The 275,312-nt window shown below is 44.5% G+C and overlaps 6 protein-coding genes and 1 long non-coding RNA gene across 10 annotated transcripts; 1 reads left to right on the top strand and 6 right to left on the bottom strand.

The window, feature by feature from the left end:
* The first annotated feature begins 5,545 nt into the window (after window positions 1-5,545).
* On the top strand, window positions 5,546-7,272 carry LOC127320030 (uncharacterized). Its single transcript, XM_051349796.2, has 2 exons — window positions 5,546-6,752; window positions 6,925-7,272. Exons 1-2 carry the CDS (start codon window positions 6,272-6,274, stop codon window positions 6,975-6,977), a joined length of 534 nt encoding a protein of 177 aa, XP_051205756.1. The 5' UTR covers window positions 5,546-6,271; the 3' UTR covers window positions 6,978-7,272.
* An 890-nt stretch (window positions 7,273-8,162) lies between these two features.
* Window positions 8,163-12,021, bottom strand: LOC127320046 (uncharacterized). The gene is made up of 3 exons (XM_051349797.2): window positions 10,678-12,021; window positions 9,039-9,114; window positions 8,163-8,476 (listed from the first exon to the last, which is right to left on the bottom strand). The coding sequence occupies exons 1-2, from the start codon at window positions 11,945-11,947 to the stop codon at window positions 9,050-9,052; spliced, it is 1,335 nt and encodes a 444-aa protein (XP_051205757.1). The 5' UTR covers window positions 11,948-12,021; the 3' UTR covers window positions 8,163-8,476; window positions 9,039-9,049.
* Window positions 12,022-12,753: 732 nt separating this feature from the next.
* On the bottom strand, window positions 12,754-241,414 carry LOC127336505 (uncharacterized). The gene is made up of 3 exons (XM_071822717.1): window positions 240,082-241,414; window positions 14,242-14,311; window positions 12,754-13,057 (listed from the first exon to the last, which is right to left on the bottom strand). Exons 1-2 carry the CDS (start codon window positions 241,343-241,345, stop codon window positions 14,253-14,255), a joined length of 1,323 nt encoding a protein of 440 aa, XP_071678818.1. The 5' UTR covers window positions 241,346-241,414; the 3' UTR covers window positions 12,754-13,057; window positions 14,242-14,252.
* On the bottom strand, window positions 77,133-80,382 carry LOC127320062 (uncharacterized). Of its 2 annotated transcripts, none has more exons than XM_051349799.1 (3): window positions 79,192-80,382; window positions 78,381-78,450; window positions 77,133-77,437 (listed from the first exon to the last, which is right to left on the bottom strand). In XM_051349799.1, exons 1-2 carry the CDS (start codon window positions 80,360-80,362, stop codon window positions 78,392-78,394), a joined length of 1,230 nt encoding a protein of 409 aa, XP_051205759.1. In that variant the 5' UTR covers window positions 80,363-80,382; the 3' UTR covers window positions 77,133-77,437; window positions 78,381-78,391. The 2 variants fall into 2 exon arrangements, with proteins under 2 accessions (XP_051205759.1, XP_051205758.1); XM_051349798.1 differs by having other exon boundaries at window positions 78,369-78,450.
* LOC127320108 (uncharacterized) lies at window positions 139,718-143,807 on the bottom strand. 2 transcript variants are annotated; one of them, XM_051349802.2, is made up of 3 exons: window positions 141,838-143,807; window positions 140,914-140,957; window positions 139,718-140,176 (listed from the first exon to the last, which is right to left on the bottom strand). In XM_051349802.2, exons 1-3 carry the CDS (start codon window positions 143,006-143,008, stop codon window positions 140,168-140,170), a joined length of 1,224 nt encoding a protein of 407 aa, XP_051205762.1. In that variant the 5' UTR covers window positions 143,009-143,807; the 3' UTR covers window positions 139,718-140,167. The 2 variants fall into 2 exon arrangements, with proteins under 2 accessions (XP_051205762.1, XP_051205763.1); XM_051349803.2 differs by lacking the exon at window positions 140,914-140,957 and having other exon boundaries at window positions 141,838-143,798.
* Window positions 144,173-149,463, bottom strand: LOC127320134 (uncharacterized). 2 transcript variants are annotated; one of them, XR_007863018.2, is made up of 3 exons: window positions 148,643-149,463; window positions 146,081-147,637; window positions 144,173-145,123 (listed from the first exon to the last, which is right to left on the bottom strand). It is a non-coding gene; the product is annotated as an uncharacterized lncRNA (long non-coding RNA). The 2 variants fall into 2 exon arrangements; XR_007863012.2 differs by lacking the exon at window positions 144,173-145,123 and having other exon boundaries at window positions 145,868-147,637.
* On the bottom strand, window positions 163,626-167,447 carry LOC127320181 (uncharacterized). Its single transcript, XM_051349804.1, has 3 exons — window positions 166,235-167,447; window positions 165,016-165,091; window positions 163,626-164,043 (listed from the first exon to the last, which is right to left on the bottom strand). The coding sequence occupies exons 1-2, from the start codon at window positions 167,394-167,396 to the stop codon at window positions 165,018-165,020; spliced, it is 1,236 nt and encodes a 411-aa protein (XP_051205764.1). The 5' UTR covers window positions 167,397-167,447; the 3' UTR covers window positions 163,626-164,043; window positions 165,016-165,017.
* Window positions 241,415-275,312: the final 33,898 nt, after the last annotated feature.

Raw genomic sequence — 275,312 nt, forward strand, 5'->3', positions numbered from 1 at the left:
TAAGAAATCATTATTATTTGTGGGTGTGAAGTCACACAACTTAGTATTTTCAGGAGTACCCATTTTAGCAATAGTAAATAAAGCAAACTAGATAAAGTAAATGCAAGTAACTAATTTTTTTGTGTTTTTGATATAGAGTGCAAGACAGTAAATAAAGTAAAACTAGCAACTAATTTTTTTGTGTTTTGATATAATGCAGCAAACAAAAAAGTAAATAAAATAAAGCAAGACAAAAACAAAGTAAAGAGATTGGATGTGGAGACTCCCCTTGCAGCGTGTCTTGATCTCCCCGGCAACGGCGCCAGAAAAAGAGCTTGATACGCGTATAGCACGCGCCCGTTGGGAACCCCAAGAGGAAGGTGTGATGCGTACAGCGGCAAGTTTTTCCTCAGTAAGAAACCAAGGTTTATCGAACCAGTAGGAGCCAAGAAGCACGTTGAAGGTTGATGGCGGCGAGATGTAGTGCGGCGCAACACCAGGGATTCCGGCGCCAACGTGGAACCTGCACAACACAACCAAAGTACTTTGCCCCAACGTAACAGTGAGGTTGTCAATCTCACCGGCTTGCTGTAACAAAGGATTAGATGTATAGTGTGGATGATGATTGTTTGCAGAAAACAGTAGAACAAGTATTGCAGTAGATTGTATTCGATTAAAAGAATGAACCGGGGTCCACAGTTCACTAGTGGTGTCTCTCCCATAAGAATAAGCATGTTGGGTGAACAAATTACAGTTGGGAAATTGACAAATAGAGAGGGCATGACCATGCACATACATGATATGATGAGTATAGTGAGATTTAATTGGGCATTACGACAAAGTACATAGACCGCTATCCAGCATGCATCTATGCCTAAAAAGTCCACCTTCAGGTTATCATCCGAACCCCTTCCAGTATTAAGTTGCAAACAACAGACAATTGCATTAAGTATGGTGCGTAATGTAATCAACAACTACATCCTCGGACATAGCATCGATTTTTTATCCCTAGTGGCAACAACACATCCACAACCTTAGAACTTTCTGTCACTGTCCCAGATTTAATGGAGGCATGAACCCACTATCGAGCATAAATACTCCCTCTTGGAGTTACTAGCAAAAACTTGGCCAGAGCCTCTACTAATAACGGAGAGCATGCAAGATCATAAACAACACATAGGTAATAGATTAATCAACATAACATAGTATTCTCTATCCATCGGATCCCAACAAACACAACATATAGCATTACAGATAGATGATCTTGATCATGTTAGGCAGCTCACAAAACCCGACAATGAAGCACAATTAGGAGAAGACGACCATCTAGCTACTGCTATGGACCCATAGTCCAGGGGTGAACTACTCACTCATCACTCCGGAGGCGACCATGGCGGTGAAGAGTCCTCCGGGAGATGATTCCCCTCTCCGGCAGGGTACCGGAGGCGATCTCCTGAATCCCCCGAGATGGGATTGGCGGCGGCGGCGTCTCTGGAAGGTTTTCCGTATCGTGGCTCTCGGTACTGGGGGTTTCGCGACGAAGGCTATAAGTAGGCGGAGGAGATAGGTCAGGGGGCCACACGAGGGCCCCACACGCTAGGTCGGCGCGGCCAGGGCTTGGGCCGCGCCGCCCTGCTGTGTGGCCACCTCGTGGCCCCACTTCGTGACTCCTTCGGTCTTCTGGAAGCTTCGTGTGAAAATAGGCCCCTGGGCGTTGATTTCGTCCAATTCCGAGAATATTTCCTTACTAGGATTTCTGAAACCAAAAACAGCAGAAAACAACAACTGGCTCTTCGGCATCTCGTTAATAGGTTAGTGCCGGAAAATGCATAAATATGACATAAAGTATGCATAAAACATGTAGATATCATCAATAATGTGGCATGGAACATAAGAAATTATTGATACGTCGGAGACGTATCAGACTCCACCTAAGGGGGCCGGCCACCCTACCAAGGAAAGGGGGAGTCCCACGTTGAGTAGGTTTCGTCCATATGGCAGTTTTTGAATTGGGGTCTTATTCGAAGACTTTGGGCAAACCCTTGGGGGTTCCACCTATATAATGAGGCGGAGAGGGAGGGGGCGGCTACACCAAGACCACCTTGGCCGCACCCCTCAAGGCACCCAGGCCGGCGCCCCCTCTCCCAAACCCTAGCCGCCTCCCTCCTCCCTCCTCCCACCTCTCTCGCATAGCTTTGGCGAAGCCCTGCCGGAGATCTCCACCACCACCGCCACCACACCGTCATGCTGTCGGGATTCCGAGGAGATTCTACTACTTCCGCTGCCTGCTGGAACGGGGAGAAGGACATCGTCATCAACACCGAACGTGTGACCGAGTACGGAGGTGCTGCCCGACTGTGGCACCGTCAAGATCTTCTACGCGCTTTTGAAAGCGGCAAGTGTTCATCTTCTGCAACAACGAGATCTAATCTCGTAGGCTTTGGAAATCTTCGAGGGTTAGTCTCATGATCTTCTCGTTGCTCCCATCTTCTTGATTGGATCTTGGCTTGGTTTTAGTTCTTGCGGTAGGAAATTTTTTGTTTTCTATGCTACGAACCCCAACATACACTCTGTAGATACTAACTCCTCTAAAGAGATCGGAATAGAGCCATGAAGGAGACCAGATTCTCCACTTTTTCCTAGTTGCGCCAAACCATGTGCCACCCTATTACATAAACGGTCCACTTTTGTCACAGTAATAGACTGATGAACCTTTAACAGTTCCTGGCCTTCCAAGTAGAGAGGCCAGCTCGCCGATTTATCAGGTTCTCCGTTCACCAAGACTTGTACCGTTCTTCGGCAGTCCGTTTCCATAGTAGCGGAGGTACATTGTAGTTGTATGAGGAGGTACACACCAGCAATATAGGCCTTAGCTTCAGCTTCCTCCGCACTCGAGTACCGGCCAGGAACTCCCATTTTGATAGAACATTAGAGCCCTTATGATCTCGAATAATGATACCGATTCCAGCCCTTCTGGTCAATGCATCCCAACCAGCATGCACATTGGCCTTCAAGGTCCCAACAACTGGAGCTATCCATCGGATATGCACTGACGGACCTACAGATATATTAGTCGATGCACAAACAACAAGTTGATTTACTTTAGAGTTTGAAACAATAGAATTTGCTGCATTGAAGTTGTCAAGTTAATTGGTAAGATAGGGAATCGATGCAAATAAAGATGCCTTCCCATCCCCATGAACTTTATTGTTCCTATGATGCCACACTCGCCAAAGGAGGAAAATAATGTTTGCCCTCGCATCTTGATGAGAATTAGTCAGAAGAGATAACAACCACTCAGTACCATTACGTAGAAAGGTATCTTCATCAGGTAGGTCCCAAAAATACCGCATGCAGTCTCGTAGATCCCGAGCCATTGTGCATGTGATCAGGGCATGGTGATCATCCTCAACTATTGCGCCACATATTTTACAGGTGGAATCGGTCTCTGGTATGCGCCTCTTCCGCCCTGCCCACACAGCCAGAGTCGACGTTGTCACTCTCCAAGCAAAGACTCAAAGCTTGTGTGGAACCTTTGTGCGCGAAACCAGGTTCCAAATCCCAGGGTCACATGTCGGGGAACTACTACTCTGCCCAGGGCATAAAGCATCAATCGTTGGCTGTAATCCAAGCATGTATGCCGACCAAATCGAAATATCCCACTTTTCTCTGGCAACCAGGAGATGAAGTCGTCACAAGGCCGAGCGGGTAGCCTAACCATCAGTATAGCGTTAACATCCATAGGAAGACAACACTCCCGAACCAAATCTTCATTCCAGGATCTTGTATGTGGATCAATGAGCTCTGAAACCCACCTCCTCCTCAAGTTTCCTCGTCGGCCATGGAGCTTTTGCGCGTCCAAGTGTGGGAGCTAGCTATCCCTGAATATCTTGACGCTTGTACCCAAGCCAATACGCGAAATGATACATTTTTTCAATAGTTCCAACCCATGTTCAATACCTTGCCAAGTAGGAGAAGATTTTTTGATGAACGCTGTGTCCAAGAGGTTCGCCGATGGGTAGTACTTGGCTTTTAAAAGCCGGGCACACAAGCTGTCTAGGAATTGAATAAGGCGACAAGCTTGCCTAGCAAGCAAAGCTTGATTGAACACTTTTAGGTCCCGAAACCCAATACCGCCATGAGAGTTTGGTCTAGTCATTTCTTCCCAAAACATCCAATGCATCTTCATTTTATTCTCCTCATCTCCCCACCAAAAATCCCGAATAATTTTGGAGAGATCCTAAATAAGGCCAACAGGGAACTTGAAAAACCCCATAGCATATGTAGTCAGGGATTGAAGGGACGATTTGATAAGCGTTCCCTTTGCACCACTAGATATATATTTTTCGCTCCAATCATTTGCCCTCCTCAAGAATTTCCCCTCACAGGCCTGAACTTGTCCCCCTTCATGCCACCTTGGCAAACCAAGATATTTTTCCTCAAAAGCTTCTATTTCATACCTCAAGATATCCTTGATCTCGTGTTGGACCCCAACATAGCATTTACTTCCATATAAAAATAAAATAGAGCACTTCCCCGTGCTCACCAATTGACTTGTGCCTTTCTCATAGTCATCAAGAACACGCTTAACAATCGTAGCTTGCTCCACTGATCCTTCAAAGCAAAGGAGACTGTCATCCGCAAATAGAAGATGTGAAATTCCTGGAGCACGCCGGTAGATAAACAAATTCCGGAGAACATTCATATGAATATGTCTGTTTATCAAGGTAGATAGACCATCAGCGACAAATAAAAACAAATACAGAGATAAATGATCACCTTGGCGAAGACCGTGGGACGGGGAAAAGGCGTCAACATGTGTCCGTTAAAGCGAATTGAGTAGCTAAGAGTGGTAACACAAGTCATCACCCACTGTATCCATTGACTATGAAAGCACATCTTCGCTAAAACCCCTTTCAGAAACCTCAAATCAACACGATCATAAGCTTTGGCGAAATCTAATTTATATGCACAAGCTGTCTCGGTCTGTATAGCATGAATAGAATACACTCAAAAGCTACCACGATATTGTCAGCAATCTGCCTTCCCGGAACAAAAGCACTATGCTCTCGTGAAATAATGTCTTGGAGAAGAGGTCGAAGCCTATTAGCAAGACATTTGGGGACCACTTTATAAATTAAATTACATAAACTGATAGGTCTAAAATCCTTTAGTTCTTCCGGATCTTTCTTTTTTGAAATCATAACTATGGCCGTGTCATCTACCTCATTAGGCATTACTCCTGTAGCAAAGAAAACCTGCACCGCACGAACAACATCATCATGGAATAGACCCCCAGTTACGTTGTAGGAAATGCGCCGGGAAGCCAGCCAGTCCTAGAGCTTTTAGAGGCCAATTTGAAACAAGGCGTCGCTTATTTCTTTCTCGGAGAAGTTCGCACATAGGCTCTCATTCATTGTATCATCCACATAGCACAGAGCCAAAACCTTTTTAGTCGAGGGACTAAAATGTAAAATGATTGTTTATAGCGCTGTAAAACGAAAACTGGAAGAATAGTGGGGCACTAACGAGATCGTGCGAAACGTCCCCAATTTTTGTCACTTGTTGTGTTCATGATTCATCTTCTCCAAGCCCTAAACACCCAAAATCCGAATCTCCCCAAGTCACGGCACAGCCAGTCCCCAATCGTCGGCCACAAGCACACGCGCACGATGCCGCCGCAGCATGTGCGGGAGCTTTGGGAGATGGACGAAATCGTGGAGGAGATCATGTTCCGCCTCCCGCCGGACGAGCCGGGGAACCTCCTCCGCGCCTCCCTCGTCTGCAAGCCATGGTGCCGCCTCCTCTCCGGCCAGGGTTTCCGTCGCCGCTACAGCGAGTTCCACCAGACACCTCCAATGCTCGGCTTCCTCTGTAGCGGGCCAACCTTCGCTGAGTTCGTCCCCACCACAGACTTTTGCCCTCGCGATCCCGATCCCCTGCACTGTTATTCTGTGTACGACTGCCGCCACGGCCGCGTCCTCCTCCAGTTCATGGATGATGGTAAGGAATTCTTAACCGTTTGGAATCCCATGACGGGCAGCCAAAGAGTGTTGCGCGTCCCGAAATATTCGGGGATGACCCATTGGTATGCCTCGGTGCTCCGTTCTGCGAACGGCTGCAACCACAGCGACTGTCATTTGGGTCCGTTCCTGGTGGTTTTTGTCAGCCTTCACGAGCAAGAAGGGGTCGCTAAGGCGTCCGTGTACTCGTCGGAGACGAGTAATTGGAGCTCTCCAGCCTCTAATCCTCTATTGACGTTTTCTTTGAGGACGAAGTCAACTTGCTTGAAATGCCTAGTGTGCTCGCAGGAGACGCTCTCTATTTCCTCATTTCGAGTGGAATACCTATTATTCTCGAGTATGACTTGGGAAAGTCCCGCCTCTCGGAAATCCATCTGGTGTCGGGGTCGGAGATCATTTGCCCCATCTCTCCTATCCTCATGGTGGCGCAGGACGGCCAGCTGGGGCTCACGGACCTGTACAATTTCAACCTCTACGTCTGGTGGAGGGAGGTGGGTCCTGATGAAGTTGCGGTGTGGTCAAAATCTAGAGTCATCGACCTCAAGGCTCTTCTTACCATTGGCGATCCCGAGGTAGCAACAGACTTGGTTGGCTCCGTCGAGGGCACTGGCATCATTTTTGCAATCATAGATCTTGTCATTTACATGATTGATCTCAAGGCACTAACATCGAAGGAGCTGTCGACCGAGCTCTATCAAGATGGTCTTTTATGGCCACTCTTTCCATACTTTAGCTTCTACAGTCCACAAGGTAAACTACATTGTATATGTTCTCTCATAGTTGTGATTTGGGAGTAGATGCTAGTCAATACATTTCAGTTAGTCGCACAACTACACATAGTAAATGTGTAATCAGACTGTAAGATGGTTTCTCATCCTACTGACTTGTTCTTCAAAATTGTTCCTTCGTTTTGTGGTGGCAGGTGTTGTGGCTGAAGCATCAATTGAAACTGGACATGGCAATGAGGAAGCATAAATCTCAAGCAAGCCGCTCATGCATGGAAGCTAAGGTTGCTGTTTTGGTGTTAGCTTTCATTCTGGGTTTCGAGTTTGATGGACGATGGGAGAGTAGTTTGAGTTTGATGGATGATGGGAGAGATGTGTTGTGTCTTGTTAATTAAGAAATTATCTCTATTCTTGGTAACCATGCTTTAGTTATTCAAGGCCTGATTTCATTTAAGCAGGGGAAGGTTACCTTTTGCCTATATATTGACTGCAAGTTTGTATGCACAACAACTATATATTTCTCTCTAAAAATAACTGTATATTTAGATAGTGTTAGCTGCAAACTTCTGTGCATGGACGACAAATAGCAAGTTTACAAACTGATTATCAACCTGTCTACTACTGTTGATATCTTCCAGAGCCAATGCTTTAGGTGTTCTGTTTTTGGCTGGGCAATTCAACCTAGAATGGAGTAGGCTAGTTCATGAACACGATGAGTACTATGTTCAAGGGTTTAAGTTTAAGTTGTTATCCGTTGACCACTTGATAAATGTTTGGATATCACTTGATGAATGCTTAAGACTTTTATTCTCCTTTTATTAGTTTTGCTACCAGGTTTCGGCGCATGCTCTTTCGTTTATAATAAATTGGATGTGTGAATCTTTGATGCATAGGTTGGATGTGAATTGTTTTGATGTTGTATTGCTTTGATACGTTGTAAAGAATCAACAGAAGTTATCTTAAAAAGATTCACAGCAGATGAAAAATGTGACATCATGCAATCTTATGAAAATCATGGATTCGCGGTTGTCGAATTCAGACCAGCTTCGACCATTCAGCAGGAAAAGGTTGCTGCTCCAGATATACTGTCAGCAACAGATGAACAGAAAGCTTTAAGGATGCCTCTACTGATTCAACATGTCTATATCTATAGATCTTGCTGCTGCGGAACCACCTTGTTGGAGTTGCTATGTGCACCAGTGTGCTGCGGCAATGCTGGTTACACTTGTAGTGTGTCTTCATCAACAGGTCAAAGTGATATATCCAATTGCTCAAAAAGAAAGGTGATATGTCCTATGGGATTCAGTCATGGTGTGAATATCAAATTGATTTGTCATCCTTCTTACTGAGCACAAACAACATACCATGAAATTGGCATGAAAACACATAACTTTTAACACTGAACTATTGGAACAACTCGTGAATCTGGCTCAGGTGAACATAAGATTAGATCCCTTAATAAGATTTCTCATAAGAGTTCAACATGCAGAAACATCAATCTTTTCCTACAGATGCAGTGTCTTGCTAGTAAACACAGCATATACGTACAATGTTTAGTGTTAGTCGTTACATGCTGAATCAATTTAGCAACTCTGCTGAATGTTCTAGCACGAACTGAAAGTCTGAAAGAACTCCCAGATTACCACCCAAAAGAGACAGAAGACAAATCGTGAATCCTGAAAGCACAGTTTGGTCCACCATCAGCTTCCTAATTTATTAGAGGAGCAGCTGCTGTTAGTTTTAAGAAACCTGAAAAAGAAAAGGAAAACATTAGGGACATTTGAATAAGCAAGCGAAGAGTACTGAGTGAAATGGAAAAGACAATCAAAGGGAATTCTTGAGTATAAACACTAAACAGAAAAGCTGCTATAGTCCTATTTATGTCTATTTCCAAAACTGAAATAAAATAGCGAGTTGTCATCTGGATAACATATTTATTTCCTATCCAAGTCTTGATTGTAGTAAAAATATTAAGCTATAATTCTGCCCCTAATGAGTTGGGGGTAACGTTTCATGAAAATGAATGACAATGGCCATCATGATGACAAGGCTAGTTATCCTTCAGGTTCTAATAAAGTGAGGAGCAGATGAACAAGGCTAAGAATACTTTGCGCTGGCTAGTTCAGAGACACTAATACACCTGGATGGCTGTCACAAGAATAGGAATGAAATAACATATGTTCAAGTAGCACTCTTCAATAATAAATATTCTACAAACTGAATATGTTAACCGTCCGATTTGGATGCTAAAAAATATTACTAGCCTCACTAAAGAAAGCAACGAGAGACTCATTCACTGGTAACTTGGTACCTTCATCACTTCTAAGGAGTGCCTGCACGAACGAGAACATCTGCCAAAGTCTTGTCTTTCTTGATGTCTTTCTTGCCTGAAAAATATTCATTTGATCAATGCGAAAAGAAGTTGAATAATAGCAACATGACAGAATATTTTTATTACATCACAGATTTATCTGCATCGAATACAGGAATTGTGGTAGCAATTTTATTTGATAGTTAGAGAAGGTTATTAGTTATTCAGCCACAGTGTATCCATAAGCCCATAAAACAAAGAGAAGTAGGTGGAAGATAATAAAACTGGAGTAGTGTACATGAGTGATTAAATGGACATATATTTAAATCATCAAGTCTTATTTTTCTCAACGCCCTTCTGGCCTGAAAAGGCTGATCAAGGCAGAAGAACTGGAATAACGGCAACAACACCAACCAACATAATTTATAAGTGTATACATTTATATGTATGACGTAGAAGAAATTGAGCTAGCAAGAAAAAACTGATGCTTATAGCAGGTTATCAACTATTGATCTGAGAGTACCCATAAGCCACAACACACTGATAAATTGTTGAATATATTTGCAGTTGTGTTGTCTTGATGCGTGACTAAGATGGATAAATATTTTCAAATCCTCCCAAAACAGAGATGGAAATTAATGTAGACATGCAGTGAAATTAAAAATTCACAAACATTGGCAAACTTTAATTAGGTTCCTTACGAGTACCGATCAGGATATGCTTATTTGAACTTGTAAGCTATAACGTAGCATGAATGATGAATTTAAGAGACCAAAAACACACAACAGTTTCTGTCGAAAATCTAAATCGCTGACACACTACCATAGATAATGTTACAAGAAAAACACTTTATAATCAGAACAACATGTTGGACCAGGGGTTGGAAATTTCATATAGAGGAGGTTTGGGATTGTGATCTGAGGTCCCACCACCAAGTGCTTGCACCATTTAAAACCAAAGATGTGTGTGTCTGTGTCTCTGTGTGTGTGTGTGTGTGTGTGTGTGTGTGTGTGTGTGTGTGTGTGTGTGTGTGTGTGTGTGTGTGTGTGTGTGTGTGTGTGTGTGTGTGTGTGTGTATTTGATTCGAAGATGATCTCTACATGGCATCTCATCCATTGCAGATCTAATTAAAACTGAAACTAAAAGTAAGAAGTATGCATAGTAGCAACTAAAACGAGCAAGTAACTACTTCTACAAGGGATCTGGCTCGATCCAAGCAATTGAGCTAGGAAGAAAAAACTTATGCTTATAGCAGGTTATCAACTATTGATCTGAGAGTGCCCATAAGGCACAACACACCGATAAATTGTTGAAAATACACTTCTAAGGAAATTGGTTGAAATTTTATACTATTTTATAATGGCTTTCTATGAAACCGCCAAACCCAAACGTATTTTGTCCAAATAAAATTACATTGGCCATCCCTATTGCTACCAAAAACATGATAGTAAACAATATTACTAATCACATGGTATAGTCATTTTTAGTGACCTGGTTATGTATAGAGAGAATGTTATATGTCTATTTGATTCGAAGATGATCTACTACATGGCAATGGCATCTCATCCACTGCAGATCTAAAACTGGAACTAAAAGTGAGAAGTATGCATACTAGCAACTAAAACGAGCGAGTAAGTACCTGTAGAAGGGATCTGGCTGGATCCAAGCCAGGATGGAAGAACACATGGTATACAGTCGGTGCTGCCTCTGTACTGGAAGCTCCCAATCGCCTCCCAACTATTCATGTCCACGACAACCATTTCCCGGATGCGCGTCCCAATGACAACCTCGAGGTGCACGACATTGGAATCAAGTGGGTCAATGAGGAGAATACGTGTTGCCCCTCTCATCTGCTGCAAGGGTCGTAGGGACACCTGGTGCTCCAGCGTCCAGCTGCTCTGGTTCTTGTCGAGCACAAAGGAGCTGAGGAGAAATGGCTCCTCTTGAGAGAGCTCGACATACCGTAGGCGCCCTTGGCTGACGCCGACGCGTCGGTACGTCCCGTGCGTCTCTGTGCGCCACACATTGCCGTCGGCGTCAGGCAGCGGACTCCCTCGGCTGAAGGCTTTGTCGCCCGCGCCTGCAGGCAGCACGCTGCCCCTCGGCAGCTCGACGAAGGAGAGCTCAGGCCGGTTGCTGAACGGGTCCAGGGAGACTGCGCCCCAGGCCACGTCGAACCACCACAGACGACCACCGAACGCCAGCGCCTCGTTGTCTATCTCGATTCGCCGGGGCCGGGCAAGTGGGAGCAGGCACGGCGAGACCGCCACGATTTCCCACTCCCCTGTTTCGGAGAGAAACCGGAGCATCTGGTCACCGTGCCCCTGCAGCCCGGCAACGGCGAACCTGTCAGGCGGCCCGTGCCCACGATCGGTTTGGGTGAGGATGCCCATGGAGGGGCCCCACGTGATGTCAGCTACAGGGTCGGAGACGAAGTTCGGGAGGTGGGTTAGCTGGCAGGTGAGAGGGTTGAAGACGAAGCGAGCGACGCCGGGGTTGTGGCCGGGGTCAATCCCGGTGGGTTGCTGGCGCAGCCGTCCGGCGCCCGGATTGCCAAGGATGGGAGCCGTGAAGCGCAGGTCCATTTGACTGACGAGGAGGAGGCCGTCGCCGCTCGAGGTGAAGGCTCCGCCGGCGAGCATTTGCACGACGTCGCTGTCGGGGTCGGGGCAAGGGCTGACCTTGAGGAGGTGCTCCGGTATGTGCACTTCGGAGAAGCGCGGTGGGTCGGCGAGGGACACGCACGCGCTCGGCGAGCTGACGGAGGTCACCGCGCGCTTGATGCTGGCCCACGGGGGGTGCGTGGCGGCCGTGGCGAGGGAGCGCAGCCAGAGGCGCCCGGGGGCAGCGGCGGCGGCGGCGGCGGCGGCGGCGGAGGAGGAGAGGCCAAGCAAGCGGCGGAGCGACATCGCGGCGTCTTGGAATCGATGCTGGTTGGTTGTGGGGAACGGCTGGGGAGTGGGGCGCTCACATGGTGTTGCCGTGTGCGCAGAACAAATACCAGCGGGTGTGACAGGACGAGAAGCGCCGTGCGACTGTTCCACAGGAAGACAGCATCTAAGGGTCCACTCGTCAGTCAGTTTGGTCCATGCGGTGTAGTCCATTAACCGGTTTCTGTATTAGGAATGGTTGTACACGGTGCAGCTTTTTGTAGAAGCCGAGGATGCCATTTTGGGTGTTTGAACAGCTGGTGCCCACTTGTAGAGCTCAACGGCAATAATTTCCCGCCGAAACGCTCGCTCCGGAGTCGGGCTACATAGCCCAGTCAGGTGAGTAGATCCACTCACCTCAAAGCAACACAAAACAATGTGTGCAGCCCACTTGATCAGGCATCCATTACACATTTCTATTATAGCTAATATAATAAAAAAATATTACTCTTTTCTTCTACTCCTTCTGATTTAAAATAAGTGTTGATGATTTAGTATAAAATTTATACTAAATCAGTACTAAATACCCAACACTTATTATGCACCAGCGTGCGGCCAGTGCCAGTTACACTTTCAGTTCATGTTCTTCGACATGTGAAGATATGCATTTGCATACAAAAATGAAATCAAGGTGATCTATCCTAGGGGATTCAGTCATAGTGTCATAAATTCCTATCCTTCCTAGTACTTAACAAGAAAAATATACCGCCAAAGGGCATGAAAGCATAAATAACTTACAGCAGCAAACACTGATCTATTGGAACAAATCGTGAATGCAGCGGGGATGACATAAGTATAGATCCCTGAATAAACAGTTCTCATAGTACGGATGCAATGTCTTTCTAGTAAACACAGCATATCCGATGTTCTGTGATAGTCCTTACATACTTAATAAATTTAGCACCGAACCAAAGTTCTGAAAAAACTCCCAGTTACCACCTAAACAAGATACGGTGAGTACGTCCGTCGGCAATTTCTAACAGGCCAGACTACTGCAGATTCCCAAAATGACAGTTCAGTACTTCAGTAAGCTACCACCACCAACCTTCTAATTTATTAGAGCAGCAGCAGCTGTTAGCTTTAAGAAACCTGGAAAAAAGAGATAAAAATTAGGTGTATTCGAATAAGTTCAAGAGGTGCTCTTCTGTACACCCTCCTTAACAAAGTTTACAGATTTCTTTGCAAATCAACGGTGTAGACTATACTCTTTAATTGAAAGGGTAGTATAGTTTATTTCTCATCTTATAAACAAGTGAAGAAACTGAGTGAAATGGAAAAACAGTCAAAGGAAATTCTTATGTAAACAGAAAAGCTATTACAGTCTATCTATGTTATTTCCAAAACTGTCCAAGTCTTGAATCTCTTGATTGCAGCAGAAAAATACACCACAACCAAATGTTTAGAAATACCAAGCTTCAGTTCCAGTCCTTAATCAGTTGACAATAACATTTAACGAAAAGGAAAGATAATGGTCATCATAATGACAAGGCTAGATTCTAACACAGTGGCCATGGTCACCAGATGAACAAGGCTAGGTTGTGCCGGCTAGTTCAGAAACATTAATACACCTGGATCCAGGGTTGGTAGGTCAACGCTAACGCAATAAACGGTAATTCTTGGCAGCATTGGCAAGTTGCTGGCACAAAAATATGAATGAAAGAACAAATTCAGGTAGCACGCTTTTAGTAATAACAATTCCAGAGTGAATATGTTAATATTCTTGTTTTGAGTCCCAAAAAATTCACTACCTTAACTAAATCCCCAACTAGAGCTCAACCAACAAGAAGCTGGTATTAAAATAACAGGGTTGGTAGCACTAACGCAATAAACGGTATTTCTTGGCAGCATTGGCAAGTTGCTGGCACAAGAATATGAATGAAAGAACAAATTCAGGTAGCACGCTTTCAGTAATAACCATTCTATGGAGTGAATATGTTAATATTCTTGATTTGAGTCCCCAAAAAATCACTACCTTCAATAAAACCCCAACTAGAGCTCAACCAACAAGAAGCTGGTATTAAGATAACAATATCTTGGACAACACATAGAAAAGCGGTTGAAAATAGTGTTAGTAATTGGCAAAAATATGCACCTGTTATTTTTTTCAATCCACAAATTGCGTCGATAGATTAAGAACTACTAGTAACAAGAATGCAGCATCCTAAACATTCGACAGACAGTGCATCACTTATACAAATCAATCGAGAGATTCATTGAGATAAATTGGCACCTTCTGTTTAAGAAATAAAACAAGTGTTCGGGTCAATTGGTACCTTCATCTCTTCTACGTACTGTCTGCACGAACCGGACCAAGGCCTTGTTTTTTCTTGACATCCTTCTTGCCTGAAAAAGGTGCATTTGGTCAACGTACAAGAATTTGAATAACTGCAACAACAATAACAAAACAAAATTTATTACAGTATAAATTATTTGCACCGCCTACAGGAATCAAGCTAGCAAAACAAAGTGACAGTTAGAGAAGGTTATCAATTAATCAGCACAGTATACCCATAAGCCATAAGCCCATAGCACAGGGATAATTTTGTTTTGTTTTGTTTTTAAGCACAGGGATAATTAGGTGGAACATAACAGCTGAGTAGTGTACGCTGTACAAAAGTGTTTAAATGGGTTCGTATGACATATTTAAATTCTTAAGTCACCTTCTAAAACCAAAATAACGAAATAAAATGTGGAACAAGCAGTGCAAATTAGAAATTCACAAACAGAACATTACTATAATCACGTTCTAGATAGGAACATTATAGCTTGTAACAAGTCACCAAAGAAGGAAAGTGTTGTTTGTGGGCAGAAGATAGTCACTGATCGAGTTACTTAGGTCTAAGCCTATCATATTTAGCCCATGATTGAAGAGTAAGATATTAATGCCATGAAATTGTTCTAAATTAATGTCATAACAACCATTTTACAACAGTTCTCAGAAAATATCTACATTTTCACTGAGAATCCGTGACAATAGGAAAAAGGATAAGAAGTATCAAAATTGACAGCTATTGTGAGTACCATGGAAGATGGAAGTACACTTACAAATATTGTGTTCAAAAGCTAATTCACTGGCACTACCTTTTCCGTAAAATCTTTCTACAATGCGATCCTTCTTTCTGACTTACCAGTTGACAACAATAAGAAGATTTGGAAGATGAAGATACCATTAAAAATTAAATTTTTTGGATGGTATCTTCGTCGTGGGGTTATTCTCACCAAAGACAATCTTGTTAAGCGGAATTGGCATGGAAGTACACGGTGTGTTTTTTGTCATCAGGACGAAACAATCAAACACTTATTCTTCCAGTGCCAGTTCGCGAGATCTATATGGTCTGTCATCCAAGTAGCGTCTACCTTGTATCCTCCGACTAGTGTCGCCAATGTCTTTGGCAATTGGCTTCATGGTATAGATTCAAGGTTTAAGTTGCTTCTTAGGGTGGGGGCGCTAGCAGTTATCTGGGCGCTTTGGCTATGTAGAAATGACAAGATCTTTAATGACAAAAATTGTTCTTTGTTGCAGGTCATCTACAGATGTACAGGTATTCTCCGTTCATGGTTACCTCTACAGCGAGTGGAGAACCGACAACTATTTACGGAGGTCTGTGCACGGTTGGAGGCTACGGCGAGGGATACTTTTTCCCTACATGGGTGGCAGCATAGTCTACGGATAGATGCCCCACCTACACTTTAGGCGTTATATGATTCATCGTTCCGATATGTATCTCGCCTAGTTTTTATTATTTATCCTTTTGGACTTGAGACAACAAAACGGCTGTGCGCATCCTGGTTATGCAGAGGCTGGATGTAATTGCTTATTAAAGTAATAAAGCATCCTTTATCGAAAAAAAAAGCTACCAAACACATGGCATAAATACTATATTTTTGGGTCATTGATTAAGTTATGCCGAAACAAAATATTATGCCAAGCGGATGCAGAAAATAGCAAATTCTGTTGAAGGTGATCTACAGAGAACTCTTGCATTGCACATCTAAAGCTGAAAGTACAACAATGAACTAGTAATCTAACAAGTTGAGTAGAGAGTCAGAACCTGCAGAAGGGATCTGGCTAGATCCAAGCCACGCTGGAAGAACACACGGTACGAAGGAGGGGACGCCTGATCTATACGCAGAACTCATGATCACCATCTCTTCCTTCATGTCCACGACGAAGGTAACTTGTGGCGTATTCTGAAGAGTTGCAATGGTAGCCGACATGTACATCCAACTGTCGTCCAACGGGTCTAGGAACCCAATCTGTGGCGTATTCCCCTCCTTTAAGGGTAGCCATGGGTGGGGGCAGTTGTGTTCGAAGCGGAAGCGGCTGAGGTCTAGCCGGTGCTGCAGCGTCCAGCCACTGGCCTCTTCATCGAGCACGAAGGTGCTGAGCACGAACGGCTCCTCTCGAGAGACCTCGACGTAGCACAGCCGCCCTTTGCTGACACACAGGCGCCGGTGCTTGGGCAATCTACCGCAGCCGCTGGCCCCCGCGCAGCCGCAGCCGTCCTGTGCGGCTGCAGGCAGCACACTGTCCTTGGGCAGCTCGACGAAGCAGAGGTCCGGCCGGTCACTGAAGGGGTCGGCCGAGATGGCGCCACAGGTGACGTCGAGCCACCACAGGCGGCCGCCGAAGGCCACCACGTCGTGGTCCAGCACCATTCGCCGCGCGTCCGGGAGCTGGCACGGCGAGACTGGCACGACTTCCCACTCCCCTGTTTCAGAGAGAAACCGGACCATCTGGTTCCCGTGCAGCTCGGCGATGGCGAACCTGTCGGGCGGCCCGTCGCGGCCGCCATCGGATAGGGTGAGGACTGAGGAGGCCCGCGTGGTAGCCGCACATGACCTTACTCACACGGTCGGAGCACGTGGGGTCCGGGAGGCGGGATAGCTCGGCGGTGACAGGGTTGCAGACAAAGTGCGTGAACTGTGCGCCGTGGCCAGGGGCGAGCCCGGCTGGAGTCTTGCGCAGCCGAGCGGCGCCCCGTTGGGCGAGGATGGGAGCCTTCAAGCGCAGGTCGATGTAGGAGAGGAGGAGGAGGCCGTCGCTGCTGGCGGAGCAGACGGAGCCGGAGATGGACTGGATGACGTCGGCGTCGTGGTCGGGGGCGGCGCTGGTCCTGACGAGGTGCTTCGGGACATGTATGGTGGAGAGGCTCGGTGGGTAGCCGAGGCACACGGAAAATCCCTCGGCCGCCTCCGTGCTGCGCTCGATGAAAGCCCACGGAGGGGGCGTGCCGGACGTGGTGAAGGAGAAGGAGCGGCGGAGGAGTCCGGGGAAGGCGGCGGCGGCGGAGGAGAGACCTAGGAGGCGGCGGAGAGACATCGCGGGGAGCTACTGACACTGGCTGTGTGAAGTGGGGAATAGTTGCCTGCCTGCTTCACATGGGCTGGGGTCTGGGTGTACGTAGCAGAAATTCCAGGGGAGGTGGCCGGTCGACAAGCACCGTGTGACTGTTCCACCGTGTGCCAGCAGCCTGGACCCAGTCGTCAGTGAGTGTGGTCCATGCGGTGTAGTCCACGGACCGACTTCCGTATTAGGAATGGTTTTATACTGTACCAATTTTTTGTAGAAGCCGAGGAAGCCATTTTGAGTGTTTGAACAGCTGTTGCCCATTTGGTAGAGGCCAACGACACAAATTTCCCGCCGAAACGTTAGAGCATGAATAATAGTGTAGCCGGTAGTCGGCTATAACAATTTGCCACATCATTTGTAGTTAATTTATAGCTAGCATATACAATACGGAAAATCTATCTCTAAGTTGATCTGGTTTTAACATACGTCCAGGTCGTTCGTCGTGACCGCGCGATCGGCATCTGACGGTGCGAAGCTAGCGGTGCGCCCCGACCACCTGAGGCCCACGCGCAGTGGTCTGAAGCTAGCGGGGTCGGGTGGGTGGTAGACTGGTAGAGTGAACAGCCGTTCCCCATTTTGCCGTCCGCCTCCCATCTCCTCGTCGCCTCCCACCGCCGCGGGCTGCAAATCCGACGATGTTTCGGTAGTTTAGGTCGCCGGATTAGCTAGGGATTCAGGCGTTGCTGACTCCTCGTCGGGGGAAGAAAATTTTCATCTCGATTCGTCTCGTCCCAACTCAAATCGGGTTCCACTGCCTCCCACATCCGCCGATTTTGACCTTGTTTTTCAGGTCGCATCCGTCGCCGAGGGCTTCGTCGTCGTCGAATCGCCGGAACGTTAGCTATAAAAGTGTAATACTTTTACAATACATGACCCACCTTTTAGTCTTACATAGTGCCTAGGAGCACGTGCTAGAGCTGGCTATTGGATAGTAGCCCACTTCTCTTCTCTCTTCTAATCTCTCTCCTCTAACTAAGCAAACTTATAATATTTTATCTCTTATAGTCAGCTGACTGTACCTTATTGTACTTGCTCTTATCAGGCTGTGGTATTATCGAAATGGTCAGTGCGGACAGATGAATCGGCTAAGATGCTCTAGCCGGCCGATCCAAACTGTTAAGAACGATTCAACGTGATTTATCGAATCATCAAATTTAGGGAACCACCCGTCCGCGGACAGCGCGTATGTTCTCCCGTGTTCGCTCGCGCGGAACGAGAGCCCGCATGGCAGTGGCCAGCGGCCTTCCTCCTCTAGCTATCAATGAAAGTAGGCTGGCTCTAAAATTGCTCGCGCCATCCGATACATGGGTTCCTGCTCTGGCCGCGCCACCCAACTACTGCGATAGCCGCTTGCCTTCATCAATGTCGGCATTTCAGCCTACATGAGTGCATCCAATGTCCTGGCCTTTTTAAGCAGGCCAACGACGGCCATGCATCTTCTTCCATTCCCATCCACCACCACAGGCTCGAGGGGAGAGCGTCTAGGACAGCAACTAGGCCCTGGGCGAGGCCAAGGCCAAGTTCGTCAAGAAAGGCGTGGTGGGGAGGCCAGATTAGCCGCCACCATCGTTGTCCCCATCGCCACCATCGTCGCCCGGGCCATTCCATTAACCTCTCTAGTTCCGAGTTCGGTGTCACCATCCACGTGGGCATGGACTGGGACAGGTTGCGTCTGGCCCGTCGATGGGCAAAAGACCCACGACGTCGTAATGTGTGTGGCCGGCGGCACGATCGGCCTGTGGTCTGTGGAGGTGTTGTTCGACGACCAAGGGCAGATGTTCCTCTATAACAGCTGAATGCGCTTCGCCCGTGCGCACGCCATTCAAGTACGACAACCACAAGATGCTAGCTCACCATCAAGGTCTTCGACGAGAACATGCGCCGCCGCCACTACCACATCAACGAGAATGACTAGGAGAGAGCAAGATGAAGACAGTGTTTTTCTACTATGTTTTTCTCAAATTCTTACCAATTTATTTCAAACAAACTTGTCTCCAAATATGTATGCAACTTAAGAATTTTCTATGAAATTGGCCAAACACCGAACCAAATGAATCAGCCGCTAGGCGAACTAAACCGGGCCAGCCGGACAGCAGCCTAAATTCTATCCGCAGCACGATCCAAACGAACAAAAAAGAACCATTTAGATCGTTATTTTAGGTCAGTCCCGCTGGAGATACCCTAACTTAGAGGTCATCTCCAATACTCTACAGCACTAAGTCTAGTACAACCATTCATGAAGACTCGAAACATCTAGATGGCGTCACCTATTTCTTCCTCGTCTCTCACCTCAAAAATTAAAATTATTTCTCCTCTCGTGCGTAAGGCTTAACCCCAGTACTTATCATCTAAAAAGTTCCAGTAGTTGTCATAATATTGAAAATAAAAGTGCAGCAGTTATCACTACAAAACAACTGAATACGGCAGTATAGCACAGACACCAACATATTCTAGCAAGAATGCTTATTTCACATACAGAAAATAGTCAGTGATATATATATCCTGCGGAGTTCAGAGTCACCGTGTCACGGATAGCAACGTGATTCCGTCATTCTCATCTCATTTAACAAGAGCAACGTGCGGTCAACTATCTTTTTTGAAACGGAGGTAAAAGTTTTGCCTCATTCATTAATTAGGAAGAAAGTGCCTAATTTTTATAGGAGAAAATCGGGCGACAACCAACAACACACACTGAGCACCCCGGCCAACCTAACTACCCACACAAAGCACACACGTCATCGAGAAGAAAGACCATCGTTGAGGAAGTCATCGAGTGTCACGACCCCGGAGGTCAAGGCTAGACAAACCCAGATATCAAATCTGGCATAAGCCTAGCATAGATCTCTAGGGCCTACAGGGTGAGAATCGGTAACACAATAGTGACTCTACAACTAAAAGCAAATATATTACAACTCTTAGCAGAGTTAAGATCCAAATTTATTACATGCAGAGGTCACTGACCACAATTCAACAAGCAACGGAAAGCAAATTATGTTATCTAGATAACAAGACTGCAAAGGGCCTAAGAGGCCATAACATAAGGCGATGTCCCAGCCCATAAGTCTCAGGCTGCCGCTTGAGGAACTCCGAACTACTCGTCGACGTCAAAGTAGAAACCACCATCTGGAAGGACTTCGTCTGAAACAAAGTATGCAAGGCTGAGTACAGGGACTCAGCAAGACTTAGTACAACCTGTTAGCAAAGCGGGTATGCGAGGCTTTATGTGGAGCTTATTTTGCGGAAAGCCAGTTTTTCTTTATAAACAGGAGAGAGCAGAAGCTCTTCTATTCATACCATTTTAAGAAGGGGTAAGAGAGCGATATCAACTCTAGCTCTAAGATCATCATGTTGAATCCACCGAATCTTCATCATCACCTGAACCTATCACCTAGGATCACCCCCTCAACACCCTGAGAAGGGATCCTTATCACACATTGACATCAAGTTTTACGATTAGGTTCAAGTTGTCTATGATCACAGAATCCATCACCAAGTCGTCCATAACCGTGGACACGGCTTTTAGAAAAGATTTACCCTGCAGGGGTGTACAACTTTACCTACACACACTTCCTTTGTGTGCTGGCAGAGGGTGGTCGACCAAAACCTTTCCCTTACTTCGCCTATTCCATGAGTCAAATTAACTGGGGAGCTCCGTCATCGTAGGTAGCCATTCTCTGAGGCGGTCCGGTCATTGTGCGCAGGGGATCCAGTTCAATGCCTCCAGCATCCTTCACCCCGGCCACGCCCTGTATGATGCACTTTGAAAACCTTTTCCACCTTTCCCCCATGCGTATGGCAAATGGAACTCGCAAACTAATTGACTCATGGGTAAGCTAGGTAAGTTCGGGCCAAGGGGTTCCCATGGGCCCCGTGTGGTTGTACGCTCAGTCTTGGTTCCGAAGGCGAGAACTCAGGTCCTAGTATCGGCGAGAACGAGTCAAATCACCACATCCCCATGTGGCGGCCCATCCAAGCCTTTAAACATGTTTATTAACATCATCACTGATCTTACCACGTCATCATGTCAAACTAGGTGCATTCGTAGCTCTGATTCATCAACCGGATGGATCAGACTTCAACAGCTAAGCATGGCTAAGCATAACACATATACGGCTCTAGCGATGCGAACAAGCTCGGACCTAGTTTTGCTGGGAGCGGTGGATCAGTAACTCTGGGCTACAAGGATGGAATATGCACACATAGGATATCTACAACTGCCGATAAAACATATTTGAAGCGGATGCAATATGTAAGAACCATAAGTAAAGCATTTCGAAGCCATATATGAACCAGGTTAGGGCTTGCCTTGTCCCTCGTTGTTCTGATGCTGCTCTTCGGTGGCGTGGATCTCAGGCTCACGTTCGGTCCCTATCGAGAAAAACCAAATACCGGAAAGGAAGAGCACAATCAAGACAAGGTACAATGCAATGCACATACAATATGATGACATGTCATATTAAGGGGTTTGGGTAACCCTAGGTGCATCGACGGAAATTAAGGGGGTTCGGCATCGACTCCAACACATGAGAGGGGTAAAAATAGGGTTTCTACTAAGGCTTGATATTTAATTGGTTCAAGCATGTATGCAACATGGATAACTAAATAGGAGATGTTTTTCTGATCATTTTGATATATAATTTTATATTTTTCTGATTTAAAATGAATTAGTTATGAATTTCCCAAGTTTAATTCATTTTAAATCAATTTCTGAAAATTATATATAAATAATAAAAGTTTAACAATTTGGACCCACATGTCATAATTTTATTATTTTCTAAACATTTCCTAAATTATTAAAATTATGTCCAGAGGACCCACATGTCATTATTTTCTATTTACATAAATTACATAAATTAATAACAGAAAATAGAAAAGCTAATTATGACGTCAGCATGGCCATGAGCTCTCAGAGAAGCTCGGTCGGGTTGCAATCGGCCGATTCGGCCGCGATTGAGCCGCGCGCGCAGGGGGGAAAAGCAGCGGGGCGACGCGAGGAACCTGAAGGAGGCGGCGCCGCCGGTTATTGGCCGCCGGAGCACGGCCGACGGCGAGGTCGAGCGGCGGCCGGGGGCGGGTCTGCGTGGCGGCGGCGATACAAAAGGGGAGAGGGGAAAGCGTGGGGATGGGGAGGAGCAGCAGCTCACCAGGAGCGCGATGGCGGGGTCGGCGGTGGCCGGGGGAGCTCGCCGGCGCCGGAATCGGGCGGAGGCCGGCTGGCAGAGAAGCTAGGGTTAGGGTTTTCTTCGCCGCAGGAGAGCGTGGAAGAGGGGAAAAGTCGGGCTAGGGTTCGGGCGGCGCGGCGGCGGGGCTAGTTATAGCCGCCAGGGGGCGGCGGCGGGGATCTTGGCGCGGCCAGCCATCGGGTGGCCGTGGCGCTGCCACCACCTGCTTGGAACGGCGGGGGAGACGACGGCATTTTGCAGAAAACCCCCTGCGGGGTGAGTTGGGCTGCTTGGGCTGGCCTGGGCCGTTCGGCCAGGGAGAGGGGAGAGGGAAGGAAAGGGCCAAGCCCAGGGAGAGAGAGAAAGGGGTTCTCTCCTTTTTCTTTTTCTAGTTTTTATTTCTCTTTTCAAAATCCAAATTCAACTCTGTTTTGAATTTTGTTTAAACTAAAACTTTAAGAGAACAAAATAAACACACATGGCTTGTTGATTAACAACCATGCCATGTTGCCTAACTTGAAAACTTGAGAGATTTTGAATGGAGAAGAAATGGAGAGGGATTTGCATAATTGAAAACAATTCAACTTTGTTGCAAATTTTACTCAAATGCAACCTACATGCATGAGATGCACATGAACACTCATTTATTTAAATTAACAAGGTTGGGATGTTACAACTCTACCCCCTTACAAGAATCTCGTCCTCGAGATTCCTAGGTTTTAGAAAAGAAAGAAGGGTACTCAGATCGTAAACGATCTTCTCGTTCCCAGGTTGCTTCTTGCTCAGAATGATTAGACCACTGAACTTTCAGGAACTTGATGCTCTGACGTCGAGTTTTACGCTCGGCTTCATCAAGGATACGAACAGGATATTCTCGATAAGTTAGATCCTCTTGGAGGTCAAGAGTCTCGTGATCAACACCACGGATAGGATCTTTGTAGCAACGCTTGAGTTGGGACACATGGAAGACATCATGAACTTCAGGAAAATTGGAAGATAACTCCAACTTGTAGGAAACATTACCACGCTTGGCAAGGACGCGGAAAGGACCAACATAGCGAGGAGCTAGTTTGCCTTTGATACCGAAACGATGGACACCCTTGAGAGGAGTGACCCGAAGATAAGCTTGATCACCAATTTCATACTTCACTTCTTGATGATGGCGATCATAGTAGCTCTTTTGACGTGACTGAGCAGTTTTCAGACGCTCGCGAATGATACGAACTTGATCTTCCACTTCATTGATTATATCTGGTCCAAAGAACTTTCTTTCTCCAGTTTCAGACCAGTTCAAAGGAGTTCTACACCTTCTACCATACAAAGATTCAAAAGGTGCCATGCCCAAGCTGGACTGGAAGCTGTTGTTATAGGTGAACTCGGCAAATGGAAGGCACTTTTACCAATCTTTACCGAAGGATATAACACATGCCCTGAGCATGTCTTCAAGAATTTGATTCACTCTTTCGGTTTGACCACCGGTTTGAGGATGATAGGCGGTGCTGAAGGAAAGACGAGTTCCCATAGCTTGTTGAAAACTAGCCCAGAACTTTGAGGTAAAAAGACTTCCACGATCAGAGACGATCTTCTTAGGAACACCATGAAGAGTGACTATCCGTGAGATATACATATCTGCTAGTTAACTAGCTTTTATGTCTTCTCGGATAGGAAGGAAATGAGCAACCTTGGATAGACGGTCAATGACTACCCATATAGAATCTCTTCCATTTTTGGTCTTGGGGAGACCAGTAATGAAATCCATGCCAATTTCATCCCATTTCCACTCTGGAATTGATAAAGGTTGGAGAGTGCCAGCAGGTCTTTGATGTTCAGCTTTTACGCGACGACAAACGTCGCATTCAGCAACAAACTTAGCGATCTCTTGCTTCATCCCAGACCACCAGAATCTTTGGCGGAGATCCCGATACATCTTGATACTACCAGGATGGATGGAGAGGGATGATTCATGAGCTTTTTTAAGGATTGGGTCTTTGAGATCCTGTTTATCCGGCACGACTAGACGCTTACCGAAATAAACAGTACCTTGATCATCGATGGAGAAACATTTAGCAACTCCGCTAGCAATGTTCTTCTTGATCTCGGTAATGCCAGAATTTTGCTTCTGAGATTTATTGATCTGGTCTTCAAGAGAGGGCTTCACCTCTAGATTAGCAAGGAATCCACTAGGAACAATCTCAAGGTTGAGTTTTGCAAGTTCCTCATAAAGAGAAGGTTGCGCTTGCTTAACCATCAGATTGTTGCAATAGGACTTCCGACTTAGCGCATCAGCAACGACATTGGCTTTGCCGGGTTTATAGTTGAGACCCAAGTCATAATCTTTTATGACTTCTAGCCATCTTCTCTGTCTGATATTCAGATCCGGTTGGGTGAAAAGATACTTCAGACTTTGATGATCCGAGTATAACTCGCAACGATTACCGTAAAGGTAAGGTTGCCATTGCTTAAGAGCATGCAGCACAGCTGCAAGCTTGAGATCATGAGTAGGATAGTTTAGCTCATGTGGTTTCAACTGTCGAGAGGCATAGGCCACTACATGGCCATCTTGCATCAACACACATCCGAGCCCTTGGAGAGAGGCATGGCAATAGACAACGAAGTCTTTGCTTGTATCCGGAAGGACGAGCACAGGAGCAGTAGTCAGCTTGGTTTTCAAAACCTGGAAACTTTCTTCAGCCTTTTCTGACCATTCGAACTTCTTGTCTTTCTTGAGAAGATCGGTCATTGGCTTGGCAATCTTGGAGAAATTTTCGATGAATCGGCGGTAATATCCCGCCAGACCGAGAAAACTCCGAATCTCCTTAGCTGACTTAGGTGTCTTCCAGTCAAGAACGGCTTGAACTTTATCTGGAATGACTGCAACACCTTTTTCAGAGATAACATGACCCAGGAATATGAGCTCTTTTAACCAGAACTCACATTTGGAGAATTGGGCGTAGAGACGGTGCTCACGAAGTTTGGTTAGCACCAGACGGAGATGTTCATCATGTTCATCTTCGGTTTTGGAGTAGATCAGAATATCGTCGATGTAGACCACGACAAACTTGTCAAGATACTCCATGAAAACAGAGTTCATGTGCCGCATAAAAGTGGCTGGAGCATTTGTAAGGCCAAAGGACATGATAGTGTACTCGTAAAGACCATAACGAGTTGTGAACGTTGTCTTTGGAATGTCCTCTTTTCGGATTTTGATTTGATGGTACCCTGATCTCAAATCCATCTTGGAGAAAACTGTGGCACCGGACAACTGATCAAAAAGATCATTGATTATAGGAAGAGGGTATTTGTTCTTAATTGTCACTGCGTTGAGTGGATGGTAATCAACAACCAGCCGCGGAATGTTGGTATCTCTCTTCTTGACAAAGAGGGCAGGGCAACCCCAGGAAGAAGTACTAGGTTGGATGAAGTTCTTCTCTTCTAACTCCTCTAACTGCTTCTTCAGTTCAACCAACTCTTCCGGAGGCATACGATATGGTCTCCGGGAAACAGGAGAAGTTCCGGGAACCAACTCAATGACAAAGTCCACACTTCGATCAGGTGGCATGCCAGGCAACTCTTCAGGGAAGACATCTGGAAAGTCACGGACCACCCAGACATCAGATATTTCTGGTTTAGGTAGGGCTTCAATGGCATACAACTCGGCTTGTGGGGTAAACCTTGCCGATGGAGGTATTGCGGATGGGGCCCAGTACAGAACACTTTTGCCGGAAAGATTGGTCAGTACAATAGACCTAGCTGCACAATTAATGACAACCTTATGCTTTACTAGCCAATCCATGCCCAAGATGACATCAATGTCAGTGGACTTGAGGGCAATGAGAGAGGTGGGGAACCATACTGGCCCTATACTGAGTATGACCTCACGGGTAATCCAAATGGTTTGCCAACGAGACCCGGGAGTTGTGATCTCTAGAGGGGAGTGAAGGAGATATGCCCAAGAGGCAATAATAAAAGTGGTTATTATATATCTTTATGTTTATGATAAATGTTTATATATCATGCTATAATTGTATTAACCGAAACATTAGTACATGTGTGATATGTAGACAACAAAGAGTCCCTAGTATGCCTCTTAACTAGCTTGTTGATTAATGGATGATTAGTTTCATAATCATGAACATTGGATGTTATTAATAACAAGGTTATATCATTATATGAATGATGTAATGGACACACCCAATTAAGCATAGCATAAGATCACGTCATTGAGTTATTTGCTATAAGCTTTCGATACATAGTTACCTAGTCCTTATGACCATGAGATCATGTAAATCACTTATACCGGAAAGGTACTTTGATTACACCAAACGCCACTGCGTAAATGGGTGGTTATAAAGGTGGGATTAAGTATCTGGAAAGTATGAGTTGAGGCATATGGATAACCAGTGGGATTTGTCCATCCCGATGACGGATAGATATACTCTGGGCCCTCTCGGTGGAATGTCGTCTAATGTCTTGCAAGCATATGAATAAGTTCATAAGAGACCACATACCACGGTACGAGTAAAGAGTACTTGTCAGGAGACGAGGTTGAACAAGGTATAGAGTGATACCGATGATCAAACCTCGGACAAGTAAAATATCGCGTGACAAAGGGAATTGGTATCATATGTAAATGGTTCATTCGATCACTGAAGTCATCATTGAATATGTGGGAGCCATTATGGATCTCCAGATCCCGCTATTGGTTATTGGTCGGAGTGAGTACTCAACCATGTCCGCATAGTTCGCGAACCGTAGGGTGACACACTTAAGGTTTGATGATGAAATGGTAGAACTTGAATATGGAATGGAGTTCGAATATTTGTTCGGAGTCCCGGATGAGATCCCGGACATCACGAGGAGTTCCGGAATGGTCCGGAGAATAAGATTCATATATAGGAAGTCATATTCCAAGTTTGGAAATGATCCGGTGCATTTATGGCAGGTTCTAGAAGGTTCTAGAAAAGTCCGGAAGAAATCACCATGGAAAGTAGAGTCCCGGAGGGACTCCACCTTGCATGGCCAGCCAACCCTAAAGGGGAGGAGTCCAAGGTGGACTCCCCTAGGGTGGCCGGCCAACCCACCTCAAGGAAAGGTGGGAGTCCCACCTTGGGTAGGACTCCCTCCTTGAGTAGGTTTCCCACATATGGGAGGTTTTAGTGTTGGGGTCTTATTCGAAGACTTGGACTAGAACTCTTGGGGCTTCCACCTATATAATGAGGAGGAGAGGGAGGGGGCAGCCACTCTTTGGCTCAGCCTTGGCCGCACCCCTTAGAGGGCCGGCGCCCAACCCCCCTCTCTCCCCAAACCCTAGCTTCTTCTCCTCCACTTCTCCCGCATATGCTTAGCGAAGCTCCGCCGGAGATCTCCACCGCCACCACCATCACGCTGTCGTGCTGCCAGATTCAAGGAGGAGCTACTACTTCCGCTGCCCGCTGGAACGGGGAGAAGGACGTCGTCTTCATCAACACCGAACGTGTGACCGAGTACGGAGGTGCTGCCCGATTGTGGCACCGTGATCAAGATCTTCTACGCGCTTTTGCAAGCGGCAAGTGATCGTCTACCGCAGCAATAAGAGCCTACTCTTATAGGCTTTGGAATCTCTTCAAGGGTTAGTCTTGATCATCCCCTCGTTGCTCCCATCTTCTAGATTGCATCTTGGCTTGGATTGCGTGTTCGCGGTAGGAAATTTTTTATTTTCTATGCAACGAATCCCTACAGTGGTATCAGAGCCGTGTCTATGCATAGATGGTTGCACGAGTAGAACACAATGGTTTTGTGGGCGTTGATGCTCTTGTTATCTTTAGTTTGAGTACTTTGCATCTTTGTGGCATAGTGGGATGAAGCGGCCCGGACTAACTTTACATGACCGCGTTCATGAGACTTGTTCCTCGTTCGACATGCAACTTGTATTGCATAAGAGGCTTTGCGGGTGTCTGTCTCTCCTACTATAGTGAAGATTCAACTTACTCTTCTATTGACAACACTAGTATCACCGTTGTGGTTCATGTTCGTAGGTAGATTAGATCTTACTCGAAAACCCTAAACCACGTAAAATATGCAAACCAAATTAGAGACGTCTAACTTGTTTTTGCAGGGTTTGGTGATGTGATATGGCCATGATATGATGATGAATATGTATGAGATGATCATTATTGTATTGTGGCAACCGGCAGGAGCCTTATGGTTGTCTTTAATTTTTCATGTTGAGTAGTATTTCAAAGTAGTTGTAATAGTTGCTACATGAGGTGAACAACCATGAAGACGGCGCCATGAACCTTGACGCTACACCGACGATGATGGAAATCATGCCCGAAGATGATGGAGATCATGTCCGTGCTTTGGAGATGAAGATCAAAGGCGCAAAGACAAAAGGGCCATATCATATCACATATGAACTGCATGTGATGTTAATCCTTTATGCATCTTATTTTGCTTAGATCGCGACGGTAGCATTATAAGATGATCCCTCACATTAATATCAAGATAATAAAGTGTTCTCCCCTCGTATGCACCGTTGTAACAGTTCGTCGTTTCGAAGCATCTCGTGATGATCGGATGTGATAGACTCAACGTTCACATACAACGGGTGTAAGCCATGTTGCACACGCGGAATACTTGGGTTTGCTTGACGAGCCTAGCATGTACAGACATGGCCTCGGGACAACGGAAACCGAAAGGTTGAACACGAGTCATATGGATGATATGATCAACATGTTGATGTTCACCATTGAAGCTACATCATCTCACGTGATGATCAGTTTTGGTGTAGTGGATTTGGATCGTGTACCACTTAACAACTATGAGGGATGTTGTATTAAGTGGGAGTTCATTAGTAATTAGATTAAAACATGAACTAATTATCATAAACATAGTCTGAGTAGTATTTTGAATTAATTTTGTAGTATTGGCATCCATTTTCTACCATGCGCTAGTCTTGTTATTGAGATAGAAATACTGTTAAAATCTGATAAGAAACTTTACGGATTGGTACCGTATTGTTAAAGAATCAAGAATTGATTAAGTCCTATTGCAAACTTTTAGTAAACCTCACATTGTTGATTCAAAGAGCTATGGTTTCAATTAGTACCTAAAGTTATCTTGTCTCCGTGAAACTTGAAGTTCAAATTTGTTTGAAAAGTAAGGAGCTGAAAATTTAGTTTTCAGAAATAATCAAGGTATGAGATATAAGTGATATCTAAGACCTTATTGCAAGATGATAGAATATATTTTGGTGAGACTACATGAACTCATAAGTTTTATGGGAATGTACGAAGGTTGAAGACGCAAGGCGTCACAATCCTCCAACTATTGGGGCACTAACGATATTCACATATCCATGAAGTGACCATCCTTAATATGCACCGTTGCTAAGACTCGTCGTTTCGAAGCATCACGTGATGATCGGGTGTGATAGATTCTACGTGTGCATACAACGGGTGCAAGCTAGATTTGCACATGCAAATACCAAGGTTAAAACTTTACGAGCCTAGCATGTACAGACATGGTCTCGTAAAGTCGTCATGATATGATGGATAAAATTATGAGTGAAATTGTTCATCATATTACAAAGTTACTAATAAGTGAAATCTGAAACACTTGTCATATGATGATCAATTTCAAAGTAAGAACCTCAAGGTTATTGGTATTTGACCAACAAACCTAGAAGTTAATGATGTTGAAGTGTTTTTCTGAATAATGAGGAAAGCTAAAAGAGAAACTGCAAAAGATATTTTGGCAAAAAGAAAAGAAAAGACTAGAAAGTCTAGCTCAGGTGTATATAAATGATATACATGTTATGGTTGTATTCCTAGTTAAGTCACACTATGAAATTCTTGGGTATTAGTACTATATTGGTTGGTATGAAGTGTCATACAAAACAACGCAATACAAGAATACAATGGCCTAAGTGACTGACAAGGAATATGATAGGAATGCACATCTGGAACAAAATAAAGTGTTATTATGTTCGTCGTTAGCATTCTATCTAGCCCTTAGAATTTATAATATAGAACTTAATAATTGTTATTTTGCTCTGGTCAAATGAAAACAATGAGTTGTTCAAATTATGACATTACTCCATGTACGATGGATAAGTTATTATAAATCTTAATGGTGAAACACACATACATAACACTGACGCTAAAATGCCATAAGGCAAATGATTTGAATTCCACTTATTTGTGGAACCGCCATTTAGGTCATGTTAGAAAGGAACGCATGAAGGAACTCCATGCAAATGGATTTTTGGAGTCATTTGATTTTTGAATCATTTGGCGCTTGCAAATCTTTTCTAAAGAGAATGATTAAAATACCGTTCATAGGCCAAGAGTTGAACGGGCAACAAACTTAGTGGAAAAATACATAATGATGTATGTGGTTCACTGAGCATAGTTGTGTGCGGGAGATTCTTCTACTTCATGAAAACTTTCAACAATGAATTGAGTATATATGTGGATATATTCAATAAGGAAGAAGTTTGAAACATTTGAATGGATTCAAATAAATTTCAGCATGAAGTGGAAATCATCGTAATAGAAAAATCAAATATCTATGATTGGATCATGGTGAAAATATTTGAATTACGAGTTTTAGCGAACATCTAAGAGAGTCATGAAATTGTTCTACAACTCACATTTCTTGGAGTATCATAATGATGATATAGTATCCGAGAGATGTATCCAAGCCTTGTTGGATTAATGATGAGATAAAATATTATGACGCCATTATATTTTTGTGGATTATGCTTTAGTGACTACCGCTTTTACACTAAATAGAGCATCATCATGATCCATTGAAATGACACCATACAAGTTATGGTATGGGTATAAACCCTAATAGTCTTTTCTTTAAATTTTGGTCTAAAGAGTTTACAACCAAAATCGGATGAATGTCTTTGTTGGTTATCCCAGAGATTTAAATTGGGAATTCTTCCCACGAGACAAAGACAAAAGTGTTTGTCAATGTTTCTTATTTTCCGAGAAATTGTTTTTAGCAAAGTATTTGAGTGGGAGGACAATAGAACTTGATAAGGTTTATGAACCTGAGCATAATGATCAGAGTAGCTCAGCATCGGAATTGGTTTCGGAAGCGGCCACAACGATCATGGCTCCCATAACTACAAAGTGTTTTAGCCATGGAGATCGAAGTACATATTGAACCTTGTAGGTATGGTTTACTTTGTGATCAAATAAATGATTTGTGAACAAAGAATTGATTTTTGAACAATGATAAACCAACTACAAACAAAGAAGTTATGATGGGCCCTGACTCCGTTAAAATGGCTATATGCCATGAAATCCAAGATAGATAAATACTTTTTGAAAGTAAATGGATCTATAAAATTGATGGACTTGGATGGAATATCCTTAAAGAAGCTCGACTTGTCGAAAAATTGTTTACGACAAAGTTCAAAGAGTTGACTACGATAAGATTAGATCTTCCGTAGCAATGCTTATAGTCTATGTGGATTATTCTAGTAATCACTACATATTTCTTTTATGAGATATGCTAGTAGGATGGCAAAATACATTACTTTTCAGAAATATGTATTAAAAGGTGTATACAAGATACAACCAAGAGTTTTGCTGGTCCGTGGAATACTAGATAGGTATACAAACTTCAATTTGATGAAGTAAGTATAGCGGAGTTTGAATCTTCACTAGATGAAAAAGTCAAAGAGTTTTTGATTTCATCAGAGACGATGAAGAGGCTTGCATTTGCAAGAAATTAAGTGGGAGCGCTGAGACATATTTATAATACTTATGTAGAAGACATATAGTTGGTTATAAATAATGTAATTACATACTTGATTAAAAGGTTTCATTGAAAAATTAACTTCAATGAAAGTGATATGGACTGAAACAAATTTTGTGTCAAGATCTATGAAGATAGATTGAAACACATAATATGTTCAAGTCAAAGTACATAGAATGGATATTGAAATAGTTCAATATAAAAAATATTAAGAAAATATTCTTGTCATGTTAAGTTTTAACAAGACTTGAGTGTATCTGACACTCAATGAGTAAAAACACATGAGTGATTATAGATCACGAATAATATGTACACAATCAGATGTCATGTGCTATAAAGTGTTATGAGCATATACCAGAATGATTCATATGATGATCATTGGACGACAGTAATAATATTCTTAAGTACTTTAGAAGAACTAAGGATATATATATATATAGTTTTGTATGGGAAATGACAAACAAATCGCTGTAAGATGTTGCACCGATATTTGTTTTGTCACATATGAAAATGAAATTTCAATCTCAAATTAGACTAAGTGTTGTTTAAAAGGTAGCACGATGAGCTAGAAGTTGTCTATGCTAGATTTAGAAGAGTTCTAAATATTATGACGGATTCTACAAAAGAAGGCAGAATATGTCATTGTTTTGACAATGACAAAGGATGTTAAAGTCAAGAGGATCTTTGAGAACTTGGTGTAGTTAAAATGAGTCGAACTTTGAAGCTATATTGTGTGTGACAATATTAGTAACATATTTCAGACTGCGGAATTAAGGTTCCACCAGAAGACCAAACTTATTTAATGCCGACTCATTAGGAAATGAGTGATGCGTTGAGACGCAAATGAATTACAAAATACATACGTTTCTGAACATGTCAGATCCGTTGACTAAAACCTCTCCCGTAAGCAAAACATGATAAAACACCAGAAGGCCAAGGTGTTATATCTTTACAAATGTAAACTAGATTATTGACTCTAGTGCAAGTGGGAGACTGAAGGAGATATGCCCAAGAGGCAATAATAAAAGTGGTTATTATATATCTTTATGTTTATGATAAATGTTTATATATCATGCTATAATTGTATTAACCGAAACATTAGTACATGTGTGATATGTAGACAACAAAGAGTCCCTAGTATGCCTCTTAACTAGCTTGTTGATTAATGGATGATTAGTTTCATAATCATGAACATTGGATGTTATTAATAACAAGGTTATATCATTATATGAATGATGTAATGGACACACCCAATTAAGCATAGCATAAGATCACGTCATTGAGTTATTTGCTATAAGCTTTCGATACATAGTTACCTAGTCCTTATGACCATGAGATCATGTAAATCACTTATACCGGAAAGGTACTTTGATTACACCAAACGCCACTGCGTAAATGGGTGGTTATAAAGGTGGGATTAAGTATCTGGAAAGTATGAGTTGAGGCATATGGATAACCAGTGGGATTTGTCCATCCCGATGACGGATAGATATACTCTGGGCCCTCTCGGTGGAATGTCGTCTAATGTCTTGCAAGCATATGAATAAGTTCATAAGAGACCACATACCACGGTACGAGTAAAGAGTACTTGTCAGGAGACGAGGTTGAACAAGGTATAGAGTGATACCGATGATCAAACCTCGGACAAGTAAAATATCGCGTGACAAAGGGAATTGGTATCATATGTAAATGGTTCATTCGGTCACTGAAGTCATCGTTGAATATGTGGGAGCCATTATGGATCTCCAGATCCCGCTATTGGTTATTGGTCGGAGTGAGTACTCAACCATGTCCGCATAGTTCGCGAACCGTAGGGTGACACACTTAAGGTTTGATGATGAAATGGTAGAACTTGAATATGGAATGGAGTTCGAATATTTGTTCGGAGTCCCGGATGAGATCCCGGACATCACGAGGAGTTCCGGAATGGTCCGGAGAATAAGATTCATATATAGGAAGTCATATTCCAAGTTTGGAAATGATCCGGTGCATTTATGGCAGGTTCTAGAAGGTTCTAGAAAAGTCCGGAAGAAATCACCATGGAAAGTAGAGTCCCGGAGGGACTCCACCTTGCATGGCCAGCCAACCCTAAAGGGGAGGAGTCCAAGGTGGACTCCCCTAGGGTGGCCGGCCAACCCACCTCAAGGAAAGGTGGGAGTCCCACCTTGGGTAGGACTCCCTCCTTGAGTAGGTTTCCCACATATGGGAGGTTTTAGTGTTGGGGTCTTATTCGAAGACTTGGACTAGAACTCTTGGGGCTTCCACCTATATAATGAGGAGGAGAGGGAGGGGGCAGCCACTCTTTGGCTCAGCCTTGGCCGCACCCCTTAGAGGGCCGGTGCCCAACCCCCCTCTCTCCCCAAACCCTAGCTTCTTCTCCTCCACTTCTCCCGCATATGCTTAGCGAAGCTCCGCCGGAGATCTCCACCGCCACCGCCATCACGCCGTCGTGCTGCCGGATTCAAGGAGGAGCTACTACTTCCGCTGCCCGCTGGAACGGGGAGAAGGACGTCGTCTTCATCAACACCGAACGTGTGACCGAGTACGGAGGTGCTGCCCGATTGTGGCACCGTGATCAAGATCTTCTACGCGCTTTTGCAAGCGACAAGTGATCGTCTACCGCAGCAATAAGAGCCTACTCTTATAGGCTTTGGAATCTCTTCAAGGGTTAGTCTTGATCATCCCCTCGTTGCTCCCATCTTCTAGATTGCATCTTGGCTTGGATTGCGTGTTCGCGGTAGGAAATTTTTTATTTTCTATGCAACGAATCCCTACAGGGAGGGCATTGTCTCGAAGGGTATATCATGCTTTTGTGCAAACTCTTGAGATATGAATGTATCCGATGCTCCGGAATCAAACAAAACTTTAGCTAGGATTGAGTTTATATAGAGCGTACCCATTAGGACACTTGGATCCTCTTCAGCCTCATCAGCAGAGACATGGGTCAGACGAGCACGACCAGAGGGATATTTGTCATCCTTCTTGGGCTGAGAATATCCACAACCAGCAGACTTCTGGGGGCACTCCTTTGAGTAGTGGCCAGGCTGACCACAAGAGTAGCAGGCACCACTAGGCACAGTACCCATGGCAGGACGATAGCTTGAACCACTAGATGGTGGCTTAGAGTTATTGCCGGAAGACCTTGGTGAAAGGGAGCACGAGGTACAACACTGTAAGGGATCCAGACTCGGTGCTTCTTGTTGTTAGAGGAAGACGCATGAGAATCACCTTCTTCATGCTTCTTGTATTTTTCCATATCCTTTCTTCCGTTCTCCATCAGAAAAGCACGGTTATGCAGGTCTTGGAATGACTGGAAGGTGAACGGCAGCATCTCATAGCGAAGCTCGGGGTTAAGTCCCTTGTGGAACAGATCTTGCTTGTCAGCATCATCAACCACATCACGGGGTGCATAGCGAGACAGCTGAGTGAACTCACGTCCATATGTCTCCACATCTAGCTTCCCCTGAGAAAAATCAAGGAACCCCCTCCTTTTGATGTCCATGACAGTCTTGGGGATATAGGCTGCACGGAAAGCTGTGATGAACTCCTCCCAGGTAACATCATGTCCTGGCGCTTGAAGAGCCAGAAAACCTTCCCACCAAACACTAGCAGCACCTTCTAACTGGTAGGTGGCGAAGTTCACGCGTTCACCTGGTGGAACATGAAGAGCGTTTTTTTTTTTTTTTTTTTTTTTGCGAGTAAGTCACATATATTAAAGATAACCATACAAAAGCAAAATACAACTCAGACGTACGCACTCCAGAAACATCCAGAGATAGCTAGCTTGGACAAATTGCACAAAGCACCCTGGAAAAACAAAAAAACTGAGAAAAGTCCTTCCAGGTCCTTGAGCATTCCGCCGTCGTTGACCTCTGCTCGCACTCCCGTACCGGAGATGGAGAAGACGGCCAGCCCACTTAAAGACCTTGGAGGAGACGCCATCGAAGACAAGCTTCTTTGCAGACCGCAAGATCCATCCGCCGCAACCGACGGAATATATTCCGCTATCGATCATCGGTCGGGGTAAATCCCCAGCGGCCTCCGAGCTCAGCTCCGGCCAACTCCATCGGAGATCGGCGAAGCTTCGCCTTCCCTTCTTCCGCATCACCCGCTCCAAACCAGCCAGCACCTGACATCTCCAGAACGTACCTTCGACGAACTTATTCAAAGGAGAGCAGGAGCTCCGACCGAACCTTCTCACCGCCGTCGTCCACCACGGACGCCAGTAGGAGAATAAGACCAATCGCTTGCCGGCGCTGCTCGTCGACGCAGCCGGCAAACTCCCACGCACCAGTAAGAGGAAAAGGAAAGACCGGGCATCCGCCACGCACCTACACAAACCAAAAGCAGCTATATACATCAGGACACCAAGCGCCTCCTCCATCCCATCTCCAACCGGCAACGCCGGCGGCGAAGGTCCGGGCTCGGGCCGGGCCTGAGAACTGGACACGCGAGGTCGCCCCCTTTTTCGCCTCCCTTATCGCCTTGCTACAGGAGAGAAGGGGAGAGCGGCTTAGTTCACATAGAACATGAAGAGCGTTGAACTTGCGCTCGATGGTGCAAAGCCAATCATCAGCATCGAGAGGCTCCTTGGTATGGGTGAAGACAGGAGGCAGTGCACGGATGAAGTCCCCAAGTGTGACGCAGTTGTCGGGACGACGTTCTGTGTTTTGAGCTACACGCTCCAGAAGTTGTTCATTCCTCAGGCGGTTGGTCTCAATGTTGTTAAGAACCTGTGCCATTGTGGGAGGTGGCAGAAGTTCCGGTTCAGCATTGTTTTGTCCATGTCGGTTACGACCACGACCACGACCAGCCATCCTGAAGAGAAAGACAAAGACCATGAGAAACAGATTCCTTGGAAAGGATTCAAAGGAACGATAACATTGGCTAAATGGAAGGAACAAAGATCCAGATCAACTGATGTAACTTTAGGAATACTGACTTAAGCAACCAAGTACGAAGTACTTATGGCGAAAATAACCCAAACCCATAGATCCTAGATGTTTGGAAATAACGGGGTAGAGGTAAAATATTTTTCAATCAAAACAAGGTAAGATAACTCAGCATTAGAATGACACCAGGTAAGGAGTAAAAAGAATCCTATTCAGATGTTTTTTTGCAAATACTTTTAGCTTTCAAATAGTTTTCACAACTACTAGACTCAACATCGACCAGTAGAAAGGGTTTCCTACAGGCAGTCCTGCTCTGATACCAAAACCTGTCGCGACCCCGGAGGTCAGGGCTAGACAAACCCAGATATCAAATCTGGCATAAGCCTAGCCTAGCTCTCTAGGGCCTACAGGGTGAGAATCGGTAATGTCGTTGCCTATTCGACGGTACTCCAGAGGAGGGATCCTCATGGAGGGGAGAAGATGTAGGGGCCATTGGGCGGAGAGTCCTCGGGACGGTGGTACGCGATTTACCCAGCTTCGGACCACCTGCACGATGGCAATGCGTACTGCTACTTGTCTGGAATTATCTGGGCGCTTTTGCGTTGTTACAATGAGTTGTGGTTGTGCCTCTAGGGCTCCCGGGATCCGGCTTATAAAGGCGCACGGATCTAGGGTTTACATGGAGAGTCCTAGCCGGATTACAGGTTGCCTAACTACGGTACAATATCTTGCTGTGTACGTCAAGGATCCGCCTTCCATCTACGTCGTACTGGATCCGGGTCCCTCATGGGCCTTCATGGATCCGGCTTCATCCGAAGGTCGGTTAGGATCCGGCTCCCTGATCCTGGACCGGACTTCATCCTTCATGATCAACAACAACTGGGCCGCCCAATGGGCCACATGCCACACCACCGTCTGTGGGCCACCCGGGCTTGCCGGATCTAGGCACTGTCGATGGTACACCCATGAAGTATACCCACAACAGTAGCCCCCAGAGTTCTCCGAGATTCACCTCTTGTTTCCGCCTTGCTAAAACTTTATAGCTTCCGACAATCTTGGTAACATGGGGAAACTTGAAGAACTCCAACTTCATACTTTCTTTTTCCCAACTCTTAGTCGGAAAATACCTTTATCCCGCGGGACTTCATCCATCGACATCATTATTACAACGCGTCTCCGGATTACTTCCCTGCAGAGATAACGGTCAACAACTTTTAAACTCTTACCCGGAACCTCGAAGGGTTCAAACGGTTCCGCCAATTTTGGCGCCATTTTCGGGCGATTTGAGCGGTAACTTATCCTTAGCCATTTTTACCGCTTAGGGTTTTTGACACGTGTCAACCATCCAACGGCACGACGCTTGCGTTCCGACCACAGGATGCGTAGCATGAATCTCTTCCCCTCGGCCTATAAATATCCGCTGTTCAACCCTAAATCACCCCATTCGCCCCTTTTCACCTCTCAGCACAGCGCCGCCTCCGAGCTCCTCCTTCGCCGCACCGGAGTCCGCCGGAAGTTCACCGGAACACCATCGCCGCCACGTGCTATTCTTCGTGTTCTTAAGTCCGGTGAGCCACCGGCAGCAAAACCTCACCGCCGGCGACTCCGACCACCGCGGAATCCATTCCGGTAAGCCCTTCGAGCTTTACCTTCCCACCGTAGTTGGTAGGGATGACTAGGGTATTTAACATTGGATCCGGCTAAGTTAAACCAACTCGCATTTTCTTTGTAGATGTCGTCTTCTACTCCGCCTCCCTCGTCCGAGCCGATCATGGCAACTCCAATCTCCTCCGCCCCTCCTCCCCTCGTCCCAGTTCGGCTGGAGCCTCAAAAAGACTCCGGCAAGAACATTGAGGGATCATCAGCTAACCCGGAGGAAACTACGGGTGCTGAACAAATGGAAAAGAAAGTGGAGGAAGCAATCACCAAAAAATCAAAGGCTCACACGCAAGATAGCGAGGCCAAAGGGAAATGGTGTCCCTGCTTCACCACGGAGACCGAACTCTGCAACCTCAAGGCGGAAGGTTTTCTGAAACCCGGATCTTGGCGTGTGATCCCAGGCGCCTGTTTCCGGCTCCCGAAGCCGGAGAGTGGGTGGTGACCAAGGCACTCGTTGAGCGTGGCTTCTCTCTCCCGCCCAGCGATTTGTTCTCGGAAATCCTGAAGGCGTACGAGCTTCAACCCCATCACATTTCTCCGAACAGCATCTTGGCCATCAGCAACCATGCAACGCTGTGTGAAGGCCACCTCCGGATAGCCCCGGAACTCTCCCTCTTCCAATACTACTTCTCCGTCAAAAAGGAGAAAGTTTCACAGACTTCCACGCTGGCCACCTGCGGTGACGTCACCTTCAAGCTCCGCCCCGGGCGCGTGTACCCGCACACAGATCGCCATGAGTCTGTGCGGTACTAGTCCGGCAACTTCTTCTACTTGAAGGACGTGACTGATCCGGCTTCCCCGAAGGTGCTGCCAGATTTCAAGGACGGCCCCCCCAACGAGACTCCGGCATGGACTCAATGTCCCCATCTATCCGAGTCACCTCAATTGACTCGGGCAGTTAGGCGGATCTGCAAGCTGACGGACGAGGGCTTGTCGGGGAAAGACCTCACTATGTCCTGGTTTACTAAGCGGATCCAACCCCTACAACATCGGGATCGCCTGCTGTTCCAGTACACGGGGCGCGATGATATCATGCGTGCCTCTAAGGACAACCTCTCTGCCAACGCCTTGGACAAGCGGCTCCGGGTGCTGATCAAAATTCCGCGTGACCTCAAGATCCACGTGTGCAATATGGATATTCACACTAACGGCTCTGGGACCGCGCTATGTTTTCTTGACTCAACTGTTGATTCCTTCTCAGTTTTTGCTAAATTCGTCTAAGTGTTGGCTGGGTAACTTAGCTCGAGGCCCTCGAGGAAAACGATCTCGGAACTCTCCTCTGAATCCCTCACGCAGGCAACACTGACCCAGAGGTCGCGTCCGACGCGGAAGTTCCCGAAGCTCCGCGTCCCTCCAAAAGGAAAAGGGGTGCTTCCTCCGGCCCAGCCGCCAAACGTGTCCGCGAAGTGCTTAGCACCGCGGCTACCCGAAAGGCGGAGGCGGAGAAGAAGTGCCTCAAACTCATCGACACCAGCAACCGAGCTCAACCCAACATCCACCAATTTTTCATGTCATCCGGGTAAGCGCTTGATTTCCGTCTGAAAATTCTTTTGTTACTGTAAATCAGCATATGCTAAATGTTATGCCTCCTTTTTGCAACAAAAGCTCCGGAAGCCAGCCCCCCAAGATCCCCAAGAAGAAAGCCAAGCCATCTCCGGCTTCGATGCCTGTTACCCCTCAAGTGGAGGCTCCGCCCAAGCCTTCTTCCTCTGCTGCAGCTAATCCGAAGGACGTCATCAACGTGGATGACCTCCCCGAAGATCCTGCTACGGAATCTAGCCATGGCGGATCCGGCAAGGGCGAATCTGGCCATGGCGGCTCTGGCAAGGGCGAATCTGGCAAAGACGTGTCCTTGACTCATCCTGCCCCCGAGAAACCAGATATTACTTCGGCTGAAGCTACGGCTAATGATGGCAAACAAAAACTACTGCTAAGTGGTGCAACTGGTACGCCCCAGATGCACCCACATCTGTTTCCGGTTCTCCAGAAGATTCCCCTCTCTCAGCGCCACGCGGAAATGTCTCGCCTGATGAACGAGGTGTGGGGAAGCCCGGATACAGAAGAGCAAATGTTGACAAAGCTCCAGGGCGAGATCAAGGCCTTCTTTGCCCGGCACAAGCACGTGCGCCAGGTAACACTAGCCCCCAAGCATTGGGTTGGACATTTTTCCGAGTAACATGTGTGAGCCGATGCTTTAAAATGCGCACCTTAGCGGAAATTTATAATTTTCTCAACCTAAGGATTTAAACTTCTTGCCAGCCCCCAGAATTTGAATTTCCGACTAACTACTGCCTGCTTCTCAGAACACGCAGAAACTGCACGAAGATCTGCGCGTCCATGTGCTGGAGCAAATGACAGAGATCGAAGGGCTGCGCCAGAACGCCGCGGATAGCCAGAAAGCTATATCAATCCTGGAGACCCGCGTAAAAAATTACGAAGGTAAGAACTCCGGGTTGCCCTTTAAGCTTATCAACGCGTGTCTAACCATGAGCAAACATAGTATATAATTGTGTGGTTTTCCGCCTTACAGAAGAAATTGCCAAGCGCCCCTCCATCGACACCCTTTCCGCCAAGATCGAAGTTTTGGAAGCTGAGAATGAGTCTCTCAAGAATTTCCTGAAGGAATCCTCCGAGGAGGAGGCCAAGAAGAAGAAGGAACTCTTGGAGAAACATGCCCAAGACATGGCGGATCTTGCTGATAAGCTTAAAAAGAGCCAGCAGAGGGTCCAAACCTTGGCGTCGAAGAATAAGAGTTATGAGGCGGAGGCGGCGACTATTGACAAGATGATTTTCCGTAAGGACATTTTTGCTGAACTCCGGCTTCCTCATACTTTGCTTTTGTCCGCGGAAGAAACTGATGATGCTTTTTGCAGCGAGTCTTGGCTTTGAATGGACCAAAGAGTCGACCCTCAAAAGGACTGAAGCATATGAGGAGGCGCAAAATTCAATTGATAACCTCTTCGAGGCATGTCGCGTGGTCGCCAAATCGCTGTCCTTGAAGAGAGCCGGAACAACGGTGATTGACACCATGACCAAGCTGACACGGTAGGTGCCGGAACTCATCAAGAATTGGCAAGAGTCTTCCGCCGGCGGAGTTGCTTCCCTCGTGTTGGCGACGTGTAAAGCGCACTTCCCAACCATGAAATTTGTGGATGTTGCGCGGGGAGCTCCCTAGGGCACCAACATGAGAGCCATTCTCGCAGAGACCCGATGATATGATCGACTGTTTGTCGGACGAGTTAACCACTCATTCTGGTATAACAAGCACGATCTTCCCGAGGGTTTCTCGGACACGGAGGATGAAGAAGAGGAAGGCGCTGAGGAGGGTGACTGATGGCGTGTAACTCACACGTTCGTTGGGAACCCCAAGAGGAAGGTATGATGCGCACAGCAGCAAGTTTTCCCTCAGAAAGAAACCAAGGTTTATCGAACCAGGAGGAGCCAAGAAGCACGTTGAAGGTTGATGGCGGCGGGATGTAGTGCGGCGCAATGATACGTCCCCGACGTATCCATAATTTCTGTCGTTCCATGCTTGTTTTATGACAATACTTACATGTTTTGCTTGCACTTTATGATGATTTCATGCATTTTCCGGAACTAACCTATTAACAAGATGCCACAGTGCCAGTTCCTGTTTTCTGCTGTTTTTGGTTCCAGAAAGGCTGTTCGGGCAATATTCTCGGAATTGGACGAAATCAACGCCAAACCTCCTATTTTCTCCGGAAGGCTCCAGAACACCGAAGAAGAGTCGGAGAGGGGCCAGGGGGCCACCACACCACATGGCGGCGCGGGCCAGGCCTAGGCCGCGCCGGCCTAGGGTGTGGCGCCCCCAGGTGCCCCCCTGCGCCGCCTCTTCGCCTATAAAATCCCTTTCGACCTAAAAACGCATCACCAATTGACGAAACTCCAGAAAGACTCCAGGGGCGCCGCCGCCATCGCGAAACTCCAATTCGGGGGACAGAACTCTGTTCCGGCACCCTGCCGGAACGGGGAAGTGCCCCCGGAAGCCATCTCCATCGACGCCACCGCCTCCATCATGCTCCGTGAGTAGTTCCCCCATGGACTACGGGTTCTAGCAGTAGCTATGTCGGTATACTCTCCCCCATGTACTTCAATACAATGGTCTCATGAGCTGCCTTACATGATTGAGATTCATCTGATGTAATCGGTGTTGTGTTTGTTGGGATCCGATGGATGATACATTATGATTAGTCTATCTATAAAGTTTGTGAAGTTATTGTTGCTGCAATCTTGTTATGCTTAATGCTTGTCACTAGGGCCCGAGTGCCATGATCTTAGATTTAAGCTCTATACTTATTGCTTAGATTGTATCTACAAGTTGTATGCACATGTCATCGTCCGAACCAATGGCCCCGAAGTGACAGAAATCGGGACAACCGGAGGGGATGGTAGTGATGTGAGGATCACATGTTTTCACGGTGTGTTAATGCTTTGCTCCGGTGCTCTATTAAAAGGAGTACCTTAATATCCAGTAGTTTCCCTTGAGGCCCGGCTGCCACCGGCTGGTAGGACAAAAGATGTTGTGCAAGTTTCTCATTGCGAGCACGTACGACTATATACGGAAAACATGCCTACATAATTAATAATCTTGATGTTCTTTCTTAATGCTTTGATTCCTATCAATTGCCCAACTGTAATTTGTTCACCCAACACTTGTCACTTATTGGAGAGTTACCACTAGTGTAGATCGCTGGGAACCCCGGTCCATCTCTCATCATAATATACCTGTTCTACATGTCATTGGAAGTAGTATCAACTATCTTCTCGTGCCACCGCTCTCATATTGCTATTATCGCTGTGTTCTGTTACTACTGCTCTCATATTACTGTTACTTTCACATCACCCCTGTTGCTAGTGCTTTTCCAGGTGCAGCTGAATTGACAACTCAGCTGTTAAGGCTTATAAGTATTCTTTACCTCCCCTTGTGTCGAATCAATAAATTTGGGTTATACTACCCTCGAAGACTATCGCGATCCCCTATACTTGTGGGTTATCAAGACTGTTTTCTGGCGCCGTTGCCGGGGAGGCATAGCTCTACTCATAAGTTCACCTGGGGAGTACACTCTACCTCTTTCCCTGTTTTATTTTATTTTGTTTTGCTTAGTTTACTTTTGTCTAGTTTATTTTTGCTTAGTTTATTTCTGTCTAGTATTAGTTTGCGTAGTTTACTTTTGCTTAGTTTATTTTTGTCTTGTTTTATTTGTCTCATATACCCAAAAATCCATAAAAATTTGAAAAACCGAAAAATTAAAAACTGCTGTTATGGGAGAACCAACAACCTACTTGGAGCTCATAGAATGTTATAATAATTATAGGAAATCAAGAGCTGGTGAAATAATGAGTGCTATGATAGAAAAAGTGGATACAATTGCTAAAATCTTGCTTAAACGCCATGATATAAACTGTTGCTCTCAACAGGATACTAAACATCTTAAATTTCAATGTGGCTTTAGTGAGGAATTTTTAATTAAGAACTATAATCGGAATTGCTATATTCATTATGGGTTCAAAGAGGTAGAACAATTTGTCGTGTTTATGGGAGCCTCTGAGATCGAATCCTTCATGGTTGAGAATTATGAAACTTGTGTTGTTTGTAAGGACCTTAAAGATTATGTCTCTTCTATCCTTAATTGTTGCATAGAATGCTTCGGTAATAATCCTTATATCATTGATTATAAAGAGAGACACATTAATGCACAAGAATGCACTCACAATTTGCAGGAACCGGTGGAAGAAGAAATTGATGAACCTGAAAGCTCATTGGATGAAAAAGAGGAGGAAATTGATGAACCTGAAAGCTCATTGGATGAAAAAGAAGAGGAGAGCGACGAACAAAAGGAGGAAGAATGGATTAGCTGCCCATGCCAACCTTCTAATGATAGTAACTCTTTATCCCTTACACTATTTGATTGTCCTCCATGCTTACCGAAAGAGGTTGAATGTTATGTTCCTGTGGATTCTCTTGAAATATTCCCTATGAGTAAAACTTCTGAGAATAATTATGCTACTGTTATATATGATAATCCATGCTACTTTGATAAATCTTATGATAATGCTTTGTTTGTGTCTGATGTCGAAATGCATGGTACTAAAGAATTTTGCTTAGCAAATGTTTATGATAAAGCTTTAGATGATGGTCCTATGTTACTTGATAATATTAATTGTACTACTAATGAAAATGGGATTGGAGAGTTCATGACTTTATCTAGGAGTCCCATATCTCTTGAGATTGATCAACTACCTTGTTATATTATTAATAAAAGTAAGTTTGAAAGTTTTAATTCCACTATTCTTGAACTTGATAAAAATTATGTGTTTGGAAATCATGGAAAGTATGATGCATGTGATAGTTATATTGTTGAGTTTGTTCATGAAGCTACTGAAAATTATTATGAGAGAGGAAAATATGGTTGTAGAAATTTGTATGGTACTAAAACACCTCTCTATGTGCTGAAATTTTTGAAGTTACACTTGTTCTATCTTCCTATGCTTGTTACTTTGCTTTTCATGAACTTGTTTATTTACAAGATTCCTATGCATAGGAAGCATGTTAGGCTTAAATGTGTTTTGAATTTGCTTCTTGATGCTCTCTTTTGCTTCCAATACTAATTCTTGCGAGTGCATCATCAAAACTGCTGAGCCCATCTTAATGGCTATAAAGAAAGTAACTTCTTGGGAGATAACCCATGTGTTATTTTGCTACAGTACTTTGTTTTATATTTGTGTCTTGGAAGTTGTTTACTACTGTAGCAACCTCTCCTTATCTTAGTTTTGTGTTTTGTTGTGCCAAGTGAAGCCTCTAATCGAAGGTTGATACTATATTTGGATTTCTGCGCAGAAACAGATTTCTATCTGTCACGAATCTTGGTCCAATTCTCTGTAGGAAACTCAGAAAATTATGCCAATTTACGTGTGTGTTCCTCAGATATGTACGCAACTTTAATTAGTTTTGAGTTTTCTGATTTGAGCAACGGAAGTATTTTATTAAAATTCGTCTTTACTGGCTGTTCTGTTTTGGCAGATTCTGTCTCTGTTTTTTGCATTGTCTCTTGTGGACTTTAAGCGAGCTTTTCTAGACATAGAGAGCTGTAGCTAATGTTTTATTGAGTTCTTGCAATGTGCCACTACAGGACCAAGGTGGATTCAAATTTTTTGAGTACTAACCCCTCTAATGAAGTTTATGAGAAGTTTGTTGTGAAGGAAGTTTTCAAGGGTCAAGAGAGGAGGATGATATATGATCAAGAAGAGTGAAAAGTCTAAGCTTGGGGATGCCCCCGTGGTTCATCCCTGCATATTTCAAGAAGACTCAAGCGTCTAAGCTTGGGGATGCCCAAGGCATTCCCTTCTTCATCAACTTATCAGGTTCCTCCCCTGAAACTATATTTTTATTCAGTCACATCTTATGTGTTTCACTTGGAGCGTCTGTATGTTTTATTTTTGTTTTGTTTGAATAAGATCGGATCCTAGCAATCCTTGTTTGGGAGAGAGACATGCTCCACTTTTTCATATGAACACTTGTTCTTCGTTTTACTTTTAATGTTCAATGATAAAAGTTGGAAGCTACAATACTTATCTTTATTTGGTTGGAAGAAGAAAATGCCTCATATGTATTGGATAATTTGACACTTGGCAATTGTTTTGAGCTCTCAAGTAGATCATAAGTTTTTGCATGTAGTTTAAACCTATTAGTGGAGAACTACCGTAAAGCTTGTTAAAATTGGTTTGCATAATTGATCTCTCTTAAGGTCTAGATATTTTCTGGTAAAAGTGTTTGAGCAACAAGGAAGACAGTGTAGAGTATTATAATGCTTGCGATATGTTCTTATGTAAGTTTTGCTGTACCAGTTCATACTTGTGTTTGCTTCAAACAACCTTGCTAGCCTAAGCCTTGTATCGAGAGGGAATACTTCTCATGCATCCAAAATCCTTGAGCCAACCACTATGCCAATTGTGTCCACCATACCTACCTACTATGTGGTATTTCCTGCCATTCCAAAGTAAATTGCTTGAGTGCTACCTTTAAACAATTCAAAATTTATCACCTCTGATTTGTGTCAATGTTTTATAGCTCATGAGGAAGTATGTGGTGTTTAGCTTTCAACCTTGTCATTTACTTTTGACGGACTCTCATATGGACTAGTGGCACATCCACTTATCCAATAATTTTGCAAAAAGAGCTGGCAATGGGATTCCCAGTCCCAAATTAATTAAACTAATTAGACACTCCTCCATGGTATGTGATTGTTGGAAGGCACCCGAAGGATTCGGTTAGCCATGGCTTGTGTAAGCAAAGGTTGGGGGGAGTGTCATCATCATAATAAAACTAAAATAAAAAGGCACTCCTTCATGGTATGAGATTGTTGGTGCACCCGAGGATTCGGTTAGCCATGGTTTGAGAAAGAAAGGTTGGAAGGAGTGCCACCCAAAAATAAAATAAAATGGGAGCCGCTCTTAAAAGTCCGGTTGGCGAGGTAGTTAGTGTACCCATTACCATTCGTTGACAACAACAAACACCTCTCAAAATTTTACTTTTTATGCTCTCTATATGTTTTCAAAACCAAAGCTCTAGCACAAATATAGCAATCGATGCTTTCCTCTTTGAAGGACCATTCTTTTACTTTATGTTGAGTCAGTATACCTACTTCCTTCCATCTTAGAAGCAAACACTTGTGTCAACTGTGCATTGATTCTTACATACTTGCATATTTGCATTCATCATATTACTTTGTGTTGACAATATCCATGAGATATACATGTTGAAAGTTGAAAGCAACCGCTGAAACTTATATCCTCCTTTGTGTTGCTTCGATGCCTTTACTATGAACTTATTGCTTTATGAGTTAACTCTTGTGCAATCTTTTGATGCTTGTCTTGAAAGTACTCTTTATGAAAAGTTTTGCTATATGTTATCTACTTGTTAGCAACTATAGATCATTGCCTTGAGTCACTTCATTCATTTCATATGCTTTGTAATAGTATGATCAAGGTTATGTAAGTAGCATGTCACTACAGAAATTATTCTTTTTATCGTTTACCTGCTCGGGACGAGCAGGAACTAAGCTTGGGGATGCTGATACGTCCCCGACGTATCCATAATTTCTGTCGTTCCATGCTTGTTTTATGACAATACTTACATGTTTTGCTTGCACTTTATGATGATTTCATGCATTTTCCGGAACTAACCTATTAACAAGATGCCACAGTGCCAGTTCCTGTTTTCTGCTGTTTTTGGTTCCAGAAAGGCTGTTCGGGCAATATTCTCGGAATTGGACGAAATCAACGCCAAACCTCCTATTTTCTCCGGAAGGCTCCAGAACACCGAAGAAGAGTCGGAGAGGGGCCAGGGGGCCACCACACCACATGGCGGCGCGGGCCAGGCCTAGGCCGCGCCGGCCTAGGGTGTGGCGCCCCCAGGTGCCCCCCCTGCGCCGCCTCTTCGCCTATAAAATCCCTTTCGACCTAAAAACGCATCACCAATTGACGAAACTCCAGAAAGACTCCAGGGGCGCCGCCGCCATCGCGAAACTCCAATTCGGGGGACAGAACTCTGTTCCGGCACCCTGCCGGAACGGGGAAGTGCCCCCGGAAGCCATCTCCATCGACGCCACCGCCTCCATCATGCTCCGTGAGTAGTTCCCCCATGGACTACGGGTTCTAGCAGTAGCTATGTCGGTATACTCTCCCCCATGTACTTCAATATAATGGTCTCATGAGCTGCCTTACATGATTGAGATTCATCTGATGTAATCGGTGTTGTGTTTGTTGGGATCCGATGGATGATACATTATGATTAGTCTATCTATAAAGTTTGTGAAGTTATTGTTGCTGCAATCTTGTTATGCTTAATGCTTGTCACTAGGGCCCGAGTGCCATGATCTTAGATTTAAGCTCTATACTTATTGCTTAGATTGTATCTACAAGTTGTATGCACATGTCACTGTCCGGAACCAATGGCCCCGAAGTGACAGAAATCGGGACCGGAGGGGATGGTAGTGATGTGAGGATCACATGTTTTCACGGTGTGTTAATGCTTTGCTCCGGTGCTCTATTAAAAGGAGTACCTTAATATCCAGTAGTTTCCCTTGAGGCTCGGCTGCCACCGGCTGGTAGGACAAAAGATGTTGTGCAAGTTTCTCATTGCGAGCATGTACGACTATATACGGAAAACATGCCTACATAATTAATAATCTTGATGTTCTTTCTTAATGCTTTGATTCCTATCAATTGCCCAACTGTAATTTGTTCACCCAACACTTGTCACTTATTGGAGAGTTACCACTAGTGTAGATCGCTGGGAACCCCGGTCCATCTCTCATCATAATATACCTGTTCTACATGTCATTGGAAGTAGTATCAACTATCTTCTCGTGCCACCGCTCTCATATTGCTATTACTGCTGCTGTGTTACTGTTACTACTGCTCTCATATTACTGTTACTTTCACATCACCCCTGTTGCTAGTGCTTTTCCAGGTGCAGCTGAATTGACAACTCAGCTGTTAAGGCTTATAAGTATTCTTTACCTCCCCTTGTGTCGAATCAATAAATTTGGGTTATACTACCCTCGAAGACTATCGCGATCCCCTATACTTGTGGGTTATCACGCAACACCAGGGATTCCGGCGCCAACGTGGAACCTGCACAACACAACCAAAGTACTTTGCCCCAACGAAACAGTGAGGTTGTCAATCTCACCGGCTTGCTGTAACAAAGGATTAACCGTATTGTGTGGAAGATGATTGTTTGCAGAAAAACAAGAAAACAGTATTGGCAAAGAGATTGTATTTCAGTAAAGAGAATTGGACCGGGGTCCACAGTTCACTAGAGGTGTCTCTCCCATAAGACAAACAACATGTTGGGTGAACAAATTACAGTTGGGCAATTGACAAATAAAGAGAGCATGACCATGCACATACATATCATGATGAGTATAGTGAGATTTAATTGGGCATTATGACAAAGTACATAGACCGCCATCCAGCATGCATCTATGCCTAAAAAGTCCACCTTCAGGTTATCATCTGAACCCCCTCCAGTATTAAGTTGCTAACAACAGACAATTGCATTAAGTATTGCACGTAATGTAACTAGTGACTACATCCTTGAACATAGCACCAATGTTTTATCCCTAGTGGCAACAGCACATCCATAACCTTAGAGGTTCTTGTCACCCCTCCAGATTCACGGAGACATGAACCCACTATCGAGCATAAATACTCCCTCTTGGAGTTACTAGCATCAACTTGGCCAGAGCATCTACTAATAACGGAGAGCATGCAAGATCATAAACAACACATAAACATAGCTTTGATAATCAACATAACAAGTATTCTCTATTCATCGGATCCCAACAAACGCAACATATAGAATTACAGATAGATGATCTTGATCATGTTAGGCAGCTCACAAGATCCGACAATGATAGCACAATGGGGAGAAGACAACCATCTAGCTACTGCTATGGACCCATAGTCCAGGGGTAGACTACTCACACATCACACCGGAGGCGACCATGGCGGCGTAGAGTCCTCCGGGAGATGATTCCCCTCTTCGGCAGGGTGCCGGAGGCGATCTCCTGGATCCCCCGAGATGGGATCGGCGTTGGCGGCGTCTCTGGAAGGTTTTCCGTATCGTGGCTCTCGGTACTGGGGGTTTTGTCACGGAGGCTTTAAGTAGGCGGAAGGGTAGGTCAAGAGGCGGCGCGAGGGGCCCAGACCATAGGCCGGCGCGGCCAGGGGTGGGGCCGCGCCACCCTAGGGTTTGGCCACCCCGTGGCCCCTCTTCGTTTCGTCTTTGGACTTCTGCAAGCTTCGTGGAAAAATAGGCCCCTGGGCGTTGATTTCGTCCAATTCCGAGAATATTTCCTTACTAGGATTTCTGAAACCAAAAACAGCAGAAAAACAAGAATCGGCACTTCGGCATCTTGTTAATAGGTTAGTTCCAGAAAATGCACGAATATGACATAAAGTGTGCATAAAACATGTAGATAACATCAATAATGTGGCATGGAACATAAGAAATTATCGATACGTTGGAGACGTATCAGCATCCCCAAGCTTAGTTCTGCTCGTCCCGAGTAGGTAAAACGATAACACAGATAATTTCTGGAGTGACATGCCATCATAACCTTGATCATACTATTTGTAAAGCATATGTAGTGAATGCAGCGATCAAAACAATGTATATGACATGAGTAAACAAGTGAATCATAAAGCAAAGACTTTTCATGAATAGCACTTCAAGACAAGCATCAATTAAGTCTTGCATAAGAGTTAACTCATAAAGCAATAATTCATAGTAAAAGCATTGAAGCAACACAAAAGAAGATTAAGTTTCAGCGGTTGCTTTCAACTTATAACATGTATATCTCATGGATATTGTCAACATAGAGTAATATAATAAGTGCAATAAGCAAGTATGTAGGAATCAATGCACAGTTCACACAAGTGTTTGCTTCTTGAGGTGGAGAGAAATAGGTGAACTGACTCAACATTGAAAGTAAAAGAATGGTCCTCCATAGAGGAAAAGCATCGATTGCTATATTTGTGCTAGAGCTTTGATTTTGAAAACATGAAACAATTTTGTCAACGGTAGTAATAAAGCATATGCATCATGTAAATTATATATTATAAGTTGCAAGCCTCATGCATAGTGTACTAATAGTGCCCGCACCTTGTCCTAATTAGCTTGGACTACCGGATCATCACAATGCACATGTTTTTACCAAGTGTCACAAAGGGGTACCTCTATGCCGCCTGTACAAAGGTCTAAGGAGAAAGCTCGCATTGGATTTCTCGCTATTGATTATTCTTCAACTTAGACATCCATACCGGGACAACATAGACAACAGATAATGGACTCCTCTTTTATGCATAAGCATGTAACAACAATTAATAATTTTCTCATTTGAGATTGAGGATATATGTCCAAAACTGAAACTTCCACCATGGATCATGGCTTTAGTTAGCGGCCCAATGTTCTTCTCTAACATTATGCATGCTTAACCATAAGGTGGTAGATCTCTCTTACTTCAGACAAGACGGACATGCATAGCAACTCACATGAAATTCAACAATGAATAGTTGATGGCGTCCCCAGTGAACATGGTTATCGCACAACAAGCAACTTAATAAGAGATAAAGTGCATAATTACATATTCAATACCACAATAGTTTTTAAGCTATTTGTCCCATGAGCTATATATTGCAAAGGTGAATGATGGAATTTTAAAGGTAGCACTCAAGCAATTTACTTTGGAATGGCGGAAAATACCATGTAGTAGGTAGGTATGGTGGACACAAATGGCATAGTAGTTGGCTCAAGTATTTTGGATGCATGAGAAGTAATCCCTCTCGATACAAGGTTTAGGCTAGCAAGGCTTATTTGAAACAAACACAAGGATGAACCGGTGCAGCAAAACTCACATAAAAGACATATTGAAAACATTATAAGACTCTACACCGTCTTCCTTGTTGTTCAAACTCAATACTAGAAATTATCTAGACCTTAGAGAGACCAAATATGCAAACCAAATTTTAGCATGCTCTATGTATTTCTTCATTAATGGGTGCAAAGCATATGATGCAAGAGCTTAATCATGAGCACAACAATTGCCAAGTATCACATTACCCAAGACATTTATAGCAATTACTACATGTATCATTTTCCAATTCCAACCATATAACAATTTAACGAAGGAGAAACTTCGCCATGAATACTATGAGTAGAAACCAAGGACATACTTGTCCATATGCTACAGCGGAGCGTGTCTCTCTCCCATAAAGTGAATGCTAGGATCCATTTTATTCAAACAAAACAAAAAACAAAAAACAAACCGACGCTCCAAGCAAAGCACATAAGATGTGATGGAATAAAAATATAGTTTCAGGGGAGGAACCTGATAATGTTGTCGATGAAGAAGGGGATGCCTTGGGCATCCCCAAGCTTAGACGCTTGAGTCTTCTTGATATATGCAGGGGTGAACCACCGGGGCATCCCCAAGCTTAGAGCTTTCACTCTCCTTGATCATGTTGCATCATACTCCTCTCTTGATCCTTGAAAACTTCCTCCACACCAAACTCGAAACAACTCAGTAGAGGGTTAGTGCACAATAAAAATTAACATATTCAGAGGTGACACAATCATTCTTAACACTTCTGGACATTGCATAATGCTACTGGACATTAGTGGATCAAAGAAATTCATCCATCATAGCAAAAGAGGCAATGCGAAATAAAAGGCAGAATCTGTCAAAACAGAACAGTTCGTATTGACGAATTTTAAAATGGCACCAGACTTGCTCAAATGAAAATGCCCAAATTGAATGAACGTTGCGTACATATCTGAGGATCATGCACGTAAATTGGCTTAATTTTCTGAGCTACCTACAGGGAGGTAGACCCAGATTCGTGACAGCAAAGAAATCTGGAACTGTGCAGTAATCCAAATCTAGTACTTACTTTTCTATCAACGGCTTAACTTGGCACAACAAAACACAAAACTAAGATAAGGAGAGGTTGCTACAGTAGTAAACAACTTCCAAGACACAAAATAAAAACAAAGTACTGTAGGTAAAAACATGGGTTGTCTCCCATAAGCGCTTTTCTTTAACGCCTTTCAGCTAGGCGCAGAAAGTGTGCATCAAGTATTATCAAGAGACGAAGTGTCAACATCATAATTTGTTCTCATAATAGAATCAAAAGGTAACTTCATCCTCTTTCTAGGGAAGTGTTCCATACCTTTCTTGAGAGGAAATTGATATTTTATATTACCTTCCTTCATATCAACGATAGCACCAACAGTTCGAAGAAAAGGTCTTCCCAATATAATGGGGCAAGATGCATTGCATTCAATATCCAAGACAACAAAATCAACGGGAACAAGGTTATTGTTAACGATAATGCGAACATTATTAACTTTCCCCAAAGGTTTCTTTGTAGAATGATCAGCAAGATTAACATCCAAATAACAATTTTTCAGCGGTGGCAAGTCAAGCATATCATAAATTTTCTTAGGCATAACAGAAATACTTGCACCAAGATCACATAAAGCATTACAATCAAAATCTTTAACCTTCATCTTAATGATGGGCTCCCAACCATCCTATAGCTTTTTAGGAATAGAGGCTTCACGCTCTAGTTTCTCTTCTCTAGCTTTTATGAGAGCATTTGTAATATGATGCGTGAAAGCCAAATTTATAGCACTAGCATTAGGACTTTTAGCAAGTTTTTGCAAGAACTTTATGACTTCAGAGATGTGGCAATCATCAAAATTCAGACCATTATAATCTAAATCAATGGGATCATCATCCCCAATGTTGGAAAAAATTTCAGCAGCCTTTATCACAAGCAGTTTCAGCAGTTTTAGCAGTTTCAGGCAGTTTCTCGCGCTTTGCATTAGAAGTGGAAACATTGCTAATACCAATTCTTTTATTATTATTAGTAGGAGGTGCAGCAACATGTGTAGCATTAGCATTACAAGTGGTGGTAATAGTCCAAACTTTAGCTACATTCTTCTCTTTAGCTAGTTTTTCATTTTCTTCTCTATCCCACCTAGCACGCAGTTCAGCCATTAGTCTTATATTCTCATTAATTCTAACTTGGATGGCATTTGCTGTAGTAACAATTTTATTATGATGATTCTCATTAGGCATAACTTTCGATTTCAAAAGATCAACATCAGCAGCAAGACTATCGACTTTAGAAGCAAGTATATCAATTTTCCCAAGCTTTTCTTCAACAGATTTGTTAAAAGCAGTTTGCGTACTAATAAATTCTTTAAGCATGACTTCAAGTCCAGGGGGTGAATTCCTATTATTGTTGTAAGAATTCCCATAAGAATTACCATAGCCGTTGCCATTATTATAAGGATATGGCCTATAGTTGTTACTAGAATTGTTCCGGTAAGCATTGTTGTTGAAATTATTATTTTTAATGAAGTTCACATCAACATGTTCTTCTTGTGCAACCAATGAAGCTAATGGAACATTATTAGGATCAATATTAGTCCTATCATTCACAAGCATAGACATAATAGCATCAATCTTATCACTCAAGGAAGAGGTTTCTTCGACAGAATTTACCTTCTTACCTTGTGGAGCTCTTTCCGTGTGCCATTCAGAGTAGTTGATCATCATATTATCAAGAAGCTTTGTTGCTTCACCAAGAGTGATGGACATAAAGGTACCTCCAGCAGCTGAATCCAATAAATTCCGTGAAGAAAAATTTAGTCCTGCATAGAAGGTTTGGATGATCATCCAAGTAGTCAGTCCATGGGTTGGGCAATTTTTAACCAGAGATTTCATTCTTTCCCAAGCTTGAGCAACATGTTCAGTATCTAATTGTTTAAAATTCATTATGCTACTCCTCAAAGATATAATTTTAGCAGGGGGATAATATCTACCAATAAAAGCATCCTTGCATTTAGTCCATGAATCAATACTATTCTTAGGCAGAGATAGCAACCAATCTTTAGCTCTTCCTCTTAATGAGAAAGGGAACAATTTTAATTTAATAATATCAGCATCTACATCTTTATATTTTTTCATTTCACATAGTTCAACAAAATTATTAAGATGGGCAGCAGCATCATCAGAACTAACACCAGAAAATTGCTCTCGCATAACAAGATTCAGTAAAGCAGGTTTAATTTCAAAGAATTCTGCTGTAGTAGCAGGTGGAGCAATAGGTGTGCATAAGAAATCATTATTATTTGTGGTTGTGAAGTCACACAACTTAGTATTTTCAGGATTGGCCATTTTAGCAACAGTAAATAAAACAAACTAGATAAAGTAAATGCAAGTAACTAATTTTTTTGTGTTTTTGATATAGCAAACAAGATAGCAAGTAAAGTAAAACTAGCAACTAATTTTTTTTGTATTTTGATTTAGTGCAGCAAACAAAGTAGTAAATAAAACTAAGCAAGACAAAAACAAAGTAGAGAGATTGAGAAGTGGAGACTCCCCTTGCAGCGTGTCTTGATCTCCCCGGCAACGGCGCCAGAAATCTAGCTTGATGGCGTGTAACTCACACGTTCGTTGGGAACCCCAAGAGGAAGGTATGATGCGCACAGCAGCAAGTTTTCCCACAGAAAGAAACCAAGGTTTATCGAACCAGGAGGAGCCAAGAAGCACGTTGAAGGTTGATGGCGGCGGGATGTAGTGCGGCGCAACACCAGGGATTCCGGCGCCAACGTGGAACCTGCACAACACAACCAAAGTACTTTGCCCCAATGAAACAGTGAGGTTGTCAATCTCACCGGCTTGCTGTAACAAAGGATTAACCATATTGTGTGGAAGATGATTGTTTGCAGAAAATAGTAAAACAGTATTGCAGTAGATTGTATTTTAGTAAAGAGAATTGGACCGGGGTCCACAGTTCACTAGAGGTGTCTCTCCCATAAGACAAACAGCATGTTGGGTGAACAAATTACAGTTGGGCAATTGACAAATAAAGAGAGCATGACCATGCACATACATATCATGATGAGTATAGTGAGATTTAATTGGGCATTACGACAAAGTACATAGACCGCCATCCAGCATGCATCTATGCCTAAAAAGTCCACCTTCAGGTTATCATCCGAACCCCCTCCAGTATTAAGTTGCTAACAACAGACAATTGCATTAAGTATTGCGCGTAATGTAACTAGTGACTACATCCTTGAACATAGCACCAATGTTTTATCCCTAGTGGCAACAGCACATCCATAACCTTAGAGGTTCTTGTCACCCCTCCAGATTCACGGAGACATGAACCCACTATCAAGCATAAATACTCCCTCTTGGAGTTACTAGCATCAACTTGGCCAGAGCATCTACTAATAACGGAGAGCATGCAAGATCATAAACAACACATAAACATAGCTTTGATAATCAACATAACAAGTATTCTCTATTCATTGGATCCCAACAAACGCAACATATAGAATTACAGATAGATGATCTTGATCATGTTAGGCAGCTCACAAGATCCGACAATGATAGCACAATGGGGAGAAGACAACCATCTAGCTACTGCTATGGACCCATAGTCCAGGGGTAGACTACTCACACATCACACCGGAGGCGACCATGGCGGCGTAGAGTCCTCCGGGAGATGATTCCCCTCTCCGGCAGGGTGCCGGAGGCGATCTCCTGGATCCCCCGAGATGGGATCGGCGTTGGCGGCGTCTCTGGAAGGTTTTCCGTATCGTGGCTCTCGGTACTGGGGGTTTCGTCACGGAGGCTTTAAGTAGGCGGAAGGGTAGGTCAAGAGGCGGCACGAGGGGCCCAGACCATAGGCCGGCGCGGCCAGGGGTGGGGCCGCGCCACCCTAGGGTTTGGCCACCCCGTGGCCCCTCTTCGTTTCGTCTTCGGACTTCTGGAAGCTTCGTGGAAAAATAGGCCCCTGGGCGTTGATTTCGTCCAATTCCGAGAATATTTCCTTACTAGGATTTCTGAAACCAAAAACAGCAGAACAAAGAATCGGCACTTCGGCATCTTGTTAATAGGTTAGTTCCAGAAAATGCACGAATATGACATAAAGTGTGCATAAAACATGTAGATAATATCAATAATGTGGCATGGAACATAAGAAATTATCGATACGTTGGAGACGTATCAGCGACGAGGAAGGCTCCGGGTCAAGCGCTGACCATTCCAAGGAGGGCTCCGGCGACGACTCTGGCGATGGCTCTGCCTACGTTGCTTCTGATGAGGATCAGTCCTCCGAGTGAACCCTGTAGAAAAATTGAACAGATGTATCATTTTGGCCCCGGAGTGGGTTTGTAACATAACTTAAATTCTTAAGTAGCTAGGGACGAAACACTTATGCTTGGGCGGAAAAAACTTATCCTGCTATCCGTTTAAATTTTATTTGCATGTTTCGTTTGTTGAAAGCAAGTGCTGGTTTTATGTTTTCCGGCTTGCTCATTTGACCTTCCACGAGCCGGAGGACCTTTAGCCGGAGACGCTCGCCAGCGGCGACGAAGCCCAATGGCGATCCGTCAATAACCGCGGAAACAAGCCCCCAGCGTAGGTGCCGGAAGTCGCTACCAGGAATCCATGAGTTCGCAACAAAAAACATTTCCGCCAGAAAACTTAAGCCTACGTCCTAAAGGACGATTTTGAAAAATCACAACTTGCATACACGCCTAGGCGGAAAGATCCAGCTCTGCGGTTTTAGTCGGAAAACATACACGATCCAAAAATGAACAAGTAAAGGAGGTAAAAGACTCAAAGAGTGAACCAGATGCTTTATTTCATTGATCATGTATCATAGATATTACAAGGTATGTAATGCGAATTTTGCTAAGTGTGGAAAGGACGTAGCTGTGCTATATTCCAGGGACGGTCTGTTTCATCGTATATGCCATCCGGATCCTCTCGCTTGCGTTTCCGGTACCAGTTAGCTGGTCTATCTTTTAACTCCCGGAAATCGACGAGGTAGTACGATCCGTTGTGAAGCACTTTGCTGATGACAAAGGGTCCTTCCCATGGAGATTGCAACTTGTGGTCTTTCACCTGACGAAGGCGGAGGACTAGGTCTCCGGCCATGAACGAGCGATTCCGAACTCTACGGCTATGATAGCGTCGGAGTTTCTGCTGGTAGATGGTGGAGCGTTGGTCAGCTAAATTCCGAGCTTCTTCGATCAGGTCCACAGAAAGCTGTCGAGCCTCGTCAGCAGTTTCTTCATCGTAGGCGGAGACTCGCGGCGAATCGTGGATGATGTCGGAGGGGAGCACGGCTTCGGATCCATATACCAGAAAACACAGAGTAAATCCGGTTGACCTATTTGGGGTAGTTCTCAGACTCCACAGAACAGAGTCTAACTCATCAGCCCAAGCTCCGGCTGCGCGTCGCAGTGGTTCTTCAAGGCGTGGTTTAATTCCGGATAGTATGAGGCCGTTGGATCTTTCGACCTGACCATTGGATTGTGGGTGAACCACAGATGCGTGGTCAAGCCGGATCCCTACGTCATGGCAATAATCCTTTAACTCTCCTTGTGCGAAGTTTGTGCCATTGTCCGTGATTATGCTGTGTGGGATGCCGAATCTCGTCACGAGGCTGCAAACAAATTTTAGTGCCGTAGCACCATCGACTTTTCTCACTGGCTTTGCCTCGATCCATTTGCTGAACTTGTCAACCGCGACCAGGAGGTACTCAAAACCGCAAGGAGATGATTTCTTTAGTTTTCCAACCATATCGAGCCCCCAGACCGCAAACGGCCAGGTGATAGGGATGATCTTCAGCTCTTGGGTTGGAGCATTTGGTTGAGTAGTGTAGTACTGACAACCTCGGCAAGTTTTTACCAGTTTATCAACGTCTTCTTTAGCTGTGAGCCAGTAAAATCCAAGCCGAAAAACTTTTGCAATGAGGGACCTGAGGGCGGCATGGTGCCCGCAATCCCCTCCGTGGATCTCCCTGAGGATTTCAATGCCATCTTGATTGGAGACACATTTGGGAAATACCTCGGTTGCGCTTCGTTTGTAGAGCTGTCCATCAACTATTGTGTAGGATCTTGCTCATCTTATGATCTGTCGTGCGAGGACCTCATCCTCTGGCAACTTTCGATCGATGAGGTAGTCCAGGAACGGCTGTGTCCAGGCCGGAATGATAGCCATCACTTCTCTAGCCGGAGATACTGCCATGTCCGGGTTTTCCGGGTTAGCGCCCTTTACCGAGGGTATCCATAAATGCTCCAGGAAAATGCGAGGCGTAATTGGTTTCCTGCCGGATCCGAGCTTGGATAGCATGTCTGCCGCTGTGTTATCGTCTTGCCTGACGTACTTGACTTCGTATCCGAGGAAGCATTTGGCGATCTCGTCAACTTCGTCTCTGTAGGCCGCCATAACGGAGTTTCTGGCGTTCCAGGTTCCGGCTACTTGTTGTGCCACCAGGTCGGAATCTCCGCAGCATATGATGTGCTTGATCCCAATTTCCTTAGCGATGCACAGACCGTGTAGTAGAGCCTCGTATTCCGCCATGTTATTTGTAGCTTCGAAGTGAATCTGTAGAACGTACTGCATTTCTTCTCCGGTGGGGGACTTCAGGGTGACTCCGGCTCCTAAGCCATGATGCTGCTTGGATCCATCGAAGTGCATGACCCATGTTTCTGGTTCCGGCTCCTGATTTGCATCCGGAGCCTCTGTCCAATCTGCAACGAAATCTGCCAAGACCTAGGATTTGACCGCAGTCCTGGCTTTGTAATTGATGTCGAAGGAGGATAATTCAATGCCCCATTTTGTTGTGCGTCCTATTGCGTCAGCGTTGTTGAGAATCATCGACAGCGGAGCCTTGCTCACGACTGTTACCGGGTGCTCTTGGAAGTAGTGTCTCAACTTCCTGCTGCCTAGGAACACGCCGTAGGCTAGCTTCTGAAAGTGAGGATATCTTTGCTTGGATTCCGTCAGTACCTCGCTGATGTAATAGACTGGCCTTTGGACTCCATACTCGTGACCTTATTCCTTTCGTTCCACCACGATGACGAGACTGATGACTCTGTTGGTAGCTGCCAGGTAAAGGAGCATGGGCTCTGACTCTTCTGGAGCTGCCAGTATAGGTGGGGAGGTGAGTATTTCTTTCAACCCCTGAAGTGCTGCATCTCCTGCGTCATCCCAGACAAATTTGTCCGTTTTCTTCAGCAACTTGTACAAAGGTAGCGCCTTCTCGCCAAGACGGCTAACAAACCTACTGATTGCTGCAACACAGCCAGTTAGTCGTTGCACATCTTTGAGACAAGTTGGCCTTTTGATACACATGATTGCCTTGATTTTTTCCGGGTTAACTTCAATGCCTCTATGAGAGACGATGAAGCCAAGGAGTTTTCCAGCTGGAACGCCAAAGACGCACTTCAGCGGATTCAACATCATCTTGTACCGACGGAGGTTCTCGAAGGTTTCTATGAGGTCGCTGATCAAGTCGGATCCTTTCCGGGTCATGACCGCGATATCGTCGACGTAAGCGTGTACGTTCCGGCCAATTTGGTCCTTCAGGCACCGCTGCATCCTACGTTGGTATGTGGCACCTGCATTTTTCAAACCAAAGGGCATGGTGACATAGCAGTAAGTGCCGAACGGGGTGATGAACGAGGTCGCCTTTTGGTCGGACTTCTTCATCCGGATCTGATGGTGCCCGGAATATGCGTCAAGAAAACACAGAAGTTCCGCCCCTGCCGTCGAATCAATGACTTGGTCAATGCGCGGCAAGGGGAACGGGTCCTTCGGACAATGCTTATTCAAGCCGGAGTAATCGATGCACATTCTTAGTATTTCACTGTTCTTTTTGGGTACAAGGACGGGGTTTGCAACCCAATCAGTATGGATAACTTCTACTACAAAACCTGCCTCTAGTAACTTTGCTAGTTCCATTCCTATGGCGCGGCGCTTCTTATCTCCAAAGCGTCGTATAGCTTGCTTCACTGGTTTAGCCCCCGGATTTATGTTGAGGTAGTGCTCGACGAGTTCCCTAGGTACTCCGGACATGTCAGAAGGTTGCCATGCGAAGATATCCATGTTAGCGCGGAGGAACTCGACGAGCGCGTCTTCCTATTTGGGGTCCATGTTGGCTCCGATCAAGACCTGCTTAGTGGAATCTCCTTCCTTGAAGTCGATTTTCTTGGTCTCTATCGCGGCCTTGAATGAGGTTTTCTGTTCAGAGATCTGCTTCTTGGTGGTGTACATCTCTTGCGGATCCACCGCGGCTCTGTAGCCTTGCAGCTCCTCTCCAGATAGCACAGACTCTGCGAAGGCTGCTTCGCCTAACTCGCACTCGTGAGCCTTCTTGTAGTCTCCGAATACGGTAATCATACCCTTGGGACCCGGAATCTTGAGCTTGTTGTAGATGTAGCACGCTCTTGCGTGAAACTTGTGGTAGATGGGCCTGCCGAAGATGACGTGGTAGGAGCTCTTGAAGGGCACGACCTCAAACGTGATCATCTCTTCGCGGAAGTTATTGGCATCGCCGAAGGCCACGGGAAGTCTGATGCTGCCCAAGGAATTTGCCTTTTTACCCGGAACTACACCATGAAATTCAGTGGTGCTGTGTTTGAGCTGTTCCTTGGTAAGGTTCATCCGCTCCAGAGTCTCCAGGTACATGATGTTCAAGCTGGCTCCACCGTCCATGAGGCACTTGGAGAAGTCATACCCGTCATTGCGGGGACTCACAACCAAGGCATAACACTCTTTCGGAATGACAGTGGGGTGATCCTTCCTATCAAACGTACACGGAGTTTCCGACCACCTGACATACTGCGGCACAGCTGGAACTGTGGCGTTCAGGATCCGGAGAGCTGATTTGCTTGCACGGACTGTTGGGGTTCCGAGGAAGGTGTGGTACGCGCCCACGCTCTTTTTGTCGAAGGGGTTGGGTTTAGCTGCGGATCCACCTTTGGGATCCGGCGAAGCATCATCCTCATCCATCGCCTCAGAACTTTCTTCCTCCTTGTCCTTGTTCTTGCCCTTGCCTCCTTTGCCGCGTGGGCGGTGCTTCCGGGCTCGCTTGTATCCTGCTTCCGGGTCAGATTTGAGATCATTGACCCACTTGCAGTTGCGGTTGGTGTGAGTGGACTTCCCTGTAGCCGGATCCAGATGGGCCAGAAAGGGCATGTCTCTGTACTCCTCATAAGTTTGGGGAGCGCGGGTTCCGGCAGCGGTGACCTCATCACCACGCTGCTGGCCCCTTCCAGCTCCGCCTCCGCGGCCTCTTCCACCTCCATGGCCTCCGCGCTGGAAAGCCATGGCGATCAAATCGGATCCGCCACTTCTTTGGTCATCAGGGGGATTTTTCCGCTTGGTGCCGCTGCTGCTACCGTTATCACGGTTCTTCTCTTTGCTAATGCAGGGGGATTGTTGTAGCTGCTAGATCTCCGCCTGCGTCGTCATCGGCGGCAGTATGATCGCTGGCGATGGTGATCATGTCATCCAAAGTCAGTTTGTTTGCATTGACCAAGCAAGTAAGCTTGTGCCGCAACAGTCCTCCTCTCTGCAACCCACCAATAAAGGCGTGCATTGCTGTGCGGTTATCAATGTTCTCGCACTCATTCCTGGTTTGCAACCATCGGGTGAGGAAGCTCCTTGATGTTTCACCCTTCTTCTGGATACATGCCTGTAGGTCGCTTGTCGTGGCAGGTCTCTTGTAGGTGCCCCTAAAGTGCTTCTCGAAGGCGTTCTTCAGGTCAAACCAGCAAAAGATGGAGTTCTTCTCGAGGTCACTGAGCCAGATCCGGGCTGGACCTACAAGGTACAGCTGGAGCATGCGGCATGCGATGTTAGGGTTTCTACCGGCGAAGGTTACTGCATTGTAGTAATCCTCTACCCAGGTATCTGGCCTTTCGGTGCCATCATAATGCTTCAGGTTTCCGGGTAGCTTGAGGTTCATCCTTGGCTTTGGTTCCTCTCGAATCATCCTGCCAAAGCACTTTGGGCCAATGTAATCAGTTTTGTACTCGTTGAGGCGTTCCCGGGCATCGCGTGGGCCGCCGTCTGGGGTTTTTGAGCGGGAGAGAGATCTCCGGCCACCGCCTCCGCCTCCACCTCCTCCACTTGGCGGTGGTGAGGGAGACCTGCGAGGGGGTCTGTAAGATTTTTTGCTTCCGCCCTCGGATTCCTGGCGATCTTCCCGCGGCTCGCTCCGGCTCCGGTGGCTACCTTCACCTTGGTGATAGTCTCCTCCGTCGTTCCGGCTTCGGCGGGGCTCCGGCTCGCGTTCCGCGTTCCGACTCCTCATGGGCTCAGGTTCGCGATCATTGTTCCGGCTCCTTTTGGGCTCAGGCTCACGATCGTTGTTCTGGTTCCGGCGGGGCTCCGGTGTACGCTCCCTGTTTCCGGTCCTCGGTGGCAGCACGTTGTCGCGGATATTGATTCCACCGGCCCCATGGGGCCTGGTGTTTCTGGCTGGACTACGGTGGCGAGGAGGTGGGGGACGCGGGTACCCGTTTGGCGGAGGTGACGGGTTCCGGTACTTGTTCCTACCGGCGTACATTGCATCTTTTCCCTTTTTCGGATCTGACGGAGGCGTCTTTGACGGTACGGGGATCGGATTTGGGTGTTCTCTGGTTTTTCTTCTGCGCTCCGTGGATCCGGTGCGCGATTCATCATCCAGATGGCGATTGGCGTGGGCGTCCTTCTGCGCAGTAGACACACAGTGATCTGGGTTGGATTATTACCTGCGCAAAGTGTCTGCCTTGCTCTGCTGCTTCATTGCTGAGGCAACGAGTGTACGGACGTAGTCGATGTCAATCTCCTCGTCCTTCTTTTTCAAGATCTCCACAGCCTTTTTCATGTTATCCTTTGGAGTCGTGAATGGCTGTTGCTCGGTGGGAGTCGCGAAGGTGATCTTGCGGGGAGCTACAGCTTCTCGCCTGAGTCTATCGTTCTCCTGTTGAGACTCGTTGATCTTGTCCTCCCAGTGCTTCCGGAGTTGCTTAACTTTTGCCAGTGACTTGTCGACCTGGCGTTCTCGCTGGAGGAAATTTTCCACGAAGTGCGCGGCCTCTTTCCTTTCATCCAGCATTGTTGCTGCGGTGGTGGCGAATTTCTTGGCTGTTGCCAGCATCTCCCGCCTCTTGGCTTCTAGAGCCTCCGGATCTGCAGCGTCATCGGGAGTTATAGGTTCGTTGAGGATCTCCGAGTGTGCGATTGCGTCCATGCCTGCCTGCTCAACCAGTTGTTCTGGGGACAGGACTTCCTTATGCAGTCGTTCCCGCGATAGCGGGGATCCTGCATTGGATGGCTGTGGATCAGAAGGGGTGTGTTCATCTGCTGATTCCTGCTGATCCAGCGCCGCTAAGGTTGCGAGAACCTGCTTAGGCTGGGCGGAATCTACTTCGATTTGTTCACCGCCTTCGAGTTCTTTCAACTTGCGATCGTACTCCTCAGTGTCCATGGATGAGGTATCGTCGGAAGTTGGGCTTAGGTTGCCCAGGATCGATTCTTCACCCAGAGCGTCGCTTTCTCCGACAACCTCCTGCTGATCCGGAGCGTCGCTGTTTTCCGGGGCCGCAACCTGCATGGGGCCTGCTCCGGCTTCTTGAGGGGCGGCTCCTGCGGTATGGGCTATGAAGTGCACGAAGTGACACCTTTGCTTCTCTAACACCTGGAAGACCCAGGCGGATCTGCATTGGTCTTCCACCTTTATTTCCTGCTCAGGGGCGGATTGGGTGGGTTTTGATTTTTCGAGATCTAAGGCGGAATCTTCCTCAGGAAGCTCCTGCGTCTCAAATCGGATCTTCGCGACTGCGTCCTGCTCAGCGGCGGTCGCGTCAGCGTTACTTACCAGTGCGTTCCCGTCGGAATCGACGGTCTCGCCGATGAAGAGGTGTATCCCGCCGATCGGGATGATGGAGAGCTTGACGGGGTTTGTCTTAGCCGGAATCCAGCACTCGTCCTCAGGGACGATCGGGAAGTTTCCGGTGTACTTGACGCGCCCCATGGCGATGGTGTCGCCGATGCCTCCGAAGGTAGAACCCTCCCGGTTCCGGCCTCCAGACGCCGCAGGCCCCACGGTGGGCGCCAACTGTCGTTGCCTATTCGACGGTACTCCAGAGGAGAGATCCTCATGGAGGGGAGAAGAAGTAGGGGCCATTGGGCGGAGAGTCCTCGGGACGGTGGTACCCAGCTTCGGACCACCTGCATGATGGCAAAGCCTACTGCTGCTTGTCTGGAATTATCTGGGTGCTTTCGCGTTGTTACAATGAGTTGTGGTTGTGCCTCTAGGGCTCCCGGGATCCGGCTTATAAAGGCACACAGATCTAGGGTTTACATGGAGAGTCCTAGCCGTATTACAGGTTGCCTAACTATGGTACAATATCTTGCCGTGTACGTCAAGGATCCGCCTTCCATCTACGTCGTACTGGATCCGGGTCCCTCATGGGCCTTCACGGATCTGGCTTCATCCGAAGGTCGGTTAGGATCCGGCTCCCTGATCCTGGACCGGACTTCATCCTTCATGATCAACAACAACTGGGCCGCCCGATGGGCCACATGCCACACCACCGTCTGTGGGCCACCCGAGCTTGCCGGATCTAGGCACTATCGATGGTACACCCATGAAGTATACCCACAACAGGTAACACAACCGTGACTCTACGACTGAAAGCAAATATATTACAACTCTTAGCAGAGTTAAGATCCAAATTTATTACATGCAGAGGTCACTGACCACAATTCAACAAGAAACGGAAAGCAAATTATGTTATCTAGATAACAAGACTGCAAAGGGCCCAAGAGGCCATAACATAAGGCGACGTCCCAACCCATAAGTCTCAGGCTGCCGCCTGAGGAACTCCGAACTACTCGTCGACGTCAAGGTAGAAACCACCATCTGGAAGGACTTCGTCTGAAACAAAGCATGCAAGGCTGAGTACATGGACTCAGCAAGACTTAGTACAACCTGTTAGCAAAGCGGGTATGCGAGGCTTTATGTGGAGCTTATTTTGCGGAAAGCCAGTTTTCCTTTGTAAACAGGAGGGAGCAGAAGCTCGTCTATTCAGACCATTTTAAAAAGGGGTAAGAGAGCGATATCAACTCTAGCTCTAAGATCATCATGTTGAATCCACCGAATCTTCATCATCACCTGAACCTATCACCTAGGATCACCCCCTCGACACCCTGAGAAGGGATCCTTATCACACATTGACATCAAGTTTTACGATTAGGTTCAAGTTGTCTATGATCACAGAATCCATCATCAAGTCGTCCATAACCGTGGACACGGCTTTTCGAAAAGATTTACCCTGCAGGGGTGTACAACTTTACCCACACGCGCCGACCGACTCTTAATGCCACTATAGATTAACACACTTCCTTGGTGTGCTGGCAGAGGGTGGTCGACCAAAACCTTTCCCTTACTTCGCCTATTCCATGAGTCAAACTAACTGGGGAGCTCCGTCATCGTAGGTAGCCATTCTCTGAGGCGGTCCCGGTCATTGTGTGTAGGGGATCCAGTTCAATGCCTCCAGCATCCTTCACCCCGGCCATGCTCTGTATGATGCACTTTGAAAACCTTTTCCACCTTTCCCCCATGCGTATGGCAAATGGAACTCGCAAACTAATTGACTCATGGGTAAGCTAGGTAAGTTCGGGCCTAGGGGTTCCCATGGGCCCCGTGTGGCTGTACGCTCAGTCTTGGTTCCGAAGGCGAGAACTCAGGTCCTAGTATCGGCGAGAACGAGTCAAATCACCACATCCCCATGTGGCGGCCCATCCAAGCCTTTAAACATGTTTATTAACATCATCACTGATCTTACCACGTCATCCTGTCAAACTAGGTGCATTCGTAGCTCTGATTCATCAACCAGATGGATCAGACTTCAACAGCTAAGCATAACACATATACAGCTCTAGCGATGCGAACAAGCTCAGACGTAGTTTTGCTGGGAGCGGTGGATCAGTAACTCTGGGCTACAAGGATGGAATATGCACACATAGGATATCTACAACTGCCGATAAAACATATTTGAAGCGGATGCAATATGTAAGAACCAGAAGTAAAGCATTTCGAAACCATATATGAACCAGGTTAGGGCTTGCCTTGTCCCTCGTTGTTCTGATGCTGCTCTTCGGTGGCGTGGATCTCAGGCTCGCGTTCGGTCCCTATCGAGAAGAACCAAATACCGGAAAGGAAGAGCACAATCAAGACAAGGTACAATGCAATGCACATACAATATGATGACATGTCATATTAAGGGGTTTGGGTAACCGTAGGTGCATCAACGGAAATTAAGGGGGTTCGGCATCGACTCCGACACATGAGAGGGGTCAAAATAGGGTTTCTACTAAGGCTTGATATTTAATTGGTTCAAGCATGTATGCAACATGGATAACTAAATAGGAGATGTTTTTCTGATCATTTTGATATATAATTTTATATTTTTCTGATTTAAAATGAATTAGTTATGAATTTCCCAAGTTTAATTCATTTTAAATCAATTTCTAAAAATTATATATAAATAATAAAAGTTTAACAATTTGGACCCACATGTCATAATTTTATTATTTTCTAAACATTTCCTAAATTATTAAAATTCGGACCAAAGGACCCACATGTCATTATTTTTCTATTTACAGAAATTACAGAAATTAATAACAGAAAATAGAAAAGCTAATTATGGCGTCATGCTGATGTCATGCTGATGTCAGCATGGCCAAGAGCTCTCAGAGAAGCTCGGCCGGGTTGCAATCGGCCGATTCGGCCGCGATTGAGCCGCGCGCGCAGGTGGAAAAGCAGCGGGGCCACGTGGGGAACCTGAAGGAGGCGGCGCCGCCGGTTATTGGCCGCCGGAGCACGGCCGACGGCGAGGTCGAGCGGCGGCCGGGGGCGGGTCTGCGTGGCGGCGGCGATAGATAGGGGGAGAGGGGAAAGCAAGGGGATGGGGAGGAGCAGCAGCTCACCAGGAGCGCGATGGCGGGGTCGGCGGTGGCCGGGGGAGCTTGCCGGCGCCGGAATCGGGCGGAGGCCGGCCGACACAGAAGCTAGGGTTAGGGTTTTCTTCGCCGCAGGAGAGCGCGGAAGAGGGAAAAAGTGGGGCTAGGGTTCGGGCGGCGCGGCGGGGCTAGTTATAGCCGCCAGGGGCGGCGGCGGGGATCTTGGCGCGGCCGGCCATCGGGTGGCCGTGGCGCTGCCACCACCTGCTTGGAACGGCCGGGGAGACGACGGCATTTTGCAGAAAACCCCCTGCGGGGTGAGTTGGGCTGCTTGGGCTGGCCTGGGCCGTTCGGCCAGGGAGAGGGGAGAGGGAAGGAAAGGGCCAAGCCCATGGAGAGAGAGAGAGGGGTTCTCTCCTTTTTCTTTTTCTAGTTTTTATTTCTCTTTTCAAAATCCAAATTCAACTATGTTTTGAATTTTGTTTAAACTAAAACTTTAAGAGAACAAAATAAACACACATGGCTTGTTGATTAACAACCATGCCATGTTGCCTAACTTGAAAACTTGAGAGATTTTGAATGGAGAAGAAACGGAGAGGGATTGTTGCATAATTGAAAACAATTCAACTTTGTTGCAAATTTTACTCAAATGCAACCTACATGCATGAGATGCACATGAACACTCATTTATTTAAATTAACAAGGTTGGGATGTTACATCGAGCCTCATCGTCGTCACTCCTCCACGAGCCAGCAATTCCGACTTCACCTTAGACGACCGCCACCGAGACCCTCGCCGCAAACGACATCAGAGCCCAAGTGAGCCTATGCCAAACAATCGACCCCCAAGCACGTCGAGGAGGAGGCAGCTCCGACTTAAACCGTGACCTTCATAGGAGAAAGTTGCACGCCTTGCACCGAGGCAAGCACCAATCAAGTGGCATCGTTGCCACAAGTCGCCTCGCAGCTCTGACTTCACCATCATGGTAGGGGTGACGAAGGACATATCGCAATTCCGATCCGCTCACCATTGTCATCGTCGCCACGCAGTCCATGACGCCAACACCACCCATCTTCCACGAGTCCCTCTGACCTAAGAAGCTCCAAATCGATGCCCTCAAGAGGGAAGACGACGCAAGAGCGCCGCCATCGACCGATCACGTCGGATCTAGGGATTTCCCTGGAGCATTCCAGACAGGATGATAAAACATCACCTCGGCGATGCCTTCAAGAAGGGAGCGGCGCCCGAAGCCGTCGCCATCGCCGGCCAGCCAGCCCCCGAGGACAAGGCATTAGCCTGGAACTTGTCGTGCCATCCTGCATCGTGCTCATGGCCAGACCACCTTCATCCCTCATCCCTCAACCCCCATCTCCACCACGGCCGCCACCCCCACCCCGGGGCTAGGCAGCAAAGCTGGCCGTCCTCCGCGCGCGCCTAGAGCACCACCGCCGGCCGTCCCCCGCGCGCGGCTAGAGCACCACTTCGTCCCTCGCGGCCCGGAGAGGCCCAGAGTGAGCCGGCGCGATATGTATCACCTCGCCATCGCGAGGCCGTCCACCGCGCCCCGGACACGGCACCCTGCCACCGCGCCCGCCCTCCGCTGCACAGCCCGCCGTGCCGCCCCTCGCGGCCCAGATCGGGCCTAGATGGCCCGCTCCGCCCGCCGCCCCTTCAGCTGCGCCACGACCACGCTGCTGCTGCCCACCGCGTCGAGCCACCGAGACCGCCTCCTGCGCCGCGTTGCGCCGTCCAAACGGCCGTCATACTTTGCTTACGACGGTGAATACTGATCAGTTGGAAAAAATCATCAGTTCACCAAGCAGAGGTCCTAAATAAGAAGTCATGTGGAAGTGTCAACTATGGCTATGAACGAATTTTCTGCTGAGAACCGAAAGGCTGACAAAATTACTAGATTTCTGCTGAATGGACAATCCAAAAGAAAACCCGGTGAAAGGACACGGATGTCGCCTAGAGGGGGGTTGAATATTCGGTTTAAAACTTTTACGAGATGGGCTTAACAATGCGGAATAAAACTAGCGTTTACTTTATCAAGCCCAAAGCCTATATACTATGGTTGACCTATGAGCACCAACAACTTATGCTAAGCAATATAAGCAACTATGTGATAGCAAGATCCCGAACGCCACAAGAGGCTCACCTTGAGGTGTGGTTGCTCGATGCACACCAACACCACAAAGGCCTCACCCCAAGATGCGGTACTCACACCACACACCGAACGCCACGAAGGCGCCTCACCTAAATCTCCGGTGACCCTCGCCACAAAGGCTTAGGTCACGGTTCCACTAAGGGATTTCCTTCGAGGCGGAAACCGGGCCTTACACAAAGGTTGGGGCACACTTCCACAACTTAATTGGAGGCTCCCAACAAATTGCCACAAAGGCCTAGAATCCGTCTAGGGTTCCAAGAACCCAAGAGTAACAACCTTCTCGCTTTCACCACCGGCCACTAATCACCGTGGAGAACTCAAACCGATGCACCAAATGCAATGGCAAGTCCCTCACTCTCAAATTCCACCAAAGTTACAAAAGCTATTGGGGGAATAAGAGAGGAAGAACAAAGGAATTCACAAAGAACACCAAGATCAAGATCTAGAGGATTCCACTCACAAAGAGATGGATTTGATTGGTAGAAATGTAGATCTAGATCTCCTCTCTCTTTTCCCTCAAATGGGGGCAAGAATCATGGAGGGATTGAGAGATAGAGCAAGCTTCTCTAATTCAACAATGGAGGAGAGAGAGAGTGAGAGAAGCACCAGCCCAGGGAGGAAGAAGGGGGGTATTTATACCCCCCAAGAAAATCGAGCCGTTGGGATAACTCGAGGGCCAGATTATCCGGTGTAAGTTAGGGCCGGATAATCCGCCCCCCCTGAAATATCCGGCCCTGGAAAATCCGGGCAAAAGTCCGGCCAAAAATCCGACCCCTATCCAGGGTATCACTGAGCCACTTCGCCAAAAGTTCTTAGCCGATTTTATGATGACTATCTTGACCTCAACAAGATGGAACGCCTTTCTTGATTGTGCTTGCTTGACGAAGTCTTGTGGATTGCTCCCCCATAATCCACCATGGGAGAGCTTCTTCTTCGGCGCATCTTCACATATCAATGATCACCATATGGATGGCAAGAGTCAAGCAAAGGATATCTTCGAGATGGCTCATCTTGAACTTGCACTTCATTTCTTCATGGCAAGCTTCAAGCTTATGATCTCTTCGAGTTGGCTCATCTTGAACTTGCACTTCATTTCTTCATGGCAAGCTTCAAGCATATGATCTCTTCAAGTTGGCTCATTTTGAACTTGCACTTCATTTCGTTGATGTCTTGAAGTTAATCTTGAGAGCTCACTTCATCTTCATCTTCAAGACATACTTGACACTTGATCTTCTTCATTTGCTTTTTATTGCAATCTTGAAGCCAATATATGGTTCAAGCATTGCCTATGAACAACTCCTACAAATATAACTCAATGCAAACATTAGTCCATAGGGATTGTCATTAATTACCAAAACCACACAGGGGGCTCCATGCACTTTCACCCGGGCTTCTCAAGTTACCACCATCAGCTTCCAAGTTGATTAGAGCATCCGCATCTGTCAGTTTTAAGAAACCTGAAAATAAAAACAAGGAACATTAGAGGCACAAACATCACATATTTTTTCTTGTTTTACAAGGTGGGGACTTGAAGGGAGACCTTGATTAGGACGGTGATTGATTTGAATAAACATGGGAAAAGAATGGTTGATGTAAAACATTGAGTGAACTGATATCCGAACAACATCTTTTAGATATCTTCTGGTGCCTGCTTGTTGCGCACAATGTGGTTCGGATTTCTTGAATGGGGGATGTGTCCAGCTTCTGCTCGTATCCCGTATGACAGCTTTACCTATAGATTAAACAAAAATGCTACTATAGCTCATCTATGTGCATTTCCAAAACTGAAATGAAATAGCATGTCTGTCAACATGTTTATTTTCTATCCGAGTCTTGGTTGCAGCAGAAAACTACACAAGTGACAATTGGTAATAATTACCAAGCTTCAGTTTGAAGATTTAATCGGTTGGTTATTATATTTTCAAGGAAACTGAAGACAACAGACAACCTCAGTAGCAAATTCGGCGAGTGCTCAAGCAATTCATATACTCTATTTCCTTCTCTAGTTGATCTATATTCATAACAAGCTCTCAAAGTTTGAACTAACATAATTTAAATAATAACCTAATTTTTATGGATTTGTATAAAGAAAAAATGAAAACAATGCTGGAAATTAAAATGCAATACTGAAAGTAAAAGGGGGGGGGGCAGAGGCAAATCCAAATAAAGCAAAAAAGGCAGAAAGTAAAAATAAGAAGGAAAGGAAAAGATTCACTAGATTGCAGCTTCCCCTAGCTTAGGTGTTTGCACCTTGTTGATGATGATGGAGGCGTGATGTAGAAGAGATGCTCCCCGAAGATGGAGGCGTGCTGAAGGAGATGTGTTGCAAATAAAACTAGATACAAAACTAAACAAAAATCCAATAAAAACTCTCAACTAAACAAGTTGAAGAGGTAAACCTCCCCAAGCTTAGATGATTGCCAGATGTAAAACAAACTGAAAATAAAACTAAATGCAAAACTGAAAATAAATCTAATGTCTAGTGCACCCGAGAATAAAAACTTTAGCGCTACGCTCCCTGGCAATGGCGTTAGAAAAGTACTTGATGACCCCCAAGAGCAGGAGATCACTGTAGCATCTCTCAATGTGGAAGTGGGGCATTGATACGCAGGAGGAAGAAGGAAAAGCTAATATTCCCTACATCTAAATTGTCATAAGTTTTAGTTGATTATGCACTAGACAATTTAATTGAGTGGTGAGGGTTGATTTAATACAAGAAAATAAAGTGCAACAAAATAATAATGTAAAGTGTCCCAATCCTCTTCAACACAAGAGGACAAGACATAGGTTTTATCTTATAGGAACAATGGACATGGGTTCACGAGCTCATTCAATCTTCCCTCTCAATCTATGATGGTGATCATATTATAGATAATAAAAAAGTACACAACATAGTCATGTTTCAATGGTAATACTTATGATGGCTACATGTCCAAAGAAATAATCCTTTGTGTTGATGTTGTCACCCCAACATTGGTTATTATCACACCACACATCATACTTTTCCCTTTTTACCTCCAGATAAAGGATGTGGTGTTGCATTGACATGTCACTCAATTCATATGACATATGTCACTTGGCCATCCAGTAACTACATACATCATACTACTATATGGTAAACACTTTTAGACATGGATGCAATGATTTATGTGTTGTGTGAAACAAATCACATCTCTCTCATCTACCTACATCAAGCACCTCATGACAAGACAAACAAGGCATTAAGAAAAGAAATCAAAACATTTATCATAGAAGCATCTCCGAAGTATGACAAATCATAAGAATTCCAACTCAACGTTATATGCATAACAAGTATCATCATACACCATAATATCAACCACATGAATTACATAGATAGATTCATAGACATACAAGGCATATCACATGGAATTCAACCATGATTATACATAGAGAGATTGGGTCAAGTTACCACCACAAACCCATTGTCCAGGGGTGGACTACTCCCCTCTCATCATGGATATTGATGAGGAGGCGTTGGTGAAGGGGGAGAGGCAGCCGGAGGCGATTCCAGCAGCGGTTCCCCCTACAATCTTCCTCTGACAGCGGCCAATAGACTCTCACTTTTGGTGTTTTCGATCTCCGCCTCCGTCTCTGTCCAGGAAGCCTCGGTAGGTCATATATATATAGGAGTTTTTAGGTTAAACGAAGTCAATGTGTGAAAATTGAGACGAATCAGACGGTCGAAGGGGAAAAGACCCCAGGTGGCGTGCCCTAGGGGGTGGGCGCGCCACAAGGACTCTTTCCCAGCCCATTGACCTACTGGTGTCCCACTTTAGCTTATTTTGTTTGCTTCGAAATTTCTGAAATGTGGCCCCCTGATTTTGCCCTTTTTCGAGTCCCGTAGCTCCTGGAAAGTCAAAAATACTAACAGAAGGCGTTTTCTGCCAGACAGAGTTAAAACTAGAGAGGAGTGGGGATTGTTTACAAAATCTCCGAAAATATAAAACATGAAAATAAATGATATAAGATGCAATTATGTGGAAATACCTGGGAATAAAGTACAAAGTTTGTGTATGCATTTTACATGCATCAGTATCACAGCCAATTCCGGGGAACCGGTTGATAGGGGGAGATATCAAAGACTTGTGGAGCATTTAATCTATCTATCCCACACTAGACCTGACATTGCATATGCTGTTAGCCTAGTCTCGATCAAATCATATGGATGTTGTAAATAGAATTATGCAGTATCTCAAGGGTTTCCCTGGAAAAGGAATTCTCTTTTCAAATCATGGACATTTAAACATAGAAGGATATACATAGTAGATAAACAATGCATTAAGAAAAGAAATCGAAACATTTATCATAGAAGCATCTCCGAAGTATGACAAATCACAAGAATTCCAACTTTATATGCATAACAAGTATCATCATACACCATAATATCAACCACATGAATTACATAGATAGATTCATAGACATACAAGGCGTATCACATGGAATTCAACCATGATCATACATAGAGAGATTGGATCAAGTTACCATCACAAACCCATTGTCCAGGGGTGGACTACTCCCCTCTCATCATGGAGAATGATGATGAGGCGTTGGTGAAGGGGGAGAGGCAGCCGGAGGCGATTCCGGCGGCGGTTCCCCCCTACAATCTTCCTCCGACAGCAGCCAACAGACTCTCACTTTTGGTGTTTTCGATCTCCGCCTCCATGCCTCGGTAAGTCACATATATATAGGAGTTTTTAGGCCAAACGAAGTCAATGTGTGAAAAATTGATGCGAATCAGACGGTCGAAGGGGAAAAGACCCTAGGTGGCGTGCCCTAGGGGGTGGGCATGCCACAGGGACTCTTTCCCAACCCATTGACCTACTGGTGTCCCACTTTAGCTTAGTTTGTTTGTCTCGAAATTTCCGAAATGTGCCCCCTGACTTTGCCCTTTTTCGAGTCCCGTAGCTCCTGGAAAGTCAAAAATACTAACAGAAGGCGTTTTCTGCCAGACAAAGTTAAAACTAGAGAGGAGAGGGGATTGTTTAGAAAATCCCTGAAAACAATATAAAACATGAAAATAACATTATACTGGATGCAATTATATGGAAATACCTGGGAATAAAGTACAAAGTTTGTGTATGCATTTTACATGCATCAGTATCACAGCCAATTCCGGGAACCGGTTGATAGGGGGAGATATCAAAGACTTCTGGGGCATTTAATGTATCTATCCCACACTAGACCTGACATTTCATATGGATCAAATCATATGGATGTTGTAAATAGAATTATGCAGCATATGGATCAAATCATATGGATGTTGTAAATAGAATTATGCAGTATCTCAAGGGTTGCCCTGGAAAAGGAATTCTCTTTTCAAATCATGGAAATTTAAACATAGAAGGATATACATATGTTGATTGGGCTGGATGCTTGGATGATAGAAGAACAACGGCAAGTTATTGCACCTTTCTGGGTGAAAATCTAGTTAGTTGGAGGAGTAAGAAGCAAAGTGTTGTTGCCAGATCCATGGCTTCAGGTCTATGTGAGGTACTATGGCTTCAATTATTATTAACTGGGATTCGGTTGTTTCAAGGAGGACCTATCAGGCTCTACCGTGATAATCAGGCTGCAATCAATATTATAAACAATCCAATTCAACATGGTAGAGAAAAACTTATTGAAATTGACTGACATTTCATTAAGAAGAAGCTTGATGAGGGAGAACTTCAAGTAGGTTTTGTCAAAACTGGGGATCAACTCGCTGATGTATTAACAAAGCGTGTGAGTGTTATGTGACAAGATGGGGGTCTTAGACATTTTCGCCCATCTTAAGGGGGAGTATTGTAAGGGCTTAGCTGCAGGATAGAAAAGAAAGGATGGATAAAATGTAAAATGAAAAGTGTATATATATGTTAGATGGGGAAGGAATGAATCAGGAGCGAGGTTTCCACAAAGTTCTTCTCTCCTCCCTATCCAGATTGCTCCTTCATTGTGAGACTCTAACAACACCTTCTTAGAGCATCTCCAACCGTTTCCCTGGCGAGGCCTCGGCATCCGTTTTTTTACATCCGGACGACGTTATTCGGTCCAACCGCGTCCCCGACTCCTCATTTTTCCCCCGGATTTAGCCTTTAATCCATCCGGAGAGCCCAGGCCATCCCCGCCCCCCGGGGTGCGCTCGGGAACTCCAGACGAGAGAAAAGTGGGGACGGGCCCGCTCTGTCGGTGAGAGAACACATGAACCCCACCACTTTGTCGACGCAAATCCCCCCTCCCTTCTCGTTGCTCTGTCGCCGCCGGCACCACCCCTCGCCAATCCGCCGGCCGGTTGCCTGAACTCCGCCGTGCCTCCACCCATCAGCCTATATTCCGCCGCCCGCCGTGCCCTCTGCCTATATTCCACCGTCGGGCAACTCCCTCGCGTTGCGCCTCGTCGACACGCCCGACAGGTGTTCGTCCAATTGCCTGGCCGGACATGGACTCCGACGAGGAGGAGGAGCAGATGTTCGCCGAGCTTTTTGAAAAAGAAATGGCAGCCGCCGCCCAAGATGAGGAGCACATGCTGATCCTAGCTTGCCTGTCCGGCTTGTACGCCGAGTCTGTCATCGGTCGTTGTGGTGGGTCGGCACCAGATCGCCAAATGTTGGAAAAATTGGTCAAATTCGCCGAACTGTGCTGAATATTTGGCAGCAATGGACGTTTATTTCTGAAAAACGCCGAACACCGGACATCTACCGTGGAGACGGTTGGAACTTCGACGCTCCCGGTCGAAAATTTCATCCAATCCGACGCTAAATAGCGCCAGATTTGGCCATGGGGAGCGCCAACGGCTGAAGATGCTCTTACTCAACAAGAACAATATACCACGAAATGGCATGAAACATAAATAACTTACAGCAGCAAACACTGATCCGTTGGAACAAATCGTGAATGTAGTGCAGATGACAAGATGTTCTGTGATAGTCCTTACACGCTGAATTATCTTAGCACCCAACCAAAAGTCTGAAAAACTCCCCGTTACCACCGAAACGAGAGATGGTGTGTCGATCGGCAAACTCCAACAGGCCTGACTACTGCAGATTCCCAAAATGATAGTTCAGTAAGCTACCACCAACAACCTCCTAGCTTATTAGAGCAGCAGCAGTTAGTTTTAAGAAACCTGGAAAAAAGAGAGATAAAATTAGGGACACTTGAATAAGCTGAAGAGGTATTCTTTGGTACACCCTCCTTAACAAAATTTACAGATTTCTTTGCTAATCAACGGTGTAGATTATAACTTACCCTTTACTTGAAAGGGTAGTACAGTTTATTTGTCATCTTATAAACAAGTGAATAGACTGGGTGAAATGGAAAAGCAGTCCATCTATGTCTATTTCCAAAACTAAATAAAATATCAAGTTATCATCTGGATAACATCTTTATTTTCCTATCCAAGTCTTGAATCTCTTGATTGCAGCAGAAAATTACACCATGAACAAATGTTCAGAAATACCAAGCTTCAATTCCAGTCCTTAATCAGTTGACAATAACATTTAACAAAAAGAAAAGACAATGGTCATCATAGTGGCAAGGTTAGATTCTAACACAGTGGTCATCATTCTCACCAGATGAAGAATGCTAGGTTGTGTTGGCTAGTTCAGAAACACTAAAACACCTGGGTCAAGGGTTGGTAGGTCAACGCTAACAGAATAAACAGTATTGCTTGGCAGCATTGGCAAGTTGCGGGCATGAGAATATGAATGAAAGAACAAGTTCAGGTAGCACCAAGGTTTCAGTAATAACCATTCTACGGAGTGAATATGTTAATATTCTTGATTTGAGAAGCAGAATAATTACTACACCATACCTTCACTGTAACCCCAACTAGAGTTGAAAAAACTAACAAGAAGCTGGTATTAAAGATAAAAATATGTTGGACAACACATAGAAAAGTAGATGAAAATTGTGTTAGTAATTGCCAAAAGTATGCACCCGTTATTTTTTTCACTCCATAAATACAAGTAGCAAGAAGTAACAATAATGCAGCATATCAACGCTAGATGCATTGACTGGTAAATTGGTAAATTCATTTGCAGAAAAAAAGTGTTTACCTAAATTGGTACCTTCATCTCTTCTACGGAACGTCTGCACGAACCAGACCATGACCTTGTTTTTTCTTGGCGTCCTTCTTGCCTGAAAAAGGTGCATTTGATCAACGTATAAGAATTTGAATAACTGCAACAATAATAACACAACATAATTTATAACGGTATAAATTATTAGCACCGCGTACAAGAATCAGGCTAGCAAAACAAACTGGCAATTAGAGAAGGCTATCAATTAATCAGCACAGTGTACCCATAAGCCATAAGCCCATAGCAGAGACAGATAATATTTTGTTTTGTTTTTAAGCACAAGGATAATTAGGTGGAAGATGCCACCTGATCAGTGTACAGGAGTGATTTAATGGGTACGACATATTTAAGTCCTTAAGTCATCTTCTAAAACAAATATACCGAAATAAAATGTGGAGCAAGCAGTGTAAATTAGAAATTCAAAAACAGCACTTTACTATAATCACATTCTAGATAGGAGGACTCTAGCTTGTAGCAAGTCACCAAAAGAAGGAAAGTGTTGTTTGATGGCAGCACATTACTATAACCACGTGCTCGAAGTTTCAACTTAAGGAATGGTTTTGGACTGAAAACTTGATATCCCAAGTACTTTTGGATAAGGTTGACACATTCTGTGACTGCAACTTGTTTAGGATACCTTATAGGCTAACTAAAGATGAACGCATTGCCCTTCCGCATACACCTCAAGAATCAAAAGCAAACTCAACCTCATCAACATTGCCCTTGCTGCATTGCACATCTAAAACTGAAATTAAAACAAAGAACTGGTAATCTAACAACTTGAGGGGAGAGTGATAACCTGCAGCAGGGATCTGGCTGGATCCAAGCCAGGGTGGAAGAACACAGGGCAGGAAGTAGGGGTTGTCTGATTCATACGCGTAGCTCTGAATCACCTCCCCTCTCTCCATGTGCACGAGGAAGACAACTCGTGGCGTACCCTCAAGAGTAGTAATGGTAGCCGACATGTACACCAAATTGTGGTTAAGTGGGTCTAGGAACCCAATATGTGGCGTATTCCCCTCCTTTAGGGGTAGCCACGGGTGGCCGAAGTGGTCGGCTTCGAAGCCGCTGAGGTCTAGCCGGTGCTGCAGCGTCCAGCCACTGGCCTCTTCATCGAGCGCGAAGGTGGTGAGCACGAAGGGCTCGTCTGGAGAGACCTCGATGTACCGCAGCCGGCCTTCACTGACGCACAGGCGCCGGTGCTTGGATGGTGTAACGCGGTCGCTGCCGTCCTGTGCGGCTGCAGGCAGCACGCTGTCCTTGGGCAGCTCGACGAAGCAGAGCTCCGGGCGGTCGCTGAAGGGGTCGGCCGAGATCGCGCCGCAGGTGACGTCGAGCCACCACAGGCGGCCGCCGAAGGCCACCACCTCGTGGTCCAGCACCATTCGCCGCGCGTCCGGGAGCTGGCACGGCGAGACGGGGACGGTTTCCCACTCCTCCGTTTCCGAGAGAAACCGGACCATCTGGTCCCCGTGCAGCTCGGCGACGGCGAACCTGTCGGGCGGCCCGTCGTGACCGTCCCCGGGCCCGGCTCGTGTGAGGAGGCCCATGCGCAGGCCGCACATGACCTCATGCACAGGGTCGGATGGCCTGGGGTCCGGGAGGCGGGATAGCTCGCCGGTAACAGTGTTGCAGACGAAGTGCTTAAAGTGGGCGCCTTGGCCAGGGACGATGTAGGAGAGGAGGAGGAGGCCGTCGCTGCTCGCGGAGCGGAGGGAGCCGGAGATTGGCTGGACGGCGTCGCTGCCGTGGTCGGGGTCGGTGCTGGTCCTGACGAGGTGCTTCGGGAAGTCGAGGCGAGAGAGGTTCGGTGGGCAGCGAAGCCACAAGGACGCGCCCGGCCCCGTCCCTTTGGCCACCGCCGTCTTGCGCTCGATGATGGCCCACGGAGGGGGCGGGACGGCCGTGGCCGGTGAGGGGCAGCGGCGTGGGACTGTGGGGGAGAGACCTAGGAGGTGGAGGAGAGACATCGCCGGCGTGGGACGGGACGGCGGCGCGGACGCTGCGCTGGGTGTGTGAAGTGGGGAATGCCTGGTTGCCTGCCTGGTTCACCGTGTGCCGGTCGGCAAAAATTCCAGGGGGAGGCGAGGTGGCCGGTCGTCAGTGAGATTGGTCCGGCAAAACGTTTTTAGGCCTGCGACACCTTAGAGCATCTCCACTCGTCTCCCCAACGAGGCCCCGAGCAACGTTTTTTCCATCCAGACGGTGTAATTCGGTCCAGTCGCGCCCTCGGTTCCTCGTTTTAGTCCGGATTTGGCCCTTCATCCATCTGGCGAGCCCACGCCATCCCCGGTCCCCCGGGGCGCGCTCGGGGACTCCGGACGAAAGAATTTGGCGCGAAACATCGTGTGGACCCTCGTAGTCAGCGACAGGAAAGCCAAATCCTGTCGATTTCCCTCCAATTTGCTTGCATATTCCCAAACTCTCCCGCCGAATTTGACCATTCTCCTCCTCGTCTTCCAGTTCCAGTGCCCGTCTTCTCGTCCACCATCGTTCTCCTCCTCGTCTTCTCGTCCACCGCCATGACGCCGAAGGTGAGGAAGCCGCGGGCGAAGAAGGTGCGGCCGTCGGGTATGTCGAACGCAGCGTGGGAGGCGGACGAGATCCGGCGCGAGGTCGAAACAAGCGGCAGGGTGGAGAGGGTGAAAAAAGCCGCCGCCAAGAGGGCGGCGGCGGCGGCCCAGGACGAACAAGCGAGGAAGATGAGCATGGCCATGAGCATGGGCCATGCTCACGGCGGCGGCGCCATGTTCCCCGGCCAATGGCCGACGCAAGGTACAAGCAGTTCCCCGTCGACTTTCTCTCCTTCGATCTACTCGCCGTCGCCGCCTACCATGTTCCAAGAGGGCACCTACGTCCAATGATACGTCCCAAACGTATCTATAATTTCTTATGTTCCATGCTACTTTTATGATGATACTCACATATTTTATACACATTATATGTCATTATTATGCATTTTCCGGCACTAACCTATTGACGAGATGCCGAAGAGCCAGTTGCTGTTTTCTGCTGTTTTTGGTTTCAGAAATCCTAGTAAGGAAATATTCTCGGAATTGGACGAAACCAACGCCCAGGGGCCTATTTTTCCACGAAGCTTCCAGAAGTCTGAAGAGGAAACGAAGTGGGGCCACGAGGTGGCCACACAGTAGGGCGGCGCGGCCCAAGCCCTGGCCACGCCGGCCTGTTGTGTGGGCCCCTCGTGACGCCCCTTGACCTGCCCTTCCGCCTACTTAAAGTCTTCGTCGCGAAACCCCCAGTACCGAGAGCCACGATACGGAAAACCTTACTGAGACGCCGCCGCCGCCAATCCCATCTCGGGGGATTCAGGAGATCGCCTCCGGCACCCTGCCGGAGAGGGGAATCATCTCCCGGAGGTCTCTTCATCGCCATGATCGCCTCCGGATCGATGTGTGAGTAGTCCACCCCTGGACTATGGGTCCATAGCAGTAGCTAGATGGTTGTCTTCTCCTCATTGTGCTATCATGTTAGATCTTGTGAGCTGCCTATCATGATCAAGATCATCTATCTGTAATCCTACATGTTGTGTTTGTGTGGATCCGATGAATATTGAATACTATGTCAAGTTGATTATCAATCTATCATATATGTTATTTATGTTCTTGCATGCTCTCTGTTGCTAGTAGAGGCTCTGGCCAAGTTAATACTTGTGACTCCAAGAGGGAGTATTTATGCTCGATAGTGGGTTCATGCCTCCATTAAATCTGGGACAGTGACAGAAAGTTCTAAGGTTGTGGATGTGTTGTTGCCACTAGGGATAAAACATCGATGTTTTGTCTAAAGATATTTGTGTTGATTACATTACGCACCATACTTAATGCAATTGTCTGTTGCTTGCAACTTAATACTGGAAGGGGTTCGGATGATAACCTGAAGGTAGACTTTTTAGGCATAGATGCATGCTGGATAGCGGTCTATGTACTTTGTCGTAATGCCCTGATTAAATCTCATAGTACTCATCATGATATATGTATGTGCATTGTTATGCCTTCTTTATTTGTCAATTGCCCAACTGTAATTTGTTCACCCAACATCTGTTTATCTTATGGGAGAGACACCACTAGTGAACTATGGACCCCGGTCCTATTCTTTACATCTGAAATACAATCTACTGCAATTGTTCTTTACTGTTCTTCGCAAACAAACATCATCTTCCACACTATACATCTAATCCTTTGTTTACAGCAAGCCGGTGAGATTGACAACCTCACTGTTACGTTGGGGCAAAGTACTGTGATTGTGTTGTGCAGGTTCCACGTTGGCGCCGGAATCCCTGGTGTTGCGCCGCACTACACTCCGCCGCCATCAACCTTCAACGTGCTTCTTGGCTCCTACTGGTTCGATAAACCTTGGTTTCTTTCTGAGGGAAACTTGCTGATGTACGCATCACACTGATACGTCCCAAACGTATCTATAATTTCTTATGTTCCATGCTACTTTTATGATGATACTCACATGTTTTATACACATTATATGTCATTATTATGCATTTTCCGGCACTAACCTATTGACGAGATGCCGAAGAGCCAGTTGTTGTTTTCCGCTGTTTTTGGTTTCAGAAATTCTAGTAAGGAAATATTCTCGGAATTGGACGAAATCAACGCCCAGGGTCCTATTTTTCCACGAAGCTTCCAGAAGACCGAAGAGGATACGAAGTGGGGCCACGAGGTGGCCACACACTAGGGCGGCGCGGCCTGGGCCTTGGCCGCGCCGGCCTGTTGTGTGGGTCCCTCGTGACCCTCCCGACTCTGCCCTTCCGCCTACTTAAAGCCTTCGTCGCGAAACCCCCAGTACCGAGAGCCACGATACGGATAACCTTCCAGAGACGCCGCCGCCGCCAATCCCATCTCGGGGGATTCAGGAGATCGCCTCCGGCACCCTGCCGGAGAGGGGAATCATCTCCCGGAGGTCTCTTCATCGCCATGATCATCTCCAGATCGATGTGTGAGTAGTCCACCCCTGGACTATGGGTCCATAGCAGTAGCTAGATGGTTGTCTTCTCCTCATTGTGCTATCATGTTAGATCTTGTGAGCTGCCTATCATGATCAAGATCATCTATTTGTAATGCTACATGTTGTGTTTGTTGGGATCGATGAATATTGAATACTATGTCAAGTTGATTATCAATCTATCATATATGTTATTTATGTTCTTGCATGCTCTCCGTTGCTAGTAGAGGCTCTGGCCAAGTTGATACTTGTGACTCCAAGAGGGAGTATTTATGCTCGATAGTGGGTTCATGCCTCCATTAAATCTGAGACAGTGACAGAAAGTTCTAAGGTTGTGGATGTGTTGTTGCTACTAGGGATAAAACATCGATGCTTTGTCTAAAGATATTTGTGTTGATTACATTACGCACCATACGTAATGCAATTGTCTGTTGTTTACAACTTAATACTGGAAGGGGTTCGGATGATAACCTGAAAGTGGACTTTTTAGGCATATATGCATGCTGGATAGCGGTCTATGTACTTTATCGTAATGCCCTGATTGAATCTCATAGTACTCATCATGATATATGTATGTGCATTGTTATGCCTTCTTTATTGGTCAATTGCCCAACTGTAATTTGTTCACCCAACATCTGTTTATCTTATGGGAGAGACACCACTAGTGATCTGTGGACCCCGGTCCTATTCTTTACATCTGAAATACAATCTACTGCAATTATTCTTTACTGTTCTTCGCAAACAATCATCATCATCCACACTATACATCTAATCCTTTGTTTACAGCAAGCCGGTGAGATTGACAACCTCGCTGTTACGTTAGGGCAAAGTTCTGTGATTGTGTTGTGCAGGTTCCACGTTGGCGCCGGAATCCCTGCTGTTGCGCCGCACTACACTCCGCCACCAACAACCTTCAACGTGCTTCTTGGCTCCTACTGGTTCGATAAACCTTGGTTTCTTTCTGAGGGAAAACTTGCTACTGTACGCATCACACCTTCCTCTTGGGGTTCCCAACGGACGTGTGTTAACTGCACGCATCAAGCACTTTTTCTGGCGCCGTTGCCGGGGAGATCAAGACACGCTGCAAGGGGAGTATCCCACTTCCAATCTCTTTACTTTGTTTTTGTCTTGCTTTGTTTTACTTTATTTACTACTTTGTTTGCTGCACTTAAACAAAACGCAAAAAAATTAGTTGCTAGTTTTACTTTATTTACTGTCTTGTTCTCTATATCAAAAACATAAAAAAATTAGTTACTTGCATTTACTCTACTTAGTTTACTTTATTTACTAACACTAAAAATGAGTAATCCGGAAGTTGAAGTTCGTTCCTTTAAGCAACAAGGGGGAGAAAGTTTTAAAGATGCTTGGTATAGAATTAGTGATGCTCATCATAGGTGCATTAAGAAACACTCCACTATTATACTACTTAGGAACTTTTATGTTGGTATCTCTAGCTGGAATAGGTATGTTCTTGATACTCTTGCGGGAGGTAATTTCCTAGGCACTCCTGCCTTAGAAGCTAGTTGCATTATTGAGAGTCTTGTTGGAATACCACCTGTTAATGAAGCTAAAATTGAAACCTCTCTTGAAGATGTCATGAAAAAGTTGGAAGCCATAGAGAAAGATCTTCCAAGTATTGAGACTAAATTGGGAATATTACTTAATGGCACTGATAAACTTGATAAATCTCTAGGTGGAATTAATGAGAGAAATGCTGTTTTAGAAACTTGTGCTACTCATGATAATCGAACCCATAGGATTAGTGAACTTGAAGAAGCTATGGGAACCTTGGGTTCAACTTTTTCTTCTCTTAAGTTTAAAGAGAAAGCTTATGTGGGTAAGGAGCAAAAATTCATGTATGTCTCTAAAGTGCCTAAGCCAAAAAACTATTATAGGCCTAAAATTGACAAAGCCCCTAGCACCACTATGGATGATGTAATATCTAAGATACCTATTGATGTTGATGCTTCATCTCTTGACAATACTTGATACACACTTTCTGCGCCTAGCTGAAAGGCGTTAAAGAAAAGCGCTTATGGGAGACAACCCATTATTTTACTTCTGCACTTTATTTTATATTTGAGTCTTGGAAATTGTTACTACTGTAGCAACCTCTCCTTATCTTTATTTTATTGAATTGTTGTGCTAAGTAAAGTCTTTGATAGTAAAGCCAATACTAGATTTGGATTACTGCGCAGAAACAGATTTCTTGCTGTCACGAATTTCGATATGCCTCTCTGTAGGTAACTCAGAAAAATCTGCCAATTTACGTGCGTGATCCTTAGATATGTACGCAACTTTCATTCAATTTGGGCATTTTCATCTGAGCAAGTCTGGTGCCTCTTTAAAATTCGTCTTTACGAACTGTTCTGTTTTGACAGATTCTGCCTTTTATTTCGCATTGCCTGTTTTGCTATGTTTGATGGATTTCTTTGTTCCATTAACTTTCAGTAGCTTTGTGCGATGTCCAGAAGTGTTAAGAATGATTATGTCACCTCTGAATATATGAATTATGCACTGACCCTCTAATGAGTTTGTTTCGAGTTTGGTGTGGAGGAAGTTTTCAAGGGTCAAGAGAGGAGGATGATACAATATGATCAAGAAGAGTGAAAAGTCAAAGCTTGGGGATGCCCCCGTGGTTCATCCCTGCATATTTTAAGAAGACTCAAGCGTCTAAGCTTGGGGATGCCCAAGGCATCCCTTCTTCATCGACAACTTATCAGGTTCCTCTAGTGAAACTATATTTTTATTCCGTCACATCTTATGTGCTTTACTTGGAGCGTCTGTTTGTTTTTGTTTTTGTTTTTGTTTGAATAAGATCGGATCCTAGCATTCTTTGTTTGGGAGAGAGACACGCTCCGCTGTTTCGTATGAACAAATATGTTCTTAGCTTTATCTTTAATGTTCATTGCGAAAGTTGGACTATTTCATTCATTGTTATATGGTTGGAAACGGAAAATGCCGCATGTGGTAAATGGTTTAATGTCTTGAATAATGTGATACTTGGCAATTATTGTGCTCATATAGATCATGTTTAAGCTCTTGCATCATGTACCTTGTACCCATTAATGAATAACTACGTAGAGCTTGTTAAAATTTGGTTTGCATGATTGATCTCTAGAGTCTAGATATTTTCTGGTTGAGGTGTTTGAACAACAAGGAGACAATGTAAAGTCTTATAATAGTTACAATATGTTCATATGTGAGCTTTGCTGCACCTTTTATACTTGAGTTTGCTTCAAACAACCTTGCTAGCCTAGCCTTGTATTGAGAGGAATTCTTCTCGTGCATCCAAATCCTTGAGCCAAATACTATGCCATTTGTGTCCACCATACCTACCTACTACATGGTATTTCTCCGCCATTCCAAAGTACATTACTTAAGTGCTCCCTTTAAAATTTCTATTCTTTGCCTTTACAATATATAGCTCATGGGACAAATAGCCTTAAAAACTATCGTGGTGAAGAATATGTACTTATGTGTCTTATTTCTTAATAAGTTGCTTGTTGAGCGGTAACCATGTTTCTCGGGACGCCATCAACTCTTTTACCTTTGTTGAATATCATGTGAGTTGCTATGCATGTTCGTCTTGTCTGAAGTAAGGGTGATTTTCATGGTCAAATGGTTTGAGTATGCATACTATTAGAGAAGAACATTGGGCCGCTAACTAAAGCCATGATCCATGGTGGAAGTTTCAGTTTGGACAACTAATCCTCAATCTCTTATGAGAAAATTAATTGTTGTTGAATGCTTATGCATTAAAGAGGAGTCCATTATCTGTTGTCTATGTTGTCCCGGCATGGATGTCTAAGTTGAGAATAATCAAAAGCGAGAAATCCAATGCGAGCTTTCTCCTTAGACCTTTGTACAGGCGGCATAGAGGTACCCCTTTGTGACACTTGGTTGAAACATATGCTATGCAATGATAATCTGTGTTAATCCAAGCTAATTAGGACAAGGTGCGAGCACTATTGGTATACTATGCATGAGGCTTGCAACTTATAAGATATCTTACACATAACACATATGCTTTATTACTACCGTTGACAAAATTGTTTCTTGTTTTCAAAATGAAAAGCTCTAGCACAAATATAGTAGGGATTTCTATTTTCGTGCCCTCAGGTCCTTAGTTGTACTCAGTTTTCCCCAGCTCCTTAGTTTTTCCTCAGTTTTCCCCAAGCCCTTGTCTGAACCACAGAAGGAGCTCGGACGGAAGGAATCCGTTAAGTTGACCGTTCCGTGCTGACGAGTGGGGTCGTGTCGTTTGTGGGGTCGCGTCGTGTGGGACCGCGTCGTGTGGGGCTGGTAGGAAGGGACCGCGTGGGACAGGACGAGGCCGTGTTTGTGTGGCCGTAGCGTGTGGGGCCGTAGCGTGTGGGTCCGGGACGGGGGCACGAGTGGTTTCTGTCTCTTTCGCCCAGATTAGCAGTTTTCAATGTACCTTTTTCCTCTCTATCGCTCGATCTCATTCATATTTGATAGCCCAAATTGGTAGCAAATCTAGAGCAGCTTCTCCTTCTGTTTTTTAACGCCATTCATTTCTTTATGCCTTCGTTTTTACCCAATCAGGTAGGAAATCTAGGGCACAAATCCAGAGAAAAAATATAGGATAAGCTGCATACAGCAACCAACATAGCATAGATATATTCAGGACAGATCCAAAAGTAGTACCGATAGATCCAACATAAGCTACATTTTACATGAAATTAAGCTGCTCTACAGATAGAGCAGTCACATACAGAGAGTGAATAAGGCAAATTCAACGCCTCCAGGTAGCGCGTGTGACTCGCTTGGAGGTTGCGCAGGTGAATCCCAAGTGCTTTGTGTTTGGCCATGTACGCATGCACGTTCACGGTCCTTCCAACTCTAGCGCCACATCTGCCAATGGATTCAGCATGGTTCACCAGGGAGTTGAAGTCGGTGGCGCGGAGCTTCCTGTTGCAGAAGGGGCACTTGTAAATGCCTCGAGCAAAAGGGCCATCGTAATGGCCGGACTGCAGCCTCCTGAGGACTTGACGAGTATTGGTGTGGAAGGACTCTGCCGCCGTCGACGTCGCCGCTGCTCTGCACCTGTCACGTAGCACCAAAGATCGTGCAAAAACACGGAGTCAATTGCAACGATGATGGAACAGAGAGTGAACAAAAAATCATGCATGATAATATGGGCTCGAAAAAAGAGGTAGCCTCGGTTACATTGGACACACTTATATCCAGGATTTGAGTCAGCAAACCAAAGATCATGCACAACAAATTTGTACACACCAATTGTTTACTGACCAAACCCTGAATCAATTTATGCCCAAATATTCATCATCATCGGCACAAATCTTAAACAAAAGCAAATCACAAACACTAATAACGCAAGATCTAACACAAAAGGATCGAACTAGGAGCAGACGAACAGTAATAACGCAAGATCTAACAAAAAAGGATTGAACTAGGAACAGACGAACCGTAATAACGGTAGATCTAACACAAAATGATTGAAATGAGATAAGAACAAGGGAACAAAGGGTTACCTCCGGCTCGTTGTCGACGATGGTGGTGTCGTAGGGGTTCTCCGGCGCGTCGTACTGCACTGGTTCGTACGGGTCCCAATCGACGGGGGCCTGGACGGGGGCGGCGGCCGATGCGCCGGCTGCTACGATGGAAGCAGCGACAGGGGCCTGGACGGGGGCGGCGGCTGATGTGCCGACAATGGGCATCTCATTCTTCTCCATCGCCGGCGGTTTTCTTAGGGGTTTTGTCTTCGGTTGTGGAGAAGATGATGGGACAGGAGAGGCGGTTGCAGTGAGCCAGTGAGAACGTGCGTCGAGGGAGAGAAAGAGGGGCTCTATAAAGACGAAGGTGGCGTGTACCGCAACACGCGTCCGCTATGCACGGCAACACGCGTCCGCTATGCACGGCTGCAGCGTGCACCGCTACCCGAGTCTAACCATGGGACGTTTGGTGTACTCAGTTATAACCTCAGGCCTTATACAGAAATTTTATCTGTACTCAGTTTTCCCCTCGAGGACTTAGACCGGCAAGTGCAATATACTCAGTTTTACCCTCAGGTAGCTGGTCAACAGAGAGTCAACAAATGAGATTAACATAGCTAATTGAGTCATTTCATGCGCAAAAAAATCCAAAAAAATAAAAACATAGTGGCAACTACTCATGGAGTCTTCGTACGCAACCTGCCACCTAGAAAACCTTAACAAACATATATAAATCAAGTTTTACCACAAATTGCCACTTCTCAGAATCACTAGTGTAGCTATGAAGATGCATGGTTTTCCACCCAAACCCCTTTGCAAAACATCTTTCCCAAAACATAGTTTGTCTAAATGATGCCATAATTGTCACACTCATGTATATTTGAATTGCAAATAATTTGATGTAGCCCAATATGAATTATATTGTACAAAACACACATTTTTCATTTTGTAATTCTTTTGTTTGAATCCCTTAGTCTATTTACTATTTATGTGCCCTTGGATTCTTAGTACTACTCAGTTTTGCCCTCAAGTACTGTCACAAATGCTCTGAGAAGCCCAAACTTATCCTGATTGGTTGAGCCGTTGTCACACGGATCGACTCCACGAACCGTTGATCCACTGATCTAACGGGCAGTATACCCCTATCCGTCTCTTCGTGGCAACCTCTCTCTCTCTCTCTCTCTTCGTGGCCACCCATCTCTCTCTCTCTCTGTCGGTGGAGAATGCAATGACGAGTTTGCCACTTAATATAGTTTGGGATATAGTATTGGTATAAACATGAGGCATACATATTTGCGGATTTCGGTGATTGCATTATTTGTCAGCCCTCTAACAATTATCAACTATCTTGAGCTGTCCTTTTCTTTTAGGGAATATAGTTTGGGATATAGTATTGGTATTTTGAAAAGGCCTAAAAGTGGTATAATTTTGTTATAAACATGAGGCATACATTTTTGCGGATTTCGGCGATTGCATTATTTGTCACCCCTCTAACAATTATCAACTATCTTTAGCTGTCCTTTTATTTTAGGGAATATAGTTTGGGATATGGTATTGGTATTTTGGAAAGGCCTAAAAGTGGTATAATTTTGGTATAAACATGAGGCATACATATTTGCGGATTTCGGGATTGCATTATTTGTCACCCCTCTAACAATTATCAACTATCTTGAGCTGTCCTTTTCTTTTAGGGAATATAGTTTGGGTTATAGTATTGGTATTTTGAAACGGCCTAAAAGTGGTATAATTTTGTTATAAACATGAGGCATACATTTTTGCGAATTTCGGCGATTGCATTATTTGTCACCCCTCTAACAATTATCAACTATCTTTAGCTGTCCTTTTCTTTTAGGGAATATAGTTTGGGATATGGTATTGGTATTTTGGAAAGGCCTAAAAGTGGTATAATTTTGGTATAAACATGAGGCATACATATTTGCGGATTTCGGTGATTGCATTATTTGTCACCCCTCTAACAATTATCAACGATCTTTAGCTTTCCTTTTCTTTTAGGGAATATAGTTGGTAATTTCGGTGAATGCACACACTAACTTTGAAAACAACTACAAGTACATGTAACTGAATAATGGATTTGTAACAAGGTATCCCTTGTAACAACTTCTAGCGCCTGGTGAGCAATGATAAGAATCCGATCGTAATTATACAACAAAAAAAACAACCAGCCATCAGATTAGCTTGCTTCTTCAACTCGATCAGCTGCCTTAACTGCTTGTTCATTTTCTTCAGTTCTCCCTTCACTTCCACCAGTTCTGCATTGGGAGCATTAGGCATAATCGGAAGGTCCCTAATCGGAACGGCTCCTCTCTCCGCCGCATTCTCTACAGCAAGTCCCCCCCCCGCCCCACTTGCGCCCCCAAGAGCGCCCATTGATTCCTGCAACCGAAGCCTACGAACGTACACATCGATCCACTCGAAATGCCTGCATTTCTTCAAGATCTGAAAACAACAACGTGAACCCTAAATCCCAAATTCGAGGGAATAACAAGAAAATCGAGAGAAAACAGAGAAATTGGAGCGAGATCTAACCTTATCCCCCTCTCTATATGGCAAGCTCTCGCATGCAACGAACTCACGTCCACGGTTGCCGTTCTCGTCCGTCTTACAGATCGACCGCTTCAGAGGCTCCTGGCGTGGGCAGTCAGGGCATCTTGTCAAAGGCACGGGTCCATACTGCGGCCATGAAGAACGGGAGGTCGAAGAGAAACTAGACATCACCCGCCTACCGGAGAAGGGCTGCCGCTGGCGGAGAAGAAGAACAATGGGGCGCGGAGAAAGAAAGGCGAAGCAATGGCACGGGCACGGGGCTGGCTCGGGCTCCCATTTTGCAACGGTCACCTGGGTAAGCTGTGGGTCCGGCGCACTTAACGTGGACAAGTTGTGGGTCCCACGATGATCTGGATAAGTGAAGACGTGTCCACTGCGGGGCACCAACAGCGGCCCCACTTGCCAGCACCAACCAACGTCAACTAACGGGATTCCTTCCGTCCGACCTCCTTCTGCGGGTTTCAGACAAGGTTTTGGGGAAAACTGAGGAAAAACTAAGGGGCTGGGGAAAACTGAGCACAACTAAGGAACCGAGGGCACGAAAATAGAAATCCCAATATAGTAATCCATGCTTCCCTCTGCGAAGGGCCAATCTTCTACTTTATTGTTGAGTCAGTTTGCCTATTCTTTCTATCCCAGAAGCAAACACTTGTGTCAACTGTGTGCATTGATTCTTACATGTTTACCTATTGCACTTGTTATATTACTTTGTGTTGACAATTATCCATGAGATATACATGTTGAAGTTGAAAGCAACTGCTGAAACTTATATCTTCCTTTGTGTTGCTTCAATACCTTTACTTTGAATCTATTGCTTTATGAGTAACTCTTATGCAAGTCTTATTGATGCTTGTCTTGAAAGTATTGTTGGAGATATGCCCAAGAGGCAATAATAAAGTGGTTATTATAATATCTTTGTGTTTATTATAAATGTTTGCATACCATGCTATAATTGTATTAACCGAAACATTGATACATGTGTGTTATGTAAACAACAAGGAGTCCCTAGTAAGCCTCTTGTATAACTATCTTGTTGATTAATGGATGATCATGGTTTCGTGATCATGAACATTGGATGTTATTAATAACAAGGTTATGTCATTAGTTGAATGATATAATGGACACACACCCAAATGAGCGTAGCATAAGATCAAGTCATTAAGTTCAAATTGCTATAAGCTTTCGATACATAGTTGCCTTAGTCCTTTGACCATGAGATCATGTAAATCACTCACACCGGAAGGGTACTTTGATTACATCAAACGCCATTGCGTAAATGGGTGGTTATAAAGATGGGATTAAGTATTTGGAAAGTGTGAGTTGATGCATATGGATTAATAGTGGGATTTGTCCATCCAGATGACGGATAGATATACTCTGGGCCCTCTCGGTGGAATGTCATCTGATTAGCTTGCAAGCATATGATTTGATCATAAGAGATGACATACCGCGGTACGAGTAAAGAGTACTTGTCGGTAACGAGGTTGAACAAGGTATGGAGATACCGATGATCAAACCTCGGACAAGTAGAATATCGTGTGACAAAGGGAATTGGCATCGTATGTAAATGGTTCAATCGATCACTATGTCATCGTTTAATATGTGGGAGCCAATATGGATCTCCAGATCCCGCTGTTGGTTATTGCTCGGAGAGGAGTCTCGACCATGTCTGCATAGTTCGCGAACCGTAGGGTGACGCGCTTAAGGTTCGATGTCGCATAAGTAGATTTGAATATGGTATGGAGATGAAGTTTGTTCGGAGTCTCGGATGTGATCCAGGATGTCACGAGGAGGTCCGGAATAGTCCGGAGAATAAGATTCATATAAGGGAAGTTGATTTCTGGGTTTCGGAAATGTTCGGGATTTTTTCGGTGGTTGACTGGAAGGTTCTAGAAGGTTCCGGAGGGGTCCACCATGGGGCCCACGACCTAGGAGGCCTAGCATGGGCCGAGGGGATGCTCCCTGACCTAATGGGCCAGGGGCACATGGCCCTCAAGGCCCAGGCCGGCCAACCCCCTAGGGTTTCCCTGGGGGGGATCAACTTGGGGGAGGGGAAAGCCCTCTCCCCCCTCTTGGCCGCCGCCCCCCCCAACCCTAGATGGGAAGGGGGGCCACCTTGGCCGGCTGGCCCCCTATATAAAGAGGGGAGGGGGTGGCCGGTGATTGCGCGTAGTTAACACGTCCGTTGGGAACCCCAAGAGGAAGGTGTGATGCGTACAGCGGCAAGTTTTCCCTCAGTAAGAAACCAAGGTTTATCGAACCAGTAGGAGCCAAGAACCACATTGAAGGTTGATGGCGGCGGGATGTAGTGCGGCGCAACACCAGGGATTCCGGCGCCAACGTGGAACCTGCACAACACAACCAAAGTACTTTGCCCCAACGAAACAGAGAGGTTGTCAATCTCACCGGCTTGCTGTAACAAAGGATTAGATGTATAGTGTGGATGATGATTGTTTGCAGAAAACAGTAGAACAAGTATTGCAGTAGATTGTATTCAATGTAAAAGGATGGATCGGGGTCCACAGTTCAATAGAGGTGTCTCTCCCATAAGATAAATAAAATGTTGGGTGAACAAATTACAGTTGGGCAATTGACAAATAGAGAGGGCATGACCATGCACATACATGATATGATGAGTATAGTGAGATTTAATTGGGGATTACGACAAAGTACATAGACCGCTATCCAGCATGCATCTATGCCTAAAAAGTCCACCTTCAGGTTATCATCCGAACCCCTTCCAGTATTAAGTTGCAAACAATAGACAATTGCATTAAGTATGGTGCGTAATGTAATCAATAACTACATCCTCGGACATAGCATCAATGTTTTATCCCTAGTGGCAACAGCACATCCACAACCTTAGAACTTTCTGTCACTGTCCCAGATTTAATGGAGGCATGAACCCACTATCGAGCATAAATACTCCCTCTTGGAGTTAAGAGTAAAAACTTGGCCAGAGCCTCTACTAATAACGGAGAGCATGCAAGATCATAAACAACACATAGGTAATAGATTGATAATCAACATAACATAGTATTCTCTATCCATCGGATCCCGACAAACACAACATATAGCATTACAGATAGATGATCTTGATCATGTTAGGCAGCTCACAAGATCCGACAATGAAGCACATAAGGAGAAGACGACCATCTAGCTACTGCTATGGACCCATAGTCCAGGGGTGAACTACTCACTCATCACTCCGGAGGCGACCATGGCGGTGAAGAGTCCTCCGGGAGATGATTCCCCTCTCCAGCAGGGTGCCGGAGGCGATCTCCTGAATCCCCCGAGATGGGATTGGCGGCGGCGGCGTCTCTGGAAGGTTTTCCGTATCGTGGCTCTCGGTACTGGGGGTTTCGCAACGAAGACTATATGTAGGCGGAAGGGCAGGTCAGGGGGCCACACGAGGGCCCCACACGCCAGGGCCGCGCGGCCAAGGCCCAGGCCGCGCCGCCCTGTTGTGGCGGCGCTGATACGTCTCAAACGTATCTATAATTTCTTATGTTCCATGCTACTTTTATGATGATACTCACATGTTTTATACACATTATATGTCATTATTATGCATTTTCCGGCACTAACCTATTAACGAGATGCCGAAGAGCCAGTTGTTGTTTTCTGCTATTTTTGGTTTCAGAAATCCTAGTAAGGAAATATTCTCGGAATTGGACGAAATCAAAGCCCAGGGTCCTATTTTCACACGAAGCTTCCAGAAGACCGAAGGGAAGACGAAGTGGGGCCACGAGGTGGCGACACACCAGGGCGGCGCGGCCCAAGCCCTGGCCGCGCCGGCCTATGGTGTGGGCCCCTCGTGACGGCCCTTTACCTGCCCTTCCGCCTACAAATAGCCTCCGTCGCGAAACCCCCAGTACCAAGAGCCACGATACGGAAAACCTTACTGAGACGCCGCCGCCGCCAATCCCATCTTGGGGGATTCAGGAGATCGCCTCCGGCACCCTGCCGGAGAGGGGATTCATCTCCCGGAGGACTCTACACCGCCATGGTCGCCTCCGGATTGATGAGTGAGTAGTTCACCCCTGGACTATGGGTCCATAGCAGTAGCTAGATGGTTGTCTTCTCCTCATGTGCTTCATTGTCGGATCTTGTGAGCTGCCTAACATGATCAAGATCATCTATCTGTAATGCTATATGTTGTGTTTGTTGGGATCCGATGAATAGAGAATACTATGTTATGTTGATTATCAATCTATTACATATGTGTTGTTTATGATCTTGCATGCTCTCCGTTGTTAGTAGAGGCTCTGGCGAAGTTTTTGCTAGTAACTCCAAGAGGGAGTATTTATGCTCGATAGTGGGTTCATGCCTCCATTAAATCTGGGACAAAGGATGTGTAAAGTTCTAAGGTTGTGGATGTGCTGTTGCCACTAGGGATAAAACATTGATGCTATGTTCGAGGATATAGTTATTGATTACATTATGCACCATACTTAATGCAATTGTCTGTTGCTTGCAACTTAATACCGGAAGGGGTTCGGATGATAACCTGAAAGTGGACTTTTTAGGCATAGATGCATGCTGGATAGCGGTCTATGTACTTTGTCGTAATGCCCAATTGAATCTCACAATATTCATCATGTCATGTATGTGCATTGTCATGCCCTCTCTATTTGTCAATTGCCCAACTGTAATTCGTTCACCCAACATGCTATTTATCTTATCGGAGAGACACCTCTAGTGAACTGTGGACCCCGGTCCATTCTTTTACATCGAATACAATCTACTGCAATACTTGTTTTACTGTTCTCTGCAAACAATCATCATCCACACTATACATCTAATCCTTTGTTACAGCAAGCCGGTGAGATTGACAACCTCACTGTTTCGTTGGGAGAAAGTACTTTGGTTGTGTTGTGCAGGTTCCACGTTGGCGCCGGAATCCCTGGTGTTGCGCCGCACTACACTCCGTCACCATCAACCTTCAACGTGCTTCTTGACTCCTACTGGTTCGATAAACCTTGGTTTCTTACTGAGGGAAAACTTGCTGCTGTATACATCATACCTTCCTCTTGGGGTTCCCAACGGACGAGTGCTTTACCGTCACCAAGGAAGCTACTTTCTGGCGACGTTGATCCCACATCAACTCCCACGTCAGCAGCTCTTTTTCTGGCGCCGTTGCCGGGGAGATCAAGACACGCTGCAAGGGGAGTCTCCACATCCCAATCTCTTTACTTTGTTTTTGTCTTGCTTTATTTTATTTACTACTTTGTTTGCTGCACTAAATTAAAACACAAAAAAATTAGTTGCTAGTTTTATTTTATTTACTATCTTGTTTGCTATATCAAAAACACAAAAAAATTAGTTACTTGCATTTACTTTATCTAGTTTACTTTATTTACTGCTGCTAAAATGAGTAATCCTGAAGTTGAAGTTCGTTCTTTTAAACAACAAGGTGGAGAAAGTTTTAAAGATGCTTGGTATAGAATTAGTGATGCTCATCATAGGTGCACTAAGAAACACTCCACTATTATCCTACTTAGGAACTTTTATGTTGGTATATCTAGTTGGAATAGGTATGTTTTTGATACTCTTTCGGGGGGTAATTTCCTAGGTACTCCTGCTTTAGAAGCTAGTTGCATCATTGAGAGTCTAGTTGGAATACCACATGTTAATGAAACTAAAAGCGAAATCTCTCTTGAGGACGTTATGAAAAAATTGGAAACCATAGAGAAAAAATTTCCAAGCATTGAAACTAAATTGGAAATGCTGCTTGATAAAACTGATAAACTTGATAAATCCTTAGGAGAAATTGATGAAAGAATTAGTGTTCTAGGAACTTGTGTTGTCCATGATAATAAAATCAATAGGATTGGTGAACTTGAAGAAGCTATGGAAACCTTGGGTTCAACTTTTTCTTCTCTTAAGTATAAAGAAAAAGCTTATGTGGGTAAGGAGCAAAAGTTTATGTATGTCTCTAAGGTGCCTAAACCAAAAAAATATTATTATAGGCCTAAAATTGACAAAGCCCTTAGTACCACTACAGATGGGGGAGCTAATGATATCAATGATCCATCTTTTGATAATACTTGATACACACTTTCTGCGCCTAGCTGAAAGGCGTTAAAGAAAAGCGCTTATGGGAGACAACCCATGTTTTTACTATAGTAATTTTGTTTTATATTTGAGTCTTGGAAGTTGTTTACTACTGTAGCAACCTCTCCTTATCTTAGTTTTATTGCATTGTTGTGCCAAGTAAAGTCTCTAATAGAAGTAAGATACTAGATTTGGATTACTGCGCAGAAACAGTTTTCTTTGCTGTCACGAATTTGGATAAAATTCTCTGTAGGAAACTCAGAAAATTATGCCAATTTACGTGAGTGATCCTCAGATATGTACGCAACTTTCATTAGTTTTAAGTTTTCTCATCTGAGCAAGTCTGGTGCCTGTTAAAAATTCGTCTTTACGAACTGTTCTGTTTTGACAGATTCTGCCTTTTATTTTGCATTGCCTGTTTTGCTATGCTTGATGGATTTCTTTGTTCCATTAACTTTCATTAGCTTTGTGCAATGTCCAGAAGTATAAAGAATGATTGTGTCACCTCTGAATATGTGAATTTTGATTATGCACTAATCCTCTAATGAGTTTGTTTCGAGTTTGGTGTGGAGGAAGTTTTCAAGGATCAAGAGAGGAGGATGATATACACTATGATCAAGGAGAGTGAAAGCTCTAAGCTTGGGGATGCCCCGGTGGTTTACCCCTGCATATATCAAGAAGAATCAAGCATCTAAGCTTGGGGATGCCCAAGGCATCCCCTTCTTCATCGACAACATTATCAGGTTCCTCTAGTGAAACTATATTTTTATTCCGTCACATCTTATGTACTTTGCTTGGAGCGTCGGTTTGTTTTTGTTTTTGCTTTGTTTGAATAAAGTTGGATCCTAGCATTCATTGTGTGGGAGAGAGACACGCTCCGCTGTTGCATATGGACAAATATGTCCTTAGGCTTTACTCATAGTATTCATGGCGAAAGTTTCTTCTTCGTTAAATTGTTATATGGTTGGAATCGGAAAATGATATATGTGGTAATTGGTATAATATCTTGAATAATGTGATACTTGGCAATTGTTGTGCTCATGTTTAAGCTCTTGCATCATAAACTTTGCGCTTATTAATGAAGAAATACATAGAGCATGCTAAAATCTGATTTGCATGTTTGGTTTCTCTAAGGTCTAGATAATTTCTAGTATTGAGTTTGAACAACAAGGAAGACGGTATAGAGTCTTATAATGTTTACAATATGTCTTTTATGTGAGTTTTGCTGTACCGGTTCATCCTTGTGTTTGTTTCAAATAAACCTTGCTAGCTTAAACCTTGTATCGAGAGGGAATACTTCTCATGCATCCAAAATCCTTGAGCCAACCACTATGCCATTTGTGTCCACCATACCTACCTACCACATGGTATTTCTCCGCCATTCCAAAGTAAATTGCTTGAGTGCTACCTTTAAAATTTCCATTCTTTATCTTTGCAATATATAGCTCATGGGACAAATAGCTTAAAAATTATTGTGGTATTGAATATGTACCTATGCACTTTATCTCTTATTAAGTTGCTTGTTGAGCGATAACCATGTTTCTGGGGACGCCATCAACTACTCTTTTGTTGAATATCATGTGAGTTGCTATGCATGTCCGTCTTGTCTGAAGTAAGGGCGATTTACCACTCATTTAATGGTTAGAGCATGCATATTGTTAGAGAAGAACATTGGGCCGCTAACTAAAGCCATGATCCATGGTGGAAGTTTCAGTTTTGGACATATATCCTCAATCTCATATGAGAACATTAATTGTTGCTACATGCTTATGCATTAAAGAGGAGTCCATTATCTGTTGTCTATGTTGTCCCGGTATGGATGTCTAAGTTGAGAATAATCAAAAGCGAGAAATCCAATGCGAACTTTCTCCTTAGACCTTTGTACAGGCGGCATAGAGGTACCCCTTTGTGACACTTGGTTGAAACATGTGTATTGCGATGATAATCTCGGTAATCCAAGCTAATTAGGACAAAGGTGCGGGCACTATTAGTATACTATGCATGAGGCTTGCAACTTGTAGGATATAATTTACATAACTCATATGCTTTATTACTACCGTTGACAAAATTGTTTCTTGTTTTCAAAACCAAAGCTCTAGCACAAATATAGCAATCAATGCTTCCCTCTGCGAAGGGCCATTCTTTTACTTTTATTGTTGAGTCAGTTCACCTATTTCTCTCCACCTCAAGAAGCAAACACTTGTGTGAACTGTACATTGATTCCTACATACTTGCATATTGCACTTGTTATATTACTCTATGTTGACAATATCCATGAGATATACATGTTATAAGTTGAAAGCAACCGCTGAAACTTCATCTTCCTTTGTGTTGCTTCAATATCTTTACTTTGAATTATTGCTTTATGAGTTAACTCTTATGCAAGACTTATTGATGCTTGTCTTTAAGTACTATTCATGAAAAGTCTTTGCTTTATGATTCAATTGTTTACTCATGTCATTTACCATTGTTTCAAATCACTGCATTCATTACATGTGCTTACAATAGTATTGATCAAGATTATGTTGGTAGTATTGTCACTAAGAAATTATCTTTGTTATCGTTTACCTACTCGGGACGAGTAGGAACTAAGCTTGGGGATGCTTGATACGTCTCAAACGTATCTATAATTTCTTATGTTCCATGCTACTTTTATGATGATACTCACATGTTTTATACACATTATATGTCATTATTATGCATTTTCCGGCACTAACCTATTAACGAGATGCCGAAGAGCCAGTTGCTGTTTTCTGCTGTTTTTGGTTTCAGAAATCCTAGTAAGGAAATATTCTCGGAATTGGACGAAATCAAAGCCCAGGGTCCTATTTTCACACGAAGCTTCCAGAAGACCGAAGGGAAGACGAAGTGGGGCCACGAGGTGGCGACACACCAGGGCGGCGCGGCCCAAGCCCTGGCCGCGCTGGCCTATGGTGTGGGCCCCTCGTGACGCCCCTTTACCTGCCCTTCCGCCTACAAATAGCCTCCATCGCGAAACCCCCAGTACCGAGAGCCACGATACGGAAAACCTTACTGAGACGCCGCCGCCGCCAATCCCATCTCGGGGGATTCAGGAGATCGCCTCCGGCACCCTGCCGGAGAGGGGATTCATCTCCCGGAGGACTCTACACCGCCATGGTCGCCTCCGGATTGATGAGTGAGTAGTTCACCCCTGGACTATGGGTCCATAGCAGTAGCTAGATGGTTGTCTTCTCCTCATGTGCTTCATTGTCGGATCTTGTGAGCTACCTAACATGATCAAGATCATCTATCTGTAATGCTATATGTTGTGTTTGTTGGGATCCGATGAATAGAGAATACTATGTTATGTTGATTATCAATCTATTACCTATGTGTTGTTTATGATCTTGCATGCTCTCCATTGTTAGTAGAGGCTCTGGCCAAGTTTTTGCTAGTAACTCCAAGAGGGAGTATTTATGCTCGATAGTGGGTTCATGCCTCCATTAAATCTGGGACAAGGATGAAAGTTCTAAGGTTGTGGATGTGTTGTTGCCACTAGGGATAAAACATTGATGCTATGTTCGAGGATATAGTTATTGATTACATTACGCACCATACTTAATGCAATTGTCTGTTGCTTGCAACTTAATACCGGAAGGGGTTCGGATGATAACCTGAAAGTGGACTTTTTAGGTATAGATGCATGCTGGATAGCGGTCTATGTACTTTGTCGTAATGCCCAATTGAATCTCACAATATTCATCATGTCATGTATGTGCATTGTCATGCCCTCTCTATTTGTCAATTGCCCAACTGTAATTCGTTCACCCAACATGCTATTTATCTTATGGGAGAGACACCTCTAGTGAACTGTGGACCCCGGTCCATTCTTTTACATCGAATACAATCTACTGCAATACTTGTTTTACTGTTCTCTGCAAACAATCATCATCCACACTATACATCTAATCCTTTGTTATAGCAAGCCGGTGAGATTGACAACCTCACTGTTTTGTTGGGACAAAGTACTTTGGTTGTGTTGTGCAGGTTCCACGTTGGCGCCGGAATCCCTGGTGTTGCACCGCACTATACTCCGTCACCATCAACCTTCAACGTGCTTCTTGACTCCTACTGGTTCGATAAACCTTGGTTTCTTACTGAGGGAAAACTTGCTGCTGTACACATCATACCTTCCTCTTGGGGTTCCCAACGGACGAGTGCTTTACCGTCACAAGGAAGCTACTTTCTAGCGACGTTGATCCCACATCAACTCCCACGTCAGCAGGCGCCTCGTGGCCCCACTTCGTAATTCCTCCGGCCTTCTGGAAGCTTCGTGTAAAAATAGGCCCCTGGGCGTTGATTTCGTCCAATTCCGAGAATATTTCCTTACTAGGATTTCTGAAACCAAAAACAGCAGAAAAACAAAGAATCGGCTCTTCGGCATCTCGTTAATAGGTTAGTGCCGGAAAATGCATAAATATGACATAAAGTATGCATAAAACATGTAGATATCATCAATAATGTGGCATGGAACATAAGAAATTATCGATACGTCGGAGACGTATCAGCATCCCCAAGCTTAGTTCCGGCTCGTCCCGAGCAGGTAAACGATAACAAAGATAATTTCTGGAGTGACATGCCATCATAACCTTGATCATACTATTGTAAGCATATGTAATGAATGCAGCGATCAAAACAATAGTAATGACATGAGTAAACAAATGAATCATAAAGCAAAGACTTTTCATGAATAGTACTTTCAAGACAAGCATCAATAAGTCTTGCATAAGAGTTAACTCATAAAGCAATAAATCAAAGTAAAGGTATTGAAGCAACACAAAGGAAGATTGAGTTTCAGCGGTTGCTTTCAACTTATAACATGTATATCTCATGGATATTGTCAATGTAAGTAATATAACAAGTGCAATATGCAAGTATGTAGGAATCAATGCACAGTTCACACAAGTGTTTGCTTCTTGAGGTGGAGAGAGATAGGTGAACTGACTCAACGTAAAAGTAAAAGAAAGGCCCTTCGTAGAGGGAAGCATTGATTGCTATATTTGTGCTAGAGCTTTGGTTTTGAAAACAAGAAACAATTTTGTCAACGGTAGTAATAAAGCATATGTATCATGTAAATTATATCTTACAAGTTGCAAGCCTCATGCATAGTATACTAATAGTGCCCGCACCTTGTCCTAATTAGCTTGGATTACTGGGATTATCATCGCAATACACATGTTTTAACCAAGTGTCACAAAGGGGTACCTCTATGCCGCCTGTACAAAGGTCTAAGGAGAAAGCTTGCATTTGGATTTCTCGCTTTTGATTATTCTCAACTTAGACATGCATACCGGGACAACATAGACAACAGATAATGGACTCCTCTTTAATGCATAAGCATTTAGCAACAATTAATGTTCTCATATGAGATTGAGGATATATGTCCAAAACTGAAACTTCCACCCATGATTCATGGCTTTAGTTAGCGGCCCAATGTTCTTCTCTAACATTATGCATGCTCTAACCATTAAATGAGTGGTAAATCTCCCTTACTTCAGACAAGACGGACATGCATAGCAACTCACATGATATTCAACAAAGTGTTGATGGCGTCCCCAGAAACATGGTTATCGCACAACAAACAACTTAATAAGAGATAAAGTGCATAAGTACATATTCAATACCACAATAGTTTTTAAGCTATTTGTCCCATGAGCTATATATTGCAAAGGTAAAGAATGGAAATTTTAAAGGTAGCACTCAAGCAATTTACTTTGGAATGGCGGAGAAATACCATGTAGTAGGTAGGTATGGTGGACACAAATGGCATAGTGGTTGGCTCAAGGATTTTGGATGCATGAGAAGTATTCCTTCTCGATACAAGGTTTAGGCTAGCAAGGTTATTTGAAACAAACACAAGGATGAACCGGTGCAGCAAAACTCACATAAAAGACATATTGTAAACATTATAAGACTCTACACCGTCTTCCTTGTTGTTCAAACTCAATACTAGAAATTATCTAGACTTTAGAGAGACCAATTATGCAAACCAAATTTTAGCAAGCTCTATGTATTTCTTCGTTAATAGGTGCAAAGTATATGATGCAAGAGCTTAAACATGAGCACAACAATTTCCAAGTATCAAATTATTCAACACATTTTAGAATTACTACATGTAGCATTTCCCGATTCCAACCATATAACAATTTAACGAAGAAGATTCAACCTTCGCCATGAATACTATGAGTAAAGCCTAAGGACATATTTGTCCATATGCAACAGCGGAGCGTGTCTCTCTCCCACACAATGAATGCTAGGATCCATTTTATTCAAACAAAAACAAAAACAAAAACAAACCGACGCTCCAAGCAAAGCACATAAGATGTGATGGAATAAAAATATAGTTTCAGGGGAGGAACCTGATAATGTTGTCGATGAAGAAGGGGATGCCTTGGGCATCCCCAAGCTTAGACGCTTGAGTCTTCTTAAAATATGCAGGGGTGAACCACCGGGGCATCCCCAAGCTTAGAGCTTTCACTCTCCTTGATCATATTGTATCATCTCCCTCTCTTGATCCTTGAAAACTTCCTCCACACCAAACTCGAAACAACTCATTAGAGGGTTAGTGCACAATTAAAATTTACATGTTCAGAGGTGACATAATCATTCTTAACACTTCTGTACATTGCACAAAGCTACTGAAAGTCAATGGAATAGAAAAATCCATCAAGCATAGCAAAACAGGCAATGCGAAATAAAAGGCAGAATCTGTCAAAACAGAATAGTTCGTAAAGACGAATTTTATTGAGGCACCATACTTGCTCAAATGAAAATGCCCAAATTTAATGAAAGTTGCGTACATATCTGAGGATCACTCACATAAATTGGCATAATTTTCTGAGTTACCTACAGCGAATTAGGCCCAGATTCGTGACAGCAAAGAAATCTGTTTCTGCGCAGTAATCCAAATCTAGTATGAACCTTACTATCAAAGACTTTACTTGGCACAACAATGTACAAAACTAAGATAAGGAGAGGTTGCTACAGTAGTAACAACTTCCAAGACTCAAATATAAAATAAAAGTACTGTAGTAAAAACATGGGTTGTCTCCCATAAGCGCTTTTCTTTAACGCCTTTCAGCTAGGCGCAGAAAGTGTATATCAAGTGTTATCAAGAGATGAAGCATCAACATCATAATTTTTTCTAATAATAGAATCAAAAGGTAACTTCATTCTCTTTCTAGGGAAGTGTTCCATACCTTTCTTGAGAGGAAATTGATATTTAATATTACCTTCCTTCATATCAATGATAGCTCCAACAGTTCGAAGAAAAGGTCTTCCCAATATAATGGGACAAGATGCATTGCATTCAATATCCAAGACAACAAAATCAACGGGGACAAGGTTATTGTTAACGGTAATGCGAACATTATCAACTCTCCCCAAAGGTTTCTTTGTAGAATGATCGGCAAGATTAACATCCAAATAACAATTTTTCAATGGTGGCAAGTCAAGTATATTATAGATTTTCTTAGGCATAACGGAAATACTTGCACCAAGATCACATAAAGCATTACAATCAAAGTCATTGACCTTCATCTTAATGATGGGCTCCCAACCATCCTCTAGCTTCCTAGGAATAGAAGCTTCACGTTCTAGTTTCTCTTCTCTAGCTTTTATGAGAGCATTTGTAATATGTTTTGTGAAAGCCAAATTTATAGCACTAGCATTGGGACTCTTAGCAAGCTTTTGTAAGAACTTTATGACTTCAGAGATGTGGCAATCATCAAAGTCTAAACCATTATGTTCTACAGCAATGGGATCATTGTCCCCAATATTTTGAAAAATTTCAGCAGTTTTATCAATTTCAGCAGTTTTAGTAGTTTCAGGCAATTTTGCACGCTTTGCACTAGGAGTAGTAACATTGCCAACACCAATTATTTTACCATTAATAGTAGGAGGTGTAGCAACATGTGAATCATTAACATTACTAGTTGTGGTAATAGTCCAAACTTTAGCTACATTATTCTCTTTAGCAAGTTTTTCATTTTCTTCTCTTTCCCACCTAGCATGCAATTCAGCCATCAATCTAATATTCTCATTAATTCTAGGGATTTCTATTTTCGTGCCCTCGGTTCCTTAGTTGTACTCAGTTTTCCCCAGCTCCTTAGTTTTTCCTCAGTTTTCCCCAAGCCCTTGTCTGAACCCGCAGAAGGAGCTCGGACGGAAGGAATCCGTTAAGTTGACCGTTCCGTGCTGATGAGTGGGGTCGTGTCGTTTGTGGGGTCGCGTCGTGTGGGGCTGGTAGGAAGGGACCGCGTGGGACAGGACGAGACCATGTTTGTGGGGCCGTAGCGTGTGGAGCCGTGTGGGTCCGGGACGGGAGCACGAGTGGTTTCTGTCTCTTTCGCCCAGATTAGCAGTTTTCAATGTACCTTTTTCCTCTCTCTCGCTCGATCTCATTCATATTTGATAGCCCAAATTGGTAGCAAATCTAGAGCAGCTTGTCCTTCTGTTTTTTAACGCCATTCATTTCTTTATGCCTTCGTTTTTACCCAATCAGGTAGGAAATCTAGGGCACAAATCCAGAGAGAAAATATAGGATAAGCTGCATACAGCAACCAACATAGCATAGATATATTCAGGACAGATCCAAAAGTAGTACCGATAGATCCAACATAAGCTACATTTTACATGAATTTAAGCTGCTCTACAGATAGAGCAGTCACATACAGAGAGTGCAGTAGGCACGTTCAACGCCTCCAGGTAGCGCGTGTGACTCGCTTGGAGGTTGCGCAGGTGAATCCCAAGTGCTTTGTGTTTGGCCATGTACGCATGCACGTTCACGGTCCTTCCAACTCTAGCGCCACATCTGCCAATGGATTCAGCATGGTTCACCAGGGAGTTGAAGTCGGTGGCGCGGAGCTTCCTGTTGCAGAAGGGGCACTTGTAAATGCCTCGAGCAAAGGGGCCATCGTAATGGCCGGATCGCAGCCTCCCGAGGACGTGACGAGTCTTGGTGTGGAAGGACTCGTCGTTCTTTGTCGACGCCGCTGCTCGCACCTGTCACGTAGCACCAAAGATCGTGCAAAAAAAACGGAGTCAATTGCAACGATGATGGAACAGAGAGTGAACAAAAAATCATGCATGATAATATGGGCTCGAAAAAAAGAGGTAGCCTCAGTTACATTGGACACACTTATATCCAGGATTTTAGTCAGCAAACCAAAGATCATGCACAACAAATTTGTACACACCAATTGTTTACTGACCAAACCCTGAATCAATTTATGCCCAAATATTCATCATCATCGGCACAAATCTTAAACAAAAGCAAATCACAAACACTAATAATGCAAGATCTAACACAAAAGGATCGAACTAGGAACAGACGAACAGTAATAACGCAAGATCTAACACAAAAGGATTGAACTAGGAACAGACGAACCGTAATAACGCTAGATCTAACACACAATGATTGAAATGAGATAAGAACAAGGGAACAAAGGGTTACCTCCGGCTCGTTGTCGACGATGCTGGTGTCGTAGGGGTTCTCCGGCGCGTCGTATTGCACTGGTTCGTACGGGTCCCAAGCGACGGGGGACTGGACGGTGGCGGCGGCCGATGCGCCGGCTGCTACGTTGGAAGCAGCGACAGGGGCCTGGACGGGGGCGGCGGCCGATCCGCCGGCTGCTACGTTGGAAGCAGGGACAGGGGCCTGGACGGGGGCGGCGGCCGATCCGCCGGCTGCTACGTTGGAAGCAGCGACAGGGGCCTGGACGGGGGCGGCGGCTGATGTGCCGACAATGGGCATCTCATTCTTCTCCATCGCCGGCGGTTTTCTTCGGGGTTTTTTCTTCGGTTGTGGAGAAGATGATGGGACAGGAGAGGCAGTTGCAGTGAGCCAGTGAGAACGTGCATCGAGGGAGATAAAGAGGGGCTCTATAAAGACGAAGGTGGCGTGTACCGCAACACGCGTCCGCTATCCATGGCTGCAGCGTGCACCGCTACACGAGTCTAACCCTGGGACGTTTGGTGTACTCAGTTATAACCTCAGGCCTTATACAGAAATTTTATCTGTACTCAGTTTTCCCCTCGAGGACTTAGACCGGCAAGTGCAATATACTCAGTTTTACCCTCAAGTAGCTGGTCAACAGAGAGTCAACAAATGAGATTAACATAGCTAATTGAGTCATTTCATGCGCAAAAAAATCCAAAAAATAAAAACATAGTGGCAACTACTCATGGAGTCTTCCTACGCAACCTGCCACCTAGAAAACCTTAACAAACATATATAAATCAAGTTTTACCACAAATTGCCACTTCTCAGAATCACTAGTGTAGCTATGAAGATGATTGGTTTTCCACCCAAACCCCTTTGCAAAACATCTTTCCCAAAACATAGTTTGTCTAAATGATGCCATAATTGTCACACTCATGTATATTTGAATTGCAAATAATTTGATGTAGCCCAATATGAATTATATTGTACAAAACACACATTTTTCATTTTGTAATTCTTTTGTTTGAATCCCTTAGTCTATTTACTATTTATGTGCCTATGGATTCTTAGTACTACTCAGTTTTGCCCTCAAGTACTGTCACAAATGCTCTGAGAAGCCCAAACTTATCCTGATTGGTTGAGCCGTTGTCACACGGATCGACTCCACGAACCGTTGATCCACTGATCTAACGGGCAGTATACCCCTATCCGTCTCTTCGTGGCAACCTCTCTCTCTCTTCGTGGCCACCCCTCTCTCTCTCTGTCGGTGGAGAATGCCCACCCCTCTATTTATGTGCAATAACGAGTTTGCCACTTAATATAGTTTGGGATATAGTATTGGTATAAACATGAGGCATACATATTTGCGGATTTCGGTGATTGCATTATTTGTCACCCCTCTAACAATTATCAACTATCTTTAGCTGTCCTTTTCTTTTAGGGAATATAGTTTGGGATATAGTATTGGTATTTTGAAACGGCCTAAAAGTGGTATAATTTTGTTATAAACATGAGGCATACATATTTGCGGATTTCGGTGATTGCTATCAACTATCTTTAGCTGTCCTTTTCTTTTAGGGAATATAGTTTGGGATATAGTATTGGTATTTTGAAACGGCCTAAAAGTGGTATAATTTTGTTATAAACATGAGGCATACATATTTGCGGATTTCGGTGATTGCATTATTTGTCACCCCTCTAACAATTATCAACTATCTTTAGCTGTCCTTTTCTTTTAGGGAATATAGTTTGGGATATTGTATTGGTATTTTGAAGGGACCCTATTTTGAAAGGGATCCCATTTTGAAACGGCCTAAAAGTGGTATAATTTTGTTATAAACATGAGGCATACATATTTGCGGATTTCGGTGATTGCATTATTTGTCACCCCTCTAACAATTATCAACTATCTTTAGCTGTCCTTTTATTTTAGGGAATATAGTTTGGGATATGGTATTGGTATTTTGAAACGGCCTAAAAGTGGTATAATTTTGGTATAAACACGAGGCATACATATTTGCGGATTTCGGTGATTGCATTATTTGTCACCCCTCTAACAATTATCAACTATCTTTAGCTTTCCTTTTCTTTTAGGGAATATAGTTGGTAATTTTGGTGAATGCACACACTAACTTTGAAAACAACTACAAGTACATGTAACTGAATAATGGATTTGTAAGGTATCCCTTGTAACAACTTCTAGCGCCTGGTGAGCAATGATAAGAATCCGATCGTAATTATACAAAAAAAAAACCAGCCATCAGGTTAGCTTGCTTCTTCAACTCGATCAGCTGCCTTAACTGCTTGTTCATTTTCTTCAGTTCTCCCTTCACTTCCACCAGTTCTGCATTGGGAGCATTAGGCATAATCGGAACGGCTCCTCTCTCCGCCGCATTCTCTACAGCAAGTCCCCCCTCCCAAATTGCGCCCCCCAATAGCGCCAATTGATTCCTGCAACTGAAGCCTCTGAACGTACACATCGATCCACTCGAAATGCCTGCATTTCTTCAAGATCTGAAAACAACAACGTGAACCCTAAATCCCAAATTCGAGGGAATAACAAGAAAATCGAGAGAAAACAGAGAAATTGGAGCGAGATCTAACCTTATCCCCCTCTCTATATGGCAAGCTCTCGCATGCAACGAACTCACGTCCACGGTTGCCGTTCTCGTCCGTCTTACAGATCGACCGCTTCAGAGGCTCCTGGCGTGGGCAGTCAGGGCATCTTGTCAAAGGCACGGGTCCATACTGCGGCCATGAAGAACGGGAGGTCGAAGAGAAACTAGACATCACCCGCCTACCGGAGAAGGGCTGCCGCTGGCGGAGAAGAAGAACAATGGGGCGCGGAGAAAGAAAGGGGAAGCAATGGCACGAGCACGGGCGCGGGGCTGGCTCGGGCTCCCATTTTGCAATGGTCACCTGGGTAAGCTGTGGGTCCGGCGCACTTAACGTGGACAAGTTGTGGGTCCCACGATGATCTGGATAAGTGAAGACGTGTCCACTGTGGGGCACCAACAGCGGCCCCACTTGCCAGCACCAACCAACGTCAACTAACGGGATTCCTTCCGTCCGAGCTCCTTCTGCGGGTTTCAGACAAGGTTTTGGGGAAAACTGAGGAAAAACTAAGGGGCTGGGGAAAACTGAGCACAACTAAGGAGCCAGGGGCACGAAAATAGAAATCCCTTAATTCTAACTTGGATGGCATTTGTTGTAGTAACAATTTTATTTTCAATATCCTTATTAGGCATAACTTTCAATTTTAAAAGATCAACATCAGAGGCAAGACTATCAACCTTAGAAGCGAGAATATCAATTTTATCTAGCTTTTCCTCAACAGATTTGTTAAAAGCAGTTTGTGTACTAATAAATTCTTTAAGCATGGCTTCAAGACCAGGGGGTACATTCTTATTATTGTTGTAAGAATTCCCATAAGAATTACCATAACCGTTACCATTATTATAAGGATATGGCCTATAGTTGTTACTAGAATTGTTCCGATAAGCATTGTTGTTGAAATTATTATTTTTAATGAAGTTTACATCAACATGTTCTTCTTGGGCAACCAATGAAGCTAACGGAACATTATTAGGATCAACATTAGTCCTACCATTCACAAGCATAGACATAATAGCATCAATCTTATCACTCAAGGAAGAGGTTTCTTCGACAGAATTTACCTTCTTACCTTGTGGAGCTCTTTCCGTGTGCCATTCAGAGTAATTAATCATCATATTATCAAGAAGCTTTGTTGCTTCACCAAGAGTGATGGACATAAAGGTACCTCCAGCAGCTGAATCCAATAGGTTCCGCGAAGAAAAATTCAGTCCTGCAAAAAAGGTGTGGATGATCATCCAAGTAGTCAGTCCATGGGTTGGGCAATTTTTAACCAAAGATTTCATTCTTTCCCAAGCTTGTGCAACATGCTCATTATCCAATTGTTTAAAATTCATTATGCTACTTCTCAAAGATATAATTTTAGCAGGGGGATAATATCTAGCAATAAAAGCATCCTTGCATTTAGTCCATGAATCAATACTATTTCTAGGCAGAGATAGCAACCAATCTTTAGCTCTTCCTCTTAAGGAGAAAGGAAACAATTTTAATTTTATAATGTCACCATCTACATCCTTATACTTTTGCATTTCACACAATTCAACAAAATTATTGAGATGGGCAGCAGCATCATCAGAACTAACACCAGAAAATTGCTCTCTCATAACAAGATTCAGTAAAGCAGGTTTAATTTCAAAGAATTCTGCTGTAGTAGCAGGTGGAGCAATAGGTGTGCATAAGAAATCATTATTATTTGTGGTTGTGAAGTCACACAACTTAGTATTTTCAGGAGTACCCATTTTAGCAGTAGTAAATAAAGCAAACTAGATAAAATAAATGCAAGTAACTAAATTTTTTGTGTTTTTGATATAGAGTGCAAGACAGTAAATAAAGTAAAGCTAGCAACTATTTTTTTTGTGTTTTGATATAATGCAGCAAACAAGAAAGTAAATAAAATAAAGCAAGACAAAAACAAAGTAAAGAGATTGTATTGTGGAGACTCCCCTTGCAGCGTGTCTTGATCTCCCTGGCAACGGCGCCAGAAAAAATGCTGGCAGTTGCCGTGGGAGTTGGAAATCTTTGTGGTGTAACTTTTGTTTGATCCCCGGCAACGGCGCCAGAAAAAATGCTTGATTGCGCGTAGTTAACACGTCCATTGGGAACCCCAAGAGGAAGGTGTGAAGCGTACAGCGGCAAGTTTTCCCTCAGTACGAAACCAAGGTTTATCGAACCAGTAGGAGCCAAGAAGCACGTTGAAGGTTGATGGCGGCGGGATGTAGTGCGGCGCAACACCAGGGATTCCGGCGCCAACGTGGAACCTGCACAACACAACCAAAGTACTTTGCCCCAACGAAACAGTGAGGTTGTCAATCTCACCGGCTTGCTGTAACAAAGGATTAGATGTATAGTATGGATGATGATTGTTTGCAGAAAACAGTAGAACAAGTATTGCAGTAGATTGTATTCAATGTAAAAGGATGGACCGGGGTCCACAGTTCACTAGAGGTGTCTCTCCCATAAGATAAATAGCATGTTGGGTGAACAAATTACAGTTGGGCAATTGACAAATAGAGAGGGCATGACCATGCACATACATGATATGATGAGTATAGTGAGATTTAATTGGGCATTATGACAAAGTACATAGACCGCTATCCAGCATGCATCTATGCCTAAAAAGTCCACCTTCAGGTTATCATCCGAACCCCTTCCAGTATTAAGTTGCAAACAACAGACAATTGCATTAAGTATGGTGCGTAATGTAATCAATAACTACATCCTCGGACATAGCATCAATGTTTTATCCCTAGTGGCAACAGCATATCCACAACCTTAGAACTTTCTGTCACTGTCCCAGATTTAATGGAGGCATGAACCCACTATCGAGCATAAATACTCCCTCTTGGAGTTAAGAGTAAAAACTTGGCCAGAGCCTCTACTAATAACGGAGAGCATGCAAGATCATAAACAACACATAGGTAATAGATTGATAATCAACATAACATAGTATTCTCTATCCATCGGATCCCGACAAACACAACATATAGCATTACAGATAGATGATCTTGATCATGTTAGGCAGCTCACAAGATCCGACAATGAAGCACATAAGGAGAAGACGACCATCTAGCTACTGCTATGGACCCATAGTCCAGGGGTGAACTATTCACTCATCACTCCGGAGGCGACCATGGCGGTGAAGAGTCCTCCGGGAGATGATTCCCCTCTCCGGCAGGGTGCCGGAGGCGATCTCCTGAATCCCCCGAGATGGGATTGGCGGCGGCGGCGTCTCTGGAAGGTTTTCCGTATCGTGGCTCTCGGTACTGGGGGTTTCGCGACGAAGACTATATGTAGGCGGAAGGGCAGGTCAGGGGGCCACACGAGGGCCCCACACGCCAGGGCCGCGCGGCCAAGGCCCAGGCCACGCCGCCCTGTTGTGGCGGCGCCTCGTGGCCCCACTTCGTAAGTCCTCCGGTCTTCTGGAAGCTTCGTGTAAAAATAGGCCCCTGGCGTTGATTTCGTCCAATTCCGAGAATATTTCCTTACTAGGATTTCTGAAACCAAAAACAGCAGAAAACAACAACTGGCTCTTCGGCATCTCGTTAATAGGTTAGTGCCGGAAAATGCATAAATATGACATAAAGTATGCATAAAACATGTAGATATCATCAATAATGTGGCATGGAACATAAGAAATTATCGATACGTCGGAGACGTATCAGCCGGCCACACCCCCCATCCATTGCCTCCTCCTCTGGCCGCCTCTCCCTCCACCATACGCTGCTCCGGCTTAGGCGAAGCCCTGCAGTTTTCTTCCTCCACCTCCACCACCACGCCGTCGTGCTGCTGGACTTTGGAGGAGATCTACCACACCTCCGCTGCCCGCTGGAACGGGAGAGGAAGGAGCTTCATCGACACCGTACGCGCGACCGAGTACGGAAGTGCTGCCGGATTGCAGCACCGGGGACGATCGTCTACACCAACAACGAGATTAATCTCGTAGGTTTTGGAATCTTCGAGGGTTAGTCTCATCTCCATCTCATTGCTTCGATCTTGTAGATTAGATTTTGGGTGTTCCATAGATTAGATCTATTGGTTTTATTCGTCTTGCGGTAGGAAAGTTTTTGTTTTCTATGCTACGAACCCCATCAGTGGTATCAGAGCCATGTCTATGCATAGATCAGTTGCACGAGTAGAACACAATGGTTTTGTGGGCGGTGATGTTTTTGTTGCTTTAGTTTGTGTACTTTGCTTCTTGCGGGATGGTGGGATGAAGCGGCCCGGGCTAACTTTACATGACCGCGTCTCATGAGACTTGCTCCACGCTTGACATGCAACTTGTATTGCATAAGTGGCTTTGCGGGTGTCTGTCTCTCCCACCATAGTGAAGATTGTAATTTACACTTCTATTGTCAACACTAGTATCACCGTTGTGGTTCATGTTCGTAGGTAGATTGGATCTTGCTCGAAAACCCTAAACCACGTAAAATATGCAAACCAAATTAGAGGCGTCTAACTTGTTTTTGCAGGGTTTGGTGATGTGATATGGCCATGATGTGATGATGATTATATTTGATTTATGAGATGTTCATTATTGTATTATGGCAACCGGCAGGAGCCTAATGGTTGTCTTTAATTTTTGTTAAAGACCTGCGTGTCTAATCATCATGTAATAGCTTTATTTCAAGTAGTTGTTATAGTAGCTATAAGTGATGGACAACCATGAAGCGGCGCCACTGACCTTGACGCCATGCTGGTGATGATGGAGATCAAAAGCACAAGAAAGGCCATATCATATCACACATTATGAATTGCATGTGATGTTAATCCTTTTTATGCATCTTATTTTGCTTAGATCGCGACGGTAGCATTATAAGATGATCCCTCTCACTAAATATCAAGATAATAAAGTGTTCATCCTTAGTATGCACCGTTGCTAAGACTTGTCGTTTCGAAGCATCTCGTGATGATCGGGTGTGATAGACTCTACATGTGCATACAACGGGTGCAAGCCAGATTTGCACACGCGGATACCAAGGTTGCCTTGACGAGCCTAGCATGTACAGACATGGTCTCGGAACACGGGATACCGAAAGGTAGAGCATGAGTCATATGAATGATATGATGAACACTTTGAGTGTTCGCCTTTGAAACTACATCTTTTCTCGTGAAGATCGGACTTGGTGTAGTGGATTTGGTTCGTGTAATCACTAAGACAATGCGAGGGATGTTGTTTTAAGTGGGAGTTCACTTAGTTAATTTAAGAATTAAAATTGAACTCAATTTATCATAAACTTAGTCTAAACTCTTTGCAAATATGTTGTAGATCATGGCACCCCCCTCCATCAATTTTAACCAGTTCCTAGAGAAAGAAAAGCTTAAGGGCAATGGTAGCAACTTCACTGACTGGTTCCGTCATGTGAGGATCTTCCTCACTGGTGGAAGCCTGCAATATGTGCTCGAAGCACCGCTAGGTCCCCCACCACCTCCTGCAGTGTCCGAGGACATAAGGAATGTCTATGAGACTCGGGCAACTCGGTACTCCGAAGTTCAGTGTGCCATCTTGTGCAGCTTAGAGGCAGAGCTCCAAAAGCGTTTTGAGCACCACGACCCATGTGAGATGATGCGTGAGCTCAAACTTATCTTTGAAACTCATGCGGCCGTGGAGAGCTATGAGGCCTCGAAACAGTTCTTTAGCTGCATGATGGAAGAGGGCTGCTCCGTTAGTGAGCACATGTTCGCCATGTCCGGACATGCCAAGAAGCCCAATGATATGGGGATGATGATCCCTAACCAGCTGGGTATTCACCGTGTCCTTCAATCACTGCCACCAAGTTACAAGAACTTCGTGATGAACTACAACATGCAGAACATGAATAAAGATTTACCTGAACTCTTTTCCATGCTGAAATCTGCTGAAGTTGAGATTAAAAAGGAGAACCAAGTGTTGATGGTCAACAAGACCACCGGTTTCAAAAAGCAGGGCAAGCCTAACAAGGGTAACTTCAAGAAGGGCGGCAAGAAAGTTGCAGCGCATCCTGAGAAGCCTAAGGCTGGTCCTAAACCTGAGACTGTGTGCTATCACTGCCAGGGGAAGGGGCACTGGAAGCGTAATTGCCCCAAATACTTGGCCGATCTGAAGAGCGGCCACGTCAAAAAGAAAGGTATATTTGATATACATGTTATTGATGTCTATCTTACTGGTTCTCGTAGTAGTGCCTGGGTATTTGATACTGGTTCGGTTGCTCACATTTGTAACTCGAAACAGGAGCTGCGGAATAGACGAAGCCTCGCAAGAGACGAGGTGACGATGCGCGTTGGAAATGGATCCAAAGTCGATGTGATCGCCGTCGGCACGCTCCCTCTACATCTACCTTCGGGATTAGTTTAATTTAAACATCAATAATTGTTATTTGGTACCTGCGTTGAGCATGAACATTATATCTGGATCTTGTTTAATGCAAGACGGTTATTCGTTTAAGTCTGAGAATAATGGTTGTTCGATTTATATGAGTAATGTCTTTTATGGCCATGCACCTGAGATGAATGGTTTATTCTTGTTAAATCTCGATAGTAGTGATACACATGTTCATAACATTGATGCTAAGCGAATTAAATTGAATGATAATTCTACTTATATGTGGCATTGTCGTCTTGGTCATATTGGAGTGAAGCGCATGAAGAAACTCCATTCCGATGGACTTCTTGAGTCACTTGACTTTGAGTCACTTGACAGATGCGAGGCATGTCTAATGGGAAAAATGACTAAGACTCCATTTTCTGGTACAATGGAGCGAGCTACAGACTTATTGGAAATCATACATACTGATGTGTGCGGACCAATGAGTGTAGCATCGCGCGGTGGTTATCGTTATGTTCTAACCTTCATGGATGATCTGAGTAGATATGGATATATTTACTTTATGAAACATAAGTCCGAGACTTTTGAGAAGTTCAAGGAATTCCAAAGTGAAGTAGAAAATCAGCGTAACAAGAAGATTAAGTTTCTGCGTTCTGATCGCGGAGGCGAATATCTGAGTTATGAGTTTGGCATGCATTTAAAGAAATGCGGAATACTTTCACAATTGACACCGCCGGGAACACCACAGCGTAATGGTGTGTCCGAACGTCGTAATCGAACTCTCTTAGATATGGTTCGGTCTATGATGTCTCTTACCGATTTGCCGTTGTCGTTTTGGGGTTATGCATTAGAGACAGCCACATTCACTTTAAATAGGGCACCATCTAAATCCGTTGAAACGACACCGTATGAATGATGGTTTGGGAAGAAACCTAAGCTATCGTTCCTTAAAGTTTGGGGTTGCGAAGCTTATGTAAAGAAGTTACAGCCTGACAAGCTAGAACCCAAAGCGGAGAAATGTGTCTTCATAGGATACCCTAAAGAAACAATTGGGTACACTTTCTATCACAGATCCGAAGGCAAAATCTTTGTTGCCAAGAACGGATCCTTTCTTGAGAAGGAGTTTCTCACTAAAGAAGTGACTGGAAGGAAAGTAGAACTCGACGAGGTTAATGAACCTTCTCTCATAGATCAGAGTAGCGCAGTGCCGGAAGAAGTTTCTGCGCAGCCTACACCAATAGGAGAGGAAGCAAATGATGATGATCATGAAGCTTCGAACGAGGAAGCTACTGAACCTCGCAGATCGACAAGGGAACGTACCACTCCTGATTGGTATGATCCCTGTCTAAATGTCATGATTGTGGACAACAATGATGAGGACCCTGCGACGTATGAAGAAGCGATGATGAGCCCTGATTCCAACAAATGGCAAGAAGCCATGAAATCCGAAATGGGATCCATGTATGATAACAAAGTATGGACTTTGGTAGACTTACCTGATAGCCGCAAGGCTGTCGAGAATAAATGGATCTTCAAGAGAAAAACAGATGTTGATGGTAATATTACTGTCTATAAAGCTCGACTTGTCGCAAAGGGTTTTCGACAAATTCAAGGAGTTGACTACGATGAGACTTTCTCACCTGTAGCGAAGCTAAAGTCTGTGAGGATTTTGTTAGCAATAGCTGCATTTTTCGATTATGAGATTTGGCAGATGGATGTCAAAACGGCGTTCCTCAATGGTGATATTGAGGAAGAGTTGTATATGGTACAACCCAAAGGTTTTGTCGATCCTGAAAATGCTGACAAGGTATGCAAACTTCAGCGTTCCATTTATGGACTGAAGCAAGCATCCCGGAGTTGGAATCTACGCTTTGATAGAGTGATCAAAGACTTCGGTTTTATACGGACTCATGGTGAGGCCTGTATTTACAAGAAAGTGAGTGGGAGTTCTGTAGCGTTCCTGATATTATATGTAGATGACATATTATTGATTGGGAATGATATAGAACTATTAAGCAGCGTTAAAGGTTATTTGAATAAGTGTTTTTCAATGAAAGACCTTGGTGAAGCAGCGTACATTTTAGGCATCAAGATTTACAGAGATAGATCAAGACGCCTAATAGGCCTTTCACGGAGTACATACCTGGACAAGATTCTAAAGAAGTTTAGAATGGATGAAAGCAAGAAAGGGTTCTTGCCAATGTTGCCAGGTAAGGTCTTGAGTAAGACTCAAGGTCCGGCTACGGCAGATGAAAGAGAGAGGATGAGCAAGATCCCCTATGCTTCGGCAGTAGGCTCTCTCATGTATGCCATGCTGTGTACTAGACCGGATATCGCACATGCTGTTAGTTTGACCAGCAGATATCAAAGTGATCCAGGAATGGAACACTGGACAGCGGTCAAGAATATCCTGAAGTACTTGAAAAGGACTAAGGATATGTTTCTTTGTTATGGCGGTGACCAAGAGCTCGTTGTAACCAGTTACACCGATGCAAGTTGGAACACCGATCCTGATGACTCTAAGTCTCAGTCTGGGTACGTGTTTATATTGAATGGTGCGGCAGTAAGCTGGAGCAGTTCCAAGCAGTGCACGGTGGCGAAATCTTCAACATAATCTGAATATATAGCGGCTTCAGAGGCTTCATCGGAAGCGGTATGGATGAAGAGGTTCATTGTTGAGCTTGGTGTGGTTCCTAGTGCATTGGACCCGTTAGTCATTTATTGTGACAACACGGGTGCCATCGCCAATGCAAAGGAACCAAGGTCACACAAGAAGCTGAAGCATATCAAGCTGCGTTTTCATTCGATTCGTGAGTACATCGAAGATGGTGAAGTAGAGATTTGCAAAGTACACACAGATCTAAATGTTGCAGATCCGTTGACTAAAGCTCTCCCTAGGGCAAAGCATGACCAACACCAGAATGCCATGGGTGTTAGGTACCTTACAATGTAATCTAGATTATTGACTCTAGTGCAAGTGGGAGACTGTTGGAGATATGCCCAAGAGGCAATAATAAAGTGGTTATTATAATATCTTTGTGTTTATGATATATGTTTGCATACCATGCTATAATTGTATTAACCGAAACATTGATACATGTGTGTTATGTAAACAACAAGGAGTCCCTAGTAAGCCTCTTGTATAACTAGCTTGTTGATTAATGGATGATCATGGTTTCGTGATCATGAACATTGGATGTTATTAATAACAAGGTTATGTCATTAGTTGAATGATATAATGGACACGCACCCAAATGAGCGTAGCATAAGATCAAGTCATTAAGTTCAAATTGCTATAAGCTTTCGATACATAGTTGCCTTAGTCCTTTGACCATGAGATCATGTAAATCACTCACACCGGAAGGGTACTTTGATTACATCAAACGCCATTGCGTAAATGGGTGGTTATAAAGATGGGATTAAGTATTTGGAAAGTGTGAGTTGAGGCATATGGATTAATAGTGGGATTTGTCCATCCAGATGACGGATAGATATACTCTGGGCCCTCTCGGTGGAATGTCATCTGATTAGCTTGCAAGCATATGATTTGATCATAAGAGATGACATACCGCGGTACGAGTAAAGAGTACTTGTCGGTAATGAGGTTGAACAAGGTATGGAGATACCGATGATCAAACCTCGGACAAGTAGAATATCGTGTGACAAAGGGAATTGGCATCGTATGTAAATGGTTCAATCGATCACTAAGTCATCGTTGAATATGTGGGAGCCAATATGGATCTCCAGATCCCGCTGTTGGTTATTGCTCGGAGAGGAGTCTCGACCATGTCTGCATAGTTCGCGAACCGTAGGGTGACGCGCTTAAGGTTCGATGTCGCTGATACGTCCAATTTGCATCACTATTTTATATCATAATTTGCTGTTATTCATTGATATATTTCATATTGGGACACAATACTTATGTTATTTCATCTATTTTGCATGTTTCATCATTATTGGAGGATCAAGCACCGGAGCCAGGATTCTGCTGGAAAAAGCACCGTCAGAACGCAATATTTCGGAAGATCAACTGGGGGAGGAAATTATACCAAAAATCCTATTTTTCAAGATGACGAAGGAAGCCAGAAGGAGGGGCCAGGAGGACCCAGGGTGGGCCCACACCCTAGGGCGGCGCGGCCCATGCCCTGGCCGCGCCGCCATGTGGTTTGGGGGGCCCACGACCCCTTTCGCCTCCTTTTCTTCGCGAACTCCTTCGTCCCGAAAACCTAAGCCACAGAGGGTACCTCACGAAGAGTTACAGCCGCCTCTGCGGGGCGGAGAACACCAGAGAGAAAAGAGCTCTCCGGCGGGTAGGAATCCGCCGGGGAAATTCCCTCCGGGAGGGGGAAAACGACGCCATCGTCACCGTCATCGAGCTGGACATCATCGCCATCACCATCATCATCATCTTCACCATCATCACCGCCGTCATCACCGCTGGACACCGTCACCGCCGTAGCAATTTGGGTTTGATCTTGATTGTTTGATAGGGGAAACTCTCCCGGTATCGATTTCTACTTGTTGTTGATGCTATTGAGTGAAACCATTGAACCAAGTTTATGTTCAGATTGTTATTCATCATCATATCACCTCTGATCATGTTCCGTATGATGTCTCGTGAGTAGTTCGTTTAGTTCTTGAGGACATGGGTGAAGTCTAAATGTTAGTAGTGAACTATGGTTGAGTAATATTCAATGGTGTGATATTTAAGTTGTGGTGTTATTCTTCTAGTGGTGTCATGTGAACGTCGACTACATGACACTTCACCATTTATGGGCCTAGGGGAATGCATCTTGTATTCGTTTGCTAATTGCGGGGTTGCCGGAGTGACAGAAACCTAAACCCCGTTGGTATATCGATGCGGAGGGATCGCAGGATCTCGAGTTTATGGCTGTGGTTAGATTTATTCTTAATTACTTTCTTGTAGTTGCGGATGCTTGCAAGGGGTATAATCACAAGTATGTATTAGTCCTAGGAAGGGCGGTACATTAGCATAGGTTCACCCACACAACACTTATCATAACAATGAAGATTATTTAGCCGTATGTAGCGAAAGCACTAGACTAAAATCCCGTGTGTCCTCGAGAACGTTTGGTCATTATAAGTAAACAAACCGGCTTGTCCTTTGTGCTAAAAAGGATTGGGCCACTCGCTGCAATTATTACTCTCGCACTTTACTTACTCGTACTTTATTCAACTGTTACATCAAAACCCCCTGAATACTTGTCTGTGAGCATTTACAGTGAATCCTTCATCGAAACTGCTTGTCAACACCTTCTGCTCCTCGTTGGGATCGACATTCTTACTTATCGAAAATACTACGATACACCCCCTATACTTGTGGGTCATCAAGACTATTTTCTGGCGCCGTTGCCGGGGAGTGAAGCGCTATTGGTAAGTGGAATTGGTAAGGAAAACCTTTACTGTTGTGCTGATTTTATTTCGCCTTTCTGCTATAAGTCATTATGGAGAGATCTTCTCTTCAATTTCTATTTGGGAAATCTACTACTACTGCAACGGTAGTGGATGAGGCGCCAGGTGAGGAAGTAATACCATATAAAATACCTATGAAAATTATTGAACGTGTTATGGATAACCGCTATGAAGGGGATGGAACTGTCCATCCTGGTGATCATTTACTGTTTTTGCATGAATTATGCGGTCTATTCAAGTGTGCAGGTATTGCTATGGATGAAGTGAGGAAGAAACTATTCTCTTTATCGCTGTCTGGTAAAGCGGCGCATTGGTATAAATTACTGGATAATGGGGATTCTCTTGAATGGAATGATATTGTGCCCCGGTTTTATTCTAAGTTCTATCCTCCAAGTGAAATTCATAAGGATCGGAATCGCATATATAATTTTTGGCCTCATGATGGAGAGAGTATTGCCCAAGCTTGGGGGAGATAGAAGTCTTTAATGCTCAAATGCCCCATTCATGAGCTTCCTGGTAATGTTATTATTGATAATTTCTATGCAAGACTTTCTTTTCAAGACAAGACCTTGCTGGATACTTCTTGTTCTGGATCATTTACACGCAACAAAGAAGAGTTTAAAAGGGACCTTCTTGATCGGATCCAAGAAAATACTGAAGGATGGGAGAACGACAATGATAGAGAATCAGGTATAATTTATGATTATAAATGCATTGAAGCTTTTATGGATACTGATAAATTTCGTAATATGAGTGCTACATATGGTCTTGATTCTCAAGTTGCTGTAAATCTTTATAAAGCTTTTGCCTCTCATTATGAATTGCCAAAGAAGAATTTTGATAAGTATCATGAACCTTATAAAGATAAAATTGATTCATCTATTAATAAATGTGTTGTAGTTGAAACTGCTGATCATATTATTCCTGAAGCTTATATTGAAAAAACTCCTTTCCCTGCTAAAATGAAGGAGTACTCTGTTATAAATAGTGCAGTTCATAAAAGTGAAAAGAAACCTGTAGAACCTGAAGAACAAATAAAAGTTGAACCTGCTGTTGCAATAATTAAAGATCTTGTGACTGAAAATGTGGAGGATGGTCATATTATTTTCTGTGAAGATGCTTCTAATATTGTTTCACATCCTAATAAACCCAAACAAGCTAGTGTTCCTATGCTATCTGTTAGAATTGGTGATCATTGCTATTATGGATTATGTGATATTGGTGCAAGTGTTAGTGCTATTCCGTATGAGCTTTACACGGAGATTATGCACGAAATTAATTCTTGTGAACTTGAAGATATTGATGTGGTTATTCAGCTGGCTAATAGAGAAACTATTTCTCTGATTGGTATTGTTCGAGATGTGGAAGTTTTATGCGGTAAGATTAAATATCCTGCTGACTTTTTGGTACTTGGTTCTGCTGCTAGTGATTATTGTCCTATTATTTTTGGTAGACCTTTTCTAAATACCTGTGGAGCTATTATAGATTGCAAGAAAGAGAAAATTTTGACTAAATTTGCTGGTGAATCTTATGAGTTTAACTTCTCTAAATTTACTAAAACTCCTTATAAAGCTGATTTGCCTAGTAATGATTTTAAAATGGAGCAGTGTGCATCTATTGTTCTTGTTCCTAACAATCCTTTGCAGCAACATTTGGAGGATAGCGAGAGTGAAATTTTTAGGAAAGAAAGAGATGAGCTTGAGGAAATTTTTCTTCGCCAACCTATTCTCAAGCATGATTTACCGGTGGAAGATTTGGGTACAACACCGCCACCAAAGGAAGATCCTGTTTTTGATTTAAAGCCTTTACCTGATAATCTTAAATATGCTCATATTGATGATAAGAAAATATATCCTATTATTATTAGTTCTAAGCTTTCAGAGATTGAGGAAGAAAGGTTATTGGAAATATTGAAGAAGCACCGAGGAGCTATTGGCTACACTCTTGATGATTTGAAGGGGATTTCTCCTTCTATTTGCCAACATGCTATTAATATGGAAGATGATGCAAAGCCTGTTGTTGAACATCAGCGTCGTCTAATTCCGAAGATGAAGGAAGTGGTAAGGAATGAGGTATTACGACTTCTTGAAGCTGGTATTATATATCCTATTGCTGATAGTAGATGGGTTAGTCCTGTGCATTGCGTTCCCAAGAAAGGAGGAATGACTGTTGTGCCTAATGATAATGATGAGCTCATCCCTCAAAGAGTAGTTGTAGGGTATAGAATGTGCATTGATTTTCGAAAAGTTAATAAAGTTACTAAGAAAGATCATTACCCTTTACCATTTATTGATCAAATGCTAGAAAGATTGTCTAAAAATACTCATTTTTGCTTTCTTGATGGTTATTCTGGATTTTCACAAATTGCTGTTAAAGCTAAAGATCAAGAGAAAACCACCTTTACCTGTCCCTATGGAACTTATGCTTATAGACGCATGCCTTTTGGTTTATGTAATGCTCCTGCTACTTTTCAAAGATGCATGTCTGCTATTTTTCATGGTTTTTGTGAAAGTATTGTAGAGGTATTCATGGATGATTTTTCCGTCTATGGGAATTCTTTTGATAGTTGTTTGCGAAACCTTGATAAAGTTTTGCAGAGATGTGAAGAAACTAACCTTGTTCTTAATTGGGAGAAATGCCACTTTATGGTAAATGAAGGAATTATATTGGGACATAAAATTTCTGAGAGAGGTATTGAAGTTGATAGAGCTAAAGTTGAAGCAATTGAGAAGATGCCCTATCCGAGGGACGTTAAAGGTATTCGTAGTGTTCTTGGTCATGCTGGGTTTTATAGGAGATTTATTAAAGATTTCTCCAAGATTTCAAAGCCTCTTACTAATCTTCTTCAAAAAGATGTACCATTTGTTTTTGATGATGATTGTAAGGAAGCTTTTGAAACTCTTAAGAAAGCCTTAACAACTGCTCCTATAGTTGAACCTCCTGATTGGAACTTACCCTTTGACATTATGTGTGATGCTAGTGATTTTGCTGTAGGCGCTGTTCTTGGACAGCGAGTAGATAAAAAACTGAATGTTATTCATTATGCTAGTAAAACTCTTGATGCTGCTCAACGAAATTATGCTACGACTGAAAAAGAATTATTAGCTGTAGTCTTTGCTTGTGATAAATTTAGATCTTATATTGTTGATTCAAAAGTTACTATTCATACTGATCATGCTGCAATTAGATACCTAATGACAAAGAAAGATGCTAAGCCGAGGCTTATTAGATGGGTACTTCTTTTGCAAGAATTTGATTTACATATTGTAGATAGGAAAGGTGCTGATAATCCTGTTGCTGATAATTTGTCTAGATTGGAAAATATTGCTTATGATCCTGTTCCTGTTAATGATAGTTTTCCAAATGAACAATTGGCTGTAATAAAGGTGAGCTTGCGAGACAGTCCTTGGTATGCTGATTATGCTAACTTTATTGTTTCCAAGTACTTGCCTCCAACCTTTTCAGCTCAGCAAAGGAGGAAATTCTTTTATGATTTGAGGCATTATTTCTGGGATGACCCACACTTATATAAAGAAGGAGTGGATGGTATTATGCGAAGATGTGTTCCCGAATATGAACAACAAGAGATATTGAGTAAATGTCATGGTAGTGCTTATGGAGGACATCACGCCGGAGAAAGAACCGCACAAAAGGTTCTACAATCAGGTTTTTATTGGCCAACTCTCTTCAAAGATGCGAGAAAGTTTATTTTATCTTGTGATGAATGCCAAAGGGTTGGTAATATCTCCAGACGCAATGAAATGCCTATGAATTATACTCTTGTTATTGAACCGTTTGATTGTTGGGGATTTGACTTCATGGGACCTTTTCCGTCTTCAGAAGGTAACACTCACATACTTGTTGCTGTTGATTATGTTACTAAATGGGTGGAAGCCATACCTACAAAAAGTGCTGATGGTGAGACCTCTTTAAGAATGCTTTTAGATATTATTTTTCCTAGATTTGGAGTGCCTAGATATATTATGACTGATGGAGGTTCTCATTTTATTCATGGAGGTTTTAGAAAAACTCTTGCTAGGTATGGTATTAATCATAGAATTGCTTCCGCTTATCATCCTCAAACTAGTGGTCAAGTAGAATTATCAAATAGAGAGATTAAATCTATTTTGGGAAAGACTGTTAATAAAACTAGAAAGAATTGGGCTAGTAAATTGAAGGATGCACTATGGGCTTATAGAACTGCTTATAAAAATCCCATGGGAATGTCACCTTATAAAATGGTTTATGGGAAAGCTTGTCATTTACCTTTAGAACTAGAGCACAAAGCTTATTGGGCTGTTAGAGAATTAAATAAAGATCCTAAACTTGCCGGTGATAAGAGGTTGTTGCAATTGAGTTCTCTAGATGAATGGAGAAGTGAAGCTTATGAAAATGCTAAACTCTTTAAGGAGAAAGTTAAAAAATGGCATGATAGAAGGATTATCAAAAGAGAATTTAATATTGGGGATAAAGTCCTATTGTATCGGTCTCGTCTCAGATTCTTTGCAGGGAAATTACTCTCGAAATGGGAAGGACCATATGTTGTCGAGGAGGTGTATCGTTCAGGAGCAATCAAAATTAGCTCTCTCCAAGGCAACGCTACGCAAGTGGTGAATGGACAAAGACTCAAGCATTATATCTCGGGTGATTCTTATAATGTTGATGTTGATATTATTCAAGTGGAAACACCGGAGGCTTTCATCAAAGGGCAAATTGACAGTCCGCCAGAACCCGACTTTGAATAGGTAACAGTACTGGTAATGAAAAGTTCGCAATTTACTTTCCGAACAATATTTTCGCTGTTTCTGGAAAATATGAAAAATTACGAGTTCGAAACGGAGTGGAAAGGACGCACGAGGGGGCGCCACTATAGGCCGGCGCGGCCTAACCTGGGCCCGCGCCGCCCTATGGTTTGGCCGCCCCGTCGCTCCTTTCCGACTCTGGTTCGATCTGGTACTTTCCTTGTGTCGCGAAAATTTTTGCTATATAATCCCCCGGACCCCTGGAGGTCCGTATATCGTTTTCTCGATGTGTTTTGTTTCGAGCTGTTTCTGCCAGGATCTGTTTTCGGTCTAGAAGCACCATGGCCTCCAACAACAAGGGCAAGGGGCTTTCGGAGGAAAAAGTGAAGGAGGTGCCATCAAGACAAGAGCAGCAAGCCGGAAGGAGCAAGCACATCTTGGTGGGATCTATTGACACTCGACGTTCTTTTTCTCATAACCTGCAGGGACCTTTACCACCCGCTCTTAGCCTCGACTCCTTCCCCATGTTGGAAGAAGTTCTACGGACTACCGATGAGTTTTGTGATCAATATCGGGCTCTAAGAAGAGAAGTGGAGATACTCCAAGAGGAGAATTGCCGTCTCCGAAGAAAGCTGGAATACCACTCAATTCGCATCACAAGGTCGTCATCGCCAACTTCAGATAACAATGAATCTCTCCGAATCTTAGTGCAGAATTGTCAAGCTGAGAAACTGAAGATGAAGGAGCTTATTAAGAAGCGCGGGAGGAGTTCATCACCACCATCGCCGCAGGAGTAATTCTTCATCGGTATTGGCATCCCCTTGGTTTGTTCCAAGCTTGGGGGAGTGCCGCGGTATCACATTATCACTACCTTTTACTTTTATTTGTCAAGTAGTGTCATATCATGAGTAGGGAAGTTATCATATAAGATGGGTTGCAGTTGGAAGTATCTCTCTTTAGTTGGTTATCTATGTATCCCTTGGTGTGAGTTATCGTTATGGAATATTAATGAGAAGTCTTATCATTTACATATTGCACATCCTATTCTAGTTTGCAATCTCTATTATATGATTTACCTTGTCATTAGTATTGGTATCACTTTGGGAGCATTGAATAAATCTATTTGGTTTTGGCAAACTTAGCATTGGTCAATAGCAACAACACTTTGAGGTTTAAATAGAAAAAGAGAAATACATGTAGTTGTTTCATTGTCTTTCTTTCTTGTTAGCTCATAGCTTATTATTCTGAAGTTAAAATTGTTTGTGCTTACAAGGAAGATGCATAATTATTTCTATCACATGTATATTTGTTTGTTTCCCTCGACTCTTATGCTTGCTAATTAACCTTGCTAGCCAAAGACCTGTACTGAGAGGGAATACTTCTCGTGCATCCAAACCTTAACCCAAACCTATGTCATTTGTGTCCACCATACCTACCTACTACATGGTATTTTCTGCCATTCCAAGTAAATACTTCATGTGCTACCTTTAAACAATTCAAAACTTAGTATCTCTTATTTGTGTCAATGTTTCATAGCTCATGAGGAAGTATGTGGTGTTTTATCTTTCAATCTTGTTGGGCAACTTCCACCAATGGACTAGTGGCTTCATCCGCTTATCCAATAATTTTGCAAAAAGAGCTGGCAATGGGATTCCCAGTCCCAAATTAATTAACAAAAATAGACACTCCTCCATGGTATGTGATTGATGGACGGCACCCGAAGGATTCGGTTAGCCATGGCTTGTGTAAGCAAAGGTTGGGGGGAGTGTCATCATCATCATAAAGTTAAAATAAAAAGGCACTCCTTCATGGTATGAGATTGTTGGCAGGCACCCGAGGATTCGGTTAGCCATGGTTTGTGAAAGAAAGGTTGGAAGGAGTGCCACACAAAATGAAAATAATATGGGAGCCGCTCTTAGGAGGTTGTCTGGCAAGGGGTTAGAGTACCCGCTACCAGTCGTTGACAACAACAAACACCTCTCAAAATGTTACTTTTATTCTCTTTATATGATTGCAAAATTGAAAAAGCTCTAGCACATGATTTAATCCCTGCTTCCCTCTGCGAAGGGCCTGTCTTTTACTTTATGTTGAGTCAGTAAACCTATTTCCCTCCATCTCAATCAAGCATTTGAGTAGTTGTGATCAAACCATTATATTGTGATTTGCTACATCATGTCTTTTATTCTTCCTTGTTTAGTACAAGTTTTATCCGAATGAATATAGCTTTGCAAGTTATCAATGATTATGAAGAGACCATTATGATTGAGTATGCAAGTTGTGCCTTATAAACTTTAACATGAGATCGCTGCTCAATGAGATAAGTATAATCCGTTAATTGTTCTCCGACCAAGAACGAAGTTTGCCATCACCAATTATGATTTATTATGCACCTTTACTTGTGATTCCCTTATACTTGTTTCAAGTTGAGTTATAAGAGGTTGTTTACTATAATGTCTTGTGAGAATGAATATGATGCTTCTTGTCCGTATTTTATTTATCGACTCTTCACTCCATAAACATGTGGTCCTGTCTATCGAGCTCAGTTTCGCTTGGGGACAAGCGAAGTCTAAGCTTGGGGGGAGTTGATACGTCCAATTTGCATCACTATTTTATATCATAATTTGCTATTATTCATTGATATATTTCATATTGGGACACAATACTTATGTTATTTCATCTATTTTGCATGTTTCATCATTATTGGAGGATCAAGCACCGGAGCCAGGATTCTGCTGGAAAAAGCACCGTCAGAACGCAATATTTCGGAAGATCAACTGGGGGAGGAAATTATACCAAAAATCCTATTTTTCAAGATGACGAAGGAAGCCAGAAGGAGGGGCCAGGAGGACCCAGGGTGGGCCCACACCCTAGGGCGGCGCGGCCCATGCCCTGGCCGCGCCGCCATGTGGTTTGGGGGGCCCACGACCCCTTTCGCCTCCTTTTCTTCGCGAACTCCTTCGTCCCGAAAACCTAAGCCACAGAGGGTACCTCGCGAAGAGTTACAGCCGCCTCTGCGGGGCGGAGAACACCAGAGAGAAAAGAGCTCTCCGGCGGGTAGGAATCCGCCGGGGAAATTCCCTCCGGGAGGGGGAAAACGACGCCATCGTCACCGTCATCGAGCTGGACATCATCGCCATCACCATCATCATCATCTTCACCATCATCACCGCCGTCATCACCGCTGGACACCGTCACCGCCGTAGCAATTTGGGTTTGATCTTGATTGTTTGATAGGGGAAACTCTCCCGGTATCGATTTCTACTTGTTGTTGATGCTATTGAGTGAAACCATTGAACCAAGTTTATGTTCAGATTGTTATTCATCATCATATCACCTCTGATCATGTTCCGTATGATGTCTCGTGAGTAGTTCGTTTAGTTCTTGAGGACATGGGTGAAGTCTAAATGTTAGTAGTGAACTATGGTTGAGTAATATTCAATGGTGTGATATTTAAGTTGTGGTGTTATTCTTCTAGTGGTGTCATGTGAACGTCGACTACATGACACTTCACCATTTATGGGCCTAGGGGAATGCATCTTGTATTCGTTTGCTAATTGCGGGGTTGCCGGAGTGACAGAAACCTAAACCCCCGTTGGTATATCGATGCAGGAGGGATCGCAGGATCTCAGAGTTTAAGGCTGTGGTTAGATTTATTCTTAATTACTTTCTTGTAGTTGCGGATGCTTGCAAGGGGTATAATCACAAGTATGTATTAGTCCTAGGAAGGGCGGTACATTAGCATAGGTTCACCCACACAACACTTATCATAACAATGAAGATTATTTAGCCGTATGTAGCGAAAGCACTAGACTAAAATCCCGTGTGTCCTCGAGAACGTTTGGTCATTATAAGTAAACAAACCGGCTTGTCCTTTGTGCTAAAAAGGATTGGGCCACTCGCTGCAATTATTACTCTCGCACTTTACTTACTCGTACTTTATTCAACTGTTACATCAAAACCCCCTGAATACTTGTCTGTGAGCATTTACAGTGAATCCTTCATCGAAACTGCTTGTCAACACCTTCTGCTCCTCGTTGGGATCGACATTCTTACTTATCGAAAATACTACGATACACCCCCTATACTTGTGGGTCATCAGTCGCATAAGTAGATTTGAATATGGTATGGAGACGAAGTTTGTTCGGAGTCTCGGATGTGATCCAGGATGTCACGAGGAGGTCCGGAATAGTCCGGAGAATAAGATTCATATAAGGGAAGTTGATTTCTGGGTTTCGGAAATATTCGGGATTTTTTCGGTGGTTGACTGGAAGGTTCTAGAAGGTTCCGGAGGGGTCCACCATGGGGCCCACGACCTAGGAGGCCTAGCATGGGCCGAGGGGATGCTCCCTGACCTAATGGGCCAGGGGCACATGGCCCTCAAGGCCCAGGCCGGCCAACCCCCTAGGGTTTCCCTGGGGGGGATCAACTTGGGGGAGGGGAAAGCCCTCTCCCCCCTCTTGGCCGCCGCCCCCCCCCCCCAACCCTAGATGGGAAGGGGGGCCACCTTGGCCGGCTGGCCCCCTATATAAAGAGGGGAGGGGGTGGCCGGCCACACCCCCCATCCATTGCCTCCTCCTCTGGCCGCCTCTCCCTCCACCATACGCTGCTCCGGCTTAGGCGAAGCCCTGCAGTTTTCTTCCTCCACCTCCACCACCACGCCGTCGTGCTGCTGGACTTTGGAGGAGATCTACCACACCTCTGCTGCCCGCTGGAACGGGAGAGGAAGGAGCTTCATCGACACCGTACGCGCGACCGAGTACGGAAGTGCTGCCGGATTGCAGCACCGGGGACGATCGTCTACACCAACAACGAGATTAATCTCGTAGGTTTTGGAATCTTCGAGGGTTAGTCTCATCTCCATCTCGTTGCTTCGATCTTGTAGATTAGATTTTGGGTGTTCCATAGATTAGATCTATTGGTTTTATTCGTCTTGCGGTAGGAAATTTTTTGTTTTCTATGCTACGAACCCCATCAAGTATTATTCATGAAAAGTCTTTGCTATATAATTCATTTGTTTACTCATTATCTCCATCATTGCTTCGAATCGCTGCATTCATCTCATATGCTTTACAATAGTATGATCAAGATTATGATAGCATGTCACTTCAGAAATTATCTTTGTTATCGTTTACCTACTCGAGGGCGAGTAGGAACTAAGCTTGGGGATGCTTGATACGTCCCAAACGTATCTATAATTTCTTATGTTCCATGCTACTTTTATGATGATACTCACATGTTTTATACACATTATATGTCATTATTATGCATTTTTCGGCACTAACCTATTGACGAGATGCCGAAGAGCCAGTTGTTGTTTTCTGCTGTTTTTGGTTTCAGAAATCCTAGTAAGGAAATATTCTCGGAATTGGACGAAATCAACGCCCAGGGTCCTATTTTTCCACGAAGCTTCCAGAAGACCGAAGAGGATACGAAGTGGGGCCACGAGGTGGCCACACACTAGGGCGGCGCGGCCTGGGCCTTGGCCGCGCCGGCCTGTTGTGTGGGTCCCTCGTGACCCTCCCGACTCTGCCCTTCCGCCTACTTAAAGCCTTCGTCGCGAAACCCCCAGTACCGAGAGCCACGATACGGAAAACCTTCCAGAGACGCCGCCGCCGCCAATCCCATCTCGGGGGATTCAGGAGATCGCCTCCGGCACCCTGCCGGAGAGGGGAATCATCTCCCGGAGGTCTCTTCATCGCCATGATCGCCTCCGGATCGATGTGTGAGTAGTCCACCCCTGGACTATGGGTCCATAGCAGTAGCTAGATGGTTGTCTTCTCCTCATTGTGCTATCATGTTAGATCTTGTGAGCTGCCTATCATGATCAAGATCATCTATTTGTAATGCTACATGTTGTGTTTGTTGGGATCCGATGAATATTGAATACTATGTCAAGTTGATTATCAATCTATCATATATGTTATTTATGTTCTTGCATGCTCTCCGTTGCTAGTAGAGGCTCTGACCAAGTTGATACTTGTGACTCCAAGAGGGAGTATTTATGCTCGATAGTGGGTTCATGCCTCCATTAAATGCAGGACTGATGTGAGAAAGTTCTAAGGTTGTGGATGTGCTGTTGCTACTAGGGATAAAACATCGATGCTTTGTCTAAGGATATTTGTGTTGATTACATTACGCACCATACTTAATGCAATTGTCTGTTGTTTACAACTTAATACTGGAAGGGGTTCAGATGATAACCTGAAAGTGGACTTTTTAGGCATAGATGCATGTTGGATAGCGGTCTATGTACTTTGTCGTAATGCCCTGATTGAATCTCATAGTACTCATCATGATATATGTATGTGCATTGTTATGCCTTTTTTATTGGTCAATTGCTCAACTGTAATTTGTTCACCCAACATCTGTTTATCTTATGGGAGAGACACCACTAGTGATCTGTGGACCCCGGTCCTATTCTTTACATCTGAAATACAATCTACTGCAATTGTTCTTTACTGTTCTTCGCAAACAATCATCATCATCCACACTATACATCTAATCCTTTGTTTACAGCAAGCCGGTGAGATTGACAACCTCACTGTTACGTTGGGGCAAAGTTCTGTGATTGTGTTGTGCAGGTTCCACGTTGGCGCCGGAATCCCTGGTGTTGCGCCGCACTACACTCCGCCACCAACAACCTTCAATGTGCTTCTTGGCTCCTACTGGTTCGATAAACCTTGGTTTCTTTCTGAGGGAAAACTTGCTACTGTACGCATCACACGTTCCTCTTGGGGTTCCCAACGGACGTGTGTTAACTGCACGCATCACACACCTTCCTCTTGGGGTTCCCAACGGACGTGTGTCTCACGCGCATCAAGCAAATTTCTGGCGCCGTTGCCGGGGAGATCAAGACACGCTGCAAGGGGAGTCTCCCACTTCCAATCTCTTTACTTTGTTTTTGTCTTGCTTTACTTTATTTTATTTACTACTTTGTTTGCTGCATTAAAACAAAACACAAAAAAATTAGTTGCTAGTTTTACTTTATTTACTGTCTTGTTCTCCATATTAAAAACACAAAAAAAATAGTACTTGCATTTACTTTATTTATCTTTTGTTTATTTCATCATGTTTCCTCCTAAGTACACTCTAAAAGACATACCGGTAGGACGTGGGTCTATCATTGAGAGAGATAATATAGAAGATTTTTTCACTCATGTTAGTACAACTGAAGATTTTGAAGATAGACACTTGGTAGACCTTGCTCCTACTTATGAAATTGCTGTTGCTTCTTTAGTACACATGTTGGAAACTAAATTTGTTAATCTTAATCCTATAATTCAACATATGTTTCTTACACTCGGTGATATGGAAGAAGGAGAAAAGAAAGATTTTGTCTTAGAAACCCTTCTTAAAGAATTTGGTGGTGTAGCAAGAGAAGCTAGAAAGGTCTTTGTTGAATATAAGATGCTTGGCTCTTATACCAACTTTGCTAGTATCCTTGAAAAGATGGACATGGATAGAATAAGGTACACTAATAATGTTAATGATGGTGGGGAGATTAAGACAACAATACCTTGTAAGCTCCTAGGAATGCATGAAGCTCTAGAAAATAACTATGGTTGGCTTGTTCCTGAAAATTTGTTTGATGAGAATAGCAAGCCTAAGTATAATGAAAAAGGAGCCTCTGAAACTTACATAGATAAGATACAATGCATAGTTGAGAAAACTCCAAACCCCTGTGTTGATGCTTCGTCTCTTGACAATACTTGATACACACTTTCTGCGCTTAGCTGAAAGGCGTTAAAGAAAAGCGCTTATGGGAGACAACCCATTATTTTACTTCTGCACTTTGTTTTATATTTGAGTCTTGGAAGTTGTTATTACTGTAGCAACCTCTCCTTATCTTTATTTTATTGCATTGTTGTGCCAAGTAAAGTCTTTGATAGTAAAGTCAATACTAGATTTGGATTACTGCGCAGAAACAGATTTCTTGTTGTCACGAATTTCGATATGCCTCTCTGTAGGTAACTCAGAAAAATCTGCCAATTTACGTATGTGATCCTCAGATATGTACGCAACTTTCATTCAATTTGGGCATTTTCATCTGAGCAATTCTGGTGCCTCAAAAAAATTCGTCTTTACGGACTGTTCTGTTTTGACAGATTCTGCCTTTTTATTTCGCATTGCCTGTTTTGCTATGTTTGATGGATTTCTTTGTTCCATTAACTTTCAGTAGCTTTGTGCAATGTCCAGAAGTGTTAAGAATGATTATGTCACCTCTGAATATACGAATTATGCACTGACCCTCTAATGAGTTTGTTTTGAGTTTGGTGTGGAGGAAGTTTTCAAGGGTCAAGAGAGGAGGATGATACAATATGATCAAGAAGAGCGAAAAGTTTAAGCTTGGGGATGCCCCCGTGGTTCATCCCTGCATATTTTAAGAAGACCCAAGCGTCTAAGCTTGGGGATGCCCAAGGCATCCCTTCTTCATCGACAACTTATCAGGTCACCTCTAGTGAAACTATATTTTTATTCCGTCACATCTTATGTGCTTTACTTGGAGCGTCTGTTTGTTTTTGTTTTTGTTTGAATAAAATCGGATCCTAGCATTCTTTGTTTGGGAGAGAGACACGCTCCGTTGTTTCGTATGAACACATATGTTCTTAGCTTTATCTTTAATGTTCATTGCGAAAGTTGGTCTATTTCATTCATTGTTATATGGTTGGAAACGGAAAATGCCGCATGTGGTAAATGGTATAATGTCTTGAATAATGTGATACTTGGCAATTGTTGTGCTCATATAGATCATGTTTAAGCTCTTGCATCATGTACCTTGTACCCATTAATGAAGAATTACATAGAGCTTGTTAAAATTTCGTTTGCATGATTGATCTCTAGAGTCTAGATATTTTCTGGTTAAGGTGTTTGAACAACAAGGAGACAATGTAAAGTCTTATAATAGTTACAATGTGTTCATATGTGAGCTTTTCTGCACCTTTTATACTTGAGTTTGCTTCAAACAACCTTGCTAGCCTAGCCTTGTATTGAGAGGAATTCTTCTCGTGCATCCAAATCCTTGAGCCAACTACTATGCCATTTGTGTCCACCATACCTACCTACCACATGGTATTTCTCCGCCATTCCAAAGTACATTACTTGAGTGCTACCTTTAAAAATTCTATTCTTTGCCTTTGCAATATATAGCTCATGGGAAAAGTAGCCTTAAAAACTATTGTGGTGAAGAATATGTACTTATGTGTCTTATTTCTTAATAAGTTGCTTGTTGAGCGGTAACCATGTTTCTGGGGACGCCATCAACTCTTTTATCTTTGTTGAATATCATGTGAGTTGCTATGCATGTTCGTCTTGTCTGAAGTAAGGGCGATTTTCATGATCAAATGGTTTGAGTATGCATACTGTTAGAGAAGAACATTGGGCCGCTAACTAAAGCCATGATTCATGGTGGAAGTTTCAGTTTGGACAACTAATCCTCACTCTCTTATGAGAAAATTAACTGTTGTTGAATGCTTATGCATTAAAGAGGAGTCCATTATCTGTTGTCTATGTTGTCCCGGTATGGATGTCTAACTTGAGAATAATCAAAAGCGAGTAATCCAATGCGAGCTTTCTCCTTAGACCTTTGTACAGGCGGCATAGAGGTACCCCTTTGTGACACTTGGTTGAAACATATGCTATGCAATGATAATCCATGTTAATCCAAGCTAATTAGGACAAGGTGCGAGCACTATTGGTATACTATGCATGAGGCTTGCAACTTATAAGATGTCTTATACATAACACATATGCTTTATTACTACCGCTGACAAAATTGTTTCTTGTTTTCAAAATGAAAAGCTCTAGCACAAAAATAGTAATCCATGCTTCCCTCTGCGAAGGGCCTATCTTTTACTTTATTGTTGAATCAGTTTACCTATTCTTTCTATCTCAGAAGCAAACACTTGTATCAACTGTGTGCATTGATTCTTACATGTTTACCTATTGCACCTGTTATATTACTTTGCGTTGACAATTATCCATGAGATATACATGTTGAAGTTGAAAGCAACCACTGAAATTTATATCTTCCTTTGTGTTGCTTCAATGCCTTTACTTTGAATTTATTGCTTTATGAGTAACTCTTATGCAAGTCTTATTGATGCTTGTCTTGAAAGTATTATTCATGAAAAGTCTTTGCTATATGATTCATTTGTTTACTCATTATCTTCATCATTGCTTCGAATCGCTGCATTCATCTCATATGCTTTACAATAGTATGATCAAGATTATGATAGCATGTCACTTCAGAAATTATCTTTGTTATCGTTTACCTATTCGAGGGCGAGTAGGAACTAAGCTTGGGGATGCTTGATACGTCCCAAACGTATCTTCCAACCGTCCAGGTTCACGCCGTCGCCGCCCGAGCTCGACGGCGGCGGCAGCGGGGACCAGTACGAGGGCACCTCGCCGGCCCTGCGACGAGGGCCGCTCCCGTTCGGTGCGATGGCGGCGCCGAACGACGAGATCCACGAGATGATCACCTCCGGCTCCATGGCCGCCGCTGCGAGCCCGGGGTTCTTCATGGCCGCCGCCGCTGCGAGCCCGGGGTTCTTCACGCAAGAGGAGGCGAGGGCGACGACAGCTGTCGCGGCACGCAACGAGTATGTGGAGGATGTGGCCGACGGAAGCCAAGCCGTCGAAGAAGAAGATGAAGAAGAAGAACAACCAACTAAAGCCGCCGCCAACTGTCGAAGGGAAAGAAGAAGAGGAAGAAGGACTCGCCGCCTGCCGAACCGTGTATCAAATGGACACCGAAGGAAGAGGAGTGCCTCGCTGAAGCTTGGATGACCGTGTCCATGAACGGCATAACCGGGGCTAATTAGTCGTTCGACACATATTGGCTTCGAGTGAAGCAGGCGTTCGACGAACGCAAACTCGTCGATCCCTACTTCAGGAAGACGATCATGAACCGGGGAGACAAGGCAATGGCCACCCATTGGGGGATCATACAGACGGCGTGCAACAAATGGCACGGCATACAGGAGGAGGTCGAAGAACGGCCGATAAGCGGCCACGACTTGGAGCAAAAGGTATGCCCTGTCGTCCCTGCATCACCGAGGTTAGCTGTGCACCGTGAAGATCGTCGTGAGCTAACCTGTATCGCCGTGCTCTTTTTCCCTAGCTGCGCCGTGCTTTGGACATGTACGTGGAGGACACCGGCATGCAGTTCAAGTTTCTGAACGTCTACGCCCGCATCGAGAAGTGCGAGAAGTGGGCGGAAACCCGGAAGACCCTCTCGAAGAGCAAGACCGAGCCGTACAACCCCGACGCTCCGGCGGCTGGCGCGGCGGATGGGCGTCCGGAACTCGGCCAGAAGAAGCTGAAAGAGCTCAAAAAGATGGGCAATCCCGCCGACAGGCTGCAGGAGTCGTTCGATAAGTGCTGGGCCGACGCGAGGACGCACGCCGCCGGGAGGGACGACAAGTTCGAAGGCAGGTGGCGGGAGATGCTCGCCAACCAAGGCGCCCGGATCGCCCTGCTGAAGACGACGACGGCGGCGAAGAAGAGGAACACTGACTTGGCGTTTCTGATGGGCGGGAACACGGATCTGATGGACGAGGAGACGAGGATTTGGTACCAGGGCCACCGCAGCGACATCCTCCGACCCACTCCAGCCAGTTCTTCATCGTCTCCGCCGGCTCCTACCTCGTCTTCCTCACCGTCTACGCCGTCGACTGCCGCTGCTTCGACGCCGGCTGCCGCTGCATCGACGCCGGCTGCCGCTGCTTCGACGTCGGCTGCCGCTGCTTCGTCGTCGTCTGCCGCCGCTTCGACCACGGCGTGTGAGGAAACTGGTCCGTCTGACACCGCCGTGCCAGCCGGAACTGCCGATGAGCCTGTTTCCGTGTAATTTTCCTCCCATCGCCGATCTGTGGCTGATCCTTTGCTGGTCCTTTTGCCGATCAACTGGCCGTATTTGTAGCGCGGGACGACGGTTTGTTTGAATTTAAACTATGTCCACCGAACTCCGGGTGGACGACTGGAAATACGGTAGTCCCCACGACTTTATTTCGTCCAATCCGGCGGTTGTTTCGTCCGGATTTCGTCGTGGGCAGGCCCAACGAGTGGAGATGCTCTTAGTAGCAACTCTAGCGGATACGGTAAAATGGGCGAAAATCAAACTTTTCGGCAGTTTTACAGTTTTACAGTTTCGCTTAGTTTGCGTCGCAGATCAGATTCTGTATTTGAAGCCCACTCCGTAAACATTTGACGTGGGGTCGTCGGCGTGGCCGGTGTATATGGAGGCTGATACGGTGGGTACGGGTTAGAAACCCTACTTCCCCATCGTCGCATCCGCCGCTAAACTCGTATCCACCCCCACACTTTGGTGAGAGATTCCGCCACACCACCGCACCCACCCCGCCCCCTAGATGCCTCACGGCGGTAGTTTTGGCAGGGGCGACCAGATTGGGGGCGGAAGCGTCCCGCGGAGTCACGAGGAGCCGGTCTTCAACAGCGTGATGGAGCGCGCGAAATGGGTCCGCTCCGAGGACGCACGAAAGCGCGCAAGGCGCTAAACCAACTGGGGTCTCGTGCCGTCGGGGAAGCTCACCCCGTATGCCAGTTCAGCAAGTCAGCATGTTTGAACACAAATGGGCCTAAGTGAGGAGCGTATTGTGGGCGACGACGCGGGCCTGACGACCAAGGTGTCGTTCCTCCAACAACAGGAGGACCGCAACTTGATGAAGGTGGGGAGGCGGCCACGCGTCATGTGCGGGACGACGTGCTTGAGTTGCTCATTGAGGCCGCGAAGAACGTTGTCGAAGAGGTCACGGTCCTTAACGCGAGAGCCGAGATCGCCGAGAGTGTCCCCCATGTGGTTCATCTTGGAGGTGTACTCGATGACGGAGAGGTTGCCCTAGTTGAACCTATGGGACTCATCGCGGAGGAACGTTGCAAGGGTGTCACGGTTATCGCGTAAGATGTTGCAGAAGGAGCGCCAGAGGGAGAGGGCGGTGGCGTGTTAGGCGTCCACGCTCGCCAAGGCACCAGGGGTGACCGTGGCGTCGTACTAGAACACAATGACGAAGTCGTTGAGTACCTAGTCGGAGGTGCCCTGGGCAAGGGAGCCATCGACGTGATCAAGGAGCCCGAACTTGGAGAGGGTAGTGAGGAATCGGCGGAGCCATAGACCGTAGTAGTTCTCCTTCTCTTAATCCAACGGACGAGGACTGAGGGGTGGGGAGGGTTTGAGTTGCAACGGGGATGCCAAAGTGCTCGTCGGAGCCAGAGTCAGAGTCCGAGGAGGAAGAGGCATAGGAGCTCATGGCGTTGAGGTAGGAGATGGGGCCGCGGAAGCTGGCGATTGGATCTAGAAAGCTGACACCATGATACAGCCTAAGCTAACTACGTAAGGAGAAGATAGGCAATGTCAGTATGTCACAACTGATTTCATTTATTGTAATCTGATGCTATATGTAGCATACAAGCAGCTCTCTATCTTGCGGTAAACAAACTAGAGTAACATTAGGCTGAATAGTTATCTACAGCTAGAGATATTAACAAACTAACTGCTGCTAACTAACTGAATATCTGATTCAGTTAACAGAGAGTGATGAGAGCCAGTCTTGGCAAGTCCAGTAGTTATCATCTAAGAATGTTCCAGTAGTTGTCATAATATCAAAAATAGAAGTGCAATAGCAAGTTTTTTTTTAAGAACTGAATACAGCTAAACTGCAGTATAGCACAGACACCACATATTCTAGCAAGGATGCTTATTTCGCATACAGAAAATAGTCAGTGATATATATCCTGCGGAGTTCAGTCCTTGTGTCACAGATAGCAACATGATTTTGTCCTTCTCATCTCATTTAACAAGAGCAATGTGCCATCAACTAGCAAGACTGCAATACTTAGCTTAGGGCAGTGAATACTGATCAGTTGGAATAAATCATCAACTCACTAACTACATAAGCAGAGGTTCGTAAATAAGATTCCTCGTCAGAATAGTCATGTGGAAGCGTCAACTTTGCTAGGAAGGAATTATCATGCTAGTGTTTACAACATATGCTGGAGGTGTTCTGCTGCGAACCGAAAGTCTGACAAAATTACTAGATTTCAGCTGAATCGACAATCCCAAAAAAGAAACAAGCTTCTCAAGTTACCACCATCAGCTTCCTAGTTGATTAGAGCACCAGCATCCGTCAGTTTTAAGAAACCTGAAAAGTAAAACAAGGAACATTAGAGGCACAAACATCACATGTTCTTCTTGTTTTAGAAATTGTGAATTTGAAGGGAGACCTTAACTACGACGGTGATTGATTAAATGAATATACGAAGGGAATAGTTGATATAAAATATTGAGTGAACTAATGTTCAGATAACATCTTTCAGATATCTTTTTGTTGACTGCGCGTTGCGCTCAATGTGGTTTGGCTTTCGTGAATGGGGTATGTGTATCCCGTATGAAAGCTTTATTGTCCCTATAGATTAAACAAAAATGCTACTATAGCTCATATATGTGCATTTCCAAAACTGAAATGAAATAGTATGTCTGTCAACATGTTTATTTTCTATCCGAGTCTTGGTTGCAGCAGAAAACTACACAAGTGCCAATTGGTAATAATTACCTAGCTTCAGTTATTTTCAGGGAAACGAAAGACAACAGACAACCTCATGACAACGTGAAATAGATGCTTCAGGATCTTATGCAGTAATCATGATGAACAAGACTACATCCTTCATGCCTGCTAGTTCAGTAACACTAATACTCCTGGATGAAAGGTCCACGAGCTGACATACCAACTGATAATTTCTGGCAGCATGGCAAGTTGCTTCCACAATAACATGAATGGAAGAACAAGTTCAGGTAGCACACTTCAAGAGAATGACCATTCTGCGGGATAAAAAATGTTACTAGTCTAGGTTCCCAGCAAATATTACTAGTTCGACTAACCAGAACACCTGCCAGGGTCTTGTTTTTGTCAACGTCCTTGCTGCCTGAAAAACGTAATATCGACGCACAAGAATTTCAACAGCAGAACCAACACTAGCCAGCAGAATTTATAGCTGTATATATTTATGTGCATTCATAGAAGAAATTGAGCTAGCAAAAAGAAACCTGCTTATAGCAGGTTATCAAATACTGTAGAATTTAAAACATGCGGTGCAAATTAAAAATTCTTAAACAGCAGATAACTCTAATAAGGTTTTAGACTGGAAAGTTCTACTCGCTTCAACAAGGCACCAAAGGAAGGGGATGCTAATTTGGGGCAAAAAGATGGTCACTTATTCAGTTGTTCAGGCCCAACCGTCAAATCCATTTGCCAAGGTCTCCGTCTATCAGGCATCAGCTTTGTCCTTTGAAAATCGTCACACATTTAAGAGAAGAGAGATTGAAGTGATGGCACCATTTTACAGAACAGTTCTTAGAAAATGCCCAACTTCATAATTGAGAATACATACCAACACTGAGCAGGACAAGCTCATTCGAACACTTAAGCTATTGTGTACTACGACGTACTCGGCCAAGAAAGCAACAACATGTAGATGCACCAGAGTTTGGAACTTCCGGATCAAGAAAAGGTTTTGCTTTTGGCTTTCTATGAACTGCGGGATCCAAAGGTCGTTTGTTCAAAACCCTTCTATTTGCCATGCCAATTGTTACGGCACACCGCACACAGCATAAAGAAAAGTGTTACTGATCACACGATCAGTCATTTTGAGTGATTTGGTTGTGTTTGTGCACATACAAAATATTATGGGTGTTGGACAACCTGTGTCATGCACTGGCAGCATTGCAGATCTAAAACTGAAACCAAAAGTAGGCATTGTGTAATCTACTACTGCTGTATATTAGTAGCAATTAAAACGTATGTACCTCTTGATGCAGAAGGGATCCGGGTGGATCGGAGCCACGGTGGAAGAAGGCATGGTGTAGAGAAGGGTTTGCCGCTACACAGGCAGGTCTCGATCACCTCTTCCCTGTCCATGTCCACGGCGACAGTTTGCGACGTGGCCACGAGCCTGAGGTACACGACATTGGAGTCGAGCGGATGAATGAGTACGATTTCTGTGTCGCCTGCGGTGGTCTGTAAGGGCATCGACATGCTGCGGCCCCAGATCTTGTTGAGCTCCACCCGGTGCTCCAGCGTCCAGCTGGTGGCCTCATCGTCAAGCACGAAGGAGCTGAGAAGGAACGGTTTCTCTTGAGAGAGCTCGACGTACCGCAGCCACCCGTCGCTGACGCCCACTCGCCGGTAGCTGATGACCGGTTGGGCTGCCGGCAGCACGCTGCGCCTGGGCAGCTGGACGTAGGTGCCCTCCGGGCGGTGGCTGAACGGGTCGGCGGTGACTACGCCCCAGGACAGGTCGACCCACCACATGCGGCCGCCGAATGCCAGCGGCTCCTGGTCTATCCGCATTGACCGCGGAGGCAGGAGCTGGGACGGCGAGAGCGAGACCTCCACCAACTCCCATTCCCCTGTTTCCGAGAGGAAACGGATCATGAGGTTCCGCCCCACCCCTACCTTGGCGGCGGCGAACCTGTCGGGCGGCCCGTGCCCGCGGTCGGCCTGGGTGATGAAGCCCATGCGGGCGCCGTGCAGAGCGTCCTGCACAGGGTTGAAGATGGAGGCCGGGAGGCGGGATAGCTCCCGGGTGACAGGGTTGCAGACGAAGTGTGTGACGCCGGAGTCGTGGGAGGGGTGGATGGCGTGGGTTCCATCCTTGCCAACGGTTGGAGCCGGGGAGCGCAGGTCTAGGTAGGTGAGGAAGAGGAGGCCACCGCTCGAGGTGCCGCTGAGCCATTTCACAACTTTGCTGGCGGGGTCGGCGCAGCCGCCGCTGGTCTTGATGAGGTGCCCCGGGACGCGTATTTGGGAGATGTGCGGTGGCTCGGCGAGGCGCACGTCCACGGTCGGCGCTCCGACGACCTCCGAGGAGAAGGAGATCATGGCCCACGGGGGATGGGAGGCGGCGGTGGTGAGGGAGCGCCGGACGCCGGCGGCGGCGGCGGCGGAGAGGCGGAGGAGACGGCTGCCGAGAAGCATCTCGTGGGGACTGGGGGATTTCTGTAGAGTGGAGTGGGAACTGGTGGTGGGGGAAAGAAGAGATGTCTTCTAAAGTAGCGGTTCACATGGACTAGGTGCAGGCAGCACAGATATCAGGGGGTGGAAGGACGAAAAGCAAGGTCTGTTCCTCAGGCGGCTCTACCGAGATACAGCACCATGCGGTCGTTCCACAGAAAGAGAGCTACCCAGGACCCACATGTCAGTAAGATTGGTCCACTGCGGTTGAGTAGTCCAGGAAGGCACGAGGCAGTTTCCCTATTAGGAATGGTTGTACACTGCACGACTTTTTGTGCAAGCCGAGGAGCCCGCTTTGGGTGTTTGAACAGCTGTTGCCCTCAACGGCACCATTTTCCCGCCCAAATACGCTGGGCTCGGGCCTCAATAAAAGCATCTCTAGCACCCCAAATTTCAAACCCCAAGCAGATTTACGAATTAGAAGCTGCAAACCGAACCACATAATTTAAAACAAAATATCAGCGCCAGATTAATAATTTAAAACAAAATATCAGCGCCAGATTATTTTGCTACATTTCGACAGAGAAAGAAGACGAAACAGCGGAGCCTAGTGCTCCGCTTTCTCCGTTAATGATGCCACCTCGGCCGCTGACAGGTGTCAGAGAGCTTCGTGCCGCGGCAGCGGAGCAGGCTAGAGCTCACTCGCTGTCGGAGAGCTCGATGTAGCAGGCGTCCTGTGCGACTTGCTTGCGGAGCCATTCCACCTTCTTGTCGGCGTCGCGGCGGCTCTGCTCCTCCACCAGCTTCGTGACGGTGCCCAGGAAAGAATCGGGGACGAAGTCGCCAGCCATCAGCGTGGGAGCAGCGAGTGTCGGAATGTCGTCGTCCTCCAAGTAATTGCCCGGCTGAACCGCGGCACCGGAGCCGAGGCACTCGAGCTAGACGCCTCGTTGTAGGTGAGGCGGCGCAGCGGTGAACCACCGGAGCTTGATGCCTCGCTGTCGGTGGAGCGGCGCGGCGATGGATCACGGGAGCTCGACGACTGCAGATCGCGGTAGAAACGCGATTTGTGATGCTCGAATGCGCGCGGCGGCTTGAGGCCATGGTGGAGGTCCGACGGTCCCGCCGCTTGCGGTCGTCGGAGGAAAGGGATCCAGCGCCGCCCACCCTCCCTCCACCGCGGCCTCCGCAACCTCCACCGGCCACCATGGCTCGAACGTGCGCAGGAGGAAGGGGATTGCTCGCCGGAGAGTGGCGGATTTTTCGTCAGCAGAAATGGAAGAGGCGGCGAGGCGGATGTGGTTTGACCTGCATCCGCGTCGCCAAACAAGATATATAGCGACCGAGATCGGCCAAACAGTATATATAGCGACCGAGAGCGGTTTTGGGTTGCGGCTTGGAAAACATATCCGCATCGGTGGTCTGGCCTGTCCAAAAAAACAGCCTAAACCCACATATCAACCCAAACTGCTATATGGGGGCCGATATGGAGATATGGGATTGCTAGAGATGCTCTAACCCGAGGCCATCTGCAATGCTATGTAGCCCTGTCTAGCAGACCCATTCAAGCTTCAAAAACACTTTCTTTCTCCTTCCGTGCTTAAGACTTTAACTACAGCAGTTATCATCTACGTATAAAAAAGTTCCAGCAATTATATCGTTAAAATGGTATTGAATACGTCTAAACTGCAGCACAGCGCTAAACAACAACAGCCAAGGTTGGTAAAGTTGCACATTTCGAAAATAGCCAGAGTACTGAATTCAGAGTCACCGAGTCAGAAATAGCAACCTGACCTCTTCCTTCTCACTTAGCAAGAGCAATGTCTGTAGATTAAAGCAATTAATACCGATCAGTTGGAATAGTCAGTTCACCACCTGTGACAAAAGGAGAGATCCCTAAATACGATATCTAATTAGAGTAATCATGGTGGAAGCGTCGATTTTGCTAGGAACGAATTGTCTTACATGTGTTTACAGCACATACTGCGAACAGAAAGTCTGATAAAATTCACACGTTTCGTCCGAAATGTGATACAGCGACTTGGTCAGCGGCTACAAAATCGCAGGCTTCTACAGATTCCCACAGCACCAGTTAGCTACCACCATCACTTACAGACTTACAGATGCTGCCGCTCTGGTCTGTTAGGAAACATGTAGAGTGATTGATTTGAATAAACATGTGAAGAGAATTGGTGATACGGAAAACAGCAAAAGGAAATCATTGCCTAAAGTTATATTGGGATAACTTTAAATATTTTTAATGCATGCTGGCGGCAGCTTCTGCTGGTATGGTATCCCAGCTTTACTTCCTCCAAGAAACAATCTTGAGCAAACAAAAAGACACTACTATATTCCATCTGTGCGCATTTCCTGTAAACATGTTTATTTTATATACAAGTCCCTGGTTGCAGAAGAAAATTACACAGCGATCAATTGTTCATAATTATCAAGTTATAGTTTCAGGCTTTAATAAGTTGGTGATAATATTTCAGGGAAAGGAAAGACAATGGTCATCCTCATGACAAGGCAAGATATGCTTTATGTCAGCCAGCTTAGAGATACTCCTGGATGATAGGTCCATGCTGACGCACCAACTGATAACTTGTGGTAGCATGGCAAGTTGCTGGCTTGCTGCCACAAGAATATGAATGGAAGAACAAGTTCAGGTTCTTTTTGTATCAGCAACTTATGAAGAGACAGAAAGTCTGACAAACTAGTTCCACTAAAACGCCAGCAAATACATTGTTCCCAGCAAAAACATTGTTCGCACCAAGTGATAAGTTGGTGTTAATATTGTACTAGTCTCGGTTCCCAGCAAATACATTACCAGTTCCACTAAAACGCTAACTACTGGGGTATAACTCAACCAGCGGCAAACCGATATTAAGGATAACAATATGTTGGGTGATACATTGAAAATCTGTTCAAAATGATAATAGCAATCGGCAAAATATGCACATCATTGTTTGTCCAATCTGCAAACTGTACTTGTAAGAAGAATACAGTATCCTAAACTTGTGGTTGGAGAGATATAGCTGAAAATCAGTAATCAAGCATCAGCTAGAGGAAGGTAAGAGAGATTCATTAAATATTTACCTCCATCTCTTCTAATGGCTGTCTGAACAAACCAGAGCATCTGCCAAAGTCTTGTTTTCCTCAATGTACTTCTTCCCTGAAAAAGGTCCATTTGATCAACGCACAGGAATTTGAACAACAGCAACAACACTAACACGATACAGTATAATATATAGATGTATTTTTTTTATAAAGGATGCTTCATTGGATACAAGAAATTGAGCTAGAAAAATATGGTACTAAGAGCAGGTTATCAAGAATTAATCTGAGTGTGCCCATAAGCCCTAACAAAGTGATAATTTGATGAATAAATTTATTTTGAAGATGACACTAGAGGTGTCATTAAAATGGATACAACATCTTTAAATTATTCTAAAACAAATTATCGACAAACGGAAATTAAATGTAGAACATGCAGTGTAAATTGTAGATTCATAAACAGCAGAAAACTCTAATCAGTAGCTCAGTGGTAGGGTGGTCAGAATTTCTTGCTTGCAACAAGGTACCAAAGGAGGAGGATGCTAATTTGCGGGCAGAAAATAAGTCACAGGTCATGTTGTTTAGGCCAAAGCCATTGGCCAAGGCCTATCAGATATCTCTTCTGAATATATATCCCCACACAACTTGCAAAACTTATGTTCAAAAGCCAAAATAATTGATACTAATGTAGATTTGTTTTAAGAACTCTTTATGACCAGGATAACATGTAGAAATATGACAAGGGGCTGAAATTTAGTCAAGGAAGATTTGGGAATGAAACTTGAGGTCCCACCCTCAAGTACTTGTACCATTTGTAACACACAAAAACAAGGGAATGTAAGTGCCACTAGATCGATGCACCAACATTTTCTCAAACAATTCACCAACTATTTTCCTTTGCCTTCCTATATAAAGACAGAACCAAGGCTCTTTTGTCCATAGAACTCTATTTGCCACCCAAATTATCACCAATCAGAGTACAGATTTTTACTAACTAAGGCTATTAGTAATTTTTTGAGTCATCTGGTGGTATACAGATGCGTGTTGGACTACAAAGTTGATATGCTAGTTAATTGACACTACTGTAGATATGTTTTTGAGTCAGCATGGACCTATCATCCTCATGTGTTTCTGAACTAGCAGGCATTGAGCATATCTTGCCTTGTAATGAGGATGGTAGGATGATAGGTCCATGCTGACACACCAACTGACAATTCTGGTACCATGGCAAGATGCTGCAAGAATATTAACGGAAGAACAAGTTCAGGTTTTTCAGAGTGAATATCATACTAGACTCAAACCAGCAGCAAACGATATTAAGTATAACAATATGTTTGGTGAATGGTGATACATTGAAACTCTATTCAAAATGGTAGTAGTAATCGGCGAAATACGCACATCAGTGTTTTTCCAATCTATAAACTGGAGGGATTGACTAAAACATACTTGTACGAAGAATGTCGTATCACTGGATGAGATACATATGAAAATCAATAATCAAGCATCAGCTAAAGGAAAGTAAGATTGGACATTCTAGTGTCTGTCTGAACAAACTAGAGCATCTGCTGAAGTCATGTTTTTTCTCAATGTACTTCTTCCCTGAAAAAAGGTCCATTTGATCAGCGCCCAAGAATTTGAACGACAGCAACAGCACAAACTTGACATTATTTATAGCTGTATAAATTTGTGTGCACTGGATAGAAGAAATGAGCTTCAAAAATATGATACTAACAGCAGATTATCAAGAATTTGTCAGAGTGTACCCACAAGACACAGCACGACAATAATTTGATGGATATATACATTTTGAAGAATGAAAATAACACTTGAGTATTTCAGAGGTGTGATTAAAATGGATACAATATAGCCAAATTATAGGCAGACAGGGATTAAATGTAGAACACAGTGTAAATAGTAAACTCATAAACAGCAGACAGCTCTAATCAGGTCTCCCCCTTGTTCCTCACTAGCTCAGTGGTAGACCGGTCGGAATATTTTGCTTGCAACAAGGTACCAAAGGAGGAGGTTAAATCCATCGGCCAAGGCCTATCAGATTTATCTTCTGAAAATCCCCACATAAGTTTCAAAATTTATGTTCAAAAGCCAAATCGCTGATACTAGTGCAGATATGTTTTAAGAAATGTTCTTTATGACCAGGATAGTATGTAGAAATATGATCAGAGATTGGAAGTTTCAACTGCGTAAAGATTTGGAACTGAAAGTTGAGATTCCACCAGTACTTGCACCCCAAAAAAAAAAGGAATAGCAGTGCTACTAGAATGCTAGATCAATGCACCACCAATTATCAAACAACTTACTAATTATTTTCTTTTGCCTTTCTATAAAAAGACGGACACGAGGGCCTTTTGTCCATAAAACCTTTTATTTACCACCCAAATTATCACCAAACACAATGCAGAACAATTCTTACTAATCCAATGTATTAGTAAGTTTTTGAATCATCTGGTTCTGTCCAGACAAATGTTTATTGGTCTAGAGTATTTTTCAAAGATGATCTATTAACCAACTCATGCATTGCGCATGTAAAACTAAGACTAGAACTGAGAAGTATGTAATGTGCGAATTAAACAAGCGAGTCACTACCTGGAGAAGGGATCCGGCTCAATCCAAGCCACGACGGAAGAACACATTGTGTACTACACAAGGTGTCACTTCTACAGAGATAACTCTCATTCACCTCCTCCCTCTCCACGAGGTACAACAACGACTTGCCCGTCACCATGAGGTACACGACATTGGCGTTAGATAGATCTGTGTGTTCTTCCCCTCTTGAGAATGCCAATGCCTCCCCTGGCCTATCTCCACGCGCCGCGCAAGTGAGGGATGGCACGGAGAGACCGGCACAATTTCGCATTCCTCTTCTAGAGCATCTGGTTCCCTAGCAGCCCGGCGACGGCGAACCTGCCAGGCGGGCACTGCCCGCGATAGGATGCACATGTGGTCGAGGCCGCAAGAGCCGTCGCTCACAGAGTTGCAGATATCGACGTCCGGGACGCGGGAGAGCTGGCGGGTGAGAGGGTTGAAGACGAAGCGCGTGACATCTGGGTCTTGGTCGGGGTCGTCGCCGGTGGGTCGCTGCCGCAGCAGAGCGTCGCCTGCTTGGTGATGACGGGAGCCGTGAAGTGCAGGTCTCTGTGGGCGAGGAGGGGGAGGCAGTCGCCGATCCAGGTGCAGACGGCTCCAGCGAGCAATTGCACCACATCACTCGGAGATATAGTTGGGAGACGCGCGGTGGCTTGGCGAGGAGCACGTGCGCGCACGGAGATCTGACGACCTTCGCTTTGCGGTTGATCATGGCCAACGGGGGGTGCGGGGTGGTCGTTGTGAGGGAGCGGCGGAGTCCGCCCCGCCGGAGACGGCGGCGGAGGGGCATCGCGAGTTCGAGACTAGTGGGGAATTTTCCTTCCGATTGGGCCAAGAACATCTCTAGCAGACCCCATAGGGAGGTGCTATCCACCGAGATGGTCGGTGCCAAAGCGGTCACCGCACACCCCGCACCCCGGGTTACTAACTGGGCCGCAGCCCCGGGTTACTAACTGGGCCGCAGCCCAAAGAAGAAGCCAGTTTTTTCTTTTTCGTTTTTTTTTCTGTTGTTTGTTTTCTTTTTTAAAAGAATCTTTTTAAAAAATCTGAACATTTCTAATATTTTAAAAAATTCAAATTAAAAATAAATCACTTTTTAAAAAATCTGAACATTTTCAGATTTGAACATTTTTTAATTTGAATAAAAATGTATTTTTTCTATGAACAATTTCCAAATTTGAATTTTTTGAATTTGAACAAAATTTATGTTTGAACAATTTTCGAATCTGAACGATTTTCATATTAGAACAATTTTCAAATTTGAACAAATTTCATATTTGAACTAATTTCGAATATGAACGATTTTCATATTTGAACAATTTTTGAATTTAAACAAATTTCATATTTGAAAAAATTTAGAGTTTTAGTAATTCTCAAATTTGAACATTTTTCGAATTTATACATTTTTCAAATATAGACTTTTCAATTTGAACAAAAGAAAAAATAAACAGAAAGAAAAGAAAATGAAACAGAAAACAGAAAAACAAAAAAAAGAAAAAAAAGAGAAAACGAAAGCGAAACGCTAAATGGGCCAGGCCCAATACCCGACCAGGGTGTGCGGCAACCGCATCGGCACCGACCTGGTCGGTGTATAGGACCGGCCGACCCCATACCCCGTCTGTATTCCATTTTTTTGGGTTTTGGGCTAAAACTGGGCCTAAATAGATACCACATCCTGGCCCGCAGCGAGTTTTGGGATGGGTACCCGGTAGCGGCCCGTGAAAACCCTATATAACCAGCTGCGAGGGTTTGGATGCGGTACCACCGCATCCATTTCTCCTCCCAGCCGACGCTGATTCCCGCCGACTTCGGCCGTCGAAATCAAATTGCCGCCACCGGTCGCCGCCTACGCATCCCTCCACCACCTCCCTCGATGGCCTACGGCCACCGCTCCCCCACGCAAACGCCTAAACTACTCGCCTCTCGATGCTCTCTCGTCCTACCCTACTATCGCTGCCTCTCACATTCAGAATCGAGCTCGCGCAACCCTGCCCTATCTAGGGTTTGGGTCTATCTAGGGTTTGGGTCTACCATGGTTGTGTCATTGAGCTAGGAGAGCTCGGTGGCCTTCCAGGTGTTCCCTACCTCTTCTACATCATCGTGGTGGGTTCTTGCTAGGTGCAAGTCGAGTTGCCCACGAGGTGCTCTCTGTGCGCCACTACGCTACACCGACGTTCATGACTTTGTTGTGGTTCAGATCTAGCTCCCCGATGGTGATCTAATGGAAAATGAAAGATTTTCTACGGTCTCCCTCTTCCTACTTCTCTCTCTTGATTCCATCCTAGTTATATTTCTAGGGTTCCTACTTTTAATCATGTTCGTCTCGATTTCTAGGGTTATTAGGGTGTTCTGATGATTGTTGCGTTGTTCTAGCATGTTCTTAGTGATTAGGGAATCATCTAAACTATTCCTATTCATCAGTTTCTTCGAAATTCCTACCGTTAACAGAATTTTCTTCATTTCTATCAGTTAACACTTAGCAATAGTTCATTTTTATGACTTCTAGGGTTCTTCTTGGATGCTTCGGTAGTCTTTTTTTGAACAACTTTTTTTTTGAACAATGCTTCGGTAGTCTAGGTAGTTGGTAATTAGTTCTAGGATAATAATTGGACTTATTTAGTTAGTACTTCACCCAATTTGGTAATTGACACTCAATATCTTTAGTTTCGACAATGTAACTATTTGTTTATGGTTTTATGTTAATATAGTTTCAGTAGATAATTTATTAAGCTTTATTATATTATTCTACATAGTCAGGAATTAATCTGCCACTCAAATAATTAATCTAGCACTCACTTGATTTTTTTTTTGGTAAAGGTATGATCATGTTCTAGTTATAGTAGTTCTTATGATTCTTGGTTAAGTGTTCAAGCAATTCCTGAATTACTTGTACTTTAGGTTATAGTTGCATGCTTGGCTATGAACTTATAGCTTCAGTTTAAGCATAACTATTAAGCCAATTGTTGTGCCTTGCGCCCTACACAACTAGGTTTTCCTAGATGCTTCCGGTGTGGAAATGCCAGGATTATCTAGTGAGTGTCAGTGTTGCTTGTGGTTGCAGCCATGAGCAAACCAAGGCTTAATCCACTGGTTCAAAATCTATCCTAGGGCTTCTGCTCTCTCTAATGCTCCGTTCCTAAGGGATTAGACTATAAACCTTTGAAGACTATTCCCTTCTTATTCTTGTTGTCGGTTACCAACTATTCTTGGACTCCTTGCTCTTCTCCTCCAGCTCCTCTTGCTTGCTCTTTCTCTCAAATATCTCCCTAACACTAGTGTGTGTGTTTCTAGTCTTAGCTCAAGGCCTTACTAACCGGTTAACCCCAAACCTTACTTACGCGTATATTGTTGTAATGTTGTTTTCAAAGTAGCTCCATGGATACCTTGATATCTGGCAGGTATGGATATGAGCAAGAAAATTAGCCATCGATACATTCCCCAGACAAACTAGCAGGCTCATGGATATGGAATTATGTATCTGCTCTAAACGGCCAGAATCGTCTCAGTGTCATCCTTAATGCAATGAGGCAGGATGAGACCTGCGTGATCGGAGGTTCACATAATGATGTTTCCGTCTAGGTTTGGTTTTTTAGATGGCTTATCCATGTGGAGACTTTGAGTGATCCATAATTTGTAATAATGTTACTCGTTTGAGACCGTCCATAATAAAACACCGTATGCATCGTTTGATGCAAGGGCAGGGGAAGTCCCTATTTCGAAAAAAAAATGAGACCTGCATGAGGGGTTAGGATAGTGAGGAGCTGTTGGTGATGGCGGTAGAGGTGATGAAGGAGACCTCGCTGAGGTATAAGTTAGGGTCTTGGAACAACGCGGATATAATGCCACTAACGGAAGTGGGAGCGGATCAAGTAGGTTGCATGGTGATTGTAGAAGAATATGCAACACTATAGAAGATGATGTGTTTGCTATAGGTAACTGCCTAGGTTTCGACCGATATTTTCAATATGTCCAAGTCGATGGGGCTAGCTGTCTGAACTAATTTGATTTCCTCGCACATTAGACAGCTTAGGACGTTGACTTAGACATAGGAAAATCTGGGGCGCATAAAAAAATTCTTCTTTTATCACAAGACATCCAACTTGCTCCCTCCAATCCATAACAAGTGTCATGGTTTTATTTCAAATTTATCATGAATCAGAGGGAATACAATGCAACAATCATCTATTCATCTCGTTCGTTTTTCTTTGGCTTGTTTTTGTCAAGACTTTGAGTGATCCATGATTTATAGCACTTTGTGCAACTCAGATTATTAATAATTTCTCCTATAAATGTTCTAATACTACCCGGCCAGAGAGGGCATCCAAAAGGGGCAAACGTTCGTCCACCGTTGGATTGGCTTGCTGCAGTGATTCTTCAATCCCACTTTTCACCACAGCCGTTCGATTGGTAAATTTTTTTCTCACTCGCTCAGCTTCCCGTGGATTCTATGACGCATGGGCCCAGGTAATTGCGAGGCCCGACGGTCAGAGACAGCCACGAGTGCTCGTTCGTGTCGCCTTCGGTCTCCAGTCACGGGGGTTGGTGAAAACCTAGGTCGCGAGTCGCGGATTCACTCCCCAATCCCCGTCCGTCCTCTCCTCCCCAATCCTCATCTCTCCTCGTCTCCATGCTCGCCGATCTCTCTCCCCCGCTCGAGACCCACCTGAGGCCGGAGACAGCTTCCCTAGAAGCGTAGAAGGCGCTGAAGTAGTGCATCCTGGGGGATGGTGGAGGCAAGCCGGATGGATGGCCACGGTAACCCTAGATCCTGTCGCCGCCGCTGAGCTCTTTCCGGCCGCCGCTGAGCTCTTTCCGGCCGCCTCTCCTCGTGCTGCTCGTCAAGCGTCCGGCCATAGGAGGCGCCACGACGAGGCACAATAGGGCGGATCTGACCAAGAGCTTCACATGGCGCCCCTCCAAATCAAAGCGGCCAAGCCGTGCGTATGGTGGGAGGAGGCGCCACAGCGCGACGGTGAGGCTTGGCACGCCGGAGCTACGCCCAGGTGGACTACGCATGAGCGAAGTCCCTGGCCTCCGCAGCGCGGGCGAGGAGCAGCGCTAGCTGATGAGGTGTGCGGTGAGTTTCTCCCCAATCTTCTCCTCCCTTGTGTGTGTTGCTAGATGCTCTCTGTTAGCACCGGTTGACCCCTACCAGGTCACCGTCTCCTGCCTCAGCTCCGCCGGCTATCTAGGGTTGCCACGGCCAGGAATAGGTGCCCCCGTTCCTCGCGCCCGTGCGTCCTTCTCCCGGACACCATGGCGTTGGGGACGAATCATGTGTGAACGTAGAGCAGCAGTACACGCTGGATGCGAGCTCGTGCACTCGCTTGAGGGCGAGTTCGGCCAGTGCATATGACCCCAAGGTGAGCGTCTTCCAATCCTTTTTTTCGTCCGCTAATCATGTCTGCTGGTTCCTACGTCCCTGTTCTTGCTCGTCTAAGTTCAGTTTGTTCATACTGTCAGGTCCTCAGTGTGAACTGTTCCAGGAAACTACTGTGTGCCGATTCTTTATTGATGCTCATGAAGCAGCTGCCGGCCAAGCAGGGATATTTGTGTTGTGACAGACTGCTCCTGGAAGAAAAAGAGGACGAAGGTATCGCTGCCAGCAGGAGCTCCTTCTATTGACGCTGTTATGGTGGGTTTTGTTAGGTCTGTGCTTAGTGCTTGTTAATTTTCTCGAAAAAATATGACGTTTGTCTTCTTCAACTTGTGTAGATATTCTATGGAGAAGTTGCGTTCGACGAGGGTTCTGATCAGATGCACGAGGGCTTGGTTGCAGCGGATATTTAATTTTGTTTACTGGAAAATTGCCATGAGGAATTATTCACAAGCTTATCTTGTGGTCTGTAGGTGTTGAACATACTCCATCATGAATAAGGTCAAGTAATGCTCTCTTAATTTCCCCTTTGCTTTATTCGTCTGCTCTACTATATATTGTATTTTGTTCTACTTTATATTTTATAGTAACATGATCAGTGGAAAACATAGATGCGAGCTGCAAATGTAGTCAATTTAATAGTAAACTATTTAGTTTTTTTGTTCCATTGCAGGGGCTGGAAAAGAACAGGCAAGTCAAGTGGCTGATTTTTGCAGCAGAGACGTTCACGAGGCTAAAAGGTAAACTATGTATGCCCATTTATTTACGTTTTTGTGTTCTGCGATTGGTTACTGAGGTGTTCGGTGAGCACATTATTAATTTGGTTCCGATGGTATTTGCAGGTTAGGCCAGGAACAACCTTAGTTGAGGCATTACTACATAAATATGAAGGTAAATGATTAGCTCCGGATGCCTTATATGTAGGTTTTAGATTTGGATCATCCTGAAAGCAGATTCCCCTTCGCCCCTTAGACTTCAGTAGCATGGTTCTCAGATACTCATATTTAACACATGTGGTTGCACATGCAGGACCATCTTACCAGCTGTTGTAAATACATGAAGATTAGTTTTAGGGCTTTGGATCATAATACGGACTACATAGATGAATTCCAAGAAACGAGTCCAAGTTCTTTCAGCTTGCAGTTTTCCAAATAAACTCCTCCACCTAGGTTTGCCAACTCTGTCAGCAGTTGATTATAATATACTATCTGTTGTGCAAAACTTGATTATAATACTTGCAGCATCACAGTTTGAGAACATCCTCGAAAAAACAGTTTGAGAAATTGGAATATACTGAGGAAGGTTACGAAGAAGAGCTTAAGTTTATTGAGAAGGCTGGAAATTTTATTCACTTGCTTGTTGCTTTATTGTGAAGCAATCAAGCGTTGCAGCTGACAAGAAAAAATCCCAGAGGTGGCCGGGTGCATTGTTCCAACTTCATAGGTATGAGCATTGAACTTAATTCGACTACATAGAGGGCAGAGAGTTCTGTGTTGTATCAGTCTTTAAGAGTTCATCTCATATTGTCTCAAATATTTATACATGGTCTCATCTTCAATTTTTTTTTGTGTCGGTATAAAAATCTGAGAGTGTGTTTGTGCTATTCTTAGGAGTAGATTAGCTGCGCTCTCAATATAAAAAGGAATAGCATTACTGGGACAGACGTGAGCATGGGTGAAAGCAAGGCATTACTGTAATAATTCAGTTTGCTATGCCTTTGGGCATGGACATGAGTATCTCCAGCCTACTTTCACTCCCCTGCTAATTTTTGTAATGTATATCTCTGTGCTCATTTTTATTGTATAACCAAAGTGAAAAGCTAAAGGAATCTTTGAACAAGTTTTCTGGTTTATATTCTATAAATAGTGTATAATGTTGAAAAATAAAATAGAGAATTTTCTTCTGTTTTCCACCAGGCTGTTGGACGACAGCAGCTGCTTGGCGGCGGCAGTGGGTGGATGACCGTGGTCTCAGCTGATGGAATATGGTGGCCACGAATCAACCAGCAGGAGGTTCCATTGCATGGCAGGTCAATTGATGCCATAGCATTATTTGCACATTTGTGTGTTACACTGTTGGTTACTTTAAATGTTAACCTCCATTGTATTTGACTGCATGCCGGTATATTGGCTCCGTTCCATGGTGGGTTATGGCAAAATGGTATTTTGTTCCTGTCATGTCAATTGGTGAATGTATAGGAATATACCGATGTAGAATGTTTATTACTTTGTTATTTTCAGCAACTGATGTGCATGTTCACATGTTAGAACATGGATAGGCACTTCTGGATTATGCCGAAAGTATTTAATTTGAAGCATATGTTGCTTACAATTTGAGATGATTCCGTGTGCAACTATTAGAGCAGAGAAGGACCAATGTTTTGTGCATACGACCATGGCTGCCAAAGTTACTTATATGCTTGCTTGACTTGGTGGAGTTTTATGTGCCATTTGGTGTTAGCTTCCCTAATTCTCTTATGGACTTTTCGGCAGGCTGCTACAAAGGAGCATGCTTCTTAGTTTTTTTTTTCTTTGGCACAGCTGAACCTTTTTATTCTAAGCATGTTTCACTTCCTGCTTACCATTTTTATTTGTAAAAGCTGAAACTAATTTTTTCAGGTTGTGGGAGCTGTTCATAACTTAACAGATGTTTGCGATGGTATGAGACGGGGAGTAGGACCATGAATTATTTGAATTGTGGCAATTCGCCTGCTTGCTATGAATAAACACTGATCCCAGCCTATGTTGTTGCCCCTCATCTTCTCGTGATTTTTCTCTGCATGCTTAATTAGTCAAGCTATAATTTTACTAATAAGTAACATATTTCACTCGTACCCCATTCAGATGAATCTTTTCTTCTTCGTTTGTTTTTCTATTAGATTTGTATCTTGTCCTATAACTGTGCCCACCAACATATAGAGATTCTACTATTTAAAAGGCTACTTATTCTGTTGTTCCATCTATGTTAATGGTCTGGGCATACATATCACTGTTTAGGCTATAGAATTGTTGGATCTCCATGCCAGTATGATTTCTAGCTTACGCGCAAATTTTTTTTACATGGTCAATAAAATGCTTAGCAATAGAATGTATTTTTTGTTGTATAATAATAATTCCTATAAAACTCTAGATTTATGGGATTCTATTTTAGCATACAGTTTTCCTTTCTCAATTGTTGTTTGAGATGCTTCTGATTTTCTGAAAGAGTGCGTAGGAAATGTTGAGGTACTGTCGTTTTATTTTTCAGATGTGCACTTTGCTTGTTGTCCATCTTTTAGTGTTCCTTTCCTTTTGTTAGTGAAGACCTTTCTAATAGCAGTAAGATGTGGTATATTTGATTCGTGGGTTTTATATGGTAAATGAGATCTGTAAGATGGCGTACCATTGCTGGTTGTCAGTACAAATGTAGGTACTAAAAAGGAGTATGGAGCTTCTGTAGAAAGAGTTGCTTGCCTATTGAGATTAATTCGATTCAGGCAAACTTAAATTAAGGAGCTCACTGGTGGGTCAACAGGAATATGGAAGAAACTAATCTAAATGAATAGGTCCTAGCCATGAACATTATGTTCCCCGAGTAAGAGTTGGAATTGGTTTATTACTTGTTCGTAGAATAGACAGATCCTACTAATTATTTCATAGATTGTCCTTCCCTGTTCCCCGAGTTTCCGAAGATGCATTGTGTTTTTGCGCTGGTATGTTGCGTTTCTTCCCATACTCTAATGTCTGGTGTGTTCTTGATTATTTACGTTCTCCTTGTAGCTAGCAGCAGATCTGGTTGGGAAACCGTAAGGAGATAAACAGCCAGAGATTGTCTCTGTTATTCCAGTAATTTCTCCCTCTCTCTGTCCGGTTTGCCACTAGGAATACCCTTGGATAATCAAGGTGCTGTCGCTTTGACTCTTACATTGTCAACACTCGGCAGAATATATTTATTGCCACATTTGCTTTGCTTGCATGAATAAGTTTACACAGGTTGTGAAGAGGGTCTCTGGCGGCCAGCATTGAGACGTTGCTATGCTTCTGGCTGCACCTCCTTGTGTGAGCTCCTCCTTCCTATCCTTTACCCCTAACGTAATTTCTATCATGCAGGGCTTAGCGTTGCTTCTTGTTTTGTGATTAAAAGTGAGCCTGGTAGTAGTGCAATATTATGCAACTTCTGAATTATTGGTGACTGAGCTGTATTTGGCCTTGCAGAGACTGCCTTTTTCTTTCTCGCATCAGTTATGACATTCTACTCTTTAATCACCAGGAGTAGGTTCATCTTCGCTCATGACTCCCCCGGTGGTGGTCCGCTTGGACTTCTTTTGAAGGATGCATCATGAAGAAGCTAATTCGTGGGTAAGATTCCTTATTTGTGGTGCTCATGTGGTTTTCTGATATATCATCTATATGTATGAGTTTCCTTGCTTTGGTTGAAGATATGAGCTCACCGCCGATGTTGCCATGAACATTCAGAGGACGGAGGTGCTCAGCTGGTTATTTTTGTGTGATGGCGGAGAACTTTGATATATTCTGCCGCATTTAGATATTTTTTCATTGAATAAAATCATTCAAGATCTATATATCTTGTCTGGTTTTTCTTTTTTGTGGTTATTATTAGTTCTTATCATGGCTTTTACTTACTGCAAGTTGGTATATAGTTATTAACATGCTTCATATTGTCCTGTAGTTGCAGTTATTTAGATTTCTTTCTTAATGTATTAATTGTTGATTATTATATGCTAGATCAGCACGGTCTCACCGAGTGGTGGACCATAATTCTTCTAGCTTTCTCGATCATGTATTTCTAAGTATATACAAATCATGACATCGATCACGTGAGTTCATCTTTCGACTGCATGAGTGAGAACAAACTAATTACTTCATGAGAGATATTTATTTGCCTTCTTTACAATATCGAATTTACTTTATGAAGCTCTTTCAGTATAGAAATATAATACCTAACATACCAGTAAATTCACTAGGTAATGTAAATTCACTAGGTAATGGCAGCCAGGCCTGTCAGTATTTTCCTTTCATAAATCTACTAAAACAATAGCACATTAATTAGTTAGTGATATGATAATAGTTTGCAGACCGGCCCATGGGCATAATAATCTTCTGCTTTGGTTTTCAAGGCACTTGTTGATAGTTGTGCTCGTGGAAGTTGGAGCACCGGATCTGCGAAATCTCGAGATAAGTTTACTGACTCGCGAATCATTTGAGCGCATGCATCTATTCCAGTGTTTCTCTTCATAAGTGCTGCCTGCCAAGTCTCCACCTGAGTCATCCATGGCAGTCTGGAATGGAGCTATGGCAGACGAGCAGGGATTACAAGGAATGGTATTTGGTTACTGCGCATTTGGCATGCTGAACTTGATTCCCAGAAAATGGTGTTTGGTTTCTTGTTTTCCGGGGTGTTCATTTTTAGAAGTTTCATGTTGATTTATTTTTTAGGTCAAAACTAAAATTTTGTTGCATTGGTTCAGGATAGTTTGCGGGGTTCAATACAGATTACAAGGAATTTCGAAATGATATAATGAGGCTTAAGCTAGGGCATGCGAGACCATCTTTACCACTGAATCTTTGCCTGGGAGATATCAAATGAACTTACCCAATTTCCTTTTTATTAAAAATTTACCTAATTACATTTATACTAATTGGCACACGTCTAATATATATCCTGAAGATCTGTAAGCCTACCACTACGATAATGTCCCGCATTCTAGACCAACGTGGACCAACTGCTCGCTCATAACGGTTAGGCGTCTGCCTTTTCTTCTTCTTATTCTTCACTCGAGAATCATTGCTTGTATGGCCTTGGCTTCTTGAACTGGGAAAGGTTTGCATTCAGAGAACCCTTAAATTTGTAGTCCTCTCTTTGACCTGGCTTTTCACAAAGTTCAGACATTGTACTATCTCCTTTTTAGTGGCAGGCATATGCAATGTCCAACTGTGGCAAGCAGGTTGTGTACAAAGTGTGCCTTGTACTTTTTACTCTTTTGGTCCTGGTCAGAACTGATGGTGGTTCCTCTCTCCTTGTTTCCGTTCATGGTAAAAACGATACTTAGTTTTGTTTAAAGGTTTGATCTCCTTTTTCGTTGTTTATGTTGGTGCAATTTATTGTTTAAAACTTGAAATATCTTAGTTAGAAATTGAGGCCTGCTTTTCCTTGCTTATGTTGATGTCGAGTCCCTTTTCACACTGCCTTCTCTTTTCACCGATGGAAATGTATTTAAATATATTACTCTTAGTATATCTACTTGTTTATTCGAAGTATGATTTCAGTACAACAAAGAATGGTACCATGGAGATTACTCGTCTAATATATTTTGGGAAGAAGTATTTGCATTGGATGGTCCTGACAACATCTGGATACATGACTTATACATTCCCTTGCTCCTGTTGCGGTGTACTCGATTTGCTCATCAAACTATCCTACAGGAACCTGCTGCGTTACTGGTGAAACACATTGATGAAATACATCGCCCCAATTCTGAAGGTAAACTCCATTATCTCGCTTTGGTTTGGATACTCCTTACCGGCCTTCTACCGATGTAAATTCCATCAACTTGGAGTTCCCCTTTTCTGCTTCTCGCATTCTGTCTTGCACCTCACATTCGCCGATATGGCCTTACCAAGAGAAATGATTGACCGACATGTTCCTTCGTTGCTTGCACCTATATTAGAATGCATCTTACGTGTTGCATTCCAGTTACCTCTCAACTCTAAATTTACTAATCGAAGAAGTCAAAGCTACACTCCAGCCACTGAACTGGGTTTTACATCATTTCCGATGCATGAGCGTGTCATTGGACTGCCATGGTATAGCTTTCTTCCTTCTATCGACATACGGCATTTTCCGGTGCTTCAGTGTGTTATGTAGTCCTATACTCATTGATCTTTTTCCAATGCTTCTGTGTATGCAACTTAGTGTTTTGATTATGAGATTGATGTCAACACCCCATTACAGAGCTGCTGCATTTCCTAGCATTTAAAAATTAGTGTGCATGTTTAGAAATAAAATCAATACCTTAGTTATTGAAAACTTTTTGGAAAACCTATTGAAAAGAAGGTCTATGATCTGTTTCTCCACTCTTATATATAAAATTCTTTTAGTCCTTTCTTGTTTCAATGCTTTAGTGGTCATCTCCAGTTTTGTAGAAAGCTAATGGACCAAGTAAGTAGTTTCAGAGACACGCCCAGAGTCAACAAATGTCTCATTTGGTGATTTATTCACCATTGATAAGCGAGGAGATTGTGTGGCTAAAGCTTCAACATCCGTTACTGCCAAAGAGCTACAGTTCAATGGTCAAAATGTTAGGATGTCGCATAGTCAAAACAAAAATAACAATGAGCCTATGAAATGAGTAAAACATAACCTGTAACTTCACATATTATGGAAATGCCACAGATCCCTGATATTCCTTAAAACGCTATTTCATTTGTTTTGTTCCTTTTCAGTTTTGTTGGTATTATTTGCAAGAGGCGTGTTTTATCCATTAGGTATAATATATTTTACTTGTATTCTTCTGAAGATTATTGTAGCGAAGCCGTTTGTCAAAAGTATTCAGTATTTACAACCCGTGGCATGTCCCATCTTAAGCCCCTCGAACTGGCTTGTAATCACACTCCAGACTGGTGTATCGGCACTTGCCTAAACTTTTACTCAATCTATATAATTCATTAGTTTCATTTCAGCTTTCAAAACATTTGTTGGCTATTTAAAACGTTGGCAAAGCCCCTTCTCATAATATAATGGCTGATAGTGTTAGAGGGTACCACGGCACTACAACTAAGCATCACAGAGTGTTTAGGACATTGATTATGAGTAGACGGATTTTAAGATAAATATGGTAGCGTCTTACCAATCATGTGGCTTTAGCTATTGTTTTGTCCATTTCTTTTTGCTAGCCATTTATCTCTCCCCTACAGTGTATTTTTTGTATTGTTTCTATCACAAATATGAAATTAGCACAGGATAATGATGTGTTTGAAGAAAAACACATGCTACAGTTCGTAAACCAGAGGTGAGGGAGGCTATTTCAAATACTGTGGTCGAGAGCGCTCGAGACTTCGATTATGAAGGCCAAATATTGTGGCATGTTCTGTTATTATATAGAGCTAGCTAGCTTCAATTCAATGGGTGACAGGTGAGCAGGCAAAGAGTGTAATGATATAGTGTTGGGAGGGAGAGGGGGCAGAACTAGGTGTGGATTTTGAAGTAGTAATCAATCTTGGGCCATTCATGCGGTTGCTTTGATTGTACCATGCATTTGAATATATCTTTATCCAAATATTTTTGTATTTGAATTTCTGTTACATGATTTATTACTTCAATATATTAAGTGTCAATGATTAAGTACTTTGTTCTTTTTAAGTATGAGCAAACTTTTGGTGACATCATGCCACATGTCCATGAATCAAAATTGAAACCTTAGGGCCAAAGTCCGTGTCTCCATTTCGGAATTGCGCCAGTGACGCTACGGGTTATGCCAGTAGGATTACAACAATGTGTATTGCTCAACCTTATTTAACTTTTCTAAGTAATGCGATGCATTGAATCCTACCTATTGTTCATATCATCGATATATCACTTATTTGATACTTAGACTACACTTAAATTTCTTTTGAAAAGTGCATCCACCGTATGTATTTTTGTTTGGTAATATGCTACAACATAAATATTTTTCCTAAGGCCTGCAACTTTTAGGTTCAAATATTTTTCAATAGTGGAACAATATTCAAGAGAACCACCAATGTGTCTCTCATTGTGTTTTCCCTAACAATAATATTAGTGCACCAAGCACGATCAGAACGTAAAAGTGGAAGCACACACATAACCCAATATAAAATATGTTTTCAAAATTGACACTTCAGTGAAAACTATGGTATCAACTTTTTTTTTGTCTTGAAGTAGATACATTCATCTTGGAATTAGAAATTGTCTTTTTATGTTTGTTTTATAAAGCTACCTCTTTCGGTACAATAACCATAATATGGTGGAGGAGCTTATACAAAAGCATAAAAGCTGAAAAAATAATGCAGAAACGTACTAAAGTGTCATACAGTATCTTACTGCAGCATCTCAATTGGATGGTGTGTCTGCAAGATACTAAAGCAGTTAAATTCCGAGTTAATTCTAAATACTTAAATAAGCTAAAACTTATGGTTTAAATTCGGACTTGATTCTGCCATTTGCGCGATAGCGCAACGGGTCATCTAGTATAATAAAAAGCCATATGCATCGATTGATGCAGAGGCTGGGGCTTTCCCCATTTCGAAAAAAAAAAATCATCTCGTTCGTACTGGATGGTAAGGAAATTAGACACCTAAACAACATTGCCCATAAGAGTATTACGGCAGAGATGCCTATATAAAACCTCCCATAAGATAACTTAACATGTAAAGCTCAACACCCTAGGAGACTTCGGAGATACGACGCAATGCCCTGAAGCTGGTAGTGAAGTGGACTCATTCAAGCTTCAGTTTAAAAATTAAAAAGCAGATGGCATTGCTTATTTCGTCATCCTCCCGTGCTTAACGCCAACTCCAGTAGTTATCATCTGAAGAACTTCAGTATTATCATAACCTCAGAAAAAGACTCCACCAGTTATCACAATGTCAATTATAACAGCAAAGGTAGTTATAATGACAAAAGAACTGAATACAGCATATGTTGGTAAAGATGCTCATTTTGATACAGGAATTCAGAGTCATCGAGGCACAAATGGCAACAACACATAGCTTAGGGATCCATTGGAAACATATCGTCAATTAAGCACCTATGGCATAAGCCAAGGCCCCAAAATGAGATTTCGCGTTAGAGTGAACATGCGGAAGCATACGAATGAATTGCCTTGCCACTGTTGACAGCAGATACTCGAACATTGCACTGTGAACCAAAAGTCTCACAATACTACCAGATTCCCCTGAAACAAGATACAGACATACAGTGAGTTGATCGAGATTCTCCAGATTTTCCGCAGCATCAGTAAGCTGCCACCATCAGCTTCCCAATTGACATCTGTTAGTTTTAAGAAAACCTGAGAATAAAAGTTAGGAACATTAGAGACATAGGCACAGCATCTTTTTCTTTACATACGGTTAAGGTGGAATTTATCGGGAGACTCTAATTAATATGGTGATTGATTATTTGATTCGAACAAACATGTGAACAGAATGCGGGATACAGAAAAATAGCAAAAGCAAGTTACTGATGTTCAGATAACTTCTTTTGGATATATTGTGTTTTCTAAGCCCAATAAGGTTCTGCTTTCGTGAATGGGCAGTATGTCCCAGCTTTACTTCCCCATAAGAAAAACTTGACTATGCAATAAGCGCTAACATCTATGTGCATTTCCAAAACTGAAATATAAATGCAAGTTTGGTAATAATTCCCAAGCTTCCATTTCAGGCTTATTTCAGGGAAATGAAAGACAATGGTCATCCTGATGACAAGGGGAGAAGTGACATATCCTTGTCAGGATGACAAGGAGAGAAGCGACATATCCTTCAAGCTCTTATACAGTAGTCACCATGAATATATGATGAACATGACTGCATCCATCATGTCTGCTAACTTCAGAAACACTGATAGACCTGGATGAAATGTCCATGTTGAAACACGAATTGATATTTTCTGGTAGCATGACAAGTTGCTTCCACAAGAATATGGCTGGGAATAACTCAGGTAGCACACCTAAACATTATAGGAAGTGAATATGTTACTAATCCCAGTTCCGGCAAATACTACTAGTTTCAGTAAAACACCAAATATAACTCAACTAACGACAAGCCAGTATGAAGGATAGCAGTATTGTCTTTCATTGTTTTTCCAATCCAAAAACTGCATCAATTGAGTAAGAAGAACGCAGCATCCTAAACATGTGAATGGATGTGATACAACTAATATATTCGCGATATTAATATATTCCCTTTGTCGAAAAAACAAACTATCAGTAATGAAGCCAGTTGAAGGAAAGCAACAAGAAATTCATTAACAGGTAAATCAGCACCTTCATCTCTTGTAGTGACCGTCTGAACGAACCAGAACATCTGCCAAAGTCTTGTTTTTCTCAATGTCCTTCTTGCCTTAAAAAGGTAAAATCAACACACAAGAATTAAAACAGAAGCAACAACACAAACCAATAGAATTGGTAACAGTATACATTTACATCCATCGCATACAAGAAATTGAGCTAACAAAAAGGCTGACACTAAGAGCAGGTTATGAATGATTGATCTGACTGTACCCACAAGCCAGAAAGATGGACAAAATTACAGAGAGATGGAAAAAAAAAGTAGAACATGGCATGCAAATTACAAACTCACAAACAGCAGATAACTGTAATCAGGTCTTAGATGAAAGGTATAGGTTGCAACAAGGGGCCAAAGGAGAAGCATGCTACTTTGGTGCAGAAGATAGTCAGTAATTAAGTTGTTTACGTCAAACCGTCAAATCAGTTGGCCAAGGTCTATCAGCTTTCTCCTTTGGAAATCCCCACATATTCAAGAGACGTGATATTAAAAGTCATAGAAAAAATTTACAAAGCAGCTCCCAGAAAATTTGTACAACTTCGTAACTGAGAATCCACACCAGCACTGACCAGGATAAGATTATTCAAGCAATCAAGCTAAAATTTACCATGAAAGCAATTATGTTCAAAAGCTAAATCACTGACACTACCAATGATATGTTTTATGAAGAACTCTTGATAACATAGGAAGAATGTAGAAATGACCAGAGGATGAAAGTTTCTAATCAATGAAAGGTTAAGGAGTGAGATTTTGAGGTCCCAACCCCAAGTACTTGCACCATTTTAAACCCAAGAGAATAAGAATAGAGCTGCAATTGGATCAGTGCATCACCATTTCTCATACACCTCACCAATTAGATCAATGCATTGCCATTTCTCAAAAGTTATATTTCTTTTGGCAACCTCCAGTCCAAAGATCTTTTTGTCCAATAAACTTCTACTATCCTTAGCAATTGTTACCGAGCAGATGGTATAAAAAAGTTATCAATAACATGTATTAGTCAGTTTGTTTTTGAAACGGGTGTATTAGTCAGTTTGAGTGATTTGGTTATGTGCAGACAAAATATTAGGTCTGTTGGACAACCGTCGAAGATGATCGACAAGGTATCTCATGTATTGCCAGCATTGCACATCTAAAATTGAAACTAAAACTGAGAAGTACTATGTAATCTAAGAATTAGACATAGCGAGTCAGTACCTGCAGAAGGAATCCGGCTCTGTCCAAGCCACGGTGGAAGAACACATGGTATACAGTAGGAGTCGCTGCTATATGCACAACTCTCAATTACCTCCTCCCTCTCCAAGTCCACGATGACAATTTGCGACATTAGCATGAGATACACGACATTGGCATTAAGAGGATCCAAAAGCACAATGCTTGTCGTCCCCTTCATCTGCAAGGGTATCCACATGCTTGGCCCCCAGATCTTGTTGAGCACCACCCGGTGCTCCAGCGTCCAGTCGCCGGCCTCCTCGTCGAGAACAAATGAGCTGATAAGAAACGGTTCCTCTTGAGAGACCTCGACGTACCGCAGCCGCCCTTCGCTGACACCCACGCGCCGGTAGCTGGCAAGATCTTCGCCCTGCGCGCCTGCCGGCAGCACGCTGCGCGTCGGCAGCTGAACGAAGGAGAGCTCCGGCCGGTCGCTGAAGGGGTCGGCGGAGATTGCGCCCCAGGTCAAGTCGACCCACCACAGACGACCGCCGACTGCGTGCGCCTCCGGGCACAAGTCCATCCGCCACGCAAGTGGGAGTCGGCACGGCGAGGCCTCCACGATTTCCCACTCCCCTGTTTCAGAGAGGAAACGGAGCATCATGTTCCCCTGCAGCACGGCGAGGGCGAACCTGTCAGGCGGCCCCTGCCCGCGATTGGCTCCGGTGACGAGGCCCATGAAGCCGTCGCAGCGGAGGTCGCCCATAGGGTTGCAGATGGAGTCCGGGAGGCGGGACAGCTCGCGGGTGACGGGGTTGCAGACGAAGCGTGTGACGATGGGGACGTGGGCGGGGTCGAAGCCGGTGGGTTCCTGCTCGGCGCCGTTGGGAGCCCTGAGGCGCAGGTCCACGTAGGAGAGGAGGAGGAGGCCGTCGCCGCTCACGGCGCGGACGACGCCGGCGAGCTTTTGCAGGACGCCGCTGGCGGGGTCGGGGCTGCCTCTGGTCTTGACGAGGTGCTGCGGGAAGCATAGTTGGGAAACCTGCGGTGGCTCGGCGAGGCGCACGTCCACGCGCGGCGCTCCGACGGCCTCCACCTCGACGCTCATCATAGCCCACGGGGGATGCGAGGTGGCGGTGGCGAGGGACCGGCGGAGGCCGGCGGCGGCGGTAGCGGAGAGACCTAGGAGACGGCGGCGGAAAGCCATTGCTTTTCCTGGCGCTGGGTGTGCAGACTGAGACTGTATTGGGGAATTTCTTTGGAGTGGACTCGGTGGCGCATAGCCGGAGAGCAGAGGGTTCATGTGGACTGGGTGTACGCGGACAGACAGCAGGGGTGAATGCAGCGTGTGGTTGTTCCACCGGGGGAGAGGTCTCAGGCCCACACATCAGTGATAGCGGTCAATCGTTCGTTTAGTCAATGAACCAATTTCCGTATTAGGAACGGCTGTACTGCCGCAGACTTGGTGCAGAACCCGAGGAGTAGCTCAACGTTTGAACAGCTGTTTCCCATTGGTTGTGCCTGTGACGTCATCATTTTCCCGCCAAAGAAATTCGCAACGTTTGGAATTGGGCTTCTCCACCGGTGTCTATACAGCTTACACAACATTTTTTTTTACTCTCACCACTAAGTGCATCTCCACCGGTGACCCCCAAATACTAGCCGGCAGCACACATGCCGGCTACGTATTGGAACCGCCGGCATCAAACGCCCGCTAAAAAGTTTAGACTCTCCACACCGGTCAGCCCAATAGCATGTGCCGGCAGCACATGGCAGAGGAGAGAGAGTGTAGGTGGGGAATTAAAAAGAAGAGAGATAGTGGTAGGTGGGGGAGAGAGAGAGGCTGACGCGTGGACCGGCGGGAATCTTCCTAGGTGGAGTTTTGCTGCTTGTGTTGCCGGTGCCCTCGATAGCTTCTCTTCGCATATGAATCGGTTGGGACTCGCCGGCTATTCTATTGCGCTCGTGACGTGGATTTTTATTGGGACCGTATGTGTGAGCAATTTCTCTCTCCAGACTCCCCAAACTGTTATCGGCGATGATTTGGGGCTCCCCGGTGGAGATGCTCTAATACAAGGAAAATTATTAGAGTCATGAAACCGATTGCATGGCCTAGATTGCTACTACTCCCTCCCTCCATACAAAGAACATCCAAGATTGGTCTTTATATGCTAAAAAGTGTCTAGATACATCTAAATTTAGACAAATTTGTGACATTTTTTATAAACAAAGGTAGTAGAATAAAAGATAAATAAGCAACCTTTTTCAGTGGTGAGAGGTATGGAGAGAGGATCCAGTGGTGGTCCCGCGGGTGGTTGCAGTGGATGAGGAGGAAGAGGGAGTGGTGGTGGGGATTGGTTAGGGTAAAATTAGAGGATATAAGTTATAAAGGTATTTTTGTAACATTTCCAGCCTCTCCTCTATTTACCATTGCCACATAGACCTGATAGGTGGGCCCGAACTGCCAGAAAATAGGTTAAGCGTCAAATCAGTGTTATATGTCACACACATGCCCCAAAAGTGATATTTATATGTCTACTAGAGCAAAATTGATAGTTATCTAACCGGACTGCTTTAGTTGTGGTGGTCTTTTGTCACTTACTATTGCTACTAGTACTAGTTAGATATGCTCTGCTGTCGGAGGTTAGTGTCCCAAGGAAAATTGGTACTCGCGAGAAATCCAAAGAGGTGTCGAACTCTGGGGGGCGAACATGGCTTCCAAGCTCGCGGAGACCTTGGCGACGACGCCGCCACAATGAACGAGTGAGCGATCACGACAAAAAGGGACACAACGATCTTACAAAGGTTTGAGGACCTCATGAGGAGGTAGCACCCCTACTCATGCCTTCTCTAGATAGCATCGTGAAGGCTCGCGAGGAACAAGCGGGTTTTACAAGGCGTTAGCTTGAAGAAGCTATGGCCCATATCTAGAATGGCCAAAAGGATCGGAAAAAAGTCTCCTCTACGGAGCAGCTGCCCTCCCTTTTATAGAGGCGCTGGTTCTCCTCCCCAAGAAAACGTGGGAGAGGGGTTGCCACAACCACGCCGAAGGAGAGGGATAGTTGTCCAGCCAGTCCATGGGGGTGGGCTTGGCTTCCGTTGGCGTCCTTCTCTGTTGCACTTAAACCGTCCATGGCGCCCTTTGCATAAAGCAACAATGGATCACTTTATGCAGGATGGGGGGTCAGACGCCTTCTTATCTTCAAGGACATTGGTGTCGTCGTTGTGCCAGCTGTCGCGCTTGTCACTGCTTTTGTTAGCATAGCATCGTCACCCCTTTGTGTGCCTTATCTCCTGGCATGACAACGACCATTGGGAGCGCTTCTTGCCAGCTCCTCGCGAGGGGTTTCCTTTTTCGTAGAAACTGCTAAGTGTTGATCTCCTCGTGAGGCGTAAGGGCCTCGTGAGGGAACTTCCCCTTGTCGTTGTACATGGGCCATCGCTAGGGCCCAGGAGCAGGTGGGCCGTGGTACCCCAAAGCTAATACACTGACATCTGCTTTTAATTTTTTAAACTGGTCTTTCCTTTGATTTGATCACTAGCTTCCCTATGCTTATGGTTTTTCACCCCACGTCGTCGTTTGACACTTATCCTACTCAAAGGCGGACCTCTCCGAGCCTATGCCTGCCACGTCATTCAATTCCTTTGACCGACTACGGCGACTACCAGGAAGACGATGGAGCAGTGGGAACGGGCCCAAGATTGCCAGATCAAGCACCGACTTGCCTTTGTCAAGTCAGGACCATGGCCGAGGGTGCTGAATTCGCGAGTGTAGGGCCGCCATTGATGATAGTACAATTAAGTGTTTCTTTATTTTTTCAATGTTACAAATGTTAGTTTTTTTTTTTACAAACGGCGTATGATTTTGTTTGCGAAAAACACACCCAAGATGTTGCAAGATTTTTCTGAGCGTTTGCTACGAGTTGGACACATAATGTTCGGTGCTTCTGATGAGAGCCTAGACCGTTTGTTATTTTCTTGTCCTTCCACTAGATTTATTTGGAGTAGTTTTCGGTGTCCTTTCAATATGCATATTCAAGTGTTCAACCTACTAAAATGGCTGAGCTGGGTGGTTGGGTAGACAAGTATTCAGTGAAAATCTGCATTTTTGCCATTTTGGGGCTGTTCGGAAATCCAGAAACAAAGCCTGCTTTGACAATGTTTTACCTCAAGATCCACGTGATACTACTTCATGATTTGTCACCTGATAACGTATTGGTGTGATTTACATAAACCAAAGGTCAGCGGAGTGTAGCAACAAGGAACTGAGCTTGTGAAAAAGATGACCCGGGAGTTTTTTTTAGCAGATCAAGAGGTTGGGCGCTGCTATGTCGAAGACTACCCAGTGGATCTACTCCATAAGCAACGATCGCGTTTGGGCCCTGCTTAAGGGAGGGCAGTGTTTTGGACGTTTGATAATGTTTAATTTATGTTGCAATTTCCTGTTTTTGGTTTGCTCATCTAAATATTACTCCTTCCGTCTTTAAATAAGTGTACTTCTAGTTCTTGTTCTTAGTCAAACCTTTTAAGTTTTAACCAATTTTATAGAAAAACTTGCAACATTTATGATACTAAATTAATATCATTAAATCTGTTTCGAAATGTAGTTTGGAATATATTGATTTTATGTTGTATATGTTACTATGGGATATTCACTTTGGCTCATAGGAGCATTTGCTCCCATTGTGTGAATCTACATTTCGAAGTGTCAAAAAATTCTAAACTAAAAAATTTCATGTATATCTACACATTTTATGTTCGTACACAAGTTTTCAAAAAAAAACTATAAAAATTTGTGGCTCCAGTAAAAAAGACAAATTTTGATGCTATAACAGGACTACGTACAGGACATTTTTTTATCTTTTTTGTACACGCCACATAAAATGTTGTTTCTCCATGAAAACTTGTGCACTAACATAGAATGTCACGATGTACAACAAAAAAATTATGTCAGAATTTTTTGACATTTTTAAAATTGTTTTCTAATTATTTTGTATAATAGGAGCATTTGCTCCTATGAGCCAAAACGCCACCTCCATGTTACTATTCTCTATAACGTTAGTTAAATTTGAAAAGGTTTAACTAAGAATAAAATTTAGAAGTGCATTCATTTGAGGACGTAGGAAGTACAAATACGGTTGTAGATGTAGAACTTGTAATGTGAAAAGGTGTACTGGCGGCACGAATGATGCATGTAGCTAGACCTTTGATAGAACTTTTTTTTACATTGTGCACACATTTTCTCAAAGTAAACCTAGGGGTCTCATTGACACTCTTTTTTTAATCAAAACAAAAGCAAGAAATATATGAACAACATTATTAGCTTTGCTTGGGCAATGCCTAAACTCGACCTTCCCAATACCTGCAATAAATGTCACATAGTCTGCATATACAACCGCCGCCTAACTCCACCAAAATCCATCACCATGGAAGATATCTCGCACAACCTGCTCCCTCCCCTGGTCGTCCCCCGCGGCGGCCTAAGGGGAGAAAACCCTAGCCCTCAACCTCCCGCTCCCCTTCTCCCCTCCCTCCCCTGCCGCCGCCAGCGTGCGCCGTCGGGCAAAGCCCGCGCGGTGCCGGCGTCGGCGGGCCTTCCCTTACCCGGCGCGTGGTGGGCCGTACGGGGCGGCGCTTCTCCATGGCGGCGGTGCATCTCGGCGGAGGTCGGCGGGGCCTGGCGCGGCGGCGGCCAGCGAGCTGTGTCAGGGGCGTCCTCTCGCACATGGAGGCGGCAGTGGTCGAGGCAGCTGCACGTGGTTGTGCATGGTGGACGGGCTCAATCTGGGCCTAGGCGGGCCGCGGCTTCGGGTCGTGGTGGCGGCGCGAGGAGCCTTGTCTTCGGCGTGCTGCGTGGGCGCGGCTGCAGTGGTGGTTGGCCTGCAAGGGTGTCTTCTCTCCCGAGCTCTTGCGTGGGCGCGGCTGCTCTTGCTGGCCGCTGCAGTGGTGAGGCCAGTGGTGGCCGGCACTCCTCTTCTGCGACAGTGAGGCTGGTGTGGCTTCTTGCCTTTCTGATGGCGGTCCAAGCCGGCGTCTGCATCCTCGTCCATCGTCTCCAGTTCGCTAATCTAGCAGCATCGGGGGGTGATACGTCTCCAACGTATCTATAATTTCTTATGTTCCATGCTAGTTTTATGAGAATACCTACATGTTTTGTTCACACTTTATATCGTTTTGATGCGTTTTCCGGAACTAACCTATTGACAAGATGCCGAAGTGCCAGTTCCTGTTTTCTGCTGTTTTTGGTTTCAGAAATCCTAGTAAGGAAATATTCTCGGAATTGGACGAAATCAAAGCCCAGTATCTTATTTTTCCACGAAGATTCCAGAACACCGGAGAGAGACTGATACGCGTAAAGCACACGTCCGTTGGGAACCCCAAGTGGAAGGTATGATGCGTATAGAAGCAAGTTTCCCTCAGTAAGAAACCAAGGTTTATCGAACCAGTAGGAGCCAAGAAGCACGTTGAAGGTTGATGGCGGCGAAGTGTAGTGCGGCGCAACACCAGGGATTCCGGCGCCAACGTGGAACCTGCACAACACAATCAAAGTACTTTGCCCCAACGTAACAGTGAGGTTGTCAATCTCACCGGCTTGCTGTAAACAAAGGATTAGATGTATAGTGTGGAAGATGATGTTTGTTTGCGAAGAACAGTAAAGAACAATTGCAGTAGATTGTATTTCAGATGTAAAGAATGGACCGGGGTCCACAGTTCACTAGTGGTGTCTCTCCCATAAGATAAATAGCATGTTGGGTGAACAAATTACAGTTGGGCAATTGACAAATAAAGAAGGCATAACAATGCACATACATATATCATGATGGGTACTATGAGATTTAATCAGGGCATTACGACAAAGTACATAGACCGCTATCCAGCATGCATCTATGCCTAAAAAGTCCACTTTCAGGTTATCATCCGAACCCCTTCCGGTATTAAGTTGCAAGCAACAGACAATTGCATTAAGTATGGTGCGTAATGTAATCAACACAAATATCCTTAGATAAAGCATCGATGTTTTATCCCTAGTGGCAACAGCACGTCCACAACCTTAGAACTTTCTGTCACTGTCCCAGATTCAATGGAGGCATGAACCCACTATCGAGCATAAATACTCCCTCTTGGAGTTACAAGTATCAACTTGGCCAGAGCCTCTACTAGCAACGGAGAGCATGCAAGAACATAAACAACATATATGATAGATTGATAATCAACTTGACATAGTATTCAATATTCATCGGATCCCAACAAACACAACATGTAGCATTACAAATAGATGATCTTGATCATGATAGGCAGCTCACAAGATCTAACATGATAGCACAATGAGGAGAAGACGACCATCTAGCTACTGCTATGGACCCATAGTCCAGGGGTGAACTACTCACACATCGATCTGGAGGCGATCATGGCGATGAAGAGCCCTCCGGGAGATGATTCCCCTCTCCGGCAGGGTGCCGGAGGCGATCTCCTGAATCCCCCGAGATGGGATTGGCGGCGGCTGCGTCTCTGGAAGGTTTTCCGTATCGTGGCTCTCAGTACAGAGGGTTTCGCGACGAAGACTTTAAGTAGGCGGAAGGGCAGGTCAGTGAAGGAGATATGCCCTAGAGGCAATAATAAAATGGTTATTATTTATATCTTTATGTTTATGATAAATGTTTATATATCATGCTATAATTGTATTAACCGAAACATTAGTACATGTGTGATATGTAGACAAACAAGAAGTCCCTAGTATGCCTCTTAAACTAGCTTGTTGATTAATGGATGATTAGTTTCATAATCATGAACATTGGATGTTATTAATAACAAGGTTATATCATTGTATGAATGATATAATGGACACACCCAATTAAGCGTAGCATAAGATCTCGTCATTAAGTTATTTGCTATAAGCTTTTGATACATAGTTACCTAGTCCTTATGACCATGAGATCATGTAAATCACTTATACCGGAAAGGTACTTTGATTACACCAAACACCACTGCGTAAATGGGTGGCTATAAAGGTGGGATTAAGTATCCGGAAAGTATGAGTTGAGGCATATGGATCAACAGTGGGATTTGTCCATCCCGATGACGGATAGATATACTCTGGGCCCTCTCGGTGGAATGTCGTCTAATGTATTGCAAGCATATGAATAAGTTCATAAGAGACCACATACCACGGTACGAGTAAAGAGTACTTGTCAGGAGACGAGGTTGAACAAGGTATAGAGTGATACCGAAGATCAAACCTCGGACAAGTAAAATATCGCGTGACAAAGGGAATTGGTATCGTATGTGAATGGTTCATTCGATCACTAAAGTCCGTTGAATATGTGGGAGCCATTATGGATCTCCAGATCCCGCTATTGGTTATTGGTCGGAGTGAGTACTCAACCATGTCCGCATAGTTCACGAACCGTAGGGTGACACACTTAAAGTTGGATGTTGAAATGGTAGAACTTGAATATGGAATGGAGTTCGAATATTTGTTCGGAGTCCCGGATGAGATCACGGACATCACGAGGAGTTCCGGAATGGTCCGGAGAATAAGATTCATATATAGGAAGTCATATTCCAAGTTTGGAAATGATCCGGTGCATTTATGGCAGGTTCTAGAAGGTTCTAGAAAAGTCCGGAAAAATGGCACTATGGAAAGTGGAGTCCCGGAGGGACTCCACTAGCATGGCCGGCCAAACCCTAAAGGGGAGGAGTCCAAGGTGGACTCCACCTTGGTGGCCGGCCAGCCCCACCTCAAGGAAAGGTGGGAGTCCCACCTTGAGTAGGACTCCCCCCTTGAGTAGGTTTCCCACTTTTGGGAGGTTTTGTTGTTGGGGTCTTATTCGAAGACTTGGACTACAACTCTTGGGGCTTCCACCTATATAATGAGGGACAAGGGGAGGGTGGCCGGCCACTCTTGCCTCCAACCTTGGCTGCCCCCCTTTGTGGCCGGCGCCCAAGGCACCCCTCTCCCCAAACCCTAGCACCCCTCCTCCACTACTTCTCCCGCATATGCTTAGCGAAGCTCCGTCGGAGATCTCCATCGACACCGACACCACGCCGTCGTGCTGCCGGATTCAAGAGGAGCTACTACTTCCGCTGCCCGCTGGAACGGGGAGGTGGACGTCGTCTTCATCAACAACCGAACGTGTGACCGAGTACGGAGGTGCTGCCCGTTCGTGGCGCCGGAAGCGATCGTGATCAAGATCTTCTACGCGCTTTTGCAAGCGGCAAGTGAACGTCTACCGCAGCAACAAGAGCCTCATCTTGTAGGCTTTAGAATCTCTTCAAGGGTGAGCCTCGATACCCCCTCGTTGCTACCGTCTTCTAGATTGCATCTTGGCTTGGATTGCATGTTCGCGGTAGGAAAATTTTTGTTTTCTATGCAACGTTATCCTACAGTGGTATCAGAGCTGTGTCTATGCATAGATGGTTGCACGAGTAGAACACAATGGTTTGTGGGCGTTGATGCTCTTGTTATCTTTAGTTTGAGTACTTTGCATCTTTGTGGCATAGTGGGATGAAGCGGCTCGGACTAACTTTACATGACCGCGTTCATGAGACTTGTTCCTCGTTCGACATGCAACTTGTATTGCATAAGAGGCTTTGCGGGTGTCTGTCTCTCCTACTATAGTGAAGATTCAATTTACTCTTCTATTGAAAACATTAGTATCAACGTTGTGGTTCATGTTCGTAGGTAGATTAGATCTCTCTCGAAAACCCTAAACCACGTAAAATATGCAAACCAAATTAGAGACGTCTAACTTGTTTTTGCAGGGTTTGGTAATGTGATATGGCCATGATATGATGATGAATATGTATGAGATGATCATTATTGTATTGTGGCAACCGGCAGGAGCCTTATGGTTGTCTTTAATTTTCATGTTGAGTAGTATTTCAAAGTAGTTGTAATAATTGCTACATGAGGTGAACAACCATGAAGACGGCGCCATGAACCTTGACGCTACGCCGACGATGATGGAGATCATGCCTGTTGATGATGGAGATCATGTCCGTGCTTTGGAGATGTAGATCGAAGGCGCAAAGACAAAAGGGCCATATCATATCACATATGAATTGCATGTGATGTTAATCCTTTTATGCATCTTATTTTGCTTAGATCGCGACGGTAGCATTATAAGATGATCCCTCACATTAATATCAAGATAATAAAGTGTTCTCCCCTCGTATGTACCGTTGTAACAGTTCGTCGTTTCAAAGCATCTCGTGATGATCGGATGTGATAGATTCAACGATTCACATACAACGGGTGTAAGCCATGTTGCACACGCGGAATACTTGGGTTTGCTTGACGAGCCTAGCATGTACAGACATGGCCTCGGGACAACGGAAACCGAAAGGTTGAACACGAGTCATATGGATGATATGATCAACATGTTGATGTTCACCATTGAAGCTACATCATCTCACGTGATGATCGGTTTTTGGTGTAGTGAATTTGGATCGTGTACCACTTAACAACTATGAGGGATGTTGTATTAAGTGGGAGTTCATTAGTAATTAGATTAAACCATGAACTAATTATCATAAACATAGTCTGAGTAGTATTTTGAATTAATTTTGTAGTATTGGCATCCGTTTACTACTATGCGCTAGTCTTATAATTGAGATAGAAATACTGTTAAAATCTGACAAGAAACTTTACGGATTGGTACCGTATTGTTAAAGAATCAAGAATTGATTAAGTCCTATTGCAAACTTTTAGTAAACCTCACATTATTGATTCAAAGAGCTATGGTTTCAATTATTACCTAAAGTTATCTTGTCTCCGTGAAACTTGAAGTTCAAATCTGTTTGAAAAGTAAGGAGCTGAAAATTTAGTTTTCAGAAATAATCAAGGTATGAGATATATGTGATATCTAAGACCTTATTGCAAGATGATAGAATATAATTTGGTGAGACTACATGAACTCATAAGTTTTATGGGAATGTATGAAGGTTGAAGACGCAAGGCATCACAATCCTCCAACTATTGGGGCACTAACGATATTCGAATCTCCATGAAGTGACCATCCTTAATATGCACCGTTACTAAAACTCGTCGTTTCGAAGCATCACGTGATGATCGGGTGTGATAGATTCTACGTGTGCATACAACGGGTGCAAGCTAGATTTGCACATGCAATTACCAAGGTTAAAACTTTACGAGCCTAGCATGTACAGACATGGTCTCGGAAAGTCGTCATGATATGATGGATAAAATTATGAGTGAAATTGTTCATCATATTACAAAATTACTAATAGTGAAATCTGGAACACTTGTCATATGATGATCAACTTCAAAGTAAGAACCTCAAGGTTATTGGTATTTGACCAACAAACCTAGAAGTTATTAATGTTGAAGTGTTTTTCTGAATAATGAGGAAAGCTAAAAGAGAAACTGTAAAAGATATTTTGTCAAAAAGAAAAGAAAAGACTAGAAAGTCTAGCTCAGGTGTATATAAATGATATACATGTTATGGTTGTATTCCTAGTTAAGTCACACAATGAAATTCTTGGGTATTAGTACCATATTGGTTGGTATGAAGTGTCATACAAAACAACGCAATACAAGAATACAATGGCCTAAGTGAGTGACAAGGAATATGATAGGAATGCACGTCTGGAACAAAATAAAGTGTTATTATGTTCGTCATTGACATTCTATCTAGCCCTTAGAATTTATAATAAAGAACTTAATAATTGTTATTTTGCTCTGGTCAAATGAAAACAATAAGTTGTTTAAATTATGACATTACTCCATGTAAAATGGATAAGTTATTATAAATCTTAATGGTGAAACACACATACATAACACTGACGCTAAAAATGCCATAAGGCAAATGATTTGAATTCCACTTAATTGTGGAACCGCAATTTAGGTCATGTTAGAAAGGATCGCATGAAGGAACTCCATGCAAATGGATTTTTGGAGTCATTCGATTTGTTGAATCATTTGGCACTTGCAAAATCTTTTCTGAAAGGTAATGACTGAAATACCGTTCATAGGCCGAAAGAGTTGAACGGGCAACTAACTTAGTGAAAACATACATAATGATATATGTGGTTCACTGGGCATAGTTGTGTGCGGAAGATTCTTCTACTTCATGAAAACTTTCAAACAATGAATTGAGCATATATGTGCATATATTCAATAAGGAAAAGTTTGAAACATTTGAATAGGATTCAAATAAATTTCAGCATGAAGTGGAAATCATCGTAATAGAAAAATCAAATATCTATGATTGGATCATGGTGGAAATATTTGAATTACGAGTTTTAGCAAACATCTAAGAGAGTTATGAAATTGTTCTACAACTCACATTTCTTGGAGTATCATAATGATGATATAGTATCCGAGATATGTATCCAAACCTTGTTGGATTAATGATGAGATAAAATATTATGACGCCATTATATTTTTGTGAATTATGCTTTAGTGACTACCGCTTTTACACTGAATAGAGCATCATCATGATCCGTTGAAATGACACCATACGAGTTATGGCATGGGTATAAACCTTAATAGTCCTTTCTTTGAATTTTGGTCTAAGATTTTTCAACCAAAATCGGATGAATGTCTTTGTTGGTTATCCCAGAGATTTAATTGGGAATTCTTCCCACGAGACAAAGACAAAAGTGTTTGTCAATGTTTCTTATTTCCAAGAAATTGTTTCTAGTGAAGTTTTTGAGTGGGAGGACAATATAATTTGATAAGGTTTATGAACCTGAGCATAATGATCAGAGTAGCGCAGCATCGGAATTGGTTTCGGAAGCGGCTACGACGATCATGGCTCCCATGACTACAAAGTGTTTTAGCCATGGAGATCGAAGTACATATTGAACCTTGTAGGTATGGTTTACTTTGTGATCAAATAAAAGATTTGTGGACAAAGGATTGATTTTGAACAATAATAAACCAACTACAAACAAAGAAGTTATGATGGGCCCTGACTCCGTTAAAATGGCTATACGCCATGAAATCCAAGATAGATGAATACTTTTTGAAAGTAAATGGATCTATGAAATTGATGGACTTGGATGAAATATCCTTGAAGAAGCTCAACTTGTCGAAAAGTTGTTTACGACAAAGTTCAAAGAGTTGACTACGATAAGATTAAATCTTTCGTAGCAATGCTTATAGTCTATGTGGATTATTCTAGTAATCACTACATATTTCTTTTATGAGATATGTTAGTAGAGTGGCAAAATACACTACTTAACAGAAGTGTGTATTAAAGGTGTATACAAGATACAACCAAGAGTTTTGCTGGTCCGTGGAATACTAGATAGGTATACGAACTTCAATGGATGAAGTAAGTATCGCGGAGTTAGAATCTTCACCAGATGAAATAGTCAAAGAGTTTTTGATTTCATCAGAAACGATGAAGAGGCTTGCATTTGCAAGAAATTAAGTGGGAGCGCTAAGACATATTTATAATACTTTATGTAGATGACATATAGTTGGTTATAAATGATGTAATTATATACTTGATTAAAAGGTTTCATTGAAAATTAAACTTCAATGAAAGAATATGGACTGAAACAAATTTAGTGACAAGATCTATGAAGATAGATTGAAACACATAAATAAGTTTAAGTCAAAGTACATATGATGGATATTGAAGTAGTTCAATATAGAAATATTAAGAAAATGTTCTTGTCATGTGAAGGTTTAACAAGACTTGAGTGTATCTGACACTCAATGAGTAAAAACACATGAGTGATTATAGATCACGAATAATATGTACACAATCAGATATCATGTGCTATAAAGTGTTATGAGCATATACCAGAATGATTCATATGATGATCATTGGACGACAGTAAGAATATCCTTGAGTACTTTAGAAGAACTAAGGATATATATATATTTTTGTATGAAGAAATGACAAACAAATCGCTGTAAGGTGTTACACCGATATTGGTTTTGTCACATATAAAATATATTTTCAAATCTCAAATTAGACTAAGTGTTGTTTAAAAGGTAGCACAATGAGCTAGAAGTTGTCTATGCTAGATTTAGAAGAGTTCTAAATATTGTGATGGATTCTACAAAAGAAGGCAGAGTATGTCATTGTTTTGACAATGACAAAGGATGTTAAGTCAAAAGGTTCTTTGAGAACTTGGTGTAGTTCCGACAGAGTCAGAACTTTGAAGCTATATTGTGTGTGACAATATAAGTGACATATTTCAGATAGCGGAATTAAGGTTCCACCAAAAGATCAAACATATATAATGCCAACTCATTTGGAAATGAGTGATGCGTTGAGACGCAAATGAATTACAAAATACATACGTTTCTGAGCGTGTCAGATCCGATGACTAAAAACCTCTCCCGTGAGCAATACATGATAAAGCACCAGAAGGCCAAGGTGTTATATCTTTACAAATGTAAACTAGATTATTGACTCTAGTGCAAGTGGGAGACTGAAGGAGATATGCCCTAGAGGCAATAATAAAATGGTTATTATTTATATCTTTATGTTTATGATAAATGTTTATATATCATGCTATAATTGTATTAACCGAAACATTAGTACATATGTGATATGTAGACAAACAAGAAGTCCCTAGTATGCCTCTTAAACTAGCTTGTTGATTAATGGATGATTAGTTTCATAATCATGAACATTGGATGTTATTAATAACAAGGTTATATCATTGTATGAATGATATAATGGACACACCCAATTAAGCGTAGCATAAGATCTCGTCATTAAGTTATTTGCTATAAGCTTTCGATACATAGTTACCTAGTCCTTATGACCATGAGATCATGTAAATCACTTATACCGGAAAGGTACTTTGATTACACCAAACACCACTGCGTAAATGGGTGGCTATAAAGGTGGGATTAAGTATCCGGAAAGTATGAGTTGAGGCATATGGATCAACAGTGGGATTTGTCCATCCCGATGACGGATAGATATACTCTGGGCCCTCTCGGTGGAATGTCGTCTAATGTATTGCAAGCATATGAATAAGTTCATAAGAGACCACATACCACGGTACGAGTAAAGAGTACTTGTCAGGAGACGAGGTTGAACAAGGTATAGAGTGATACCGAAGATCAAACCTCGGACAAGTAAAATATCGCGTGACAAAGGGAATTGGTATCGTATGTGAATGGTTCATTCGATCACTAAAGTCATCGTTGAATATGTGGGAGCCATTATGGATCTCCAGATCCCGCTATTGGTTATTGGTCGGAGTGAGTACTCAACCATGTCCGCATAGTTCACGAACCGTAGGGTGACACACTTAAAGTTGGATGTTGAAATGGTAGAACTTGAATATGGAATGGAGTTCGAATATTTGTTCGGAGTCCGGATGAGATCATGGACATCACGAGGAGTTCCGAATGGTCCGGAGAATAAGATTCATATATAGGAAGTCATATTCCAAGTTTGGAAATGATCCGGTGCATTTATGGCAGGTTCTAGAAGGTTCTAGAAAAGTCCGGAAAAATGGCACTATGGAAAGTGGAGTCCCGGAGGGACTCCACTAGCATGGCCGGCCAAACCCTAAAGGGGAGGAGTCCAAGGTGGACTCCACCTTGGTGGCCGGCCAGCCCCACCTCAAGGAAAGGTGGGAGTCCCACCTTGAGTAGGACTCCCCCCTTGAGTAGGTTTCCCACTTTTGGGAGGTTTTGTTGTTGGGGTCTTATTCGAAGACTTGGACTACAACTCTTGGGGCTTCCACCTATATAATGAGGGACAAGGGGAGGGTGGCCGGCCACTCTTGCCTCCAACCTTGGCTGCCCCCCTTTGTGGCCGGCGCCCAAGGCACCCCTCTCCCCAAACCCTAGCACCCCTCCTCCACTACTTCTCCCGCATATGCTTAGCGAAGCTCCGCCGGAGATCTCCATCGACACCGACACCACGCCGTCGTGCTGCCGGATTCAAGAGGAGCTACTACTTCCGCTGCCCGCTGGAACGGGGAGGTGGACGTCGTCTTCATCAACAACCGAACGTGTGACCGAGTACGGAGGTGCTGCCCGTTCGTGGCGCCGGAAGCGATCGTGATCAAGATCTTCTACGCGCTTTTGCAAGCGGCAAGTGAACGTCTACCGCAGCAACAAGAGCCTCATCTTGTAGGCTTTGGAATCTCTTCAAGGGTGAGACTCGATACCCCCTCGTTGCTACCGTCTTCTAGATTGCATCTTGGCTTGGATTGCGTGTTCGCGGTAGGAAAATTTTTGTTTTCTATGCAACGTTATCCTACAGTCAGGGGGCGTCACGAGGGACCCACACGCTAGGGCCGCGCGGGCCCAAGCCTGGCCGCGCCGCCCTAGTCTGGCGTCGCCTCGCGGCCCCACTTCGTATCTCCCTCGGTCTTCTGGAAGCTTTGTGGAAAAATAAGCCCCTGGGCGTTGATTTCGTCCAATTCCGAGAATATTTCCTTTGTAGGATTTCTGAAACCAAAAACAGCAGAAAACAGCAACCGGCTCTTCGGCATCTCGTCAATAGGTTAGTGCCGGAAAATGCATAAATATGACATATAATGTGTATAAAACATGTGAGTATCATCATAAAAGTAGCATGGAACATAAGAAATTATAGATACGTTTGAGACGTATCAAGCATCCCCAAGCTTAGTTCCTACTCGCCCTCGAGTAGGTAAACGATAACAAAGATAATTTCTGAAGTGACATACTATCATAATTTTAATCAATACTATTGTAAAGCACATGAGATGAATGCAGCGATTCGAAGCAATGATGAAGATAATGAGTAAACAACTGAATGATATAGCAAAGACTTTTCATGAGTAATACTTTCAAGACAAGCATCAATAAGACTTGCATAACAGTTAACTCATAAGCAATAAGTTCTTAGTAGAAAGCTTTGAAACAACACAAAGGAAGATATAAGTTTCAGCGGTTGCTTTCAACTTCAACATGTATATCTCATGGATAATTGTCAACACAAAGTAATATAACAAGTGCAATAGGTAAACATGTAAGAATCAATGCACACAGTTTACACAAGTGTTTGCTTCTAAGATAGAAAGAAGTAGGTAAACTGACTCAACAATAAAGTAGAAGAATGTCTAAGTTGAGAATAATCAAGCGAGAAATCCAATGCGAACTTTCTCCTTAGACCTTTGTACAGGCGGCATAGAGGTACCCCTTTGTGACACTTGGTTGAAACATATGCTATGCAATGATAATCCATGTAAATCCAAGCTAATTAGGACAAGGTGCGGGCACTATTAGTATTTTATGCATGAGGCTTGCAACTTATAGGATATCTTATACATAACGCATATGATTTATTACTACCGTTGACAAAATTGCTTCTATGTTTTCAACATAAAAGCTCTAGCATAAAAATAGTAATCCATGCTTCCCTCTGCGAAGGGCCATTCTTCTACTTTATGTTGAGTCAGTTTGCCTACTTCTTTCTATCTTAGAAGCAAACACTTGCGTCAACTGTGTGCATTGATTCTTACATGTTTACCTATTGCACTTGTTATATTGCTTTGTGTTGACAACTATCCATGAGATATACATGTTACAAGTTGAAAGCAATTGCTAAAACTTAATCATCCTTTGTGTTGCTTCAATGCCTTTTACTTTGAATCTATTGCTTTATGAGTTAACTCTTATGCAAGACTTATTGATGCTTGTCTTGAAAGTACTATTCATGAAAAGTCTTTGCTATATGATTCAGTTGTTTAATCATTGTCTTTACCATTGCTTTGAATCACTTCATTTATCTCATATGCTTTACAATAGTATGATCAAGATTATGTAAGTAGCATGGGGCGTGGTGTTTTGGAACATGGGAGCATATGCTCCCTCTATTTTGAAATTCATATTACACATATTTTGAATTTCAAAAAAATGAAACGAAAAATTCACACGTACATCGTCACGTGTGATAACTGATGTCTACGTTCCCCCTCCTTTCCTGTAGACAGTGTTGGGCCTCCAAGAGCAGAGGTTTGTAGAACAGCAGCAAGTTTTCCCTTAAGTGGATCACCCAAGGTTTATCGAACTCAGGGAGGAAGAGGTCAAAGATATCCCTCTCATGCAACCCTGCAACCACAAAGCAAGAAGTCTCTTGTGTCCCCAACACACCTAATAGGTGCACTAGTTCGGCGAAGAGATAGTGAAATACAGGTGGTATAAATAAGTATGAGCAGTAGCAACGGTGCCAGAAAATAGCTTGCTGGCGTGTAGTTGATGGTGGTAGTATTGCAGCAGTAGTAACACAGTGAAACAGTAAACAAGCAGTAGTAACGCAGCAGTATTTAGGAACAAGGCCTAGGGATTAGACTTTCACTAGTGGACACTCTCAACATTGATCACATAACAGAATAGATAAATGCATACTTTACACTTTTGTTGGATGATGAACGCATTGCGTAGGATTACACGAACCCTCAATGCCGGAGTTAACAAGCTCCACAATTTGTTCATATTTAAGTAACCTTATAGTGTAAGATAGATCAAAAGACTAAACCAAGTACTAACATAGCATGCACACTGTCACCTTCATGCATATGTAGGAGGAATAGATCACATCAATACTATCATAGCAATAGTTAACTTCATAATCTACAAGAGATCATGATCATAGCATAAACCAAGTACTAACACGGTGCACACACTGTCACCTTTACACACGTGCAGGAGGAATAAAACTACTTTAATAACATTGCTAGAGTAGCACATAGATAAATTGTGATACAAATACATTGCAATCATAAAGAGATATAAATAAGCACCTCACTATGCCATTCAACAGTGAATAAGTATTCTGTGAAATATAGCCTAAGAGACCCACACGGTGCACACACTATCACCTTTACACACGTGGGACAAGGAGTCTCCGGAGATCACATAAGTAAAACTCACTTGACTAGCATAATGACATCTAGATTACAAGCATCATCATATGAATCTCAATCATGTAAAGCAGCTCATGAGATTATTGTATTGAAGCACATATGAGAGAGATGAACCACATAGCTACCGGTACAGCCCCGAGCCTCGATGGAGAACTACTCCCTCCTCATGGGAGCAGCAGCGGTGATGAAGATGGCGGTGAAGATGGCAGCGGTGTCGATGGAGAAGCCTTCCGGGGGCACTTCCCCGTTCCGGCAGCGTGCCGGAACAGAGACTCCTGTCCCCCAGATCTTGGCTTCGCGATGGCGGCGGCTCTGGAAGGTTTCTGTGGGTTTCGTCGAACGCATCAGGGTTTTCGCGACGGAGGCTTTAAATAGGCGAAGAGGCGGCGCAGGAGGGCTGAAGGGGTGCCCACACCATATGGCGGCGCAGGAGGGTCGAAGGGGCGACGACACCATAGGGCGGCGCGGCCAGGGCCTGGGCCGCGCCGGCCTATGGTCTGGGGGCCCAGTGCCCCCCCTCTGGTCCTTCCCGGGTGTTCTGGATGCTTCCGGTGAAAATAGGAACTTGGGCGTTGATTTCGTCCGATTCCGAGAATATTTCGTTACTAGGATTTCTGAAACCAAAAACAGCAGAAAACAGGAACTGGCACTTCGGCATCTTGTTAATAGGTTAGTTCCAGAAAATGCACGAATATGACATAAAGTGTGCATAAAACATGTAGATAACATCAATAATGTGGCATGGAACATAAGAAATTATCGATACGTCGGAGACGTATCAGCATCCCCAAGCTTAGTTCTGCTCGTCCCGAGCAGGTAAAACGATAACAAAGATAATTTCTGGAGTGACATACCATCATAATCTTGATCATACTATTTGTAAAGCATATGTAGTGAATGCAGCGATCAAAACAATGTATATGACATGAGTAAACAAGTGAATCATATAGCAAAGACTTTTCATGAATAGCACTTCAAGACAAGCATCAATAAGTCTTGTATAAGAGTTAACTCATAAAGCAATAATTCAAAGTAAAGACATTGAAGCAACACAATGGAAGATTAAGTTTCAGCGGTTGCTTCCAACTTATAACATGCATATCTCATGGATAGTTGTCAATGCAAAGTAATATAACAAGTGCAATATGCAAGTATGTAGGAATCAATGCACAGTTCACACAAGTGTTTGCTTCTTGAGGTGGAGAGAGATAGGTGAACTGACTCAACATAAAAGTAAAAGAATGGCCCTTCGCAGAGGGAAGCAGGGATAAATCATGTGCTAGAGCTTTTCAAGTTTTAAAATCATATAGAGAGCATAAAAGTAAAGTTTTGAGAGGTGTTTGTTGTTGTCAACGAATGGTAATGGGTACTCTAACTACCTCGCCAACCAGACTTTCAAGAGCGGCTCCCATGAAGGACGTTATCTCTACCAGCAAGGTAGATCATCCCTCTTCTCTTTTGTTTACACATGTACTTTAGTTTTTATTTATTTATGGGTGACACTCCTCCCAACCTTTGCTTACACAAGCCATGGCTAACCGAATTCTCAGGTGCCTACCATCAATCTCATACCATGGAGGAGTGTCTATTTGCAAAATTAAGTTGCTTTGCTGATGAATCAGAGCAAAACATGTGAAGAGAATTATTAATGCAAGTTGTGATTAATTGGGGCTGGGAACCCCATTGCCAGCTCTTTTTGCAAAATTATTGGATAAGCGGATGTAGCCACTAGTCCATTATGAAAGTCTGTCAAAAGTAAATGACAAGGTTGAAAGATAAACACCACATACTTCCTCATGAGCTATAAAACATTAACACAAATTGAGAAGCATTTTGAAGGTTTAAAGGTAGCACATGAAGCAATTTACTTGGAATGGCAGGAAATACCATGTAGTAGGTAGGTATGGTGGACACAAATGGCATAGTGGTTGGCTCAAGGATTTTGGATGCATGAGAAGTATTCCCTCTCGATACAAGGTTTAGGCTAGCAAGGCTTATTTGAAACAAACACAAGGATGAACCGGTGCAGCAAAACTTACATAAAAGACATATTGAAAACATTATAAGACTCTACACCGTCTTCCTTGTTGTTCAAACTCAATACTAGAAATTATCTAGACCTTAGAGAGACCAATTATGCAAACCAAATTTTAGCATGCTCTATGTATTTCTTCATTAATAGGTGCAAAGTATATGATGCAAGAGCTTAAACATGAGCACAACAATTGCCAAGTATCACATTACCCAAGACATTATAGCAATTACTACATGTATCATTTTCCAATTCCAACCATATAACAATTTAACGAAGAAGAAACTTCGCCATGAATACTATGAGTAGAAACTAAGGACATACTTGTCCATATGCTACAGCGGAGCGTGTCTCTCTCCCACACAAGCATGATGTAATCCAATTTATTCAAACACAAACAAAAACAAAAACAAACAGACGCTCCAAGCAAAGCACATAAGATGTGATGGAATAAAAATATAGTTTCAGGGGAGGAACCTGATAATGTTGTCGATGAAGAAGGGGATGCCTTGGGCATCCCCAAGTTTAGACGCTTGAGTCTTCTTGATATATGCAGGGGTGAACCACCGGGGCATCCCCAAGCTTAGAGCTTTCACTCTTCTTGATCATAGTATATCATCCTCCTCGCTTGACCCTTGAAAACTTCCTTCACACCAAACTCGAAACAAACTCATTAGAGGGTTAGTGCATAATCAAAAACTCACATGTTCAGAGGTGACACAATCATTCTTAACACTTCTGGACATTGCCCAAAGCTACTGGAAGGTAATGGAACAAAGAAATCCACCCAACATAGCGAAAGAAGCAATGCGAAATAAAAGGCAGAATCTGCCAAAACAGAACAGTCCGTAAAGACGAATTTTAAAATGGCACCAGACTTGCTCAGATGAAAATGCTCAAATTGAATGAAAGTTGCGTACATATCTGAGGATCATGCACGTAAATTGGCTTAATTTTCTGAGCTACCTACAGGGAGGTAGACCCAGATTCGTGACAGCAAAGAAATCTGAAACTGCGCAGTAATCCAAATCTAGTATGAACTTTACTATCAAAGACTTTACTTGGCACAACAAAACACAAAACTAAGATAAGGAGAGGTTGCTACAGTATTAAACAACTTCCAAGATACAAATATAAAACAAAGTACTGTAGCAAAATAACACATGGGTTATCTCCCAAGAAGTTCTTTCTTTATAGCCGTTAAGATGGGCTCAGCAGTTTTAATGATGCACTCGCAAGAAATAGTATTTGAAGCAAAAGAGAGCATCAAAAAGCAAATCCAAAACACATTTAAGTCTAACATGCTTCCTATGAAAAGGAACCTTGTACACAAATAAATTCATGAAGAGCAAAATGACAAGATCAGGAAGATAAAACAAGTGTAGCTTCAAAAATTTCAGCACATAGAGAGGCATTTTAGTAACATGAAAATTTCTACAACCATATTTTCCTCTCTCATAATAGCTTTCAGTAGTGTCATGAGCAAACTCAACAATATAACTATCACATAAAGCATTCTTATCATGAGTCTCATGCATAAAATTATTACTACTCCCAACATAAGCATAGTTATTCTTATTAATTGTAGTAGGAGCAAATTCAACAAAGTAGCTATCATTATTATTCTCATCAAGTGTAGGAGGCATAGTATTATCATCATAAAAATTACTCTCCATAGTAGGCGGCACTAAAAGACCAATATCATTATAATCATCATAAATAGGAGGCAAAGTATCATCAAAGAAAATTTTCTCCTCAATGCTTGGGGGACTAAAAATATCATGCTCATCAAAGCCAGCTTCCCCAAGCTTAGAATTTTCCATATCATTAGCAACAATGGTGTTCAAAGTGTTCATACTAATAACATTCCCACTAGCATGCATATAAAGTTCCATGGGTTTTTTAATTCTTTCTTCAAACACATCATGTCCTAATTCAAGATAAAGTTCATAAAGATCTCTCATATTTTTGTTGTTTTCCATTATGCCTAACTAGTGTAAACAAGAAACAAAAAGTTGCAATTGCAGGATCTAAAGGAAATAGCTTCGAGTACTTACAATGGCGAAAATAGCTTAGTAGCCGAGATCCGGAGTGTGAGTACCTTTTACCTTTCCTCCCCGGCAATGGCGCCAGAAAATAGCTTGATGTCTACGTTCCCCTCCTTTCCTGTAGACAGTGTTGGGCCTCCAAGAGCAGAGGTTTGTAGAACAGCAGCAAGTTTTCCCTTAAGTGGATCACCCAAGGTTTATCGAACTCAGGGAGGAAGAGGTCAAAGATATCCCTCTCATGCAACCTTGCAACCACAAAGCAAGAAGTCTCTTGTGTCCCCAACACACCTAATAGGTGCACTAGTTCGGCGAAGAGATAGTGAAATACAGGTGGTATAAATAAGTATGAGCAGTAGCAACGGTGCCAGAAAATAGCTTGCTGGCGTGTAGTTGATGGTGGTAGTATTGCAGCAGTAGTAACACAGTGAAACAGTAAACAAGCAGTAGTAACGCAGCAGTATTTAGGAACAAGGCCAAGGGATTAGACTTTCACTAGTGGACACTCTCAACATTGATCACATAACAGAATAGATAAATGCATACTCTACACTTTTGTTGGATGATGAACGCATTGCGTAGGATTACATGAACCCTCAATGCCGGAGTTAACAAGCTCCACAATTTGTTCATATTTAAGTAACCTTATAGTGTAAGATAGATCAAAAGACTAAACCAAGTACTAACATAGCATGCACACTGTCACCTTCATGCATATGTAGGAGGAATAGATCACATCAATACTATCATAGCAATAATTAACTTCATAATCTACAAGAGATCATGATCATAGCATAAACCAAGTACTAACACGGTGCACACACTGTCACCTTTACACACGTGCAGGAGGAATAAAACTACTTTAATAACATTGCTAGAGTAGCACATAGATAAATTGTGATACAAATACATTGCAACCATAAAGAGATATAAATAAGCACCTCACTATGCCATTCAACAGCGAATAAGTATTCTGTGAAATATAGCCTAAGAGACCCACACGGTGCACACACTGTCACCTTTACACACGTGGGACAAGGAGTCTCCGGAGATCACATAAGTAAAACTCACTTGACTAGCATAATGACATCTAGATTACAAGCATCATCATATGAATCTCAATCATGTAAAGCAGCTCATGAGATTATTGTATTGAAGCACATATGAGAGAGATGAACCACATAGCTACCGGTACAGCCCCGAGCCTCGATGGAGAACTACTCCCTCCTCATGGGAGCAGCAGCGGTGATGAAGATGGCGGTGAAGATGGCAGCGGTGTCGATGGAGAAGCCTTCCGGGGGCACTTCCCCGTTCCGGCAGCGTGCCGAAACAGAGACTCCTGTCCCCCAGATCTTGGCTTCGCGATGGCGGCAGCTCTGGAAGGTTTCTGTGGGTTTCGTCGAACGCATCAGGGTTTTCACGACGGAGGCTTTAAATAGGCGAAGAGGCGGCGCAGGAGGGCTGAAGGGGTGCCCACACCATATGGCGGCGCAGGAGGGTCGAAGGGGCGACGACACCATAGGGCGGCGCAGCCAGGGCCTGGGCCGCGCCGGCCTATGGTCTGGGGGCCCAGTGCCCCCCCTCTGGTCCTTCCCGGGTGTTCTGGATGCTTCCGGTGAAAATAGGAACTTGGGCGTTGATTTCGTCCGATTCCGAGAATATTTCGTTACTAGGATTTCTGAAACCAAAAACAGCAGAAAACAGGAACTGGCACTTCGGCATCTTGTTAATAGGTTAGTTCCAGAAAATGCACGAATATGACATAAAGTGTGCATAAAACATGTAGATAACATCAATAATGTGGTATGGAACATAAGAAATTATCGATACGTCGGAGACGTATCAATAACCCACAAGTATAGGGGATCGCAACAGTCTTCGAGGGAAGTAAAACCCAAATTTATTGATTCGACACAAGGGGAGGTAAAGAATACTTATAAGCCTTAACAACTGAGTTGTCAATTCAGCTGCACCTGGAAAAGCACTAGTAACAGGGGTGATGTGAAAGCAGCAGTAATATGAGAGCAGTAGTAACAATAATACATTGACAGTAGAGTGTAATATGAGAGCAGTGGCACCAGAAAATAGTTGATACTACTTCCAATGACATGTGGAACGAGTATATGATGATGAAAGATGGACCGGGGTTCCCAGCTATCTACACTAGTGGTACTCTCCAATAACAAGTGTTGGGTGAACAAATTACAGTTGGGCAATTGATAGGATTGAAATAGCATTAAGACAGAACATCAAGATCATTAATCATGTAGGCATGTTTCCCATATATAGTCATACGTGCTCGCAATGAGAAACTTGTACAACATCTTTTGTCCTACCAGCCGGTGGCAGCCGTGCCTCAAGGGAATCTACTGGAAATTAAGGTACTCCTTTTAATAGAGCACCGGAGCAAAGCATTAACACTCCGTGAAAACATGTGATCCTCATATCTAAGCCTTCCCCTCCAGTTGTCCCAATTTCTATCACTTTGGGGCCTTTGGTTCCGGACATAGACATGTGCATACAACTTGTAGATACAATCTAAGCAATAAGTATTGAGCTTAAATCTAAGATCATGCCACTCGGGCCCTAGTGACAAGCATTAAGCATAACAAGATTGCAGCAACAATAACTTCACAAACTTTATAGATAGACTAATCATAACGTAACAATCCATCGGATCCCAACAAACACAACACCGATTACATCAGATGAATCTCAATCATGTAAGGCAGCTCATGAGATCATTGTATTGAAGTACATGGGAGAGATGATACCAACTAGCTACAGCTAGAACCCGTAGTCCATGGGGGGACTACTCACGGAGCATGATGGAGGCGGTGGCGTTGATGGAGATGGCTTCCGGGGGCACTTCCCCGTCCCGGCAGGGTGCCGGAACAGAGACTTCTGTCCCCCGAATTGGAGTTTCGCGATGGTGGCGGCGCCCCTGGAGTCTTTCTGGAGTTTCGTCAATCTGTCTCGCGTTTTTAGGTCGAAAGGGGTCTTATAGGCGAAGAGGCGGCGCAGGAGGGACACCAGGGCGCCCTCCCCATAGGCCGGCGCGGCCAGGGGCCTGCCCGCGCGGCCCTATGGTGTGGGGCCCCTGGGCCTCCCCTCCGGGTCTCCTTCGGTGTCCTGGTCCGTCTCGGTGAATTATGATGTTTGGTCTTCGTTTCGTCGAATTCCGAGAATATTGCCCGAGCAGCCTTTCTGGAACTAAAAACAGCAGAAAACAGGAACTGGCACTTCGGCATCTTGTTAATAGGTTAGTTCCGGAAAATGCATAAAAACATTATAAAGTGCAAGCAAAACATGTAAGTGTTGTCATAAAACAAGCATGGAACATAAGAAATTATAGGTACGTTGGAGACGTATCAGCATCCCCAAGCTTAGTTCCTGCTCGTCCTCGAGTAGGTAAACGATAAAAAGAGTAATTTCTGTAGTGACATGCTACTTACATACTCTTGATCATACTATTATAAAGCATATGAGATGAATTCAGTGACTCAAGGCAATGATCTAGAGTTGCTAACAAATAGATAACATATAGCAAAACTTTTCATGAATAATACTTTCAAGACAAGCATCAAAAGTCTTGCATAAGAGTTAACTCATAAGCAATAAATTCAAAGTAAAGGCATTGAAGCAACACATAGGAAGATTTAAGTTTCAGCAATTGCTTTCAACTTTCAACATGTATATCTCATGGATAATTGTCAACACAAAGTAATATGATGAATGCAAATATGCAAGTATGTAAGAATCAATGCACAGTTAACACAAGTGATTGCTTCTAAGATGGAAGGAAGTAGGTAAACTGACTCAACATAAAGTAAAAGATAGGCCCTTCGCAGAGGGAAGCAGGGATAAAATCATGTGCTAGAGCTTTTTAAGTTTTGAAATCATATAGAGAGCATAAAAGTAAAATTTTGAGAGGTGTTTGTTGTTGTCAACGAATGATAGTGGGCACTCTAACTACCTTATCAACCAGACTTTCAAGAGCGGCTCCCATGAAGGACGTTATCTCTACCAGCAAGGTAGATCATCCCTCTTCTCTTTTGTTTACACATGTATTTTAGTTTAGTTTTTATTTTTTATTTTTTAGATGACACTCCTCCCAACCTTTGCTTTCTCAAGCCATGGCTAACCGAATCCTCGGGTGCCTTCCAACAATCATGTACCATGAAGGAGTGTCTATTTGCAAAATTAAGTTGCTTACTGATGAATCAGAGCAAAACATGTGAAGAGAATTATTAATGCAAGTTAATTAATTGGGGCTGGGAACCCCATTGCTAGCTCTTTTTGCAAAATTATTGGATAAGCGGATGAAGCCACTAGTCCATTGTGAAAGTCTGTCAAAAGTAAATGACAAGATCGAAAGATAAAACACCACATACTTCCTCATGAGCTATAAAACATTGACACAAATAAGAGATAATAGCTTTTGAATTGTTTAAAGGTAGCACATGAAGTATTTGCTTGGAATAGCAGAAAATACCACATAGTAGGTAGATATGGTGGACACAAATGGCATAGGTTTTGGCTCAAGGTTTTGGATGCACGAGAAGCATTTCCTCTCAGTACAAGGCTTTGGCTAGCAAGGTTGTTTGAAGCAAACACAAGTATGAACCGGTACAGCAAAACTTACATAAGAACATATTGCAAGCATTATAAAACTCTACACTGTCTTCCTTGTTGCTCAAACACTTTTACCAGAAAATATCTAGACCTTAGAGAGACCAATCATGCAAACCAATTTCAACAAGCTCTACAGTATTTCTCCACTAATAGGTTTAAACTACATGATGCAAGAGCTTAAACATGATCTACTTGAGAGCTAAAAACAATTTCCAAGTATCAAATTATTCAAGACAATATGAAGCATTTTCTGTTTCCAACCAAATAACCATAAGTGATGTAGCTTCCAACTTTTATAATTGAACATTAAAAGTAAAACGAAGAACAAGTGTTCATATGAAAAAGCGGAGCGTGTCTCTCTCCCAAACAAGGATTGCTAGGATCCGATCTTATTCAAACAAAAACAAAAATAAAAACACACAGACGCTCCAAGTAAAGCACATATGATGTGACCGAATAAAAATATAGTTTCAATAGAAGAAACCTGATAAGTTGATGAAGAAGGGGATGCCTTGGGCATCCCCAAGCTTAGACGCTTGATTCTTCTTGAAATATGCAGGGATGAACCACGGAGGCATCCCCAAGCTTAGACTTTTCACTCTTCTTGATCATATATCATCCTCCTCTCTTGACCCTCGAAAACTTCCTTCACACCAAACTTCTCATAAACTTCATTAGAGGGGTTAGTACTCAAAAAACTTTAATCCACCTTGGCCCTGTAGTGACACATTGCAAGTACTCAATAAAACATTAGCTACAGCTCTCCACGTCTAGAAAGCTTCACTTAAAGTCCACAAGAGACAATGCAAAAAAACAGAGACAAAATCTGTCAAAACAGAACAGCCAGTAAACACGAATTTTTAAATGGTACTCCCGTTGCTCAAATCAGAAAACTCAAAACTAACGAAAGTTGCGTACATATCTGAGGAACGCGCACGTAAATTGGCAGATTTTTCTGAGTTACCTACAGAGAGCCCTGCCCAGATTCGTGACAGATAGAAATCTGTTTCTGCGCAGAAATCCAAATCTAGTATCAACCTTCTATTAGAGACTTTACTTGGCACAACAATGCAATAAAATAAGGATAAGGAGAGGTTGCTACAGTAGTAACAACTTCCAAGACACAACAAAACAGTAGCAAAATAAACACATGAGTTATCTCCCAAGAAGTGCTTTCTTTATAGCCATTAAGATGGGCTCAGCAGTTTTAATGATGCACTCGCAAGAAATAAGAGTTGAAGCAAAAGAGAGCATGAAGAAGCAAGTTCAAAACACATTTAAGTCTAACCCACTTCCTATGCATAGGAGTCTTGTACACAAATAAATTCATGAAGAACAAAGTGACAAGCATAGCAAGATAAAACAAGAGCAACTTCAAAATTTTAAGCATATAGAGAGGTGTTTTAGTACCATGCAAATTTCTACAACCCTATTTTTCTCTCTCATAATAATTTTCAGTAGCTTCATGGATAAACTCAACAATATAACTGATACGTCTCCGACGTATCGATAATTTCTTATGTTCCATGCCACATTATTGATGATATCTACATGTTTTATGCATACTTTATATCATATTTATGCGTTTTCCGGAACTAACCTATTGACGAGATGCCGAAGGGCCAGTTCCTGTTTTTTGCTATTTTTGGTTTCAGAAATCCTAGTAAGGAAATATTCTCGGAATTGGACGAAATCAACGCCCAGGGTCCTATTTTCACACGAAGCTTCCAGAAGACCGGAGGAGATACGAAGTGGGGCCACGAGGTGGCACCACACTAAGGCGGCGCGGCCAGGCTAGGGCCCGTGCCGCCCTGTTGTGTGGGTCCCTCGTGACTCCACCGACCTTGCCCTTCCGCCTACTTAAAGCCTTCGTCGCGAAAACCCTATCACGTTCGACGAAACCAGAGAAAACCTTCCAGAGCCGCCGCCATCGCGAAGCCAAGATCTGGGGGACAGGAGTCTCTGTTCCGGCACGCCGCCGGGACGGGGAAGTGCCCCCGGAAGGCTTCTCCATCGACACCACCGCCATCTTCATCAACACTGCTGTCTCCCATGAGGAGGGAGTAGTTCTCCATCGAGGCTCGGGGCTGTACCGGTAGCTATGTGGTTCATCTCTCTCCTATGTACTTCAATACAATAATCTCATGAGCTGCCTTACATGATTAAGATTCATATGATGATGCTTGTAATCTAGATGTCATTATGCTAGTCAAGTGGATTTTACTTATGTGATCTCCGGAGACTCCTTGTCCCACGTGTGTAAAGGTGACAGTGTGTGTGATACGTCCAAAACGTATCTATTTTCCCGAACACTTTTGCTGTTGTTTTGCCTCTAATTTGTGTATTTTGGATGCAACTAACACGGACTAACGCTGTTTTTAGCAGAACTGTTCTGGTGTCTCGTTTTTGTGCAGAAATCCAACTTTCAGGAAAAACCTCGGGATTTTGACAGAAGGCCCTATTTTCCCAGAATACTGACGGAGCCAGAAGGACAAATCAAGTGGAGGCCCGAGGGCCCCACACCATAAGGCGGCGCGGCCTAGGGGGGGCCCGCGCGGCCCTATGGTGTGGCCCCCTCGGCCGGCCTCCGACGCCCTCCTTCGGACTACTTATTGCCCTCGACCTAAAAACGCACGGGGAGAAGTCGAAGTCGCCAGAAACCCTCCAGAACGCCACCACATCGCGAAACTCCGTCTCGGGAGCCAGAAGTCTTCGTTCTGGCACTCCGCCGGGACGGGGAATTGGAGGAGATCATCGCCGCCATCACCACCGACGCCTCTCCATCGACCAGCCATGTTTCCCCCATCCATGTGTGAGTAATTCCCCCGCTGTAGGCTGAAGGGGATGGTAGGGATTGGATGAGATTGGTCATGTAATAGTCATAAGATTGTTAGGGCATAGTGCCTAGTATCCGTAGATGTTACTTTTATGATATTGTTGCAACTTGTTATGCTTAATGCTTGTCACTAGGGCCCGAGTGCCATGATCTCAGATCTGAACATGTTATTGATTCATGAAGATATTGGTTGTTTATGATCTTACCTGCAAGTTGTATACACATGTCGCTGTCCGGACCAATGGCCCCGAAGTGACAGAAATCGGGACAACCGGAGGGGATGGTAGTGATGTGAGGATCACATGTGTTCACGGAGTGTTAATGCTTTGCTCCGGTACTCTATTAAAAGGAGTACCTTAATATCCAGTAGTTTCCCTAGAGGCCCGGCTGCCACCGGCTGGTAGGACAAAAGATGTTGTGCAAGTTTCTCATTGCCAGCACGTACGACTATAATTGGAACACATGCCTATAGATTGATTAGTACTTGGATACCGTTTTATTATTATCTGCAAATGCCCCTACTTGACTGTTACATGAGTTTCTCTCATCCATGCAACGCCCATTCATCCGTCCCCGTGCCTACAGTATTTTAATCCTGCTGTTTGCTAAAATCACTACTGCTGTCTTTGTTACTCTGCTGCTGTTATTTCACTACTGCTACTGCTATAAAACTGTTACTACTGATAAACTCTTGCGAGCAAGTCTGTTTCTAGGTGCAGCTGAATTGACAACTCCGCTGTTAAGGCTTTCAAGTATTCTTTGTCTCCCCTTGTGTCGAATCAATAAATTGGGTTTTACTTCCCGCGAAGACTGTTGCGATCCCCTATACTTGTGGGTCATCAAGACTATTTTCTGGCGCCGTTGCCGGGGAGCATAGCTTTATTTGGAAGTTCACTTGGATTGATATTGTTCGCTGCAAATTCTCCATCATGAGTAAACCTCGCGATACTAAGGTCGCCATATTACCATCCACTACAAGAAAAGGTACAACTCTGAGTACCTCTGCTGCTCTTGATTCACCATCTGTGATAAGTAAACTTGTTTCACCACCACAAGCTTCAAATGCTGGTACTTCTGCTGAATCTGAAAATTCCCCTTATAATTGTGATGATGCTTCTACTGTGCTTGATAATGATGGTTCGTTAGGATCTTTTCTAGATGCTACAATTGCTAGGTCTAGACAAATTCAAAAATACTGAAACTCCTAATGAAAATGCTGTTACACCTGTTAATTCACCTGAACTTGATTATCCTAGTGATGATCCCGATGAAGATTATGTGGAGCTTAATGATGATTTTATTGAAAAATGCAATGCTACTACTGATGCAAGAAAAATTAAAAAGTTGCTTGCATAACATGCTGTTAGATATAAACTGTCTCCTGATCCTAAGTTTGCCACATCTCCTATAAACATTAAGGATAAAGATTATGATTTTTCTCTTGATTTATCTCATATAGCTATTGTTGAGAAAACACCCTTTTGTGGTACTGAAAAAGAAAGTGCTGTTGAACACATGATTGAGCTATCTACTCTGAGTAGCTTGTTTTCTGATGATGTTAAGAAGCGTACTTACTTTGTTTCTAAAATCTTTCCATTCTCATTAAAGGATGACGCTAAAACTTGGTATAATAGTTTGCCACCTAATTCTATTAAAAGTCCAAAAGAATTGCTTGATGTTTTCTTCCGTAAATACTTTCCTGCTAGTGCTCAACATATTGCTTTGCAGAGAATTTATAATTTTGACCAGGAAGATGGAGAGAAATTGTCTGAGGCTTGGGCGAGATTTTGCTCTCTTATTAGAGCTCGGCCTGACCATGATTTGGAAAAGCATGATTTACTTGATATATTTTATAGTGGACTAACCATTGAGTCTAGGGCATACCTGGATAGTTGTGCTGGTTGTGTTTTCAGGAAAAGAACCTGCATTTACGCTGAAGAATTATTGGCTAAAATAGGCCGGAATCATGATGATTGGTCTACACCTGAACCAACCCCGACACCGATATTGAAGAAGAGGGGTATGATTAAATTGAATGATGAAGATATGAGGGAAGCCAAGAAGTCTCTCAAGGAGAAAGGTATTAAATCTGAAGATGTGAAGAATCTTCCTCCCATAGAAGATATATGTGAGATAATTCCCCCTTCATCCATGATTGAGGTAAATTCCCTTCAGCGCTTTACTAGGGAAGATATTCCGTATTCAAAACCTCCTGCGCAATGCTTAGATGAGTTTGATAATTATATTGTTAAGCAAGAAAATTTTAATATGAGAGTAGAGAATCATCTAATGGAAAATTCTCAAGCTATTAGTGAATTGCATGATATTGTGGAGAGAACCTCCAATGATGTTAAGATACTTGTTAAACATTTTCATATGGTTCAAACTCAAATTGATCAACTCACTAAAGTGCAAAATGACTTGTTGGGAAATAATTCTAAAGAAAAACATGCTTATGAAGTAACAACTAGAGGCAGTGTTTCTACTCAGGATCCTTTATATCCTGAGGGACATCCCAAAAGAGTTGAACAAGATTCTCAACGAACTAAAACTAGTGCTCCATCTAAGAAAAAGAAAAAGAAACATAAGAATGTTGTAGAATCCTCTGAACCTGTTAATGATCCTAATAGTATTTCTATTTCTGATGCTGAAATTGAAAGTGGTAATGAACATGATAAAGATAATGATAAGAATGATACTCCTGATAAAGAAGAGGTTGAAGAAGAACCTGAAAAGCATGCTAAAAATAAAAAGTATACTAAAGAAGATTTTATTGCTGAGAAACATGGTAATGAAAGAGAACCTTGGGTGCAAAAGCAAATGCCCTTTCCTGCTAATAAACTAAAATCAAAGGAAGAAGAGCTCTATAACAAATTCTGTGATTGGATGAAACCTTTATTCCTGCAAATACCTTTGACTGATGCTATTAAATTGCCTCCTTATTCAAAGTATATGAAAGATATTGTTACTAACAAAAGGAAAATTCCTAATGAGGAGATTTCCACTATGCTTGCTAATTACTCTTTTAACGGTAAGGTTCCAAAGAAGCTTGGCGACCCAGGTATTCCAACTATTCCTTGTTCTATTAAGAATAATTATGTTAAAACTGCTCTATGTGATTTGGGAGCGGGTGTTAGTGTTATGCCTTTCTCTCTTTATAAGAGACTTTACTTAGATAAGTTGATACCTACTGATATATCTTTGCAAATGGCTGATAAATCTACTGCTATTCCCGTTGGTATATGTGAGGACGTTCCTGTTCAAGTTACTAATAACTGCTTGATATTAACTGATTTTGTTGTGTTGGAAATGCCTGAAGATGATAATATGTCTATTATTCTTGGGAGACCTTTTCTTAACACCGCAGGGGCTGTTATTGATTGCAATAAGGGAAAAGTTACTTTCAATATTGATGACAAGGAGCATACCGTTTATTTTCCCAAGAGGATTGAGAAAGCATGTGGAGTTAATACTATTTCTAATGTGAGAACTATCAAAGTTGGAACCATTGATTGTCCTATATATGAGCCTAAAGAAGAATATCAAACTCTTGTGATTGGATCCATATCAATACAATTCAAGGTAACATGATTGATTTGAGGTTTACTTCTTCTTATGCTATGTAAAATTTATTTGGTGGCAAGACTTGATCAACCTTGTTAATAAATACTTTTTATATGCATAGAAGAACTAAACAACATCTCTTTCTTCCTCCACTTATTCTACTTGCTGTAGCACTTTTGTTTTGTAAAGTTCCTTAGTCAATTAGAGATTTCAAAAAAATTCCTGGCCAGTAATAATAAACTTAATACCCATAAATGTGCATTTTTCAAAGTTTTCAAAAATTCACAAAAATTATACCATTGGTCCTATTTTTCGAAAATGCACCTGGGAGCACCTGGGGATGACCAGTGGGGCACCCCAGGGTGGCACCCCACAGGTCGGCGCGGCCAGCAAGGGGGGCACGCCACCCTGGTGTGTGGGTCCCCCTTTGCCCCACTTCATCATCTCTTCCTCCCACTCTTTTCTCTCTCCCGAAAAAACTCGCACCAGGTTCCTCTCACTCGTGTTTTTGCTCAAGAGCTCCAGATTTCTCGATCTCTTTGCTCAGCCCAGATTTCTGTCTGAAATTTGGCACATTTGCTTTCCGGTATGTGACTCCTCCGATTATCCAAGTAGAATTTTGTTTGGTGGAGTATATCTTGAATATTTTACTGCTGTAGGTAACATGTTTAGTGAGCTTGCATGCTTGTTCTAAGTGATAGAAACTAGTTTTGATGCATGTTTAGTACTCTAGCAAGTTCCTATGGTAGTTTCTCTCGATTATATGTCACCAAATCAAATTTTATATTGTTTGTTGAAAAATTTCAGAAAATGGAAGGGAGTAGGCACCAACTCAACCAACAAGAATTGGAGGTGCAACAGGTTATGAGAGTTCACCGCGAAGAAGGAGTATACCCCGCTTACTACCCGTGCGTGGATTTTATGAGAAGTGCAGGAATCTTGCAAGATGTTCAAAGTCTAATCTCTCGTGCAGGGTTGGATGATTTTGTTGATGGTGAACCATGCCAATATGCAAAACTGACTATGTCTGTAGTGCAGGATTTTAAAATCAATTGGTCGCGATCTAACCCCATGGTTCAGTACAAAATTTATAATAAAACTGTCAACTTGCTATTCAATGATTTTTGTGCAGCAATCAGAGTGCCGCAATGGGGATCATGCGAGAAGATAAGAGGATCGCCGCAAGAGTTCTTGGACCTTTTCAAGATGATTTGTCATGGAAGAAGCTTCTCAGAGGATGGTGGTAAAATCAGTAGCATTCAACTCCCAGCTATTCGCTACTTTGCTTATTTCATCACCAAGTGCGTTCTAGCAAGAAAGAATGGAAGTAAAATATCTATCCAGGATTTAGCCTTTCTAGCTGCTGCATTACAAGGTGATAAGACTTATAACTTGGGTGCTTTGATAGCCAACAGACTTGCTACTAACCGTGAGAAGGGAGGAATTTGTGGAGGTCTCATCGCCTCTCGTTTATTAGCTATGCATGGTGTGGAACCTCACCACCTTGATATTCAACTTCCCATAGAGAAACTTGATATAGTCTCCATGATTAAGCATGAATTTGCCGATTCATCCAATTTGAGCAACCTGTCTTATAGAATAACATTTTACAAGAAAGCTTGGAGAATAACTAAGAAAACTGAAAAATTAGTAGGATTGCCTGCACCTGCTCTGTTTAACCTTGATTCCAGGGAGGATTGGTCAGTCACGGAAAGTGCAGTTAATGCACACATAGAGGGAGGAGGCCATCGTGCAAGAGACAACACAGAGGAGGACGAGGAACACCTCGACTCGTCATCCGATGCAGCAAGTTCTTCGCATCCACAAGCTGGGCATGAGGAGCCTCCACGCTTTTCTTCTGCATCGGGACTTTATTATGACTACGCCATGTATGATCCATCGGCATGGAACCCAGACCCTCGTTGGGGTTGATCTCCACTTAGGCCAAAAGCCTAAGCTTGGAGGGAGGTATACCGGCATCACTCATTCTTTGCATATTATGGTTGCTGGATACTTGTACATACTTGTTTAGTTTCTTTGAGTGGTTTTCTAATGAGAGGAAGATGATATTTGGGGAGGTGCTGCCTGAAAACAGATTCTGGACTGTTACTAGAAAAATTCGTGCGCACAGCAAGAACGTTATTTTGAGCTGCCAGTTTTTGTGCATGTTCACCAGGTTGTTATCTAACTTCCATTAGTTGAACACTTTTCGATCTGAGCAACGGAAGATTTTTGTAAAAATCGATTTCTGTACTGCTGTCAGGTTTTGGCAGATTTCTGTCATCCTGCTTTTATGTGTTTCGTCTAGTCTTCATTCTCTTGTTTTTGTTTTGTTTCTTTCCTAAAACACAAAAAGACCAAAAATATTTCTGCTGTTTGTCTTCACCATTTGTTTATCTTGGTTTCTTGCATTTGTTTCGCTTTATTTGCTATTGCCAGTTTGCTATAAGAAAACCCAAAAAGATTTTGCTTTGTTTGTTTGTTTCCTTTTGTTCTTGTTCTCAAATTCGAAAACACCAAAAAATATTTGCTGTTCTTATTTGGTTTTGTAAAGTTCTTTATGAGTTCAATGGTCTTCGGTGGTTGGAGCGTGGTTTTCATTCCATATCATTCAAGCTACACAAGTGAAAAGGCAATAATGACGATCTACGACAATCTGATTATGGTGAGAGGCTGGTATGAACTCTATTTGTTTTCATTTTTGTACATATACTCATCCATGTGAGCATGCTTGGTTGGTTCATGTGAGTTATATGTCACTTAAGAAAGTCTAGTAGTTCATGATCTCTCATGTTAAGCTCCAATTTATTAATATGAGTAGCATGTCATGAATGTTTGCTTGCATTGTTTTATTCATAAATAGGTATGATATTGTGGTATCCTCCTCTGAATAATTCGTTTGAATTAACTTGGCACATGCTCACGCATGCATATGACTGAACAAGAGTCAATTAAGCCTCAATGATTTACATTGCCTCAGAGTTCTTGTATCACTTTTATGCCTCAGTTAATCTATTTTGCCGCAAGCATGATTATGACAGTTACTGCTCTCTTGATTTGTCGCTCCCTAGTCTTTTGCTAGCCTTCACTTGTACTGAGCGGGAACGCTGCTCGTGCCTCCAAACACATGAAAACCAAGTTATTCCAGAGTGTCCACCATAAATACCTATGCATGGCATTTCAAACCATTCCAAGTAAATTCTCATGTGCTACCTTTAAAACCTTTCAAAATGCTTCTCAATTTGTGGTAACGTTTTACAGCTCATGAGGAAGTATGTGGTGTTTATCTTTCGATCTTGTCATTTACTCCGGACGGACTTTCACCAATGGACTAGTGGCACATCCACTTATCCAATAAATTTGCAAAAAGAGCTGGCAACGGGGTTCCCAGCCCCAATTAACTAACTTTCATAAATTTACAAATAGACACTCCTCCATGGTATGAGATTGTTGGCAGGCACCCGAGGATTCGGTTAGCCATGGCTTGAGAAAGCAAAGTTGGGGAGGAGTGTCATCTAAATAAAACTAAAATAAAAAGGCACTCCTTCATGGTATGAGATTGTTGGCAGGCACCCGAGGATTCGGTTAGCCATGGTTTGTGAAAGCAAGGTTGGAAGGAGTGCCACCCAAAAATAAAATTTCATGGGAGCCGCTCTTGAAAGTCCGGTTGATGAGGTAGTTAGAGTGCCCATTACCATTCGTTGACAACAACAAACACCTCTCAAAACCATTTTACTTCCGTCTTTATAAAAATGAAAAGCTCTAGCGCATGTTAATCCCTGCTTCTCTCTGCGAAGGGTCAATCTTTTACTTTTATGATTGTGTCTCCATCCTTTCTTTGAGCACTTTCTTGAGAGCACAACTGTCATTCTTAGTGTAATATGCTTGTCTCAAAATATGATTGATTGTGGTATAACTTTGATGCTTTTATCTTTGACAATCACTATTTCTAGTCTTTCTATGAACTTCAGAGGTGCCTGAGCATTTATGTTTTGCTGATCAAATATGGGCAAGCGAGATACCACTCTATCATACTCTTTTATGAACATTGCAATCCTGCTTATATACATGATTCATGATGCTTATTATCAATTGTTGGTACCTTTCCATGATTGACATAGCTATTAGATGATCTTATTTGCATGTATCTTATTATGAACTGCCTAAGTATTAGCCATAGCATGAGAATATTTACATCATATGAACAAATGTGTTCGTGAAAGTTCTTTTATCGCTCAGTTGTTAACTGAATTGCTTGAGGACAAGCAATAAGCTAAGCTTGGGGGGAGTTGATACGTCCAAAACGTATCTACTTTCCCGAACACTTTTGCTGTTGTTTTGCCTCTAATTTGTGTATTTTGGATGCAACTAACACGGACTAACGCTGTTTTTAGCAGAACTGTTCTGGTGTCTCGTTTTTGTGCAGAAATCCAACTTTCAGGAAAAACCTCGGGATTTTGACAGAAGGCCCTATTTTCCCAGAATACTGACGGAGCCAGAAGGACAAATCAAGTGGAGGCCCGAGGGCCCCACACCATAAGGTGGCGCGGCCCTATGGTGTGGCCCCCTCGGCCGGCCTCCGACGCCCTCCTTCGGACTACTTATTGCCCTCGACCTAAAAATGCACGGGGAGAAGTCGAAGTCGCCAGAAACCCTCCAGAATGCCGCCACATCGCGAAACTCCGTCTCGGGAGCCAGAAGTCTCCGTTCTGGCACTCCGCCGGGACGGGGAATTGGAGGAGATCATCGCCGCCATCACCACCGATGCCTCTCCATCGACCAGCCATGTTTCCCCCATCCATGTGTGAGTAATTCCCCCGCTGTAGGCTGAAGGGGATGGTAGGGATTGGATGAGATTGGTCATGTAATAGTCATAAGATTGTTAGGGCATAGTGCCTAGTATCCGTAGATGTTACTTTTATGATATTGTTGCAACTTGTTATGCTTAATGCTTGTCACTAGGGCCCGAGTGCCATGATCTCAGATCTGAACATGTTATTGATTCATGAAGATATTCGTTGTTTATGATCTTACCTGCAAGTTGTATACACATGTCGCTGTCCGGAACCAATGGCCCCGAAGTGACAGAAATCGGGACAACCGGAGGGGATGGTAGTGATGTGAGGATCACATGTGTTCACGGAGTGTTAATGCTTTGCTCCGGTACTCTATTAAAAGGAGTACCTTAATATCCAGTAGTTTCCCTAGAGGCCCGGCTGCCACCGGCTGGTAGGACAAAAGATGTTGTGCAAGTTTCTCATTGCGAGCACGTACGACTATAATTGGAACACATGCATATAGATTGATTAGTACTTGGATACCGTTTTATTATTATCTGCAAATGCCCCTGCTTGACTGTTACATGAGTTTCTCTCATCCATGCAACGCCCGTTCATCCGTCCCCGTGCCTACAGTATTTTAATCCTGCTGTTTACTAAAATCACTACTGCTGTCTTTGTTACTCTGCTCTTTGTTATTTCACCATCGCTATCGCTATAAAACTGTTACCTCGATAAACTCTTGCGAGCAAGTCTGTTTCCAGGTGCAGCTGAATTGACAACTCCGCTGTTAAGGCTTTCAAGTATTCTTTGTCTCCCCTTGTGTCGAATCAATAAATTGGATTTTACTTCCCGCGAAGACTGTTGCGATCCCCTATACTTGTGGGTCATCAGTGTGCACCGTGTGGGTCTCTTAGGCTATATTTCACAGAATACTTATTCACTGTTATGAATGGCATAGTGAAGTGCTTATTTATATCTCTTTATGATTGCAATGTGTTTTGTATCACAATTTATTTGCGTGCTACTCTAGTGATGTTATTAAAGTAGTTTATTCCTCCTGCACGGTGTAATGGTGACAGTGTGTGCATCGTGTAGTACTTGGCGTAGGCTATGATTGTGATCTCTTGTAGATTATGAAGTTAACTATTGCTATGATAGTATTGATGTGATCTATTCCTCCTTTCGTAGTGTGAAGGTGACAGTGTGCATGCTATGTTAGTACTTGGTTTGGTTATGTTGATCTGTCATGCACTCTAAGGTTATTTAAATATGAACATTGAATATTGTGGAGTTTGTTAACTCCGGCATTGAGGGTTCGTGTAATCCTACACAGTTAGTGGTGTTCATCATCCAACAAGAGGGTGTAGAGTCTAGCATCTATCTATTTATTCTGTTATGTGATCAATGTTGAGAGTGTCCACTAGTGAAAGTATGATCCCTAGGCCTTGTTCCTAAATACTGCTATCGCTGCTTGTTTACTGTTTTACTGCATGTTTACTTCCTGCAATATTACTACCATCAACTGCACGCCAGCAAGCACTTTTCTGGTGCCGTACTACTGCTCATATTCATTCATACCACTTGTATTTCACTATCTCTTCGCCGAACTAGTGCACCTATTAGGTGTGTTGGGGACACAAGAGACTTCGTGCTTTGTGGTTGCAGGGTTGCATGAGAGGGATATCTTTGACCTCTTCCTCCCGGAGTTCGATAAACCTTGGGTGATCCACTTAAGGGAAACTTGCTGCTGTTCTACAAACCTCTGCTCTTGGAGGCCCAACACTGTCTACAAGAATAGAAGCACCCGTAGATATCAAGCTATTTTCTGGCGCCGTTGCCGGGGAGGAAAGGTAAAAGGCTCTCATACTCCGGTCCCAGGTAAAGTACTTTTCTGTTGCCGTTGTGTGAGTGTTCGAAGCTATTTCCTTTAGATCCTGCAATTGCATCTTTTTGTTTCTTGTTTACACTAGTTTGGCATAATGGACAACAGTGAGCTTCTTATTCTATTTCCTGATTTAAGACATGGATGGTTTGATGCGAAAATTAAAAAACCCATGGAACATATTAGTATGAACACTTTGAATACCATTGTTGCTAATGATATAGAAAGTTCTAAGCTTGGGGAAGCTGGCTTTGATGAGCATGATATTTTTAGTCCCACAAGCATTGAGGAGAAAATTTACTTTGATGATACTTTGCCTCCTATATTTGATGATGAGAATAATAATGATAGCTACTTTGTTGAATTTGCTCCCACTACATCTAATAAAATTGATTATGCTTATGTGGAGAGTAATGATACTTTTATGCATGTGAATAAGAATGCTTTATGTGATACTTATATTGTTGAGTTTGTTCATGATGCCTCTGAAAATTATTATGAGAGAGGAAAATATGGTTGTAGAAATTTTCATGTTACTAAAACACCTCTCTATATGCTGAAATTTTTGAAGTTACACTGGTTTTATCTTCCTATGCTTGTTACTTTGCTCTTCATGAACTTGTTTATTTACAAGATTCCTATGCATAGGAAGCATGTTAGACTTAAATGTGTTTTGAATTTGCTTCTTGATGCTCTCTTTTGCTTCAACTCTTATTTCTTGCGAGCACATCATTAAAACTGCTGAGCCCATCTTAATGGCTATAAAGAAAGAACTTCTTGGGAGATAACCCATGTGTTTATTTTGCTACAGCAATTTTTGTTTTGTTGAGTCTTGGAAGTTGTTTACTACTGTAGCAACCTCTCCTTATCATGTTTTTGTGCCAAGTAAAGTCTCTATGGTAAAGTTGATGCTAGATTTGGATTGCTGCGCAGAAACAACATTGCTGTCTGTCACGAATTCGCGCAGAAGTCTCTATAAGAAAATCAAAAAAATCTGAAAATTTACGTGTGTGATCCTCAGATATGTACGCAACTTTCATTAGTTTTGAGTTTTTCCGTTTGAGCAAGTTAAGTGCCCCTTACAGGTTCGTCTTTACGGACTGTTCTGTTTTTGACAGATTCTGCCTTTTATTTCGCATTGCCGCTTTTGTTAAGTTGAAAGAGTTTCTTTGTTCCATTAACTTTCAGAAGTTTTGTGCAATGTCTAGAAGTGTTAAGATTGTGTTACCTCTGAACATGTGAATTTTTGATTGTGCACTAACCCTCTAATGAGTTTGCTTAAAGTTTGGTGTGGAGAAAGTTTTCAAGGATCAAGAGAGGAGGATGATATACTATGATCAAGAAGAGTGAAGAGTCTAAGCTTGGGGATGCCCCCGTGGTTCATCCCTGCATATTTTAAGAAGACTCAAGCATCTAAGCTTGGGGATGCCCAAGGCATCCCCTTCTTCATCGACAACTTATCAGGTTTCTTCTCTTGAAACTATATTTTTATTCAGTCACATCTTATGTACTTTACTTGGAGCGTCTATTTGTTTTTGTTTTTGTTTATGTTTGAATAAGTTCATCCTTGTGTGGGAGAGAGACACGCTCCGCTGTTTTGTATGAACACATGTGTTCTTAGCTTTATCTTTAATGTTCATTGCGAAAGTTGAACTACCTCATTCATTGTTATATGGTTGGAAACGGGAAATGCTACATGTAGTAATTTATAAAATGTCTTGGATAATTTGATACTTGGCAATTGTTGTGCTCATGTTTAAGCTCTTGCATCATATACTTTGCACCTATTAATGAAGAAATACATAGAGCTTGCTAAAATTTGGTTTGCATAATTGGTCTCTCTAAGGTCTAGATAATTTCTAGTAAAGAGTTTGAACAACAAGGAAGACGGTGTAGAGTCTTATAATGTTTACAATATGTCTTTTATGTGAGTTTTGCTGCACCAGTTCATCCTTGTGTTTGTTTCAAATAACCTTGCTAGCCTAAACCTTGTATCGAGAGGGAATACTTCTCATGCATCCAAAATCCTTGAGCCAACCACTATGCCATTTGTGTCCACCATACCTACCTACTACATGGTATTTCTCCGCCATTCCAAAGTAAATTGCTTGAGTGCTACCTTTAAAATTTCCATTCTTTACCTTTGCAATATATGGCTCATGGGACAAAATAGCCTTAAAAACTATTGTGGTATTGAATATGTACTTATGCATTTTATCTCTTATTAAGTTGCTTGTTGTGCGATAACCATGTTCCTGGGGACGCCATCAACTACTCTTTGTTGAATATCATGTGAGTTGCTATGCATGTCCGTCTTGTCTGAAGTAAGGGAGATCTACCACTTAATGGTTAGAGCATGCATATTGTTAGAGAAGAACATTGGGCCGCTAACTAAAGCCATGAATCATGGTGGAAGTTTCAGTTTTGGACATATATCCTCAATCTCATATGAGAGCACTAATTGTTGCTACATGCTTATGCATTAAAGAGGAGTCCATTATCTGTTGTCCATGTTGTCCCGGTATGGATGTCTAAGTTGAGAATAATCAAAAGCGAGAAATCCAAAATGCGAGCTTTCTCCTTAGACCTTTGTACGGGCGGCATGGAGGTACCCCTTTGTGACACTTGGTTAAAACATGTGTATTGCGATGATCCCGGTAGTCCAAGCTAATTAGGACAAGGTGCGGGCACTATTAGTACACTATGCATGAGGCTTGCAACTTGTAAGATATAATTTACATAACACATATGCTTTATTACTACCGTTGACAAAATTGTTTATTGTTTTCAAAACCAAAGCTCTAGCACAAATATAGCAACCAATGCTTCTCTCTGCGAAGGGCCTTTCTTTTACTTTTATGTTGAGTCAGTTCACCTATCTCTCTCCACCTTAAGAAGCAAACACTTGTGTGAACTGTGCATTGATTCCTACATACTTGCATATTGCACTTGTTATATTACTCTATGTTGACACTATCCATGAGATATACATGTTATAAGTTGAAAGCAACCGCTGAAACTTAATCTTCCTTTATGTTGCTTCAATACCTTTTACTTTGAATTATTGCTTTATGAGTTAACTCTTATGCAAGACTTATTGATGCTTGTCTTGAAAGTACTATTCATTAAAAGTCTTTGCTTTATGATTCATTTGTTTACTCATGTCATTACCGTTGTTTTGATCGCTGCATTCATTACATATGCTTACAATAGTATGATCAAGGTTATGATGGCATGTCACTCCAGAAATTATCTTTGTTATCGTTTACCTGCTCGGGACGAGCAGGAACTAAGCTTGGGGATGCTGATACGTCTCCGACGTATCGATAATTTCTTATGTTCCATGCCACATTATTGATGATATCTACATGTTTTATGCATACTTTATGTCATATTTATGCGTTTTCCGGAACTAACCTATTGACGAGATGCCGAAGGGCCAATTCCTGTTTTCTGCTGTTTTTGGTTTCAGAAATCCTAGTAAGGAAATATTCTTGGAATTGGACGAAATCAACGCCCAGGGTCCTATTTTCACACGAAGCTTCCAGAAGACCGGAGGAGATACGAAGTGGGGCCACGAGGTGGCGCCACACTAAGGCGGCGTGGCCAGGCTAGGGCCCGCGCCGCCCTGTTGTGTGGGTCCCTCGTGACTCCACCGACCTTGCCCTTCCGCCTACTTAAAGCCTCCATCGTGAAAACCCTATCACGTTCGACGAAACCAGAGAAAACCTTCCAGAGCCGCCGCCATCGCGAAGCCAAGATCTGGGGGACAGGAGTCTCTGTTCCGGCACGCCGCCGGGAGGGGGAAGTGCCCCCGGAAGGCTTCTCCATCGACACCACCGCCATCTTCATCAACGCTGCTGTCTCCCATGAGGAGGGAGTAGTTCTCCATCGAGACTCGGGGCTGTACCGGTAGCTATGTGGTTCATCTCTCTCCTATGTACTTCAATACAATAATCTCATGAGCTGCCTTACATGATTGAGATTCATATGATGATGCTTGTAATCTAGATGTCATTATGCTAGTCAAGTGGATTTTACTTATGTGATCTCCGGAGACTCCTTGTCCCACGTGTGTAAAGGTGACAGTGTGTGCACCGTGTGGGTCTCTTAGGCTATATTTCACAGAATAATTATTCACTGTTATGAATGGCATAGTGAAGTGCTTATTTATATCTCTTTATGATTGCAATGTGTTTTGTATCACAATTTATCTGCGTGCTACTCTAGTGATGTTATTAAAGTAGTTTATTCCTCCTGCACGATGTAATGGTGACAGTGTGTGCATCGTGTAGTACTTGGCGTAGGCTATGATTGTGATCTCTTGTAGATTATGAAGTTAACTATTGCTATGATAGTATTGATGTGATCTATTCCTCCTTTCGTAGTGTGAAGGTGACAGTGTGCATGCTATGTTAGTACTTGGTTTGGTTATGTTGATCTGTCATGCACTCTAAGGTTATTTAAATATGAACATTGAATATTGTGGAGCTTGTTAACTCCGGCATTGAGGGTTCGTGTAATCCTACACAGTTAGTGGTGTTCATCATCCAACAAGAGGGTGTAGAGTCTAGCATCTATCTATTTATTCTGTTATGTGATCAATGTTGAGAGTGTCCACTAGTGAAAGTATGATCCCTAGGCCTTGTTCCTAAATATCGCTATCGCTGCTTGTTTCTTGTTTTCTTGCATGTTTACTTCTGCAATATTAGTACCATCAATCGCACGCCACAAGCACTTTTACAGCGCCGTACTACTGCTCATATTCATTCATACCACTTGTATTTCACTATCTCTTCGCCGAACTAGTGCACCTATTAGGTGTGTTGGGGACACAAGAGACTTCTTGCTTTGTGGTTGCAGGGTTGCATGAGAGGGATATCTTTGACCTCTTCCTCCCGGAGTTTGATAAACCTTGGGTGATCCACTTAAGGGAAACTTGCTGCTGTTCTACAAACCTCTGCTCTTGGAGGCCCAACACTGTCTACAAGAATAGAAGCACCCGTAGACATCAATAACTATCACATAAAGCATGTTTCTCATGATCCATAAACATATAATTTTTATCAAGCTCAAAAATAGCGGGATTAAAACTTTCAAACCCACTTTTATCAATAATATAACAAGATGATTGATCAATCTCAAAAGATATGGGACTCTGATACGTCTCCGACGTATCGATAATTTCTTATGTTCCATGCCACATTATTGATGATATCTACATGTTTTATGCATACTTTATGTAATTATTATGCGTTTTCCGGAACTAACCTATTGACGAGATGCCGAAGTGCGAGTTCCTGTTTTCTGCTGTTTTTGGTTTCAGAAATCCTAGTAAGGAAATATTCTCGGAATTGGACGAAATCAACGTCCAGGGTCCTATTTTTCCACGAAGCTTCCAGAAGTCCGAAGGGGAAACGAAGTGGGGCCACGAGGTGGGGACACAGTAGGGCGGCGCGGCCTAAGCCCTGGCCGCGCCGGCCTATTGTGTGGTCCCACCAGGACTCCACCGACCTTGCCCTTCCGCCTACTCAAAGCCTCCGTCGCGAAAACCCTATCACGTTCGACGAAACCAGAGAAAACCTTCCAGAGCCGCCGCCATCGCGAAGCCAAGATCTGGGGGACAGGAGTCTCTGTTCCGGCACGCCGCCGGGACGGGGAAGTGCCCCCGGAAGGCTTCTCCATCGACACCACCGCCATCTTCATCAACGCTGCTGTCTCCCATGAGGAGGGAGTAGTTCTCCATCTAGGCTCGGGGCTGTACTGGTAGCTATGTGGTTAATCTCTCTCCTATGTGCTTCAATACAATAATCTCATGAGCTGCCTTACATGATTGAGATTCATATGATGATGCTTGTAATCTAGATGTCATTATGCTAGTCAAGTGGGTTTTACTTATGTGATCTCCGCAGACTCCTTGTCCCACGTGTGTAAAGGTGACAGTGTGTGCACCGTGTGGGTCTCTTAGGTTATACTTCACAGAATACTTATTCACTGTTATGAATGGCATAGTGAAGTGCTTATTTATATCCCTTTATGATTGCAATGTGTTTTGTATCACAATTTATCTGTGTGCTACTCTAGTGATGTTATTAAAGTAGTTTATTCCTCCTGCACGGTGTAATGGTGATAGTGTGTGCATCGTGTAGTACTTGGCGTAGGCTATGATTGTGATCTCTTGTAGATTATGAAGTTAACTATTGCTATGATAGTATTGATGTGATCTATTCCTCCTTTCGTAGTGTGAAGGTGACAGTGTGCATGCTATGTTAGTACTTGGTTTGGTTATGTTGATCTGTTATGCACTCTAAGGTTATTTAAATATGAACATCGAATATTGTGGAGCTTGTTAACTCCGGCATTGAGGGTTCGTGTAATCCTACACAGTTAGTGGTGTTCATCATCCAACAAGAGGGTGTAGAGTCTAGCATCTATCTATTTATTCTGTTATGTGATCAATGTTGAGAGTGTCCACTAGTGAAAGTATGATCCCTAGGCCTTGTTCCTAAATACTGCTATCGCTGCTTGTCTACTGTTTTACTGCATCTATACTTCCTGCAATATTACTGCCATCATCTGCACGCCAGCAAGCACTTTTCTGGCGCCGTACTACTGCTCATATTCATTCATACCACTTGTATTTCACTATCTCTTCGCCGAACTAGTGCACCTATTAGGTGTGTTGGGGACACAAGAGACTTCTTGCTTTGTGGTTGCAGGGTTGCATGAGAGGGATATCTTTGACCTCTTCCTCCCTGAGTTCGATAAACCTTGGGTGATCCACTTAAGGGAAACTTGCTGCTGTTCTACAAACCTCTGCTCTTGGAGGCCCAACACTGTCTACAAGAATAGAAGCACCCGTAGACATCAAGCTATTTTCTGGCTCCGTTGCCGGGGAGGAAAGGTAAAAGGCTCTCATACTTCGGTCCCAGGTAAAGTACTTTTCTGGCGCCATTGTGTGAGTGCTCGAAGCTATTTCCTTTAGATCCTGCAATTGCATCTTTTTATTTCTTGTTTACACTAGTTTGGCATAATGGACAACAGTGAGCTTCTTATTCTATTTCCTGATTTAAGACATGGATGGTTTGATGCGAAAATTAAAAAACCCATGGAACATATTAGTATGAACGCTTTGAACACCATTTTTGCTAATGATATGGAAAATTCTAAGCTTGGGGAAGCTGGCTTTGATGAGCATGATATTTTTAATCCCACAAGCATTGAGGAGAAAATTTACTTTGATGATACTTTGCCTCCTATTTATGATGATTATAATGATATTGGTCTTTTGGTGCCACCTATTATGGAGGATAAGTTTAATTATGATTACAATATGCCTCCTATATTTGATGATGAGAATAATAATGATAGCTACTTTGTTGAATTTGCTCCCACTACATCTAATAAAATTGATTATGCTTATGTGGAGAGTAATGATACTTTTATGCATGTGAATAAGAATGCTTTATGTGATACTTATATTGTTGAGTTTGTTCATGATGCCTCTGAAAATTATTATGAGAGAGGAAAATATGGTTGTAAAAATTTTCATGTTACTAAAACACCTCTCTATATGCTGAAATTTTTGAAGTTACACTGGTTTTATCTTCCTATGCTTGTTACTTTGCTCTTCATGAACTTGTTTATTTACAAGATTCCTATGCATAGGAAGCATGTTAGGCTTAAATGTGTTTTGAATTTGCTTCTTGATGCTCTTTTTTGCTTCAACTCTTATTTCTTGGGAGTGCATCATTGAAATTGCTGAGCCCATCTTAATGGCTATAAAGAAAGCACTTCTTGGGAGATAACCCATGTGTTTATTTTGCTACAGCAATTTTTGTTTTGTTGAGTCTTGGAAGTTGTTTACTACTGTAGCAACCTCTCCTTATCATGTTTTTGTGCCAAGTAAAGTCTCTATGGTAAAGTTGATGCTAGATTTGGATTGCTGCGCAGAAACAGCATTGCTGTCTGTCACGAATTCGCGCAGAAGTCTCTGTAAGAAAATCAAAAAAAATCTGCAAATTTACGTGTGTGATCCTCAGATATGTACGCAACTTTCATTAGTTTTGAGTTTTTCCGTTTGAGCAAGTTAAGCGCCCCTTCCAGGTTCGTCTTTACGGACTGTTCTGTTTTTGACAGATTCTGCCTTTTATTTTGCATTGCCGCTTTTGTTAAGTTGAATGAGTTTCTTTGTTCCATTAACTTTCAGAAGTTTTGTGCAATGTCCAGAAGTGTTAAGAATGATTGTGTCACCTCTGAACATGTGAATTTTTGATTGTGCACTAACCCTCTAATGAGTTTGCTTAAAGTTTGGTGTGGAGGAAGTTTTCAAGGGTCAAGAGAGGAGGATGATATACTATGATCAAGAAGAGTGAAGAGTCTAAGCTTGGGGATGCCCCCGTGGTTCATCCCTGCATATTTCAAGAAGACTCAAGCATCTAAGCTTGGGGATGCCCAAGGCATCCCCTTCTTCATCGACAACTTATCAGGTTTCTTCTCTTGAAACTATATTTTTATTCGGTCACATCTTATGTACTTTACTTGGAGCGTCTGTTTGTTTTTGTTTATGTTTGAATAAGTTCATCCTTGTGTGGGAGAGAGACACGCTCCGCTGGTTCATATGAACACATGTGTTCTTAGCTTTTAATGTTCATGGCGAAGGTTGAAACTGCTTTGTTAATTGTTATATGGTTGGAAACGGAAAATGCTACATGTAGTAATTGGTAAAATGTCTTGGATAATTTGATACTTGGCAATTGTTGTGCTCATGTTTAAGCTCTTGCATCATATACTTTGCACCTATTAATGAAGAAATACATAGAGCTTGCTAAAATTTGGTTTGCATAATTGGTCTCTCTAAGGTCTAGATAATTTCTAGTAAAGAGTTTGAACAACAAGGAAGACGGTGTAGAGTCTTATAATGTTTACAATATGTCTTTTATGTGAGTTTTGCTGCACCGGTTCATCCTTGTGTTTGTTTCAAATAACTTTGCTAGCCTAAACCTTGTATCGAGAGGGAATACTTCTCATGCATCCAAAATCCTTGAGCCAACCACTATGCCATTTGTGTCCACCATACCTACCTACTACATGGTATTTCTCCGCCATTCCAAAGTAAATTGCTTGAGTGCTACCTTTAAAATCTCCATTCTTTACCTTTGCAATATATAGCTCATGGGACAAATAGCTTAAAAACTATTGTGGTATTGAATATGTACTTATGCACTTTATCTCTTATTAAGTTGTTTGTTGTGCGATAACCATGTTCCTGGGGACGCCATCAACTACTCTTTGTTGAATATCATGTGAGTTGCTATGCATGTCCGTCTTGTCTGAAGTAAGGGAGATCTACCACTTAATGGTCAGAGCATGCATATTGTTAGAGAAGAACATTGGGCCGCTAACTAAAGCCATGAATCATGGTGGAAGTTTCAGTTTTGGACATATATCCTCAATCTCATATGAGAGCACTAATTGTTGCTACATGCTTATGCATTAAAGAGGAGTCCATTATCTGTTGTCCATGTTGTCCCGGTATGGATGTCTAAGTTGAGAATAATCAAAAGCGAGAAATCCAAAATGCGAGCTTTCTCCTTAGACCTTTGTACAGGCGGCATGGAGGTACCCCTTTGTGACACTTGGTTAAAACATGTGTATTGCGATGATCCCGGTAGTCCAAGCTAATTAGGACAAGGTGCGGGCACTATTAGTATACTATGCATGAGGCTTGCAACTTGTAAGATATAATTTACATGATACATATGCTTTATTACTACCATTGACAAAATTGCTTCATGTTTTCAAAATAAAAGCTCTAGCACAAATATAGCAATCGATGCTTCCCTCTGCGAAGGGCCTTTCTTTTACTTTTATGTTGAGTCAGTTCACCTATTTCTCTCCACCTCAATGTCGTCGTGGTGAACGGACAGATGCCATAGGATGGCTTAGATTGGGGCCGAATGGACGCTAGAGGATTCGGGGGAGGGTTTGTGATCAGATGGGATGAACTTCCGGATGGTTTCCTCAAGAACTTGGCCAGGGCCAGAGGTTGATGAAGAAAGACACAAGGAAGAACTCGCTCTAGATCACTTTCTTCATTGATTCTCACAGGTTACAGGTTTGTGCTTCGTGCCTTGCTACTTCCGTGCATCGCCCGTAAGGAGGGCTGCCCCCTCTCCTTATATAGGGGAGAGGATGGCTTATAGTGCACGAAACCCTAATGGTATCTTTGACTAGACAAACTACTTTACAAAGCTACTTTACAAAGCTACTTTAATCATAGATGACACCGGGGTCCTCTTTAATCAGGGAGGCTGACGTCCCCCGGCTTCTTTCTCCGTCATCCTCTTCTTTATCGTCAGTCCTTCGTTTAAAGCTACTTTGCTTAGCTCATCTTTATCTTCTAGCTCTGGAGAGGATCTTTGACCAGTCTTGCCGACATGCTCTTCTTTCCGGTGGCCCGGTACCTTTTCTATCCGGTTCCGGTATACCTCCCCTGAGGATACCGGCTTAGCCCTGCTCAGCCAAACGCCCATCTTATGCTCCGGTATGAACATTTAACCGGTATCCTGATGGCTCAAACCATCCGGTTTGGCATGCCTTTGGCATACCGGGGGTCATCCCCCCAACATTAGTCCCCGAAGCTGGTATAGTCTGTCGGATCCTATCCAACAGACCATGCCAGGTTCTCACGTCTTTGGATACCGGTTTAATCCATCCGGCATTGGGCTCGGATCCGGCATCTTTGCCTGGATTTTTATTATCTTTCTTTGCAAGTCATTCTCCGGTGTCTTATCCTCCGGCATCTTAGCCATTAAACAGCTCCTCGGCGAAGTCGAGAATATCTTGGGCCCCGCGCCTGACAGAGACATGCGCACTGAGACTGACGCGCCAGTGTCAGGGGTCACTTCCCTTCGGCTTCTGCGCCAGCATTTATGGCGGCACACCGGATCCTCGTGGCCGTTCCAGATCCGTGTGGCCTTCTTGTGGCAAACTGTTCTCCGCACGCGTGTTTGCGCGCCACGTGGTGGCCCGTGGAGCGAACCGTCGCGACCCACGATCTGAACCACCGAGGCCCAGCGGTTTTCTGGCCCACATCACCCTCTTCCTTTATAAAGCGAAACCGCTCCTTCTCCTTCCTCTCCTCGCATTCTCCATTTCTCCGCGCTTAGTGCCTTTGCCCTCTGCGCCTCTGCCTCTCCGTTTGCCGTTCAAGCTCCGCCGCCCGACGGACTTCCGCTGCCGTTCCGCCGGACGCCGCTGAACTTCACCGCGTGAGGAGCCTCCGCAGCACACCTGTCGCGGTTGCTGCATTAGCGCTTCCTCGAGCTCTTCCTCACCTCGCCGTCGACGGTCCTCGTCGCCGGCCGTAGGCTCACCATCTCTCCGGCAAACCCCTTCTTTTGCAACTTCGCCGCCTCAGGTTAGGCCCGACACGCCTCTACCTCTTTTCTTCTTGCTTTCCAGATCTTGGGGCGGTAGAGTATTTATCCCCTCTTTATTTTGCTTTTTCTCTTACTCGTAGATCTTCGCGCGAGGGTCTTTCTGGGGAAAATTGTTTTTTGGTAGATTCCGGCGTCGCCTAGATCCATATGTCTAGCGAAGGGTCTCTCCCCGCTGCCACCTCTAGTAACCAAGGCAGTAGTACTTCCGACGGGCTAACTGAAGATCTCGCCCGGATGGATTTGGCGTCTAGCCGAGATCAAGAGGCCGGCACCTCTAGCCGGGCCTCCGGAAAGGATCTTTCCGGTAAGACACGCGGAGCCTGGAGGGGTTCCGACGTGCCTCAGTATGAGATCGACTGGCTTTACCGGTCCAGGAGAATTCCGGAAGGAGTCATCTGCCGGCTTCCAGGTGACGAGATCGAACCGGTGCTCGAACCCGGTGAGGCCGTTGTTTTCCTTGCTCATTTTGAGCGTGGCTTCGGCCTTCCTGCCTCCGATTTCTTCCGCCAACTCCTTGATTTCTACCGACTCCAACCTCACCACCTTCCCGGCAATGCCATTTTTTACCTTTCTTGTTTTGTGGCCTTCATGGAGGGCTACATCGGCATCCGTCCCGCTCGCGAGACGTTTGCCCGCTTCTTCTCTCTTCGGATCAATTCGGTCCAGGGCAAGGACATTCCCAAGCCCAAACCCCCCGTACAATGCGGGTCTTGTATCATCGGCTCCCGCCAAGGGAGCCCCTTTTTTAAGTTCAACGGCCTCGAGTCTTGCCGGTTGTGGCAGACAACGTTCTTCTATGTGAAGAACAAGAGCGCCACCGACCTCATCAACTTGCCGGCGTTCAACCCGGCGCCGCCCGCCAAGATCAACTGGAACTACAACTCTGGTACGGATCACACAGAGACGAACCGGGTGGTACGCTTCATGTTGAAATTGATGAAGAACACCAACATTTGCTCCGACGATATCATCCGCACCTTTATCTGCCGCCGGGTGCTTCCCCTTAAGCAGCGCGCTCACAAGATTAGCGAGATGTATGGCCCCGGTGATCCCACCAAGATCACCGGCCTGCCCTTGAGCAAGGCGGATGTGGTCCTGAAGGCTAATCAAATATGCCAAACGGACATGCCTGATGACTGGGAGTGGGGCCTTTGCCCTCTCAGCTCCAGAAATCCTCCGTCCCAAGAAGTAAGAAATTGTGCGGCTCGGGTCGTTTTACCGGTAATTTTCATACTTGCGACTAATTCCCCTTTTTTTTCTTTGTTTTCAGGCCAGGGACCGCTTCCCCCGGATTGACTTAGATCAACGAGGCCCTTGCCGGAAGAGGCCTTTGGACAAGTACGATCCGGATCCTTTCATTCACTGGCTGGATCTGAGGATGGGCCGGACTCCAGCCTCACGCCTCGGCAAGTCTCCGCCGGAACCAGCTGGTTCGTCTGATGACCTGACCTTGCTTGAGGTAGCTTTTCTGTTTGATCTCTCATATTCTTTTGTTATTGTTGTTCTGTAGACATTCCCTCAGCCAACGTCAACCCACAGGTCCATGAGCACGTGGCTCCCCTGCAGGCTGAGGTTGGGGATGAGTTCCTGGACAAACTTACGGCCGAAGGCCAGAAGAATAATGCTCCAGCCGCTGGCGCCGGCCCTAGCCATGCTCCTCCTGCCAAACACCCTCGGACAGAAATCCTTGGCGGGAAGCAGGTAAGCACGAAGCGCTACAAGCAAAAGCGGATGCCGGTTTCTTCCGGGTAAGTTCTTCATTTCTTTTTTATGTTCTCTCCGTTTTCATCAAGTTCCTTTCCGGTTGCTTTTTTCCAACTTGCTCTTTTTTCTCTCTTTCAGCCCTGTGCTTGAGCTTGGTTCCAAGCCGGAGGGCTCTGCCGGCTCCGCAAGGATCTCAACTCCTCCTCCTCATTCAAGTCCGGCACCATCTGGTGCCGGCAACACCTCTGCCTCCCCTCCGGGAGGCAATACAAGTTCGGGGTGCGCGGCCCCTACACCTCCTGATCACCGCGCGGAGGAGGATTTCACCTCCCCTCCTGAAGCCCAAGACACCGGCGCCCGCAACATCGGCGCCGACGAGACAGATGCCGGGCAGGCGGAACCTCTGGTTCCTCCTTCCCCGAAGAAGAAAAAACAGAAGCAGCCAAGCTCTTCCCCCACCGCGCCGGATACTTCCACGCCGGTATCTTCTCCTCCTACCGGGACCACGCCGACACCGTCACCAAGCCAAGGACCTTCCGCGGCCAAGCGAATGGCGCCGCCAGAGACCCCCAAGATCACCAAGTTCCTCAAGCCCGGGGCTTCTCGGGGCAAGGCCGTGGAGGGCGACGCCTCAGGCGGCTCGCGGTCCGTGGTGCTGCATGTCGGCCCTGCTGCTGCTGCTGTCCCAGAAAAACCTTCCGGCCTCCTAGGCCGGATCGTTGAGCTGAATCGCGCGGGTAAGGACCTGGGGCACCTTCTCCCCTACGCCCAAAAGTGGAATGATGCGGATATCTCTGCATCTACCCGCGGCCTGGGGAAGGACCGCCTTCCAGCGCCAGACCCTGCTGGGCCTCGGTCCACTGAAGAACACTTCACGCGGCTTAAACGCGCCGTGAAGGAGTTTGACAGTGCATGGTACGATGCCACCAGCAACGTGGTGGTAAGTTTTGCCAACCCTCTTGTAATTTTTGTTGATGCCGGTTTCTTTTCTTTCCGGATCTTGTCTATCCTCCCAGTCCCCGAGTTTCGTGTTGAGAGCGTAGCTTTTAGCGCGAAACTTTAACTAGAAACGCTAGAGACCGGCATAGCCAGTCCCCGAGTTTCGGGTTAAGATCTTTGTTTCTTTCTTTCTCATAACCATCTTCCTTTGAACAGAGCACCGCGGATGCCCGGAAGCAACTCTTTGAGGAGCTTCTGTGGGAGCATCGGGACCTTGCCGAGGCCCACAGCCACTGCCAAGGTTTGTTTTCTTTCTTTTCCTCCGGCATCTTTTCACCGGAATGTTTTCTTCTTTGATATTTACGCATCTTTTTGTTTAACAGCTGTTCCGGAAGCTACCATCGAGGCCCTTAGGGCCCAGGTTGTCAAGCTTCAAGGTACCACGCTTTCTTTTCCAGTTAACCCGTTCTTTTTTCATTTCATCTATTGCCACTTGCTAACACCTTTCTTTCCGGTATTTAGGCGAGAAAGAGCAGCTCATCAAGGAGCACCACGAGGCACTGAACGCCCAGAAGACCGCCTCGAGGAAGCTGAAGGAGCAGGCTATGCAAGCCGCGCTCCAGCATGAGCAAGCTCTGAAGGATGCCCGGGTTGCCGCTGAGGCCAGGCTGGCGGAGGTCGTGGAGGACTCCACGAACTCCAACACAGTACTGACGGCAGAGCTGGAGGAGGAAAGGAAGGCGCGGAAGGCAGCGGAGCGCCTCATTGATGTCATGACCACTGATCACAAGGAATATGATCGGTTGGTTATGCAGATTGACGCGCTGGCTTTCCGTAAGTCCCTGCCTTGTCCCTTCTTTCGCTTATAAGCTTTCTCCTTTTGAAGATGTATCTGTGTTCCTTTTTCTTCCGGCATGCTATTTCCCGGTATCTTGTGTTTATGCTTTTCCCTTCCTCCTGTAGAGCATTTCCCGGACTCACAGGCCCACGCTGTGAAGAAGGTGATGGAGGATCGGGTAGCGCGGCAATTTCCCAACATGGAGGCGCATTGGGACGGGTACGACTATCTGGTCGCCCTCTCCGCGCGAGTCCAACACATGCGCTCCGTCGACCGGCTCCTTGGCGACCTACCGGACGCCGCCGTCCAACTCTTCAAGGTGCTGTGGCCTGAGGAGAAGATGCCGGCAAACATCACGCTTACCGCCCACCGGCTCAAGGATGCCGGGCGCCGGATTCGCGAGTGGCAATGCTCCGCGGCTCGTGCCGGAGCTGACACGGCGCTGCGCTCCGCATGCTCCTGGTACCCGGATCTGGATCTGGATGCTCTTCAAGGCGTACGCCAAGATGCTCCCACCGACACGGATCCGGCGCTTACTGCAAAGCGGCAAGACCGGGCCTACCGGCTTGTTGAGTATGCCGAGGTCCGCACCTTCATCCCTCCCCCTCCTGGTGTCAAGGACTACCTCAGCAATGAGGAAGAAGAAGAGGGAGATGAAGATGAGGCTGCCGAGGATGTGCCGCCGGAAGCTCCCGAGGCCAGCACTGCTCCCCCTGAAGACACCGAGACCGGTGCTGCTCCACCTGATGCCCCCGTCGCCTGAATTATTTATCTGCTCCTGCTCGCTTTACAACAGAACTCGTTAAATTCGACCCCGGTATGCCGGGGTGTATGATGTAAAACTTTAAGTTCGCTTTTGGTTGTCACACAACATTTTGTGCCGGTAAGTTATAGCGGTAGTTAATTATCTTGAGTTTGCCTTAGCATATTTGCTTTTGGTTCTGCTTTTATCCTGCACTGCAAAGATTTCCCAATTGTTTCCGCATCCAATTCGATGCATACTTGGTTCTTTTGCCTTGGCTCTGCCTGCCTTCTCTGGGCGTTCTTTGGCGTATGAGCGCAAGGTTCTTTCACCAAACAAGCATTTTCTTGAACTTAGAAATAACTTCGAAATTTTGCAAAAAACCGGTTTAACCGGGGTTAGTCAAATTTTCCGGATTGTTCTTTCGTGCTCTCCCTCTCCGCAGTTCATGTGCTTATCCCCTACTGGTTTATCTTGCTTGCCATGAAGCCGGGTTGCGGACAGCAGCAGAGTCGAAGACTCCGGTAGGACTTAGCACACTACTAAACCGGAAAGAAAAAACGTTCAATAAGCAGCCGGTAAACTGAAAAAATAAACAAGTTACATGCAACCTTATTGGGGCAGTCCCCGAGATTCATTCAAGGTTCCGGCATCTTTTATTCATAGCATATAAGGTAAAAAAAAGGAACTCCTTACATCACAGCTTCAAGAGTAGAAAGGACGCAACAAAGCTACGTTCCATGGACGCTTGCTCTCCTCTCCGGACCTGTCCGCCTTTCCTTTTTTCCACTCATGTGCATCGATCAAGTAATATGCATCATTGTGAAGCACCTTGCTTACAATGAAGGGACCTTCCCATGGTGGCAAAAGCTTATGCCGGCCTTCAGTACGCTGCACTAGGCGTAGCACGAGATCTCCTTCTCGGAAAACTCTCGGGTTAACCTTCCGGCTATGATAGCGTCTGAGGTTTTGTTGGTAAATGGCCGTTCTTGCCAAAGCTAGCTCTCTTGCTTCTTCTAGCAAGTCCACATCATTTTCTCTGGCCTCTTTGACCTCTTGCTCAGTATAAAGCTGTACCCTTGGTGAATCATGAATGATGTCAGTTGGTATGACCGCTTCTGCTCCATAAACCATAAAGAACGGAGTGTATCCGGTAGACCGGTTTGGAGTCGTTCTTATACTCCACAGTACTGATGGTAGCTCATCGAGCCAACATCCCGGTGATTTTTCCACCGCATCGATGAGTCTTGGTTTGATACCGGGCAGTACCAAAGCGTTCATTCTTTCCACTTGGCCATTGCCCTGTGGGTGTGCCACTGAGCACAAATCCAACCGTATGTTCTTGTCCTCACAAAACCTTTTGAACTCACCTTGAGCAAAGTTGGTTCCATTGTCAGTGATGATGCTGTGCGGGTATCCATACCGCAAAATGACATCTTTTAAGAATTTCACCGCTGTGTGCCCATCACATTTTGCGATAGGTTTCACTTCTAGCCACTTGGTGAATTTGTCCACCATAACCAAGATGTGAGTCATGCTGCTTCTTGCAGTTTTGAATGGGCCAACCATATCTAGGCACCAAACAGCGAACGGCCATATTAATGGTATTGTCTTTAAACCGGACGCTGGGGTATGACTTTGCTTGGCGTACCTCTGGCACCCGTTGCATTTTCTCACTAAATCCTCAGCGTTTTCCAAAGCAGTGGGCCAATAAAACCCATGCTAGAATACTTTTGCTACCAGCGCCCTTGATGAAGCATGATGGCCACATTCTCCTTGGTGAATCTCCTCGAGCATTTCTTTCCCCTCTTCCGGTTCCACACATTTTTGAAGGACACCGGTAACACTTCTCTTGTACACCTCACCATTGATGAATGTATATGCTTTAGACCTTCTTTGGATTCTCCTTGATTCATTTTCGTCATCCGGCAAGGTGCCGTTGATCAGGAATTCCTTGATAGGTTTAACCCACGACGGTGTCTCTCGAACCAAAAACACCGGTGCATCTATCTCCATGCTATCTACCAGCATCATTTCTTCCGGTATAGGTACAGCAGTCCCCGAGCTTACCGGAGCAGTCCTCGAGTTCCCTTCATCGATGTCCATGGGTACTGCATGCGATTCCGGTACGAAAATTGATTCCGATTCCGGGCTTGGTTTGATCGATGGTACCCTTAAGTGAGCCAAAGCTATTCCGGGAGGGATTTCTTGCCTAGATGAGCCCAGCTTGGACAAAGCATCCGCGGCTTCATTTTCTGCGCGCGGCACATGGTGAAACTCACACCCTTCGAAGAATCCGGCAATCTTCTGCACGTGAAACCGGTACGAGGCCATGTTGGCATCTTTTGCATCCCAATCCCCGGAACACTGCTGTACCACAAGATCTGAATCCCCATAGCAAACGATCCGGTGCGCACCGATTTCTTTTGCGACCTTTAATCCATGGATCAAGGCCTCATACTCAGCGACGTTATTTGATGCCCTGAAATGCACTTGCAAAACATACCGGAGGTGATCTCCTTTTGGCGAGGTAAGCACCACACCAGCACCTAGACCCTCTTTGAGTTTGGATCCATCAAAGTGCATTTTCCAGTATTCTATCCTCTGATCTGGCGGTTTGTATTACATTTCCGCCCAATCGACGAGGAAGTCAGCCAAAGCCTGTGATTTTATGGCATCTCTTCTTTCATATACCGGCACGTATGGTGATATCTGAATTGCCCACTTTGCAATCCTTCCACTAGCGTCCTTGTTGCACATGATATCGGAGATTGGTGCTTCACTCACCACTTTCATGGGGTGCTCCTCAAAGTAATGCTTGAGTTTGGTGGCGGCCATGTACACGCCATAAGTCATTTTTTGAAAGTGAGGGTAGTTTTGTTTTGAGAGGGAGAGCACCTCGCTCAGGTAGTATACCGGCCTCTGGACGGTTTTTCCTTCCTCTTCTCTTTCAACCACAACCACTACGCTCACAACCCGGTTTGTTGCCGCTATGTATAATAGCATAGGCTCTCTTTCTAGAGGTGAAGCCAGTATGGGTGCCGCGGCTAGCATTGTTTTTAGCTCTTTAAACGCTGCGTCTGCCTGAGGAGTCCAGACGAACGTGTCAGATTTTTTCATGAGAGCATAGAGTGGCAGAGCTTTTTCTCCCAACCTGCTTATGAACCGGCTTAGCGATGCCAAGCTACCGGTAAATTTTTGCACATCTTTTAGTTCTCGTGGGATAGTCATTCTTTCTATTGCCCGTATTTTTACCGGATTGACTTCAATGCCCCGGCTTGACACCAGGAAACCGAGCAACTTGCCGGCAGGGACACCGAAGGTGCACTTTGCCGGATTAAGTTTCATCCGGAACCGTCTTAGGTTATCGAATGTTTGCCGGATGTCATCGATTAAGGTGTTCTTTACCTTGGTTTTTATCACAATGTCGTCTACATAGACTTGCACATTCTTTCCGATTTGATCAAACAAGCATTTTTGCATACAGCGCTGGTACGTTGCACCAGCGTTGCGCGAACCAAAGGGCATAGTAACATAGCAATAAGCCCCATGCGGGGTAATGAACGCAGTTTTTATTTGATCTTCCTTTTTCAAGGGAATTTGATGGAAACCGGAATACGCATCCAGGAAGGACAACAACTCACACCCAGCAGTTGAATCAATCACTTGATCGATTCGTGGAAAAGGGAAAGGATCTCTTGGGCAAGCTTTGTTTAGGTTAGTGTAGTCGATGCACATGCGCCATACCTTTGGAGCTTTTGCCTCCAGGTTTTCATCTTTTTTCTTCTCGACCATTACCGGATTGGCCAGCCACTCTGTGTGCGTGACCTCCACGATGAATCCGGCAACGAGCAGTTTTGTCACCTCCTCTCCTATGATTTTCCTTCTATCTTCAGCGAACCGGCTCAAGGGTTGTCGCACCGGCTTGGCATCCTTCCGGACGTTTAAAGAGTGCTCAGCCAGCTCCCTCGGAACACCTACCAAGTCATCAGTTGACCAGGCAAAGATATTCCGATTCTCACGGAGGAAGCTGACGAGCGCGTTTTCCTATGCTTGATCAAGTCCGGCACCGATGCGAACGGTGCGCTCTGGGTAAGCCGGATCCAGCACAATGTCCTTTGTTTCATTTGTCGGCTTGAATGCCGGTGAGCCCAGGCTTCCACTCATTGCCGCTAAACTCAACTGTGAAGATTGAGCCAGCGCAACCGCAGTTTGCATCCTTTTCTTTTCCTCCGCGATCACCAGCGACTCCGCCAGGTTTGATCCGGCAGATGCAGTTTCTAGTGAGACCTTATAGTTCCCTACCACAGTTAAGGGTCCACGAGGTGCCGGCATCTTCATCTTGAGGTAAGCCGTATGAGTGGTAGCCATGAAAGCTGCCAATGCCGGTCTTCCCAGCAACGCATGGTAAGGACTGTCTAGATCCACCACCTCAAACTCGATATTTTCAACCCAGCAATTGTCACGTCCCCCAAATGCTACGTCCACCCGAACTTTTCCTACCGGGGCACAGGACAAGCCCGGAACGATTCCGTGGAACGTCGTACGCGTGGGCTGAAGCATGTTTTCTGTTATGCCCAGCGTATGCATGGTGTGCTTGTACATGATGTTTATGCTGCTGCCGTTGTCTATTAGCACCTTGCTGAATTTAACTCGAGTTTGCGGCCCTTTCATGATTGGGTCCACAACAAGAGCGTATCCACCCGGATTTGGCATGATCCTAGGGTGATCCTTAAATGACCAGGTAATTTCCTGATCTGTCCACAACATGTATTTGGGGACTGCCGGCATCACAGCATTGACCTCCATGGAGCGGCGGCGCACACTTTGCCTGTCTGTTGGCTCAGTGACAAAGACAACACAACACATATGCGGGCCCTCGTAAACATTCCGGCCTAAAGGTGCCGGTGGAGGTGGTTGATCATCGTTTTGCTCCACCCGGTTAACTTGCTGGTACTGCTGCCGGTTTGGCTGCTGCTGTACCGGTAAAGCATTTGCTCCGGTGAGTGGTGGCGGTGGTGGTAGTTGTTGCTGGCGCAGCATATCTTGCGATGGTGGTAACACTGTTGAGCACCCTTGTGCCTGCGCGTCCTTTACCGCTCCCTTTTGCATCAAGTACTTAGTCCAAGAACAATCCTTCGTCAGGTGGTTTGACGGGTGATCCGGGTTCGGCGTGTGCCACTGGCAAGGTTGATCCATGGCGGCTTCCATGGTGTATTTTACGGGTTCCTGCCAATTCTTTTTCTGGCCCCAGGGTTTCTTTTCGACCCACTGCTTTTTTGGACCCGCCCATGGCTGCGATCCGGTTTTCTGCCTTTGGCTGCCGCCGGCATCATAATTTTCTTGCACGGCAGCAACGTGCTGCGGAGCGTACCTTCGATCCGGAAAATCTTCCCTTCTCTTGTGATTCCGGTTGTCCCGGTATTGTTCCTGTTGCTGCTCCGGCTCAGCTTGTACTGCCGGTTGCAATGGGTCTCCCAATGCATAGCTGTCCGCCACACGTATCATCTCTGCCAAGGTTGCTGGCATGCTTCTCTGCAGCTTTTGCCACAGCGGTGATCCTCTCCGGCACCCTTGACTGAACCAAGCAATTGCTTGTGCCTCAATCACTCCTTCACACGTGTTTCTTGTTGAGTTCCACCGGGTGAGATAATCTCTGTCTGTCTCTCCGGCACGTTGCTGGCATAAAGCGAGCTGTTGGGGCCGGTTTTGCCTCTTGTAAATGCTACTAAAGTTGTTCACGAAGGCTTCCTCAAAGTCCAGCCATCCGTTGATGCTTCCTGCCGGCAAGTTGTTAAGCCAAATCCGTGCAGGGCCTACCAGGTAGGACGGTATGATTCTCACCGCCCAACGCCGGTTCACTCCACCACCAGCTACATAAACAGCTGTGACATAGTCCGCCAGCCAATCTTCCGGCTTGGTCGTGCCATCATACGTTTTTGTGTCTCGAGGCAGCTGGAAATTGCGTACCGGTGGCTCCTCTCCCATGATCCGTGGGCCAAAACACTTAGGGCCAGGAGGACCCTCAGATTCGATCATTTCGGAAAGATGTACTCTATCCAGCCTGTGCCTCGCATCCTGGTCTGGCAAACATCTCTCCCCCAGGCGGTCTCCCAAGGGGTTCCGGTAAACTCTTGTTCGCTCTACTTCGGAATCTCCATCTCCGTATCTTTCCGGTTCTGCGGCTCTTGCCTGCCGGTACCTTGGTGGTGGCATTTCTTCACACGCTGCCCTTGCAGCTCGATAGTTTTGCCCGGTTTCATATCTACCGGCATGATTGTTTCCGGCATAGTCCCCTCTGGCGTAGCCTCGACCTGCCCCTTGGCTTTTTCTACCGGCATCGTGTTGCCCGGCTTGTTGCTTTCCGGCAAGAACCGGATCATACACAGTCATCTGCTGTGCGTTCATTTCTTTTTCTCTTCTTCTGTCCGGATGGGGGGACGATGCCTGCCCATGGGACTTGCTTCCGGCATTCTTTGTTGAACACGCGGATTTTGAGGCCGCGGCCTTGTTCAGCTTAGCCAGCTGCTCAGCATTTTGCTGCTCAATAGTTTCTAGCAGCTCTCTAACACGCTCTTGCTGTTTTGCCAAAGCATCTCCGGAAAGCGACTCGCATAGCTCTACTGCAGCTTTAGCAGCTTTTATAGTTTTATCCGGGCTACTGTATTTAGGTTTTTCCACGATGCTAACAGATGCAGAGGTACTTTTGCCGGCAAGAATTTCTTTGCGCAAATCCTGATCTAGGTTGCGAGCTTTTAGCCGGTTTTCCGGCATCCTAGCAGCATGCACGCTAACTGAAGCAAAGCCATGGGCAGCGTTATACTCACGTAGGGTTAGGTTCAGCTCGCGTTGCGCCCGGACGATGTCCTTGCCGCTCTCGAGCACCTTCTGGCGCTGCGCCTCCAACTCCGCCTGAGCCGCTGCCGGGTCGATGTTCTGCGCGATGGGGGTGGCGAGAACGTTCATCGCCGCTTGGAGCGGTGTTTCTGGTGGCGCGGACGATGCTGCCGCTGCGCCTGCGTCGCGCTCCAGCGGTGGCTTGGCCGCACGGGTCGAAACCGCACGACCAGCACCTTCACCCACAGCTTCTTTTCCTGCACCAACCACGCCGGTCATCATTACCTCGACGCTGCCGGCGGCGCGGCCAGCACAGAGCCATCTTGGCGGGTCCGGCGCCACCAGAACCGGCGAGAGGCGCTGGCGCACAGGGACGGTGCCGAAGTAGACGCGGTGGCTGCCAAACTCGATGACGCGGCCGTTCTTGGGGAAGATGCCGCCGTTGGCGAAGCAGCCCGCGTTGTCGTTGATGAAGTCCATGGCGTAGATGCGCTGCACGAGCGCGGACACCGTACGCTCGCCGGCTTCATGACAAGCAAACACTTGTGTGAACTATGCATTGATTCCTACATACTTGCATATTGCACTTGTTATATTACTTTACATTGACACTATCCATGAGATATACATGTTATAAGTTGAAAGCAACCGCTGAAACTTAATCTTCCTTTGTGTTGCTTCAATACCTTTACTTTGATTTATTGCTTTATGAGTTAACTCTTATGCAAGACTTATTGATGCTTGTCTTGAAGTACTATTCATGAAAAGTCTTTGCTTTATGATTCATTTGTTTACTCATGTCATTACCATTGTTTTGATCGCTGCATTCATTACATATGCTTACAATAGTATGATCAAGGTTATGATGGCATGTCACTCCAGAAATTATCTTTGTTATCGTTTACCTACTCGGGACGAGCAGGAACTAAGCTTGGGGATGCTGATACGTCTCCGACGTATCGATAATTTCTTATGTTCCATGCCACATTATTGATGATATCTACATGTTTTATGCATACTTTATGTCATTATTATGCGTTTTCCGGAACTAACCTATTGACGAGATGTCGAAGTGCTAGTTCCTGTTTTCTGCTGTTTTTGGTTTCAGAAATCCTAGTAAGGAAATATTCTCGGAATTGGACGAAATCAACGCCCAGGGTCCTATTTTTCCACGAAGCTTCCAGAAGTCCAAAGAGGAAACGAAGTGGGGCCACGAGGTGGGGACACAGTAGGGCGGCGCGGCCCAAGCCCTGGCCGCGCCGGCCTATTGTGTGGTCCCACCAGGACTCCACCGACCTTGCCCTTCCACCTACTTAAAGCCTCCATCGCGAAAACCCTATCACGTTCGACGAAACCAGAGAAAACCTTCCAGAGCCGCCGCCATCGCGAAGCCAAGATCTGGGGGACAGGAGTCTCTGTTCCGGCACGCCGCCGGGACGGGGAAGTGCCCCCGGAAGGCTTCTCCATCGACACCACTGCCATCTTCATCAACGCTGCTGTCTCCCATGAGGAGGGAGTAGTTCTCCATCGAGGCTCGGGGCTGTACCGGTAGCTATGTGGTTAATCTCTCTCCTATGTGCTTCAATACAATAATCTGATGAGCTGCCTTACATGATTGAGATTCATATGATGATGCTTGTAATCTAGATGTCATTATGCTAGTCAAGTGGGTTTTACTTATGTGATCTCCGGAGACTCCTTGTCCCACGTGTGTAAAGGTGACAGTGTGTGCACCGTGTGGGTCTCTTAGGCTATATTTCACAGAATACTTATTCACTGTTATGAATGGCATAGTGAAGTGCTTATTTATATCCCTTTATGATTGCAATGTGTTTTGTATCACAATTTATCTGTGTGCTACTCTAGTGATGTTATTAAAGTAGTTTATTCCTCCTGCACGGTGTAATGGTGACAGTGTGTGCATCGTGTAGTACTTGGCGTAGGCTATGATTGTGATCTCTTGTAGATTATGAAGTTAACTATTGCTATGATAGTATTGATGTGATCTATTCCTCCTTTCGTAGTGTGAAGGTGACAGTGTGCCTGCTATGTTAGTACTTGGTTTGGTTATGTTGATCTGTTATGCACTCTAAGGTTATTTAAATATGAACATCGAATATTGTGGAGCTTGTTAACTCCGGCATTGAGGGTTCGTGTAATCCTACACAATTAGTGGTGTTCATCATCCAACAAGAGGGTGTAGAGTCTAGCATCTATCTATTTATTCTGTTATGTGATCAATGTTGAGAGTGTCCACTAGTGAAAGTATGATCCCTAGGCCTTGTTCCTAAATACTGCTATCGCTGCTTGTTTCTTGTTTCTTTGCATCTATACTTCCTGCAATATTACTGCCATCATCTGCACGCCAGCAAGCACTTTTCTGGCGCCGTACTACTGCTCATATTCATTCATACCACTTGTATTTCACTATCTCTTCGCCGAACTAGTGCACCTATTAGGTGTGTTGGGGACACAAGAGACTTCTTGCTTTGTGGTTGCAGGGTTGCATGAGAGGGATATCTTTGACCTCTTCCTCCCTGAGTTCGATAAACCTTGGGTGATCCACTTAAGGGAAACTTGCTGCTGTTCTACAAACCTCTGCTCTTGGAGGCCCAACACTGTCTACAAGAATAGAAGCACCCGTAGACATCAGACTCATAGATAAAGTTAATAACTCTCCAATCCCATTTTCATTAGTAGTACAATTAATATTATCAAGTAACATAGGACCATCATCTAGAGATTTATCATAAACATTTGCCAAGCAAAACTCTTTAGTACCATGCATTTCGACATCAGGCACAAACAAAGCATTATCATAAGATTTATCAAAATAGCATGGATTATCATAAATGACAGTAGCATAATTATTCTCACAAGTTTTACTCATAGGGAATATTTCAAGAGAATCCACAGGAACATAACATTCATCCTCTTTCGGTAAGCATGGAGGACAATCAAATAGAGTAAGAGACAAAGAGTTACTCTCATTAGAAGGTTGGCATGGGTAGCTAATCCATTCTTCCTCCTTTTGTTCATCACTCTCCTCTTCTTTTTCATCCAATGAGCTTTCAGGTTCATCAATTTCCTCCTCTTTTTCATCCAATGAGCTTTTAGGTTCATCAGTTTCTTCTTCCACCGGTTCCTGCAAATTGTGAGTGCATTCTTGTGCATTAATGAGTCTCTCTTTATAATCAATGATATAAGGATTATCACTGTAGCTTTCTATGCAAAAATTAAGGATAGAAGAGACATAATCTTTAAGGTCCTTACAAACAACACAAGTTTCATAATTTTTAGCAATGAAGGATTCTATCTCAGAGGCTCCCATAAATATGACAAATTGTTCTACCTCTTCGAACCCAAAATGAATATAGCTATTCCGATTATAGTTCTTAATTAAAAATTCCTCACTAAAGCCACATTGAAATTTAAGATGTTTAGTGTCCTGTTGAGAGCAACAGTTTATATCATGGCGTTTAAGCAAGATTTTAGCAATTGTATTCAATTTTTCTATCACAGCACTCATCACTTTTCCCGCTCTTGATTCTCTATAATTATTATAATATTCTATAAGCTCCAAGTAGGTTGTAGGTTCTCCCATAATAGCAGTTTTTAATTTTTCGGTTTTTCAAAATTTTATGGATTTTCGGGTATATAGGGAAAATAAAACAAGACAAAAATAAACTAGACAAAAGTAAACTAAGCAAAATAATACTAGACAGAAATAAACTAAGCAAAAATAAACTAGACAAAAGTAAACTAAGCAAAACAAAATAAAATAAAAACAGAGAGAGAGAGGTAGAGTGTACTCCCCAGGTGAACTTATGAGTAGAGCTATGCCTCCCCGGCAACGGCGCCAGAAAATAGTCTTGATAACCCACAAGTATAGGGGATCGCAACAGTCTTCGAGGGAAGTAAAACCCAAATTTATTGATTCAACACAAGGGGAGGTAAAGAATACTTATAAGCCTTAACAACTGAGTTGTCAATTCAGCTGCACCTGGAAAAGCACTAGTAACATGGGTGATGTGAAAGCAGCAGTAATATGAGAGCAGTAGTAACAGTAACACAGCAGCAGTAGCAGTAATATGAGAGCAGTGGCACCAGAAAATAGTTGATACTACTTCCAATGACATGTGGAACGAGTATATGATGATGAAAGATGGACCGGGGTTCCCAGCTATCTACACTAGTGGTACTCTCCAATAACAAGTGTTGGGTGAACAAATTACAGTTGGGCAATTGATAGGATTGAAATAGCATTAAGACAGAACATCAAGATCATTAATCATGTAGGCATGTTTCTCATATATAGTCATACGTGCTCGCAATGAGAAACTTGTACAACATCTTTTGTCCTACCAGCCGGTGGCAGTCGGGCCTCAAGGGAATCTACTGGAAATTAAGGTACTCCTTTTAATAGAGCACCGGAGCAAAGCATTAACACTCCGTGAAAACATGTGATCCTCATATCTAAGCCTTCCCCTCCAGTTGTCCCAATTTCTGTCACTTTGGGGCCTTTGGTTCCGGACCTAGACATGTGCATACAACTTGTAGATACAATCTAAGCAATAAGTATAGAGCTTAAATCTAAGATCATGCCACTTGGGCCCTAGTGACAAGCATTAAGCATAACAAGATTGCAGCAACAATAACTTCACAAACTTTATAGATAGACTAATCATAACGTAACAATCCATCGGATCCCAACAAACACAACACCGATTACATCAGATGAATCTCAATCATGTAAGGCAGCTCATGAGATCATTGTATTGAAGTACATGGGAGAGATGATACCAACTAGCTACAGCTAGAACCCGTAGTCCATGGGGGAACTACTCACGGAGCATGATGGAGGCGGTGGCGTTGATGGAGATGGCTTCCGGGGGCACTTCCCCGTCCCGGCAGGGTGCCGGAACAGAGACTTCTGTCCCCCGAATTGGAGTTTCGCGATGGTGGCGGCGCCCCTGGAGTCTTTCTGGAGTTTCGTCAATCCGTCTCGCGTTTTTAGGTCGAAATGGGTCTTATAGGCGAAGAGGCGGCGCAGGAGGGACACCAGGGCGCCCTCCCCATAGGCCGGCGCGGCCAGGGGCCTGCCCGCGCGGCCCTATGGTGTGGGGCCCCTGGGCCTCCCCTCCGGGTCTCCTTCGGTGTCCTGGTCCGTCTCGGTGAATTATGATGTTTGGTCTTCGTTTCGTCGAATTCCGAGAATATTGCCCGAACAGCCTTTCTGGAACCAAAAACAGCAGAAAACAGGAACTGACACTTCGGCATCTTGTTAATAGGTTAGTTCCGGAAAATGCATAAAAACATTATAAAGTGCAAGCAAAACATGTAAGTATTGTCATAAAACAAGCATGAAACATCAGAAATTATAGGTACGTTGGAGACGTATCAACGTGCTACGCACTCACAAAGTTGTTTCATAAAAAATGGACTTGTCATGTGACGTATGTAAAAAAGACAAAAATCAGTGCTAAAAATAATGTTTTTTACAAGATAAATTTTCTCTTTTTTACATAGACCACAAAAAATATTCATTTTTCGTGAAACTTGACAAATGCACATATATTATGGAGATGTACATGTAGAATCTTTTGTCAAATTTTTTTGACAACTCGAAATTTAATTTTTTGGTATAGGGAGCATATGCACCCGGGAGCCGAATTGAATTTCTGAGTAGCATGTCACTACAGAAATTATTCTTTTTATCGTTTACCTACTCGAGGGCGAGTAGGAACTAAGCTTGGGGATGCTTGATACGTCTCCAACGTATCTATAATTTCTTATGTTCCATGCTAGTTTTATGACAATACCTACATGTTTTGTTCACACTTTATATCGTTTTGATGCGTTTTCCGGAACTAACCTATTGACAAGATGCCGAAGTGCCAGTTCCTGTTTTCTGCTGTTTTTGGTTTCAGAAATCCTAGTAAGGAAATATTCTCGGAATTGGACGAAATCAAAGCCCACTATCTTATTTTTCCACGAAGCTTCCAGAACACCGGAGAGAGACCAGAGGAGAGCCAGGGGGGCCCACACGCCAGGGCGGCGCGGCCAAGGGGTGGGGCGCGCCCCCCTAGTGTGTGGTCCCACCAGGGCCCCTCCGAGACTACCCTTCCGCCTACTTAAGGACTCCGTCGCGAAAACCCTAAAAGAATAAGCCACGGTACGAGAAACCTTCCAGAGCCACCGCCATCGCGAAGCCAAGTTCGGGGGACAGAAGTCTCTGTTCTGGCACGCCGCCGGGACGGGGAATTGCCCCCGAAAGGCATCTTCATCGACATCACCGCCATCTTCATCACCGCTGCTGTCTCCCATGAGGAGGGAGTAGTTCTCCCTCGAGGCTAAGGGCTGTACCGGTAGCTATGTGGTTAATCTCTCTTCCATGTACTTCAATACAATGATCTCATGAGCTGCCTTACATGATTGAGATTCATATGATGAGCTTTGTGATCTAGTTGAATATCATCTATGTGCTACTCTAATGATGTTATTAAAGTAGTCTATTCCTCCTTCATGATGTAATGGTGACAGTGTGTGCATCATGTAGTACTTGGCGTAGGTTATGATTGTAATCTCTTGTAGATTATGGAGTTAACTATTACTATGATAGTATTGATGTGATCTATTCCCCCTTTCATAGTGTAATGGTGACAGTGTGTGCGCTATGTTAGTTCTCGGTCTAAATTGCAATGATCTATTATGCACTCTAAGGTTATTTAAATAGGAACATCGAATGTTGTGGAGCTTGTTAACTCCGGCAATGATGTGCTCTTGTAGCCCTACACAATGAATGGTGTTTGTCATCCAACAAGAGAGTGTAGAGAAAGTAGTATTTGTTTATTCAGTTATGTGATCAATGTTGAGAGTGTCCACTAGTGAAAGTATGATTCCTAGGCCTTGTTTCCAAATACTGCAATCATCGTTTATTTACTGTTTTACTGCGTCTTTACTTCCTGCAATATTACTACCATCAACTGCACGCCAGCAAGCTATTTTCTGGCGCCGTTACTACTGCTCATATTCATTCATACCACTTGTATTTCACTATCTCTTCGCCGAACTAGTGCACCTATAGATCTGACAAGTGTATTGGGTGTGTTGGGGACACAAGAGACTTCTTGTATCGTGATTGCAGGGTTGCTTGAGAGGGATATCTTTGACCTCTTCCTCCCTGAGTTCGATAAACCTTGGGTGATCCACTTAAGGGAAAACTTGTTGTTGTTCTACAAACCTCTGCTCTTGGAGGCCCAACACTGTCTACAGGAAAAGAAGCGTGAGTAGACATCAGGGGGACGGTGAAGGACCAGGGTGAAAGCCCTGCCCGGTGTCTTCCGGTGCGGACCACGGAGGCGCCGCTTCCTTCTTGAAGGCGTGGTCTTTGGTCCCAATTGTGCCTTTCCTCTCCGCTAGTGCCAGGGAAAACCCTATGTCCAGTCCATTGGGCAAGGCGACGGCGCCACGGCGTCGTTCTCTTCTTGAAGACGTTGTCGAGGCTACTTGGGGAGAGGCCGATGTGTAAATGGAGGCTGGGCAATGTGATGCGCTGCCGGTGTTGGCTGCTGGCCAGGGCATGGGGCTCCGAGGCGCTATGTACGACGCGGTGGATGCAACCTAGTCACCTGCTTCTCCAAGTCCGAAGGATCCTGCCTTCTCCTCGCCGAATCTTCTAGGCTCATGAGGGGAGGTATGTTGGTCCGGACTGTCTTGGAGTCGCGATCGTGCTATGGTGGTGTCTCGCTTGGTTCGTGACGCGGTTCGGTGGCTCCGTGCTCCATCTCCTCACCTCTTTTGGTAGGATGTTGGGGGCGAGTCGTTCTCATCGGGTTGTTTGTAGATGGGGTGTTGTAAGCCGCTTGGCTATGTATCGTCCGTCGGCCTCTTTTTCTATGTGATTGATAAGTCTTCCAGGACGTATTCTCGAAAAAAAAAACCATCACCATTATATTCCCTGGTCACCTCCAAAGCATCGGACTCCACCTAAACTGCATTAAAACTCAAGTGGTTTACCAGGTTTAGGCCGTCCCTCATGGCCATCGCTTCTGCCATCAAGGCCAATTCAACATGGGGTAAATAAGAACAACATCCAGCCAGGAATCTGCCCTATTTGTCTCTTATGACCGATGCAGTTGCACCTGCCTGAACATCACTATGGAAAGCAGCATCCACATTCAATATCATTACACAAAGATCACGAAATATGGCTTCCCATAAGAGAATTAAACATGTGGATGTATCGACCTTTTTTTCCTCCATGAAGGTGAGCAATTCTTGCAAGTAAACAGAGAGCGAGTGGTAAAGATCACTACATCACTACGTGGTGTTTTACCTGAGTGCTTCTACTGAATTTGTCCTTGTGTAAATTGGGAGACGGAACCACTCCCATTTGAACTGGGCAATAGCCAGGTGTTAAATCATTCACTGCCCGAGCATATATTATGTTATGATTTCTTTTACGGTAATTGCGGATTGTTCCAATCTTTATAGTGATGATAAATTAGCATACAATCTTGACGTTATAAATTATAGTTTCCCTTGATAAGGTATTACCAGTAGCATCACCAACCTCTGGTTTTACGCAGTCATCAGGATTCACATGTACTGTCTAATTTGCAACAAGTTCGATCAGGCAGCTGGGAAGGTTGCTTCCCAGGAAAATGGTGAGCAACAGATGAGCAGCATGCATCTATCATCACACATGGTAGCAAAATTGAGTTCTAATCGTTCTTAATTTAACTAAGTTACATGAGCAATATACCATCAATTGGCACGAAAACATACATTATTCAGGGCAGCAAATACTAACACTGCATCAGAACAGATCATCACTTAAGCATGGATGTGATACGCACAGAACCCTAAAATAAGATTTCTCACAAGAGTAAACACGTTCAAGCATCAACCTTTCCTTAAAAATACATGTGTAGCTAGTAAGAACAACATCTAGGATGTTCTGTGATGGTAGTCGCATGCTGATTTAATTTAGCAATTCTACCGGAATGTTCTGCTGCGAACCGACAGTCTAAAAGATCTCCCAGATTTCCCCGAAAAATAAGATACAGTAAGATGACTGCAAAGCTCCCCCAAACCATGACTTCTCCAGATTTTTCCTAAAATGAGAGTTCAGTAAGCTACCACCATCAGCTTCGTAATTAATTAGACACCAGCATCTGTTAGTTTTAAGGAACCTGAAAACAAAAGTATAAACATTAGGGATATTTCAATAAACAGCCAAGAGAATGAGTGATATGCAAATACAGCAAAACAAAATTCAGTGAACGGAAACGCTCATATACTGAGTATCTGGATAACACGTTTATTTTTTACCCAAGACTTGACTGCAGCAACAAATATTGCATCATGACAATTGTTCAGTTTCAAGCTTTAACCAGTTGGTCTAACACAGTTTCAGGCTTTAATCAGTGGGTCATAACATTTCAGGAAAAGGGAAGACAATCTGACAATGGCCATCATGATGAAAGGACTAGATATCCTTCAGTTCTAATACAGTGGTCACCAGATGAACCAGGCTAGTCATTCTTTGAGCCTGCTAGTTCAGAAACTCCTAATGCACGTGCATGGGAGTTCATGCACCAACCGATAATTTTTTGGCATCCTAACAAGTTGATGCCAGTGCCACAAGAATATGAATAGAAGAACAAGTTCAGATATCACATCTTAACAATCATAACCATACTATGGATTGACTATTAGAATTCTTGAGTTCCAGCGAATATTACTAGTTGCATTGAAACACCAACTAGAACACAACCAAAAACATTGTTTAAGGATAGCAATGTGATTGACAATACACACAAAACAAGTTGAAATAGTTGTAGTAAAAGGCAAAAATATGCACTAAGGCTGTAAGAGATACTTGTAACAACAATGCACGAGCATCCTAAAAATGTCAATGGACGATATATAATGAACAATGGATCAATAAAGAAGCATCATCTAGAAAAAAAAATGACGAGAGATTCAGTAGCTGGTAAATTGGAACCTGCATCTCTTCTACGGGGTGTCTGAGCGAACCAGAACGTTAGCCAAAGTCTTGGTTTTTTCGGCATCCTTCTTGCCTAGACAAGGTTAATTTGATCGACGCATAAGAATATAAATAGCAGCAATAAGAAGATCAACACACCAGAATTTACATCACTATAGGTTTTTGTGCATCACATAAAAGAATTAAGGCGGCAAAGAAAATGATAGTTAGAGCAGAGAGCAGGTTCTGAAGAATTCAGCACAGTGTACCCATAGGCCATATGCAATATCAACAACAGTAATTAGAGAAAGATAATACTTGTACAGTGTAGATGAATTACTCAAAGGATACAACATTTTTTAATTAACTTCTAAAACTAGACTATAGAGATATGAAAATGGAAATAAAATGTAGAACATACAGTGTAAACATGTTGTGCTACAGAGAGATGTAAATAGGATCATTTATACGTTTTGGATAGAACTGATACATTTTATTCCTTGATTCCAAGTTTACAACTTATGGAATGATATACTAGTGGACAAGATCAATGCATCCCCAATTGGTACCAAACACAGGATATTACTACTATTTTGTAGAGACGAGCATACTCGACTATTCCCACATTATGATCAACAAATCCAACCCCTAAGATACACATAACAAATTATGTCGAAGTTGATCCACAAAGCAAATCAGATCATGCATTTATGCATCAAAAGCTGAAACAAAATCTGAAAATTACGTAATCCAGCAGTTGAAGTATGTCATACCTGCAGAAGGGATCTGGCTGGATCCAAGCCACGGTGGAAGAACACAGGGTATGCAGTCGAAGTTTGTTTTGTACAGGTAACTCCCGGTCACCTCCTTGATGTTCATGTCCACGACGACAATGTGCTTGTCAACCTTGAGGTACACGACACTGGCGTTAAGTGGATCAAGAAGTGCAATTCGTGGCGTCATCCCCTCCTTCAAGGGTAGCCACGAGTAGCCTCCATCCGCCCACAGTTTGCTGAGCGCCACCCGGTGCTCCAGCGTCCAGCCGCTGCCATCGTCGTCGAGCGCAAATGAACTGAGAAGATATGGTTCCTTCGTAGAGACCTCGACGTACGTCAGCCGCCCTTCGCTGACACCCACGCGCCGGTACAGATCCCACCACACCTTGCCGTCGTCCTCATTGTCGTCAGACGGCGCATCGCCCAGGAAATGCATGCTGACACGCTCACGGGTGGGCGCGCCTGGAGGCAGCACGCTTCCCCTCGGCAGCTCGACGAAGGAGAGCTCCGGCCGGTCGCTGAACGGGTCGACGGAGATTGCTCCCCATGTCTGGTCGACCCACCAGAGGCGACCGCGGAACGCAAGCACCTCGTGGTGTATCTCCATTCGCCGCGCAGACGGGAGTTGGCACCGCGAAACCGTCACGGTCTCCCATTTGCCCGTCTCCGAGAGGAACCGGAGCATTAGGTTCCCCTCCGGCAGCTCGGCGACGGCGAACCTGTCAGGCGGCCCGTGCCCGCGGTCAGCTTGCGTGACGAGGCCCATGTGGACGTTGAAAAGCGGGCCCGCGTCGGCGTTGAACTTGGTCACACGGGGCGGGAGGCGGGATATCTGGTGCGTGACGGGGTTGAAGACGAAGCGCGTGACGTTGGGGGCGTGGTCGGGGTCGAAGCCGTCGGGCGGCAGCCGCAGCGGAACGTCGCCCTGCCTGGCGACGATGCGAGCCCTGAGGCGCATCTGCGCGAAGACGAGGAGGAGGAGGCCGTCGCCGCTCGCGGCGCAGACGACGCCGCCAAGCCCTTCCACGACATCGCTGGCGGGGTCCGGGACGGGGGTGGTCTTGACGAGGTGGTCCGTGAGGTACACTTCGGAGATGCGCGGTGGCTCGACGAGGCGGACCTGCGGGCTCGGCGCCTCGACGGGATACGTGTTGTGGCGCATCATGGCCCACGGAATCCGCGTGCCCGCCGAGGTGTGGGAGCGGCGGAGGCTGCCGGAGACGGCGGCGGGGAGACCGAGGAAACGGCGGCGGAGAAGCATCGCCTTGTCCTGACGCTGTGCCTGCACGCCGTGGTAAGGATTTCGTGGTCTGGTGGACTGGTTGGTGGGGAAAGCAGACCCGATTCCGATGGACTAGGTGCACGAAGCATAAGTTTTTTTTTTGAGCAATTTGCATCCCAAGTCCCAATAGTTGTATCCGATGTGCATTTTCATCCCAATTGTTGCAAACTGGGGTAGCACAGATATGTGCATTTCTAGTCCAAATCTATCAAAGCATACTTTATGGATTTTATGGATGTATCAACAGCGTGGCTTAGATCCAGCAAGGCCGGGTGGCCCATAGACGATGATGGTGGCATATGGTCCATCGGACGGCCTAGTTGCTGTAGATCAAGATGGATGAAGTCCAGCCCTGAAAGCAGGAGCCAGATCTTAACCGCCCTATTAAGATAGTCGGATCCAGGAAAGCTCATGAAGTATCCAGACCCAATACAGCGCATTAGGAAAGGTGGATCCTTGACGTGCACGGCAATGTAATATTCCGTAGTTAGGCATCTTGTATTCCGGCTAGAACTCGCCGTGTAAACCCTAGATCCGAACGTCTTTTTAAGACGGATCCTGGGAGCCCTAGAGGCACAACCACAACTCATTTTAACAACGCGAAAGTGTCCAGATAATTCCAGACAAGCAGTAGTAGGCTCTGTCATCATGCAAGTGTTCTGAAGCTGGGTAAATCGCGTACCAACATCCCGAGGACTCTCCGCCCGATGGCCCCTACTTCTTCTTCCCTCCATGAGGATCCCTCCTCTGGAGTACCGCCGAATAGGCAACGACAGTTGGCGCCCACCGTGGGGCAAGCGGCGTCTGGAGGCCGGAACCGGGAGGGTTCCGCCAAGGGAAGCTACGACTAATTCATTGCTGTGGGGCGTGTTCTTTACGCCGGAAACATTCCGATCGTCCCTCAGGACGAGTGCTGGATTCCAGCTAGGACCAACCCCGTTAAGCTCTTCATCGTCCCAATCGGCGGCATTCACATCTTCATTGGCGAGACTGTCAATTCCGACGGAAACGCCCTGGTAAGTCACGCTAACGCGACCACCGCTGAGCTGGATGCGGTCGCGAAGATCCGATCTGAGATGCAGAAACTTCCTAAGGAAGATTCCTCCTTAGATCTAGAAAATTCAACGCCCACCCAATCCGCCCCTGAGCAGGAAATTACGGTGGAAAACCAATGCATATCCGCCTGGGTCTCCCAGGTGTTAGAGAAACAAAGGTGCCACTTTGTGCACTTCCTCGCACATACCACATGAACCGCCCTTCCTCAGGAAGGAGCTGGATCCATGCAGGTTGAGGCTGCCGGAGAAAACGACGGCCCGGATCAGCAGGAGGCTGCCGGAGACAGCGAAGATCCGAATCAGCAAGAAGATGTCGGAGACAAGGAGGAATCAATCCTGGGTAATCTAAGCCCAATCTCAGACGATGCTGCCACCTTGGATACTGAGGAGTACAATCGCCTCACGAAGGAGCTAGAAGGTGACGAGGAAGCTGGAGCAGAATCCGCTCCGCCTAAGCAGGTCCTTGCGACCATAACTGGGCTGGAGCAGGACGTTGTCGAAGAAGAAACTCCAACCGACGTCGGACTCCTGGGCCTGTCCACTTCGGAGACTCTGCCTCCGCCTCCTCGCTATCGCGTCGTGTCGGATTCCGGAGAAGGACACGTTTTCGGGAGCCAGGAATACTTGTCCGCAGAAGAGCTCATCAAACAGGCAGGCCGGGGTGCTATTGCACACTTGAAAATCCTCAACAAGCAAATAACTCCGGATGACGTTGCAAATCCTGAAGCTCTAGAAGCAAAAAAGAAAGGAGATGCATGCCACCGCCAAAGTATTTGCCAACACTGCAGCAACAATGCTGGAGGAACAACAAGAAGGTGGAGAAGTGGTGGAAAGTTTCCTCAAGAGAGAGCGCAAAGCCGCAAAATGTTTGGCAGAGGCTAAGAAACTCCGGGCACAATGGGAAACCATGATGGAGGACGCTGATAAGGAAACAGATAGAATCCACCGGGAGGCCATTGGCCCCCGAAATATCAACTTTGCAACCTGTTGGGGGGATGACCCCCGGTATGCCAAAGGCATGCCAAACCGGATGGTTTGAGCCATCAAGATACCGGTTTAATATTCTTACCGGAGCACAAAGATAAGAGTTTGGCTAAGTGAAGCTAAGCCGGTATCCCCAGGAGGGGTATACCGGAACCGGATAAAGGAGATACCGGAAAGAAGGGCCTGCCGGCAAGACTGGTCAAAGATTCTCTTCAGAGCTAGAAGACAAGGATGAGCTAAGCAAAGTGACTTTAATCGGAGCCCTGGCGCCAAAGAGAAGGGTGACGCTGAAAGAAGCCGGAGGACGTCAGCGTCCCTGATTAAAGAAGACCCCGGCGTCATCCATGATTAAAGTAGCTTTGTAAAGTAGTTTGTCCAGTCAAAGATGCCATTAGGGTTCCTTGTACTGTAAGCCACCCTCTCCCCTATATAAGGAGAGGGGGCACAACCTCTTACAGGCGCGATGCGCTACGATAGAGGAGATTAGAAGAGAAAACATCTATCCAAAAACCTGTAACCATGTTGAGATCAATGAAGCAAGCGATCTAGAGCAGAGTTCTTCCTCTTGTCTTTCTTCTTGTTTACCTGCCTCGTGCTGTGTTCTTGAGGAAAGCATCCGGAAGTTCGTCCCATCTAGTCGCAAACCCTCCCCCGAATCCTCTAGCGTCCATTCGGCCCCAACTTAAGCCATCCCATGGCATCTGCTCGTTCCCCACGACGACAGTTGGCGCCCACCGTGGGGCCGAAAGTGGCGCTTGATGGAGTTCACATTCGGGCGGGCATCCTTGACGCCGCCGGCCAGCGAACGGTGTCCGCGCTGGTGCAGCGTTTCTACGACATGGACTTCATCAACGACAACGCGGGCTGCTTCGCCAACGGCGGCATCTTCCCCAAGAACGGCCGCATCATCGAGTTCGGCAGCCACCACATCTACTTCGGCACCGTCCCTGTGCGCCAGCGCCTCTCGCCGGTGCTGGTGGCGCCGGATCCGCCAAGATGGCTACATGCTGGCCGTGCTCCTGGCAGCGTGGAGGTGATGATGGCAGGCGCGGTCGTCGCCGGCAAAGAAGCTGTGGAAGAAGGTGCTGGGCGTGCGGCTTCAACCCGCGCAGCCAAGCCACCGCTGGAGCGCGACCCTGGCGTTACGGGAGCATCTTCAACGCTACCGGAGGCACCACTCCAAGCGGCCATGAACGTCCTCGCCACCCCCATCGCTCAGAACATCGACCCGGCAGCAGCGCAAGCGGAGCTGGAGGCGCAACGCCAAAAGCTTCTCGAGAACGGCAAGGACATCATCCGGGCGCAGCGCGAGCTGAACCTAACCCTACATGAGTATAATGCTGCCCATGGCTTTGCTTCTGCTAGCGCGCATGCTGCTAGGGTACCGGAAAACCGGCTTAAGGCTCGCAATCTAGATCAGGATCTGCGCAAAGAGATTCTAGCCGGCAAAAGTGCCTCTGCATCTGTAAGCATCATAGAAAAGCCCAAGTACAGTAGCCCGGATAAAACTATAAGAGCTGCTAAAGCTGCGGTAGAGCTGTGCGAATCGCTTTCCGGGGACGCTCTAGTAAAACAGCAAGAGCGCGTCCGGGACCTCCTTGAAACCATCGAGCAGCAAAATGCTGAGCAGCTGGCTAAGCTGAACAAAGCTGTGGCTTCGAAGTCCGCGCGTTCAACAAAGAATGCCGGTAGCAAGTCTCAGGGACAAGTATCGTCCCCTCATCCGGATAAAAGAAGGGAAAAGAGGTGAATGCGCAGCAGATGACTGTGTATGATCCGGTCCTTGCCGGAAAACAAAAAGTCGGGCAATATGATGCCGGAAGGAAAAGCCAAGGGGCAGATCGAGGCTACGCCAAAAGGGGCTATGCCGGAAATAATCATGCCGGTAAATACGAAACCGGGAAAAATTATCAAGCGGCAAGGGCTGCATATGAAGAGGAAGATGAGATTCCCCCAAGGTACCGGCAGGCAAGGGCCGCTGTACCGGAACCTTATGATGAGGCTGACTCAACAGCTGACAGACCCACGGCATACCGGAATCCGTTGGGAGATTGCGTGGGAGAAAGGCACCTACCAGTACGGGATGCGAGGCACCGTCTGGACAGGGTGTACCTGTCAGAGATAATTGAGGAAGAAGGACCTCCAGGTCCGAAATGTTTTGGTCCGAGGATCATGAAAGAGGGACCGCCAGTTCGCAATTTCCAGTTGCCGCGTGACACAAAAACATACGATGGCACCACTAAGCCGGAAGACTGGCTCGCAGATTATGTCACCGCGGTCTATGTCGCTGGTGGCGGAGGAACCGTAGCCGGAGGCGGAAATCGCCGCTGGGCCGTGAGAATCATACCATCGTTCCTGGTGGGACCGGTAAGAATCTGGCTGAACAATTTGCCAGCCGGAAGCATAAACGGTTGGTTGGACTTTGAGGAAGCTTTTGTGAGCAATTTTAGCAGCACCTACCGGAGGCCAAATAGGCCGCAGCAGCTCGCTCTGTGCATACAACGCCAGAATGAAACAGACCGGGATTACCTAGCCCGGTGGAACACCACAAGGAACTCCTGTGAAGGGGTGATAGAAGCACAAGCCATAGCTTGGTTTAGCAGTGGGTGCAGAAGAGGTTCACCGTTGTGGCAAAAGTTGCAACGGAACATGCCGGTAACGTTGGCAGAGATGATACGTGTGGCAGATAGCTACGCATTGGGAGACCCAATGCAACCGGCAGTACAAGCTGAGCCGGAGCAAACAAACCAACCACAGCAACGCCAAGAGCCATACCGGGACAACCGGCAAAATAAACGAAGGGAAGAGTTTCCGGATCGAAGGTATTGTCCACAGCAAGTAGCCGCGGTGCAGGAAAATTCCAGCGCCAGCGGAAGCCAAAGGCAAAAAACCGGATCGCAGCCATGGGCGGGTCCTAAGAAACAATGGGTTGAGAAAAAACCATGGCAAAACAATGAGGAAAGGTACACCATGGAATCCGCAAATGGACCAGCCATGCCGGTGGCACACACCAAACCCCGGAAGGCCGGCGAATCATTTGACAAAAAATTGTACTTGGACCAGAAGGTTAATGGGCCAAGGTGTAGCAAAAGATGCCGGAAAACTACCACCACGACCCCCGCTTACCGGACCAAATGCTATACCGGTGCAGCCTCAGCAAAACAGGCCTCCACCACAACAAGTTCATCAGGTGGGAGACGCCAATGGCCAACCACCTCCACCGGCACCTTTGGGCCGGAATGTTTACTATGACCCAGATATGTGCTGTGTTGTGTTCGTTACTGAGCCAACAGACAAGCAAAGCCTGCGGCGCCGTTCCATGGAAGTGAACGCGGTGATGCCGGCGGTTCCAAAGTACATGCTTTGGTCTGATCAAGAGATAAGCTGGTCGCTCAAGGATCACCCAAAAATAATGCCTAATCCGGGTGGTTACGCTCTGGTTGTGGACCCAATCATGCATGGGCCAAACGCTCGAGTAAAATTCAGCAAAGTGCTGATAGACAATGGGAGCAGCATAAACATCATGTACCGGCACACCATGCACACACTTGGAATAACCGAGAATATGCTGCAGCCAACGCACACAACTTTCCACGGAATCGTTCCGGGACTGTCTTGTTCGCCCATGGGAAAAGTCCGGGTGGATGTTTCATTCGGTGGACGTGATAATTGCCGGGTGGAAAACCTTCTATTCGAGGTGGCGGATCTGGATAGTCCTTACCATGCACTGCTGGGGAGACCAGCATTGGCTGCTTTCATGGCCTCGACCCACACGGCATATCTCAAGATGAAGATGCCAGCACCCCGCGGACCCCTAACTGTGGTGGGAAATTATAAAGTCTCACTGGAAACCGCTTCCGCCGGATCGAATCTGGCCGAATCGCTGGTGATTGCAGAGGAAAAGAAAAGAATGCAGACCGCGGTTGCGCTGGCTCAATCTTCACAGTTGAGCTTAGCGGCAATGAGTGGAAGTCTGGGCACACCGGCATTCAAGCCAACCAATGAAACAAAAGACATTGTGCTGGACCCGGCTTACCCTGAGCGCACCGTTCGCATCGGTGCCGGCCTCACTGAGGCATAGGAAAGCGCGCTCACCAGCTTCCTCCGTGAGAATCGGAATATCTTCGCCTGGTCTACTGATGACTTGGTAGGTGTTCCGAGGGAGCTGGCTGAGCGCTGTCTGAACGTCCGGAAAGATGCTAAACCGGTAAGGCAGCCGCTGCGCCGGTTCGCTGAAGACAGAAGAAAGATCATTGGAGAGGAGGTAACAAAGTTGTTGGTTGCCGGTTTCATCGTGGAAGTGCTGCACACAGAGTGGCTAGCCAATCCGGTGATGGTCGAAAAGAAGAAAGAAGAGAACCTCGAAGCAAAAGCTCCGAAGGTATGGCGCATGTGCATCGACTACACTAACCTGAACAAGGCTTGCCCAAAAGATCCTTTCCCGCTGCCCCGGATCGATCAAGTGATTGATTCCACTGCTGGATGTGAACTGTTGTCTTTCCTGGATGCCTACTCCGGTTTCCACCAAATCCCCTTGAAAAAGGAGGACCAAATAAAGACTGCGTTCATCACCCCGCACGGGGCTTATTGCTATGTCACAATGCCTTTCGGTTTGCGCAACGCTGGTGCAACGTACCAGCGTTGTATGCAAAAATGCTTGTATGATCAAATCGGAAAAAACGTACAAGTCTATGTCGACGATGTCGTGATAAAAACTAAGAAAAAAGAAACCTTAATCGATGATCTCCGGCAAACATTTGACAACTTAAGAAGGTTCCGGATGAAACTTAATCCGGCAAAATGCACCTTTGGTGTCCCAGCCGGCAAGTTGCTTGGTTTCCTCGTATCGAGCCGGGGAATAGAGGTGAATCCGGTAAAAATCCGGGCGATCGAAAGAATGACCATACCGCACGATCTAAAAGATGTGCAAAAGTTTACCGGAAGCTTGGCATCGCTAAGCCGGTTCATAAGTAGGTTGGGAGAAAAAGCTCTGCCCCTCTCTGCCTTGATGAAAAAATCCGATACGTTCGTCTGGACCCCTTAGGTAGACGCGGCGTTCAGGGAGCTAAAAAAGATGCTGGCTACTGCGCCCATATTGGCTTCACCTTTGGAAAGGGAGCCCATGTTGTTGTACATAGCAGCAACAAACCGGGTTGTGAGTGTAGTAGTTGTGGTTGAAAGAGAAGAGGAAGGAAAAACCATGCAAAGACCGGTATACTACCTGAGCGAAGTGCTCTCCCTCTCAAAACAAAACTACCCTCACTTCCAGAAAATGACTTATGGCGTGTTCATGGCCGCCACAAAGCTTAAGCACTACTTTGAAGAACACCCCATGAAAGTGGTGAGCGAGGCTCCCATTTCCGATATCATGTGTAACAAAGATGCTAGCGGCAGGATCGCGAAATGGGCAATCCAGATATCACCCTATGTACCGGAGTACGAAAGAAGGGATGCCATAAAATCGCAAGCTTTGGCTGACTTTCTTGTTGATTGGGCGGAAATGCAATACAAGCCGCCAGAGCAAAAGATAGAATACTGGAAGATGCACTTTGACGGATCCAAGCTCAAGGAAGGTCTAGGTGCCGGTGTGGTACTTACCTCACCCAAGGGAGATCATCTCCGGTATGTTTTGCAAGTGCACTTCAGAGCGTCAAACAATGTGGCTGAGTATGAGGCTCTAATACATGGACTCAAAGTCGCAAAAGAAATCGCTGCGCACCGGATCATTTGTTATGGTGATTCAGACCTCGTGGTGCAGCAGTGTTCCGGCGATTGGGATGCAAAAGATGCCAACATGGCTTCATACCGGTTTCACGTGCAAAAGATTTCCGGCTTCTTCGAGGGCTGTGAATTTCACCACGTGCCGCGCGCAGAAAATGAAGCCGCGGATGCTTTGTCCAAGCTCGGATCGTCCAGGCAAGAAATTCCACCCGGAATAGCCTTGGCACACTTAAGAGAACCATCGATCAAACCAAGCCCGGAATCGGAATCAATTTTCGTACCGGAATCACATGTTGTACCAATGGATATTGACGAAGTAAACCCGGGGACTGCTCCGGTAAACTCGGGGACTGCTGCATCTGTACCGGAAGAAGCGATGCTGGTGGATAACATGGAAGTAGACGCACCGGTGTTTCTAGTTCGAGAAGCACCATCTTGGGTTAAACCTATTAAGGAATTCCTGATCAACGGCACCTTGCCGGTTGACGAAAATGAGTCAAGAAGGATCCAGAGAAGGTCCAAAGCTTACACCATTATCAATGGTGAGGTATACAAGAGAAGTGTTACCGGTGTCCTTCAAAGATGTGTGGAACCGGAAGAGGGAAAAGAAATGCTCGTGGAAATTCACCAAGGAGAATGTGGGCACCATGCTTCATCAAGGGCGCTGGTTGCAAAAGTATTCCGGCACGGCTTGTATTGGCTCACTGCTTTGGAGGATGCTGAGGATTTAGTACGAAAAGGCAATGGGTGCCAGAGGTACGCCAAGCAAAATCATACCCCAGCATCCGGGCTAAAAACAATACCACTAACTTGGCCATTTGCTGTTTGGTGCCTTGACATGGTTGGTCCTTTCAAAACCGCTAGAAGCAGTTTTACCCACATCCTAGTGATGGTGGATAAGTTCACCAAATGGCTAGAAGTAAAGCCCATTGCAAAATGTGATGGGCATACAGCCGTAAAATTCTTAAAAGATGTTATCTTGCGGTATGGATACCCGCATAGCATAATTACTGACAATGGCACAAACTTTGATCAAGGTGAGTTCAAAAGATTTTGTGAATATAACAATATCCGGTTGGATTTGTGCTCAGTCGCGCACCCACAAGGCAATGGCCAAGTGGAGAGAACAAACGCCTTGGTACTTTCCGGTATCAAGCCCAGGCTAATCGAACCTCTTGAAAAGACACCGGGGTGTTGGCTCGATGAGCTACCATCAGTGTTGTGGAGCATAAGAACGACTCCAAACCGGTCTACCGGATACACTCCGTTTTTCATGGTCTATGGGGCTGAAGCCGTAATTCCAACCGATATCATACATGACTCACCAAGAGTTCAACAATATACCGAAGAAGAGGTAAAAGAGGCAAGAGAAAATGACGTGGACTTGCTAGAAGAAGCAAGGGAGCTAGCCTTGGCAAGAACAGCCATTTACCAGCAAAACCTAAGACGCTACCATAACCGCAAGGTTAACCCGAGAACATTCCGGGAAGGAGATCTGGTGTTGCGCCTAGTGCAGCGCACTGAGGGCCGACATAAGTTGTCTCCCCCATGGGAAGGACCTTTCATTGTGAGCAAGGCTCTACACAATGATGCCTATTACTTGGTTGACGCGCAGGAAGCTAAGAAAGGAAAGGCGGACAGGTCAGGAGAAGAAACCAAGCGCCCATGGAATGTAGCTCTTTTGCGTCCCTTCTAGGCATGAGGCTGTGTTGTAAGAAGTTCCTTTTTGTACCTTATATGCTATGAATAAAATATGCCGGCACCCTCGATTGAATCTCGGGGACTGCCTCTACCAAAAATTGCATGTAATATGTTTATTTTTTCAGTTACCGGTTGGTTGCAGAACATTTTTTCTTTCCGGTTTAGTAACGTGCTAAACCTACCGGAGTCTTCGACTCTACTGCTGTCCGAAACCCGGCTTCATGGCAAGCAAGATAAACCGGTAGGAACTAAGCACACGAACGACGAAGAGAGGAGATGGGAACAAACAATCCGGAAAGTTTAACTAACCCCGGTTATACCGGTTTTTTGTGAAAAGTTTCGTATTATTTCTAAGTTCAAGAAAGTGCTTGCTTGGCAAAAGAACTTTGTGACTCATACGCCAAAAAACCCAGAGGGTAGGCAGAGCCAAAGCAAAAGAACCAAGTGTGCATCGGATTGAATGCCGAAACAATCTCGGAATCTTCACAGTGCAAGATAAAAAAGCAAAATTGTGAGCAAAATGCTAAGTTAGGCAAACACAACTTAATGACTTACCGGTATAGCAAACTGGCGTAAATTGTTGTAGCACAACCAAAAGCCAAAAGGCTAAGTTTTAAATTACATCATAAAACCCCGGCATACCGGGGTAGAATTTAATGGATAAGTGTTTTCAGTCAAGCAGGGCCAACGAGCATCGCACAGGCAAGTAATTAACAACAAGTAATCAAGCGGCAGGGGCCTCAGGGAGAGCATCGCCAACGCCAGGACCGTCCAGAGGCTCGTCATCGGCTCCGGCCTCCTCCTCGCCTTCACCCTCCTCCTCTTCGCTCAGATAATCTTTGACGTCTGAGGGAGCGGCGATGAAGGTGCGCGCGTTGGCGTACTCCGCGATGTGGTATGCACGATCCTGCCGCTTAGCAGTGAGGACCGGGTCCAGATCGGTTTCGGCATTTTCGCGCACTCCGGTGAGGGCATCCAAGTCCAGCTCCGGGTACCAGGAGCAGGCAACGCGAAGCGCGAAGTCAGCTCCGGCACGGGCGGCAGAGCACTGCCACTCCCGGATCCTTCTACCGGCACCCTTGAGGCGGTCGCTGATGAGGGAGAAGGTGTCTGGCACCACTTCTCTGGGCCAGAGGGTCTTGAAGAGCTGGGTGGCTACCTCAGGAATATCAGAGAGATTGCGATCAATGGCGCGCATATGGGAGACCCGTGCGTTCAACGCAACCAAGTGGTCATAGGGGTCCCACGGCGCGCCCAGATTTTCATAGCCCTGGGCAACCCGGCGCTCTCCAACCCTTTTCGCAGCAAACCCCTGGGAGTCCGGGAAGAGCCCTGCAAGGCAAGAGAAAGAAGTTAAGCAAATGCTACCGGGAAAGATAAGCTTATAAGCAGAAATCGGAAAGGAAAAAGGCAGAAGCTTACGGAGGGCAAGCGCGTCAGTTTGCGTGACCAGAAGGTCGTACTCCTTCTGCTCCGCCTCCAGCCGCGCGGCCTTCTCCTCAGCAGCTTTCCGCGCCTTAGCCCCCTCCTCCAACTCAGCATTGAGCACTGCGTTGGAGTTGTTGGCATCCTCCAAAGCCTCATTGAGCTTGGCCTCGGCGGCGGCGTGGGCGGCCTTCATGGCGTCGCTGTGCTTCAGCCTGACCTGGATCAGCTGCTCCTTTAGCCCGCTGGCGTAGGTCTCCTGGACGTCCAGAGCCTCGCGATGCTGCCGGATAAGCTGCTCCTTTTCGGCTAAATCCCGGAAAGAAAATGTTAACGAAATTGAAGTTGGTAAAGTAAGGAAAAGACAAGTTCACCGGAAAAAAGGCAACCATACCTTGGAGCGCAGCGACCTGCTGCTGGAGGGCTTCAATGGAAGCTTCCGGAATTGCTGTTGAACAAAGAGTTGTGAGAGTTGAGAAGGAAAAGCTTACCGGAAAAAGTTACCGGAGGAACAAAAAGTTTACCTTGGCACTTCTCGTGTGCCTCAGCAAGCTCCTGGTGCTCCCATAGAAGCTCCTCAAAGAGGACCTTCCGGGCGTCAGCTGTGTGCTGTTCAAGACAAAGAGATTAATTAGAGTTTCGCCCTAAGAACAAAGATCTTAACCCGAAACTCGGGGACTGGGCATGCCGGTTTTGCGCGTTTCTAAGTTGAGTTTTGTGCTAAGAGCTACGCTCTCAACACGAAACTTGGGGACTGGGAAGATAGATAAGATTCAGTAAAGATAAGAGAAAAACCGGCATGAAATTAAGAAAGAGATAGAAAAGATCCAGAAGCAGGAAAACCGGAAAAAGTTGAAGAAAGTTAGTGGGACTTACCATCAGATTGTTCGTGGAATCATACCACGCACTATCCAGCTCCTTGACGGCCCGACGCAGCCGCATGAAATGCTCGTCGGAGGATCGATCTCCAGCAGGGACAGGCAGCGGCAGCCTGTCCTTGCCCATGCCGCGGGTCGCCGGGGACATGTCTGCGGCGTTCCACTTCTTCGCGTAGGGCAGAAGGTGCCCCAGCTCCCGGCCTTGGCGTTTAAATTCAGTGATCCGGCCGAGCAGGTCGGTTGCCTTCTCGCTGGCGGCACTGGCGGCGCGGGAGGCGTGCAGCACCAAGGGCTGCGGTCCGCCGGAGGGGACGTTGGAGGCCGTTGCCTTGCCCTTGATAAGCTTGGAGTTCTTGGGCGGCGGCGGAGTCGGAGTGGCGCCGGTTGGCTTGGTGAGAGGAGCTTCCGGCGGTGGCGTTGGGGCAGTTCTTGGAGAAAGGGGAGCGCTTGGCGCGTCACCCGAGTTGGAACCTCCCGGCACGGAAGTTTCCGGCGCGGGAGTCTTCTTCTTCTTTTTCGGGACGGGAGGAACCAGAGGTTCCGCCCGCCCGGCAGCTTCTTCTTCGGCGCCGATGTTGCTGGCGCCTACGTCTTGGGTTTCAGGAGGGGAGACAAGGTCCTCCTCCGCGCGGTGTTCTGGCGGTGTAGGGGCCGCGCGCCCCGACCTTGGAGTGCCTCCCAGAGGGGAGGCAGAGATGTTGCCGGCACCAGATGGTGCCGGGCTTGAGTGAGGAGGAGGAGTTGAGGTCCTCGCGGTACCTTCAGGGCCCTCGGGCCTTGGGCCAAGCTTGAGCGCAGGGCTAAATAAAAGAAAAAGAAAGAGTTGGAAAAAAAAACCGAAAAAAGAACTTAGCAAAAAGAAACAAGCAAGGAAACGGGAGCTTACCCAGAGGAGGTCGGCATCTGCTTGCGCTTATAGCGCCTCATACCTTCTTCCTTCTGCCCCAAAGGCTCCGTCCGTAAGCGCTTCGAGGGAGGGGCCTCGCTGGAACCGGCGTTAGATGCCGGCGCCTTGTTCTTCTGGCCCTGGGCCACAAGCTTGTCCACGAACTCGTGACCGGCCTCGGCTCGCAGCGGCGGTACGTGCTCGTGAACCTGTGGGGTTGAGATAAGTAAGAAAACATCTACGAAAGAGCAATAATGAAAGATATGAGAAATCAAAAAAGAGAACTACCTCGAGGATGGTCAGGTCGTCCGAGGAACCGGCTGGTTTGGGCACGGACGGGCCGAGGCGCGAAGCTTTGGTCTTGCCCATCTTCAAATCCAACCACCGGATAAAAGGATCCGGATCAACAGAATCTAGGGCACGCTTCACGCAGGGGCCTCGTCGCTCTGCGTGAATAGAGGGGAAGCGGTCCTTGACCTGAAACAAATAAAAAGAAGGTTAACAGCAGCATGAACGTTACCGGCAAACCGACCCGAGTTGCGTAATCTCTTACTTCTTGGGTCGGAGGGTTAGTAGTACTGAAAGGAAGAAGGCCCCACTCCCAATCATCCGGCATGGCAGTCTGGCAGATCTGCTTAGCCTTGCGGACGACGTCCATTTTGCTGAGAGGGAGACCGGTAATCTTGGTGGGATCGCCGGGGCCGTACATCTCGCTCATCTTGTGCTGCCGGCGCTTGAGAGGAAGCACCCGGCGCGAGATAAAGGTGCGAATAATATCGTCGGAGCAGATGTTAGTCTCCTTCATCAAGTTCGCCATATAGCGTACCACCCGGTTGGTTTCCGTATGACCCGACTTCGGGTTGTAGCTCCAGTTGGTTTTGCTGGGTGGTGCCTGATTGAAAGGCGGCAGATCAATGAGATCCGCGGCGCCGTTATTCTTCACATAAAAGAAGGTCCCTTGCCATGCCCGGCATGACTCGAGACCGGCAAACTTGAAAAAGGGGCTCCCCTGACGGGAGCCGATGATGCAAGACCCGCACTGAACGGGGGGCTTGGGCGCAGGGATGTCCTTGCCCTGAACGGAATTGATCCACAGAGTGAAGAAACGGGCAAACGTCTCACGGAGGGGACGAATGCCAACATAAGCCTCCATGAAGGTGGCAAAGCAAGAAAGATAAAAAAATGGCGTTGCCAGGGAGGTGATGAGGTTGAAGTTCATAGAAATCTAAGAACTTCTGAAAAAACGGCGAAGCAGGAAGGCCGAAGCCGCGCTCAAAGTGAGCGAGGAAAACAACATGTTCACCGGGCTCAAGCACCGGTTCAATCTCGTCACCGGGAAGCCGGCAGGTTACTCCTTCCGGAATCCTGCGGGACCGGTATAACCAGTCAATTTTGTACTCAGTGACGTTGGAGCCCATCCAGGCTCCACGAGTGACAGCGGAAGGATTTACACCGGAAGCTTGGCTAGAGCTACCGGATTCTCCGTGGCTACCGGAATCGGTATCCATCGAAGCGGAATCGGCGGATCTATCGGAAGATTGCCTACGCCGGCTACCGGAAGAAGAGGCAGAGGAGGAGGCAGAGGAAGATTCCTCGCTAGACATTGGTTTAAAGGCAGAGAAACAGAAATCCCACAGTTGGCCCCCGCGCGAAGATCTACGAGTAAGAGGAAAATCAAAGGAAAAGGGGAAATAAAAACACTGTCGACCCAAGATCTAGGAAACGAGAAAAGGGCAAGCAAATTGAGATTGGAACCAACCTGAGGCGGCGCAGTCGCTAGGGACGAAGTTCACCGGCGAAGCAGTGGGCCTGCGGTCACCGACGAGCTCCCACGACGGCGGAGCAGAGGAAGGCGTGAGGAAGCGTGAATGCAGCGGTCGCAGCGGAGACGCTGCGAGGGATTTCCGCACGGCGAAGTCCGGCGGAGGAGCGGCACAAGTTCGCCGGGCGGCAGAGCTCGAGCGAACGGCGGCGGACGGAGAATGGCGAAGGCGCAGAGAGCGAGGAGCACTGTGCGCGAGGGGTGGAGAATGCGCGAAGAGGAAGAAGAGGGGGCGGTTCTCCTTATAAAGAAGAGAGAAGATGGGCCGAAAACCGTCGGGCCACGGCGGTTCGCTCCACGGGCCACGAAGGTTCACACAGCAGGCCGCCACGTGGCGCAGTAATACACGCGAGGAAACAGAAAGACACACGGAGGGGCACACAGATCCGAAGTGGCGACGGGGATCCGCTGTGGAGCATTAAATGAGGGCGCGGGAGCCGAAGGGAAGTGACCCCTAACACTGGCCTGTCAGTCACAGTGCGCTTGTCACTAACAGGCGCGGGGCCCGAGAAATTCTCGACCTCGCCGAGGAGGCAATTAATGGCTGAAATACCGGAGAATAAGATACCGGGAGGTACAACATAAAGATAGAAAACGTAAGTCCGGGTAAAAGATGCCGGATCTGAGTTAAACGCCGGAATGATTAAACCGGAATGTTATGGTATGAGAACCTGGCATAGTCTGTAGGATAGAATCCGTCAGACTATACCAGCTTCGGGGACTAATGTTGGGGGGATGACCCCCGGTATGCCAAAGGCATGCCAAACCGGATGGTTTGAGCCATCAAGATACCGGTTTAATATTCTTACCGGAGCACAAAGATAAGAGTTTGGCTAAGTGAAGCTAAGCCGGTATCCCCAGGAGGGGTATACCGGAACCGGATAAAGGAGATACCGGAAAGAAGGGCCTGTCGGCAAGACTGGTCAAAGATTCTCTTCAGAGCTAGAAGACAAGGATGAGCTAAGCAAAGTGACTTTAATCGGAGCCCTGGCGCCAAAGAGAAGGGTGACGCTGAAAGAAGCCGGAGGACGTCAGCGTCCCTGATTAAAGAAGACCCCGGCGTCATCCATGATTAAAGTAGCTTTGTAAAGTAGTTTGTCCAGTCAAAGATGCCATTAGGGTTCCTTGTACTGTAAGCCACCCTCTCCCCTATATAAGGAGAGGGGGCACAACCTCTTACAGGCGCGATGCGCTACGATAGAGGAGATTAGAAGAGAAAACATCTATCCAAAAACCTGTAACCATGTTGAGATCAATGAAGCAAGCGATCTAGAGCAGAGTTCTTCCTCTTGTCTTTCTTCTTGTTTACCTGCCTCGTGCTGTGTTATTGAGGAAAGCATCCGGAAGTTCGTCCCATCTAGTCGCAAACCCTCCCCCGAATCCTCTAGCGTCCATTCGGCCCCAACTTAAGCCATCCCATGGCATCTGCTCGTTCCCCACGACGACACAACCCCCTCAAACCAGCAGCCACTGGCCACTCCAAAGGACAACATGAAGAAGGCTGCGGAGATCTTGGCCAAGCAAGACGAGGAAATCGACATCGCACACATCCGCACGCTGGTAGCTTCAGCAATGAAGCAGCAGAGTAAGGCAGACACTGCGTGCAGGTTGGAATCCAACCCGGATCTATGCGTATCCACCGTGCAGAAGGACGCCTCCAGAAGATAGCATCGTGATGATGAATCATGCACCGGATCCTCGGAGCGCAGAAGGAGAACCAGAGTACCTCCAAATCAGATCCCGATGCGCTCAAAAACACCTCTGACGGACCCAAAGAAGGGAAAGGATCCGATGTACACTGGAAGAGATAAGTACCGCAACCCATCACCTCCGCCGTGGCCCCAGCCACCTCCTCTGCTTCCTCGCTGTCGCAGTCCAGTCGGAAACACCAGACCCCATGGGCCGGGCGGAATCAACATCCGCGACAACACAGCTCCGCAGAGGAATCGGAACATGGAGCGTACGTCGGAACCTCACCGAAGCCGGAACAAAGAACGTGAGCCCGAGCCCCGCAGAAGCCGGAATGACGGAGGCGACCACCACCATGGGGAAGGTAGCCACCGAAGCCGGATTCAGCATCAGGATGGACGTGGAGAATATGAAGGCGGAAGCAAGAGGTCCCACATGCCCCCTCATAGATCTCCTTGCCCACCACCCAGTGGAGGAGGTGGAGGCGGAGGCCGGAGATCCCGCTCCCGCTCAAAGTATCCCCACAACGACCCACGCGACGCAAGGGAACGTCTCAACAAGTACAGATCTGAATACATTGGCCCAAAATGCTTTGGCAGGATGATCCGAGAGGAGCCTTATCCAAAGGGCTTGAACCTTAAGCTACCCGGAAATCTGAAGCACTGTGATGGCAGCGAAAGGCCCAATACTGGATCGAGGATTACTTCAATGCAGTAAGCTTCGCCGAAGGGAACCATAGAATAACCTGCCGCATGCTTCAGTTGAACCTTATTGGTCCATCTCGTACCTGGCTCGGTGACCTCCCGGAGAACTCCATCTTTTGTTGGTTCGATATGAAGATCGCCTTTGAGAAACACTTTAGGGGCACCTACAAAAGACTTGCTACAATAAGCGACCAGCAAGCATGTGTACAGAAGAAAGGCGAAACATCGCGAAGTTTCCTCACACAATGGTTAGCAACCATGAACGAGTGTGAGAACGTGGATAATCGCTCAGCTATGCACGCCTTCATCGGTGGACTGCAGAGGGGAGGACTGCTCCGGCACAAGCTTACTTGCTTGATCAACGAAAACAATCTGACATTGGATGACATGATCGGCATTGCAAGTACTCACACCGCCGCTGATGATGATGCAGGTGGAGAACCCGTTGCTACAACCATACCCCTGCACCAACAGAAGAAAATTGTGATAACAGCGGCAGCAGCAACCACAACAAGCGGAAGAATCCCCCCGACGACCAGACGAGCGGAGGTCCGCCATGGTCGCCATGGCGTTCCAACACAGAGGTCAAGGAGGCGAAAGAGGCCGCGGACGTGGAGGCGGAGCCGGCAGGGGCCAACAGCGTGCTGACGAAGTCACAGCTGCTGGGTTCCGCGCTCCCCAAACTTACGAAGAGTACAAAGATATGCCATGCCTGGCCCACATGGATCCGGCTACTGGCAAGTCCTCTCATACTAACCGTAACTGCAAGTGGGTCAATGACCTAAAGGTTGACCCAGAAGCAGGATACAAGCGAGCCTGGAAGCACCGCCCACGCGGCAAAGGGGGCAAGGGAAAGAAAATGGAAAAGGACGAGGATAGTTCCGAGGCGATGGATGAGGATGACGCTTCGCCGGATCCCAAAGAGGCTTCCGCAGCTAACAAATCCAACCCCTTCGGCAAAAAGAGTGCTGGCGCGTACCACACCTTCCTCGGAACACCAACAGTCCGCGCCAACAAATCAGCTCTATGGATCCTGAACGCCATAGTTCCGGCTATGCCGCAGTATGTCAGGTGGTCGGAAACTCCCTGTACGTTTGATAGGGCGGATCACCCCACCATCATTCCGAAGGAGTGCTACGCCTTGGTTGTAAGTCCCCGCATCGACGGGTATGAATTCTCCAAGTGCCTTATGGATGGCGGAGCTAGCTTGAACATCATGTACCTGGAGACTCTAGAGAAGATGCAGCTTACCAAGGAACAGCTCAAGCACAGCACCACCAAGTTCCACGGGGTGGTTCCGGGTAAAAAAGCAAACTCTCTGGGCAGCATCAGACTTCCCGTGGCCTTCGGTGATGTTGATAATTTCCGCGAAGAGATGATCACGTTTGAGATTGTGCCCTTCAAGAGCTCCTACCAAGTTATTTTCGGCAGGCCCACCTACCACAAGTTCCACGCAAGAGCGTGCTACATCTACAAGAAACTCAAGATTCCGGGTCCTAACGGTATGATCACCGTATCCGGAGACTACAAGAAAGCTCGAGAGTGCGAGATAGGCGAAGCCGCCTTCGCAGAATCTGTGATATCTGAAGAGGAGCTGCAAGGCTACAGAGCCGCGGTGGATCCAAAAGAGGTGCATACCACCAAGAAGCAGATCTCCGAACCGAAAACCTCATTCAATACCACGATAGACACCAAGAAAGTCGATCTCAAAGTAGGAGACAGCTCCAAGCAGGTGTCGGTCGGAGCCAACATGGACCCCAAATAGGAAGACGTGCTCGTTGAGTTCCTCCGCGCTAACATGGATATCTTCGCTAGACCTTGTTTACAAACATCGAATCTCCGTTTGTTTACTGTTCCGTTGCATGTTTACTCGCTGCCATATTTTATCCAGATTGCTATTGCCACTCATATAAATCCATATCATTTGCATCTCACTATCTCTTCGCCGAACTAGTGCACCTATACATCTGACAAGTGTATTGGGTGTGTTGGGGACATGATACGTCTCCGACGTATCGATAATTTCTTGTGTTCCATGCCACATTATTGATGATATCTACATGTTTTATGCACACTTTATGTCATATTCGTGCATTTTCTGGAACTAACCTATTAACAAGATGCCGAAGTGCCAGTTCCTGTTTTCTGCTGTTTTTGGTTTCAGAAATCCTAGTAAAGAAATATTCTCGGAATTGGACGAAATCAACGCCCAGGTTCCTATTTTGCCCGGAAGCATCCAGAACACCCGAGAGCCGCCAGAGGGAAGCCCTGGGGGCCCCACACTACACCCTAGCGCGGCCAGAGGGGGGGGGCGCGCCGCCCTATGGTGTGGTGGCCCCAGGCCCCCTCCGAGGCTGCCCTTCCGCCTATTTAAAGCCTCCGTCACGAAAACCCTGATACGTTCGACGAAACCCACAGAAACCTTCCAGAGCCGCCGCCATCGCGAAGCCAAGATCTGGGGGACAGGAGTCTCTGTTCCGGCACGCCGCCGGGACGGGGAAGTGCCCCCGGAAGGCTTCTCATTCGACACCGCTGCCATCTCCACCGCCATCTTCATCACCGCTGCTGCTCCCATGAGGAGGGAGTAGTTCTCCATCGAGGCTCGGGGCTGTACCGGTAGCTATGTGGTTAATCTCTCTCCTATGTACTTCAATACAATGATCTCATGAGCTGCTTTACATGATTGAGATCCATATGATGAGCTTTGTATCGCTACTAGTTGTGTGCTACTCATGTGATGTTATTAAAGTAGTCTATTCCTCCTGCATGGTGTAAAGGTGACTAGTGTGTGCACCATGTGGTTCTTGTCGTAGGCTATGATCATGATCTCTTGTAGATTGTGGAGTTAATTATCATTATGATAGTATTGATGTGATCTATTCCTCCTTCATAGTGTAATGTGGACAGTGTGTGCACTATGTTAGTTCTTGGTTTATTTTGCAATGATCTATTATGCTCTAAGGTTATTTAAATATGAACATTGAATTGTGGAGCTTGTTAACTCCGGCATTGAGGGTTCGTGTAATCCTACGCAATGTGTTCATCATCCAACAAAAGAGTGTATGTAGCACATATGAGAAAGAGTTATTTATTATGCGATCAATGTTGAGAGTGTCCACTAGTGAAAGTATAATCCCTAGGCCTTGTTCCTAAATACTGCTATCGCTGCTTGTTTACTGTTTTACTGCGTTACTACTGCTGCAATACTACCACCATCAACTACATGCCAGCAAGTTATTTTCTGGCACCGTTGCTACTGCTCATATATATTCATACCACCTGTATTTCACTATCTCTTCGCCGAACTAGTGCACCTATTAGGTGTGTTGGGGACACAAGAGACTTCTTGCTTTGTGGTTGCAGGGTTGCATGAGAGGGATATCTTTGACCTCTTCCTCCCTGAGTTCGATAAACCTTGGGTGATCCACTTAAGGGAAAACTTGCTGCTGTTCTACAAACCTCTGCTCTTGGAGGCCCAACAACATCTCTGAGGAAAAGGAGGGGGCATAGACATCAAGCTATTTTCTGGCGCCGTTGCCGGGGAGGAAAGGTAAAAGGTACTCACACTCCGGATCTCGGCTACTAAGCTATTTTCGCCGTTGTAAGTACTCGAAGCTATTTCCTTTAGATCCTGCAATTGCATCTTTTTGTTTCTTGTTTACACTAGTTTGGCATAATGGACAAGAATGAGCTTCTTATTCTATTTCCTGATTTAAAACATGGATTGTTTGATGCGAAAATTAAAAAACCTATGGAATCTTATTTGCATGCTGGTAGTAATATTAGTATGAACGCTTTGAACACCATTGTTGATAATAATATAGAAAGTTCTAAGCTTGGGGAAGCTGGTTTTCATGATCTTTTTAGTCCCCCAAGCATTGAGGAGAAAATTTTCTTTGATGATAATTTGCCTCCTATATTTGATGATGAGAATAATAATGATAGCTACTTTGTTGAATTTGCTCCCGCTATTACTAATAAAATTGATTATGCTTATGTGGGTAGTAATAATTTTATGCATGAGACTCATGATAAGAATGCTTTATGTGATAGTTATATTGTTGAGTTTTCTCATGATGCTACTGAAAGTTATTATGACAGAGGAAAATATGGTTGTAGAAATTTTCATGTTACTAAAATGCCTCTCTATGTGCTGAAATTTTTGAAGCTACACTTGTTCTATCTTCCTATGCTTGTTACTTTGCTCCTCATGAACTTGTTTATTTACAAGATTCCTATGCATAGGAAGCATGTTAGACTTAAATATGTTTTGGATTTGCTTCTTGATGCTCTCTTTTGCTTCAAATACTATTTCTTGCAAGTGCATCATTAAAACTGCTGAGCCCATCTTAATGGTTATAAAGAAAGAACTTCTTGGGAGATAACCCATGTGTTATTTTGCTACAGTACTTTGCTTTATATTTGTGTCTTGGAAGTTGTTTACTACTGTAGCAACCTCTCCTTATCTTAGTTTTGTGTTTTGTTGTGCCAAGTAAAGTCTTTGATAGAAAAGTTCATACTAGATTTGGATTACTGCGCAGAAACAGATTTCTTTGCTGTCACGAATCTGGGCAAAATTCTCTGTAGGTAACTCAGAAAATTATGCCAATTTACGTGAGTGATCCTCATATATGTACGCAACTTTCATTCAATTTGAGAATTTTCATTTGAGCAAGTCTGGTGCCCTTTTAAAATTCGTCTTTACGGACTGTTCTGTTTTAACAGATTCTGCCTTTTATTTCGCATTGCTTCTTTTGCTATGTGGGATGGATTTCTTTGTTCCATTGACTTCCAGTAGCTTTGGGCAATGTCCAGAAGTGTTAAGAATGATTGTGTCACCTCTGAACATGTGAGTTTTTGATTATGCACTAACCCTCTAATGAGTTTGTTTCGAGTTTGGTGTGGAGGAAGTTTTCAAGGGTCAAGAGAGGAGGATGATATACTATGATCAAGAAGAGTGAAAGCTCTAAGCTTGGGGATGCCCCGGTGGTTCACCCCTGCATATTCTAAGAAGACTCAAGCGTCTAAGCTTGGGGATGCCCAAGGCATCCCCTTCTTCATCGACAAATTATCAGGTTCCTTCTCTTGAAACTATATTTTTATTCGGTCACATCTTATGTACTTTACTTGGAGCGTCTGTATGTTTCTTGTTTTTGTTTTTGTTTGAATAAATGCTAGTGTGGGAGAGAGACACGCTCCGCTGTAGCATATGGACAAGTATGTCCTTAGTTTCTACTCATAGTATTCATGGCGAAGTTTCTTCTTCGTTAAATTGTTATATGGTTGGAATTGGAAAATGATACATGTAGTAATTGCTATAAATGTCTTGGGTAGTGTGATACTTGGCAATTGTTGTGCTCATGTTTAAGCTCTTGCATCATATACTTTGCACCTATTAATGAAGAAATACATAGAGCATGCTAAAATTTGGTTTGCATATTTGGTCTCTCTAAGGTCTAGATAATTTCTAGTATTGAGTTTGAACAACAAGGAAGACGGTGTAGAGTCTTATAATGTTTACAATATGTCTTTTATGTGAGTTTTGCTGCACCGGTTCATCCTTGTGTTTGTTTCAAATAGCCTTGCTAGCCTAAACCTTGTATCGAGAGGGATTACTTCTCATGCATCCAAAATACTTGAGCCAACCACTATGCCATTTGTGTCCACCATACCTACCTACTACATGGTATTTTCCGCCATTCCAAAGTAAATTGCTTGAGTGCTACCTTTAAAATTCCATCATTCACCTTTGCAATATATAGCTCATGGGACAAATAGCTTAAAAACTATTGTGGTATTGAATATGTACTTATGCACTTTATCTCTTATTAAGTTGCTTGTTGTGCGATAACCATGTTCACTGGGGACGCCATCAACTACTCTTTGTTGAATTTCATGTGAGTTGCTATGCATGTTCGTCTTGTCTGAAGTAAGAGAGATCTACCACCTTATGGTTAAGCATGCATATTGTTAGAGAAGAACATTGGGCCGCTAACTAAAGCCATGATCCATGGTGGAAGTTTCAGTTTTGGACATATATCCTCAATCTCATATGAGAAAATTACTAATTGTTGTTACATGCTTATGCATAAAAGAGGAGTCCATTATCTGTTGTCTATGTTGTCCCGGTATGGATGTCTAAGTTGAGAATAATCAATAGCGAGAAATCCAATGCGAGCTTTCTCCTTAGACCTTTGTACAGGCGGCATAGAGGTACCCCTTTGTGACACTTGGTTAAAACATGTGCATTGTGATGATCCGGTAGTCCAAGCTAATTAGGACAAGGTGCGGGCACTATTAGTATACTATGCATGAGGCTTGCAACTTGTAAGATATAATTTACATGATACATATGCTTTATTACTACCGTTGACAAAATTGTTTCATGTTTTCAAAATCAAAGCTCTAGCACAAATATAGCAATCGATGCTTTTCCTCTATGGAGGACCATTCTTTTACTTTTATTGTTGAGTCAGTTCACCTATTTCTCTCCACCTCAACAAGCAAACACTTGTGTGAGCTGTGCATTGATTCCTACATACTTGCATATTGCACTTATTATATTACTCTATGTTGACAATATCCATGAGATATACATGTTACAAGTTGAAAGCAACCGCTGAAACTTAATCTTCCTTTGTGTTGCTTCAATACCTTTACTTTAAATTATTGCTTTATGAGTTAACTCTTATGCAAGACTTATTGATGCTTGTCTTGAAGTACTATTCATGAAAAGTCTTTGCTTTATGATTCACTTGTTAACTCATGTCATATACATTGTTTTGATCGCTGCATTCACTACATATGCTTTACAAATAGTATGATCAAGGTTATGATGGCATGTCACTCCAGAAATTATCTTTGTTATCGTTTTACCTGCTCGGGACGAGCAGAACTAAGCTTGGGGATGCTGATACGTCTCCGACGTATCGATAATTTCTTGTGTTCCATGCCACATTATTGATGATATCTACATGTTTTATGCACACTTTATTTCATATTCGTGCATTTTCTGGAACTAACCTATTAACAAGATACCGAAGTGCCAGTTCCTGTTTTCTGCTATTTTTGGTTTCAGAAATCCTAGTAAAGAAATATTCTCGGAATTGGACGAAATCAACGCCCATGTTCCTATTTTGCCCGGAAGCATCCAGAACACCCGAGAGCCGCCAGAGGGAAGCCCTGGGGGCCCCACACTACACCCTGGCACGACCAGAGGGGGGCCGCGCCGCCCTATGGTGTGGTGGCCCCAGGCCCCCTCCGAGGCTGCCCTTCCGCCTATTTAAAGCCTCCGTCGCGAAAACCCTGATACGTTCGACGAAACCCACAGAAACCTTCCAGAGCCGCCGCCATCGCGAAGCCAAGATCTGGGGGACAGGAGTCTCTGTTCCGGCACGCCGCCGGGACGGGGAAGTGCCCCCGGAAGGCTTCTCATTCGACACCGCTGCCATCTCCACCGCCATCTTCATCACTGCTGCTGCTCCCATGAGGAGGGAGTAGTTCTCCATCGAGGCTCGGGGCTGTACCGGTAGATATGTGGTTAATCTCTCTCCTATGTACTTCAATACAATGATCTCATGAGCTGCTTTACATGATTGAGATCCATATGATGAGCTTTGTATCGCTACTAGTTGTGTGCTACTCATGTGATGTTATTAAAGTAGTCTATTCCTCCTGCATGGTGTAAAGGTGACTAGTGTGTGCACCATGTGGTTCTTGTCGTAGGCTATGATCATGATCTCTTGTAGATTGTGGAGTTAATTATCATTATGATAGTATTGATGTGATCTATTCCTCCTTCATAGTGTAATGTGGACAGTGTGTGCACTATGTTAGTTCTTGGTTTATTTTGCAATGATCTATTATGCTCTAAGGTTATTTAAATATGAACATTGAATTGTGGAGCTTGTTAACTCCGGCATTGAGGGTTCGTGTAATCCTACACAATGTGTTCATCATCCAACAAAAGAGTGTATGTAGCACATATGAGAAAGAGTTATTTATTATGCGATCAATGTTGAGAGTGTCCACTAGTGAAAGTGTAATCCCTAGGCCTTGTTCCTAAATACTGCTATCGCTGCTTGTTTACTGTTTTACTGCGTTACTACTGCTGCAATACTACCACCATCAACTACACGCCAGCAAGTTATTTTCTGGCACCGTTGCTACTGCTCATATATATTCATACCACCTGTATTTCACTATCTCTTCGCCGAACTAGTGCACCTATTAGGTGTGTTGGGGACACAAGAGACTTCTTGCTTTGTGGTTGCAGGGTTGCATGAGAGGGATATCTTTGACCTCTTCCTCCCTGAGTTTGATAAACCTTGGGTGATCCACTTAAGGGAAAACTTGCTGCTGTTCTACAAACCTCTGCTCTTGGAGGCCCAACACTGTCTACAGGAAAAGGAGGGGGCGTAGACATCATGACACAAGAGACTTCTTGTATCGTGATTGCAGGGTTGCTTGAGAGGGATATCTTTGACCTCTTCCTCCCTGAGTTCGATAAACCTTGGGTGATCCACTTAAGGGAAAACTTGCTGTTGTTCAACAAACCTCTGCTCTTGGAGGCCCAACACTGTCTACAGGAAAAGGAGTGTGCGTAGACATCAAGCTATTTTCTGGCGCCGTTGCCCGGGAGGAAAGGTAAAAGGCACTCACACTCCGGATCTCGGCTACTAAGCTATTTTCCGGCGTCGTTGTAAGTGCTCGAAGCTATTTCCTTTAGATCCTGCAATTGCATCTTTTTGTTTCTTGTTTTACACTAGTAAGGCATAATGGAAAACAACTATGAGCTTTTTAATTTATTTCCTAAGTTAATACATGAATTGTGTGATGCGAAAATTAAAGAACCTATGGAACCTCATTTGCATGCTAGTAGCAATGTTATTAGTATGAACGCAATCACTGCTAATGCTATGGAGAAGTCTAAGCTTGGGGAAGCTGGTTTTTATGATCTTTTTAGCTTCCCATCTTTAGGGGAGAAAATTTGCTCTGATAATAGTTTATCTCCCATATGCGATAACTCTAATGATGCTTGTGATATTTTAAATCCACCTACTGCAAGTACTGCTTTCGAGATACCCATGAAAATTATTGAACGTGTTATGGATAACCGCTATGAAGGGGATGGAACTGTCCATCCTGGAGATCATTTACTGCTTTTTCTTGAATTATGCGGGTTATTCAAGTGTGCAGGTATCTCTATGGATGAAGTGAGGAAGAAACTATTCTCTATTTCGTTGTCTGGTAAAGCGGCGCATTGGTATAAATTGCTGAAGAATAGTCATTCTCTTGGTTGGGAGGAAATTGTATCTCTCTTTTATTCTAAGTTTTATCCTCCTCATGAAGTGCATACTGATAGAAATTACATTTATAACTTTTATCCTCGTGATGGAGAGAGTATTTCTCAAGCATGGGGGAGATTGAAGTCACTAATGCTCAAATGTCCCATTCATGAGCTCCCCCGTAATGTTATTATTAATAATTTTTATGCAAGGCTTTCAGGACATCACAAGGACTATCTAGATGCCTGTTCGGAGGGATCTTTCACAAGCAAGGAGGTTGAAGCTAGGTGGGATCTTCTTGACCGGATTGAGGAGAATGCTGAAGATTGGGAGAACGACAAAGGTAAAGAGTCAGGTATAAATTATGATTATGAATGCATTGAAACTTTTATGGATACGGGTAAATTTCGAAATATGAGTGCAACTTATGGTCTTGACTCTCAAGTTGTTGAAAATCTTTATAAAGCTTTTGCCTCTCATTTTGAATTGCCTAAGAAGAATTTTGATAAGTATCATGAACCTTTTAAAGATGCTTGCATGAAGGATGAAATTGTTGTTAATGATTGCAATAAACATGCTCAAACTCCTAAGAATGCTATTTCCTATAAGCATGTTAATTTTTGTGGGATGCATAGACCTTGTGGAATTAATCAAATCAAAGATGAATATTGTATCCATCATATTAATGAAAAAACTAGAAAGTGGTTTAGGAATCTAGATGATCTTGGTAAAAAAGTTTGTGCCCTCTATGCTTTTATTTGTGAACTTTGCCATAGAGTGGGTCATTTTAATTTTCAATGCTTCTCCAATGATAATTTGAACCCCATGAGTGCTGCAAATTTGTATTGTGATGATGAAATTACTCCTAATCAGCATGATGAACTTACTTTATTTTTGTGGTGTGAAGAGTTATCAAGAAAAATCTCTTTGTTACATAAGAGTGATCTTGATATTGATGATGTCCTACATGGGTGTTTTTCTTATTGCATTGATAATTGCCATACAAATACTTACATACAAAATATTTTAGAAGATGACACCTTGCCAAAATATGATAGGACCGCTGTGTGTTTTGAACTTATTAATGAAAAGGAGGAATCCTCCCAAGTTTCTTCTATTGTTTCTGGAAATAAATCAGGTTATGTGGAGAAGCCTCCCTTCAAGCCTCTTCCTCCTAAAGAAGGGAACGAGGAGAAGGAAGAGAAGAAGAAGAAGAAGAAGAAGAAGAAGAAGAAGAAGGGAACGAAGAAGAAGAAGAAGAAGAAGAAGAAGGGGAATAAAGAGAAAGAGATAACGATAGGTAACCGTAAGTATGTTGCTCCTAATGATTATTATGATAATGAATCTGAATACAATGATCTTCCTATGCCCTTTACATACATTAGTGATCATGATTTGAAAGAGCACACTACTTTTGATATTGCAAATCTCTGGGAAACTAATTCTGAAAATGATGATGCTAATAATTGTCATAGTATCAATACTATCCATGCTTCCTCCCATAATGATATAGAAAGCTCTAAGCTTGGGGATGAGGTGTTTGAAAATCCTTTTGCTACTGATCATTATATGTTTGACACATCTCCTTCTAGTAACAACGATGGTAAGGTTGCAGATGAACATACTGTGAAGGATAACTATTCTATTTCTTATGATGACACTATGCCTCCAATCTTTGATAATTATTATAAAGAATGCTATGATGTAGGTTATAACTATCCTTATGAAACTTGTCATAGTTATGATTGGATTGCCAAAAACAATTCTCTTAATATGCAACTTGTTTACCATGTTCAAATTCTTGATAATAATCTTGCTCCAATTACTATTAATGAGAAGAACTCTTCTTATGCCAAAATTAATGATACTTCTATGCATATGAACCATGATAAGAATGTTTTAAGTGATGGGTATATTGTGGATTTCATCAATGATGCTACTGAAAGTTATTATGAGAGAGGGAAACATGGTTATATGCATCTTAATAATATTAAGTTTCCCCTCTTTATGTTGAGAATCTTGAAGTTACTTGTGTTTTATCTTCCTATGCTTGTCACTTCGTTCTTCATGAATTCATTTGTGTACAAGATTCCTTTGCATAGGAAGCATGTTAGGCTTAAATGTGTTTTGAATTTTCTTCTTGATGCTCTCTTTTGCTTCAACTCTTATTTCTTGCGAGTGCATCATTAAAATCACTGAGCCCATCTTAATGGCTATAAAGAAAGCACTTCTTGGGAGATAACCCATGTTTTTATTTTACTACAGCAATTTTGTTTTATATTTGAGTCTTGGAAGTTGTTACTACTGTAGAAACCTCTCCTTATCTTTATTTTATTGCATTGTTGTGCCAAGTAAAGTCTTTGATAGTAAGGTTGATACTAGATTTGGATTACTGCGCAGAAACAGATTTCTGTCTGTCACGAATTTGGGCAGTGTTCTCTGTAGGTAACTCAGAAATATCTGCCAATTTACGTGAGTGATCCTCAGATATGGACGCAACTTTCATTCAATTTGAGCATTTTCATCTGAGCAAGTCTGGTGCCTCTAAAAAATTCGTTTTTACGGACTGTTCTGTTTTGACAGATTCTGCCATTTATTTCGCATTGCTTCTTTTGCTATGTTGGATGGATTTCTTTGTTCCATTAACTTCCAGTAGCTTTGAGCAATGTCCAGAAGTGTTAAGAATGATTGTGTCACCTCTGAACATGTGAATTTTTGATTATGCACTAACCCTCTAATGAGTTTGCTTTGAGTTTGGTGTGGAGGAAGTTTTCAAGGGTCAAGAGAAGAGGATGATATATGATTAAGAAGAGTGAAAGTTCTAAGCTTGGGGATGCCCGGTGGTTCATCCCTGCATATTTCAAGAAGACTCAGGCATCTAAGCTTGGGGATGCCCAAGTCATCCCCTTCTTCATCAATAATTTATCAGGTTTCTTCTCTTGAAACTATATTTTTATTCCATCACATCTTATGTACTTTACTTGGAGCGTCTGTTTGTTTTTATTTTTGTTTTGTTTGAATAAATTCATGCTTGTGTGGGAGAGAGACACGCTCCGCTGGTTCATATGAACACATGTGTTCTTAGCTTTTAATGTTCATGGCGAAGGTTGAAACTGCTTCGTTAATTGTTATATGGTTGGAAACAGAAAATGCTACATGTGGTAATTGGTATGATGTCTTGAATAACTTGATACTTGGCAATTGTTGTGCTCATATAGATCATGTTTAAGCTCTTGCATCATATGCTTTGCACCTATTAGTGAAGAAATACATAGAGCTTGCTAAAATTTGGTTTGCATGATTGGTCTCTCTAAGGTCTAGATATTTTCTGGTAAAGGTGTTTGAACAACAAGGAAGACGGTGTAGAGTCTTATAATGCTTGCAATATGTCTTTTATGTGAGTTTTGCTGTACCGGTTCATACTTGTGTTTGTTTCAAATAACCTTGCTAGCCTAAGCCTTGTATTGAGAGGGAATACTTCTCATGCATCCAAAATCCTTGAGCCAAACACTATGCCATTTGTGTCCACCATACCTACCTACTACATGGTATTTCTCCGCCATTCCAAAGTAAATTGCTTGAGTGCTACCTTTAAATTTCCATTCTTCGCCTTTGCAATATATAGCTCATGGGACAAATAGCCTAAAAACTATTGTGGTATTGAATATGTACTTATGTATCTTATCTCTTATAAGTTGCTTGTTGAGCGATAACCATGTTTCTGGGGACGCTATCAACACTTTGTTGAATATCATGTGAGTTGCTATGCATGTTTGTCTTGTCTGAAGTAAGGGTGATTTACCATGAGTTGAATGGTTTGAGCATGCATATTGTTAGAGAAGAACATTGGGCCGCTAACTAAAGCCATGATCCATGGTGGAAGTTTCAGTTTTGGACAACAATCCTCAATCTCTTATGAGAATATTATTTGTTGCTGAATGCTTATGCATTAAAGAGGAGTCCATTATCTGTTTTCTATGTTGTCCCGGTATGGATGTCTAAGTTGAGAATAATCAAAAGCGAGAAATCCAATGCGAGCTTTCTCCTTAGACCTTTGTACAGGCGGCATAGAGGTACCCCTTTGTGATACTTGGTTAAAACATATGTATTGCAATGATAATCCAGGTAATCCGAGCTAATTAGGACAAGGTGCGGGCACTATTGGTAATCTATGCATGAGGCTTGCAACTTGTAGGATATAATTTACATAATACATATGCTTTATTACTACCGTTGACAAAATTGTTTCTTGTTTTCAAACCAAAAGCTCTAGTACAAATATAGCAATCAATGCTTCCCTCTTTGAAGGGCCATTCTTCTACTTTCATGTTGAGTCATTTTACCTATTTCCTTCTGTCCTGGAAGCAAACACTTGTGTTAACTGTGCATTGATTCCTACATACTTGCTTATTGCACTTGTTATATTACTTTGCATTGACAACTATCCATGAGATATACATGTTACAAGTTGAAAGCAACCGCTGAAACTTAATCTTCCTTTGTGTTGCTTCAATGCCTTTACTTTGAATTTATTGCTTTATGAGTTAACTCTTATGCAAGACTTATTGATGCTTGTCTTGAAAGTACTATTCATGAAAAGTCTTTGCTATATGATTCAATTGTTTAATCATTGTCTTTACCATTGCTTTGAATCACTTTATTCATCTCATATACTTTACAATAGTATGATCAAGATTATGTTGGTAGCATGTCACTTCAGAAATTATTCTTTTATCGTTTACCTACTCGAGGACGAGTAGGAACTAAGCTTGGGGATGCTGATACGTCTCCAACGTATCCATAATTTCTGATGTTCCATGCTTGTTTTATGACAATACCTACATGTTTTGCTTGCACTTTATATCATGTTATGGCATTTATTGGACTAACCTATTAACAAGATGCCACAGTGCCAGTTTCTGTTTATTATGTCTGTTTATTGCAGAAAAGGCCCAAAAACCAAAGTGCACGGAAAAATCCAGAAAAATCACAGAAATTCTATTTCACTGGAAGACTCACGGAGCTAGAAGGGCAAGCCAGGAGGAGGCCCAGGGCCTCCTCACAATAGGCCGGCGCGGCCAGAGAGGTGGTCACCCCACCCTATGGGGTGGGCCCCTCGGGACTCTTCCGACTCCGACTCTTCGCCTATTTAAGCCATCGTGACCTAAAACTTCGACACCGATTGACGAAACCCGAGAAAACCTTCCAGAGCCGCCGCCATCGTGAAACTCCAATTCGGGGGACAGAAGTCTCTGTTCCGGCACCCTGCCGGGACGGGGAATTGCCCCCGGAAGCCTTCTCCACCGCCATATTCACCACCATCGCTGCCTCCATGATGAGGAGGGAGTAGTTCACCCCCGGGGCTGAGGGATCTGCTGTAGCTATGTGGTTCATCTCTCTCTTTGTGATCTAGTTGAATATCATCTATGTGCTACTCTAGTGATGTTATTAAATTAGTCTATTCCTCCTCCATGATGTAATGTTGACAGTGTGTGCATCATGAAGTACTTGGTATATGCTATGATTGTGATCTCTTGTAGATTATCAAGTTAACTATTACTATGATGGTATTGATGTGATTTATTCCTCCTATCATAGCTTGATGGTAACAGTGTGCATGCTATGTTAGTACTTGGTATAATTGTGTTGATCTATCATGCACTCTAAGGTTATTTAAATATGAATATCGAATGTTGTGGAGCTTGTTAACTCCGGCATTGAGGTGCTCTTGTAGCCCTACACAATTAGTGGTGTTCATCATCCAACAAGAGAGTGTAGAGTGGTTTTATTATGTGATCAATGTTGAGAGTGTCCACTAGTGAAAGTATGATCCCTAGGCCTTGTTTCCAAACATCGAATCTCCGTTTGTTTACTGTTCCGTTGCATGTTTACTCGCTGCCATATTTTATCCAGATTGCTATTGCCACTCATATTCATCCATATCATTTGCATCTCACTATCTCTTCGCCGAACTAGTGCACCTATACATCTGACAAGTGTATTGGGTGTGTTGGGGACACAAGAGACTTCTTGTATCGTGATTGCAGGGTTGCTTGAGAGGGATATCTTTGACCTCTTCCTCCCTGAGTTCGATAAACCTTGGGTGATCCACTTAAGGGAAAACTTCCTGCTGTTCTACAAACCTCTGCTCTTGGAGGCCCAACACTGTCTACAGGAAAAGGAGTGTGCATAGACATCAACCTTCACTTTCAGAAGCTAGCCTATGGTGTGTTCCTAGGTAGCCGGAAGCTAAGACACTACTTCCAAGAGCATCCCATGACAGTTGTGAGCAAAGCTCCATGGTCAATGATTCTTAATAACGCTGACGCAACAGGACGCATAGCAAAGTGGGGCATAGAACTATCCGCCTTCGACATCAATTATAAAGCCAGAACCCCAATCAAGTCCCAGATTTTGGAGGATTTCATCGTTGATTTGACAGAAGCTCCGGATGCTGAACTTGAGCCGGAACCTGAAACTTGGGTCATGCACTTCGACGAATCCAAGCAACATCAAGGCTCGGGGGCTGGAGTTACCCTGAAGTCCCCCACCGGAGAAGAACTGCAGTACGTCCTGCAGATTCACTTCGAAGCTACAAACAATATGGCGAAATACGAGACTCTACTACACGGTATGTGCTTCGCTAAGGAAATTGGGATCAAACACATCATATGATGTGGATATTCCGACTTGGTGGCACAACAAGTAGCCGGAACCTGGAACGCTAGAAACTCCATCATGGCGGCTTACAGAGAAGAAGTTGATGAGATTGCCAAGTGCTTCCTCGGATATGAAGTCAAGTACGTTAGGAGAGATGATAACACGGCGTCAGATATGCTGTCCAAGCTCGGATCCGACAGGAAACCTATTCCTCCCGGAATTTTCCTTGAGCACCTACGGATACCCTCGATAAAGGGCGCTAACCCGGAAAATCCAGATGTGGCGGTGTCTCCGACTAAGGAGGTGATGGTAATCACTCCGGCTTGGACCAAGCCTTTCCTGGACTACCGTATGGACGAAGTCCTCACACGACAGGTCGTCATACGAGAAAGATCCTACACAATAGTTGATGGACAGCTCTACAAACGAAGCACAAATGGAGTATTTCTGAAATGTGTCTCAAACCAGGATGGCATTGAAATCCTCAGAGAGATCCACGCGGGCGACTGTGGCCACCACACCGCTCCCAGGTCCCTCGTTGCAAAAGATTTTTGGCAAGGATTTTACTGGCTCACAGCTAAAGAAGATGCTGAGAAAATAGTGAAAACCTATCGAGGCTGCCAGTACTATGCTACTCAGCCTGCTCCGGCTCCGGAGTTGAAGACCATCCCTATTACTTGGTCGTGCGCGGTTTGGGGGCTAGATATGGTCGAAAAACTGAAAATATCATCTCCTGGCAGTTTTGAGTACCTCTTGGTCGCTATTGACAAGTTCAGTAAGTGGATCGAGGCAAAGCCAGTGAGAAAAGCCGATGGTGCTACGGCACTAAAATTCGTCTGCAGCCTCGTAGTGAGATACGACATCCCACACAGCATAATCACAGACAATGGTAGGAACTTAATTGGAGGAGAACTGAAGGATTATTGTAATGACGTAGTGATCCTCCTTGATCTAGCATCTGTGGCACATCCACAATCCAATGGGCAGGTCGAGCGAGCCAATGGCTCATACTAGCCGCAGTCAAACCTCGCCTTGAAGAACCGCTGTGTCGCGCAGCTGGAGCTTGGGCTGAGGATTTAGATTCTGTTTTGTGGAGTTTACAAACTACCCCTAACAGATCAACAAGGTTTACCC

The sequence above is a fragment of the Lolium perenne genome, chromosome 1 (assembly GCF_019359855.2).
Source record: "Lolium perenne isolate Kyuss_39 chromosome 1, Kyuss_2.0, whole genome shotgun sequence".
NCBI lineage: Eukaryota > Viridiplantae > Streptophyta > Magnoliopsida > Poales > Poaceae > Lolium > Lolium perenne.

Coding starts and splice junctions, on each gene's coding strand:
- LOC127320030 (XM_051349796.2), top strand. CDS start 6,272: ATGCCTAGTGTGCTCGCAGGAGACGCTCTCTATTTCCTCATTTCGAGT. Junction 6,753..6,924: donor TAGCTTCTACAGTCCACAAG/GTAAACTACATT, acceptor TTGTGGTGGCAG/GTGTTGTGGCTGAAGCATCA.
- LOC127320046 (XM_051349797.2), bottom strand. CDS start 11,947: ATGTCGCTCCGCCGCTTGCTTGGCCTCTCCTCCTCCGCCGCCGCCGCC. Junction 9,115..10,677: donor CAGCCAGATCCCTTCTACAG/GTACTTACTCGC, acceptor AATATTTTTCAG/GCAAGAAAGACATCAAGAAA.
- LOC127320062 (XM_051349799.1), bottom strand. CDS start 80,362: ATGTCTCTCCTCCACCTCCTAGGTCTCTCCCCCACAGTCCCACGCCGC. Junction 78,451..79,191: donor CAGCCAGATCCCTGCTGCAG/GTTATCACTCTC, acceptor CACCTTTTTCAG/GCAAGAAGGACGCCAAGAAA.
- LOC127320108 (XM_051349802.2), bottom strand. CDS start 143,008: ATGCTTCTCGGCAGCCGTCTCCTCCGCCTCTCCGCCGCCGCCGCCGCC. Junction 140,958..141,837: donor GATCCCTTCTGCATCAAGAG/GTACATACGTTT, acceptor TACGTTTTTCAG/GCAGCAAGGACGTTGACAAA.
- LOC127320181 (XM_051349804.1), bottom strand. CDS start 167,396: ATGGCTTTCCGCCGCCGTCTCCTAGGTCTCTCCGCTACCGCCGCCGCC. Junction 165,092..166,234: donor GAGCCGGATTCCTTCTGCAG/GTACTGACTCGC, acceptor TACCTTTTTAAG/GCAAGAAGGACATTGAGAAA.
- LOC127336505 (XM_071822717.1), bottom strand. CDS start 241,345: ATGCTTCTCCGCCGCCGTTTCCTCGGTCTCCCCGCCGCCGTCTCCGGC. Junction 14,312..240,081: donor CAGCCAGATCCCTTCTGCAG/GTATGACATACT, acceptor CACCTTTTTCAG/GCAAGAAGGATGTCAAGAAA.